This window comes from Ovis aries, chromosome 14 (genome assembly GCF_016772045.2).
Source record: "Ovis aries strain OAR_USU_Benz2616 breed Rambouillet chromosome 14, ARS-UI_Ramb_v3.0, whole genome shotgun sequence".
Classification (NCBI taxonomy): Eukaryota; Metazoa; Chordata; class Mammalia; order Artiodactyla; family Bovidae; genus Ovis; species Ovis aries.
Window position 1 is genome coordinate 55,722,747 of NC_056067.1, and position 267,826 is coordinate 55,990,572.

Below are 267,826 nucleotides of genomic sequence, written 5' to 3' on the forward strand. Positions count from 1 at the left end.
CACCAGACATGAGCTTGCCCAGCATTCAAGGACACTTATGAATCTCGTCTGGGCTTTAGATGACAAGGCCGTTTTCCAAAATGAAAGGGCAGTGACTGTTCAATGAACGGAGCAGTATGTGCATGGAAATCTCTTTGGTGGAAAAAACTCCTGTGAGGAAGACCTGGCAGAGGAAGACCTGGAAGGACAGAACCCGGGGATCGCTCTGAGAGGCAGGACTTCCAGTCTTTATTTTTACACTCTTTGCCATATTTTGCAGCTTTAGCTCTGGTTCTCCACACTGCACAGGGTCTGTTTCTCTTACTCAACGGTTATTAAAAACAGCTTGAAAGGGCCCCCCTGCCCTCCCAGCCGAGTCCGAGCTCCAGGCAGGTCCACCAGACCGGGTTGCTCTGACCTCCTCCCACTCTTCACACCCACCTGCTGCCTCTGGGCTTTTGCACTTGCGGTTTCCTCTTCCTCTCCACCCTCTAGCCTTCAGGTGGCGGGGGAGGGGGTGTTCCTCACAGCCTTCTTTAGCCTGGATGCCTTTCTCGCACAGACACAGCACTTCATTACCTTTGGGTGTCTTATTACACTTTGCAATGGGAGACACGTGCCGCTGAAGCTCCCAGGCTTCAAATTTGGTTTAACTCAAAAGGAATGCGCGGGGATTTCCATTTAGCCCGTTAACGTGGCGCCCTCCGGTGGTTGCCGCTCACATTCCGACTTGCGGCCACTCAACCCATTTACATCTGTGCGTTTGCATTCCACTCAGACTTCACTCTTAACGTGAGACCACACCAAACATTCCTAGCCCACGCTTTCAAAGCACAGTCATTCCGGAGCGCACGCCATTCCCGGGCTCCTGGGCTCCGGTGCGGTGAATGAAGGCGCCACATGGCCAGTCGCGTCCAAGCCCCTTTTATTTGGTTTCCCGCGCTCAGGCCTGCATCACCGGCCGGGACTTCTCCGCCTGCAGCTTCACTCCGGAGCCCGCAAAGCCCGTGCCGCCCTGTAGGAGGAGAGGGTGCCATGAGGGTTCCCTAGCTGCGGAGGTGAGGCTGATCCCTGGCCCCTGGCTTGATGAGGGCGGGGCTAAGACAAAGGGGCGGGGCCTCTGGCAGGAGGGCGGGGTTACCGGAAGGCCAGGGGGCGGGGAGGAGGGGCGCCACTCACCCGCTGCAGCACGATGATGTCGCGGTCCGTGAGCTTCTCCCCAGTCACCGGGTCCACCATGTCCTTGCGAATCAGCTTCTCCACGCACTCCAGGGTGACCACCGCCCCACTGTGGTAAAGGTGAGGGTCGGGGGCTGAGGATCACGGGCCCCGCCCCAGACAGTGGGCCACGGCCACACCCACCGCGTCCAGCATGTCCCTGGGCTGTCCCCTTGACGACTCACGAGGGCCGCAGCACGGCGCACGGCGTGGCGTTGCTCAGGCTGTCGCGGGTCACGGCGCACACATAGCGCTCGCTGCGCGTGATGAGCCCCACGCGGTCCACGGAGCTGTCCAGCGGCGTGAAGCGCACCGGCGTCAAGTCGGACATGCGCAGCGGCTTCCCGGACATGGGGCAGGTCACGATGCGCGACTGGGGGTGGGGGTGGGAGAGGGAGGCAGGGTCAGCAGGTGGCGCTGGAGCCAGGTGGTGGGAGGATGGGGAGGGGGCCTTCAGGACCCTGGTTTGGGCAGGGGGTCGGAGAGGTGAACCTGGCCCTCTCTGGCAAAGAGGACGCACGGGTGTGTGCTGGGATACGGGTCTCACCGGCTTCTCCAGCTTTGTGGCCTTCGCCTCGGGAGTCAGTGACGGGATCCAGAAGCTGGGCAGCGCTTTGTCCTTGTCCTTGCCTGCGGGGCCCGCACTGGACCCGGGTTGGGCATCGTCTGCAGCGGGGAGGGGCTGGGATGCCGCACCCACAGAGGCACCTGTGGGACCCCCCCACCTACCTGCAGACTCATCTCTCTCTCTCACCTGGGCCGTTCCCTGCCGAGGCGGCCTTGGGCGTGAAGGGGTTGAGGGGCCGGCTCACGATGGCCGCCTCCTTCTCCAGGAAGCCCCGCACGTGGTCCTGCGCCGCCGCCCGCTGCAGCTCCTTCTGCTCCTCTCGCCTGGCGCCCCGCTGCTTCTCGTAGGCCTGCAGGTGGCCAGGGAGCAGTGAGCCGGGTCCTCTCCTGTGGGTTGTGGGTTTGGGGCACCCTAGGTGGGGGTGGGGTGGCTCTCTGAATTTAAAGGAGGGTAAACCGGGACACACGCAGGGGACACTCCGGGCAGAGGCTCTATTTGGTGCAGGCTGGTGGCCGCACAGTCATATGCTGTGTATCTCTGCTGCCTCGGCTGGTTCCTCCCATCAAGCGTAGGACACCCAAACCATTTCCCGTTTAGCTGGTTTGGGACTCGGTGGCTTCTCTGTCCCTTGGCAGCAGTGGTCAACAGCTTGGCTGGAGACAGACCACCAGAGCTCAAACCCTGCCTCTGTCACTGATGAGCTCTGTGGCCTCTAAAAAGTGCTGTGACATCTCCTGGCCTCAGTTTCTTCACCCATAAAACGGGCTCACCTTCATCTGCCGGGCAATTTCCTTCTTCTGGTGCAAAATGTACTCTAGGATTGCTTCCCGCTCATACAGGTAGCCATCTGGGCTGCAAAGAGAAGAGAGGATGAGAAAGCATGGCCAGCAGTTAACAGCCACCCGTCAAACATCAGCTCCCTGTCCTGGGGACCCCCTAAGCATCTTACAGGCAGCAGCTCACTCAGGGATCTGCTTAGCTCTCAGAGGTGACTGCGCCGTTTTAACTCCTGGCTTTGTAATGTGCTCCAAAGCTTAGGGGAAAATCTTGTGCCATAAAGGGTTAGCTCAGGAGGCCAAGGTTGTCCACACCCTGCATATTCCAACCAAAGGACTGGCCTGTGCCTGGATCCTGGAAGGGTACTCCTAAGTCCTTGGAATGTCCCGCCTGGTAAGGGTTTGCCTGGGGGTATGGCTTATGTGGCATCAGCTGGATCTCTGCAGTCAAGTGAGGGAAGTGAAGTCGCTCAGTCGTCTCTGACTCTTTTCGACCCCATGGACTGTAGCAGGCTCCTCTGTCCATGGAATTTTCCAGGCAAAGGTACTAGAGTGGGTTGCCATTTCCTTCTCCAGGGGATCTTCCCAACCCAGGGATCAAACCTGGGTATCCCACATTGCAGGTAGACGCTTTACCATGTGAGTCACCAGGGAAGCTTCTGCAATCAAGAGGCAGATAACGGGAAGCACTCCACGAACAGTTATTACGGGCTGGCAGTGTTCCAGGAGCCCTACCCTCTATTATGAACGTATTCTCTTCCACACCCCACGAAGTACACTAGGATCGTGCCCAGGTATCAGAGGGGAACACCGAGGCTCCGGGAGGGTAGGTGGCTTACCTAGGGCACCCTGGCTGTATAGCCCCTCCAGCGGTTCCCTTGCCCTTTGCCCCCCAACCAGCCCACTCACGTGCCCAGCTTACGTGACGACAGGGTCATGGCAGGGCTGCAGCGAGAGGCAGCAGCAGTCGAAGTCCTTGACGGCATCCCGGCTCAGTCGAATGTTCTGGGTGCCGTAGCCTGAGGCCGCTGGGGACAGGAACACACAGAGGGATGGAGAGACAGGGGATGTGCCCTTGTGCAACCTCGGAGAGAAAGACACAGCGAGGACACAGCGGAGGTGGGGGGCGCTTGTGCAGTCAGGAGCTTGTGCCCAGGGTCTGTGTGTCAGGGGCGGGGCACACCCACAGCAGGTGTTCATCCCCAGAGGGTAAGTGACAGACAGACAGGCTCTGAGGCAGCCTGAGAGCCAGCTGGGGGAAGAGGCTCGTGGCTGACTCCCCTCAGGCCTTCTGGCTCTGGGAACAAGCTCAAGTGCCCACACCTCTCTGGGCCTCAGTTTCCCCGTCTGGAATATGGACTGACAGCACTGATTCCTTCCTCTGTGGGTGTTTAGGAGGCTTAGATGAATTCAAGCAGGAAGGCACTTAATGTACAAGGCAGGGAAAAGGTTGTTGGCTTGTGTGGGCTGTTACGTCTCTGGTTATGACCATCAGTCACGTGGGCTGTGTTAACAGGGTCAGGAGAAAGACACGCATACCAAGCTCAACCAGAGGGGCAACGTGAGTGACCTGGGCATTATGGGGTCCATTTGCCCCCCTCGCCAAACCCAGTACCTGTGTCCTTCTTTTTCTCATGGTAGGTGTAGACGGCCCCCGCTGTGCAGTTCTTGCCGTGCCGCGTCATCCCCGGGGGGAGGAAGAGGTAGCTGCAAGGTGGTGGTGACCGGAGGGAGCCCAAGAGAGGACTGGATCTTTATGGTTCCTGATCTGACCTGATGGGGAAGCTGGCAGTGGGGCAGGGGAAGACAGTTTTCCACTCATTAAATGGTTAAGAAAGGCCTCTACCCTCAAAAAAAAAAGAAAAAAAAAAAGGCACTCCATCCTGAAAAAGGCCTGAAGTTTGCTTCTGGAAGTGGTGTTGGAAGGGGCACAAGTTGCGAGTTATCCTGAGGTGGTGGAAGGAGCGTTACGTGCCATCTGATGGAAAGTTCTGGCATCCGAGGCGATGGGTAGGGCAAGAACACGCATGGAAGACCGAAGCGCTGGGCAGATGCTCTGGGTTCTCGAGTGTGTGTGGATGCTACACGCGCATTTCAACTGAGCGTGTCTGGATTCGCTTAGGTGCAGTGTGCCTGTTGCTCAAATTGTTCCCTCACGTATCATTCGCGTTGGAATAAATTCCGAGTTTTCAAAACAACTGTTAGAGGGAGAACCGACTGGTAAATCAACCAGAAAAACCCAGTTACCCTGATAGGAAAACGCGCCAAGGGTGAGAACATGCGAGTTACAGGAGCGGCCCAAGACGGACGGGTGGATGCCTCAAGCTCTCCTCACAGGAGAGCCACGATGGGACATCACTATGCTCCTCTCTCCAGGGCGGCGGGCAGCGCTGTGAGCGCGCGCCAAGACCAGGGTGAGGGCTGGCGAGAGGCGCCCCGCAAGGGATGCTGGGGGACTTCCACAAAGCGAGTGGAGGCGATTCTGCACAGAGACGACACCCACTAGGGTGCATGTACGAGGATGTTCACAGTGGTGTCGTTTATCCTGGGGGGTAGCTGAAGGCAACTGAATATCCTGCAGGAACGGGCAGTGACTGCCCACCAAGGAGACCACCCAGCAGTGAGGTGCAACTGACTGGGTGTGTACAGAGCATCATGGGTGGATCTTAAAACCATGACGCTGGGCGAAAAGAAAGAAAACAATCTACACGTGCCCCAAACAATACATTTTGAACAACTGCAAACAAAAGGGTCATGCATATAACAATGGCTGCCCATGGAAGGGAGGGGACTGACTAGGGGACGGATGCACGCACGTTCGGTCGCTTCAGTCCTGTCCCACTCTGAGACCCCATGGACTGCAGCCCACCAGGCTCCTCTGTCAATGGGATTCTCCAAGCCAGAATATAGGAGTGGGCTGCCATGCCCTCCTCCAGGGGATCTTCCCAACCCAGGGACTGAACCCACATCTCCTACGTCTCCCACATTGGTAGGCAGGGTCTTTACCGGCTAGTGGAAGACTAGGGGGATTACAAGAGTAAGTCCCTTTTAACAAAAGTAAATCAATCGAACAAGCTGAGGGTTGATGGGATCAATGGAATAAGACCTTCTGCCTGGCCTGGGCCCTCTCCTCGCTGGGACGGATAATTCTCTTTCAGAGCCCTTTGGTAAGAGGTGCGCAGAACCATGGGCTGTACCTGACGTTAACTGGATGGCTGTGTGGACTAAATGAAGTCATACACAGAGTCTGGCATATGGAATGTTCAGGAAATTATTCTCCCCAGTTCTCTGGCTGCAAGGAGGATCCAGAAGGTAGGGATGGGGGCACCACCAGGGGCTCCCAAAATATAAAAAAGCAACTTCATCTTTATTTCCCTGGTTTGTGATGCTTTCAGAAACTTGCCTTTCTCTTTCAAAACCTCTTCTGGAACTTATGGGCCTTGCACGCCCCCTACTGGCGTCTCCCATTTACAGGGAATAGATGCACAGACCCGTAAGGATGCAGTTGATGTGTTTTGACAGATGCATACACCCTCCTAACTACACCCCAATTGCGATGTGGAACATTCCTGTCACTCCAGCCGCGGCCACTGTGCTGCGTGCAGAGGTTGACCTTGGTGAAACACCCCAACTTGACCCACGGCCCCTCCTCCAGCTTCCCCTCACCCCCCAGCTTTGGAGCAGGTGGCCGGCACCTGCCGCCTCCCCGGCTCACCTGCCAGCCCCCTCCTCTGCCCTGGCCCCCTGGCTTCCGCCCCCGTCCCCCCACCCATCACCACTCATGAAGGTCGAGTTCACCTCCGCAGGGACAAATTCCCCACTCTATTCTTAGTTGTCAACTGCCTTGACCCTCCGTGGTATTTGGCACTGGGCTGCTTGTCTTGTGGCCAAGCTCTTTGGCTTTGTAGACTGGGACATTTTCTCTCTGAGAAGAGAGGAACCGCTAGAGAGGGATCATTACTTCTCTGGGCTGTCACGGGAATAAGCACAAGGGACACTGCTTGACCCCTGACCCCCAGGCCAACTCCCCGCGGCCTCATCTCATCAATCGTCTAACTTCAGCCACCCTCTGAGGTCTGTTTCATCGGCATCTCCACTTTGGAGAGAGGCAAACGGAGGGACAGAAGTGAAGCCACTTGCTTAGGCCAGTGGTTCTCAAAGTAAGGTCTGTGGAGACGCCAGGGGTCCCTAAGATACTTTCAGGGGGCCCACAGAATGATTTCCATGACACCAATATGTGTTTGCTTCTGTTCCTCTCGTTCCCTAATGAGTGTCTGCTGGAGTTTTCCAGAGGCTGGGCAACTTGTGCTTGTACAACCCTGGCTTTAAAAGATGTCTGGTACAGAGTGAAAGAAGCCAGGTACAAAAGGCCCTATTGTTGATTCCGTTTATATGAAAGGTTCAGAATGGGCAGATCCATAGAAACGGAAAGGAGACTGGTGGCTGCCACCCGCTGGGAGAAGAGAGGACGGGAGTGGGGAGTGGCTGCTAAGGGGGATGGGGTTTCTTTCTGCAGTGATGAAAATGTCCTGAAATCAGAAAGTGGAGATGGTTACCAAAATAGTGATTCTATGAAAAACCAGAGTTGTATACTTTAAGTAGATGAATTTTTTGTTATATGAGTATTTCAATAAAGACCCTTTCATGTCTGTTTTCATCTTATAAGGCAAATCTTTTTTCCTTTGGCTGCACTTGTGGCTTGCAGGATCTTAGTTTCCAGACCAGGGATCGAACCCGGGCCTTCAGCAGTGGAAGTGCGGAATCCTAACCAGTGGACCACCAGGGAACTCCCCTGATGGGGCAAACTGTGATGGATCGAACTTCCACAAACAAAAGCTCTTTGGAGTCCTTGCTGATTTTTAAGATCCTGAGACCAAGAAGTTTGAGAACCGCTGACTGGGGTGGGCAGGTTTATGGTCTCCTCAGTTAGGACAGGCTCAGAAAACAGAACTACCACCACCTGCTGTCACTAGCACTTCAGAGAGGACACGGCCAAGGAAGAGCAGCTCTTACCTATCAACCTTCCCCTCTTACAGAGGAGAAACCAGGCCCATGGAGCCCCCCTGGCAACAGAGCTGGACTTGAACCCGGGCACTGGGGCTCCAGAGCCGCCCCCCTCAGTCACGTGACAGCTGGCAGTCCTCCCGGGGAGGTCACAATCCAAGAATAAAGGCTAATCCGCTCCCATTCTCCTACGAAATCTTCAAAATCCACAGTCTAGTCCACTCTTTTAGTATGTCTCGACTCAGAGAACAATTTTCACTGGAGGAACTTGTCCTACATTTAGATTTCATAAAATTTACAGGAGCAAATGTACAATCACATGTCCTGGTTGCACCAGACATACTTAAAAGTTTCCCAGGGACTGAATCCAGTATTGGTGCTTGAATGTAAATTAATTAAAATGAAGTGATTAAAAAAAAAATACAGTCCCTCGGGGCCCTGAGACAAGTATCAAAGCGTGCCACAGCCTCTGGGGACTCGTGGCTACTGTGTTTAAAAAACATGATCACAATACTATGTATGCATTAATAATTCCTTAACATCATCTACTATCCAGCTGGTATTCAAATCTCCCTTATTATCTCCCCAGGTCTTTTTCTGCAGTCGATTTGTTTGAGTCCTCAATCTCCTGAGGTCAGAGATCCCTCTTAGAACTAAAAGATGCTACAAGTCCCCTCCCGAGAAGAGCATGGGGTCACATGGATGCTGCTGGCTGTCCCAGGGGGTGCAGGCCTGTGTTAAGGGAACCCAAAGGGCCAATTACATTCAAGGAACTCACAGACAGATATAGGAAGTATCGGAAGCAGGAAGGAGGGAGGCTCCCTAAAAGCAAAAAGGGAACATCTGAGATTTTTCTATTAATAGTGACTGGTATTCATCTAAGAGGTCTGGTAAACCCAGCCCTGTTATAAGCCTTTTATACATGTTAACTCCACTGAATCCCAGGGCTTCCCTGATAGCTCAGTTGGTTAAGAATCTGCCTGCAATGCAGGAGACGCTGGTTCAATTCCTGGGTTGGGAAGATCCCCTGGAGAAGGGATAGGCTACCCACTCCAGTATTCTTGGGCTTCCCTGGTGGCTCAGACGTTAAAGAATCCACCTGCAATGTGGGAGACCTGGGTTCGATCCCTGGGTTGGGAGGATCCCTTGGAGAAGGGAATGGCTACCTACTCCAGTATTCTGGCCTAGAGAATACAGTCCATGGGGTTGGAAAGAGTCCACCAAGCGACTTTCACTTTCGCTTAGGGAGAAGGTGCCCACTGCAGCCGGGGGCTGACCCAGGCATCTGCGTCTGTGGCCGAGGCCATGGCTGGTGCCGCCTGGCTGCAGGTGGCCCTAGGCTCTGTGCTGACTCTCAGTGTGGAATGGGGCAGGTCCTACAGGCAGGGCCTGGCTCCACTCCTGGACATCCTTGTGGGCCTGGTCCTCCCCCTACCCGACCCTGGAAATCCCATCCGCTTCCTCCTCCCAGGCCCCCTCAGGAAGCCTGAGGTAGGTATTCCTGATGCTCTGACAATGCCCTGATTTACCTCCATTACAGCCATCTCAGAATTTCTCCCTTCAGACTAGGAGTCCCCTAGAGGTGGGGCCTGGGCTGGACTCCAGGCTGGGTCTCAGCACTGCCTGGCACCTGGGGGTGGGGGCTGGGCACAGAGATGGCATGATAGTATCAGTTAATGACTTCCAACAATAGGGCCCACGTAGGTGTGTAATCAATGAAACCACCCATCCAGTCAATACATCACAAAAGCACTATAATAACAGAAATGACTGGACTTCCCAGGTGGTCCAGTGACAAGAAGACTTTGTGCTCACAATGCCGAGGACCCAGGTTTGATCCCACATGCCACCACGAAAATCGAAGATCTCATATGCCACAACTAAAACCCACCACAGCCAAATAAACAAACAAATATTTAAAAAGAAAAAAAACAAACCAGGATGTGTGGAGGGGGAGCCTGTTAGAAATTAAGACGAATTTAAAAGACAAAACAATTATTTGAATTGATTCTGATTCAAACTGACATTTTTATTAGGGTTGCTTTTGTAAGTATTATGATAATAGTATGATAATTATGATATAATATGATAATATGATTATGATAATAGTATTATGGCCATGGAAGAAAATGTTCCCGCTTTTTTGTGTGCCTGTATGCTTTTTAAAATTAAAAAAAAATTGCTGAAACATTTTTAAAAAGTTGAAGTATAGTTAGTTTAGTGTTGTGAAAATGTCTCTGCTTTTTACACATGTATCCTAAAGTATTTAGGGGTGACATGTCACGATAGACAGACTTTGCCTTATATATTAAAAAAAATACCCAGCCAGTATGGCAAAAGTATTAATAAACAGAAACTCTGGCCATAGGGATTTTTATATTATGATCCCACTTTATGTAAGTTGTGTTAGGTAGGAAATTAGACATGAGCAACAAGGGGAAGCCTGGCTGAAAGGGATGCAAACCGTCTCTAAACTCCGAGACACAGCCAGGAGAGCTCACAAATATGCTACAAATACAACCACAGAGACTTTTCAACTCCTGCACATGTATCCTATTCACACAGTGGATATAACATGACCGCAGGGGCCTCTCCAAGTAACCTTACCTGCGGTTAGGCAGTTAGGAGCCTATTAAGACATAACCAACACAGCCTGAAGCTATACAACTTATAATTATCATTTGGCCTTGAGCGTATGCCCATTTTTATTCCCTTTCATTGACTGATGGTCGGTACAAGCCCTACTTTGAACGGGGCAAAGCCAAAAGGAGGAGACTGAAGTGTAAAAAGGGAAGCCAAGAGGGCTTGACAGGAAGGATGAGGAGGACTCCTACGGAGTGCTGGATTAATAAAAGATTATCTGCTTGAGCTGAATGGAGCTGTAACTTGTCTGTTGTTCTACGCCTTTTCGTCCGTTGCTCCAAATTTTTGTTGCCACGCGACAAGAACGGAGGAAGAGAAAGAAACTAACCTGACAGGTGGGACATTTTCATAATAAAATATTAAAGTAAAACTGCTTTAAGGATCCATTAAGGCCTCAGTTCACAACGCATCAGCAGTACCATCAAGGTGAGAACCTATGACTGCCTAACCCCAAAGCTCCACAGAGGAAAACGTTAACCTACAGCAACTCCAAGAGGGAAGGGCCTGTCAAAAAGGTGCAAGGAGGCAGCGGCGGCGACTGCACAACCCTTCCCCGCTCTCCCCATCACGGTCTGAGAAACTGAGGCCACGAAAGTGGTGGTGGTGGCGGGGGGGCGGGGGGTTGCTTCTCATTCAATATCACTCCTTAGACATCCAGGAGTCCCAGTCTCTTCCGTGCCCTGGGATCCGCAGCCCATTCGTCTGCACGGGAATTAATACTCTCGGGAGAACTGCCGAATGAAGGTTTGGCTACCTAAAGGGATTTAAAGAACCTCCAATTCGGCTTCAAACTTGAGGCACCTAGAGCGCTCTATTAATAACTGCCAGGAAGTCAGGATTTCAAAATATTGTCCCAGTCTCCCTCAGGACCACAAGACTCTTGCCCACGGGAAGGCAATCGCACGAACAGTATTCTTCTACCGCCTGGAACTCACCTCACAGATGACCCCTCTTTCCTCGGTGGCTACTTCAACAGTACCCCTACACCGGAAAGGAGCGCTGTTTTCCCTCTCCGCTCCGACGCTTCCGCCCGGAGAAGAAACCGGAAGTAGTTCTGCCCCTAGAGGCGGAGATAGCTCTTCTGGCTTAGTGAATTCTCCCTTCTTTTTTTTCCCTCCCTCCGGAAACCTGAGTGGCAACTCGAGGGTTCCGGCCGGTGAAACTGGCGTGAATAGGGGGCGTGCTTAGTAAACACTAGGCGTTTCCCTGGGCGGGCAATTTCCTGCTTGTTCCTAGGCTTTGCGTCTCTTCAAGCCTGTGTTTAAGGACTAACCACTTTGCCCAGAAATTGAAAAGCCCGCTTACCAAAGTATGTATCATCCACTTTTCTGCCGCAAAAGAAGAAACAATAGAGAAGGGACGGCTCCTCTGCCCCCGCTTTGTAAATGGAGCAGTTGAGAAATCGGAAGTCAAAGCCCTTCAAATTGTCTCAGGAAGCAGGAATTTACTGCGGCATACCTACCTATCTCTAGGGACTAAGGCATACGTTTCCCTCCAGTTTCTAGATAACTAGATAGCTAGATGTTCATTTCCCTAGCTCAGCCTGGCGAGCTCTCTGGGGGTGGGGAAGGAGGAAAGTATAGGAGGGGAGGGGAGGAGGCGCCTATCCAACACCCTAAGTGTCCCCATGGTGTCAGGAGACCCAGGCTCTCTATGGGGCTCTGGACGTTATACCCTTAATTATAAGGTCCCTTTCTCTATTTATGAATTTTTTTATAAGGTCCCTTTAAATATTCTGTCCCTTACCTGAGTCCCGCCCAGGGCAGGTAATAAAAAACCCCGCCCCTCTTGCCTGGAACCAGGATTGTGCCGGCTTTAATGAACAAAGTACCCTCTCGTTCCTCTCCCCTCCCCTCTCCCCTGCCCCTCTTCACAGCTGGCCGCAGTTAGCCGAGGAGGCCCCGATTAAGGAGAGGACAGTGCTCACAAGTCTAGGCAGGTAAGTGGATGTCCCTGGAGGCAGAGTTTGGCTTGGGCACCTTGGCGACCTGGCTGTTGGAGCCCCCAAATCCAGGAGTCCAGGATCATTGCCCCCTCCCTCAGCTGCTGGATCCCAGGATATGCCCCTCTGGTTTTACTTCTTATATACTCTTTGATTCTGTGGGTGGAAAGGTTTCCCTGGTACTCAGGTGGTAAAGTATCTACCTACAGTGCAGGAGACCTGGATTCAATCTCTGGGTCAGGAAGATCGCCTGTAGATGGGAATGGCAACCCACTCCAGTGTTCTTGCTTGGGAAATCCCATGGACAGAGGAGCCTGATGGGCTACAGTCCATGAGGTCGCAAAAATGTCAGACACGACTGAGCGACAAACGCTGTAGGTGGATGTGGCAATGGGCACAGAGAGATGGGTATACATGGAGATTATCAGGAAGAAAGGGATCCAATCAATGGACGTGCTTATGAGCGCCTGCTGTGTGCCCAAACCCATGCTGGGTGCTGCATGAACAGCTGGGAAAAAGATAAGCTCCTGGCTCTGGTCTCTGGAGGGACACTGCATTTGCTGAAATCCTGCCTCTGAATCTTGCAAACTGTGTGAACTTGGGCAAGTTCTTTTTCTTCTCTGTGCCTCAGTCTCCTCCTGTATCAAACGGAGATAATAATAGCACTGTGATGAAAATGAAACTGAGTTGATAGAGGTAAATGACCTTGAACAGTCTCTGATCCAGATTACAGGCCACGTAAGTGTCTGCTCTTATTATAATTCATGGACCACAGTGTCTGATCAGGGAGACCTGGCCTCATTCTTCAGTGGCTGAGGCACTTCTCATCTAACCACACCTGGTTCCTAGTGTCCACAAAATATGAGGGGCCGCCCCTCTGTGCTGCTGCTATACCTGGGATTGGCCACGTGCCTGGACACTTCACCCAGTGGGAAGCAAGGCCAAGGTGAGTGTTGGGGGGAAGAGCCAGCGTCCAGGCACCAACACCCACCTTCCTCTGGCCCAGGAGAAACCCTGGCTCCAGTCGCCTCCTCCCCAGGACCCCATAGTCTCCGTCTCCTTAAGTTCAGGCTCCTTCATGTCCCCAAGGACTTCCCTGTAGTACAAACAGGAATGAATCTGTGTGCAATTCAGGAGACCAGGGTTCGGTCCCTGGGTCAGGAAGATCTTCTGAAGAAGGGAATGGCAATCTACTCTAGTATTCTTGCCTGGAGAATCCCATGGACAGAGATGCCCGGTGGGCTACAGTCCGTGGGGTCGCAAAGAGACATAACTGAGCGACTCACACACACACACACACACACACACAAACATACATGTGTCCTCAGTCTTAGGATCCCTCCGTTTTCTGTCCCTTATGTCTTTTGGGTTGCCCTGGAGGCTCAGACGGTAAAGAATCTGCTTCCAATGCAGGAGACCAGGGTTTGATCCCTGGGTCCGGAAGATCCCCTGGAGAAGGGAATGGCTACCCACTCCAGCATCTTTGCCTGGAGAATCTCATGGACAGAGGAACCAGGGCAGGCTACAGTTCGTGGGGTGGCAAAGAATCAGACACAACTGAGTGACTAATGCCTTGTGTGTCTTTTGGGCCTAGAGGTCTTCCTGGACTCCCCAGAGGCACAGAGCTTCCTGGGCAGCCATAAGCGTGTTCCAAGAGCCAATTACTGGGACCTGGAGTTGTTCACGCCAGGGAACTTGGAACGGGAGTGTCAAGAGGAGATATGTTCCTGGGAAGAGGCGCGAGAGTACTTTGAGGACAATATTCTGACGGTGAGGACCTAGGGTCCCCGGAGGAGTCCCCTCTAGGACCTGGGGGTCGGGTCCTGCCCCTCAACTCCCTCTGCCCTCCTGCCTCAGAGATCAGGGTGGGCTGGTCTGGGGGTGTGGAATCTTCCAGTTGATGCTTTTCAGACTTCCCTCTTCCTGCCCATTCAAGGATCGCTTTTGGGAGAGCTACATCTACAATGGCAAAGGAGGTGAGTTGGGAGAGCTCTGTCATCCTGTACAACTAGGGGAAGGCTTTAGCCAGGAGGCTGAACCACCATCCCCCACCCAAAACTGGCTCCCTCCAGATTCCAGGCTCCCTGAGTTCCTGGAGGGAGTTGTCAAAGAAAGCCCTTCCTCTGAGACTAGAGCCCTTGCCTCAGAATCCCACTATACCTCACTGGGGGGAGGTCCCCTGTCCCCAGGAAGGGGGACAGTTGGAAGGAGAGGTTACAGCCCTGAGGCCTCAGACTCAGAAGCCCCGGCCCACCTGAGCCCATCTTTGGAGTCCAGAGCCTCAGCAGCTTGGTTGCTAAGGGGGTTGCTCCCTAGCAACGGGGCTGGGGTAGGCCAGTTGGTGGAAGCCTGTGTGTCTTCACCTGCCGGATCAGCCCAGGCCCAACCCCAACCCCTCGTCTGAGTTCTGAGGCCCCCGTGGTGGCTGCAGCCTTGTTGCTAAGTGGGGGGGGGGGGTGCTCCTTAGCAACCAAGCCTGGCCAGGCCGGACCAAAGAAGCCAGCAGCACTCACTACCTGGTTGGTTCCCCCTCCCCCACAACTCCATCCTGGCTTTGCCCTGGTTGCTAAGGAGGCCTTCTCCCTAGCAACCACACCTAGCCAGGCTCAGGACCCAAGGCCTCCTGCCCACAGGAGGACCCCCCTCCAGGTACCAGGCGTCTCACCCCCCTAGTGGCTTGGTTGCTAGGAGTGTATCCTTAGCAACAGGCCCTAAGTCTGGGCTAGAATCCTCACATTGGTTGCTAGGGGAGGTAACTGGTTTGCTACAGGCCTATCAAGGCCTGGTGGCTTCTTGAATTTACCTGAAGCATGTCCGAATCAGGAAGCGCCACCTTCTGAGTGCAGCTTTTTGCGAAGAGGGCTAAAAGCCTGGGGTTTACTGTTTGAGGAAAGTTCCCCCCAACCCAGTCCTAAAGGAAGCTTCCTCAGCAGCAAGACGTAGCAAGGCCTCAGGAAGCCAGGGTCCTCCCTGTGCCCCACCCACCTTTTCCTCAGATATGAAACCTTGATTGCTAAAGGCACTTCACCTTAGCCAAGGGTCCACATGAGTCCTAAACCCCATCACTCTGTGACTGAGGGGGGATGTCCGCCTTGACAGATGAGTTTTTCTGACCTGTCTGGTGAGGCCCCGCCCCTCTGTGGGCTGGTTGGTAAAAGGGACTGCATTCCAGAGGGGACAGGGTTGCCAGATAAAATACAGGATTGCTCCCCGCCCTACACCCCCAGTTAAATTTGAATCTCAAATACACAGGGATAATTTTTTTTTTAGTATATCTCATATATTCCATGAGACATACTTATACAAAAAAGTTACTCATTGTTTATCTAAAATTCACATTTAACTGGGTCTCCTCATTATTATTTGCTAAAATCTGGCAGTACTCAGCATGGGGGCTCAGAAAATTGTCTATCTGAACTCCCTACCTTAACTAAGTATGTCAACTGCAAACAACCCCCACTCCTCCACCCCCCCACAGGACGTGGACGAGTGGATGTCGCAAGCCTGGCTGTGGGGCTGACAGTAGGCATTGTGCTCATCATCCTGGCCGGCCTAGGAGCCTTCTGGTATCTACATGGCCGTCGGGGCCGCAGGCAGCATTCCTGTCCTCAAGAGTAAGAGAGCTTTGGGGGCTTTAAAACTTTAGAGCAGGGTGAGCAGGGGAGGGAGGGTCATCCTAAGGAGACGGACCAGATCGGGGGCAGGTGGGTACTGCCGAAAGATCTGAGGAGATCGTCCTATGTAGAGTCTGTGAGATTCTGTGTCTGGTTGCGGCATCCGATTATATCCACAGTGCTTGGCACCAAATAGGAAGTCCATCAATATTTGCTGCCTGGCTGTCTTTGCAGTACCCGGTTTACCAGTGACCTTCATCCTGTGGATGTTATATCTGATGAGGCTTCAACCTGTGGTCTGTGGGTGTCTGTGGGACGTCAGTTTCTGGGGTGACAGGATGAGGCTGTCTTTGTGTGTGTGTCCGTGTGAGTTGTCTAGGTGTGTCTTTCTCAGTGGCAGAGTGTCAGAGAGTGCTCGAGCATCCCTCTCGAAATGGAGTGGATTTGGAGGTTTCCAGGAAGAGTTTGTTGGAAGAGTGGATCTGGGAAATTTGCGCCTGAGTGTTTCTCTGTTGTGTCTGTTTCTTGTGTGTGTCTGCCTGCTTCTCTGCAGGGCTGTTTCTCCATGACTCTGCCTGTATTGGGGCACATGTGTCTGTGAATAAGCCTGTCTCAGCAACTGTTGATTTCTGTGCCTGCCTGTCATTGCATGGTGCTTTTCTGTGTGCAGAGTTCGGTTGAAGGTGACCCTCTTTTTCCCTGGTCTATCTCCCTTACTCTGTCCCCCTACCACCCTCAGAGATTCGGTCTCCCTAAGTCTGACCTTTTCCCAAGGCTTTCTCTCCTGTAGGTTTCCCCTGCTAACAGTGCACCTTCTGTCCCCAGTGTCGAACTCATTAGGCCCCTTAGCGATCTGAGCCCGCAGACGCCCCAGCCTCCACCCTCACCTCCAGGCCTCCCGACCTACGAGCAGGCGCTGGCTGCCTCAGGGGTGCACGACGCACCTCCGCCCCCCTACACAAGGTATGGGGCTGGGCTTCGGCCTGGGGGCGGGGCGCAGAGGGAGGGCACGGCCCGGGGAGGGGCGTGGGCTTAGGGGCGGGACTTAGAATTTTGAGCTTATTATCCAGGGAGAGGCTTGGAGAACGGAGGCGTGGTCCAGCCGTGTGTGTGTGTGTGTGTGTGTGTGTGTGTGTGTGTGTCTGGAATATTATAGGAGGGTGGGTCTTGTGTGTGTGTGTATGTCTGGTGTATTATAGGAGGGTGGGTCTTGAACCCAGAGGGTCCGGGATTGGCTGAGACGCCCAGGGCGGGTCGGAGTGGTCTTGGTTGATGGGGCAAAAACAGCCGGGCCTTTGACTCCGCTGTTATCCTCCCCCTGCAGTCTCAGGAGACACAGCTGAAGAGCGGCTTCGGAGCGGAGCAGGGGTTCTCTGAACCGTGCCCCAGATTCGCACCGGATTCCGGAAACCCCCAGGCTTCTTAAACTCCGGAGCTGAGCTCGGAGGGGTGATGGGAGTAGGGGTCGTCCGGCCCGAGGCCTACCCTAGCACACGTGTTTCCGCTGCGTACGGATACACGCAAGTTCCCAGGCAACGTGTTCCCGCGTCCCGGCCCCTCGCAGGCCTCCACGGTCGTCTGACCTGGGGGTATCCGCCAGCCCCGCCCCCGGGGTAGGAGTGCGTGAAAACTCGGACCCAGGAGCGCAGTCTGAGTGCGCAGACTCGCATGTGAGAGGGTGTGACACGGCCATCGCCCTCAGTGTCACGGACCACGGACACGCAGAGTCTCGTTTGTGCACACGCGTGTTTCCCTGCGCTCCCCCTGCGCGCACAGGGGCACTTTGCAATCCAGGAAAAGATGGGGGGGCTGCGTATTGCAAGCGGGCTCGGTTGGGGGCAGGATCGCGCTGCACCTGGGGGACTGGAGTTGAGCTCTTTCCCCAAATAAAAACATCTTGGAAAACAGATGCAAGAGTGAAATAATGCAAAAATTAAAAAGAAAATCAAATAAACTGAACTGCGTTCCCAGGCGCGTCTGCGCACGGCGGAGCTGGCTTTCTGTACAAACGCTGCACCCTACACCCCCAGGCCCTGCTAGCGCCCTGTGTCTGCCTCTCTCTCTTTTTTTTTTTTTGCATTTGCACGGGATTGTGGGAGGAAGCGGAGCGCAGCCAGACACCCCGCCGCCCGCCCCCCCTTCCCCTCCCCCCTCCCCCAGCCGCCTTGTGCAAAGATGGCTGCACCGTGAGCGCAGAGGAGGAGGAGGCGGCGGCGGCGGCGGCGAGAGCGAGCACCCAGAGCCCGCACCCACCCCGGGGCCGCCCGGGACGCCCCCTCCTGAGCGCGCGCCCCCCCTTCTCTCTTGCAAGGGCCGGGGCAAAGGCGGAGACAGCGGGGTCCCTCCTCCCCCCTCTTTCCCTCCAGGGGGAACCCCCCTTCCCCCCTCCTTGGCTCGGCCGCTGCACCCCCTCCCTTGCCCGCCCCTCCGCCCCTGTCCCCTCCCTCCCCCGCCCGGGGCCTTCCCGGGCCTTCGGCGGCTGCAAAGAAAAAGAGAGAGAGAGAGAGAGAGAGAAGGGGAAAAAAAAGCAACAGCGGAGGGAGAGGCGGCGGAGGAGAGCGCGCGCGCGCCCCCTCCCTCCCCCCTCCCTCCCCCTCCCCCAATTTCCACCGCGGCCAATTCATGGACAGGAACTACCCCAGCGCCGGCTTCGGGGACCCGCTCGGCGCCGGGGCGGGATGGAGTTACGAGAGGTCAGCGAAAGCTAGGTAAGGAGCCGGGGGTGGCCTGGAGGAAGGGGCCAAGGGGTGGGGGCCCAGCCCGGCCGGGCCCGCCCGGCTACGCGTGCATCGCAAACTCCCCTCCGGCTTGCAAGGGAGCGGCCTTCCTCGGTTTGCAACAACGCCGCCGCCCCAGTTTGCAAATTGCAAACTCCGCCAAAGCCAGCTCCGGCATGCAAAGAGAAAGATGCAGCGGGGAAATGGGGGTGCAAAACAATTTCAGACCGAGAGGCCTTGGGAAGGTGGGAGGGACTGGCGAAGCAAGGCCTGGATTTCCCCCCATCCTTGGATTCCCGGCTTGCTGACCCCTCCCCCTCGCGCCCCAGGCTCTACTCTTGCAAAGGTGGGAAGGAAAAGAGAATCAGAATGCAGACCTGGGGGGCGCGCCCCCCCAAGATCCTATTGTTCCGGGACTGCGCGAGGCCGCGCTACGCTGGGGCCCCCCCAGAAATTCCGCGAGCTGAGTGGGCACGGGGCCCCGCCCCCTTCCTAAGCTGGGGTTCTGTGTATGTAAGGGGGGGGTCCTGGCATCAGAGACACGCCCCCTTGAGCTCCCCCACCCGCAGAGAGAATCCTAGTTGATGGCGAGGAGTGGAGTGTTTGACCTCTTGAGTCGGGGCCATGGATGGGGGCCGCTGCATAGGAAGACGAGGCTGTTTCTCCAGTGTGTGGTTGTGTGTGTGAGCGTGGGCCTAAGCGTACATAGCTGGCAGCCAGTTCACCTGCGAATCTGCCCCTTTTCTGCTGTTCGTGTCACGCCCTCACTCTTTACCTGCCCCCTACCCCCCTACCCACACACCTGGGTTTCCCAGCCTGGCAGGGCAGGACCCCACGTGAGTTAGTATTTTCCATGTGGGACTCCTCACTCTATCTTTCCCCACGAGTGAGTTGAATACTGGTTTGCACACATACCTGGCCTTGCACGGGCCCATGCATCTGAACCTCAACCCGGGGGATGGACGACGTTCATGTTCACACTTGTACCTGGTACTTTCCCGGAGTCCTATCCTCTCCCCACCTCCCCCATCCCTGCTGTTGGGGAACAATCTGCTGCAGCCCCTGGCTCGGTTTGCACCATTCGTGAGGTTCAGGGCCTCTGTTCCCACGTGTCTGAAGAAGAGGGGGCATCCCTCGGGGGTTGGCCTCAGGGCTTTGTGTCACCTACGGGGTGGGGGCCCTGGGAGCAAACTCCCTGTTTTCAACTTAAGACACTTTTCCCTGACTCTTCAGCCTGTCTCCTTCCTGTGCATGTCTGTGAGGCTCTCTGGGATCTATTTACTGGGGCTCGAGTGGGGACCATCTTTGAAGTTGGGGACCCCGATTCCCTTGTCTTTCCTTTATGGCCCAAGGTTCCCGAGGATAACCCCCAGTCAGCTGGAAGATTCTCCCGAACTCCCTGGGGGATTTGCTGAGTTCCTCAGTCCGAGGGCAGCTTCGGAGGAAACCCTAACACCTCCCTCCCCCCCCCTACCCCCCAGCTTGGTCTATGGCAGCTCCAGGACCTCACACCCCGAGACGGACATCTTACACCGCCAGGCCTACGCGGCCCCCCACCCACTGCAAAGCTATGCCACCAACCACCACCCGGCAGGTACGGCCCTTGTCCCGCCCCGCCTGGCCCGCCCTCCGAAGCGGCTGATTGGCTGCTGAAAGTTCCACCCTTCCTAATTGGCTGTGCCCTCCGTCCTGGCTCGCCCCTTGCCTCTTCTTCCCTGATTGGTTGTTCTGAGGCTGGTCAATTTCTTGCCGGATTCGTCCGCCCCCGTTTCTGGTCCCGCCTCTTTCGCTCCAATTGGTCCGGTCCTCTCAGCCCCCAAATCCCACCTTCTCTTCCAGGCTTTTCCGCCTCTCCAGCCCACCCCGGTCCCTTCCCTCTGGATTTGTCCATCCTCTTGGTTCCCTGAATTCTTTCTTCCTGATTCCCTTTCTTCCTGATTGGCTCCGATTCTTGGACCTCCCCTCCTCCCTTAGATTTGCCTGATTCTTCTGTGACCGGGCCTCTAGTACCTCGAATTGGTTCTCCTTTGATCCTGCCGCTTCCTTTCCTAAATGGATCAGCAACCAGACTGTTGTCCAGTTTGACCCTACGACCCTCTTGGTTGGCTCCTTAGCTTTATCCCTCCCCCCCCCCCTTTTTTTTTTAATCCGGACTCTCTCACCTGGACTCAACCCCTTTCGACTTGTTCTCTGGTTCTTCCAGTGGCTCCAGTATCACCCCATCTCTTCCCCTTCCTTGTTAGAATTGCCTAACTCCTTTGCCCTCCCTTGGACGGTAGGAACTCTCTGTTTCTCCCACTTTTTTTCACTTCTGGATATTTCTACTCCTTTGTCTACCTTTCCCCTCCTGGGCTCCCTGCCCTTAGGATTGCATCCTACTCCATCCTGCTTACTGTCTCCTTGTCTCTGCCTACTTTCTCCTCTTTGAATCTGCACCTTCCATCCAACCCCCTTTCCTGACCCAACTTGCCTTTGGCTTGCTCTTTTCCCCTTTAAACCTTGCCCTATCCCCCACCTAGCTGACTCAACCCCCGCCCCAACCCTTGCCAGGCCTCTCTGGACTCTTCGACACTGGCCTCCATCACGCAGGCTCAGCAGGGCCCGACGCCTCCGTCATGAACCTCATCTCGGCCCTGGAGTCCCGGGGCCCCCAGCCTGGCCCTTCTGCCTCCTCTCTTCTCTCCCAGTTCCGCAGTCCTTCCTGGCAAACAGGTAAGCCCGCTGCCAGCCCAGGAGGGCCAGGGTGGGGCTGGCTTGTGGTCGACTCTCACCTGTGGTCTCCTCCCTCATTCATCCCTAGCCATGCACACGCCAGGCCCCACGGAGCTCTTCATCTCAGGCGCCCTGCCGGGTTCCAGCACGTTTCCATCCTCCTCCGCCCTGTCGGCTTATCAGCACCCGGCTTCCTTTGGCAGCCGCCCCTTTCCAGTTCCCTCTTCCCTCAGCCTCCAGGATCCCCCATTTAGTCCTCCAGCTAATGGGCTCCTGTCCCCTCATGACGTGCTGCACCTGAAGCCCTCGCAGGCACCCACGGTGCCCTCCTCGCTAGGTTTTGAGCGCCTGGCGGGGGGTGGTGTCCTGGGGCCCGCTGGTCTTGGCCCAGCCCAAACCCCACCTTACCGCCCTGGTCCCCCAGACCCACCCCCACCTCCTCGCCACCTCCCGACTCAGTTCAACCTGTTGGCTTCCTCTTCCGCTGCCGCTGCTGCTGCTGCTGAACAGTCCTCTCCACAGCTCTACAACTTTTCGGGTGCTGCCCCCGGCCCGCCGCCCTCCGAGCGGGCCCTGCCCCGCCAGGACACCGTCATCAAGCACTACCAGCGGCCCGCCAGTGCCCAGCCCCCCCCACCCCCACCCCCAGCCCATGCCCTCCAGCACTACCTGAGCTGTGGAGGCAGCTACGCCTCCATGGGCCATCGGGCCAACTTGGCCTGCAGCCCGCTGGGCGGTGGGGAACCCTCGCCTGGCGCTGGTGAGCCTAGCAAAGCTGGGCCCAGTGGAGCCACGGCCGGGGCATCGGGCAGGGCTGCGGGCCCTGAGGCAGCCGGAGGAGGTGGGGCAGGGGGTGGCGGTGGAGGTTACCGCCCCATCATTCAGTCGCCTGGTTACAAGACGGGCAAAGGTGGTTATGGGGCAGCTGCGGGCAGTGCCAGTAGGCCCCCACCAGCCCGTTCAACCGCCACGCCCAAATGCCAGAGCCTAGGTGGGCCAGCAGCGGCCTATGCCACTGGGAAGGCCTCGGGGGCTGGAGGGGCCGGAGGCCAGGCCTATTCCCCCGGTCAGCCCCAAGGGCTTCTAGGACCCCAGGCCTATGGGCAGGGGTTCGGAGGGGGTCAAGCACAGGACTTGAGCAAAGGCCCTAGCTACTCAGGGGGTCCCCAGCAGCCCCCGAGTGGTCCTCCGCCTCCTGGCCTAGCCACGTGTCAGAGCTATTCCCCAGATCAGCTGCAGGGGCAGCTGTACGGGGTGCAGGGTGAACCGTACCCGGGGCCAGCTGCCCACTCCCAGGGTCTGCCCACGGCCAGCCCCTCGCTCAGCTACAGTACTGGCCATTCCCCAGCACTCTCGGGCCATGGAGGCGGTTGGGGGCCCAGCTCCCTGGGGGGCGGCGGAGAGGCCAGCCCTTCTCACATCATCCGCCCGCTACAGTCGCCACCTGCCCCTGGCCGCCCACCCGGAGTCGGCTCTCCAGGAGCCCCTGGCAAATACCTAAGCTCTGTCCTGGCCTCAGCCCCGTTCCTGGCACCCCCAGGGGCCAGCAGCTATGCAGCTGGAGCAGGTGGCTACAAGGGCAAGGGGGACGGCTCCGAGCTGCTGGCGGGCCCTGGTGGGCCTCCTGCTGAGCGCACGGAGGATGAAGAATTCCTCATTCAGCACCTCCTCCAGGCGCCCAGCCCCCCGCGGACCTCAGGGGCAGATGGCCTGGTGGGCGAAGACGGGGCGGCAGATGCCTCCAAGGGACTTGGGGGGAGTGGTGGGGCTGGGGGTCCCCCAGGCACACCCTATGAGCTGGCCAAGGAAGACCCCCAGCGGTACCATCTGCAGAGCGTCATCCGGACCAGCGCCAGCCTTGACGAGGGTGCCACCGCAGCCCTGGAGCTGGGCCTGGGGCGGCTGAAGGAGAAGAAGAAAGGGCCGGAACGGGGTGGCGAGACCCCCGAGGGGCTGGCCACCTCAGTTGTCCACTATGGGGCAGGTGCCAAGGAGCTGGGGGCCTTCCTCCAAAAGAGCCCTCCGCCCCCACAACCCACGGCCCAGTCAGCCCAGTCTGCCCCCCATGGCCTCCTCCTAGAGGCAGGGGGCCCCGACCTCCCTCTGGTGCTGCCACCCCCTCCTCCCCAGCTGCTCCCCTCGGTCCTCAGCCACGCTCCCAGCCCCTCCTCCAGTGCTCCCAAAGTCGGCGTCCACCTCCTTGAGCCGGCCACCCGAGATGGGGCACCACAGCCGCCCCCGCCACCTCCCCCACCCCCACCGCCCATGCCCCTCCAGCTTGAGGCCCACCTCCGCAGCCATGGCCTAGAGCCTGGTGCCCCCAGCCCCCGTCTGCGGCCGGAGGAGAGCCTGGAACCGCCTGGTGCCATGCAAGAATTGCTGGGGGCCCTGGAGCCACTACCTGCTGGGCCCGGTGACACTGGTGTGGGCCCACCCAACACTGAGGGCAAGGATCCCTCCGGTGCCTACCGCAGCCCCAGCCCGCAAGGCACCAAGGCCCCCCGCTTCGTGCCACTCACCTCCATCTGCTTCCCTGACTCCTTGCTCCAAGACGAGGAGCGTAGTTTCTTCCCCACCATGGAGGAGATGTTCGGCGGAGGGCCGGCGGATGACTATGGCAAGGCTGGGCCACCCGAGGACGAGGGTGATCCCAAGGCAGGCACTGGGCCGCCCCCCGGCCCCCCTGCCTATGATCCCTACGGGCCCTACTGCCCTGGCCGGGCATCCGGAGCCGGCCCCGAGACTCCGGGCCTGGGCCTGGACCCCAACAAGCCACCCGAGCTGCCCTCCACAGTCAACGCTGAGCCTCTGGGCCTGATCCAGAGTGGGCCGCACCAGGCAGCCCCCCCGCCCCCGCCTCCCCCTCCGCCACCGCCGCCCCCTGCCTCGGAGCCCAAGGGAGGCCTGACCTCGCCCATCTTCTGCTCTACCAAGCCAAAGAAGCTGCTCAAGACGTCCTCTTTCCACCTGCTGCGGCGCCGTGACCCCCCCTTCCAGACGCCCAAGAAACTGTATGCCCAGGAGTATGAGTTTGAGGCCGACGAGGACAAAGCCGACGTGCCTGCCGACATCCGCCTCAACCCCCGGCGCCTGCCTGACCTCGTGTCCAGCTGCCGCTCCCGCCCGGCTCTTTCCCCGTTGGGTGATATTGACTTCTGTCCACCCAACCCAGGCCCGGACGGCCCCCGGCGTAGAGGTCGCAAACCCACCAAGGCCAAGCGTGATGGGCCACCCCGGCCCCGCGGGAGACCCCGGATTCGCCCACTGGAGGTCCCCACCACCGCTGGGCCAGCCTCAGCCTCCGCACCTGCTGATGGGGCCAAGAAACCTCGGGGCCGGGGCCGGGGCCGGGGCAGGAAGGCCGAGGAGGCAGGGGGCACACGGCTGGAGCCCCTGAAACCACTGAAGGTGAGAGGGAGTGGGACCATGATGCCTGAGGGTTGGGGCCACATTTGAGGTTCTTGGGCAGGATGGAGAATGTGGTATGAACTAACTCCCAGGAGAAAATGAATCAGAGGGCTCAAACTCCAGAGTTCCATGCTTGGAGAGATCTGAGAGTTGAAATTTGTGTGTCCATAGGGAGGCTGGGAGTTAGTGCTTGTTTTCTTAGGTTCTAGGTCCCGCAGGACTATTGATTGTGGGAGTTCTGGGTTCCTGGGTCTTGTGGGAGGGGGTCAGTGAGTAATGAGGGAGGAATATCAGTCCTGTCATTTTGGAATCTGAGCAAAAGGGTCTGTGGGCTTGAGTTCCAGGTCTGCAGGCTGAGAATGCTGAGAATTTGGAACTTCATAGTCTTAAACAGGGAGAGGCCTGGGGCCCCAGACTCCTGAGTCAGAGGGAGGAGGGAACTTAGGGGCTGGGACACGTGGGCTCTGACTGCCCACTGCCCCCACATCTAGATCAAGCTGTCTGTGCCCAAGGCCGGCGAGGGTCTGGGAGCCTCCTCGGGTGATGCCGTGTCGGGAGCTGACCACAACAGCCTGGACTCCAGCCTCACTCGGGAGAAGATCGAGGCCAAGATCAAGGAGGTGGAGGAGAAGCAGCCTGAGATGAAGTCCGGCTTCATGGCTTCGTTCCTAGACTTTCTCAAGTCAGGCAAGCGCCATCCACCACTCTACCAGGCCGGCCTGACACCCCCGCTCAGCCCCCCTAAGAGTGTGCCGCCCACTGTGCCGGCCCGGGGCCTGCCTCCCCAGCCCCCCACCGCCCCCGCTGTGCCGCACCCCCCGCCCGCCAGCGCCTTCGGGCTGGGGGGCGCGCTGGAGGCCGCAGAGAGCGAGGGGCTGGGGCTCGGCTGCCCTTCGCCCTGTAAGCGGCTGGACGAGGAGCTGAAGCGGAACCTGGAGACCCTGCCCTCCTTCTCCTCCGACGAGGAAGACTCTGTTGCCAAGAACCGGGACCTCCAGGAGAGCATCTCCTCAGCCATCTCTGCTCTCGATGACCCGCCGCTGGCCGGGCCTAAGGACGCCTCCACTCCGGATGGGCCCCCCTTGGCTGCAGAGGCTGCGGTCCCCGGGCCACCCCCGCTCCCGGGGCTCCCCAGTGCCAGCAGCAGTGGCACACCTGGTAAGAGCTGGGAAGGGAGTCTGTGGGGGCAGGCCAGGGATTCCCCAAGATTCAGGGCTCAGGTCTGATGGTATAGATTACACACTGGTCAGCATAGGTTATAAGTGATGGGGACAGGTGGGTGAGAGCCTTTAATACTGATGAGGGGACATGGGATGTGAGAAGACCTCTAGGGGTTAGAGATTTATGACAGGACAGAAGAGGGTCTGGGGGAGCAGACAGAGTTGCAGAGGGTTGGTTAAAGAAACATGCCTCAACAACGACTAGTCAGATCGAGGGGTGTGGGGCATCAGGAAAGGCTAGGGGTACAGTCAGGTCTGAATGGCATTCAGTCCTGAGAGGGCGTGTTGGACAAAATTTCAGGGGCTTTGATAGGGGCATTGGGGATGAAAGAGATGAGGTTAGGGGGAGGGTGTTTGGAGCAGTGAATGAGGAGGCTTGGGTGCTCAGAGGAATCTTATGGAATGGTGACGTCTTCTGGAAGGTGGGAAATGGGGAGTAAGACAGTGAGAGACTAAAAGGAAAGCATCAGGGAAGAGATGGGAAACACTGGCAAGTTCTATGCAGAGTGTCTGGATCGGCTGTAATGGGAGAGCATCACAGGAAGCGAGGGCCTTGGAAGGGTCAGGAAGGCTCACGGCTAAGGACCCAAGGATGGATCAAAAGCAGTTTGAGGAGTCAGGAGATCTCAAGGCGTTGGGCTGGGCGGGTGGGGATGTTTCAAATATCACGGGTGTTTAACAGGAAAGAGAGGGCATTGGCAATTCGAGAGTGAAGAGCAGGCTGAGGAAAGGAAAGCAAAGGGGAGAGCTTGGATAGAGGAGGATGAAATCTCTGAGCAGATAAGGAACAGGTATACAGAGGGGATGACCCAGGAATCAGGAGGGACACTAACGAATGGAAAGTAAGCACAAGACTGGGGCCCCAAAACAGCAAAGGTAATTCTGGACTACAGTGGACTCTGGGAGCCCATTTCAGGGGCTCAGAATCCCCACTGGAGTTTCAGGGAGGGGTGCTGGTGTGCCAAAAGGATTGCTGGGGAACTGAGTGGCGATAAGGAAGGAGCCGAGGGGCTGTTGGCACAGGGAGGGACATTCAGGGACAAGAGCAGAGGTGCTGGGATGGCGAATGCTCTTCAGAGACTGGGGGGCAGGGCAGGGCCAGGAGATTTGTAGGGGCCAGGCTAGGGAGCCAGGAGGGGGCTTTGATGGGACCAGAGAGGCCTCCTGGCCATTGTGGTAGGGGACGCTGAGTAATGCAGAACTGCCCTATGACACTGGGGGTCTGCGGAGACCGGGCGAAGATGAGGACCAGAGTGGCGTGTCTGCCTGAGTGCCTAGTCGATCAGTCATGGCCGACTCTTTGTGATCCCCTGGACTGTAGCCCGCCAGGCTCCTCTGTCCATGGGGATTCACCAGGCAAGAATATTGGAGTGGGTTGCCATGCCCTCCTCCAGGGATCTTCCCAACCCAGGATCAAACCCAGGTCTCCCGCGTTGCAGATGGATTATTTACCATCTGAGCCACCAGGGAAGCCCATTCGGACATTGGAAAGAGGAGTTAAAGGAATGTGGGCTTCTGTGGGTGTCAGGGGACGGGTGGATGTTGAAGGTCAGGGAGAGGACAGTGAGTGGGTCAGACAGGACCCTCTTTGAAGGAGGAAAAAGGGCAACAGAAGAGGAATGGGAAGGAGATGGAGGGGGGTTGGGGCCAGAGATGGTTGTTAGGTGAAGAGCTCAGTTTGATCAGGAGGCATGTTGGGGTACAGGACAGGAAGAGGACTGTGTTAGGACCCCCTCAGAATAGGCTGAGAGACTTTTCACCGTCAGCAGGTAACTAGTTTGGTGGGGGGATGGGTGGAGTGGGTGCTCCAGCCCTGATGCCCTTCTCGCCCCAGAGCCCCCGCTGCTGGAGGAGAAGCCCCCGCCCTCGCCGCCTCCCGCCCCAACACCGCAACCGCCGCCCCCACCGCCAGTCCTGCCCTCTCCACCCCCGCTGGTGGCCCCCGCACCCAGCTCGCCGCCGCCGCCGCCCGCTCCAGCCCCGCCGGCCCTGCCGTCGCCACCCGCCCCCGTGCCCGCACCGCCACCGCCGCAGCCGGCCGCCGCGCCCCCGCCGCCGCCCCCGGAGGAGCCCGCCGCCCCATCCCCTGAGGACCCGGAGCCACCCGACGCCCGGCCCCTGCACCTGGCCAAGAAGCAGGAGACGGCGGCCGTGTGCGGGGAGACCGACGAGGAGGCGGGTGAGAGCGGCGGGGAGGGCATCTTCCGGGAGCGCGACGAGTTCGTCATCCGCGCTGAGGACATCCCTTCTCTCAAGGTGAGCCCCCCGCCCCGGCGTCGCGGGGGACCAGCGAGCCTGCTGCCTCGGCTGCTGGAGCGTTCGCTGAGCGCTTGTTGGATGACAGGCCCGGTGCTGGGGGCTGCATGTACCGCGGTGGCGGGGCCTGCCCCCCTGCACCTCCTGAGACCCGTGGCGGGGCAGGCGGATGGGACCTGCTGGTCAGTGTGGAGGATCCCGGCCTCTGAGCTGTTACTCGGGTGTGTACCCGTATGTCAGCGGTAAATAGGGTGAAATGATTGTTGGCAGTTGTTCCACATACTCTTGCTGTGAGTGTTACGGTCATACTGAGGGACAAAGCTGAAGCGGGAGCTTCTAACACAAGCTGAGGGGTGCTGTAAAGGCTACTTGTCACTTATAGATGGAAAGGTGAGGTATTGATGTGACCCGTACTTTTGAAAACACACACCTATACAGTCACAGCTGATGGTTTGGGAATGCCTGTGTGTCAGGCCACATCTTAAGCCCTTTTTTTGTTTCTTTTGGCCGCACCATAGGGCATGTAGGATCTTAGTTCTGTGACCAGGGATGGAGCCTGTGCCTTTTGCAGTGGAGGCAGTCTTAACCACTGGAACACCAGGGAAGTCTGTTACTCTATATATACACCAGCCCATTTACTACTTCCAGTTACTTTATACAGGGATTGGAGCACTATCACACACACACACACACACACACACACACCCCACCCCCACCCCACCTGGTTTTGGAAATTAAATTTTATTGGCACATGGCCCCACCCATTTATTTACATATCATATACATAGGCCTCCTTTCCCATCCAATAGCAGAGTGGGGTATTTGCAGCAGAGCTGAGCTGACCCACAAATCCCAAAATACTTCTTGTCTGCTTCTTAGAGAAAAAGTGTACTGACCTCTCCTGTGGTCATTTGTTCATTGAATAAGGTAATTGCATCAGAGGGTTAATGTCAGTGCTTGATGAAGGTTTCCCTGGTGGCTCAGAGGTTAAAGCGTCTGCCCCTAATGCGGGAGACCTGGGTTCGATCCCTGGGTTGGGAAGATCCCCTGGAGAAGGAAATGGCGACCCACTCCAGTATTCTTGCCTGGAGAATCCCATGGACTGAGGAGCCTGGTGGGTTGCAGTCCATGGGGTCACAAAGAGTTGGACACGACTGAGTGACTTGACTGACTGACTTACTTTTGATAAGGGTAGGTGAATTCAGATGCCTGTGTGGTGGACTGAGTGACTTGACTGACTGACTTACTTTTCATAAGGGTAGGTGAATTCAGATGCCTGTGTGGTGCTTCTCACAGGGCATGGGCTAGAAGGAGTTCTCAGTAGGTCAGCAAGCCATGATGGCCCTGGTCAAGATACCCAAGGCTAAATAAAGCCATTCTTCATGTTGGTTACTGTCACTGACTGGATATTCACTAGGGGGCAGGAACCAGGTATCTTAACTTTAATTTCACCTTGGGTGTTGTTTCTTGTCAGTTACAGATAGAGAGGTTGTGGAATGCATTCATTATAAAGATAGACACTGTTATTATACTTTGTTACTAAGAGTGTGTTTCAGGAGATGAGCTTAATGTGCTTTTCCCTATGTTGTTTTTGCTTTATTTTATTATGGAAAGAGTAGAGCAGATAGACCCCACTCCAGTGCTCTTGCCTGGAAAATGCCATGGATGGAGGAGCCTGGAAGGCTGCTGTCCATGATGGCTAAGAGTTGGACACGACTGAGAGATTTCACTTTCACTTTTCACTTTCATGCATTGGAGAAGGAAATGGCAACCCACTCCAGTGTTCTTGCCTGGAGAATCCCAGGGATGGGAGAGCCTGGTGGGCTGCAGTCTCTGGGGTCACACAGAGTCGGACACGACTGAAGCGACTCAGCAGCAGCAGCAGCAGAGCAAATAGAGTAGGGGGGCTGTGTGTATCCATCCCTCAGCTTTTACCTTATCGCCTTTTTGTTGGTTCTGCTTCCTTTGCATCCTGGCGTTCTTTTTCTGCTCCTTTCTTGTTTTTGGGCCACACATCGCAGCATGTGGGATCTTAGTTCCCCCACCAAGCATCAAACCCATGTTCCCTGTATTGGACATACAGAGTCTTAACCACTGGACCGCCAGGAAGGTTCCACCATTCTACCTCCTCCGCCCCATCCCGACAATCCCAGGCTCTGTGTCTTCTCACCCATTGTTTTATCATCTTCATATCATGGTGTTTGATAACATACAAAAGAACATTGACAAGAGATATGTAAGTGGTAAAGCAGAATGAATGTTCGAGTGGCCTCTCACATCCCCACCCCTCCTCCAGCGATGGGACCGTTCCCAATGCCTGGAGTCTCAGTGCCCTCCCCGCCCGGTCCTCCCACCTCCCTCACGATCGTGCTCACTCTGCTAGGGCCCTGTGTACATCGTTTCATTTGATGTCAAGATTTCTGAGACTCTTTGGCCATCAGCTGGGACAAGCGATGATGTCAAATGAACAGCAGTGTTGGGAACTGCTACCAGTTCTCAGGGGATAGGATTTTTTTTTTTTTTGGTTTATTTTTGGCTGCACTGGCCTTTATTTGCTGCACGTGGGCTTTCTCTAGTTGTGGCTGTCTTGTTGTGGAACATGGGCTCTGGAGCTCAGGGTCAGCAGTTGTGGAACATGGGCTTAGTTGCTCCGTGACATGTAGGATCTTCCTGGACCAGGGATCAAACCCAGGTCCCATGCATTTGCAGGTGAATTCTTAACCACTGGGCCACCAGGGAAGTCCAGGGGTTAGGATTCGGGATACATCACATTCAGGATTTAATTTGTTTTTTTTTCTTCTCTTTAATCGTGATAACCGATACATATCATGAAGTTTATCATTTTAACCATTCTTTTTCCTTGGGGGGGCCATGCCACACCATATGTGGGATCTTAGTTCCTTGACCAAGGATTGAACCCACACACCCCCTGCAGTGGAAGCACTGAGTCTTAACCACTGGGCTACCGGGGAAGTCCTCGTTTTAACCATTCTTAAGTGTACCATTCAGTGGCATGAAGTGTTTTCACATTGTCATGCAAACCATCGCCCCACTTGTAAATTTTATCTTTATAATCACTTTCTTTATAAGGATTACTATCCTTCTTTTACAGGGAAGGAAACTGAGGCTCAGAGCATTAAAGTGGCTTTTCCAGGCTTTTGCAGCTTGGGACCTGGATACAGTTACTGGCTCTGGGAGCCCACACTCTCAGCACCAGGGTCAGCTGTTCTCTGGGTATTAGAATTCTAGCAAACACTGGTAGTGCCTCTGGGCGCCCAGTACTGGACCAGATGAGCCAAACTCTGGGACCCTGACCATCCTCAGTATACAGATGAGGAAATTCACATTCAGGGTGAGGGAATCATTTGGCTGGCAAGTGCCAAGCCAGGATTGGAGCCAGGGCCATCTGATACCACCTCCCAGCTGGCATGGGGCAGGGAGGGGGCCAGCCAAGGACTCAGATGCTTAAAATACAACTCGGGTATGTGTTCTGATGGGGAACTCAGAGCGCCAGGATTGAGCCACTCGTGCAGATGAGGACTTGTTCATGTCTCTGGATTCCAGGTGGGCTGGCAGCATGGTTATTAAGAGCCCAGCTTTGGCGCAAAACTCATTGTCTTGAATCTGTGCCACTTCCAAGCTGCACTAGGGTTTGACTGTCCTGAGCCTCAGTTTCCTCATCTGTAAAATGGGAGCTGACTGTGTTAGAATTCCTTCATATAATGCGAGGACTCAGGTTTTACAGCCTGTCCGGTGTTCTGACTGGGTTGGCGTGTCGAAAGCACCCTGTAAACTTTGCTTCTGGGACTTCCCTAGCGGTCCAGTGGTTAAGACACCACACTCTCAGTGCAGGGGCCACAGGTTCTATCCCGGGTCAGGTAACAGATCCCACATGCCTCATGGCCACACAGCCAAATAAAAACAAAACAGAACTTTGCTTCTGTTATTCATCTCAGTGATCTTGGGCAAATCTCTAACATAGAGCTTGGCAAACTTTTTTTGTGAAAGGCTAGAGACCTGGGCTTGATCCCTGGGTTGGGAAGATCCTGTGGAACAGGGCATGACCACCCACTCCAGTATTCTTGCCTGGAGAATCCCAGGGACAGAGGAGCCTGGCAGGCTATCGTCCATGAGCAGCTAAGCACAGCACACAGATAATAAATACTTTAAGCTTTGCAAGCTGCTTACGGTGTCTGCCAGGTATTCTTTTGGTTTTGTTTGGTTTTTGATTTTCTTTTTCACAATCCTTTAAAGTAGAAACCATTCTTAACTCATAGATTTATAGAAATGGGCCACTGGCCATAGTTTATGGTAAAACAAGGGCAGCCCAGTAGAAATAATCATATGAGCCATGTTCCTCATTGCAAATTTTCTTACATCTACACTTCTTTAAAAAATGTTAAAAGATGTGTGAGGTTAGCCATAGGGTTTTCTTTAACCCAGTACATCTGAAATATTTAGTTTATGGACAGTTTAGGAAGAGTTAGTGAATTGTTCTACGGTCTTTCTTGTTTACCAAGTCTTTGAAATCCAGACTATATTTTACACTTACAGAACATTGATTCAGATGAACTGTGTTTCAAGTGCTCAAGAGCCACGTGTGGGGAGGGCTTACTGAACTGGACAGTGTAGGGTTAACAGCCCTCTCTGCTTCAGCTTCCCCACCTGTAAAATGAGCATGAGAATATTAACTCCCAGCCCTTAGGAATGTTGAAGATTTATCAGGAGCTGATCTCTGAGCATGTAAGTTTATTGGATGGAGAAAAGTATGTGGAGGGCAGTCCAGGCAGAGGGCATAGTCTGTGCAAAGGCCCTGTGGTGAGGCATGTCTCTGTGATGTGTTGGGATGGAAGCAAGGGCTTAAGTGGCTGGACAGCAGGAGCCAAGGCTGAGAAGGTGGGCAGAGTCCAGATCATGCTGGGGTGAGATCAGGGGGTGCCTGCTTGAGAATCTGCTCTGGGTTGTCTGGCTGCTTCTCTGCCCCAGCCAGCAGGGAGGTGGCCGGGAAACTGCAGTCCTGTTGACAGTCTGTCCACTGCCTTAGTTCTGTGACACAGACTCCCCTGTGTCTGAACCTGTAGCTTTCTCGCTAAGCTGGGTGCCTCTACCTTACTCATATCCTGCTGCTTACTCCCGTTGTCTCAGCTTTGTCACCATTCAGATTCCCAGAAGACAGTCTGATTGGTCCAGCACAGCATTTGAAGTAAAGATGAGCTTCATGATGTGTCTGCTGATTGGTTGCCCTTGTCAGGTCTCCTCCAATCAGCTGTGCCTTCTATTGAATAGGGGCCATGGGTGGGGCAACTTTCCCATTTAGGGGAAGTGGGTGTGGTCTGGGATTTGATTGACATGGGGAAAGAAAGGAAAGACGTGGCTTTGGGACTAACGGACCCTGGTTGGGGAGAAGGCAAGGAGGATGTCGCCAGGGCCTGGATGATTGGGGGATGGTGGGATCCTGGGAGGAAGAGTGGTTTGGGGAAAGAAGCCAAGCCCAATCGGGATGTGGTGAGTTGAGGGCCCCACGTCCAGTTAAGAGAAACATCTGGCTCCTTAGAGAAAGGAGATTGGCAGTGGCAAGAGACAGAGGAAGAGGTGCTCTGATGGATTTTTTTCAAAAACATCTGAGAACTGGAACAAGGAACATTGTATCCACAGTGAGAGGGGAAAAAAAGGCACCCCTAGTCAGGGGCCCCTGCATATTCAGAGACTTGAAAGTCAGAGAGTCTGGGCTTTGGGTGCTGAGCTTTGAGGACCACCCCAGGATGGCCTGGAGTGGGAGAAAGGAAAGGAAACTGAGGCAGTCTCTGTGCCAGGCTGTGGAATCTGCTTTGGGGGCCCTGGTAGAAGGTTTTGGAGCAGGCAGGATGTAAATCAATTTTTCAGTCCTTGAAAAGGATTGGAAATAGACTTTTTGATCTTTGGGCTTCTGACCTGAGGAGCCAGGAGTGAGGATTGAAAACTGTGGTATCCTTGGGGAAAGCACTTGGGGTGAGAGGTTCACAGCCCTGTCTCATCCTGCCTCCTCCTTTTTTTTTTTTTTCCCTTTCTGCCTCATTCTCTCCAATGAGATTCCAGCCAAGAACCTCTCTGGCCCTCATTTTCATTTGGTTATTTTAACTCCTCCTTTCTGTTCCCCTGGCTGATGTGAAGGATACAAAAATTCGTGGATGTGAAAACATTTGACCAAAAACCAAGAGTAGATAACCAGTACGTGGCATTCAGGCTTCTGAGCTGCAGCTGCTGTCAGCGGCAGACATCACTAACTGATCCCAGCACTTGCTGCTCCTGAGCCTAGTGCTCAGGGCAGCCATGATCAATCCATTGGCGTTATCATCTGAGTGCTGTTTATCACTTGACTGTGGATTCTTTGGATGCCAGGGCTTGCCTGTCATTCATCTCTGGGTTATCACAAAGCCCAGTACATATTTCCCACTGTGTCCTTATTCTTTACTTACTGATGCCTGTCAGTTGCTCTTTTGTAGAGCCATAGCTGTCCTACAGATTACCTGGCAGTCCCTGGTCATCACCCAGCCCCCTCAAGGGAGACGCAGCCTCATTTAGATGTCACTTCTTCAAGGAAGCATTCGTGGATTGAGCCTGAGTCCAGAGTCCTTCTAGGCTTCTGGGACACCTGCCATCAGCACATTTATTACTCGTGCTGTAATTTTTTTTTATGCCCAAGCCTGGTTCCCAGGTACCCCTCTTACTTCCTGAGATCAGATTCTGGGCCTGACATCCTTTGTTCTCAGTGCCCTACTGGGATACATAAGCCTTGGGTTTGGGGATGGGGGTCTGAGTATGCTAAGGGGAGTGTGGATTAGGGAGCCTTTGTGTCACTGTCCAGCCCTGCAGTGGACAGGCTGATGAAATAAATGGTCTCAGGTAACCTGCCACGTGTCTTTTCTAGGCACAAGCCACTACTTCACCCTGTTTTGTTTCTTTGCTTGTCTTACTATGTCTGTAATGACGACCCCGAAAAAGGCTTTGTCAGCCTTGTTCTCTGCCGTACCATGGTCCCCATCACCATATCTCAAAGACGGTGGGTACATGAGTGCTCAGATCCTGTCATTTCCTTGAGTCATGCAGATGGCTTGTTCCAGAATAGATTCAGGGAACTAGATCTGGTAGACAGAGTGCTTGAAGAACTATGGATGGAGGTTCCTAACACTGTATAAGAGACAGTGACCAAAACTATCCCAAAGAAAAAGAAGTGGAAGAAGGCAAAGTGGTTCTCCGAGCAGATCTTACAAATAGCAGAAAAGAACAGAAGCGAAAGGCAGAGGAGAAAGGGAAAAATACATCAATTGAATGCAGAGCTCCAGAAAATAGCAAGGAGAAATAAGAAAGCCTTCTTAGTGAACAATGCAAAGAAACAGGAAAACAGTAGAATGGGAAAGACTAGAGATCTCTTCAAGAAAATTGGAGATACCAGGGGAGCATTTCATGCAAGGATGGTCACAATAAAGGACAGAAACAGCAAGGACCTAACAGAAGCAGAAGAGATTAAGAAGAGGTGGCAAGAATACATGAAGAACTATACAAAAAAAGGTCTTAATAACCCGGATAACCACAATGATGTGGTCACTCATCTAGAGCCAGACAGCCTGGAGTGTGAAGTCAAGTGGGCCTTAGGCAGTATCACTATGAACAAAGCTAGTGGAGGTGATGGAATTCCAGTTGAGCTATTTAAAAATCCTAAAAGATGATGCTGTGAAAGTGCTGCACTCAATATGTCAGCAAATTTGGAGAAAACAGCAGGGTTGGAAAAGGACAGTTTTCATTCCAAAGAAAGTTTAAACTACTGTACAATTGTGCTCATTTCATATGCTAGCAAGGTATTGCTCAAAAACCTTCAAGCTAGGCTCCAAACAGTACGTGAACTGAGAACTTTCAGATGTACAAACTGGATATAGAAAAGGCAAAGGAACCAGAGATCAAACTGCCAACATCTGTTGGATCATAGAAAAAGTAAGGGAATTCAAGAAAAATATCTACTTCTGCTTCATTGACTATGCTAAAGCCTTTGAGTGTGTGGATCACCACAGACTGTGGAAAATTCTTAAAGTGATGGGAATACCAGACCACCTTAACTGCCTCCTGAGAAACGTATATGCAGGTCAAGTTAGAACTGGACACGGAATGATAGACGCCTTCAAAATTGAGGCAGGAGTTCATCAAGGCTGTATATTGTCACCCTGCTTATTTAACTTATATGCAGAGTACATCATATGAAGTGCCAGGCTGAGAGAATCACAAGTGGGACTCGAGATTGCCAGGAGAAGTATTGGCAACCTCAGATATGCAGATGATACCTAATGGCAGAAAGCAAAGAGGAACTAGAGAGCCTCTTGATGAGAGTGAAAGAAGGGAGTGAAAAATCTGGCTTAAAAGTCAACATTCAAAAAACTAAGATCATGGTATTCGGTCCCATCACTTCCTGGCAAATACATGGGGAAAAAGTGGAAATAGTGACAGATTTTATTTTCTTGGGCTCCAAAATCACTTTGTACAGTGACTGCAGCCAGGAAATTAAAAGGCATTTGCTCCTTGGAAGGAAAGCTATGACAAACCTAGACAGAGTATTAAAAAGCAGAGACGTCATTTTGCTGACAAAGGTCCATCTAGTCAAAGCTATGGTTTTTCCAGTAGTCATGTACAGATGTGAGAGTTGGACCATAAAGAAGGCTGAGTGCTAAAGAATTGTTGTTTTCAAATTGTGGTGCTGGAGAAGACTCTTGAGAGCCCCTTGGACTGCAGGACTGCAAGGAGATCAATCCCGTCCATCCTAAAGAAAATCAACCCTGAATACTCATTGGAAGGACTGATGCTGAAGCTGAAACTTTAGTACTTTGACCACCTGATTTGAAAAGCCAAGTCATTGGAAAAGACTCTGATGCTGGGAAAGACTGAGGGCAAGAGAAGAGGGCAACAGAGGATGAGATGGTTGGATGGCATCAACGACACAATGGACATGAGTTTGAGCAAACTCCGGGAGATGGTGAAGGACGGGGAACCCTGGCGTGCTGCAGTCCATGGGGTGGCAAAGAGCTGGATATGACTGAACGACAACAACAATCACACCATGAAGCTATGATAAGTAAAACCTGGTAGCACAGAATGAACGGCCTATTTGTAACAACGTGAGTGGAACTAGAGATTATCGTACTGAGTGAAGTAAGTCAGAAAGACAAATACCACGTGAAAACACTTGCATGTGGAGTCTGCAGTACGACACGAATGAACTTAACTACAAAGCAGAAACAGACTCACAGACAGAGAGAGCGGACTTGTGATTGCCAAGGTGGTGGGGGGTGCGCAGGGAAGGATGGGGAGTCTGGGATTACCAGATGTAAACTGTTGTATGTAGGATGGATAAACTACATTGTATAGCACAGGGAACTATATTCAGTATCCTGTGATAAACCATAATGGGAAAGAATATAAAAAAGAATATGTATAACTGAGTCACTTAGCTGTATAGCAGAAATTAGTGCAACATTGTAAATCAACTATACTGCAATACAATGAAATAAACAGACAAAAAACAATAGAATGAACAGCCCGGTTGGAAATACACATTGTCCTCAGTGGTTCAGTTCAGGACTTTCCAATTTGGTGGTGATGCAAATGCAATTCGCATTTGATTTTGAATTCTTTTCTATTCCTGGGCTAATGATACATGCTTTGATACTCTTGTGATGGTGGGCAAGTAGCAGGGAGCAACAGAAACCTCCAGTTCACGGTCAGCCACGCAGTTAATCACAAGGGTAAACAAGTGATACACTTTCAAGCCTCCCGTGTCCAGACAGCCATTCTGTTTTTTACTTTCAGTCCAGTATCCAATAAATTACATGAGATACTTTACAGTTTATTATAAAATAGGTTTTGTGTTAGATGACTTAGTGTTCTGAGAAGGTTTAAGGCAGGCTGGGCGAAGCTATGCTGTATGATGTATTTAGGTGTATTCGGTTTATTGGGAGGGAACTCCATGGCAAGTCAGAGAAGTTCTGTGTTGGGTGAGCTGTAGGAAGGCAGGGCAAGATTCAAGCTGCAGCCCCAGAGCTGAGCGCATCAGGATGCCAGAGATACCCATCAGCTGGGTCTTTGTTGATTCTTGTTGACGACGATGTCTTTTCTCTTAAGGGGGTGTGGAGGGAGGAGAGAGGTCAGGAATTGGGTCTGGAAGGGCCGGGGTGGGGGTTGACCCTGCGGTCTTGCTGTGCCCCTCCTCAGCTGGCCTTGCAGACTGGGCGTGAGCCCCCACCCATCTGGCGAGTCCAGAAGGCGCTGCTGCAGAAATTCACTCCAGAGATCAAGGATGGACAGCGACAGTTTTGTGCCACCAGTAATGTGAGCCTGTGGAGGAGAGCGAGGGCCAGGGGCGGGGGGAGCCGGGGTCCCCCTCACACATGACTCTGATTTACTGTGGGTCTAAGAGGCGTCCAGAAGCTGCTCTCCACCCCCTGGCAGGCTCCCGCGGTAGCTCAGGGCGGGGCTGGGAGTTCAGGGTGTTGGGCTGCCCATCTGCAGGGGACGGAGTTCTTCACGTGCTCCTTTCCTTTCATAGTATTTGGGGTACTTCGGGGACGCCAAAAACCGGTACCAGCGCCTGTACGTCAAGTTCCTGGAAAACGTCAACAAGAAGGATTACGTGAGGGTCTGTGCTCGGAAACCTTGGCACCGGCCCCCAGTGCCTGTCAGGTACCTTGGAGGCCACGGGGCAGGTCGTAGCCAGGGCCAACGGGCCTAGGGATGAAACATACTAAGATATTGACATAACATAAGATCAACCATTTTGAAGTACAAAATGCTTGAAAGCAAGAGTCGGGACAGGGGTGCAGAGACCCTGAGAATGGGGGCCTCAGAGAGATGGGGACAGAAACCAACTCCGTAAGAGTCTGTGCTTTCAGCTGTGGGCTAGGTAGTGGGGGCCAGGGTACCCCGAGGGGGACAATTTGGGTTTCGGGGGCTGCTGAGCACAGTCCCATCTATGTCTCCTTCCAGGCGCTCTGGGCAGGCCAAGGGTCCCATGTCTGCTGGGGGTAGCTCCGCACCGCCCCCCAAGGCCCCGGTTCCACCTCCTAAGCCCGAGAACCCTGACAAAACGACGTCGGAGAAGCCCCCCGAGCAGACGACTGACACGGCCGTGCCTGAGCCCCCTGCCCCCGCGAAGCCGTCGCCACCACGGCCCGTTGAGAAGGAAAAGGAGAAAGAGAGGGCAACGCGCGCAGAACGGCCGCTGCGGGGCGAGCGGGGCATGGGTGGCCGGCAGATTCGGCCGGATCGGAACCTTACCACGGGCCAGCCTGCCACCTCCCGGCTGCCCAAGTCCCGACCCACCAAGGTGAAGGCCGAGCCGCCCCCCAAGAAGAGGAAGAAGTGGCTGAAGGAGGCGGCGGGCAACGCCTCGGCGGGTGGGGGCCCACCGGGCAGCTCCTCGGACTCGGAGTCGTCCCCCGGGGCCCCCAGCGAGGACGGTAAGGCCATCGGCAGCTGTGGGGCTGGTGGGGAGGCGACCCCGTGGTTTTCAGAAAGAGGCATGGGTCGTTATCAGGCAGCATCAGCAGACAGTCATGGTAGTAATGAGTTAAAAATCATAGCCATAGCTGACGGTTATCTGACACCTAACCACATGACAGGCTGTCCCATAAGTTGTTTATACATGTTAACTTGCTTGATTTTTTACCGTGGCCCTATGAAGTAGATACTCCATATTATCCTCAAATACAGGTGAGCAAACTGACGGAGAGAGTTCAGCACAGCTGGGTGTGGAATCCCACCTGAGTTGGCTTGCGTCCAGCAGAGTCTCGGGCTGTGTTTCCACACTGTTTTGTCTCAGAACAGGCACGTTCTGGGGCTTCCCAGGTGGCTCAGTGGGTAAAGAATCTGCCTGCAGTGCAGGAGGCCTAAGAGACAGGGGTTCGATCCCTGGGTCTGGAAGATCCCATGGAGGACAGCACGGCAACCCACTCCACTATTCTTGCCTGTAGAATCCCATCGACAGAGGAGCCTGGAGGGCTATAGTCCATAGAGTTGCAAAGAGTCCAAGAGTTGCAAGTTGCAAAGAATTGACTGAAGCGTCTGAGCATGCACACGCGTAAGCAGGTTCTGAGGAGGACTGGGGACCAGCATCTGTCCTGGAAGCCCAGAGACAGTGGTGTTCCCTATGACCTGCTGGGTGACTCTAGGAAGCGGGTGGCAGCACCTCAGTGACCTCACCTGTAAAATGGGTTAATAATAAAGTCAAGTGGGTATTCACAGTAAAGCATGTACGAGGGTACTCGACTATAGTGGGCACCAGATGGGAGCTCCATTGCTTAGAATGATGTCTGGTTTATTATGACAGTAACAACAAAAATATGTGTGCACATATGTATAAAAATATAATAGCTGACTTAGTGCTTTTAAGTGACAGGCATCATTTTAAGCATTTTACACATTGGCTCATTTCACCTTTAGATAAACCCTGTGGGATTTAGAATTCTCATTTCATTTAAAAATATTTATTATTTATTTGGCTGCGCCAGGGTTTGGTTGTGGCATGTGGGATCTTAGTTCCCCAGCCAGAGTGCAAGCCCAGGCCCCCTACAATGGGAATCTTAGCCACTGGACCACCAGGGAAGCCCCTATCCTCATTTTATTTTCAACAGGTTTTTAATTAATTAATTTATTTATTATCCTCATTTTAAAGATGAGAACACTGAGGCCCTGGGAGGTGCCATGACTTGCCCAAGGTCACCTACTCTTTCAGGTGTAGTACAGGGGTAGCTGTTTTAACGGAGGGTTAATATACAGCTAGTCAGTCAAATGAGAGAGATGGAGTTAATTCTCTTTCCATCGAAGTCCTGATGAAGTAGAAGATTTGTGGAGAATAAGAGACTCCTCAAGGTTGTCCAGGTCTGGGTTTCTTTTCCTCTTGTTGCTCTGCCGCCCCCAAGCTTGTTGTCGTCAAGCACGTGGTGGGAGGCATAGCTCAGCAGCCCCACAGCTGCAGTCCTGCCAGTAGGAAAGGACCCAAAGGTAGGGGTATGACTGACCTTTCAGCTCAGTGCCAGATCTGGGGATGGCCCACATCCTGTCTCCTCGTTATCCCACTGGCCAGAACTTGTCACATGGCCACATCTAGCTGCAAAGGAGCCTGGGAAATCCAGTCTTCTGTGGGTGGTGGGCTCATTCTGACCAGGTGGAAGCCCCCTTGGCTGGTTACAGCTGGGTCAGGGGAAGATGCTGGCAAGGGAGGAGCTTAACCAAAGGCCCAGATTTGCAGGACTTTTATTTCTTAAAACAGTTTTACACATCCAATTCATGTACCGTGTGGCTCACCCATTTAAAAGCCATAATTGTTTGACTTTTAGTATAGTCAGAGCTGTGTATCCATCTGGCAATCAACTACTTTAGAGTATGTTCATTGCCCCTGAAAGACACCCTGCTTCCTTTGTCCATCACTTCCCTTACTCCCCTTCTTCATCCCTAAGCAACCAGTAATTTACTAATTTCTGTAGATTTGCCTATTCTGTGTATTTCATTGTAAGGGGTATCACACGATGGGCACTCCTGAAGGACTAGCATCTTTGCTTAGCGTGTTTTTGATGTTCGTCCATGTTGTAGTGTGTATCAGTACTTCATTCTTTTTTTTTTTTTAATTGAACTACAGTTGATTTACAATACTAGTTTCAGGTGTACAATATAGTGATTCAATATGTTTATAGATTATACTCCATTTAAAGTTATTATGAAATATTGGCTATGTTTCCGATGCTTGTACACTATATCCCTGTAGCTTATTTATTATTATACATAGTTGTTTATAGTATTTCATTCTTTTTTATGGCCAAATACTATTCCATAGCTTGGATATGCCCCATTTTATTTATTCATGGACTAGTTGATGGGCATTTGGGCTGTTTTTCACTTTTTGGCTACTGCTGCTGTGAACTTATGTGGACAGCCCAGAATTTTCTGAACCTATGAAATGGGAGAAACTAAATTCTATACCCTTTGGGGAAGCTGTTCCCCAGCCAAGGGTCAGTATCTTTCTCTCAGTCTGGTTCTTTGTCCATTCACCCCATTTCACCAGGAGCCCCTCCAGGGCAGGGTGAGCCTGACTCCTGTCTGGATGCCCTGAAGGTTCTGCCCAGACAAGGAGACCTCAGAGCAACCCTCTCACTGGTCTAAGCCTGGTGACTGTCTTTGTGCTAGAAGCTGATGCGTCTCCTTGGATTCACAATGAAAGTTCTAAGAAGGGACTGTACCCTCTGCTCCCTTCCTTTAGTCCACTATCAATCTGGCTTTCTCAGCCCCTTTTTGCAGATGTTAATTGAATACCTACTATGTGCCATGAACTGAGGGTTTGAACAGCGCACAGAGCAGACAAAAGCATGTATCCCCATGGGAGTTTAGTCTCTCTGGGGGAGTCGATCAGATAAAGATGTTATGTAATAGAATTTATGTAATAGAATTTCATAGAAAACTATGAAAAATCATCAGTGTAAGGCTGGGTGGGATTAAGGGCAGTAGAGAAAAATAAATCTGGTAAACAGGATCCGAGTGGGATCCTGGGTGATTATTTTCTGGAGAGGGGGGAGTGGGGGAAGGTTTCTGGAAGTGACATTGGAGCCAAGCTCTGAATACAACAGGGCTGGGGTGGTGTGACATTAGGGGAGAGAACATTCTGGACTGGGCGTGTCTGAGGATCAGGAAAGAGGCCAGGCGCTGGAGGAAGTGAGGGCAGAGAAGGAACAAGACCAGATCCTGGAGACACAAGGAACTTGGGACTTTGCAGCCCTACTGGCAGGATTTTATCTCGAGCGAGACAGGAGCCATAGGAAGGCTCAGGCCGAGGCTTGACGGGGTCTGACTTCTGCTGCCAGGTCGTCACTCTGGGCTCTTGAAACCGCTGTCAGCGAGGACCGTCCATGTGGATAAATCAGGCGGCCATTTCTCAGGCCTCTTCCTAAGGGATTTTTTGGGGTCTTAAGAACATGCGTGGGCCTCCTGCTTCTGTTTTCTCCCCACTGCTCCTTGAGTTGGTAGTGGGTGTCCCTCCAGTGCTATCCTTGGGGGATTCTCTGGTTAGGACTCTGAGGTTTCACCACAGGGGCCCGGGTACCATCCCTGGTCAGGTAACTAAGATCCCATGAGCCAGGTAGCATGCACTACAAAAATTAAGAAGACGGTCTTCCATCTTGTTGCTTGACCTTCCGTCAAGCAACTTTGCAGGCTCCCTCCACTTCCGTGAGCCTCAGACTCCTATCTTTACCCTGGCCACCCTCCCAGCCTACCCCCAACCCACTCCCAGAGTTCACGGAGCAGGTCCTAGTCTCTGTATCTCAGATGCAGCCCCACTAGCCACCTGCTCACCAGGCCAGACCCTCCAGGCCCCTCCCTCACCTCTGCAGCTGGGAAACCCCCAGTCCCACCCCTCTGACCCCAACTGCCCCCACCACCACTGCCCTGGCCCACAGCCCTGGCCCAGACACTGGCCCTCCTGCCCCTCAAAATCTCTGTACCTGTCCCTCCAGCCCCATCCCCACCTTGTTCCTTCTCAGCTGCTCCATTGCCCCGGCATCTGGTCTCCCCCTCCGATCCATCAACATGGCCTCGGAAAGCTTGCTCTCCAATTACCTTCACCCTTCCCTGCTCACAGCTCTCTCCCATGGCTCCCTAGGATGCCTCCCTAAAAAAGCCCCTGCCCTTTGCCCCTCATTTTGGAGGCCCCTCGTGGTCTGGCCTACACTAACCTTTGCAGTCTCAGTTCCCACCTCGTCCCTCAATCTTGCCCTTTGTGATCTGATCTCTTGAACTTGATTCACCGGTTTGGAAACCAATTCTGCTGCTGCTTTAGACTTTACAGAAATTTCATGGAACTGGTCAAACACAAAGGTCACCGACCTGGAATTCTCTCTCTGACCTCAAGGTCTGATGCTTGTGTGACCTTTAATAGCCTTCCCTGACTTGCCAGGCTGAGCTCGTGATGGTACCTGTGATTTACCCTTAGAGTTTACTGTTCTGGTATTGGAGAGTCTTCCCTCAGCGGACTCAGAAGTTGGAATAATGGATCCATGTCTTCTTTTCTTCCCCTCCAGAGCGGGCAGTACCTGGGCGTCTGCTGAAAACCCGGGCGATGCGGGAAATGTACCGGAGCTACGTGGAGATGCTGGTGAGCACGGCACTTGACCCAGACATGATCCAGGCCCTGGAGGACACACATGGTAAGTGAACCCAGACCGTCAACCCCTGCTTTCCTCCCACCGTGTATCATTGTGGGGCTAAGCTCTTCTGATGATGTCCCTCCTCCCCTTTCAGACGAGCTGTACCTCCCACCCATGCGGAAGATTGATGGCCTCCTGAATGAGCACAAGAAAAAAGTCCTGAAGCGGCTGTCGCTGAGCCCAGCCCTGCAGGTGCTTGGGGGGCTGGGCAAGCGGTTTCTGGGACCCAGAGCTCAGGCCCAGAGGAGACACGTGCCCATCAGCCACTGTGCTTCTTCCCATAGCTTTGGGCCCTGGAGGGGGCGATCGTTGGAAGGCTCAGGCTTGGCCAGGAGAATAGTGGAAGGCTGAGATGTTCCATGGGGATCTCTGGGCCCAGCATCCCCGTCCACCCAGATAGAGACAAGCTGGGATGGCCTGGAGGGGTCACTGTCAAGGTCTGGGCTGGGCTGCTGGGCAAGCCCAGCAGAGCGTGGTTATGGAGTACAAATTTGGGGACAAAAGATGAACTACGGCCTGGACCCAGGGCTCGCTGGGGCGGAGTGTTGAGCAGATTCTGATGGCTTCTCTTGTCAACATAATTCAGGCTCTTTGAATTTCAGGCTCGAGCATGAAGTTGTCTATGTAATTTCCCTTCTGGGATGGGAAGTTAGGGTGGCTCCGGAATTTCTGGGAGATAACACTAATCTGGCTCTGAGAATTCTGATGGGGATGTTACTGTGGTGCTGAGAATTGGGCTGTAAAATATCAGGATGGCTCAGAATTCAGCCATGGAATGTTAGTCTGGCCCTGAAGGTTCGTGGGGGGTGAATGTTAGTCTAGTTCTGAGAATTCTGGGATGGATTTTAGGCTAGCTCTAAAAATTCTTATTGAGATATTAGCCTGACTATGAAAACATGGGGTAATCTGGTTCAGGAACTCTGGGTGGGATGTCAGGGTGACTCTGAGAATCCTGGGATTGACTATTCGTCTGGCTCTGAGAAGACAGGGCTGGGTGTTGTGCTAGGATTAAAAATTCCGCTGTAATGGGAATTCCCTGTGGTCCAGTGTTTAGGACTCCACGCTTTCACTGATGAGTACACAGGTTCAATCCCTGGTCAGGGAACTAAGATCCTGTAAGTCTTGTTGGCATGCCCCCCTCTCCAAAAAAAAAAAAATTGACATGGTAGAACATTAGGGTAGGTCTGAGCATTATGGGATGGAATATGAGTCTGGTTGTATAATTCTGTGGTGGATGTTAGGGATTCTGGGTTTCAGGCCAACTCAGAATTTTGAGTAGGACTTGCAAGTGACTCTGAAAGCTTGGGTGGGATGTTAGCAGTCTCAGAAAGGCCTGGGCTGGGCCACAGAGCGCATGATAAGGGTCACCAGCCTGGCCTAGGTTTCTGCTGTCCTTGGAGGAAACCGAGATGCTTGTGTCTCTTCTGAGGGGTTTTCTGGGTGAAACCCAGGCATCTGACCACTGGGAATCTGAGAACCGGGGAGGTGGGTGGGTCTGGGGTGGGCGGGTCCAAGGAGGTCCCCCTGACCCACCGGATTCCTGCAGGACGCCCTGCACACGTTCCCCCAGCTGCAAGTGGAGCAGAGTGGGGAGGGCTCCCCTGAGGAGGGGGCCGTGCGGCTGCGGCCGGCCGGGGAACCCTACAACCGCAAGACGCTCAGCAAACTCAAGAGGAGCGTGGTCCGAGCCCAGGTGCGATGGGTAACCGGAGAGGCGGGGCCTTGACGGGAAGGTGGGGGGACAGGGGCGGGGCCCATACTGGAGGTGTGTGGGTCGGGGGCGGAGCCTGAGAGGGAGGGCGGGATTGGGGCGGGGCGTGGAAGGAGGGGCTGCCTCGTGCTGGGCGGGGTGGCTGAGGCCTCTCCACTCCACTTGCCCAGGAGTTCAAGGTTGAACTGGACAAATCGGGATACTACACGCTCTACCACTCACTCCACCACTATAAGTACCACACCTTCCTGCGCTGCCGGGACCAGGTGAGCCCACGCACATCCCCGCACGTATCACTCTGGGATTCTGCCCATCACAGGCTCCTGGCTGGACCCTGGCAGTCCAGGTCCCCGACCCATCTTCCCTCAGACCCAGGAGTCCCACTCCCAGCCCCCTTCTCCCTGAGACACTGACCCCAAGGCCCCCAGCCCCCTCCCACCCCAGATCTACGTTTAATCCCCTGCAGACCCTGGCCATCGAGGGCGGCGCAGAGGACCTAGGCCAGGAGGAGGTAGTCCAGCAGTGCATGCGGAATCAGCCGTGGCTGGAACAGCTCTTTGACTCCTTCAGCGACCTGCTGGCCCAAGCACAGGCCCACAGCCGCTGCGGGTGACCCCACCCTGGCCTGGGGGGGGCCACCTCCTCCATGAACCGAGAATGGGGACAGAACTGTGCCCTCAGGAGTTAACCCCTGGGCCCCGTTGCTGGGGAAGGGGGGGGTCATTGGTCAGGGTGTGTTTGTGCTGCCCCCGCAGGGCAGGGTTCAAAGTTCGACTCCCCCCACCTCCCAAGCCCTCTCCACTCCCTCCCCTTTCCTCCCACTGTCGGGTGTACAGAGAAATTATTTATATATATGTATAAATGTCTATTTAGTAACGGTTTCCCTCCCCCGCCTTGCCCCGACCCCCCCTCCATGGCCATAGCCCCAGCCCCCTCCACCTTGTACATAATGTATAGGAAAAGTCTATGTATGGTTGAGGGGGGCGGGCGGCTTCAGAGAGCTGGGGGACCCCTTTCCCCCTCCCCGCAAGCCCTCCCTCACAGGCCAAGATCTTTGCTAAAGGCCATTCCCTCCCCAGGGCATTTGGCGTCGGGTGGGAGGGGGAAAACGCATCTTGTTAATTATTTTTAATCTTATTTATTGTACATACCTGGGGCGGGGGTCTGGGGAGGTGGAGGGGGGAGAAGGGTCCCCTCCCTTTACCCCTCCCACTCCTTTTCTACTGCGATTTGTCTGTGTCTGCCCCCTCCACCCCCATCCCCTTGTCATCTGGATGTGGTTCTATTTTTTATCAGTCTCTTCTCTCCTCCTCCCTCTCTCTAACCCCTCTGCTCCCATCTCCCCACCACCCTTGTCTCTTGCTCTTTCTTGGGCTTCTGTACAACTCAACTTGTATACACTGTGTACACACAACCAGCCAAACGAAAACCCAACGGCAAACACTTTATCGGCTGGCTGGAGTGCCTCTGTCCTGCGACGTCGCGGGGCGGGGGGTGGCGGGTGGCTGGCATGGGCAGAGTCTGGAATCTGGAATGTGGCTTTCCTAGAGCCCTGGAAGGTGGTTGGGCTGGGGTCACTGTTTTCCATTATGTCTTGCTGTGTTAACAAATTAGCCCACCCCAAAACTTAATACCTTGAAAACAACAAACATTTATATCATAGGGTTTCTGAGTTCAGGAATTTGGGAGCCAGTTAGTTGGGTGGTATTAGGGTCAGTCGTGAGGGGGCAGCCCTCATGGGTTTGACTGGGGTTGAAGGATCTGCCTTAAGGTGGCTCACTTATGTGGCTCTTGGCTGGAGGCCTCAGTTGCTTGCCGTGTGGACTGTGCCATAGGATGGCTTAAGAGTCTTCCAGACGTGACAGCTGGCTTCCCCCAGAGTGCATGATTGAAAGGAGAGATCAAGGAGAAGGCCACTTAATCTTTACGTCCTAAACTCAGACACTGTACTCCACTGCTGCTGCCACACTGTTCATTAGAGGAGGGTCATTAAGCCCAGCACACACTTAAGGAGGGGAATCAAGCTCTACTTTGTGAAGGGGAAAGTATATGAATTTGGGGTGTTACCTTTAAACCAGTCCAGGCTCTGATGGGTGTCAGGAGTTAACCAGGTTTCTCTTGGCTCCCAAGGCTTGAGGGTTCTTGAACTTGAAGTAAGGGTTCCAGGGTGAACCCTGGAACTGTAAGATCCTAAGTGGGTTGGCATTTTAGAGGTCAGCCTGCAGAGTTGCATGTGAATTCCTGTATTTTCACACCTTCCTGGAATCCTCAAAGAGCTGGTAGAGATGTAGACTCGGGTTCTTTCTCAGCCCTGAGTCACAACCCATTTTAAAAATAAAATCCTGGGAGGATTCTAATATGCGTTCAAATTTCAGGAACAATGTTCTAGAATAAGAATTAAGAGTGTTACCAATTTGGAGGTCAACTGGTGTCTTCTAGAACCCAGCCTATAAGGTAGTGAGTAAGCCATTGTTCTAGATCGCAAACGCATCCTCTAAAGGAGACCTTTGGTATTTTAGAACTCTGGAGTCAGTGTTGAGGGTGGCTGGTCAGGGGGTAGAGACCCAACAGGAAGTGTAAGGTGGATTATCAGCATTCTAGATTCTCTTCCAGATGAAGCTGAGGAAGAAGCCCTCTTCTAGAACCTTGGATATTGGCTAGATCATAACCAATGTGATAATTTCTAGAGACCTGGTTTTATAGAATAGAGGTCTGCTAGTAACATCTGAGGACCATGGCAGAGTGAATGATGAGCCATTTACTTTCTAGAATCATGGAATTAAGATGAGTCATTAGTGTCCTTGAACTCTGACCTATAGCAAATGAGTGCAGCCTCTGTGAGGGAGTCACACTTCTCGACTCTGGGCTGCTGATGTCAAATTGGGACCAAAGGTCCCTGGATTGTCCCAGAGTAGAGATCCAGGGTAGAATTTGGAAGAAATGTTCAGAAGGTGGCCTGAGGAGGCAGTATCATCCCTTTGGGGACAGAATTACCTTGTGGTTAGCCTTCAAAATTCAGCTGTCCAAATTCCTATATCAGCTCCAGGACTGACCAGACAAGTTGGATAATAGCCTCTACCCTCAGCTTTGTTATCTGTAAAATGGGCTTCTGTCAAGACAAAGGAAAGCTATTTGTTTGAAGCACTGTTCAATGCATAGCAGGAGACCCTGAGAGGTTTGGTAACGGTCCAAGAGATGGTGAAAGGGAGGAGAAGCAAAGAACTACAAAGATGGTTAAAGCAAGGGACATTAAAACTCCCAAGGGATTTGAAATCACTGACAAGCCCTGCTAAGCCCAGGGGAGGGCAGGATCCAGAGACTTACAGGCACACACTTCACCTAGGCAGATGCCAACTGGGCCAGCCCAGCCTGTTTGCTGTTGTCTGATGAGCTTTGGCATGGTGGTGGCTGCAAACTTTCCAAAAATGGCCTGCCAGTTGTCATGTGGGTTTTGTATCTGTGCCTTTTTTAGGGGCAAGCAGTAGCTTTCGTCACTTTCTCGGAGTGCATCTTGGTCTTCTGAGAAAAGAGGTGTCCCAGCCAGAACTTAACCCCATTAGACAACACAGAAAAGACTGCTAGCGGTGAGACTGGTAGGAGCCAGGGAGACAGGGGTTAGCAGGGGCCCCCCGGTTCCTGTTGAGAGGAGCTCGCCCCTGACTGGGGCTTAGGTGGAGATAACAGATCTTAAATGAAACATCCCTGTCCCACAGGGGAGGCCTTTGCTGAACAGAGGTTCTTCTGGGGGAGTGGACACTGGGGAAGGGAGGGGAAACGCAGCACAATGTATCTGAGCCACGCTTATTCCCAGGGCAGAAGGTTGAACCCAGGCCAAGGATTCTGTGATAATGAAACCCGGAAAGGGATCTTTAGCTAATCATTGTTCTAATCTGGAATACAGAGGGACCTTCATGCTTCTAAGACTGGAGAACTCTGTCATTGCTCCTGAGCGCAGAGTACCTCCCAGGCGCTGCTTTCATCCTCTGGGTGCAGGTTTGGTTCCTAAAGGCAGTGGGAAGTAACTGCAGTCTCCCCCCTACTCTGCAGATGTGAAAACAGAAGCACGCACAAAGGCACTTGCCTAGGAGGGTCAGCGCCGGATTGGAACACAGGCAGCCTGCTTCGAGGGGCCACGCAGGGTCATCGTCCACCCCAGAACCAGGAAGCAGGTTCTGGGGTGGGTGGATGGGTGTGAAGGGAGCGTTTTGGGATCAGGGCCCAGAGATTCTGTTGAGAATTAGCCGATGTAGGGGTGGGGGGAAGAGATCATTGACAAACAGTCAGTAGTCAGGCGGGGACCAAAGTTCCGGGAGACACGGACATCTTGGGATTTCTGGTTTGGTGTGTTGGAGTTCAGAGATGGTCTGTCTGGGACTTCTCTGGTGGTGCAGTGGCTGACTGCGTTCTCAGTTCACGGGCCCTGGGTTTGATCTCTGGTCCAGGAACTAGATCCCACATACCAAAACAGACCTGGCACAGCCAAATAAGGAAATATTTTTTAAAAAAGATGGCCTGTCTGATGGGCCTGGGCAATGAGGGAGTGGTGGTCTCCGGTTCTGGCTCCAGTCTTCGAAGTTAGCAGCTCCAGTACAGAATTGGGGGTCCTGATCCCCAAACCGTTGTCATCCTATACTTCAGCCCCACCCCCCACCCCCAGAGGAGAGGCTGGCAGAGGGGTGCCTCCACACCAGCCTCCAGTTGAATTCAAGGTTGAGAGACAGATGTCAGCCTAACGAGAGCTTTCTGGAACTGAGAACCTGCCTGTCGGCGGCTTAAACACCATTCAGCCCACCTGTGCCTTCTCCCCTCCGCAGCCAAACCGCCTTTCTCAATACACATTGGAGGTGGGAGGCAGGTGGGCACGGTTTGTAGCAGTTGCTGCCTGTCTCCAAGGTCTAGAACAGACCTTTCTGCAGTATGAGAATATTGTGTGTGTGCCCTGCCCACGGCGGTGAGGGTGGGGTGTGGGTAGTAGCCACTAAGTCACACATGTGAATACTGAGCTTTTGAATGTGGCTGTGTGACTCAGGAGCTGAGTTTTTACATTGAAGTTAATTTAAATAGCCACATGTAGCTTCTGGCTACCAGACTGAAAAGTGCAGTTCTAGAACTTTCCAGAAAAAAAGATTTTTTTATTTACCGCCCCCCTACCCCTGCCCCTGTCACCAGCTCCTCCCTGCCTGCCTGTGGGAATCTTAGTTCTCTGACCAGGGATCCAACCCATACTCCCTGCCTTGGAAGGCAAAGTGTTAACCACTAGACTGCCAGGGAAGTCCCCCCTCAAACAATCCTCATCCCAACAAAATGCCCACCGAGACAGAAAAGGGTGGAATCTGTTAAGAGAGGACGTGGGGGTCAGACGGCTGGCTCAGCTGGACCCTGCCCTGAGCAACAGGGTCTTAGATCCGATGGTTCTTGGTGGCGCTAGGCTTTAGCGAGTGTGCACAGGCCTGGAGTTCACCTGGTCCCTTTTATAAAAAAAACACCTCCTTGGCAGTGACGTTTATTTCTCTGGGGAAGGGAGTTATATACAGCAGTGACCCGGGTGCCCGGGAGCCCTCACCCTGGGGCTCGGGTGGGGGAAGGCAGCGGTGACAGAAGGCACAGGGTGGTCACGGCCCCCGGGGGGGGAGGCCAGGAATCGCAGGTGCGGGTGTAGTGTGTCCTGGGAGACCCAGATCGGGAAGGGTGCTCAGCAAGAGCAGCTGGTCCCTACAGAAGGACACAGGGGCAGCCTCTGGCCTTCTTCCTGGGGGCGCTGGGCGGGGAGGGCGGGAGCTCTTGTTCCTGGTACTTCCTGTGGGAAGAGGCTGGTGAGTTTGGGTGGAGTAGGGGCTTAGGGGATGAGGATCACGGGAAGGGGGCTCAGCTCACCGGACGGCCCGCACCAGCTGCTCGAAGGCCTCATCCACGTTGAGGCGCAGTTTGGCAGAAGCTTCAAAGTAGGCCACGTGGTGGGAGGCACTGAAGGTGGAGGCTTCAGATCGGGGGACCTGGGGCACAAGGGGGATACAGAAGAGTCAGGTGCCTGCAGTCAAGGCTAGTCCCAGCCAGGGTGGGGAGGCAGAAAGACACACTGTGTGCTCTAACTGGGGTAACGTACTGCGGAGGCTCAAGTGTAGAGGAAAAGGTCCCGGGTGATCACGACGGAGGAGCCCAAGGGGCTGGGTGCCATATAAGAAGGGAGTCAGAGAAGGCTCCACAGACCTTCCTGAGTTGTCGGGCAGAGAAAAGTCAGGGTGTTCCCGGCAGAGACCCAAGCAAAGCTCCAAGGCCTTAATCAAAAAGATGAGTTCTGTGTGGAAATCAGAGTCTGTGTGATAGGGAAATGGTGAGAACAGAGGACGGAGAGGACAGGGCCGTGGGGGTGGGCATCCAAGGCCAGGTGGCCGAGCTGCGGTGTGAGCAGGGGAGGGGCAGGTGGAGTGGGAGGTTGACAGGAGGGGAGAAATCCAGAGGAGGTGAAGGCCAGGCTCCAAGTGGGAACAAGAGGAGGGGTCAGGACGGAACAATACTGGGGCTGGTAGACCCTGGGGGAGGCACCCTTTTTCCTTTTTCCCATTCAGCCACTTCTGAGAACTCCCATGTGGGCAACGGTGGGGACTCAGAAGCTATAACCAGTGGGGTGCGTGGCTGCAGACCAAGGGAGTCAGAAGAAGATGCTGACATGAGGAGCCTCAGGAGGTGGTGCCACAAGGAACCTCCCAGACTGAGATGGGGTTGGGGTCGGGGGTAGGGGGGAAATCCCAGACCTGGCGCTGTGTTTCCAGATCCGCCTTGTTGCCAACCAACACGATGGGGAAGTCGTCTCGGTCCTTGACTCGAAGGATCTGCGTGAAGAGCTTGCCCACTTCGTTGAAACTGCAGATGAAGCCAGAGGTCCAGCCAGCTGCTCTCTGCCCGCGCCCCCTCCCTACCCACCCCCCCCCCCCCACCATCCTGTCACTCTCACCTCTGCCTGTCATTAATGGCAAACACCAGCAGGAAGCCGTGGCCCGCACGCATGTACTGTTCCCGCATGGCACCAAACTCCTCCTGGCCGGCGGTGTCCAGGACTACAGAGAGAGGGAAAAGGGTCTCCAACGGGACAGGGGTTGGTCAGCTACCCCCAAGAGCCCTCAGCCCTGCCACCCTTCCCCCCACCGTCGCCCCTGCCGCCCTCACTGTCTAGCCGGGCTGGGACGCCATCCACAGTGCAGATCTTCGTGTAGGAGTCTTCAATAGTGGGGTCGTAGTCAGACACAAAGTAGGACTGGTGAGACGGGGAGAGGACCTCGTTAGTGCAGCGTCCCAGCAAAGGTGACGTAGCCCAGCCTCCGAGCCCTGACTATCGGCCTCCTTCCTTCTGGGTCTCTTCCTCTCCCTGAGTCTGTCTCCCTCTCTCTGGGTCTCTGGGCCTTCCCATTGCCTTCCCCAGGCTCTTCTCTCTGTCTCCTGGTCCTCTCTCTGTTTTTCTGGTATAAGGTACATTCCTGGCGTCGTCGTTACATCCTGGCTGTGTGGCACTGGACCAATCACTTCCCTTCTAAATCAGTTCCCCTCTCTGAACCTCAGTTTTCTTATTTGGAAAATGAGGATAAAAATAGCTGTAGGCTTAATCCAGGGTTTGTGAAATTCAGGGAAAACCCCTGTTCAGTATTCAACACATCACTTGGGCATAGTAGGTGCTTGGTTATTGGGAGCTGTTCTTGTGCAGAATCTGCCTGTCTAGCTTTCTCTTCTCCTCCTTTTTCTCTTCCCTTTCCTCCCCCCTCCTCCCCGTTCCCCTCCTCTTCTCCGTTCCCCTCCTCTTCTCCGTTCCCCTCCTCCTTCCCCTTCCCCTCCTCCTCCCCCTTCCCCTCCTCCTCCTCCTCCTCCTCGGGCAGTTTCTCCTCCCAAGGGAAGGTCCCGGTTCCAATCCGGCGGCGAGAAGCTGCCCCGCCCGCAGGCCGGCCCCTCCCTTCCTGCCCGGTCCCGCCCGCCTCCAGCCAGGCTTTGGGCCAGTTTTGGGTCTTCCCCAGGGTGCAAGGGGCCCAGGGCTGGGGCCTTTCTCTACACAGATAGGGGCTCCCAGGCAGGTGCTGTGTGGGGTCTCTTGGTGGAGAGCTCTGTGGTAGCGTCTCAGTAGCAGACAGACACCTTTCTCGGGTTTCTCTGAGGTCGGAGGGTTTCCCTTGGTAATGGGGTGGAAGTTTCCCACGCAGAGGCGGGTTTTCAGGAGAGAAGTGATGACCTGGCAGCTGGGGGTCTGCAGGCTGCATTCTGCCTGTTAGAGGAGTGTTTGATGAGGGAGGGATCTAGCCTTAGGGGACTGAGGGGTGTGTCTGCAAAGGGGAAGCTCAGTGGTGAGAACTGGGGGCTGGGCTCAGGAGCATCTGGGAGATTTGCCCTAGAATATAGAGTCTAGAGAGTCTTAAAGACCCTGGAGACGCATTTAAGATATCAGAGACACTCTCAAGGGGCAGGTCTGTCTGGAGGTGTCAAGAATCTGGGGGCCTGCTCCATGGAGATGATTTGAGGACTAGCCAGATTTTCAGAGAGGGACTCGGGGAATCGGAGTGGAGGACGACTCAAGATGGAGGAGTGGTTGGTTTTCCTTGGGGAAGGCTGGCAGGGGGGAGGGTCTCGGTCTGGAGGGATGGGGGATTCCCAGAACTTGGGATCTCAGAGTTCTCTGGAATGGCCAGAGGGCAGAATCTGACTAGCGGAATCTCAGGGGCGTTCTCCCAGTTAGGTTCTGGGTGGCTCAGAGGAGAAGCTGGGATCTGGGATTTGGGGGAGGTGGGGCTCAGGCTGGGGGGAGGTGGCACCTTGGGGGGGTGGGCGCCCATGAGAGTGCTTAGGATCTGGATGGGGTGACTTCTGGATTTAAGGTGCTCCCAGGAGGCACCCAGGGTCAGGTCAGCAGGGAAGCGGGGTTCTGAGTACTAGGGATGGGGTGATGGGTCTCAGGACACAAGTACAGGAGGAACGTCCCTCGTGTTTGGGGGGGGGTGGAGGCCACAAGGGGCTCAGAGTCACATCTGAGGGGATTTCTTTTAAGATTAGAGGGCCTCATAGGAGGGGCTGAGTGATGGATCGAGGGGAAACGGGAGCTCTGGGATCCCGCAAAGGGCTCAGTTCTAGGTCCCGGGGGCACCCCCCCGGGTGAGGGCCCTCTACCTGGATGAACTGGATGGTCAGCGCGCTCTTGCCCACGCCGCCGCCGCCCACGACCACCAGCTTGTGTGTCTCGCTGGGTGGGGGGTCCCCGGGTCCCGGCACCCCGCCCCGGGGCCGCCCCCGCCCTGTCCCGGACGCCGCCCCGCTGCTCATGTCGCCACCGCTGCCTCTGCCGCCGCTACCGCCTGGGGGGGAACCGGGCGGGGCGTAGGGGCGGGCCACGCTAATAAGGCTACTGCATAATCATGAACTCCAGCGAGAAGGGCTTGTGTCTCCGGACACTTAAGGAGGAGGCAAGGCCTGGGGAAAGGGGGAGCTATGCTAATAAGGGTAGGCGACCGGGGTTCGCCAAGAAGGGGAATTCCAAGTGGAGCAGGAGAATGCTAATAGAGAGCTTTGCTCACCCGGAGCGGCGCCACGCGCTCTCCGCTGCCGGGCCGCCTGGGGGCGGAGCTATGCTAATAAAGGCCTCATTCTCTCGGCGGACGGGTTGAGAAGCTCGTTCGGGGTGGGGCTATGCAAATAAGAAACTCGGGGATGCAGTTTCTTAGGACGCCATCCCGGAGGCCTCCTTCTAGTAGGCGGAGCTCAACGACTCGCGCGCGGCCGTATATAGGCGCGCTCCGAGAAAGGAGCAAGTCTTGAGGGGAAGCTCAGCCTCCGACCTGGGATCCTAGCCAGGCTCCCGACCCGGATGTCTGGGCTGGTTGCTGGAGGCTCCGCCCGCTAAGGGACCCAGGCTTCCGGTCCCTGCTGTCCCAGCCAAGCGGAAGACAGACTGGGAGGGAAGATGAGGCCCTGGAGGGGGACAGCGGCTAGCTGGGCAGGGAGGGGCCGTGAGATCACTGCATTCCTAATTCATGAGCCAGCTCACTCAAGCCGGGATGCCTGGGTTATGAACGGTCTAGGGTCAAGATGTCTGGGTCATGAGAAAGGAGAAAGCTGAGACCCCAAGGTCTCTAGGAGGGAAGCCCAGACCCCTGAGTCCCTAGGAGAGAATAGGGCTGAAGGTTTGAACTCCTGGATCCTTGGAAGGAGGGGACCAGGGGGTCCTTAGTACTAGGTTCGGTAAAGGAGAGAACTGAGAACCCAGACTCTTGGATCCAGTGGTTGCAGGGGCTAGGGACCGAAAGTTCTGGACCCGAGGGAGTTAGTGAACTCGAACACCTGTGTTAGTGTAAGATATTTGCTTGAGACCAGGAGTGGTCTGTGGAAGACCAAAGGGCCTGACTCCTGGATCTAAAAACCAAAAAGGGCTCAGATTTCTGAGTCCCATGTGTGCTTAGTCGCTAGGTCGTGTCCGACTCGTTGCGACCCCATGGACGCAATCTGAGCCCGCCAGATTCATGGACTGTAGGCTCCTCTGTCCATGAGGATTCTCCAGGCAAGAATACTGGAGGGGGTTGCAATGCCCTCCTCCAGGGAATAGTCCCAACCCAGGGATCGAACACAGGTCTCCCGCATTGCAGGCGGATTCTTTACCGGCTGAACAACAGTCCCATGGAGGAAGGAAATATGAGTTCGGATACTCTGCTCTGAGAGAAGTTTGGGCTTTTCTGTCCTAAACGAGGAGGAGGCTGTAGGGTCGGGCTCCTAGGTTCTAAATTTAGCGAGGACTTGGTATCGGGATTCGGGGATCCCTAGAATGTAGGCGGGGCAGCTCCCAACCAGTCCTGCATTTTTTTCCCTACGGCACACTCCGCGGAACTACAACTCCCTTGCATCTGTCAGGTTGCCCGCTCTTTACGTCACTTCCTTTACCGCCGCTCTTTCCGCGCGCGTGCAGGGCACTATGGGGCCTAATCGCGGGCTACCGCAACCCCGCCCACTTCACCCCTCATCCCCTTGCCGTCCCCTCGCGGCAAAGGCGACGCGAGGACTACGCCTCCCAGCGTGCATCGCGCGCACCCTGCCCATGTGTCCCGTTGGCTGCCGGGAAACTGAGTCCGGAGCCTTCTCACCAGCCTTCGCCGCACCGTGCTCGGTACTTGAAGTCCCGGCAAGCTCGGCGGCGTTTTAGCTCCACCCCTCTCCTCCCTCTGCTCGCGAGCCCCGCCCCAGCCCGCCCCGCCCCGCGCCGGGGCCGGAGCCGCAGCCCGAGCGGCGGGGTAAGATGGCGGCGGAGGTCCGGGCAGCGGGGCTTGGGCCTATTGGGGTGGGCGGGGCGGAGTCGGGTCGCTAGTTGTCCAGGGGTCCTCCCGGCACGCCGCAGGGCCTGGAGGGCTTGGCTGGGTGGCCTCGGGCCCGGTAGCGGCGGCAGAAGCTGGCGCCCAGAGAGGGGCCTTCTGAAGGCCCCGGGACGCGTCTGTGGTGCCGGAGGGCATCCACGGGGCGTCCCCGAAAGGACTGGGGGCGTCCACAGGGCCTGGACTGAGACTGAAGCCTGCCTTCCATCATATAGCTGCCTTGGGTCATTTCTGTGGGCACTGTTGAGCGTCTTTATGAGCTGACCGGAGGCTAGGGTCTGTTTAGAGGGTTCTGGGGCCATCTTGAGATCTTGAGATATGTCCCAGGGGTTATAGAGATCTTCAAGAGCTGGGAAGTATCTGCAGAGCCAACTATAGCGCCTGGGCTATGTCTGTTAGCGCTGGGAAGTGTGTGCACGGGCTGACCTAAGGATGCGGCTCACCTACATGGGTAGGGGCCATTTAGGTGGGCTCTGAAGAACTGTTTCAGGACTGGGAAGTCTTTTATAGTCACCCAGAGGAGCAGGATGTACCCACTAAGGGAAGGAGACAAATCCTGAGATGTGCTGAGAGAGGCGTGGATGGGTCTCCAGCTGTCTGAGGAGTGTCTAGTCTGGGTGACAGAAGGCTTGGGGCAGTTAGAAAGACCTGGAACCATCTAGGTGGCTTTGAGTGTGACTGCAGGAGTGCAGTCTATGTCTGGAGCAAATTTGAATGCTTTTGGGGATCCGATAATTGCATGGAAAATAAGACAATGAAGAGATTTGGAAAATTTGCTGGGCTGTATTGTACTTGCCCTTTGGAAAGTAATTGAAATGCAAAATGTTGAAAAATTCTGCATGGCCCTGGGGCTACAGAGAGAGTTAAAATTAGCCCACATTGGTCTGGGAAAGTCCATAGGATCATCTAGACCCATCTATTGCAGTGCTTCTCAAACTCTTTTGACCTTGATCTACAGTGAGAAATACATTTTTCATTGAGACCCAGGGTACACCGTCATACGAACTTAGTACTCAAATCCCATTAATAATATTTCCATCTACTTGTGCTGTATGGTGAAGAACCTTGTGTGTTCAGTTTGCTTTGATGACAAGCTATTTGTGAAGCGCTCAATTGCTACCAAGTTTGGGAAACTGACCTAGAGTGACCAAGCAGTGTCTGCAGAGGCTTCTCAGGTCTTAAAAGAAGTAAGGAGCCCAGGGTGTGTCTGCAAAGCCTGAGGCATGTCTAAATACACGAGGGAGGATCTTTATACCACAGAGGGTTTGAGGCTATGTAGGTCTGTAGTCAACAGCCTCAGTCTTGATTGAGTATCTCTTACCTCTTAAGACACTGCCCTACCATACATAGTATGTGCTTCCCCCCAGAGGAGCCCGAGAGCAGCTCCAGGGCTGGGAACTGTTGCGGGGCGGGGTGGGGGGCCGCTGATCAGGATGAGAGGTGTCTATCAGAGTTAGGGAAGGAGGTACAAGCTCTTAGAGAGCTGGGAGGCGGCACAAGAGCTTTTTGAAAATCTGGTATGAGGCCGACCAGGAGCTTTCTTTGTTTTGCAGGTATGCAACTAGCAGTGTGGGGGGGGGGGGGACCGCAGTAAGGGAAACCTGGGCGTTAAAGGCTAATGACAATTATTGTTACTCTGTATAGAGGGCTTGGGCTGTTAACTCATGTGTCAGGAGGCAGTCTCCTTTCTCTTGAATTAGAGTTTCCTATTGGACCCACTTGGAGTTAAATGGATGGAGTTGGGGGTTAGAGGTTTTGACGCTTTCTAGGAACTGTGGGACTGGATGCTGTTTTCAGAGTAGGAGATTTGATGGTTGCAGGGAAACATACAGTGAAACAGTCATGTTTTCTGAAGCCCTAATCAAGCCCCCCCCATCAGTCTGAAGAGTGATCTTTCAACCTTTGCGTGTTATCTAAGACTTTCTGTGACAACACAAAGGCAGCCACGCTTCCATACAGGGGGCAGCTAGGTGATCGGAGGTTGTTCCCTGTGGTGTCTGGTGGACAGCATTCCTGAAGTGGGTGTTTTCATCTTCAAGATGGCATACTGGTTTTGTAGATCATTCTATCCTAGTTCCATCTTGTGTGTTTAAATACATTCTGTCGGGTCCCTCACCATCGAGGAAAATCGATGCTTGAGGAAGTGGCGTGGTGTTTGAGGCACACACAGGCACACTGGCACGTATCTCAGTTTGGGAAAGGTGGGTTTCCGAGACTTCTGGATGCAGTATTTGACATCACAACTCACCAGAAAAGAGTCTTGGCTCCTGTGGGGTCTTAAAGTTTGGTTGTGGGGGAAGCTGTGGGGACTGGGGAGTGGGATGTGGACATATACTGGGAAGGCCGCCCTTTGACAAAGGAGGCAACTGAAACTCAGGCAAAGAGAGTTGCCTGAGCCCCTCCAGCGTCTGCCCTGGGCCTGGGGCTTACTTGCCCCGGCCAGGGGTGAGGTGGGGGTTGGGGGAGGAGGGATGCTGCAGCAGATGCAGTACTGGGGGCCCCCAAGGCCTCCACGTCCATCGTCTCCTTCTGCCACCTGACGCCACCATGTGCTGCCCATGGGCCTCCACTCCAGACTCTGCTCCACTCCTCCACCAGGTGACCATGGAGGAAGAGGATGAGTCTCGAGGGAAGACGGAAGAGTCAGGCGAGGATCGGGGCGACGGTCCGCCAGACAGAGACCCTACGCTTTCTCCTCCTGCTTTTATCCTGGTGAGGCTGTCAGATGCCTGGGGCCGAGGGAGGGAGGGGTGGGGAGCCCAGATTCCTGGGCCCTGACTCCTGGACCCCCGGGGGAGGAGGGTTGGGGGCCAGGACTCTTGGCCTGTCTGTAGGGTTTGAGTCTGGTTGTAGAGGTATCTGGAGTGGCTGTCTCCCAGCAGCAGAGCTTGTGACCTTTGGCCTGCATCTTTGATTTGTCTTTGTTTCCACCCTCTTCCCTCTCACCTTGCCTTCAGCGGGCCATTCAGCAGGCTGTGGGGAGTTCCCTGCAGGGGGATCTGCCAAATGATAAAGGTATGATGGTGTCTGGTTCCTCTGAGACTCCTGCCCCATCTCTGTGTTCTTCCTCCTGCTCTCATTCATACACGATTTCCCGAGGTCTCCCGGGTGCCCCCACTGGTGCTGGCACAGGGAGCCCCAGATGGGTTGGCCTCCGTGGCTGCCTTGGAGGGGCTCACAGTCTGGTGGAGGGGAGACACAGTCCCCTCATAGAGGTAACCCAAGGCAGCCCAACTAGGCTAGTGTGGGGAGAGATGGAGTCCGGGAAGGCTTCGGCAAGGAAGTGACAGGTGACCTTGGTCTCTAAGGCCGTAGGAGCACTGTCTGGTGAAGAGGAAAGCAGCAGGCACACGACCCAGAGGCCGCTGGACTGAGTTATGGGTCTTTGGGGCTGGCGGGCAGAGGGTGTTGGCAGGAGAGCCCAGTGAAGACTGGGTCACAGCAAAGCTTAGAGGTCAGGCTGACCTGTCTGGACTTTATCCCAAGGATGGCTGAGGGGACAAATCGGGTGAGAGAGTTGGGGCCTCTGAAGAGTGTTGGTGGGACCTGGGTTGGGAGATGGTGGGATGGAGGCGGGGAAAGTAGGCAGATGTTCTCGGTTCTCTTGTCAAGAGCGAGGCGGTCTCTTTCTTCGCTGCTCTGTAAGGTCTCTGCCTCTAGTCCCCTGTCTCCAGTCCCCCATTCAATCTCTCTCCAGATGGCTCTCGGTGTCATGGCCTTCGATGGAGGCGCTGCCGGAGCCCACGATCGGAGCCCCGTTCCCAGGAATCTGGGGGGACTGACACGGCTACAGTAAGTAAGAAGACGGGGCTAGCTACCTGGACTCCTGGGGCTGGGGCAGGAAGGTCTCTGGGGCCTGGACCCCAGAGATGGGGCTGGGGACTCAGTCTCCTGGATCTGGGGTGGTGATCAGGGGCAGTGTGGGAGTGTCTGAGGGCCTGGTCCCTTGGGTCCTAGGGGCAGTCAGGTTGAGGGAATTGGTTGGATCCTCGTGTTTTCTTATTGTCTCAGGTGTCTGGGTTACTGAGAGGTTGGGGCCTGGGGAAATGGGATGTGTGGTCCTCATGTGAGCAAGGACAGGGTGGAACCCCTCCTGGCCTATTCCAGGTGTTGGACGTGGCTGCCGATGGCCTCCTTGCGGGGCTGGTAAGCATCCTGGATCCCCCAGACACCTGGGTTCCTAGCCACATGGACCTGCGGCCTGGCGAGTGAGTATTTTTGGGCTGCTGGATTGGGAGAGGCCCTGGCATGGGGGTTGGACGCACCTCTGAGGCTCCCTCCTCCCTGTCTTGCAGAAGCGAGGACATGCTGGAGCTGGTGGCCGAGGTCCGAATTGGGGACAGGGATCCAGTCCCTCTGCCGGTACCCAGCCTGCTGCCCCGTCTCAGGGCCTGGAGGACAGGCAAAACGGGTATGTGGGGCCAGGGCCGCCCTGGCAGGGGTCAGCCGAGGCGTTGAGGGGGCCTTAGCTGTTGTTGGTTGCAGTGGTAGTGCAGTTTGTGTCATTTAGACAAAACCTGTACTTTAACGTCTTTTTCCCACTGGACTTCAGGAAAGGCCGTAAGCACGCACGTGTCAATGTGAATAAAGCTGAAACTGACAGAGCTACTGCCCGGGAGCAGTGAGCGTGTGTCCAGGGCTCTGCGTATCAGTGTAGCTGTGTTAGGAATTCATCTCTCCAGGATGGGGGCTTCTCAGGAGCGCTGACTTCAGGGGGAGAAAAGTCTGAACAAGGGAAGGTTCTTCCTCGAGGTGGCACAGGCAGTTGCTTCATGGTGGTCCTGGGCCTGGGGCCTTCCCTGTAAAGCTGGAGTTTTTCTCTTCTGAGGTGGGCACCTGTCTGAGGGAGTGTCTGCTCCCAGCCCCACACACAGTGCGGGCTGAACCCGAGCACTGTAGAGCATAGGGTCTCCCAACTCTGGGCGTCTGAATCACCACGGAGGATTTGTTAATCCATGAATGACCTGGCCCAGGGATGTGTGTGTGTGTGCGCTCAGTCACTTCAGTAGTGTCTAACTCTTTGGAATCCTATAAACTGCAGCCCGCCAGGCTTCTCTGTCCATGGGATTCTCCAGGCGAGAATCCTAGAGTGGGTTGTCATGCCCTCTTTCAGGGGACCTTCCCCACCCAGGGGTCAAACCCACGTCTCCTGAGTCTCCTGCATTGCAGGTGGATTCTGACTAATTCCCCGGTTTTGCTGCCACTGGTCGCTGGGGCCCTGATGAGAACCCTGGGTTTAGACTTCCCTTCTGCGTGCCCATACATATCGGGAGTGGTGGGGAGCAGAGGAAGGCAGGGCAGTGGGTCAGCTGTGAGCAGCTGTTCTGCCAGCGGCTCGCACACCCTGTGAAGCAGGTCAGGTTTTGTCTGTTTTTTTCCCTCACATATGCAGGGTGACTTCCTTATCCACTAGACTCAGGGAACATGGTGCTGGGGGCCCATCAGACTCTTGGGGGCCTTCAGGGGTCTTTTCATTTCTTTTATTATTTTAAAAAGTTTATTCATTTAGGCTGCACCACTCGGCAAGCAGGCTGTCAGTTCCCCAGCCAAGGGTTGAATCCCAGGCCTCAACAGTAAAAGCCCAGAATCCTAAGGCCTGGGTCACCAGTGGCCACCCTCTTCCTTTAGAATCAGGAGCCATAGGGGATAAGTAAACAAGGAGGCGGGTACTGTTACCTTATTTACTTATTTACAGTCAGACCTTATTTACTAAAACAGATGGCTGGTGGGATTTGGCCCCTGGGCCAAAGTGATATCCTTAGGTATGTCTGGAACAGAATAGCTGTCTTCAGTAGGACCCTGAGGTTATGATCTGTTGTCTTTTTTTTTTTTTTTACGGCTTATTTATTTATTTTTGCGATGCTGGGTCTTCATTGCTGCACTTAGGCTCTTGCCATAGTTGCGGGGAGCGGGGCTACTCTCTAGTGGTGGCGTGTGGCCTTCTCATTGCGGTGGCTTCTCTTGTTGCCGAGCACGGGTTCAGTAGTTGTGGCACATGGGCTTAGTTGCCCATGGCATGCATCTAACCCCTGTCCCCCGCATTGGCAGGCGGGTTCTTATCCACCAGACCACCAGGGAAGCCCATGGGCTTGTTTTTCTTATCTTAGGTGTTTTTTGGTTTTTATTTGGAATATATTAAGAGTGCAAGAAAAAGAAAAGAAACTCACCTGTAGTCCTGTTTTGCAAAAAAAAAAAAAAAGTAAAGAAGCAGATGTCTTGCTTTGCTTCAGTCTGCAGGCTTGGTTTTTGCCTGAGGTGGTTGTAATAACAGCTAGGGTTGTCAGAGCTCCTGGCCAGAGAGTCCTTGAGAGCAGAGATTTTTATCTCTCAGTACCCCAAACTGCTCTAATCTGCTGTCAGAAAAAAGTGCTGAATGAATGAGTAGACTCCCATTTCATAGATGAGGAAACTGAGGCAGACAGGTTCAGTCGCTTGCCTGTGGGCAGGTTGAGGTTGAGGACTGGAACCTCAGATCCAGGTGGAAAGTGGCTCCTGGTGCTACCCTCTCAGCCCCGGGCTTCTCCAGCACTGTCCGCGTGACCCTGCCGAGGTCCCTCCTGGGGCAGGAGCCTGGCTGTTACGTGTGGTTGAGAGAGTGGCCTCTGAACTCTGATGTGTGTGTCTGAACCCTGGCCGCATCACCTGGCCTGGGGGCAGCCCTGGTCACTTGGCTCTACATGTGTATGACTTGTGGTGTGGAGGCCATGAAGTGCTTCAAAAGCAAGATTTCGGGAGCGCAGAGGAAATAAGGGAGGAAATAAGGAAAAAATAAGGAAAGCCCGCTGCTAGGCCGGGTCATTGATGTCTGAGTCCTGAGCAGATACTGCCCCTGGGATGGGGCTCATCAGACGGCCGGGGGCACATGAGGACTCAGCCTGTCCGGGCTTACTGGCTCTGCCACTCCTCACCTTCTCAGGCCTTCTGTACAAAGGGATGGATTCCCATAAGAGGGGCTTGACCCTGCAGGTGGCGCTAGGTTGGAACCTGGCTCTCCAGTCCCAGCCCGTGCCTCCTGTGGGAATGTCAGTGCTCTTGTTGGTCAGGGCGGTCTTGGGTCGCCGGCCTGCTTGCCTCTCAGGATATGAGAGGGCAGCCTCCAGGGGTCACTTGTACCACGCTGACTGCGCCCTCAGGGGAAATCCTGCCACTCTGGGTCATAGTACCTACGGCATGGAGCTGTTAGGAGCATCCTCCGTGTTGACTCCGTGAAGCACTGGGGGCAGTGCCTGCTGGAGCGGTGAGGGCTGAGTGAGGGGGCCCAGCGGACGGGGTGCTGGCCGCCTGCAGGCCCCTTGCCACACGAGGACAGGCCCCTGACCCCCGCTGTCTCCGCTCTTCTTTTGCAGTTTCTCCGCAGTCTCACTCTTCTCGACCCACCTGTGCCCGCCACCTCCTCACCTTGGGCACTGGAGACGGGGGCCCTGCCCCTCCCCCTGCCCCCTCCTCTGCGTCCTCCTCCCCCTCCCCTTCGCCCTCCTCATCCTCCCCTTCCCCGCCTCCCCCTCCACCACCCCCAGCCCCCCCAGCTCCTCCTGCACCCCGGTTTGATATCTATGACCCCTTCCACCCCACCGACGAGGCCTATTCCCCACCACCTGCTCCGGAGCAGAAGTACGACCCCTTCGAGCCCACAGGCTCCAACCCCAGCTCATCAGCAGGGACCCCCTCACCTGAGGAGGAAGAAGAGGAGGAAGAGGAAGAAGAGGAGGAGGAGGGCCTGTCACAGAGCATCAGCCGCATCTCCGAGACCCTGGCGGGCATCTACGACGACAACAGCCTGAGCCAGGACTTCCCAGGTGACGAGAGCCCAGGGCCCGACCCCCAGCCCTTGCAGCCGACTCCAGCCCCTGGCACACCGCCCCAGGCCGACTCCACCCGGGCTGACGGAGCCACCCGCCGGCGCGTCTTTGTAGTGGGGACCGAGGCGGAGGCCTGTCGGGAAGGCAAGGTCTCTGTAGAGGTGGTGACAGCTGGCGGAGCTGCCCTCCCGCCCCCTCTGCTGCCTCCGGGCGACTCGGAGATTGAGGAGGGCGAGATTGTCCAGCCGGAGGAGGAGCCCAGAATGGCGGTTTCCCTCTTCCGCGCCAGCGGCCGGGCAGCGCGGCCCCCACCCGTGGCCCTTCCTGCGGCCCAGCCCCCGCCCCCGCCGCCCGCCCCCCGGGCTCCGGAGGGCGACGACTTCTTGTCTCTGCACGCGGAGTCCGACGGCGAGGGTGCCCTGCAGGTGGACCTGGGGGAGCCGGCCCCCGCGCCGCCCGCCGCCGACACGCGCTGGGGCGGCCTGGACCTGCGGCGCAAGATCCTGACCCAGCGGCGCGAGCGTTACCGGCAGCGATCACCGTCGCCGGCCGCGGCCCCCGCCCCCGCCGCCCCCACCGGCCCACCCACCCGCAAGAAGTCGAGGCGGGAACGCAAGCGGAGCGGCGGCGAGGCCAAGGAGGCCGCCTCTTCCTCCTCCGGCGCGCAGCCCGCCCCGCCGGCCCCGGCCTCCCCCTGGGACTCCAAGAAGCACCGCTCGCGGGACCGCAAGCCGGGTTCGCACGCCTCATCGTCCACCCGCCGCCGCTCGCGGTCCCGTTCCACCCGCCGCCGCTCGCGGAGCACCGACCGGCGCCGCGGGGGCAGCCGCCGGTCGCGGTCCCGGGAGAAAAGGCGTCGGCGGAGGCGCTCGAACTCACCGCCTCCAGCCACTTCATCTTCCTCGTCCTCCCGCCGCGAGCGGCACCGTGGCAAGCACCGCGATGGCGGTGGCAGCAAGAAGAAGAAGAAGCGGTCGCGGTCCCGGGGCGAGAAGCGTTCGGGGGACAGCGAGAAGGGCCCTACCCCGGCCCAGCCGCCCTCCGGCTCCACCTCCCTGGGCAGTGACCGGGACAGCCGCCGGCGGGGGGCCGTTCCGCCCTCCATCCAGGACCTCACGGACCACGATCTCTTCGCCATCAAGCGGACCATCACCGTGGGCCGGCCGGACAAGTCTGACCCCCGAGGCCCCTCCCCAGCCCCAGCCTCATCCCCCAAGCGGGAGGTCCTGTACGACTCTGAGGGGCTGAGTGCCGAGGAGCGGGGCGGCAAGAGCAGCGAGAAGGACCGACGGCGCTCGGGGGCCGCCTCGTCCTCCTCCTCCTCCCGGGAGAAGGGATCGCGGCGGAAGGCGCTGGACGGTGGGGACCGGGACCGGGAGAGGGACAGGGACAGGTCGTCCAAGAAGGCCCGGCCCCCCAAAGAGTTGGCACCTTCCTCGGGGCCCCCGCCAAAGCTTCCGGTCAGCAGCGGCTCCGGTTCCTCGTCCTCCTCGTCCTCGTCATCTTCCCGGAAGGTGAAGCTGCAGTCCAAGGTGGCGGTGCTGATCCGCGAGGGTGTCAGCAGCACCACGCCGGCCAAGGAGGCCTCGTCTGCTGGCCTGGGCTCCATCGGAGTCAAGTTCAGCCGCGACCGAGAGAGCCGCTCCCCCTTCCTGAAGCCAGACGAGCGGGCCCCTGCGGAGGTGGCCAAAGCAGCTCAGGGCAGCACCAAGCCCAAAAAGACCAAGGTCAAGGCCAAGGCTGGGGCCAAGAAAACCAAGGGGACCAAGGGAAAGACCAAGCCATCCAAGACCAGGAAAAAGATCCGCAGCGGGGGCAGCAGTGGCCCAGTGACACTGAAGAAGTCCAAGGCGGACAGCTGCAGCCAGGCGGCAGGAGCCAAGGGGGCCGAGGAGACCTCCTGGTCCGGGGAAGAGCGGGCAGCCAAGGCTCCCAGCACCCCGCCCCCCAAGGTGGCCCCTCCGCCCCCCGCGCTGACGCCTGACTCGCAGACTGTGGACAGCAGCTGCAAGACACCCGAGGTCTCCTTCCTGCCAGAAGAGGCCGCTGAGGAGGCTGGGGTCCGAGGTGGGGCGGAGGAGGAGGAGGAGGAGGAAGAGGAGGAGGAGGAGGAAGAGGAGGAGGAGCAGCAGCCGGCCACCACCACAGCCACCAGCACGGCGGCCGCCGCACCGAGCGCTGCCCCAAGCGCAGGGTCCACAGCCGGTGACTCGGGGGCGGAGGACGGGCCTGCTCCCCGCGTCTCCCAGCTGCCCACCCTGCCTCCGCCCATGCCCTGGAACCTGCCTGCAGGCGTGGACTGCACTACCAGCGGCGTCCTGGCCTGTGAGTGTCCCCCAGGGGCCTAGGGCAGGCGGGGGCAGACAGACGGGATCCAGGAGAAGAAGGTCATTTGGGGATGAGCTTGGAGGCAGTGGTGGAGACACCTTGGAAGGGCTGGGTGTATAATGACCAGGACCAGGAGGACCTCAGGTGGGCGAGGGCCAGTCAACATCTGTCCAGAAGACTCCACGACGTCTGGGTGTGCTGGAAGAGAGCAGCAGGGTCGCAGGGGCAGCAGGCAGCCAGGCCACTCCAACACAGCCGGGAGAGGTGGGCTGTGTCCTGGGGTCTGCATAGAGGCAGCCTGGAATAGGCTTGGTGGAGGAACTGGGAAGAATGGGGAGAGCAGGGTCCCTTAGGGGACGCCAGTAGTCTGCTAGACTGCAGACGTGGGGAGCGGCCACGGGGGCTCAGGACCAGCCCCACCCCGCACACCTGAAGTCCTGAGAACACAGGCTGTGGGCGGGCTCTCGGTGCCTGAGGCCCACTCTTCCTGGTTGGTCCTGAGCGAAGACCTGCAGCCAGGGTGGGAACGAGGGGGCAGCAGTGGTTGGGGGAGGCTCACCCTCTCCTCTTGCATCAACTCCCGCTCCCCACCTCCTGCAGTGACTGCACTTCTCTTCAAGATGGAAGAAGCCAATCTGGCGAGCCGAGCAAAGGCCCAGGAGCTGATCCAGGCCACCAACCAGGTGGGCTTCCTGGGGAGGAGTCCCCGCTGCCCCCTTTCCTGTCCCCTGCTTCGGGTTAGGAGAGGACTACAGCTCCTGGCAGGCTCTGGAGCAGAGTATCGACCAGAAGAGGAGCCTGTTGCCTCTGGGACTGTTGGGAAATCAGGGTGGGAGCAGGGGTACCGGTTCCGTCGTCCCCTCCTGCTTATCCTCTGACCTTTCCCCACAGATCCTCAGCCACAGGAAGCCACCCTCAAGTCTGGGAGTGACCCCAGCTCCTGTGCCCACCTCCCTGGGTCTGCCCCCTGGCCCTTCCAGCTACCTGCTGCCTGGCAGCCTCCCGCTGGGAGGCTGTGGCTCCACCCCTCCCACACCCACTGGGCTGGCTGCAGCGTCTGACAAGAGAGAGGGCAGCAGCAGCTCCGAGGGACGAGGGGACACAGACAAGGTGAACTGGGCTCGGGAGAGGTGGGTTGATGGTGACGGTTCTGCCGAGATCACAGCCAGATACTGAGATGCAGGGCCTGAGGAGAGCTGTGGACTGATGCCAGCAGATGAGGATTTAGATGAAAGGGAAGTCACTCAATTGTAAGGAAGGAAACTTGTTTTTGATTAGACGAGAGGGTGGGAAAGGGGTTCTAGGCAGGTTTTTTAAGAGTTTCATATCGGGGTGGGGGTAGAGAGAGAGATGGATATGAACACACACTGGTATTTACGCACATACCCACTGCAGTCTGCCCCTGGGTTACCTGTCTCTTTCACTGACCCCAGTCTTTTTGTGTAAGCGGGGCACGGGGTGGTATACAAACGAAAGATCAAGCGTCTGTTGGTGGATGGAGGGAGGAAGAAAGGATACAGGGCAAGCGGGGTTTTTTCTGCTCCTCTAGCTGGCTGCTCCTGGGTCTCAGGGCTTGTGTGCCTTTTTTTGGTGTGGACACTGGTCACTGTTGTCTTGTCACCAGATGATGGCGCTGTTCACCCTTTCTGCAGCCCGCGTGAGGTGCCAGAAGGCGGGCAGAACAAACCCTTGTGTTGTAAGCCCCATATAAACAGAGATGGGCCACAGCTTTGATGGACGCTTGCCTGTGGCCGGTGCCATGGGCTGCAGGACAGGGTCGGTATGGGCTCTGTGACGAGCAGCAGGTCCCTGTGCCACTGGGGAGGCTGCCCTGTTTGTGCCCTGCCGTTGTCTCGGCACATCTGAGACAGAGGTGGGCCACAACCCCTTTCTCTTGGCCACATGTCTCAAACCCACTCCTGTGGGGCTGGGGAGGCCTGAGGAGACGCCCTGGGGTGTCCATGGCTCCCCCAGCAGCAGCTTGCCCGACAGCTGGCATTCTTGTCTCCGGGGAGATCCTGCCCTGAAGTGTGGGGTGTCCTGCCCTCCCAGGCCTCGGTTTTGCTGCCCCCATCTCTCTGAGGCAGCAGGGAGCAGCCGCCTGGCTCAGGTCTGTCTCCCTAATAGACTTAAGGGCAGCGGACACGTGGATCCTGGTCAGGGATGCCTGGGCCAGCCCAGGGTCCAGCCTGGAGGAAATGCTGGTGACCCCGAGAGGCCCAGGCCTGGCCTGGCTGGCAGGGCGGCTGCAGCAAGGGCAGACCCTCATCAGGACTTCACCTCCGGGAGTAGCTGGGTGGGCAGGAAGTTTGAACCGGCAGGCTGGTGAGTGGAGGCAGGCTTCTGCAGAAACTCACCCAGCCTTTGCTGTCCCTCCTTCCCACCCTGTCACCACCTCCCAGTATCTGAAGAAGCTGCACACACAGGAGCGGGCGGTGGAGGAGGTGAAGCTGGCCATCAAGCCGTATTATCAGAAGAAGGACATCACCAAGGAGGAGTACAAGGACATCCTGAGGAAGGCCGTCCACAAGGTGGGGCCCAGAGGAGACACATGCACGGGGTGGGCAGGGGGGAGACTGCGTGATGGGCGTGAGCGGACAGGCAGACAGGGACGGTGGGTCAGTCTGGAAGGTGAGAGGGAGATAGGATTTCCTCCAGCAGACATCAGGGGGTCAAGTTCAGACAGCCTGGACCTGAGGGCGGGCCTCCCACCCTGGGGCCCTGGGGGCTGGTGGTGACTGCGGCTGCCCCTTGCCCCCCAGATCTGCCACAGCAAAAGTGGGGAGATCAACCCAGTGAAGGTGAGCAACCTGGTGCGCGCCTACGTCCAACGCTACCGCTACTTCCGCAAGCACGGCCGCAAGCCAGGGGACCCTCCGGGGCCCCCACGGCCACCCAAGGAGCCAGGGCCCCCTGACAAAGGCGGCCCAGGCCTGCCCCTGCCCCCTCTCTGAGATTCCTGGCCCCGCCCCTTTCTTCCTTCGCTGCCTCTCTGGAATTCTGGACGTATTTATGGCTCCGTTTCCCGTGTCCCTCCCCCGTCAGTGGGATGATTGGGGGAGGGCTGCTGCGGGAAAGAGGAGAGCCCCTGCCCTGTCCCACGCCCATCTCCCTCGCCCCAGAGCCTGTGCCCCGCGCCCAGACCCTTTGTTCGTGCCCCTCCCTCAGTTTCATTAAAGGTTTCATGAAATGTTACCCCTGAGCCCCATGATTTTTAACCCTTCTCAAAGTCCAGTTTGGGAAGTGTCGGGGAGGAGACTTGGCCCAAGTGAGAGGGTGGTTAGCGGGGAGGATAGACAGTGTGACTTGGGGAAAGTGCAGCCGTCTCACCAGGGCCTCACTCTTCGTGTATAAAGTGGGGGCTGAGGATTAAGAAAGACCCAAGGCAGGTGAAGCACTTGGAACCAGGCCTGGCAGCTCCCCAGCTGTTGCTGGGGTGGAGAGGGAGGGCGGGGTCTCCACCCACCTGATCACTGTCTGCCCAGCTCAGGGCAACTGGCTGCTATCTGTCTGCTTTGGAACTGCCCCAGAAACCGGATCTTTGTCCTCCATTCAGTTGGATTCTTTCTCCTGCTTCCCTGAGGCTGGGGTGATCTAATTGACTCCCCCGAGATAGAGGGAGACTGAAGCACAGCCCAGCAAGGGCCACACAGTAAGTCAGGCCTCTGTCAGCCCCTGTTTTTTTTTTTTAACTAGAAGTAAATAGAATTGTGTCAGATGGGTTGATAGGATATTGGAAAGGTGTTTTTTTTTGTTTTTTTTTAACTTTTTATTTTGTATTGTAGTATAGCCGATTAACAACGTTGGCATAGTTTCAAGTGGGCAGCAGAGGGACTCAGCCATACGTACATGTGTATCTGTTCTCCCCCATCCATCAGTCCCTGTTACCCAGAACCAGGAGTGATGAGGTGAGGTGGGGGCATCCAGCCCATGGGGGTGGGTCAGAACTTCTTTACAACCGGCCCTTGCAGGCCCACACGGAGGGAGCCCTGGGCCCAGAAAAGGAAAGGACTGGCCTTGGGTCACCCAGCAGGAGTTGAGAGCGGCACCCGAGGCTCTTGACAGAGTCTCTGCCTTTGGCCGTTGGCTTGAACTGTTTATAGGCAAGATAGACGTTGCAAATTGAGCCCAAAGGCCACCCTCAAAGAGCAGCCATTTTAAGAATGAGACCTGGATTCTGACCTACCTTGTTTTCCTATTTTGTGACCTTTGTTCCTCTCCAAGACTCAGTGTCTTGGTCTCTAAAACAGGGGTGACTCACTAGGTCCCAGAGAAGAGAGGTAAAGTATCAGCTGCCCCCTGCACGGTGCCTGGCCCTTAGGCCGTGAGCACCTAGGACGTGAGTGGCTTGCACGGGCGGATAAACAGGCCTTAAGGAGGAATAACCCCGTGCTTGGGTCAGGGCTGGCCCAGGGACACTGAATACCAGACACACAGTGATGACCATGGCCAGAACCAGTTTACTGGTCGAGGTGAAGGGCTTGGGCTCAGGCCTCCCCAGCATGTCCTAGAAATCCATGTCCTCGGCCAGGTCCTGGAGATACGCCATGTACTGGTCTGAGGTGAGGGAGAGGGGTTGGCTGTTGGAAATGTGCAGGTCGACAGTGTTCTCCAGGGAGGAGGCACCCCCTTGCCGCGCTATGTCTACAAGAACCCTGAGGCACATGGGGACAACCTGTGAGAGATGGGGGAGAAATTGTCAGGAGACACCCCAACACCATCCACTACCCAGGATGGGGCTGAGTAGACTACAAGTCCCAGCATCCCCCACGATAACCCAGGATAAACCAGGTCCAGGCCTGCTGGGAGTTGTAGTTTCCCCCATATTCACACCCAAGTTCAGTTCAGTTCAGTCTGTCAGCGGTGTCAGTCTCTTTGCAACCCCATGGACTGCAGCACGCCAGGCTTCCCTGTCCATCACCAACTCCCAGAGCTTACTCAAACTCATGTCCATCAAGTTGGTGATGCCATCCAACCGTCTCATCCTCTGTTGTCCCCTTCTCCCACAACCAAGGGAGGCCACAAAAACTAAGGTTAAGGCTGCTGAAGGGGTTCCTAGAAGCTAGGGAAGCAGCTGGTGCTCAGAAGGACTCTTGGGAGCTGAAGTACCTCACACAGGCTGCTAGGATTTGTAGTCCACCAACTTCCACATGGTTGGGCGAACTCAAAATTGGCTCTGGGAGAAAGGCCATTGGAGGGACACCCAGAAGCCCCTGAGGAAGAACTGGCAGTTGCAGAGACTGCCAGAAGAACTATGGGAGCTGTAGTTTCTGGAAGCAGCCTTCCTTTTAAAATCCACCCCTCAGCTCCAGGAGCCTGGGGCTGGCAGTACCTTGACCATCACAAGCCTCTTGATCCATGGCTGGTCCTGGGGCCATGACTGCCCCACACAGAACCAGAGGGTATAGAGTGGTGAACGTCTGCTTCCTTCAGTGAAGGTGATCAGATCTGGGGGCCAAGGAACAGAGAGTCAGGGATGGGAAGAAGACCTTCTACCTGCCCCTCCCCTCTCCCCCAAAACTTCATTAACATCCTTATCTTCTCTCCTGATCAAAAGCCCGGCATACCTCTGCCACCATGACTGGGGGCTGTTAATTTGGGGAAAGCCCCTCCACTTATGCACAAGCTTAAATGTTCCTCCTCCCTCCCTCGCATCAAGATGGGGCTGGAAGGTGAACCCCACCCCGCCCAGAGCCCCAGCCTTTGGATGGGGAAACAGGCCCAGGAGGGGCGTTCTCCTCCCCAAGGATGCTCAGTGGTTCTGGAGGACCAGATCAGTGGTGGTGACTGCTTTTTAACCCCTCAAGGCCACACTGTCCACTATGTAGCCATTAGCCATGGCTATTTAAGTTTTAATTGTATCTAATTAAAATCAAATAAAACTTAAAATTCATTTCATTTTCACTCACATCTAAATACTCAGCGTCCACATGCAGCTAGTGGATACGAAGCTGGGCAGTGCAAATACAGTGCTATCTGCATCACTGCACCAAAGTCTATTCGGATAGCAAGCCTCTAGGGGATATCTTTCTCCTGCATCTGTCTTTCCACCACAGTTGGTAATAATGATAATGACTCTGGCAGCTAATTCCCTGAGTGGCTTCTGTATGCTGGGCCTGAGCCCCCTGCCAGCTCCAGGCAGGTAAGGAGAGGGAGGAGACAGTCTGCAGATTTCACAGGTTCAGAGCAGTCCATCCTTCTCCCCAGGTTCAAGCACAAGCAGAGCCGCAGGGTCTGAATTCCACCTCCAACCTCCTGACCCCAGAGATTTTCACCACCGTTGCCTCCTGTTTCCACAGCAAAGCGAAGGCCCTGCCTCACTCACCTGTTATGAAGGGCCCCAGGTTGAACACACCTCCTTCCCTGTCCTTCGGGACCTCGCCGTCAGGCTTGTGGCCACAGCTGGGGAGGAGTTCCTCGCCTATGGCCCAGTACACGTGGCAGTGCCCCAGCCTCTGGGCGCAGAGCCACTGCCCGGCCCGCCACAGGGCCAGCCCCCCGCCCAGGCAGCTCAGCACACGCTGCACGTAGTCTGTCACGCTCTTGTCTGTCAGGGACGCTGCGGGGTCCGGCAGTCGTATTGGCTGCCCGGGCAGCATCCTGTCCCCTGCTTCTGATCCCACCAGCCGCAGGCCCCCAGGGCAGAAGACAGTCTGCTGGAAGACTTGGCAGCCCCGGTAGAAGGCAGTCACCTCGAACTCCCAATCTGAGCAGCAGCAGCCATAACGCGAAGGGGGAGAGAGAATGAGCAGGTGTAAGGGTGTTCTCAACTCGGGTCCTGGCCCCTCCTGGCCCGTAGCTGGCACTCACCTTCCTCGTTCGCCAACAGCTGCTTCAGGGGGTTTTCAGAGAGTCCCCAGTTTGGGCAAAGAGCAGGGATGTCTGATTCGGGGCTCAGTAAGAGCTGAGGGGGGTTCTCAGAGGTCATAGTCAGATTCGAGGGCCCTCCTTCTGGGCTCAAGTCCATGTCACTCAGTAACTTCTGCACAATGTCTTCCTGGACAGGAAAAAATAAAGATCCAGGTGTTTCCATGGCCTTTTCTGGAGACTTCCCACTGACCAAGCTTTTGTATTCAGCCATGTGGAGACCCAGAGAGGAGACAGACCTGAGCTTTGCCCTCAAGGGGCTTCCAGCCTGGGGGAGACACAGCCACCAGCACAGTAAAAGACAGACAGCTTGAGTGTATGCTTGGCACTACAATGGCCCAAGGGGAGCAGCTAATTCCAGCCTGAGGAACCGGCTCTGTGCAAGCAAGACCTGGGCAGAGGGCCTTCCCTGGTGGTCCAGTGGCTAAGATTCCGTGCTCCCAATCCAGGCAGCCCGGGCCCCATCCCTGGTCAGGGAACTAGATCCCACATGCTGCAACTAAGAGTTTGCATGCCACAGCTAAGACCTGGTGCAGCCAGATAAATACTTTTTTAAGAAGACCTGGGCAGAGAAGTCTCAGTAGAATTTCAGAGAGGACTTTCCCCGGCACAGACATCAGCATGATCAAGGATAGCGAGGTTCTGAGCTCACAAGAGGCTGAGAGAACCCTGCACAAGGAGGAAAGCTATCAAATTCTGGAAAGGTGGATTGGGGCCTTGAATGCCTGGTGAAAGCTCTGAAGTTTCTCATGATGATGGCACTGGGAAGCCATGGGAGGGCTGTGAACAGGGAAAGGTCAGGGGCAGACCTGGGTCAGGTTGGGGACAGGCTGCAGGGGAGAGAATGGAGCCTGGGGTGACGGTCCCAGGGGAAGAAGATGACATCTGGACAGGCTGGTGAGGACACAGAAGATGGGATAGAGGCTGAAGGCAGCATGGTTGGGGAGCCTTCTTACCTGGGTATCAGAGGTACTGTGTCTGCCATTGTCTTGAGCGGTATCTGGCTCAGGGATGTCCCTGACCCCTATGGAGAAAAATGGGGAGTGTAGTGGCGGCCCTGGGGACACTCGAAATCCCATCCCTCTAAGGGAAGCCTCACTTCCAGCACACCTGAGTTCACAAACTCATAGATCTTGTGCGGGTCTTGGGAGTCCTTGCTGTGGTCCTCCGCTAAACGCAACACTTCCTTCCGGTTCAGGGCAGACCGGAAATTCCTCTTCCATGTGGGCAGGTCGGGCTTATCCTTCCCAGGAGTATAGGCACCACTGGCTTCAGCCCAGGCCTAGGGGGCCAGTGGTGCCAAGATAGTGGGGAAGATGACTTAGACCTTGCTCCAGGGGTCTTAACCCTGTCTCCTCGTGCCCTAACACCGTCCTCTCCGCTGGCACGTTCTAACTTGTCAGGGTTCCATCCCCAAATTCTCAGATTCTCTGTGCCCCAAGTTCCTCTACCTCCGCCCTTCGAAAACCTTTGCTTGCTAAGCCAGCCTTCCAGGTCCCAGTGAATGTTTGCCCCCAACTTGTCCGAGGACACGCTCTGTGATAACCTCGGCCCCTCGTACTTTTTACCTCGGCTTACCACCACCGGTGTATCCCAGTTTGGTGGTAAGAAACCTTAGTTTCAGGGCCAAGTCTCGCCTCTAATATTCCAAGCCGGCCCTCAGAAATCCTACAACCAAGATTCCCAACCCAGGGGCCTCTGAACCCCCCAGGATGCATTTCCTTCCTTTTCCGGTTCTATTCCCAGAACCAGGAGACTCCGATCCTGACTGCTCTCCCATACCAGTCTGCGGATCCTATCACCTTCTCCCTTTCGAGTTCTAACTCCACCCACTTTCACCAACCAACATAAATAGCGAGCAGCTCCAGGGGAGCTAGCCCCGCCTTCTCGGCCCCGCCCCCTCAGGGACCGCCCCTCCCTGCTCGCACGCACCTGGAAGATGCCGAAATCCTCCTGCTGGGCATCCTGCCGCAAGCCGTGCTTCCAAGGGATGCGGAAACGCGTGCGGCTCTCGCCCAGCCAGGCCACGCCCTCCAACTCCCCTCGGTCCAGCTGAGATATCAGCCAGGGCAGTATCCGAGGCTTTTGGGTTCCCATGGTCTGGCCTGCGCGCAGAGAATACTTCTGGGCACAGGCGGCCTCCCAGGCCTGCCCAGTTGAAGAGTTCCGCACCCAGACCTCCGTCTCAAGGGCCGCGTCGCAGGTCTCTAACCTATATTTTCCTGGGGGTACAGGTGACCTCCCATCCTCCACGGAGGCTCTCTAAATTCAGCGAGGACTCCCTCCTAAGCGCATTTTACACCCCTCCCCTCTTTCCCCCAGCTTCTGATGTGTAGATATCTCTACTTCCCTCAATTCCGCCTGTGTAGACCTCCTCTCTTCCATTGCATACCTCTCCCTCCCACCTACATCACCCAGTGCAGAAACTCCCACCTCCAAGGTAGCGCCCTCCCCCTAGATACTGGGTGTAGATGCGACTGACCTGTAGACCTCCACCTCCCGCACTTACCCAGTGAAGAGACACTTCCACAGTTCCCCCCGCCGCCATGATCCTTTCACCCATTTCCACCCGAGACCATCCACAGTCTCTCCCAAACAACCTCCCCCAGAGCATATCCTCACTTTCTGGAGTGGACTGCCTCCCATTCGCAGAGTGATCCTTCTCTCCCGAGATCCGCCAATACAGATGCCTCCTCTCCCCTCCTCCTTGCTACTCCTGAGTTTGTTTTTGTTTGTTCGTTTTACAGCCGACCTCGGCGCCTGCTATTGCTTCACTTTTTTCCCTGCTTGTTTCACTTTCCCCACATTACACAGCCCGCCTTCTCCACTGTCAATGCACACCCATCCTTTCTCCGCTTCCTCACTCCTGGACGCCACCAGGTCCTCAGGTTTTCCGTGTTACCTAAGTGTTGGGTCGGGGCGCGCAACACTGTCTTTGGGGTCCGGTAGCTCTCGAACTCTCAGCTGCACACCCCCACCTCCCGTCAGTTGAGCTTTAGAGGTGGGGCTTCTTTTTCTCTCGATTTCTCGAAATAAAAAGGGCTTGATCGTCGTTTGGGTGACAGACTCCAGAACCAAAGAGGCGGCTCGGCGAGCCGTGACGTCCGTTCACCTCCCACCCCTTGCCCTTCTTAGGTTTTCCGACCATTGGCATGCTGGGAAAGTCACAAGCAAATTAAGCGGAACCCAGCGCTCCGCCCCTCTTACGTGGGGGCCCTCGCCAACCCGAACCAGTGCGCAGGCGCGGGAAAGTTGTCCTAAGAAAGGAAAGTTTATACAAGTTCAGAGGAGGAGGAGGTGGCTGCGGCCGGGGCCCAGGACCAGGTGAGCGGGACATCAGCGAGGGCTTGGAGAGGAGGAAAGAAGAGGGAGCCGGGAGCCGGGAGCGGGCAACTCAGTCCTGCTCCTCCGACATCCAAGCGTCTTCAGTCTCCCAAATTCTAGCGTGAGTCAGAGAGTAGAACTACACCTCCCAGCAGGCTGCGTGGCGAACCAGTAACGGACCGAGGGGAATGTTTGCTGCGACGCCTGCTGGGATTGGTAGTTCTTAATCCTCTACGGATTTCAGTCTCTTGGCATCTTCCTTCAGAATCCAGAAGTCGGAGCCCTAGGGCCTCTTCCTCAGGGGTCTGAGGCCACAGCCCCAACCCTAACCCTTCTCTCTTAGAGTCAGGAGTTCAGACCCCCAGCTCTCTTCTCCAAAAATTCAAGCGCTCCGGCCCCAGACCCCTCCTCCCTAGACCCAAGAATCAGAATCCCCAGACGTCTCCTCTCTCAGGATCAAGGTGTCTTTGTCCTCATTCCTCTTCTCTCTCTAGAGACAAGGATAGGGGCCCCCAGACCCCAAAACTCCCACAAAAGACCTGGGATCCCCTTCCCTCTTTGGGGATTCATTAGTCCTGGCTCCGTCCTCATTCGGGGACTAGGAATTTGGGCCCCAGCCTTCACTTCTCTTTGAACCCTGGAGCCCATCCTCCATTTCCTTCTCTCACAGGTGCCCCCATGGCGGGCTCGGAAGAGCTGGGGCTCCGGGAGGACATGCTGAGGGTCCTAGCTGCCTTCCTTAGGCGGGGTGAGGCTGTGGGGTCTCCCATTCCGACCCCACCCAGGTAAGAGGAGTTGCCCTCCTTCCTCAGGGAGCTGCATTTGGGATGGACCCCTCTCCAACTCTTGCTCCTGGACTCAATCTGTCTCCTTCCCCACCTCTTTATATCTCATTCTACTCCTTGTCCTGGGGGTTGCAGGGAAGGTCTCTCAGTAGGAGGACAAAGGGACTGCTTGCGAAGAGCTTCTGGGATCACTCTCTGAGGTCCCCTTCCCCAGGAGCCCTGCCCAGGAGGAGCCAACAGACTTCCTGAGCCGCCTTCGAAGATGTCTTCCCTGCTCCCTGGGGCGAGGAGCCGTTCCCCCTGAGTCCCCTCGGCCTTGCTCCCTGCCACTCCGGCCCTGCTATGGTTCAGAGCCTGGTAAGACATTTCCTTCAATCATCCAAGAACTGGCATGGTCAGCAGCTTTGATTCTTAAAGCATAGAGAGGATAAGGAACTAGTTCATGACCACCCCCCGACACCCAACTGGATTGCTATCTGTCAGTTCTGTGAACTGCTTTAGGACAGCTTTTGGTCCCTCTCTATTATCTCCCTCTTTCCACACGTGCTTCCTTGCCCCTAAACTTTTGTAGCCACCAGTACCCCCAGTACTGGATTTAGAAAAGGCAGAGGAACCAGAGATCAAATTGTCAACATCCAATGGATGATAGAAAAAGCAAGAGAATTCCAGAAAAAATCTACTTCTGCTTCATTGACTATGCTAAAACCTTTGACTGTGTAGATCACAACAAACTGGAAAATTCTTAAAGAGATGGGAATACCAGACCACCTTACTTGCCTCCTGAGAAATCTGTATGCAGGTCAAGAAGCAACAGTTAGAACCAGACATGGAACCACAAACTTGTTCCAAATTGGGAAAGGATTATGTCAAGGCTGTATGTTGTCACCCTGCTTATTTAATTTATATGCAGAGTACATCAGGTGAAATGCCAAGCTGGATGAAACTGGAATCATGATTGCTGGGAGAAATATCAGTACGGTCAAAAGTGCAGATGACACTACCCCTTATGGCAGAAAGTGAAGAGAAGCTAAAGAGCCTCTCATCGAAAGTGAAAGAGAAGACTGAAAAAGCTAACTTAAAACTCAGCATTCAAAATACTAAGATCATGGCAAATAGATGGGGAAACAATAGAAACTGTGCAGACTTTATTTTTGGGGGCTCCAAAATCACTGCAGATGGTGACTGCAGCCATGAAATAAAAAGACGCTTGCTTCTTGGAAGAAATGCTGTGACCAACCTAGGCCACATAGTAAAAAGCAGAGACGTTACGTTGCCAACAAAGGTCCATCTAGTCAAAGCTATGGTTTTTCCAGTAGTCATGTACGGATGTGAGAGTTGGACCATAAAGAAAGCTGAGCACTGAAGAACTGGTGTTTTTGAACTGTGGTGTTGGAGAAGACTCTTGGGAAGAGTCCCTTGGACTGCAAGGAAGTCAAACCAGTCAATCCTAAAGGAATCAGTCCTGAATTTTCCTTGGAAGGACTGATGATGAAGCTAAAGCTTCAATACTTTGGTCACCTGATGCGAAGAACTGACTCATTTGAAAAGACCCTGATGCTGGGAAAGACTGAAGGTGGGAGGAGAAGGGGATGACAGAGGATAAGATGGTTGGATGGCATCACTGACTCTATGGACATGAGTTTGAGCAAGCTCTGGGAGTTGGTGATGGACAGGGAGTCCTGGTGTGCTGCAGTCCATGGTATCGCAAAGAGTTGAACACGACTGACTGACTGGACTGAACTAAACTGTACCCCCAGTAGGGAGGCAGGAGACCTGATTTTTGGTAACAATTGCCTGGCTGTTTTGGTTACATGAATCCTTTTCTCCAGTAGCAAAGTAGGAACGAAGAGGGGTGGGAATTGGACTTGATCAAGAGTGATAGGTAGGTTTTTTCTCATACATGAGCCTGGATAGACTAGTAATGGCTACTGGAGGGGCTTTGTTGAAGAGGATTTCATAGCTGGGGAGAAGAGTTCTGTGATGAGTTGCCTGAAAAGAATAAGGGATAGAATGGGATACTAAGGGTCATTAACCTGGGGTGTGCCATGTGTTTGCCTTCCTTAGATAGGATAATCTTCAAGGTCCAAACACTCTTAAGTCCAGCTTGGGGAAGAGTACAAGGGGTTTTTTAATCAGGTTTGCTCATTGGTCTTCAGTTTACCCCACTCTGAAGTAGAAATCATTGCTACCTGGCAAGATGATTGGGAGGAGAGAACACCCAAGTTCCCGATGTTGGGTCCAAAGTTCCTAAAGACTCATCATTGGCTCTTTTCATTCCAGGCCCTGCTACCCCAGATTTCTATGCCCTGGTGGCCCAGCGGCTGGAACAGCTGGTCCAAGAGCAACTGAGATCCCCACCTAGTCCAGGTGAGGTGCAGAGGGACGCTGGAGAAAGATGCAGGTAGAAGGGTCACCAGGGTTCTGCCCCCAGCCAAATTCTCTTCTGCCTCCAGAATTACAGGGTCCCGCACCCACAGAGAAGGAAGCCCTGCTGCGAAAACTGGTGGCCTTGCTGGAAGAGGAGGCAGAAGTCATCAACCAGAAGGTGATGGGTGGTCTGTTCCCCCTTTAGCTAGGATAGGAATTGCAGCATGGTTCCACCCTGGGACCTGAAGCTGGATCTGCATTCTCACTGGATGGTCAGACAGGGAACAGTGGGACAAGGCTTCAGTGAAAGAGTGAGTGAAGGGTAAGCCAGGGCAATACCTTGAACTACTGCCTTTCATTGATCGCTAGAGGGGAGTGGCTTATAGGCAAAGGACTATGGCCACCAGAAACACCGTCTAAGAAAGAGATTGGGACCAGGTGAGGAAGTAAGGGAATGTATGGTGTGGGAAAGGGTGGGAGGTGTGGTTTGAAGCTGCTGATGCTGTTTAGTTGCTAAGTCGAGTCTGACTCTTTGCAACCCAATGGACTGTAACCCAAAGTCAGCTATTTAAAATCTGAAGACCTGATTGACTATATAGGGCTATGACTTAGAATGTAGGAGAAATGGACTGCCAGAGGGAGTGTGGCTTGTGGCTCTGTCCTGGAATCTAGTTGGCTCAGGAGCTTGGGCAAAGTGTACCGTCTTACTCATTGCATGGTAGAAGGCAAGGTTGCTGTAGACACTGGCTTGGTCTCTGGGTCTCTGGGAAGCCCACAGAAGTGTCGCTAGAATATTAGCAAGCTGCTGCTAAGTCACTTCAGTCGTGTTCGACTCTGTGCACCCCATAGACGGCAGCCCGCCAGGCTCCCCCGTCCCTGGGATTCTCCAGATAAGAACACTGGAGCGGGTTGCCATTTCCTTCTCCAATGCATGAAAGTGCAAAGTGAAAGTGAAGTCGCTCAGTCGTGTACGACTCTTAGCGACCCCATGGACTGCAGCCTTCCAGGCTCCTCCATCCATGCGATTTTCCAGGCAAGAGTACTGGAGTGGGGTGCCATTGCCTTCTCCATTAGCAAGCTAGAACACAGCTAGTATAGGGCTTGGCCCTGATTGGCTGTTGGGGCCTTGGCAGGGGCATGGCTTGGCTTTGCCAGTTTTCGGCCATCTTTCTGGTAGTAGCTTGGCTGAGACCTTATAGTCTAGTTTGTGATTGGGGGATGTGCCGGATAGGGGCGAGGCCTAGGGCGCCAATTATACCTAGAACTCGCTTGAAGCCACGCCTCCGGCTTCCTATTGGCTAGCTACGAGGGTGTGACTGAGGCTTACTTACCCTAGCTCTTCCCCTCCCTGTCCCACAGCTGGCTGCAGACCCAGCCTTGCAGCGCAAACTGGCGCGCCTCTCAGCCAGTTCCTTCAGCCGCCTAGTGGAGCTCTTCTCTAGCAGAGAGATCAGCCCTCGCCCAAGTCAAACATTACCGTGCCCTGGGCCTCCGCCACCTTCCCCGGAACCCCTGGCCCGCCTGGCCCTGGCTATGGAACTGAGTCGGCGAGTGGCGGGGCTGGGGGGCACGTTGGCCGGACTCAGTGTAGAGCATGTGCACAGCTTCGCGCCCTGGATCCAGGCCCACGGGGGCTGGGTGAGCCGCCAAAGCCTCTCTGGGCTTCTCTTTATCTAATTGTCGTTGTATGTGTGTGTATTGGGGGTGGGGTGGGGGGACGGGGGTGGGGTCTTAACCTTCCTTTCAGGCATCACGGGACCCCGCTTCCACCGTTTGTCCTTCTGTGTTTATTGAGCACCTCCTGTACACCAGGCACTGTCTTGATAACTGCAGATGCCCTACGCAGCTTTAACCACTCTGGTATACACAAAAAGTTATGTCAGAAACAAATTTCCTCATCTGTAAAGGCAGGAGAACTCTTAATACCTACCTCAAAGGGTTATTGTGAGGATTAAAATGGAATCATCCTTGTAGGTACTTGGTCTTTGTGGGATGACTGACTGTGCAGCGCTGCCAGCGGGAATGCCTTTTCCCCAATATCCCCCTTCCTTGCTTCCTCTGCCCACTTGCTCAGGTATCACCCCCAGTGAGGCCTTCCCTGGTCTTCATTTAAAGTCGCAGTGACCCCCACACCCTTCCACCTTAACATGCTTGCTCACTGCTTTAAATCCAGCGCTGGGCTCAGAGCTGGATGGGGCTCCTGTGTACGGACTAAATGACCTTTGGCTGCTGTCCCCGTCTCCTTGAACATCAGTTTCTGGCTGCTCAGTGGACACCATCTCATTTACCAGCCTCATCCCTGCCAGGCTGCCGTGGCTTCACGGACTGGCAGAAGCTGGCTAGGTGTGTTTGAGGAGCAGAAAGGCAGCCAGTAGGGCTGGAGCAGGGTGGGTGAGGGGGAGAGGATGGGAGATGAAAGCAGGAGAGGCGGCCAGATCGTGCAAGTCTTTAGGCCTTGTGATCATGCTTAAGAACTTGCACACAGAGTGAGCCAGGAGTTGTAGGAGGGCTCTTTGTATAGGAGGGATGCAAGCTGACTTGGGTGGTCACGGGCGCCCTCTGGCGGCCGTATGGGGACTAATGTAGGGGGCAAGGGCGGAAATGGGGAGCCCCAGGGGGATGCCAGCGCTGGTCCAGGGAGGAGTTGAGGGTGTATCAGACCAGGGTCGGGGCAGTGGAGAATTCTGGATTTAATTTGGAAATAAGCCTGACAGATTTTGCTCACGGAGTGGATGGGGAGACCGAATGGGAGACAGGAGTCGCGGATGATGCCGAAGATGCCGACCTGAGCAGCTACAGAGTACATCTGATGTACCCTGAGACCGGGAGGAGCAGAGTGGAGGGGAAGGTGGGGGGCAGGTTTGGGGAGGAGTTAGAGGTGATCGGAGGTGGTTCAGTTAAGAGAGAGAGACCCTTCAGACCTCAATGCAAGATGATGATGGAACAGTAGATATTAGGGTCCAGAGCTCAGTGCAGAAGCTGGTTTAGTAGTAAGAACATTTTATTCTTTAAGGAATAATAACAGGCAAGCTTGGCCAGGTACTCAGGCAAGGCCTTTAGTGGAATGATCCCATCTATACCCCTCAACCACCTTATAGGATTCGATTATTATCCTGGTTTTATGGATGCTGAGGGAAAGTCCTTTAGTCAGGGTGGGGAATTGGAATTAGGACTTTAACGCAAAGTCAGGGCTCTTTACTGTTAAAGCCCCAGGACTCTGTTCCCCTTCCTTCAGTCTCTCTCCCCCAACTGTGTGGCTCTGCCTCTCCCACCCACCCCCAGGACCGTTTCCACCCACCCTGGGTCTGTGATCCTTTCTTGGGGTCTCCATCCCTCACCTCTCATCCCGGTCTGCCTCTCTCTGGGTCTCTGTCCCCTTCCCCTCTCTGGTTCCTTGCCTTCCCGATCTCTGCTCTCACTGGGCCAGTGTGGACACCGCTGTGAGTAGAGGACGCCTCTCCGCTCACAGGGATCCACCACTTTTCCCTTCCAGGAGGGCATCTTGGCAGTTTCACCTGTGGACTTGAACTTACCCTTGGACTGAGCTCTCCCTCAGAAGTTGCTGTAAGATCAGACCTCATGTCCCTGCACCCTCTTTCTAAGCCTTCCTATTCCACTCAGGGCTGTGGGGTGGTGCCTGCCCTCTATTTTTTTGCCAAAAAAAAAAAAAACCACCAAAAAACCTGTTTAAAATGTTTTCACATTAAAAACTTTTTCAAGTCTTATGTGTTCTTTCTCTCAAAAACTAAAGGACTAAGTAGAGGAGATTTGCTTCAGGGACCTCTCTAGTTTATAAATTGGGGAAAGAACCAATTCATTCCTTCTGGATATATTCATTTCGGACACCTACAAACTCCTGTCACCTGAACAGCTATCTCCAGAACAAAGCTGTGCTCTTCCTTCACAGGGCATCCAGAACGCCATCCGCTTCTCATTTTTCTCTTCACTCCGCTCCTTCTGAGCCTTTTTTGCTGGTTTCTCCTCATTTACCTGTCTACCAGAGGTTGTCACCTTCTTAGGGCTATCACCCCCTTCACTGAATTATGTTTGTAAACGCTTAAAATGAAAAGTACAGGATTACAAAGGAAGCCAAGTACAGTCAAGCCTCCGTATTCACAGATTCCGTATTTTCAAATTCACCTACTCTTAAACATTTATCTGTAGTCCCCAAACGAGTACTCACGTGCCTTTGCACTCACTGGTAGGCGTGCACGTGCTCAGAGCAGTAAACAGTCGGACCGACCCAGTGGGCACCTTTCAGCTCAGGTCGGGCGAGGCAAGGCTGCCTTCCTGTTGCAGTTCTCACACTGTGTACAAACATCCTTTCCACATTCTATATTCAGTGCCACATTTTTCACGTTTCTGTGCTATTTGTGGTGATTCCACTGTCCCAAAGAGCCCCAAAGCATAGCCGGAAGGTCCTAGCGAGCATTCCTAAGTGAAGGAAGGCTGCCATGAACCACAATTCAATGCAGTCTGTTGTAGATCATTTTTGTTACTGTAGGCTGCAAGACCAATGCGAATAGGCCCACTATACATTAAATAATGTGTCTACAAACAGAAAATACACAGAAAACCTGATTATATTTTGATGGGTTGATGAAAGTGTTGTGACAAGACACCTGTGGCAACCTGACCCGGTATCTCCCCTGGGATCAGGGTGGAACAGGGTGTTCACCAATTCTGTGTTTGTGATGACTTTGTGGGGTGTAACTAGCGCAAATAAGGATCCAGTGTGGAAATAAAGCTTTCAAGATTAATATAAAAATTAGTGGTATAATAATAGACATGCCTCCTCATTAATTAAAAACACCTAGGGTGGGTCTCATAACCATGATTTCTAAGTAGAGCAGGAATGACATTTGGAGATGGATCAGATCATATGCGTTTAGCAGCTCACGAGAACGCATTTATTAATTGCAGTTTCTGTGTGTCAGGGGCATGGGCGCAGCTTCGCCGGGCGCTTGGCTCTTGGTGTGGCTATGCTGCTATCAAGGTCTCAGCTTGTCTCACCTGAGGCTGGGGGCCTCTTGCTAGCGCTTGTTTTAGCAGAGTCATTGCGGCCTCATAGAGACACCCGACTCTTCATTTTGACTCAGGTCTGGTAACCACCTTTCTAATCACATGAACTCCCCCGTGATCTTGTCCATTTCGTGGTCTGCGACCTAATGCAGCACTGGCCAATAGAAATATAACATGAGCCATATGTGTTATTTAGAATATAACAGTAGCCCCATGAAAGCGAAGTAAAAAAGTTAAATTAATTTTAACCATAATTTTTATTTACCACATTTATCCAAAATAGAATCATTTCAGCATGTAATCAATATTAAAAATGCAAATGAAGTATTACAGATTCTTTTTTTACATAAAGTCTTCAGAATCTGGTGTGCATTTTTACAGCCATAGCATATCTCAGCTGACACTTGTCATGGGCCATTACTCAGTAGTCCCATGTGGCTGCCATCTTGGAGAATGAAGAATCTGACACTTGATGGCTCCCCCAGTTTTGCTTCCAGCCCAGACCACCCCCCTGTACTCTCTGTGGTGTGGAATTTGCTCAGTCGTATCCGACTCTTTGCGACCCTATGGACTGTACCCTGCCAGGCTCCTCTGTTATGGAATTCCCCAGACAAGAATACTGGAGTGGGTTGCCATTCCCTTCTCTAGGGGATCTTCCCTATCCAGGGATCAAACCCTGGGTCTCCTGCATTACAAGGAGACCCTTTACCATCTGAGCCACCAGGAAAGCCCCTGTACTCTATACCCAGTGACATTAGTTTATTCCCTAATGTTGTAGAGAGAATGTGTTATAATTTTTCCTTCTTTATAGCAACACAAGAGCAAAAGTAATTGATTGGGTTAATTGGAATTCAGAAGGAAAAAAAAGATAAGACACAAAAACCCTGCTGAAACATTTGGAGAAATAGAAAAGAAAAAAAAAATTCCACACAACATACAATGTAAGGGTCAAGATGTGGGTTCAGATAAAGTCTCTGCTTTTCAACAGACAACATTAAGAAAAGGAAAAGACAGGTCACAGATTGGGAGAAAAATGTAAAGTCAGTATACCTAAAAGAGACCTGTATCTAGACGCTATAAAGAACGTTTACAATTGGTGAATAAGAAAACAACTCTGTTTGCAAAAATACACAAAAGAATTGAGCAGACACTTGACAAAAGAAAATATACAAATAGGGGAACTTCCCAGGTGGTGGAGTGGTTAAGGACCCGCCTTCCACTGCAGGAGGTGTGAGTTCCATCCCTGGTTGGGAATCTTGCAGCAACTACTGAGCCCACATGCTCTGGAACCTGTGCACAATAACTAAAACCCGAAGCAGCCAAATTTAAAAAAAAAAAAAAATTTTTATTTTAAAGAAAGAAAACATGCAAATTGCCGATAAGCACACGAAAACACGAAAAGGTGCTGAACAACATTGGCGGTCAGGGCAATAATGCAAGTCACAACCAGGAGATAATCTCTTCCTACACAGGAGAGTCGTTAAAATTATAGACTGATTTTATTAAGTGCTGGAGGGGATGTGGAGCACCTAGAACTCTCACGCATCACTGATGGAAATGCAAATTGGTAGAATACCATAGGAAACTTTGGGGCAGTTTCTTATCAAGTTAAACATACACCTAGCATAGGACGCGCAAGCATGTCCTCCTAGCTTGACCCAAGAGAACTGAAAGTGTACATCTACAGAAAGGTTGGGACACGATGGTTTATGGCCTCTTTATTCATAACAGCCCTAATCTGGAAACCACCCACATGTCCACCAAGAGGAAAATGTGATCCAGCAATACAATGGAATACTCCTCAGCAATAAAAAGGGCTGGACAATCGTTATATGAGACATGAACGAATCTTGAAAACATTATGCTGAGAAAAACAAGACAGGCACAAAAGAGCACATACTTTTATTGGAAAATTTAGCAGCTGAAAAGATACACTATAGTAACGAAACAGTGATTGCTTCTGGGGTTGGGTGGGAGGGCGGTGTTGAAAGGGTCGTGAAGGAACTTTCTAGGGTGATGGGATACATTCCCCAAGTAGCAGTTACCTTCATTCAACAAGTAACTTTTTCTACAGGTCGAGGGAAGCTACCTGGAGGAGGTGGCGACTGAGTTATGCCGGGACTGACTCATGAAGGCCAGACGAAGGGGGTGGGTGTTCCAGCATGGGTAGGACTTGGCAAAGGCCAAGTGCTTGAGTGGGGTCACTGGGTTTTAAAAACTTGTAACAATTAAGTAGAGGGCTAAAGATTAAACACCTCGACGCCTGAGTCCCATTTCTGACTTGATTCAGGATCACGGATAAGACCTCTTTGAGCCTCTCACTGCTTCAGTTTTCCATCAGGAAAATGGGCACAAGCTCCCTTATTTCCCGTTGGATTCCCTACAAGCTGGGAGAAGCCACAGAGTGAACGGTGAGTGACAGTTTGTTTGAGCCAATCTCTGGAGCCTAAAGCCTGCTTTCCTTTTTCGTGGGCCAATCGTCACGTTCTCCTTGAGGCCAGCAGCTTGGCGGAGGCAGGCCGAAAGCCTCATGACGTCACATTGCTAATAAACCAATAGCAGCTATTAAGAGGCGGGTACTTTTGGTGATAGTTCTATTTCAAGATGTCCGCTTAGCGCAGGGTCCGCCGGGAAGCTTTGAGGCGGTACGGGAGAAGGGGCGGGAACTCCCAGTAGATTCTGCCCAATCGTCAGTCGCGCTTCTTGCGATAGACGGGCAGTCTTTCCCATCCCCGTCGACTTAAGGGGGCGGGGTTCGGCACGCCAGAGTAGGCGGGCACCTCAGCTTTGATGGGTGTCTCCTTCGCCCAATGGCTAAATGGTATTTCCAGACGGGTCACCTCCTCTACCAATGAGATCTCCTGGCGGGGTCGCGGTGGGCGGGCCGTAGACCCTCCGGTATAAGGCGGTCCCGGGGGAGTGCGGAGAAAGGGGGGGGGTCTCGGCGGCCGGAGGAGGAGTAGACGCGGGTGAAGATGGCGGCAGCCGAAGCCGCGAACTGCATCATGGAGGTGAGCGCCAGGAGCGCCACCGGGGGCGGGGGGCGGTTTGGAAGTCGGTGTTTTACGCCTCCGCCGTGGGGAAGGGGCTCTGAGTCGCCGGATTGGGGTTGAAGGCCCCTGGCCGTACGGAGGGGGGCGCCGCGTGCTCCGTATCCGAGGATACCGTTTGAACTGCGGGTTCCCTAGCTTTCGGGGGCCTGAGGCGCCACGCCGAGCCGAGGGCCTACTGCCCCCTCCCACGTGGAGGAGGGCTGGGGGCGCTTCCGGCCTGGCCCCCACGTGGCCGTGGCACGGTGGGTGGGGAGGGGGTGTGCCGTGCCCGCTTGCCCGGCGGGTTCCACGTGCGGGACAAAGGCCCCGCCCCCGGCCAGGGGAGGGGCGCCCCGGGGGGGGGCGGAGAGGAGGCTCCGACCCTCCCTCCGAGGCCCCCTACCCTCCTCCCCGGGGATCGTGACGGGCACCTCGGGGTGGGGACCTCCGTGCAGTAATGAGGCTCTTGGGAGGGGCAGTGTGCCTCGACCCTTAACAAACCCTTTCCTGGGACCAGGGCATCTGCTTAGGCATCGGTCCAGGTTTCGTGCGCTCTTGCGTTGGGATTGGAGGAAGACGAAGAATTGGTTCCCTCTGGGACCCCTCCTACCCTCCAGTTTCCTGTCTCTGGATTCTCCCCCTCTTTGGGAGCTGGGGGGATGGGGCATGCCCCTGTGACCTCCCTCTGGTCTATGGGGGGGCATCGAGCGGAAGATCTTTCCCGATTAGGCGCTGTGCACCCCCTTGTGGCCATTTCTGGGTGTGTGGGAGGGACATCTTTTTCATGGGGCGTGTCTCCAAGCCCCCCTCCCTGTCGAAGCCCTCCCGGGCGAGGGGAGAGAGAATCTGTCCTGGGAAGGGCTGTGAGGTAGTGGAGGCAGCGGATTTACCTCCTTCTGGCCCTTCCTCTCCCTGGGGTATTTGTGAAGATGGGAGTTGACCACCTCCTCCCTGAACCCGTGTTTGAGGGTCCTGAACCTGCTTGCGTGAAATGGTGTCCCGTGAGGTGTGATTCTCTTGCAGTTATGTGGGGCTTGCCATGATGCTGTGTCTCAAGCGCTCTGGGGGCATGTCTGGCGGTGATGTCGGTGGTGTAGAGAAATGGGCCCTCAGGGGAAGTCCCCTCACCCGCCGTCTTTCCGTATCCGCGTCATTCACTGGTTTGGGGAGGATGGAGGTGGGGCTTGGAGCCCAGGGGTTATGTCTGTGATTTCACGCTTCTTGGCGCCTGGAGAGTGCTTGCATCTGGAAGAGCTGTAATCTGTTGGGCCCTCCGTACTCTCACCTCTTAGCTTGTAGCAGTCTCAGGAATGGGAGGTGAGGTTCCAAGATGCATACCTTGGGGGGCAGCCCCAGGGGTCACTCCAGTGACTCCCCCTTGGCTCTCTGCTAGACGAAGGCCTTCTTGGCTGGAGGAAATATCTTCCTCAGAGGTGGATCCAGGACTCGGCCCCTCCCCTGGGGAGTTTCTGGGCCTGAGATGGTGGTTCGAACGGGGAGTAGATGGGCTTGGGGGTCCAGGGTCTGGCCTCCTCCGTGGAACTCTGCCCTCCTGCGCAGAGGGTCATAATCAGGAGATTGGCACTCCCTTGTTTTGTTTGGGACTCCCTGAGTCCCAGGCAGGAGCTAGCAGCCCGCATGCCAGCTCTGGTGGGGGGTGCCCGTGTGCCACACCTCCTTTCTGGAATCCTCTCAGATGAGAGAGTGCTTTGCAGAGGTGACAGATGCCCAGTGGGTACACCCTGCCAGTTCCCTTCCCCCAGCTCGAATGGTACCCCAGGATGAGGCTTTGTGTCAGGAAGTGTCATCTAATCTGGGGAGATTAGATGGTGAGGGGGAGTGACAGCTGGCAGTGCCCTTGTGCCCGGCGGGTGCCAGTTCCTCTGGCCTGGATGGGGGAGGCGTGTGTGCTCAGGTGCCTGGCCCAACAGGGGCAGTGTGGGGGCAGGCCACCATCTCTCCAGCCACAGCTGGGATAGAACCCCCTCCCTGCTCCCCCACATCTCCCCCACCCCTGTTGAAAACAGCCTTGCCTCTTTACTTGTTCCTTCTCCCACCACTGCTCACAAAGGAAAAGCAAAATTGTAGGAAACACCTCCTTCTTGCCCAAGAGCCCGGGTCGCCTGGCCTGGCCCTCCCCTAGCCGCTCCTGGTAGCTAATCCTTTCTCCCTGTTACTCTCTCCTAGAATTTTGTAGCCACCTTGGCTAATGGGATGAGCCTCCAGCCGCCTCTTGAAGAAGTAAATATCCTTTTGTGAGACCCCTTCCCACATACACATTTCCTCACACGTCACGCCCTTTTTAGTGGTCTAACTGATCCCTCTGGCTTCAAACCACTTTACCCTTGGCCCCCGAAACACTTAGTCCAGACTCCGTCCAGGTTTGGGCCCCCACCTGGCCTCTCCCAATACTGTGGCTACTTCCTTAACTCCATTTACAGCCCCCCACCCCACCTTTGTCCTTCCCTGTGTCTGCCCCGCTTCCGCCTTCCTCTCCCCTCCCTTCCCCAGCTGTGGGCTGAGCTAGAGACGGGGGCAGACAGACTGGAGAGATGGTAGGCCTGGCTGAGGTATCGGGGGTGCCCTCCTGGATGGTGCTCTGGGGGTGGGGGGTTCCTGGGCGAGGCAAGACGGCAGGTGGGGGCTGTAGGGTTGCCATGGTACGGTTTGGGGAGTGGTTCTGTATACTCCATGGGGGCGTAGACCTGCCTGGAGGCTTCCGAATCTCTGGGGAGCCCCCAGATGTGACCCCGTTTGCTCCCATTCACCCCCTCCCAGGTCTCCTGTGGCCAGGCAGAAAGCAGCGAGAAGCCCAACGCTGAGGACATGACGTCCAAAGATTACTACTTTGACTCCTATGCTCACTTCGGCATCCACGAGGTGAGTATGGACAGACAGCTCCTGAGGGTGCCGAATCTTCCAGGGGGTCATGTTGGGGAGAGCTGGAGATTCATCTCTGACGCATGCGCACTGCCTTCCCTGGCAGCGGGCCACCCCCTCTGCGCAGGCAGAGCTCACACTCCGGGTCGCCTCGCGCAGCCGTTGCCTGGGAGACGGGGTTAGCCTGGCGCTCTACCAGTCCTCTCCTGGGAGGCCGCGGTGGGAGCGCGCATGTGCATCGCATGTGCATCTGAGACGCATGTGCATCTGAGACGTCAGCCCGAGGTCAGGGCCTACCGGTCTTTGCCGCCCTCTAGTGACCGGCAGCGGCTCGAAAGTCTTCTCCACCCCTTTTGCGTGTGGTGGAGGCTGAGGTCCCAGAAAGCAGCAGGGATGGGGTGGGAAGATTTTTCTCTTTCCTTTTTTAAAATATTGTTATAAAATATGCATAACAAAATTTACCATTTTCACGTGGGCGGTTTAATGGCTTTGGCTTACTGAGGACTTTTTAAAGGCAAGGCTTTACAGGGGGTTAGTCGGCAAGGGTAGAAAATGCCTAAGATGGGATTTTGGTCCATCCAGTCCAATTTCACGTAGGGAAACTGAGGCGTGTGGAAGGGAAATAACTTGTCCTAAGGGGACTAAAGCAGGTTTGAGGACTGAGTGCCAGTCTTCAAGTTGATCAGTGTGTTGGAGGCCAGGACACCCTGGTTTTCAGCAGGGGACGCCAGTCCCCTCATGATCTCTTTGTTCCCACCCCTGCCAGGAAATGCTGAAAGATGAGGTCCGCACCCTCACATACCGCAACTCCATGTTTCACAACCGGCACCTTTTCAAAGACAAGGTGGTGCTGGACGTGGGCTCGGGCACAGGGATCCTCTGCATGTTTGCCGCCAAGGCTGGGGCCCGCAAGGTCATCGGGGTGAGTGTCCTCGGCGGCCGGCCAGGCCTGGGCCTAGGGACGGAAAGGGGGCCCCTTGGGGCTCAGGGATTGGGTGGAGGGGAGTGGGGGTGGAGGGTGGCATTTGGGGGGGGGTCTCACCCTCCCTTCTTCCTGGGCCCCCAGATCGAGTGTTCCAGTATCTCTGATTATGCGGTGAAGATCGTCAAAGCCAACAAGTTAGACCATGGTGAGCCCAGGAAGAGAACGGGGTCTTTGGGGAGGGAGCGGGGGATCCCAGCTTCCCCGGGGCCCCTGGCAAGGGAATGGAGGCCATAGAAGTCAAATTCAGGCGTTCCTCCCCCGGTGGGCTCTGGGCTGCGGACAGCCCAAAAATCCAGCCTTCTCAGAACCTACCTCCTGACAAGCCGTCTTAGAATCTGCATGTCGAAGTCACAAGCTTAGTGCTTCAGTCTTTTATTTAAAAAAACAAAAATTTCAAGAAGCAATCTTGAGTTTTTTCAGTGAGTGATAGAGTCACGTGGTTGGCACATGAGGCCCATAGTAAGAAGTCTGCCACCCGCCTCTCAGCCACTCTTCTCTAAGTGCAGACAGCTCTCTCTCCCAGAGAGGTTCATACCGATGAACAAACGTGTGTGTATGTTTCTGCATTCACATGCTGGTTTTTGACACAGATAATGTTTCATACATGCCCTTTGTGATTTTCACCTGTGTATTATGTAGTTTAACACCTGATAGGATGTTGAGAGGATCTTGCTTTTTGATGACTGCCATCCTCTATTTTCACATACACCAGGTCTGTTAACCAAGTTCCTGGTCATGGGCATTTGAGCTTCCAAGACTTTCATCCCCCACCTGTAATGTCATCATCAATCATATATGAACTAATGTTATCTGTGAGGTCAGTTTGTAAAAGTAGGGTTGCATGGATCAAAAGTGGAAGAAAGTTGGGCAGAAGGTGCCACATTGCCCTTCCCACCTGCAAGGTTTGAGGGGCAGAGGACATGGGAACATGTGGGTTTTTTGATATGAGGGCCCTTGGCATTCTAGAAGCTGAAGGGGTTTTTTTTGAAAAAGAAATTAGTGTAATGAATTCCTAAGTTCCCATCACTGAGCTTTAAATACCTCCTTTTGAAGCAAATTCCGACTATAAATCCTGCCATGTGTGTATCTAATAGATTTTAAAAAATATTTAAAAAAGCATGACCACGGGAATTTCCCGGCAGCCCAGTGGTTAGGACTGCTTTCACTGCTAGGGCCCCACTTCGATCCCCCGTCAGGGAACTAAGATCCCACAAGCTACACAGTGCAGACAGAAAAACAAAACGTGACCGTGGCTGTTAGTGGCAAAATCTCTCTCATTTTTAAAAAAAATTTTACTTTGCTGCGTCAGGTCTTAGTTGCAGCGTGCGGGATCTAGTTCCCTGATGAGGGGTTGAACCCCAGTCCCCTGTCCTGGGAGCATGGACTCTTAGCCACTGGACCACCAGGGAATCCCAAGGCTGACTTCCAGTAGATTTTAGGAAGGGAGCTGCTCTGCCCCGTACAAAACCCTGACCCAGAAGCAGGTCATCTGCAAATGGTTTGGCACCAGGTTCCCCATGAGTGTGCGAGGCGTGACGGGTAAGGGGGTGGCTGCCTTTCCCATTCTGTGTCCTAGAGTGAGGGGCTGTCTGCACCGGGCCCTGGTCCTGCCTGCTAATGGCAAAATCTCAATGTCACCTCATACCTGATTCATGTCAAGTTCTGTTCCTGCCTCAGAAATACCCCTTGATGAATGAATTTTAAAAACTTAAGTTGACAGGGTGTGACTTCAGCTCACAGAGTTCTTTAAAGATGCCCCAACACAGCCCCCAGCCCTTCCTTGAGAAGACAAGGCTGTCCCGGTGGGGTCCCCAGGCCCCCAGGGGAGGCAGGCAGACGGCTGTCCTCAGGGCTGGTGGCATGTGCCCTTGTCTGCCCCGCAGTGGTGACCATCATCAAGGGGAAGGTGGAGGAGGTGGAGCTCCCGGTGGAGAAGGTAGACATCATTATCAGTGAGTGGATGGGCTACTGCCTCTTCTACGAGTCGATGCTCAACACCGTGCTCTACGCCCGGGACAAGTGGCTGGTGAGGCCCCAGCGGGGCGGGAGCGGCTCGTGCAGGCCGGTGTGGGGGTCCAGGCAGAAAAGGGAAGCTGTGCTCCGTACTTCCCACCACGGGGACTGAGTACAGGGCTTGGAAGACATCTACATGGATGTTAGGAGGCCCACGGGCAAGATGGAGGGGGCCCAGTACCGGAAGCTAGACAGGGACAGGGAGATGGTGCTGGAAAAGAACCACAGCAGGCCAGAGGGATTAGGAGGGACTGTGGACCCAGGTGCTGTCAGAGCAGGCCTCCCAGGGAGCTGACCGAGACCTGAACCCCGGACGGGGAGGAGCCACATGGGATCTGAGGGGCAAGGCACACTTAACAGAGGATTTCGGCCAGTGCAAAGGTCCTGGGGCAGCAGCGAGTTCGCTGTGTAGGGAACTTGTAGGGAACCTGCAGCAGAACACGGATCGGGAAGGAAGTTGGAGGTGAGGGGCGGGGGTGGGCCTGTGCAGGTCTCATGGGACCTCGTGGATGTGTAAGACTTTGCCTTACTCCTCAGAGGGGCGAGGTTAGGACGAGATCTGACTTAGATGCTCCTCAGAGCCATCAGGCAGCTATCTGGGGAGTAGACTGAGGCTGGGCACCAGTGAGGAGGCCGAGACAGGAGCCCACCTGGGAAGTGCTGAGCTCAGACCAGGGTGGTGTCAGGGGTGGATAAATAAACAAAATGGGGCAACCTTGCCCAGTCCCCCATCCTTCACGCCCTTGCCCTGCTCCCCGTAGGCACCCGACGGCCTCATCTTCCCAGACCGAGCCACGCTGTACGTGACGGCCATCGAGGACCGGCAGTACAAAGACTACAAGATCCACTGTGAGCTCGCGGCCCGGGGAGCTTACGGGCGGGGGCGGCTGGGTGCCAGCTACCCCTGGGCTCACCCTCCTCCCCGCCTCCTCCCCAGGGTGGGAGAATGTGTACGGCTTCGACATGTCTTGCATCAAAGACGTGGCCATCAAGGAGCCCCTGGTGGATGTGGTGGACCCCAAGCAGCTGGTCACCAATGCCTGCCTCATCAAGGTGAGCGGGTAGGGTGGCTGGGAGTCGCTCAGGGTCAACCCAAGAAGAGCCAGCACCTGGCCCCTACGTGGGACCATGAATGCTTGCTTGTTTGAGGTCTCGGGAGCTTATATACACATGTGGGATAATACCGACAGCCATCATTTTTTGAGGTTCCCCTTCTCAACCCCCGGTATCAACTCTCACAAGGATAAGGGAGGCAGGCCAAACTGGGTGGAGGAGGGAGTTTGTGGATGGAGATCGGTGGCGGGGTACAGACGCCCTGACTGGGCAAGCCTCCGTGGCCTGAGGCAGGACCCCCAGTTTTACCCTGAGCAGTCAAAGGATTTTACGCAGGGCTGTGACGTGATCCCTTTCTAGGCCGTCAGGCTGTCTGGTAAGGGATGTAGGGGGAGAAGGCGGGAGCCAGGGAACCCTGTTAGATGCTGCCACAGCGGAGTGGGGACACTGGCCGAGGCAGGCAGTGGAGAGTGGAAACTGGACGATGCTCCAGGGAGCAGTCCTCCTTTTAGGAGGTCGGCCTGTCAGATTCGGGTTTGGGGTTGGGAGAGCAGGGGATCCAGCAGGGGCCCCCAGGCTTGACCGCTGGGCCGGGGGTCAGGGAAGCGGGCTCACGAGGCTTTTCCCACAGGAGGTGGACATCTACACGGTCAAGGTGGAAGACCTGACCTTCACCTCCCCCTTCTGCCTGCAAGTGAAGCGGAACGACTACGTGCACGCCCTGGTGGCCTACTTCAACATCGAGTTCACCCGCTGCCACAAGAGGACCGGCTTCTCCACCAGTGAGGCGGGGCGCAGGGGCACGGGTGCGGTGGGCCTGCGACAGGAGTGGCCAGAGGGAGCCCCGGGGCCTGGAGGCTTCTCACAGCAGCTCTGCCAGCTGCCCAAGCGCACGGTGCCCCAGTCTCTGCACCCACAAAAAAGCCCGTCCCAGGCTTGGTCAGAGTGAAGGGACTGCAGTCACCGCCCAGTCAATGGGCTCTGGAGGGCGAGGGGGTCCCGCGGAGGGAAGGTGGCGGTGGGGAAGGACAGGCGGCGAGGTGGGTGGGCCAGGCTGATGCCGCCCATGCCCACCCCAGGCCCTGAGTCCCCCTACACTCACTGGAAGCAGACAGTGTTCTATATGGAGGACTACCTGACGGTGAAGACGGGCGAGGAGATCTTTGGCACCATTGGCATGCGGCCCAACGCCAAGAACAACGTGAGGCTCTGGGGCAGCTGGGAGGGGGGGCTCGGGCACCTCTGCCTGTTCTGGGGCCCGGGGACCTCTTGGCCCGAAACCTGCCAGCTAGCCCGCTTACCCTCTGTTCTGCACTCATCTGTCTGGCCTGTGCCCCCCACACTCCCATCCTCGGTCTGCCTGTGACCGCAGTTTCATTGAGCACCTGCTGGATACCAAGGGACCCTGGGGACCCAGGCATGATCAGGCCAGACCCCTGCTGTTCAAGTTCTAGACACAGGAGAGTCATGTCAGTGCCAGCTGGTCAGGACTTCTGTGCTCAGGTGGGAAAGGGGCCGGCAGGTATTGGAGACGTGGAGACAGGGCCGCAGGATATCCTGGCCCAGGAGTGGGAGCTAGAAAGGAAAGGAGGGCCGTTTATCCGCTGAGACGTGGCAGGCAAGCAGGTCTGGGGGAAAGTCAGGAGCTCGGGCATGGATGGGAGGACTCCTGGGTTGGTGGGAGGAAGGTCTGGAAGTTGAGGGACGTGGCCTGGGCTGGAAATGTCAATGGAGCGGCACTGCGTGAGCTTGGATGGAGGGGAGCACCCCACGGTGGCCCCACTTTCTAAGTCAGGGAGGTAAGAGCCAGTTTCAGCAGCTGTTCTCAGCCAGGGATGGTATTGCCCGCTGCCCCCCCACGTCGTCATCTGGAGACATTTTGGGTGCCACAGTTGAAGAAGGGGCACGGCTGGCATCTAGTGGACGGGCAGGGGAGCCGCTCCTGTGCAGGGCACAAGATAAGACTTCCTCACAGGAAAAGAGTGGTCTAGTAGCGCAAAGGCTGAGAAAACCCAAACGAGAAACTGAAAGAGACCCAAAGAGGGAGGAGGGAACCAGGAGTGATGTGCAGTGAGGTCCGAGGGGGGCAGCAGTTCTTGAGGTCATTGGTGGCTTTGCCCAGTCTTTCCAGGGGGTGCTGGGGGCCGAGCCACAGGGTGGGCCCCAGGAGGGTTGGCCTCCAGGAAGCTTTGGAGGAGAGGAAAAGAGGGCGGCGGGGTGGGGCCCTGGAGTTTTTTGAGAGGAGGAAGTTTTGCTAGAGAGAGGTTTGCTTCTTGTAAAAGAAGAAAGAAATAACTTTTGCTGATGGGGAAGGTTTTGATAAAGGAAATCTTACCATGCAGGAGACAGCAGTTGCCCCTCCCTCCCCCCCCCCAACCCCATCCCCCCCAAGGCGAGGGATTGGCTGGGTTCCAGGTGGTTTTGAGGATGTCACATTGGAAACCTCACGGGGAATCCGCACTGGTCGGGGAATCCGCACTGGTCGAGACAGATGCTGGGTGTGGGAGCAGCAACACGGTGTCTCCAGGGAGGGGGTGTGGACGGTGGGGGCCCTGCGGCACCGCAGGCGGCCGAGCTGTCCTCCCCCTTCCCCCGCTGCCCTCTGTCTCTGCCCACCCTGTCCCAGCCCCCCTCACGGCCGCACTCTCCCCACAGCGTGACCTGGACTTCACCATTGACCTGGACTTCAAGGGCCAGCTGTGTGAGCTCTCCTGCTCCACTGACTACCGGATGCGCTGAGGCGGCGCCCGGCTTCTCCCACCCCAGCCAGGCTGGCCCTGCAAGGGCCCAGGGGCTGCGGCGTTCTTAGGCGGTTTCGGGGCTCCCCCTTCCTCTCCCTCCCTCCCACAGAAGGGGGTTTTAGGGGCTGGGGGTGGGGGGGCACATCGTGACTGTGTTTTTCATAACTTATGTTTTTATATGGTTGCATTTACGCCAATAAATCCTCAGCTGGGATGGCAGCTCAGCTTCCTGGGGGACACGGTGGGGTCAGGCTTCTGCCTGCAGGCGTCCAAACCGCCCAGGGCGAAGAGACAGCCTGCTGGCGGCTTCAGGTCTCTGTCACCACTTCTGTGTCTCTGGGTCTTGCTGCCTTTCCCCAGCCTCCCGGATTCCACAGCCTCCACTCTCAAGTCCCACCTGGCCCTCAGCTCACTCACAGGGTGGTCTCCATTGGCTCTCAAGAGTCTGTGCCCCCCCCCCCCCAATCTAATGTCCCCTGTCACCGGGGCCTCTGCCGGGCTGGGGGAGGGCTGGGCTGTGGATTCCCAGCACAGCTGGCCTTTGAGGTTTCCCAGAAGCCCTCTCTCCGGCCTTCCCCCGTCACACACATTGTTCCTCTTGGGCTGTTTTTTCCTGTCCAGGACCCTCCAAGGCCAAACCAAGGCTGATTGGCAGTGCCCGCTGCCCTGCCCTTTCCACCTGGGGAAACTGAGTCGGGGCAGGGGGCGGGGGTTCAGAGAGTTCTTTGTGGGGGTGGCAGCCTGCCTCCTCCCCCAGCCTGGCTTGGAACTCGGGGTTCCCACTGTCTACCCCACCTTGGAGATGCAGAGACCCCACTGGCCTTCACCGTTTCCAGTGACTGGCTCTCCAGTCTCTGCTGCAGACGTGGTGCCTGCGCCTGCCCACCCTGCCCTTCCCAAGGCCATGTCCCAAAGTCACTGGCCCCCTAGGTCTCAGTCCACACGACCTGGATCACCCTAGACAGAACCCATGACCTTTCCATGGCCTTCCTACAGCTGCTTCAGCACAGCTGAAACGCTTGGCCTGCTGGCACCCCACACCCATCTGCATATATTCCTCTTCTACCAGGATGGTGTTAGGGCCCGACTTGAGGTGCCTCAGTTTGCCGCCTGTCCCAATTGTCAGCGCCCCGCGTTGCCCAGCCCCCGCCCTGGAAGTCGCCTGTCCCTTGACATTGCTGTGCCAAAACTCGGCAGAAGGGGGTGAAGTCGCGCCTTGCAGCATCCCCGCCCCCAGTCCTTTCCAGGAAGCCCTAAACTGCGTCGCCACTTGCAGGTGTCAGCTGCCCCGCCCCTCCTCCCTCCGCCTTAAAGGGGTCGCGTCTCCCGGGGCCTCCCAGGGGCATCGACGGCACCGTGGGTCCCGTGAGGTCTCCTTGGTCGCGGTGCGGGAAGTGGGCATCCCGAGTCCTCATCCTGCCCTTCTGGCGTGGTGTGGCTCATTCGGCCTCAGTTTGCACGGTCTGAGAAGTGGGGACGCCCTGATTTCCTGACGCTAAAGCAAGCGCTCAGGGCATTTTCTAGGCCCGGGGAGGGGGCGGGGGCGCACCCCGGAGGAGCCGCTTCGCCCACCGGTTTCTCAAACGCCGGTCCGCCCCACCCCCACGATGACCACCCACATTCTCTTGCTGTTGCTCGTCGCCTCCTCCATCCTGGGGGACCCGGACTCGGCAGGCAGGTGAGAAACGCCGAGGGCAGCGGGGACGGGGCGGGAGGGAGACCGCGGGGGGTGTGCGCCCTCTCTAGGCCGTTTTCCGCTTCGGTGGAATGGGAAGTTGGCCAGGAAATGGGCCTCGCCTGTTTCGGAGTTCTGGGTACCCCCCGAGCCCCCTTTCTCGGGTGGGGTGTTTGAACCCCGTCTTCTCCCATGCTCCATCCCCAGGCGGCCCCAGCCCCAGGTCTCCCAGCAGCGCGGGCGCCTCTGTTCCCTGGGCACGTGCCAGACCCACCGCCTGCCAGAGATCATATACTGGCTCCGGTCTGCCTCCACCAAGGAGCCCTCAGGGAAGGCTGGCCGCAAGCCTCAGGATCCCCACAGCTACGGGCGCCGCCGGCGGCGCGAGGCCAGAATCCCTCTACGTCTCCAGGACCCCAGCCTGCGGCAAGGCCAGCGCAGTGCCCAGCTCGCTGGGTGATGCTGGGCACATCTCTGCTCGTCCCCTGGCTTCAGTTTACCCATCGTGTATTGGGGCTGTGACCTCAAGTTTCAAGATCCCCTAACCACCTCCTGGGGTCTCCCCGCGCTGTGACTGGGCTGGACCCACGTGCACACCGGCCCCAGCAGGGACAAAGAATATTAACGTCCAGAGCTGAATAAAACGAGAGTTCCATGTTTCAGTCGGCTTGTCTGTCCCCATTCTGGCCTCCCAATTTGAGTCGGGTCTCTAATATATTCTCCGCTTTATCTAGGCAATTCCCCCCCACCCCAACGGAAGCCCCTCTGATTAACTTGAATCCGACCCGCTGTAGCACCTCCACGCCAACTCAGTCCCTGCAGCCGCATCTCCCGTGGGTGGTTTTGGTGGGTCTACTGGACCCCAAAGCAGTCCCCTCCCTCCCCTGGGTGGTGGGGCTGAGATTCGCTCCGGCTCCCACGCGCGTGGGCTGAACTCTAAGCTGAGCTTCTTTCCTCGATGAGAAAGGAGAGAAAAGAGACAGAGTGGACTCCGGAGCCGAAGAAGCTGGGGTTCGGAGGAGAGGTGCTGCGTAAAACAGGGGAGGCCCAATAGTGGAGAATCAGGCGGGTAGGAGTCTGAAGGCAGGGGATGCAATGGAGGGAGGGGATTGGACGCTGGAATTTGAAGGGGGCGGGAACTGAGCGCAGAGAATTGAAGGGGGCGGGGATAAAACCCCGGGCTTGAATACACGGCTAGGCACCCGAGAGACAGAAACTGGGGTTCCTGGATTTTGGATGGTCGGAGGCGACAGGAGCTCCGGAGGCGCATCAGCCAAGTCGTGGACTCACAGCACTGGGACATATGCAAGTGGGAGGCTCCAGTCCGGCGCTCTAAATAGGGGGCGGGGTGTATGTGTGCTCGGGCTTGGTCCCCAGGATCCGGCCGGCGGACCCCTGACTCAGCGCGGTAAGTGCCGGACTGTAGGGGCGCGAACTCCTGCGGGGGCCTGAGGATTGCGTCTTGGGCTAGGGTGCGGGCATCTCCATCACTTGTCCTCGACGCTCGCCTCTGCTCTCAGCCTCAGCATCCCCGAGGCATGCGCAGCAGTGTGCTTCCTCCCCCATCCCCTTCAGCCCGGGGCTGGGGGAGGGGACGCTGGGTCACCCCAGAGCACATGAATTTATAGAGAACCCCCCTCCACTCTCCTCCGCGCCCCCTGCCCCCGCCACAAGTCCCCCACCCCCAGTCCTTGCCTCGGAATGGGAAGCGGAAATGAAGTGGACTGCCAACGTCCGGCAGGTGTTCATTTCAAAATCAGTTTGGGAATAACGCTTTTCCCGAGATTCCGCAACTCACCCTAGACCAGTTTCCCGCCTCGACCCCCAAATCTTGAAAGTCTTTTGGAGGGGGCCACTGTCCCCGTGCCACGTTCTCAGAATAGCCACAAAAGGGGTTAACGCCAATTATCCGTCCTGCCTTTCTGTGTGTTCACAGAGGTCCCCGGCTAAAGTGCCCCTAACACTGGAGTCTACGGCCAGGACCCTCAAGACCCCTCAGGTGTTAGGGAAGGCTGAGCTGGCTTCCTACATTCCTGGGTCTGCGGAGAAGGGGCTGGGGGTCTGAGGAATGACCCTCTGTCCTCCTCCCAGGGCTGTAGCCTGACATGGCTGAAGCTCACCAGGCGGTGGGCTTCCGACCGTCTCTGACTTCGGACGCGGGGGAAGTGGAGCTCGGTGCCCCGGTGTTGCATGAGATCTGCCTCTCCGGACTGCGCTCTTGGAAAAGGCATCTCTCCCGTTTCTGGGTGAGAAGGGCTGCGACGCCGTTTCCTTCCGGAAATCCAGTTACCTGTTTCCGCTATACGCGAGGCTCCCTTCCCAGCACCCCGGGTGGTCCCGCTTCGGGGAGTTTTCATGTCCACTTCCAAGACCCCTTAAAGCCAATTCCGGATTCTCTGTGGCTCACTGCTGGGTTCCTCAACCTCGCCCAGGAGAACTGCCATTCACCTGTGGTACCCACTTCCTGGTCGTTCTTTACACTCTACCCACACCCACAACTTCCACCCCAATTTCTAGAACTGTCAGTCCCCTTACCTGTGGTGCGCCTCTCACCTTTCCCTTTCATCTCCAGGCTCTAAACGAGATGCTCCCTGTTCCAGAACCCCATGGCCTGATCAACGACTTGGGTAGCCCACACCCCAGTCCTGAAGGCCCCCTTGCCCGCTGGCTCTCTGCGCCACCTCCTTGCCCCTGCTCTGAGCCCCCAGTACCCTCTCCAGTATGTGGCACACCCTCCCTCTGGTTCTGAAATGTGAACCTCCACCGACTGGATCCCAAACTCACACTTCTTGCCTTTGCCCTAGAATGCCTTAGAATGCTCACATCCACCTAGAACCTGTGTCAGCCCCGGGGTCCCCAGTTCTAGAAGTCTGGCACCATCTATGGAGTCTCCCTGGAGAAGGAAATGGCAGCCCACTCCAGTATTCTTGCCTGGAGAATCCCATGGATAGAGGAGCCTGGTGGGCTACAGTCCTTGGGTCACATAGTCGGACGTGATTGAAGTGACTTAGCATGGGCTCATGGAATCTCCCTGCTGGCCGCACCCTCTTTGTGAACACAGGTCTTGAATGCCTTCGTGGTCTACCAGGACTGGGTTTGAGTCCTGACTCTGCCACTGACTAGCTGTGTGGCCTTGGGCAAGCACGTCTCTCTGAGCCTCAGTATCCCCAGATGTGATACAAGAGTGATGGTAGCACCTCCCTCATGGCACAGTTGCAAGGATTAAACAAACTCTCACATGCAAGCCCTGAGTCAAGTGCTTGGCCCATGGCAAGTGCTGAAGGTTAGCTTTTTTTTGGCTGCACCTTGAGGCATGTGGCCTGGAGAAGGAAATTGCCACCCCCTCCAGTATGCTTGCCTGGAAAATTCCAGGGACAGAGGATACTGGTGGGCTACAATCCATGGGTCACAGAAAGTTGGACATGATTGAGCACAAGGCACGTGGAACTTCCCTGACCAGGGATTGAACCCACATCCCTGCAGTGGAAGCGGGGGGTCATAACCACTGCACCACCAGGGAAGCCCTCTGAGTGTTAGCTTTGGATTATAATATGGTTCTTCATTTGCCAAATATCTGTGGAGCATTATGTGAAGGGCCTGGCACCATTTGGGGCCCTGGGGACATGGCAGGGAGCAAGACAGACAGAGTCCTTTCCTCATGGGGAAGATAAGTACTCAAAACATAGAGTATGTCAGATGGTGACGTTCTATAGTGGACGGTGACGTTCTATAGTGGACGATAACGTAGGCAGGGAAGAGGGAGCATGGAGGTGTTAGAGTACAACCCAGGGGCAGCCCAGGGTTCTCTTTGGAAGCTGGAACATTTGAGCAGGCTGGACAGCACGTCTATGGCCATATTGGTTGTTAAAATGATTGTTAAAATAGAGATGTATCTGCTCCAGTGAGTAAATAGCCACTAACCCAAACCCCCAGAAAACCCCTTTCAGCCCTACCCCTGGGAACCCTTGGGCCTCAGGCCAATCCAGCAACTAAAGTGTTAACTTGTGGTTTAAAAGATAGACACACACATATATACACACATAAATAGGTATTTTAACTAAGATGTAATTATATACAGAAAAATGAGGATTTTTAAAGTATACAGACCTTGAATTTTGTAGTATCTTTGTAACTGCGGTAATACCTATGTAACCAACTCCCCAACAAAACAGCACAGCCATCAATCATTCTAGAATGTTCCTTAGAGCCCCTTTCCCACCAGTACCCCTTACCTCACCCTCGCTGCAAAGCAATCACCGTTCTGACTTCTATGCTTATAGACAGATTTGAATTGGTGTTGCTATGTCGAAAAATTTTAACTGTAACACCTGTATTCGAGTCAGCTCTGAAACTCCTTTCTGATTCAAATGTCACTGGTGGTCAGTGGCCCCCACCGGAAACTCATATTAGTATAACTGATAATGGTAATAGTGACTCTTTCCTTTCAGTCACATAGCTGCCTCTCGCCCTGATGGTCACTTGGAGTTCTCACATCCTTCCTTTCCATTCGGGGACCCCAGGAACCACCCTGAAGCCGTAGCTCCTGGAACTGGGTCCCAAGGTGAGGGCTGTGCCCTCAGCAACACCAGAGCTGTAATTCCATAGACTCATTGCTAAGCCTGAATTTCTTCACTTAAAAAATGGGAATCCTGACAGTCCCTGCCTTGAGGGACTGTTGTAACCATTCGTTGTCTTAGGAGAAGGTCTGACCCACAGAAGTCACCACTCCAGCACTGCCGTCCTTATCTTACATACCACACAGGTGCTGTGTGACCTCCGGCGTGTCAGTAAATTCTCTGGCCTTCTGCTTCCTCATTTCTAAAACCGTAATAGATAGTAATAGATCTCAGGCTGTATACCAAGCAAAGCCTTTGAATATATTGCTCATCTGGTTCTCATTAAGACCTCTTTTTTTGTTATGCTGAGTGACTTGCAAGGTCTTAGTTCCCTAATCAGCTAATCAGAGATTGAACCCTGGCCATGGCAATCCTAACCACTGGACCACCAGGGAATTCCCTCATTTAGAGCCTTCGAAGGGAAGCCCGTCATTAGTCCCATTTTACAGATGAGGAAACAGAAACTCAGAGAGATGTTTTCACCTCCCCCAGGTTACACAGCTGCCACGATGCAGAAGCAGAGGCACACCTGGAAGAATTAGAAGTCTGGCTCTGGAGCCCGTGCTGACTCCTCACTATCCTGGGCTGCTTTTCCAGAACATGGTCTCAGTACTGATGCCCAAGAGTTGTTGTGAATTACACGCAGAGGGTCACTTGGGCCAGGCATGAGGCTTTGGTGTAGGTGGTTCATTGGCAGGAGATTAGAGTGTTGCCTGAGATGGTTTCCAAATGGATATGAAATTCTCAGATATAGCATACTTCAGAGTATGGTACCCTCATCTGGTTGGTTTGAGTGATTGACAGTGCCCTCTGGAGCCAGGAGACCTGGATTCAAATCATGCCTCTACCACTTCCTGGCCATGTGGCCTGGGACAAGTTCTTCAAACTTCCTGTCGCCTCCGTTTCTTCACCCATATGATGGAGATACGAATACTTACTATCTTACTGAGTGTGACAGGGGGACGAAATGATTTAACGATGCTCCTGGTACTTGGGAAATGCTATAGAGAAATTTTCTGATATTAGGAAGCCCCTGTTCTATTGCAATCTAGAGCCCCAGATAGAAGCACTGAAAACATCTTTTAAAATAAAGAAAAACCAAACAACAAAAATAACCAGGTTCGCCAGTAACCTCCTTCTGCCAAGCCAAAGGGAGATTGCCTAGTAAATAAATCCCCAGTGAGAAGAAGATTAGCAACAAAGAGGACATGGTAATATTTACTGAGCTCCTATGGTGTGCCTGACTCTGAGCTATGCAACTGACCACCCTGCACCACCCTACCCCACCCCCAGCCCTCTGCTTCATTTTCTCCATAGCACCTCTTGCCATCTGACTCATTCCACTAAAGCCTGTATTTATGTAGGTGTTGTCTCTATCCCCCATGAGAGCAGGAATCTTGCTGTCTTGTCACTGTTGTTGGACTGCACTAAGCCTTTTTGGAATGACATTTCCTCATCCAGCCCTCGTGACAGCCCTATGAGCAAGTACTGAGATTTGGATTGTTCCCATTCTACAGATGAGGAAACTGAGACACAGAGGTAAAGTCACGTGCTTGCAGTCACTCAGCTAGGTAGCGACAGAGCAGAGATTTGAGCCCAGAGGGTGGGGACTCCAGAGCCCAAGGTCTAAACCATGATCTCTGGGAGTTTCCTGGCGGTCCAGTGGTTACGATTGTGTGCTTCTCTGGAAGACTGCAGGAGGCACAGCTTTGATCCCTGGTCAGGGAACTAAATTCCCGTAAGCCACACAGTTTGGCAAAAAAAAAAAAAAAAAATTTATACTTGTAAATGGCACCTGGCATGTAGTAAGCACTCATTAAATGTTAGTTATTGCTTCCCTGGGAGTTGGGAGTTTGGTTAGTCACCCAGCAGCTTGTGGGATGTTCCCTAACCAGGGATTGAACCCTGACCGTGACAGGGAAAGCGAGGAATCCTACCAACTTGACCACCAGGGAATCCCAACCCAACATTTTCATTCATTCCTCATTCATTCCAAGGCCAGCCCCTGAGCTCTGGACCCTGCTGTATCCTGGCAATTGTTTGGCCTTTTTGACAGTCTCGCCTTCAGGGTCCTGCCTGAGAGTAACCCCTCCTCCGGGAGCCCTCCCTGATTCCCTCAGCCTGAGAAACCTGCCTTATCCTATCGCCATGAGCACTCATTGCATTCTGGTCTGACCTCCTTGGGGGCAGGACCCAGATCTCTTTGTTCCTCACGGTATCTTGGGCACGCATCTCAATGCCGAGTCAATATCTAAGAGTGGTGCTTAGCAGATGGGATAACTGATTGAATAGGTGACCTTTCCTCTCCACAGAACGACTTTCTCACAGGCGTGTTCCCTGCTAGCCCCCTCAGCTGGCTTTTCCTCTTCAGTGCAATTCAACTTGCCTGCTTCCTACAGCTGGATCCTTCCTTAGGACTGATGGAGAAGATCAAAGAGTCTCTGCCAGACTGGTGAGGTTCCCCACTTCAACCCAGTAACCTCCTAACCCCTTGCCCTCCACCCAGGACATTTCTGTATCAGCATGTGTGCCTGTTAAGGAAAGTAACCTCTAAGACTTACCTGGGGTCAGATTAATAAAGGTAAAGCATCAAGTAAAGGGAGGTGATTTCCTCTATTGTCTCTGCACATTTTCCGTCCTGGCTGCTTCTTGCTAAAGGGAATGTTGGCAAACTAGACAAAGGTGAGGTATGGTTATATATACTAACAGAAGTATGAGTTCTGCTAATCTACAGTTGTGTGGTCTTAGGCAAGAGACCTCACTATTCTTGGTGTCAGGGGCTTCACGACACAAACAAACTTTTGGGCCAACCCAATGATTGGTTTTTAGGGTGGTTGGAGGAATTAAACAAAATCACGCATGTGGGATGTAGAGTACAATACTGGGAGGTCCTAGGATCTTCCCTGGCAGCTCAGATGGTATCAGTCCCTGAGTCGGGAAGCTCTTCTGGAGAAGGAAATGGCAACCCACTCCAGCATTCTTACCTGGAAAATCCCATGGATGGAGGAACCTGGTTAGGCTACAGTCTATGGGGTTGCAAAGAGTCGGACACTCACTCACTAGGAGGTTATTAAATGGGAGTAGTTCAGTGATTATTGTTGTCTGGAAACAAAAAGGTGAAGTTGCAGATAGCCTGAAAGGGCAGATCTAGGATCGGAAGTAGAAATTTCCAGGAAGGCTAGATTTACCTAATCTAAAGAGGGTAAGTGACTCCCTTCAAGTCCTCCAGGTGGGATTTACTCACAATCTGTCCTATTGCAACTTTGCAAACATATTGACTTACTGTGTCTTTAGATCAGCCATTCCTAAACTTGAGTTTGTATTAGAGTTATCTGGGAGACATGCTAAAATACTGATTGCTGGGCCTGGGGCCCAAGAATTTGTGTTTCTGACAAGCTCCCAGATGGTGCTGATGCTGCTGGTCCAAGGGCCACACATTGAGAACCTCTGCTTCGGGGTATAATTTGATATCTGGTATCGAAAAAGCAAGAGAGTTCCAGAAAAACATCTATTTCTGCTTTATTGACTATGCCAAAGCCTTTGACAGTGTGGATCACAATAAACTGTGGAAAATTCTGAGAGAGATGGGAATACAGACCACCTGACCTGCCTCTTGAGAAATCTGTATGCAGGTCAGGAAGCAACAGTTAGAACTGGACATGGAACAACAGACTGGTTCCAAATAGGAAAAGGAGTACATCAAGGCTGTATATTGTTACCCTGCTTATTTAACTTATATGCAGAGTACATCATGAGAAACGCTGGGCTGGAAGAAACACAAGCTGGAATCAAGATTGCTGGGAGAAATATCAATAACCTCAGATATGCAGATGACACCACCCTTATGGCAGAAAGTTAAGAGGAACTAAAAAGCTTCTTGATGAAAGTGAAAGAGGAGAGTGAAAAAGTTGGCTTAAAGCTCAACGTTCAGAAAACGAAGATCATGGCATCTGGTCCCATCACTTCATGGAAAATAGATGGGGAAACAGTGGAAACAGTGTCAGACTTTATTTTTGGGGGCTCCAAAATCACTGCAGATGGTGACTGCAGCCATGATATTAAAAGATGCTTACTCCTTGGGAGAAAAGTTATGACCAACCTAGATACCATATTCAAAAGCAGAGACATTACTTTGTCGACTAAGGTCCATCTAGTCAAGGCTATGGTTTTTCCAGGGGTCATATATGGATGTGAGAGTTGGACTGTGAAGAAGGCTGAGCGCCGAAGAATTGATGCTTTCGAACTGTGGTGTTGGAGAAGACTCTTGAGAGTCCCTTGGACTGCAGGGAGATCCAACCAGTCCATTCTGAAGGAGCTCAGCCCTGGGATTTCTTTGGAAAGAATGATGCTAAAGCTGAAACTCCAGTACTTTGGCCACCTCATGAGAAGAGTTGACTAATTGGAAAAGACTCTGATGCTGGGAGGGATTGGGGGCAGGAGGAGGAGGAGACGACAGAGGATGAGATGGCTGGATGGCATCACTGACTCAATGGACGTGAGTCTGAGTGAACTCCAGGAGTTCGTGATGGACAGGGAGGCCTGGTGTGCTGCAATTCATGGGGTCGCAAAGAGTCGGACACGACTGAGCGACTGAACTGAACTGAACTGAACTGATAGTGAAAGTAGCTCAGTCTGCCAGACTCTGCGATCCCATGGATGATACAGTCCATGGAATTCTCCAGGCCAGAATACAGGGGGTAGCCTTTCCTTTCTCCAAGGGATCTTCCCAACCCAGGAATCGAACTGGTGTCTCCTACATTGCAGACGGATTCTTTACCAACTGAGCTATCAGGAAATAGCTCAGATATCAGCTACACCTGATATCTCGTATATTTCAATAGAAATACCAGCTCGCATTTGTTAGGCTCCTACCAATTTCCATGGGATGTGATTTTAGAACTTGGTGTCTCCATGTTCCTGAGGGGAGATGGTGGGCACACCAAGAGAGAGAATCACACCTCTAGCACTTCACAAATGAGGAAACTGGACTTTTTCTGACCGACTCTAATTCTACAGGATATTCCTCCAACAGCCAAAAGATGAGAGTCAGAGAGTGTTAGGAACAGCAGGCGCTGGGTAGGGCTGGAGGGGAGGGATATTCTGAGGCCCGGAGACGCTGCCCTATTCTCTTTTTGTCTACCCGCCCCCAGGGGTGGACAGCATCACAGGCTGCGGGGGGTCCTGGCGGCCGCGCTCTTTGCGTCCTGTCTGTGGGGAGCTCTGATCTTCACCCTTCATGTGGCCCTGAGGCTACTTCTGTCCTACCACGGCTGGCTCCTCGAACCCCACGGAGCCATGTCCTCGCCCACCAAGACCTGGCTGGTATGGGAGAGGCAGAGCCCTCGATCAAGCCCCCTCTGCCCTGTTCTCTCTATGGAGTGCCACGCTCGCCGCCCCCCGCCCCCGCCCCGCCCCCCGCCCCGCCCCCCAGCACCTTGGCCCCGGGCTGCAGTGAGGGGTTTAAAAAACCACTAATTCCTGCTCCCCACCAGGCCCTGGTGCGCATCTTCTCCGGCCGCCATCCAATGCTCTTCAGTTACCAGCGCTCTCTGCCGCGCCAGCCTGTGCCCTCCGTCCAGGACACCGTGCGCAAGGTGGGCCAGGCACTCCAGGATGGGGAGGGAGGCTGCCGAGCGGGTAGGGGGGTTGTCTGTGGGACCTGCCCTCTTCCCCTCCGTGCCCCTCAGTATCTGGAGTCTGTCCGACCCGTCCTCTCCGACAAGGACTTCGACTGGACCTCGGGCGTAGCGCAGGAATTCCTGAAGCTGCAGGCCTCACTGCTGCAGTGGTACTTGCAGCTCAAGTCCTGGTGGGCGTCCAATTACGTGAGTACAGCGTCCTGTAGGCGAAGCTTCTGAACCGGCGCCCCAACCCTGCGAGTTCTACGTCCCGCCCTACGCCCCGCCCACACCCCCAGGCCCGGCGGCGATTGGCGCTTCACTCCAGATGTGCCCCATTGAGTCCCGCCCCCACGCTCCAATAGTTTAAACCCAGCCCAAGATGCTCCAATATTCTGAGCTCCCCTCACCTCTCCAATATTTTGAATCCCGTCCATCCTGTACTAACATTTTAGGCCCCATCCGCCATGCTCCCACATTCGGAGACTGGGTCTTCAATGATCTAGCTCCGCCTCCGGGACCCGCCCACATAGAGAACTCCACCCCCAACCCTCTAGTATTTAAGTCGGAATTCCCGGCCCTTTCCAACATTTCAGCCCCTCTCCTGGTGGCCACAGACTCTAAGCCTTCCCCTAGAATAGTTCTTTTCCTCTGCCTTCTGTGTGCACAGACGCCTGCCCTAAACGTACTTCCATCTGATTTCAGGAACTAGGGTCCTAGAACGCACTTGGAGTTAAACTCCTTGAGAATCTGAGGCATAGAACCAGGCAGCGAATTGCCCTGTAAGCGGCTTCCAGGTCTCCCATTCTGTAGGAAGCCATAAAGAGCCGTCAGGCAGCATGTGATGTGCTGGAGGTAGTGAAGAAGAAATAGATGGGTTTTTTTTTAGGTTCCACATATAAGTGATAACATATAATATTTGTCTTTGTCTGACTACTTAGTATGCTAGTCTCCATCACTGACTCAATGGACATGAGTTTGAGCGAGCGCCAGGAGTTGGTGATGGACAGGGAAGTCTGGCGTGCTGCAGTGCATGGGGTCACAGAGAGTCGGACACAACTGAGTGACTGAACTGATGTTGCTACAGACAGCAGTATTTCATTCTTTTCTATGCAAGCCTTAGTTTTAGAGGGTTTTTTTTACTTCATGTTCTTGGACTAGATTCCATTCTTAATATATATATATATATATATATAACACTTAAATAACATAATTATATAATGTATAAATATAATGTACATGTATAGTTATATAAGTAATATATATACACAGCATATATATATTTAATTGATACATTTCATTATACGTCTAAGGCACTGCCAGTTGTAACATGCACCATTACCTTATGGACAAGAAAAGAAAAATAATTAAGTCTCACACAATGCTTTCTTATCACTTATACAGATCAATCCTCATTATTCACACATTCTGTGTTTGAGATTCTTCTACTTATATTTGTAACCCCTAATCAGTACACGCGGCACTTTCATGATCATTTGGAGAGTTGTACAAGGTTGCAAAAATTTTGACTTGGCTTGAAGTGCACATTCCTAGCTGAGGTGAAACAAGAGTGGAAGGAACCTGACCCTGTATTTCTCTTTGTAAAAATGGCTCAGTGTTGGCTAATCAGCGTTCACTGCCACTTTATAGGACATAACGACCTTGAGTAACAGGTGTATATTAAAAAGAGCTCCCTTAGGGACTTTCCTAGTGATCCAGTGTTTATAGAATCTGCCTTCCAATGCAGGGGACACTGGCTCAGTCTCTGGCTGGGGGAATGAAGATCCTGTGTGCAGCAACTAAGACGCAATGCAGAGACATCACTTACATATGCTGTTGCATCACATGGACGTAATGTTACAATATTATACATACAGTAAAGCACACAAGTCTTACCTGTTCAGCTTAAGTTTTATGTACGTATATAATCAGATAACCCCTACTTAGATCAACGTATAGAACTTTTCTACCATTTGCTGGAAACTTCTGGATTTTTCCAGAATATGTTGCCTATTCCCAGGGAACAACAACTACATCCTGGCTGGTCTAAGTTTAAGGAAATGTACGATACCACCAGCTTAAAAGATAAGATCCCGAATGCTGCAAGGAAGACCAAAGATCCTATGGGCTACTACTAAGACCCAGTGCAGCAAAATAAATAAATAATTAAATATATTAAAAAAAAAATAACCTTAATAACAAGGAAGGAAAATATCTAGAAAACACTAAAAATCTCTGACCACCTCCCTGTTAATTCTTGTCCCTCCCACCATTGCCTGTGAGAAACACTTTGGTCAGAGTCATTTCTGAGTGTATGTATACATATATTGATACCCAGGCTTATATAGATATTCTTCAGGTATATATATTTTATTTATAATATATTTTAATATATTTAATAATATAACATGTTATATCATACTACATGTTTAATATATAGTATATAAACACACATAACATAAATATATATAATTTTAATTATGATTCAAATGTACATAATATAAAATTTGCCATGGTAACCATTTTCCAGTGTACAATTCAGTAGTACTAAGTATAGTCACAATGTTGTGACCCCATGGACTGTAGCCCACCAGGCTGCTCTGTCCATGGGATTCTCCAGACAAGAATACTAGAGTGGGCTGCAATTCCCTTCTCTAGGGATCTTCCCAACCCAGGGATAGAACCCAGGTCTCCCGCATTGCGGGCAGATTCTTTACCGTCTGAGCCACCAGGGAAGCCACATAACATAAATATCATATATAATTTTAATTGTGATTCAAAGGTACATAATATAAATTTTGCCATTGTAACCATTTTCCAGCGTACAATTCAGTGGTACTAATAAGTATAGTCACAATGTTGTATAACCATAACTATCTATCTCTAGAGCTTTTTTATCATCTCAAACAGAAACTCTCTGTGCCCATAGGCAAAACATTCCTATCCCAGGGATTTCCCTGGTGGTCCAGTGGCTAAGACTCCGCAATCCCAATGCAGGGGGCCTGGGTTCGATTCCTGGTAAGGGAACTAGATCCCACATGCCGTAACTAAGACTCAGCACAGCCAAATAAATAAGTAGAATAAACATTTTTTAAATATTTATGTACTTGTTAGGCTGTGTCGGTCTTAGTTGTGGCATGTGGGTTCTTTTGTTGCGGCATATAGATTTCTGTCTAGTTGTGGCCCGCGGGCTCAGTAGTGGTGGCGCACAGGCTTGGTTGCCCCGAAGCATGTGGGAATCTTAGTTCTTTGATCAGGGATTGAACCCACATCCCCTGCATCGGAAGGTGGATTCTCAACCACTGGACCACCAGGGAAGTCCCTAAATATTTTTTTAAAATTCCTGTCCCCATTCTCTGAAGCCCCAGGTAACCTCTATTCTACTTTCTGTGTCTATGAACTGGCTTATTTTAGATTTTCGTAGATGTGGAATCACACACTATTAGTCCTGTTGTGTCTGACTCATTTCACTTAGTGTGTTTTCAGGGTTCATCTGTGTTGTCACTCTGAAGAATTAGAGCCTCATTCCTTTTTATACTAACAGTCTGTTGTATAGATAGACCACACTGTCTATTCATCCACCTGATGGACAGGTTGGGTCTTGGCAGAAATTTTTTTTTTTAATAAAATGGGATCATTTCACATGTCTTGTTGTGTGCCTATCCTTTTTCACTGTGCAGCTTTCTTGGTGCTCATTCTCTGTCAGTAATATAGATGTAACTTGTTCTTTTTAAACAGCTATGTTATTCCATAACATGAGGGTTTCACAGTTTAGCTAACTGGTCCCCCATGGATGGACATCTAAGTTATTGCTAGTTACCTATCTTGATGCCTGCTTCATTGAGCTCCATGCTCCCCATTTGATATGGCAAAGTCTGGAGGGACCACCCCCTCATTTCCCCCCTCCCTTGACCCCAACCACCCCAGCTGTGTGTCTCTCTGCCCCACTCCCAGGTCAGTGACTGGTGGGAAGAATTTGTATACCTGCGCTCCAGGAACTCACTGATGGTGAACAGCAACTATTACCTGATGGTAAGAAGGGGAGATGGAGGTTAGGAAGAGGGCAAGGGATGGGGTTCATAGTTCCCTGGGTCTAGGGTCGGGATGTCTGGCTAGAATGTGGGGTTTAGAGTCAGTGACCCCAATCACAGTCTGGAATTCACCATCCCACCTGTTGGGATCAAGACCTGTGTTTGAGGTCAGTGCCTCCATCCTGCACAAACCTGACCGCAGGCGTTTTGCTCTGGCTTGGCCTGGCCCGCAGGACTTCCTGTACGTCACGCCCACTCCTGTGCAGGCAGCGCGTGCGGGCAACGCAGTCCATGCCCTCCTTCTGTACCGCCACCGCCTGGACCGCCAGGAGATCCTGCCAGTAAGAGGGCTGCCCCTGCGGGCTGGGGACGGAGGCTGTGGTCCTGAAATGTGTGGCCAACACCTGGGTCCTGGGAGGCAGGTCACGAGCCTGTGATCTCCTGCAGACTTTGCTGATGGGAATGCGACCTTTGTGCTCCGCCCAGTATGAGAAGATATTCAACACCACGCGAATTCCCGGGGTCCACAGAGGTGAGCCCCCTCTACCCCTCTCGTTGATAGAAGTAGAACAGTATGGTGGCTAAGAACACGCTCTCTGGAGCCAGCCTACCGGGGTTCAAATCCCAGCTCCGTAACTCCCAAGCTGTGTGACCTTGGGGAAGTTTACCCTCTCTGAACTTGAGTTTCCTCTTCACTCAAATGGGACAGTAAGGGTACCCGCAAGCCACTTGGTGAGTGGCTAACAAAGGTCCTTATTCTTTTTTAAAAAAAATTTTAAATTTTACAATACTGTATTGGTTTTGCCATACATCAACATGAATCCGCACGTGTTCCCAATCCTGAACCCCCTTTCCACCTCCCTCCCCATACCATCTCTCTGGATCATCCCAGTGCACCAACCCCAAGCATCCTGTATCCTGCATTGAACCTAGACTGGCGATTCTTTTCTTATATGATATTATACATGTTTCAATGCCATTCTCCCAAATCATCCCACCCTCTCCCTCTCCCACGGAGTCCAAAAGACTGTTCTATACATCTGTGTCTCTTTTGCTGTCTCGCATACAGGGTTATCGTTACCATCTTTCTAAATTCCATATATATGTGTTAGTATACTGTATTGGTGTTTTTCTTTCTGGCTTACTTCATACTGTATAATCGGCTCCAGCTTCATCCACCTCATTAGAACTGATTCAAATGTATTCTTTTAAATGGCTGAGTATACTCCATTGTGTATATGTACCACAGCTTTCCTATCCATTCATCTGCTGATGGACATCTAGGTTGCTTCCATGTCCTGACTATTACAAACAGTGCTGTGATGAACATTGGGGTGCACGCGTCTCTTTCAATTCTGGTTTCCTTGGTGTGTATGTCCAGCAGTGGGATTGCTGGGTCATAAGGCAGTCCTATTTCCAGTTTTTTAAGGAATCTCCACACTGTTCTCCATAGTGGCTGTACTAGTTTGCATTCCCACCAACAGTGTAAGAAGGTTCCCTTTTCTCCACACCTTCTCCAGCATTTATTGCTTGTAGACTTTTGAATCGCAGCCATTCTGACTGGTGTGAAATGGTACCTCATTGTGGTTTTGATTTGCATTTCTCTGATAATGAGTGTTGTTGAGCATCTTTTCATGTGTTTGTTAGCCATCTGTATGTCTTCTTTGGAGAAATGTCTATTTAGTTCTTTGGCCCATTTTTTGATTGGGTCGTTTATTTTTCTAGAATTGAGCTGCAGGAGTTGCTTGTATATTTTTGAGATCAGTTGTTTGTCAGTTGCTTCATTTGCTATCATTTTCTCCCATTCCGAAGGCTGTCTTTTCACCTTGCTTATAGTTTCCTTTGTTAAAAATATAGAACGCTTCACGAATTTGAGCGTCATCCTTACACAGGGGCCATACTAATCTTCTCTGTATCATTCCAATTTTAGTATATATGCTGCCGAAGCGAGCACAGCCCTTATTATTACAACATATCCCCCCACCTCAGATCACATTCGCCACCTTCGTGACAGCCGACACGTGGCCGTCTTCCACCGGGGCCGGTTCTTCCGCGTGGGGACTCACTCGCAAAGCCGCCTGCTTTCCCCGCGGGCCCTGGAGCAGCAGTTTCAACGAATCCTGGACGACCCCTCTCCCGCCTGCCCCCACGAGGAGCATCTGGCGGCCTTGACCGCTGCTCGGAGGTGAGGGTCAGAGGTCTGGAGGCCGCGCAGGCCTGGTGGAGGCTGGGCAGGGGGGAGGGGGGACTCAGTCACTCCTCCCGCAGGGACACGTGGGCCCAGGTGCGGAGGTCTCTGAAGACCCAGGCCCAAGAGGCCCTGGAAGCCGTCGAAGGGGCCGCTTTCTTCGTATCACTGGACTCTGAGCCAGCGGGGCTCACCAGGGAGGACCCCGCGGCTTCCTTAGATGCCTACGCACACGCCCTGCTGGCCGGCCGGGGCCACGACCGGTGAGTCAGCCCACAGATCTGGCCCCCACCCGACCTGCGACCCCAGACCCAATGCACTGAGACCTGGGGACCTCTGAGGCCCTTAACCCCTAGACCTGGGACCCCAGATCCAGAACCACAGATTTCAGGACCGCCAAACTCCTGACCTGGATTCTCAGACCTTGAGAAACTCTAGACCCAGACTCCTCTGAGGATTAATAGGTGCCAAACCTAGGACCCAGGGAATCCGCCAGCCAAACCCTAAGCCTGGGGACCTCAGACTCAGAACTGCAGACTGTGGAATCCTCAGACTTTAATACAAGTGCCCCAAATTCAGGATCTCAGCCCCGGGACCCCCTACCTAGAGATTCTCAGATAAATTCTTAGATGCCCACCAGGCACCATTCTGATTTCTGAGGCTCCTGGGAGAATTTCCCTAAGCTCTCAGCACCTGTAAACCCTGAAAAATTTTTAAATTTTTTCTAAATTTTTTTTGAACTTAAACATATTCTCTCAAAGCCCTGAACCCTGTGATCCTGAGATACATTTCAGAGGTGATCAGAACCCACAACTAGAGACCCCTACCTTCTTAGGGATCCCCACACTAGGCCCCCAGCCCTGATTCCTAGATCTCCCAACCAAAACCCACTCAGTTCTCACAGAGAGCCCCCCAACTTCCCTCCTGGCCTCTTTGACTCTTTGGTGACTGCTCTGAACTCTCTCCCGGCAGCTGGTTTGACAAATCTTTCTCCCTAATCGTCTTCTCCAATGGGAAGCTGGGCCTCAGCGTGGAGCACTCGTGGGCTGACTGCCCCATCTCAGGACACATGTGGGAGGTAGGGCAAGCCGGCTGGCCCTCCACCCTGGGGACTGCCACCCTCACCCCACCATTTCCAAAGACCTTCCTCTCTGGTGCCTTAAGGTTAGAGGAAAAATGAGACTCAGAGAGAGGCAGACACTGGACCAGGGTCACCCAATAAAGAAGGGTATCTAGGATTGAAAAGGGAAAGTGTTAGTTGCTCAGTCTTTGCAACTCCACGGACTGTAGCCCGCCAGGCTCATCTGTCCATGAATTCTCCAGGCAAGAATACTGCAGTGGGTTGCCATTCCCTTCTTCAGGGGATCTTCCTGACCCAGAGATTGAACCCTGGTCACCTGTACTGCAGGTGGATTCTTTGCCATCTGAACCACCGGGAAGCCCATCTAGGATTATGACCCTTTTTTTTTTGGCCTGTGCTCCTTGGTTTGAAGAATCTTAGTTCCCCGACCAGGGATGGAACCCAGGCTCCCACGTGAAAGAGTTGAGTCCTAACCATTGAACTGCCAGGGAACTCCTTATGACCTTTCTTTGACAAATAGGCATATGGGACTCAGAAAAGGGAACTGATTAGCCCAGAGTCAGAGTTAGAAGCTGCTGAGTGAGAATAAAAATCCAGAATATTCTGAGACCAGAGTGAGGCCTTCCAACCATCTCACCCTGAGTCAGAACCATCCTCTGGCTCTAGGTTGCTGTGTGACTTTGGGCAAATTACTCCCCTCCTCTGAGCCTCAGTTTCTGCCTCATCAAGTGAAAGGGTTGTATTTTCTTTCATTTTTAAGCTCCTGTCCAGTCCTGAGAAACTTAGCCTCTCTCCATTCTCTGTTTCACTTAGTCCTGAAACCATCGGGGGTGGTGTCTGCATCCCACGGGGTTCCCAGTCTTCCGTAGTGTTACATGAGGGGTTGGCTGGGGCCCAGGGTGAGGATCAGGCATGTATGAGAGGAAGGAGGGCTGATTCTAGATCTTGAGAGCAGCCCTAGCTAAGTACTGATTCCTCTGTGCCTATATTTTATTTAAAAAATGACTTTTTTTGGCCTTTGATTATATTGGTAAATGACACTCTCAATTCAGTTCAACCTCAGACCCTACAAGACACTTCTTGTCATTTGTCATCTCTGCATATCATGCTTTGAACCAGTCAGAAGTACAAGGGCAGTAAGCACCAACTGAGTATTAGTATTAGCCTTGCTCTCAATGACTGTGACCCCAAGATCCCACCTGTGACCATCCAGAGGTTTCTGTTTCTCAGACATTGTCCTGACTCACTTAAGAGGAGACTTAAGAAAAGGGGGACCTGGTTCGATGCCCCTTGCTTGGTCCAGCGGGAGGGACTCTGACAGCTTCCATCTGCACACAGTTCACTCTGGCCACAGAATGCTTTCAGCTGGGCTACTCGGCAGACGGTCACTGCAAGGGGCACCCTGACCCCTCGCTGCCCCAGCCCCAGAGGCTGCACTGGGACCTTCCAGACAAGGTGAGGCCGGGTTTCTAGGTTCTTCTTCCACATCGCCAAATTCTTGTGTTTGCCTCTAATCTCATCCCCAACCCCAGTCTCAAGCAAAAAATCAATCCCATCCCTAAGCCCAATCCCAAACCTATATCCCAAATCAAGCCAAGCCCAAACCCCAATCCTGTCTCCAATCTAACCACATCCCAACCACATCCTCTATTCTAACCTTAACCCCAAACTAACCCTCTTTCCACCAGCCCTGCTCAACCCCAATCTCCACACCATCCTCAACCTCAGTTTACTTCTATCCCAACTCAGATCCAACTTTGTCTCCACCCCAAACTCATATCCACCTCCATCTCCAGCACCCTTCTTTTTTGGTTTATTCATTCATTCATTCATTCATTCATTCATTCATTTGGCTGTGCCAGGTCTTAGTTTCATCTTGCGGGGTCTTTTTGGCAGGTGGGTCTTTTCACTGGGGCATGTGGGATCTAGTTCCTTGTCCCGGGCCCCCTGCTTTGGGATCACGGAGTCTTAGCCACTGGACCACCAGGAAAATCTCCCCATGACCATTCTTAAATTCAATCCCATCCTCAACCCTAACCTCATCCCATGCATCCTAAGTGGCCTCAGTCATGTCCAACTCTTTGCCACCCCATGGACTGTAGCCCGCCAGGCTCCTCTGTCCATGTGATTCTCCAGGTAAGAAGACTGCAGTGGGTTGCCATGCCCTCCTCAGCCCCATCCCATACACAACCCCCTTCATATCCCATCCTATACCCAATCCCAACCCCATTCCCAGCCCTAATTCAGTCCTCATTCCCAGCTCCATTCCCTGTCCGTCCCATCCCTGTCCCCAAACCTCAGTCCCATGCAGACCTTCACTGCCAACACCAGCCCCAACTCTAACCTCCTCCTGTCTGTAACTCCCAGCCAATCCTCCCTCCCTCTTTCTCTGGTAGATCCATCTATCCATCTCTCTAGCCCTGAGGGCAGCCAAGACCTTGTCTGGAAACATCGAATGCCACGTCTTCCCCTTCTCCCGCTTCGGCAAGAGTTTCATCAAACGCTGCCATCTCTCTTCAGACAGCTTCATCCAGACCACCTTGCAGCTGGCCCACTTCCGGGTCAGTTGGGTTCCTAACCCTACCCCCCCTCTCAGGACCTCAGTTCCCCTGGGCCCCCAAGACCCTTATTGTCGAGCCCTTTCATGACTTCTTGGTGGTGGGTCTGCCATCTTGATTAAGGGCTCCATCGAGCCCTCTCCCAACTGCATGTTCCTGGGTGGAAGGAGGCTGGAGGTCCACACAGAGGTGGGTCGGGTCTGTGAAGGCTTCCTGAGCCTGGCTGACAGGTGTGTCTCCTCCTTGTCCCCCAGGACCGGGGTCAATTCTGCCTGACTTATGAATCCACCATGACTCGCTTGTTCCTGGAAGGCCGCACAGAGACGGTGCGTTCTTGCACAAGGGAGGCCTGCAACTTTGTGAGAGCCATGGAGGACAAAGAGAAGACAGTGGGTGTGGGCCTCATTTGAGGCTTCGGTCATTTCCACCTTCTCATTCATACATTTACAAACATTTAAGGAGCGCCTTCTGAGGTCCAAGCTCTGTGATGAGGCAGGGGCGGAACAAGCCGAGTCTCTGACCTCAAGGAGCTCAATGATGGGGGGGAGACAGAGGTAGTTCAGCATAGTGTACTATATGCTTTAATGGGGATCACACAGAGGGCACGAGTGGGCACCCATTTCCAAAATGTAGGTCTCTTTATTTAACCTCTGTGTGACCTTGTAGCTTTCATTTGTATCATTCCTCGTGTTCCCTACATAATCTCACTGCTCAGAACCCTGCAGGCACCTGTTTCCTCTCCCCCTACTTGTTTTGAGGCTCAGTGAAGGGAGTTTGGGCCCTTGATACCTGGGAACCCACCTGATTCTGCCTTGCTGTGTGACCCTGGGCAAGTGACTTCCCCTTTCTGTGCCTGTATCCCTGCTGCGAAGTGGAGTTGATATCTCTGCCTTGCAGGGAAGTTGCAAGCTGGGTTGAGGCCGGGGGTGTGACAGGCCCCGGCAGTAAGCCCACTTCCTGTCTTTCCATGACCTGTGACCTCCCCGGGGGGCCCCAGGACGCACAGTGCCTCGCCCTGTTCCGCCTGGCGGTGGATAAGCACCAAGCTCTGCTGAAGGCAGCGATGAGTGGACAGGGGGTCGATCGCCACCTCTTTGCTCTCTATGTCGTGTCACAGTTCCTCCACCTGCAGTCTCCATTCCTGGACCAGGTTGGGAGCAGGGAAAGGGTTAAAGAAGAGAAGGGAGGCGCTTCAGGGCAAGGAGGGTGATGTTGGAAAACGGAGGTATCAACAGAGGAGAGAGCCAGGGAGGCCAGGCAAGAGAGAAAGGGAAGGAATGGAGAGGGAAGAGGGGCCTAGAGAGGGGGGCACGGTTATGGAAAGGATGTGAGGGGCGTGGTCAGGGCGGAGGGGCGGGGCCAGTGGGAGAAGAATGTGGTCTAGAAGACAGCGGGGTCAGGAGTTGAAAGGGAGAGGGGCGTGGTTAGGGGCGGGGACAAGGAGGGGGCGGGTTTTGAGTTGGTGAGAGGGGCGTGGTTCGGGCGGGGACAAGGAGAGAGGGGTGTGGTCTAAAGGGGAGAGAGCGCAGGGTGACGTCAGGAAGGGGCGGGGCAGAGTGGCACATCTTGAAGGGAAATTGGCAGTTCGGCCTCTGTGGCTTGTCTTTATCGCACACGTGACCGACTCCTGTCCCTCAGGTTCACTCGGAGCAGTGGCAGCTGGCCACCAGCCAGATTCCTGTTCAGCAAATTCACCTGTTCGACGTTCACAATTACCCCGACTATGTCTCCTCTGGTGGTGGATTCGGGCCTGTGAGTGGAACTGGGCCCTGAGAGAAGAGGGGGCCGGCCCTGATAGATGGATCTACCAGGAGGCCCGGCCTCCCACCTATGGCGGGGGGATGGGACCTGGGGCTGTGTTGTTCCCCTCACTCGTCCCTCTGCAGGCCGATGACCATGGTTACGGTGTGTCCTACATGTTCATGGGCGATGACGTGATCACCTTCCACATCTCGAGCAACAAATCAAGCACAAGAACGGTGAGGCTAACCCACCCCGGCCCCTCCTCCCTCGGGACTCCCGCCTCCCTCCCCTCCTGCAGCTCAGGATTCCAGACTCCCAACTCGCCGCCTGCCCGCGATCCCGGAGTCCCAGTGCTCAAACCCCACAGCCCTCAGGCCCAGGGGCAGGGACCCCAGCCCTCTTGTTTCTCAGCCTCTGGGAGCCCCTCTCCCAGCTTCTCTTGCACGTAACGCATCTCTCCTTCCAGGACTCCCGCCGGCTGGGCCAGCGCATCCAGGACGCCTTGTTGGACGTGGCCGCCCTCTTCCCGGAGGGGCAGCGTCTTAAGCGCAGAGGGTTAGGGGAGGAAGACTCGGGTTAGGGGAGGAGGACTCCGAGCACAGCTGTGGCTCTCTCCCCTGCCTTACCAGGGGCTCCAGGGCCCCCACGACAGCCACTAACTTTTGACGCCTTCCAGAGGGGAGCTGGTCTCCCCAGGAACCAGGGGGAAGGTCTCTGCAGCTGGGCTGGTGCAGGACAGAGGCAGCCTGTCTGGGTTTGGAAATCCCACATCCTGACTAATAAAGATGTCTAAGCTGGGGGTGTGATGTCTGCTATGCTCTTGGGCTGGGCAGGGGTGGGTGAGGTGGGGGTCAGGGTGGAGGAAGAGAAAAAGTTCCCATCCATCCCCAGGCTCTGCCATTAATTCCCAGTTACAGTCACCATGTCAGCTATAACCCTGGCACCTGCCTAATTTACTGCCTTTCAGCTCTAGTCACACCAAACCCAACCATGCAAGACCCATCCCAATCAACCCCACAAGCTTTCATGAGCTCAATTCCTGCTGCCCCAACACCTAATGCCCACTCTGCATTTTAAATATATATATACTTATTTATTTGGCTGTCCTGGATCTTGACTAGGGATTGGACCTGGGGGCCTTTGCCTTGGGAGCACAGAGTCTTAGCCACTGGGCCACCAGGGGAGTCCCTGCCCACCCTAAACTTAAAGGTTGAGAACTCCCAAATGAATCCCCCAATATTCTTATTGCTTTTAGAGACTGCCCGCATTCATCGGTTTTGATTCCATCTTCTATCTTCATAGCTGTCATCGTTGCATCCCTCTGTGCCTTGCTCCACTCTGGTGGCTCAGATGGTAAAGCGTCTGTCTACAGTGGAGGAGATCCGGGTTCGATCCCTGGGTCAGGAAGATCCCCTAGAGAAGGAAATGGCAATCCACTCCAGTACTATTGCCTGGAAAATCCCAGGGACAGAGGAGCCTTGTAGGCTACAGTCCGTGGGGTCGCAAAGAGTCGACACAACTGAGTGACTTCACTTTACACCTCCTGTGACTGATTCCTGCCATCTAAGGACCCTTGTTGGACTGAGTCCATCCAGATGATCCAGGATTAGCTCCTAATCTCAACTCCAACTGATTAGCAACCTTAATTCCCTCTGCAAACTAACTCCCCTTTGCCATGTAGAATACCATATGCGCAGGGTCCAGGGCATCTTTGGGGGAACCATTGTTCTGCCTACCACAGGTGCATAGATGAAACCAGTTTGGCCATGAGTTGGTAAGTGGTGAAACTAGGGGAAAGGTCATTGGGGTGGGGCTGGTTCACCAGAGCGGTTCACAAGCTGCCTAGTGGTTGCAGAGAGCGGCTTCGGGCAGAAGGCCCGACATCAGGCGGGCTCCTCAAGGGCTGTAGGGCTCTGGGGTGGGGGGAGGGCTCCTAGTTGTGCTTAAGGCTGAGCATTTCAAAAAGATACTCGCCCAGCCAAGCCTAGGGACCAGCCAGCCTGCGGAGGTCAGTCAGGTGATCACCCATCTTGCAGATAAATGTCACCTGCTCACCTAGGCTGAGGCTCCAGGAAGTCACAGAGGTGGGAGTCTGCACAGGGAGAACCCAGGGCATGCGGATCCATATGGGCCTGGTTCGTGGAGGTTCTTCTCCATGAACACGGAGGCTTCCGTAGCATCTTGATACAGCTTCTGCCCGTCTAGGAAGAGGGCACGGTAGCCATGCTGGTTTTGCAGTTTCAAGAAGTGGTGGGTGCCCTGGCACTTCTCCTAGAGCAGTTCAGGGGAAAAGGGGCTCATGCCCTCGAGTCACATCGCGGCAGTGGAAAAAGAAGCCCAGAGGCAGGTCGGTGTAGGAAGCCTGCAGATACTTGTTGACCAGGTGGTGGACGGCGGCCTCTACCTCGGTGAAATGATTTTGACGAATCTGGGAGCTCATGGCTGATCGGTAATAAGGAGTTAAGCTCAAAAAATGGTGTCAGCTGGTCTTGGTGACTGAGGATAGCTGAGTAGCTGATTCCAAAGATTGCAACTGGAAAAAAAATGTTGGAGGGTGGTGGGAAGCTGGAGGACGGGGCATCCCTGGGTCTGTTGCACCCATACACTGTGGAAGAAAGAGGGTCTGTGAGACCACTACGTGCACTCTGTAACAGCGGTCCCCAGCAGCGGTTTTTGGCAGCTTTCATAGGAGACAGTTTTTCCATGGACCAGTGCGGGGGTGGGGGGATGGTTTCGGGATGATTCAAGGGCACTACATTTATTGTGCACTTTATTTCCACTAGTATTGCGACAGCTCCACTTCAGATCATCATGCATTAGATCCCAGAGGTTGCGGACCCCAGTCTATAAAACCCTTCCAAAGGAAACATAGGCTCAAGGCTTCATGACATTGGATTTGGCAAATGACTTCTCAGCTTGGATGTGATAGCCAAAGCACAGACAGCAAAAGGGAAAAAAAAAAAAAAAAGGCATTACAACCAGATTAAAAAATTCTGTGCATCCAAGGACACGATCAATAGAGTGAAAAGAGCTAGCATGATGGGAGACTATAATTTGCATGTTGTGTATCTGATAAGGAGTTAATATCAGATATACGACATGACAGTCCAACAACAAAAGCCAAGCAACCCCATTCAAAAAATAGGCCAAGGACTTGAATAGACATTTCTGCACTGAAGATTCACAAATAAGCCCATGAAAAGATGTTCCTGGCAGTTGCCAGGAACTGGGAGGAGGGAGGCATGGGGAATGAGGAGGTTTTGTTTAATGGCTACAGTGTTTCTGTTTGGGAGGATGAAAAGCTCGGGACATAGACAGTGGTGATGGTTACACAACCTTGTGAGTGTAATTCATGCCACTGAATTAGACACTTAAATATGATTAAAATGGTAAACTGTATATGATGCATATTTTGCCAAAATTTTGAAAGCCAGTCATTCAATGTGCTCACAGTCTTACAATCTGGGTTGAGGTGGACTCACTGGCCTTGTTGTGGTCACTAGTCATTGGTCATCGCATCAAGCTGAAGGGTCACCTGGGAAATGGGATGGCCAGGGCTCTCTGTCTCTGTGGAGTATCTTCAGTAAGTGTTCCCAAAAGAGCAGCCTGATTTGTTCTTTTTTTAACTTTTTATTTATTTATTTTGTTCTTTTTTAATATGATTTTTAAAAGATACTTAGCTGTGCTGGGTCTTTGCAGCATGCAAATTCTTAGTTGTGGCACGTGGCATCTAGTTCCCTGACCAGGACCCCCTGCATTGAGAGCTCAAAACAGTGTCTTAGGCACTGGACCACCAGGGAATTCCCAGTGTAACTGTATATTTTAACATACTGGCTGTAGACCCATCTTATTACTTTTCTGTAGAAACAAAATATCTTTGCTTCTCTCATCTATTTGTTTCTTCAGGAGATGTTTAGAATAATTGGGTCAATTCCTTTAAAAAATCATCTCACTGGGATTTTGATTGAATTTGCATTAAAAAAAAGAATTTGCATTAAAACCACAATAGAATTTGGATAGAATTAACATCAGCACAACATTCAGACTAGTTATCCAGGAAAATAATTAGTCTCTCAAGTATTCAAGGACTCCTTAAAAGATGCATTTGGGCCTTAGGGGCATGGAATTGGATTACTCACAATTGCTGATCATTGGTACACACTACTGTTACCTGTGCCAACTATTATGCTATTATCTCTTGGATTCAAATTCCCTCCCTAGTGTATCTGGGACTCCGGGACACCGGAGGTGAAAGTGAAGTCGCTCAGTCGTGTCCGACTCTTTGCGACCCCATGGACTGTGACCTACTAGACTTCTTTGTCCATGGGATTCTCCAGGCAAGAATAGTTGAGTAGATTGCCATTTCCTTCTCCAGGGGATCTTCCCAATCCAGGGATGGAACCCGGGTCTCCCGCACCGAAGGCAGACCCTTTAACCTCTGAGCCACCAGGGAAAGTCCCTTAAGCCACACTTTTTCTTGGTCAACAGGCTGTGTTCTACTCTGCCAGTAGGGGGCACCAAAGGGACTGAAGGAAGCCAAGAGATTGGGCTCTTCCGGTTTGCTCTCTGCTTATTTCCTGTCAGTTTTTCCTACTCATCCGTTATCACCCAGCATAGCTTCTTTATCCCAGCTGAGGCATTTCCTTCCTGCAGCAGCTGCTAAGTCTAGTTTGCAGTTTTTCCAAATCTTGCGCACCCTGAGAAATGCCAGTACCATTTTAGCATGCTTTCAGAGAAGGCCCCAGTCCCTGGTGGTCCTCTAAGCTCGGATAACATCTGCACCAGTTGAGCACTCTTCCCTCCTCATTGTCCTCCTCGGGTTTCATCTTCGGTGAGCCTCTCACCCAAGTGTTTACTTTTCATAATTCTAACCCATATTCTTTGTTTTTCCTTCACCAGTGTTATTAGCTGCTTCCACTGTCACGAGTTATTACCACTATGATACCACAGGGCTCTCTTCTTGCCTTTTCAGTTTCCTAGTTACCAACTCTTTATACCTAAGTAATATTTCCTTATATGAAATCATCTCTGTGAAAATAACCAGTGTGATTTCTGTCTCCTGAATATACCTTGGCTGACATCAATATTTGCAATAGGAAGTGAATTCTCAAATTTGGTTTGGGAAATGGTTTAGTTGGTTCTTAGGATTTGAACATAGCTCCTGAGCTCCTTGTCAAGAAATGGAATGCTAATATTCCACAATCTGCAGTGGCATCATGGTAAATCATATATTAGCATCCATCTGGACTGTTACGAGGTTCCAATTGAAGTCTGTGACTTGAGGGATGAGTGGCTGCTGCAATGAACCCTCAGGGCACTAACAGTGGCCACAAGGAGAGTGGCATTCAGTGGCTTCTTCTCAGTGCCCTGACAGGTTTAATGAAATAACATTATGAGCTCACATCTTTGAAATATTGCTTCTGTGTTTTGTTTTTTGGCTGCAACGCATGTGGATCTTAGTTCCCCAAACAGGGATGGAACCTGTACCCCCTGAGCTGAGATCTTTAAATTCTCAGCTCCAATCACATTCAGAGAACTAATGAGCTTCCATGGAAACCCTAAAAGAATTTCACATTTCTGATAAACACAGGGTCAACATGGCTGAAAATCCAACACAAGCTGTAGCTGTATGGGTTCCAGAATTACATACCAAGTTGAATTAAAAACCTTGCTAAGTCTCCGATAGGAAGGTTGGGGCATTGATTGGGAAGGAGTGGAAGCCTGAGACTTACAATGGGAACATCTGATTGAACACAGACAAATTTGAGACTTTTGAACTTTCTTTGTTCCCACTTCTCCACATTGGCTATCAGTTCATTCTTGACTCCCCTTTCAAGCAGAACTCATCAGAAGAGTGTACCATCATTGACATCCCATCGGCTGAGGATCAAGTCAGAGTGAGCACAGATGCTGGTGGGTGGCGTGTGCAATTTTACTAACTCTCTTTTGGTGCCAAACAGGAGACTGAATTCATGCCAGCATGAGGGGCCATTTATTGCTCAGGGGTTGAGCCCCCACGTTTTGGGGGAGTTCCCCCACCACTTCCTCCCCCCATTGTCCCTGTGGACCCCTCAAGTGGCAGGTTGCTGAGCTGATCGTGAAGGGAGCACATTTTCAAGTGTAGATAGTCCAGAGCGGCCACCTTCTCCCTGTAATGAGACAGTGGGCAGTTAGTGCTGGTGAGGCCAGAGGCCTTGGGGCTGAAGTGGAAGGTGGGGGTGACTCAGGCCCTCTCCCCAAGACCTCACCCTCCTCCCATGCCCTCAGCCTCCTTCCTCACTCCGGCTTCATCTTGTCCGTCAGCAGCAGGTTCTTGGCCCGTGAGGCTTCGTCTTGGGCCAGCCGAAGGGTGGAGCTCAGGGCCTCTGCCCTGACGTGTTTGGCCAAGGCCTGGCGCTCCAGCTCCTGGGGAGAGGAGCGTAGGCGCCGCTGGGCTTGCTGGACTGGGCTGGGGGTGGAGGGGGGATCTGGATCGCGAAGCGCAAGGGGTAGGGTCCCCTGGGGCCCACATCCCCCCTGGGAGTATCCCATCATACCTTGAGCCTGAGGCTAACCCCAGCATCCCACAATGCACTGGGCCTTCCTGATTCCCTTGTGCACTAGACTTATATCTGTCCCACCATCTGTCCTTTACTGACTGCACTGGCCTTCTTTGTCCCTGTAAGCACTAAATCAGCATCTGTCACTTTGTTCCTTACTGCCCATGAGCCACCATGTGCTTGACGTCTGGGCCCCCATCTCTCATCACGTGGTGACCATCTACATCCCATAATTCACAAGACCCCACATCTCCTGTCTATCAGGACTCTCTGTCCCAATAATAGGCCTCAGTGCTCTGGTGCCCTGTGTGCCACAATGCACCAGGCCCCAGGTCCTTTACTGCCTCATTTGTCCGTCTCACCCACTACAACTCTTATCCCACCACACATTAGGCCAATATCCCATAATATACTAGATCACTATGTTTCAGAATGTACACCAGCCTCAGATTCCACCTGCTATTGTGCCTGTGTCTGTGTGCAGTGCCTCAGGAAGGGCTGTGGTTCCATTTCCCATAATGCGTTAGCTTACTGTGAGCTGTAGTCACTGGTTCCCCATCTGACCGCAATGATCCCATATAATGCACTGCCTCTCAAGGTTCATAGAAAATCAGGCTTATATTCCACGAAGCTATAGACTGGTGTCTGTCTTCTCTGTCCCACAAAGCACCAGATCCAGGTTCCATGATGCTTTGGGCCCAAGTCCATCACCCAAGCTTCCATAATGACTGACCTATGACTCACTAAGAACCAAACTGCTCTCCCCGCGCCCCCCGCCCCGCCGCATTCTGACATATCAGAGCCAAGCGTTCCCCCAACACCTGCTGCCCCCAGCTCACCCTTCCCATCCTGCCACACACCAGCAGTATCCTTGTGCCTGGGGCTCCCCTCCCCCTGCCCTGATCACAAACTGGACCATGGTGGCCCATGGTCCTTGGTACCAGAATCTTCTTGTGTAGCCTCTGGCAGCTGGGGCAGGCAGGAGCCAGGCCTCTCTGCTTCACCTCGTCCACTAGCGGGGTCAGCGCTCGTTCCAGCAGCTGCTGCAAGGACTCCGTGGACAACTGCTGCCCCTGGCTGGGGGAGGGGTAGTCACCAGATGAAAGAGGCCTCAGACCAGGATGGCCCAGGCCTACCTGCTTTCACCCAGGCCACCTTCCCACCATGCATGGGGGCCAGACTACAGTGCATCAGGTGTACTTTGGATTCCACAGCATGGGGAACTCCCACAGTGCCTGGGGGTTTCCACTCCCGACAGCAGATGGCCCTCAGCACATCAAAAACTCACATTTCTCACAATGCACTAGTTAAAATTGATCCCACATTGTATTGGAAGTGCCCCCCCCCCATTCCTAATACAGGTTAAACATGGTATCCGGTGCCTCTCCAGTACCCCAAGGTCTCACACTTCCCTACAGTGCACTGGACAACTCTGCCTCCCACCAGTACCACTGCCCAACCTTCCCATGATGCACTTGGGAATCTAGGCTGCTCGAAACAAAGCAAGACTTTCTCGTGTTCCACAAAACACTGACTTCACCGTGTGGGGAAGGGAAGAAATATGACTCCCCAAATGCAGCAAGACTGGCCCATCCTATAATACATGGGGCTGCCCTGTCTTCCACAGTGCATCTTCCGCTCCATTCATGCTAAAGTCTCATCTCCTTGGATGCTGTGTCCTCAATATGACACAGAATGCACCTGGAGCCAGGCGCTGCCCCCTTACCTGGCACAGCGGGTACAGGAGCCTTGGGCTCCCCGATCCAGGTTCATAGAGAGGTCAGACACTCTCCGAGAGCTCTGAAATTGCCGTCCAAGCTCCTCCAGAATTGGTTTCACTGGGCCCAGCCCCTCCAGTTCGCTCCTCAGGGAAGCCACAGACACTGCGGACCGCTCCACCCTGAGATGTGAGATTAAGCAGTGCAGTGAGGTTGCCTCTCAAAGAGAATACAGGCGTCCTCTGATTTCTGAAAGGTCGCTTTATCCCAGTCCATTTTTAGGAAATACCTACATTAGTACCTGTTTTCACTAACCAAAAGAAATCAGAAAAGGATTTTTGCTTTTATGAAAAAAGCACAAAGCATTTGTTTTGTAGCAAGCTCTTGTTGTTGTTCATTTGCTATGTCATGTCCAACTCTTTGCAACCCATTGATTGCAGCAGGCCAGGTTTCCCTGTCTTTCACTATCTTCTGGAGTTTGCTCAAACTCATGTCCATTGATTCGGTGATGCCATCCAACCAACCATCTCATCCTCTGTCGCTCCCTTCTCCTCCTGCCCTCAGTCCTTCCCAGCATCAGGGTCATTTCCAGTGTGTCGGCTCTTTGCACCAGGTAGCCAAAGTACTGGAGCTTCAGCTTCAGCATCAGTTTCCTTCCAATGAATATTCCGGGTTGATTTCCTTTAAGATTGATTGGTTTGATCTCCTTGCTGTCCAAGGGACTCTGAAGAGTCTTGTCTAGCACCACAGCTGGAAAGTATCAATTCTTCCCAGCTCAGCCTGCTTTTACAGAAGCAGGACACACAACAAGCAGTGAGTGGAGCCACCAAGCTCCTCCTCTGAGAACTACACTCAGTATCTAGGCATCAAGCACCATATCTTTGAACTGCGTTCTGTGGGCATCTGTGCTTTACCTCAATTTATTTTGTGCATCTGTTGGCAAGATGTATTCTAAGGTAGTTGATTCTTTGCTTTATGCTATTTTGGCTTACCAAAGGTTTCACAGGAACCACTCTACTTTTGTATAGCAGGGTGAAGGCCCAGCAAGGCTCCACCCAAGATTAGCCCAGTACCTCTGCCTCCGTACAGTATGCAATACCTCGCCACACGCGCAGCCTCTGCTCTGACTGGTCCATCTTTTTTTTTTCTTTTATTTCGGGAATGCCTCTTCTTGTTCTCTAACTGGTTTATCCTGTTCCCATTTGCCTCCCCTTGCCCTTTTAAGATGCAGTGAAAGTGAAAGTTGCTCAGTCGTGTCTGACTTTTTGCGACCCCAGGGGCTATACAGTCCATGGACTTCTCCAGGCCAGAATACTGGAGGGGGTTGCCATTTCCTTCTCCAGGGGCTCTTCCCAACCCAGGGATCGAACTCGGGTCTCCCACATTGCAGGCGGATTCTGTCCCAGCTGAGCGACCAGGGAAGCCGGTCTTTTGTAGGGCTCCGCCCCTCAGTCCTTAGGTAGAAAGCACCTCTCCCTCCTCTCTAATTGGGGCCCCCACCTGTCAGTACTACAGTCTCCGTCCGATTGACTCCAGCTGATTGGCCCACCCCTTCACTGAAGGCTCCGCCCTCCCAGGGTCCCACAGTGCCCTCGGGTGGGCCCTTACATGGTGCACAGCTCGTCCGCCCGGCCCCGAAGCTCCTGCAGGCCCCGCGCGGTCTGCGCCTGCTCGCGCTGCGCCCGCTCCCACTGGCCCAGAAAGCCGTCGAGCCTGCCACCCAGACCCCCGAGCAGCCGTAGGGCCTCCTGCACGGCTCCCTCCTCCTGATGCCACCGGGCGGTCAGCGAAGACACCTCCCTCCTGTAGGGGCAGAGGTAAGGTACCCGGCAACGCTAAGTTTGGACACGCCCTGTCCGCCTGGCCAGGGGCTCCGGACCCACCCAGTCCCCGAATTCTCCCGTCCTGTCCATGTGTTGGTATCCTCTCACGTTCCCCAGAACCCGGCCCGAAAAGAATCCCCTTGTCAGATATCCTGGCCTTCTCTCAGCCTTCCTCCCAGCCCTGCATCAACTGCTCCAGACACTGCCTCCTCAAGATACCACTCGCCCCAACCCTGTCCCCCTGAGTCTGGAGCCACCCGCCACCTTCCCAAACTTCGCCCACCTCATTTTCACAGGCCTCCCCGCCACCAGTCCTATACTCTACTCACTTCTTCGAAGTCCTGCCCTTTCGGGTCATGGCCCCAGAATACTCCTTCCTAGGCTCTTCGAGGCTCCACCCCCCGGGCCCATCTCGAGATCCCACTCACCTCAGCTCCTCCAGGCCGGCAGAGACCTTTTGCAACTCCTGCTCGCTCACGACCGGGCCCTCCCCTGCCCGGGGCCCCATTCCCCAGCCGCCTGAGGCCAGGCCTCGCGGTCGCGGGGGTTCATCGGGGCTCCCGGGCGGACCGGAGCAGCCTAGGGGCTGGGTGGCGGGGCCCAGGCCATGCCTGGAGAGGCCAGCCTCCAACTTCTGCTCCAGCTCCTGCAGCTCGGCCTCCTGCCTCCTTGGAGTCTCATCCTGCAGTTGCTGCTGGAGGTAGCGCAGCTTCTCCTGGGCAGGGAAGGCAGGCAGGGTTAGCTTGAGCATCCCGCCCCTTGCCTCCCACCACCGCTACCTCCACCTCCACCCCCAGATCCGCCCAATGAATTCCTGACGCTAGAAGGTAAATGGATGTGGGGACGCGATTAGGGAGGGAGGTTCCATTTGACGCCCAGCTGGAGTCCCAACTCACCTTAACCTCTAAATGCCTGCCTCTCTGTCTCCATCTAGCCCTCCACCCCAACTCTAATCCTCGATAGGCCTCAAACTCCAGTCCCTCCTGTTTAGAAAGAACAACTGAAGCTTTCCCAACATTCTGTTGGGAAATCAGTGGGCGTGTGGGCAGGACAGGCATTCCCACCCACTCCAAGTCTGACATGAATTCCTCTCCCTGGGACCTGAATATGACTGTGCGTGGAGAAGTATGACCATGAACACAAAGGAGCAGGGGGGTGGCGGTGGTGGTGGTGGTGGTGGTGGTGGTGGTGGCGGCGGTGGTGGTGGTGGTGGTTGGTAGGGCGGGAAGTCCTACCCGAAGTCCACCTCGAGTACCTCACATACTTGAGTAACTTCCTCAAACCTTTAGACCCCCTCCGCCTTACCTCCAGCAGAGCAGAATTCTGCTTCAGGACGTTGGTTTTTATTTCAGCGTCTTCCACCGACCGGGTCACCTTCCGGCAGTTCTCCTGGGTCAGGACACCAGGGCAGGGGCCCTGCCTTCCCATTCCGGTTCCGTCTCCCAACCCTTATCCTTGTTATTTTCCATGCAGGTTCCACCCCCCTCAGCCGAGACGTGCCCACTTCTTGTGCAAGGACTGTCTCCACCCTTGGTTCACTTGGCTAAAGGGCGGGTTTGTCCTCGGACCTCTCCCACGCTCCCTGTCCGCTTGCCCCCATCTCTCTCCTGTCGACCACTCCACTCCTCCCCATTTCCTCTCACCCTCTTCCTACTCCTGCTCCCTTCTTTCCGCCCCGCTCCTGCCCCTCAGCAGCTCACCTTGAGTTGACTGCAGTACCCTTCTAGTTCTTCCGCCTCTTGCCGCCTTCTCTCTAAATTCTCACTCAGCACAGAGCACTCACTCTGGAGCATGGAAGGGAGGAGGGGTTAGCCAGCGCCTCCAGGGGACACACCATGGGGAGGAGAGGTGGGAACATCCCTTTCCCTTCTGAGCCTCAGTCTCCCCCAGCTGGGCTATGGGTGCATTGAGCTGGAGGATAGCTCAAAGAAGGGGAACGTGGCCCCGGAAGAAGAGGAGGTGTTGGCGGGGAGCGGGGTGGCCCTCACACCTGCAGCGTCTGCACGTGCTGGTTAACCCGGGTGGTCTTCTCCTTCAAACTGGTGATGGAATCCTTGGCGCGCACCAATCCACTGTTGACCCCACTCTGGGGAAGAACCAGAGACAGCCAGAGGTCAGAGGGTGTAGGGGAGCAAACCCCAACCCCAAGAGAAAGTCTTAAAACTGGCTTTACACCTGGCTTCTGCCCTGGAATAGCTGGTGGAATTGGGGGCCAGGGCTGCGCCTCTTTGATTCTCGGTGTTCTTGCTCCATTAAGCCAGGGGGCAGACTCTTTTTCTGCTTAGTGGATGGGAAGAAAAATAAGTAGGATCCAGGAGGGAGTGGGGGGTTGGGGGTTGCTCAGACATGTGGGAGAAGGGGGATGTTCTTAACCTGAGATAAATGCCTTTGGGTCCCGAGACATAAATAAGATAAACTGTTAAAACACATGCCCTGTCTTTCTCTCCAGGCAGTGGAGAATTCTAAAGATAACCCACTTTCCAAATATAAGCACTCACTATGCACCAAGTCACGCACTTACCCACGTTTTCCCATTTATTCCCCACAACCGCACCTCTTGAGGTTATTTTGGCGCATTTTGCAAGGGAGGCAAATGAGGCCCAGAGAGGAGATGTCCTTTGTATTCCCAGGTACATGGTATGTGAGGTGCCCTTGTCAGAATTTATACTCCGAACCATTGTTTTAAACCATGATGCCGTGCAGCTGCTGATCATAGCTACCTTATATCATCATAAAATGCTTTGTGACCCCTGTCAAAAAAACTGGCTCAGGAAGGCTGCATGTGACAGGATCTCCACTCTCCTGTCTTCCACATTTATAGAAGAGTTAGCCTGGCACATGACTGCCCAGCCAAAGACTACATTTCCCAGGTGCCCTTGCAGCTGGGCAAGCTCATGTGACTAAGTTCTGGCCAATGGAATATGAGTGGGAATAATGTAGGCCATTTCCAATTCATGCCTTTAATAAAAGAAAGTAGGGAGCATACTTCCCTTTCTCCCCATGATGTTGATGGCCAAAGCCAGGGCAGCCATCTTGAACTATGAGATGAAGGACACAAGATAAAAGAATATTGAATTCTCAACCCTGTGAAGCTGCCATACTCAATTCCAACCACTTTCAGGTACTTTACATGTGAGAAGGAGAACGTTTTCCACCTTGTTTATGCTACTTTGGGGACTTCCCTGGTGCTCCAGTGGCTAAGATTCTGGGCTTGAGTTCGATCCCTGGTCAGGGAAGTAAGATCCTCCATGCTGCAACTAAGAGTTTGCCTAAACACATGCCACAGCTAAAAATATCCTGAGTACAGTAACTAAAGACCCTACATGTCACAAGGAAGACCCAGTGCAGCCAAATAAATATTTAAAAAGCCCAACACTGCTACTTTGTGTCTTTTTTGTTACAGCAGCCAAACTTGTGACTTAATAACTGAGCCTCCAGAACCCTGGGGCCTCTGACCTGCTATACTTGAGATGTTTATGTCAGCAATAAACTATCCTGCTTCAACCAGATATTTTGGTTTTCTTTCACAGCTGCTAAAGTAATACACAAAGAAAAGAGAACAAGCTTCCTCCATTGTAAAATGGGAACAACCTCACATTTCTTGCACAACTGCTCTGGATAAATACCATGATAAATACTGTATTAAGGTGATATCAGCAAAATGGAGGAGTTGGAAACCCCCAAATTCCACCCCTCAATGAGAACAATGAAAAAAAGTGACCAAAACCGACTCAAGTCATTGGGAAGATTACAACAATCATAAATATATATGCACCTAATAGAGCTTCAAAACATATGTATCAAAAACTAACAGAATTGGGAATTCCCTGGCAGTCCAGGGGCTAGGACTCTGTGCTTTTACTGCCGAGGGCCCAGATTCAGTCCCTGGGTCAGGGAACTAAGATCCCACATGCCGCGTGGCACAGCACCCTTCCTCTCCCCTCAAAAAGAAAGAATGAATTGAAAACTAGAAAGTAGATCGGCAAAGAGACAGAAGACTTGAACAACACCATAAACCAACCAAACCTAACAGACATCTATAGGGCATAACACGCAACAGCAGAACACACATTCTTCTCAAGTGGAATGAAACATTCTTCATATGGTCAAGGACAGACCCTAAAGGATATGAAAACAAAGTGTGCTTTCTGACCTCAAAGACCTCAGTAGAATGAAATTAGGAATCAAACGCAGAAAGAAATTATGAGGAACTCACAAGTATTGATAAATGGAAATTAAACAACACACACTCATAAATAATGGGTGGAAGAAGAATCACAAGAGAAATTATACTTTGGAATGAGAGGAAAATGAAAAAAGATTACAGTGGAGAAAATAAAATAGAACAGTAGAGAAAAATCAGCATGCCGGAAGTTGTTTTTTTTTTTTTTTTAAAGATCGACAAAATTGCCAAATTCTTGGCTAGATTGACTATGAAAAAGAGGAAGAATACTCAAATCACTAAAATCAGGAAAGAAAAAGGGGACATTACTACCGGTCTTAGGGAAAGAGAAAGGATTACAAGGGAACTCTATGAACAATTGGATGCCATTAAATTTGATAACCTAGATGAAATGGAAAAATTCCTTGCAAAACACTAACTGCAGAAGAGATAGGACATCTGAATAGCCCTATAACAAGTAAAGGGTTTGAGTTAGTGATTTTAAAACTTCCAACAAAGAAAGCCCAGATGTCTTTACTGGTGAATTCTACCAATCTTTTTTTTTTTTCAAAAGAGTTGCTGCCAAATCATCTCAAACTCTTCACCAAAAAACAGAAGAGGAGGAAACTGTGAAGCCAGTGTTACCCTGATGCCAAAACCAAAGACACCACCAGATAGTAAAACTACAGACCAGCATCCTTTCTGGAAATAGCCACAAACATTTCAACAAAACACTAGCAAACCAAGTCCAGCAGCGTATAAAAAGGATCGTGTGCGCGTGTGCTCAGTCGAGTCTGACTCTCTGTGACCCCACGGGCTGTAGCCCACACCAGGCTCCTCTGTCCATTAGATTCTTCAGGTAGGAATACTGGAGTGGGTGGCCATGCCCTCCTCCAGGGGATCTTCCCAACCCAGGGATTGAATCCGAGTTTCCTGCATTTCAGGCAGATTTTTTACCTACTGAATCACCTAGGAAGCCCTTAAAAAAAGAAAAAAAGATAAAGATTATACACCATATATGATTTACCCCAGGAATGCAAAATTGCTTCAACATGAAGATTAACCCATGTGACATACCATATTAGTAAAATACAAGGGGAGTGTGGAATTCAGTCATGTCAGTGAATACAGAAATAGCTTTGGACAAAATCCAATACCCTTTCATGATAAAAACACTCAACAGACTAAAAGTACAAGGGAACTTCCTCATCCTGGAAAAAAGCACCTACAAAAAATATAATTAAAAACAATAAAACCCACAACAAAGCCATGGTGGTTTTAAATACACCCATAAATTTTTTGAGGCTGTTTCCAAATGTAGTGTTTTATTCCCTCACTTGAGTGTTGGCTGGACCTAGTGACTCATACCCAGTAAACAGCATAAGTCAGAGTGATGGTATGTGACTTAAAAAACTAGTTCAGGAAAGGAACTGTGGCTTCCTTCTTACTCTTGTCTGGCTCTGGAGGATGATAACTGCCAGGCCATAAGCAGCTCCTTCTGGAGAGGCCCATGTGGCAAGAAACTGAGGCCACCAACCAAGAGCTATATGAGTGCGCCGTCTTGAAAGCACCCCCTCCATCCCCAGTCAAACCTTCAGATGACTGTGTGCCTAGTTGCTCAGATGGGTCCAACGCTTTGTGGCCCCATGGAATGTAGCCCTCCAGGCTCCTCTGTCCATGGGATTTTCTCCAGGCAAGAACACTGGAGTGGGGTGCCATTTCCTCCTCCAGGGGATCTTCCCAACCCAGGGATCAACCCAAGGATCATGTCTCTTGTATCCCCTGTGTTGGCAAGTGGATTCTTTACCACTAGTGCCACCTGGGGAGTCATCAGATGACTACGTGTTAGTCACCCAGTCGCATCCGACTCTGTGACCCCATGGACTGTAGCCCACCAGGCTCCTCTGTCCATGGGATCCTTCAGGCAAGAATACTGGAGTGGGCTGTCATTTCCTTCTTATCAGATGACTATGGCCCCTGCCAAAATCTTTTTTTCTTTTTTTAATATTTTTTGGCCAAGCAGCATGTAGGATCTTAGTTCCCTGACTAGGGATGAAATCGCGCCCTCTGCAGTAAAAGCATGAGGTCTTAAACGCTGACACGCCAAGGAAGTCCCACCAGCCCAAAATCTTGACAGCAACCCTAAGCCAGGAGCACCCAACTAAACCACTCCAGATTTGTTGTTTTAAGGTCATGAATCATTTGTTTCACTGCAATCGCTAACAGATACACAGAATGATATTTTAAAACTGAAGACCCCCAAAGTCTTGGACTTCTTGTAGGTAGAGGTTCTGGAAAACTAGGGGAGCAGGTCCTGGGGTCAACTCCGTTCTCCACTTATTACTTGTAAGGCCTCAGAGATGGGACTTCACCTCTCTAAGCCTCTGTTTCTCTTCTTGTAAAACAGGGAAGGACTAATTGCTACCTTCACGGGGCTGCTGTTGGGAAGAGCACAGGCTGACCCAGAAAGGCGGCTGGTCAACACTTGGGGAAAGAGAAAGGGCACTGGAGAAAAGCTGGGGTCACTGGAGGTGAGTTTTAGCTTCTCTGAGAGCAGATTTGGGAAATAGTGAAGGCTGAGCCTGTTAGCCTTGGCTGAAAAGTGAATGGCATGGAGGAGGTGCATCTGTGCTACCTGTTCAGTCCCTGCCGTGGCGTCTGACTCTTGGCCACCCCATGGACTGTAGCCCACCAGGCTCCTCTGTCCATGGGATTCTCCAGGCAAGAATACTGGAGTGGGCTGCCGTGCCCTCCTCCAGGGGATCTTCCCAACCCAGGGATTGAACCCACGGCTCCCGCATTGTAGGCAGCTTCTTTACCACTGGGCCACTGGGGAAGCCTCATGGTGGAGGTGGGCGGCAGCCAGATCAGGAGATAAACCTCTCCTCCTTGGCCACCCACACGCCATGCAGCTGGGCAGTCCAATTCCCCATTCCAAGCCTGCCTCAGTTTCCTTTCCTGTCCAATGGGAATGATAATACCTTGGCAGATGGTGGTGAGGAGGGGTCAACAAGATGTTAGGATCCATAAGGCAAGTGCCGTGATTAGTGTCAGCGTCATTAAAAGTAACGAGAATACGACAGGACATACCAGCAAGGGTGGTTAGCACAGCCACCTCAGGGAAGGCTGCAGGCAGCAGGACAAGTGGGAAGCAAGGCTGCAAAGATCTAATCTGGCCATTTCTGCATGTAGGCACTGACATTTCCTAAAAGCAATACCACCTCCTCAATTGCATCCTCTGGCCTCCTAACGATCTCAGCGCTTCAGCCATGAACCAGGAACTTCCCTGGCAGTCCAGCGGTGAGGACTCTGTCTCTCACTGCTGTTGGCTCAAGTTCGATCCCTGGCTAGGGAACCAAAAACCCACAAGCTGCACTGGCATGGCCGGAAAAAAAAAAAAGGAAAACACGAACCAAAGCGTCTGCTTCACCATCTTCTTCCGACCCTCCATCCAGTCTGGGGATCGTTGTTCTCTCTCCGGGGCCTCCATCACTCAGGGGTGTCTTCCTCTTCTGTCCAGTTCTCTGTCCCACTTGTCTCAATGGTGTCCGTTCCTTCCTTCTCCAGGTCTCTGGCCCCCTCCTCTGTCTCTGGTTTTCTGTGTCCCCCTCAGCTGGTCTCTGTCCCCCTCCCTAGGTCCAAGTCCTCCTCTGTCTGGGGTCCTTGTCCCCCTGCCCTGGATCTTGGTCCTGCTTGATCTCTGGGTTTCTGCCCCTCCTCTCGGTCCATCTCCAGCTTTGTCTCCTGATGTAGCTCTGACGTTGTGTTCCAGTCCCTGTTACTGCCCGCCTCTTCGCTGTTCTTGCCCCTGGCCCAGGGTGCTGCCTGTCAGTAGATTTTTCCATTTTACAGAGAAGCCTCATAGAGGCCAGGGCTCCCCCGCAGCCCCACAGTGAGCTCGCAGCTGCAGCAGACCTTGATCTTGGCCGCCCAGGGCTCTTTCTCAGGCATCACAGTCCTCTGGGGGATGTGACTCAGAAATAGCTCCAGTGGGAGGTGGACCTCTGCAAGAGCTGCCTGAGCGATGCTGGCAGCGAGGGGGAGGAGATGCCTCCCGGGCCATCCATCCCAGCTGGACTCTCTCCGCCCGCTCCCTTCTCTCCACCTGGTCCTCTTACCCGGGACCTTCGCCTGGCCTCCTCTCTGGCCCACCTGCCTCCAGTCTCTCCCCTCCAAACATCTCCCACCAGGGCCCAGAGGCATCTCCTAAGGAAAGAAAGCATCACACCCACTAAACCTCTGGTCCTGGCCCTGCTTCTTACAAGCTCTCCAACCATGCAGAGGGTCACACCACTTCTCTCTGCCTCAGTTATTTTTTTTTCTTCTTCAAACGGGTCATTATTCCATTTCCTTTGTAGAACTCAGAGAGGCAAATGAAACCCCCTCCCCACCGCAGGGATGTGGCACAGTGCCTGGCACATAGTAGGTGCTCAGTAAATGGGTACAGAGCCCAAACTCCAGCGTGGCTCCTCTCCCCCTGCCCAGGAACACTCAATGGCTCCCTGTTGCTCTCAGGAGAGTATCCACACTTCTCAGCCTCTGTGTCCTGTGCTCCATCCCTTGCCAGCCTCACCTCTCCCACACACCACAATTGAGCCACAAGGACCTGTTCCCCCCCGGGGCTCTTTTCAACCCCTGTCCTTTTGTTTATGCTGTTCCAGCTAGGTGGAACACCCTTCCCTGTATTCCACCTTCCTTATCTTCAAGATCCAACCTGGGAGTTGCCTCTTTCAGAGAGAAAGCTTTTATTGACCATGTCCAGTTGGGCCAAGGCCTTGCTCTTCAGGGGTCCCACGGTAACCTCTACTGCCCCCATCAATGCACGGTGCCTCCTCCAACCCCTGACTCCTAAACCTGGCCCCACTACTTAGAAGCTGTGTGAATTTGAGGGTGCTGTTTAACCTTCTAGAGCCTCAGTATCTTTGCCTGTAAAATGGGGATAACAACACCTAACCCGTATGCTGAGCATGCGGCTGACTCTTGAGCTAAATATTTTGCATGAGTGAATTGCATTTCATTATCATGACAATCTCATGAGGAGGGTGAAGTTCTCTATGGAACTCTTATCTTAGGTGCTACTGTATTTCCCGCTCCTAGACCAGTGTCTGACACGTTTGTAGGTGTTTAAGAAATACTTCTTGCAAGAACATACACATGCATCTCCATTTTACAGATGAAGAAACTGAGGCTCCGGAACATAGAAAGTGTTCAGTATCTGCTAATGAATCTTACTATCATTATAACCAGGGTTATTGTTAGTGTGATTCTCAGTGTCTGTGTCAAGCCTAGTTCAGAGCCTGGCCCAGGAGAAACCTGGCAAGGGGTGGAAGGTGATAGGGGAGTTAAAGGACCAAGGTATAGCATTGGTTAAAGAATCTGCCTGCAATGCAGGAGACACAGGAGACTTTGGTTCGATTCCTGGATCAGGAAGATCCCCTGGAGTTGGGCAGGCAACCCACTGCAGTATTCTCGCTTGGAGAATCCCGTTGACTGAGGAGCCTGGCGGGCTGTCGTCCATAGGGTTGCAAAGAGCTGGACACAACTAAGCATGCACACGTAGCATTCTCTGCTCTAGTCAGAATTCTCTAAATTTTCCTAGATTTTGCTCACCTTGCAGTTTTGTCACACCTTCTGAAGTGGTCCCCTCTGAGATCTCATACTCATCCTTCAAAGCCTAGTGCCAACGCCACCTTCTCCAGGAAGCTTCCCCTGATATACTCAGTCTGGTTTGAGGGGCCCTTTTCTGGGATCTCTGGTGTTACCGCCATCATGGAATTTATCATCCCATCTGTATCTGTCACTCCCACCAGACTGGGAGCTTCCCTGGAGCAGGGACCTGGCCTGATTCCCAGCTGTGAACCCAGTCTCAGGGCATTTGGAAGTGCCTGAATGAATGGAAGACCAACCCCAGGCAACAGGCATCATTTACCCCCAATGGAGCAGATTCGTGGCTGCCTGTCAGGCCCCTGTAGGGTGACCAGAACCTTCTCATTTCCAATCATGAAGACCACCCCTCCATCCTCAGTTGTCTCCCACCAGAGTGAGGACCCTGGTCTTCCTCAGCCCAGCCAGGGGTCCCTCACCAGTATTTCCGTGATGTCTGGGTCATCTGGTGCCCAGGGTTGGGTAGGGGAGGCAGGGGGCACGGGCAGCGCCAGTGAGCTGCTGTCTTCCGTGGTTGAGTCTGTGCCCGAGGAGTCGGTGGGCTCCATGGCTGCCAGGTTGAGCAGGGACACATTGGTGCAGGCCGAGGACCGTTTGAGGTTCAGGCACCAGTGCATCGGCTCATGGGACATCCGAGGCTCAACCCTGGGGCGGAGAAATGGGCAGGAGGGTCAGGGTGCGGCCCCAGCAGGGCACGGCCCCTCCCTCCTCCTTGTCTGCACATCCCCTAGTCCCTCTGACTCCATCCCCACTACCTTCTTCCTCCTAAACTCTTGAGTCCCCCTTGGCCACTGGCCCCCTGCCTGCCTCTCCTCTGCCCCGTCCTCTCCTTCCCCACCCCTTCCTCCAGCACCCACGGTGGGACTCGTGCTCTGTCAGAGGCAGCGCTGGGCGCTAGGACCCCGACTGCTGCTTCTGCCGCTGCTAAGTCACTTCAGTCGTGTCCGACTCTGTGCAACCCCATAGACGGCAGCCCACTAGGCTCCTCTGTCCCTGGATTCTCCAGGCAAGAACACTGGAGTGGGTTGCCATTTCCTTCTCCAATGCATGAAAGTGAAAAGTGAAAGTGGAGTCGCTCAGTCGTGTCCGACTCTTCGCGACTCCATGGACTGCAGCCCACCAGGCTCCTCCATCCGTGGGATTTTCCAGGCAAGAACACTGGAGTGGGGTGCCATTGCTTTCTCCCAGGACCCCGACAGGGTGCTACAAACCCACCCGTGGAACGACACAGCCTTCTTTTTCTTCGCGATCCCCTTGACTGGGCTGGTCACCCCCCCAGGAGTCTCGGGGACCAGCTGGGAGCGGCTCTCGACCCCCGCAGGGGGGTCCCCGGCCTCATGGATCTCTTTGGACTGCCAGATTGTCTTCACCACCACGCTCGCCATGGCGTGTGGGGGGCCCGGCTCCCAGGGGCTCCTTCCTCCGAGACTGTCCACCTATTCTGACCACTGCCCCTCAAGGTCCCCCGTCCCCACAAGCCTGCCTCATAAAGGACCCAACCACTGGGCTCCAGTAAGGCGGGGGTGGGAGGGCGGGGCACAGGGGTGGGAAACGTGACTTATCACCTTCCCCCAGAGGGGCTCAGTGAACTCTTCCTTGTCCAGGTCTCTAGTTCTGCCCTGATCTTCCCCCCACTTCAGAACCATAGTGAAATTGATTCATTCTGAGCAGTGGACTGGCTCACTGTTTCTTGGGAGGGGTCCAAATTCCCTTTCCCTGAAACTCTTGTTTCAGCACTCACCTCCACCCCTGCCACCTGCATTCAGACTTGATTCATCCTGTCCCTTTCCCAGGGTCTGGGGGAGGATGAGGATTGGAAGGAGGGTCGCTGGAGGATCTCATATTCTATGGGAGGCTGGAAGGGAACAGACAGACAAGCAGTAGAAACAGACCGAAAAGAGCAGGTGTCCAAATGTGACACGAAGGGGAATCCAAACCGGCGACGGCAAAGTGGACGTTTGTCAAAGCTCATCGATTTGTGCGCCTGGGATTTGAGCCTCTTATTGTGTGAGTTCTGCCGATTTAAACCCCCCTAAAACTAAGGACTTCCCTGGTGGTCCAGGGGTTAGGACTCTTCACACTGTCTTATCTCTGGACCAGTTTCCTAGTTTCCCCTCTTTTAACAACACATACTGGATCAGGGTCCACCCAGATGCTGCCACTGCCAAGTTGCTGCAGTCGTGTCTGACTCTGTGCGACCCCATAGACGGCAGCCCACCAGGCTCCCCCATCCCTGGGATTCTCCAGGCAGGAACACTGGAGTGGGTTGCCATTTCCACCCAGATGACTGCGTCTTAACTTGATCATCGCTAGAGACCCTACTTCCGAATAGGGGTGCATTCACAGCTATTGCAGGTTAGAACTTGAACATCTTTTGCAGGATGTAATTCAACCCAGAACAGGGTTGATGTGTATTGATGTCTACAAGTTTTTTTATTTTAATGGTTTCTTTATTGAATAAAGTTGACATATATATATATATATTTAAGCTGTGCTGTGTGGCTTCGGGGATCTTAGTTCCCCAACCAAGGATTGAACCCCAACCCCAGCAGTGAAAGCACCAAGTCGTAACCACTGGAATGCCGGGGAATTCCCTGTAGCATTTTTTAAAATTAATTAATTTTTGGCTCTACGGGCTTTTCTCTAGTTGCAGAGAGTGGGGGCTACTCCCCAGCTGCGGTGTGTGGGCTTCTTCTCATTGTGGTGGTTTCTCTTGTTGCGGGCCACAGGCTCTAGGGCTCTCGGCCTTCAATATTTTTTGACTCACAGGTTCTAGAATGTGGGCTCTCTAGTTGGCGGCGCGTGGGCTTATTTGCTCCATGTCACGTGGGATCTTCCTGGATCAGGGATCAAACCCCTGTCCCCTACATTGGCAGGTGGATTCTCAACCACTGAACCATCAGGGAAGTCCCCCTGTATCATTTTATGAGACTCCACATATAAGTAATATCATATGGTACTTGTCTTTCTCTGTCTGACTTACTCACTTAGTGTGGTAATCTCTGTGTCCATCTGTATCGCTGCAAATGACATTATTTTCTTCTTCTTTTTTTTATAGCTGAGTAATATCCCATTGTATATATAGACCATATCTTCTTTATCCACTCCTCTGTTGATGGACATTTAGGTTGCTTCTGTGTCTTGCTTATTGTAAATAGTAGGGTATGAGCACTGGAGTGCACCTGCCTTTGCAAAGGAGAGTTTTCATCTTTTCTGTATATATGCCCAGGAATGGAATTGCTAAAACACATTTTAAAAAAATACTGGATAATGTGTGCAAGTATAACAGGGAGAGATCACTTTAAATCCCTAAAGCCGGAATTTCTTTCCGAAGAGGCGCCATTCTGTTGTGACCTGAAGGACAAGCCAGCCGTGGGGAAAGCCAGGGTGGGCAGGGGGCAGGAATGAGTCTTCACGTTGTTGTTGTTGTTTGGTCACTAAGTCATGTCCAACCCTTTGCAATGGACAGCAGCATGCCAGGCTCCTCCGTCCTTCACTGTCTCCTGGAGTGAGACAGGTCCATGGAGTCGGTGACGCTATCCAACCATCTCGTCCTCTGTTGCCCCCTTCTCCTCCTGCCCTCAGTCTTTCCTAGTGAGTTGACCCTTTGCATCAGATGGCCAAAGGAATGAGTCTGGAGGGTCTGAGTTGCCTAGAGGAGGCCAGTGTGGCTGATGCCTTTAAGCTGGGGAAGGACACAGCTGATTGATGTGAAAAGCACCCTGAGTGGCCAGGATGGAAGCAGGGAAAACAGCGTGGGATGTCACAGCAAGGTTCCAGCAAAAGACGATGGTGATGGTGGTCTGCACACGGGGAGGCAGTGGCCGTGGGAGGGAGTGGCTGGTTTTGGGGTATGTTCTGGCTTTGGTTTGATGTGAAGGACACGGTGGGTTCCTTTCTGGTAAGAGTGCCTGGGTGATTGATGGTGGGCCCATCTGCCAAAATGGGAAGATGGGGGATGAGTCCTGTTTTTCTGGTGAAAATTGAGTTGATTTGTTCAGGTCAGAATCTCAGAAACTATTGCAGTTCAACCTGTGAGCTCTTCGAGGGACTCCTTGTGTTCTCTCTCTTTGTGCTCCATCCTGAAACCAACAAGGACTTGTCTAGACCTCGTCTAGACCCCCACACATGAGCTTGTTCATGATGGTCTTAAAACTTAGCAAAGGGTCCCCTGCTGAGCCCTTGCACCCCAGAATGGTCTCGCTCAAATCCGGTCTCTAATTTTCTGCCTCTGATAATGCCCTGTGGCTGCTGAGCGATTGCGACATGGTGAGTCTCCACTGAGATGTGCTGTGTTTATAAACACCAGATTTCAAACACTTAGGATGATATGACAGCTATGTTGAAATCATAATGTTTGGGTTGTTGTTTGTTGTTGAGTTGCTAAGTCATGTCCAAATCTTTTGTGACCAAGGGACTATAACCCACCAGGCTCCTCTATCCATGGGATTTCCCAGGCAAGGGTAGTGGAGTGGGTTGCCACTTCCTTCTCCAGGGGATCACCCTGTCCCGGGAATTGAACCCGCATCCCCTGTATTGGCAGGCGGATTCTTTACCACTGAGCCACCTGTGCTGTTAGGCACTCAGTTGTGTCCGACTCTTTGTGACCCCATGGACTGCAGCCCGCCAGGCTGCTCTGTCCATGAGATTCTCCAGGCAAGAATACCGGAGTGGGTTGCCATGCCCTCCCCTAGGGGATCTTCTCAACCCAGGGATTAAACCCACTGAGCCACCAGGGAAGCCCAATATTTGGGTGCATGGGGTTAAATGAAATATATTATTAAGATTCATCTCACCTTTTCTTTTTACTTTAATGCGGGAGGAGCATATTTGTGACTGTATTTGTGGCTCCCACTGCATTTCTTTTGGAAGGTGCTGCTCTAACTTGGCACTGGTGAGCCCATGAGCTCCTGTCCAGGGTGCCACATCCATCCCCATGAAGTCTAGGAAGAGGGTGTCTTTTCCCTCTTCCTTAGGGACATAATTCTGTTCATCCGGCTCTGGATGTCTCTCTTCGCATCCCCTGAAAAGCAGACTAATTCCAACCCACTACTATCTGTCTGGTATCTATCTATATTTAATGGTGTTATCCTCAGGGAGAAAAGTGCTTCTTCCCTTGTCATGGACTCCTCCAGTCCTTGGATTGCTTGAGATTATCTTCCATAAAAAGGAGTTTTTCCAACTCCTATTGGTCCTAATAGTTTGTTGTTATTGTTGTTTATGGGGCCATTCTATATAGTCTTCAGGGGCAGACAGCCTCCCCCAACACCAGAGATGTTTGTCCTCCTAGAATCCAGAATAGACTTTCCCAAGCCCCATCCCTGGAAACCCAAATGGACGAATCCATTGAACCTGGAAGATGGGCTCTTCTGCCCCGTCCCCATCTCCCCCAGGGGATCTTCCCGGACCCGTGACACTCCTAAGGCTCAATCCAAGCATACTAGATTTCTGATATTGGAAAAGCCTGACTGGGGACTTAGTTCCTCTAGGTGCTAGAATGGACTCTTCCAGTTCCCTTTGCCTCAAATTTCTCAATAGCCCGGGGCGTTGGGGTTTCTGAGGTTTTGCCTTCCCCAAATACAGTCTAACGAGAACGTCTCAAGCGGTGTTGGTTGGGCCAAACAAAGCGGGCTCACCGACCGCTTTCCTTATGCAACGTTCTTCATTCATTACCGGGTCCCCTTCTTGTTCAGGAAGAACTCAAAGTCTGGTGGAAAGACTCGCAATTTGTACTTGATATCTATTTAATGGTGTTACAGTTGCAACAACAAAGCCATTGTATATGAGAAAGTAGTTAAATGTTAGAATATAGTTTAATCCTCCCGAGCTCTGTGACCTTGGGCATGTCATTCAACCTCTCTGGACGTCAGTTTTAACCTCTGCTTAATGGGAGTAGACTCGAATTACTGTTTCTTCAGCTCTGGGATACTAGGCTTCCGGGCAAGTTAGATCCCAACATCTCGGCGGCTAGAGAAGAGAAAGGAAGAAGGGAGGGGGAGGAGGTAGGGACGGCTCCCAGGAAGAAGATTTAAGGAGTCCGGAGGTGGCGGAGAGGAGGGGAAAAAAAAAAAAAAGGGAACAGAAAGACGCTTGCGCAGTAAGCACCTCACGCTCTCCCGCCCCTCCCAACTCCTTCTCTGCAGCAGGGAATTGCAGGAGCCGCTCCACCTATCCCAGCCCAGGCGAGTAACGACCCCCCTTTCTCCTTCCTTCTCTACGGATCGTAGCCCTCCTCCTTTGCCCCAGACACCGGCCCAATCGAAGGCGGGCGTAGGACTGGCTCGGCGAATCCGCGACGCCCGCGGGGGCGATCTACCCGCCCATTGGCCTCAGTAAACGTGAGTCCCGCCTCTGCAAGTCCACGCCCCCTCCGTCCTTCGCGTCCGTCCCTCCCTCCTGGGAGAGCCCCCGGATCCAATCGGTCCCTCACCCGGCCGAGCGGAGGGGGCGGTTCCACTGTACGTCACGAACTCCGCCCGTCGCTCAGGCAACGCCCCCACCCCCTCCACTCGCGAGCGGAAATAGCGGGGCGCTGGACCAATCGGAGCCGCACGCCTTTGTCCAGCGACCAATGAGACAGGCGGAGGGGCCGAGCCTGTGTCTGAGCGCCAGTAATTGCAGCCTATAGGCGGCCCCGAGAGCGCAGGCTGGCGGAGGCGAGGGGAGGGGCCTGGGGCGGAGCCGCGGCCTGCCCGCCCGCCCGCCCGCCAGCCCGCCCTCCCCGCCCGCCCGCCCCCCGCCCCGGCCGGCTCGGCTTCTCAGCGCTGCCTGGGGTCCTTTCCTCCCGGTTCCCCCCCGCCTGCCAGCCCCCGCCGTGCGGTGCCCTGCCCGGCCAGGCCTGGAGCCGACGCCACCGCCATCATGCCGGCCGTGTCCAAGGGCGATGGGATGCGGGGGCTCGCCGTGTTCATCTCCGACATCCGGAACTGTGAGAGCGCGGTCGGGGGAGATCGGGCAAAGGGGAGAGCGTGAAATTGAAGGGTTCGGGGGGGCGTTACAGAGGGGCCCAAGGATTAGAAATCCATTGCGGCCCTAGAGTGAGAGGCGAGAGAGGCCACCGGAGGGGGGAACTTAAGGGTGGGTTCGGGGGAATGGAGGGGGTTAGGGTGTCATAGTGTGCTTCTCGAGGTGACAACGCGGAGTGGTTAGAGGCATCGCGGAGGGTCTTAATAGAGGAGACTAGTAAAGTCCCGGGAACAGGGCATAGAGGTGTCCCCTGGGAGTGGAAGGAACGCTGGGGGATCATATTAGCGGTAGGGTTAGAGAGATCCCTGTTGTAGATAAAAAAGGAAGAAGGTGCATGGGTGGGAGGGTGGGTGGGGGTACCCTGTGGAGAGGTAGAATAGGAGGAGGCCAGAGAGAACTGGGAGGACGCGAAACACAGGAAACCTAAAAGGAATCGGGCTTGAGGGCCTGGGCGAGGGGGTGTCATAGAGGCCAAGGGGCTAGACAGGTCATGGAGGCGCTCAGCTGGTTCATAGAGAGGACTTGAGAATGATAGAAAGTCCCAGGGATTTGGGGAGGAGAGATGGGAACAAGGGAGACTCTCTGGGACCTTGGTGAGGCACAGAGGGGCTCCTGGATGGAGGATTGCTTAGGAGATGTGGCGGGCAGTGAAGAAGGGGCTAGAGGGGTTACTGAGGGGAGCACGGAGAAGCGCTGCAGATGGAGAGTCTTGGGAGAACCTGAAACAGGGAGCTGGGGGGCCTGGAAAGGAGAGGTCATTATCATGTGGGGACTTGGGGGAAGTGCCAGAAGGGAGAGAGCTCAGATCTCAAAGAAGGGGCCTGGGGGGCCTTAGACATCCATGGGGAAGAGATCTGGAAAGCTGGTGGGCATGGGGGGAAGCCTGGTTCCAGAGGGGTCATGGGTCGGGGAGCAGGACAGCCCTGAATCTGGAGCCCTCTCCCCTCTGACCACATCAACATGGGGACAGCCCTCACCAGCAGGAAGAATGGTCGTGACTATGGGAGGCCTGGCGCCAAGTCAGCTCCCAGCTCTTGGGAGCGGGTGTTGGTGTTTGGAGCTGCCAAGAGCTTCAGAAGCTGTATCCGCACAGGCTCCGGGGTCAGCCAGGCTTCGGTTTGAGTTTGACTGCTCCCATCCCCTTGCCTTGTGACCTTGAATGAGGGACTTCACCTCTCGGTTTCCTCATCTGTCAGGAGGGACTGCTGATGGCATCTTCCTGATGGGGTTGTGATGATAACCGAATGTGAGTGAGGCGTTTCACACATTCCAGGCACAAGGTGTCTTGGCTCCTGTTTTTGTAACTTGGCCGAATCTGAGGAGCGGCCTCTGCAAGTGCCCAGTGATGATTTTAGAATTTAGCAGGTATGGGATGATCTGGCACATAGTAGGTGCTCAGTGAGCAAGAAGGGTGGAAACTTGGGTACCAAGTGGCAGAGGGAGGTTATGTTTGTTAGGAAAGGGGTGGAGCATTGAGGGGTTGTGGGTTGTGGTGGAGGGCAGGTGTTAGAAGAAGGTGTGCACTGCCTCTGACACCTACCTTGTGACCCTTGGCAAGTCATTCAACCTCTTGAAGGCTCCATTTTCTTGTCAGCTGACTCCATTGACCAGAACATCTTGCCTCTGAAGGTTCATTCATTCGTTCTCACTTGACAAATGCGTTTTGATCAATCCAGTGTGCCAGACACTTCTAGGGACGAGGGCTACCACAGTGAACAGAAATCCCTGCCCCTTGGAGCACTCGTGCCAGGAGGGAGATTAAATTATAAACACAGAGAACTACAGATGATGACTAGTGCTGTGAAGAAAAATAAGGACAGGAAGAGGGGGAAGGGAACAGGATTGAGAAGGGGCAAGTGGTACAGATTTTGGAGGCAAGAGGGGTCCAGGCAGCGGAATGGTGTGTTCAAAGGTCCTGAGGTTGTAGCACACTTGGTGAGGATTCAGATAAGAGCGAGGGGGCTTGTGGGCTTGTGTGGTTGGAGCCAAGCAAGGGAGGGTGGGAGAGGTGGGAGATTTGGGCAGAGAAGAGACAGGGAGCAGGTAGGGCTTTGTGGGCCATGGGGAGCACCTTGGCCTTTCTCTGAAGCGAGAGTGGCAGGAAGGTTTTGAGCATGGGAGGGATGGGACCTAACTGATGTTTTAAAATAGTTCCTCTGGCTGCTGGATAGAGAGTAGACCCAAGGAGGTAGGAATGGAAGCAGGGAAAGAATTAGGGGGCTGTTGCAGGCATCCCCGCGCGAGATGGTGATTTACTCGACTGGGGTGGGAAGGAATCCCTGAGAAGTGTTTGGGTTAGAGATAGATCTTGGAGGATCTCCAAAGGGATTGGATGGTGGGGGTGGGGAAGGAAAGAGAAAACAAGTGGGTGTCACTGCTGGACCCCAGAGGGAAGCCAGAGGATGGAGGAGATACTCTGACTTGGGGGCAGTGGAGGTCGTTTAGCTGAAAGAATCAGGACTGGAGGATCAGGGTGCCGCTTGTCCTTGGTTTTCTCATCGAGTGTATGTTTCATGGCTGGTATGTTTCAAACCTTATCGTGGGTGCTGGGAACACAGTGGTAGATAGGACAGACTTGTCTGTTCCCCCATGAACCTCCCGGCCCCAGAGGGAGACAGGAACTGCATAAAAATTGCAGCTGTCCATCTCCCAAACACTTGTATATGGATGTTCGTACAGCATCGTTGATGATCCATAGCCAGAGAGCACAAACAAACCCAGATGCCCACCAGCAGATGGATGGAAAAACACAGTGTGGACGCCCACACGATGGAATGTTATTCAGCCATCAAAAAGAATGAAAGACTGTGGAGGTCACAGCATGAGTGAACCTCGAAAACATCATTTTGAGGGAAAGAAGCCAGACATAAGAGGCTACATATTGTAGGATTCCATGATACGAAACGTGCAGAAGCAGCAAATCCAGAGAATCAGAAAGTGGTTGAGTGACTGCCTAGGGCGAGGGGTGGTGGAATGTGGAGTGACTTCTAATGAGAACAGGGTTTCTTTAGGGGGTAATGAGAATGTGCTGGAGTTAGATGGTGGTGGTAGATGGACAGTGCTTTGGATCTACTAAAGAAACCCTGATTGGCACTGCCGAGTGGTGAGCTGTGTGCTGTGTGAATCGTAGCTCCATTTTTCTTTGACTGAAGTACAGTTGATGTATAATATTGTGTTAGTTTCAGGGGTACAGCAAAGTGATTCGGTTATACATACATGTATTTTGTTCCCATAGTCTCTTCCACTGTGGTTGAATATAGTTCCCTGTGCTATACAGCAAATCCTCTTATTTCACGTATGCCACTGTTTGATGATACATTAAATTTATTTTCTTTATGTAGCATAAAGTCAGATCTAAATATATTACAGAGCATTCAGGGAGGTATATCTTGTTGCCCCCTCAGAAAGTCATGTGAAATTTACTTTCAGAATTGATGTCGACTTGTTTAAAAGCCCTATCTTGGCTCCTTTCCTATTCTCATCAAAAATTTTGTATTTTTTATTTGTTTGGCTGCACTGGGTCTTGGTTGCAGCATGGGGAATCTAGTTCCCCAAACAGGGATTGAACCCAGGCCCTTTGCGTTGGGAGCTGGGAGTTTTAGCCACTAGACCACCACGGAAGTCCCCCACTTGTTTTTTTAAGTGGGGAAAAAAAAAGATTGTAGCTGTCCTAAGTCCAGTGAGGGAGAGGGCCACGGTGTTGGGAGAACAGGAGCTGTCTTACTGCATTCCCCAGACAATGTGGAGGAGTTAGCCAGGCCAGAGGAAGGGGAGGCAAGCTCTGAAGGCAGAGGGACAGCACGTGTAAAGGTCCTGAGGCCCCGTCGAGACTCTCTGAGGTCTGTGTTACAGCTGGTGCAGAGAGGGATGCGATCTGACCTCGGGGAGGTGGGCAGAGGCCAGGATGGTGTTTGTCCTGAGAGCCCTAGAGAGGGTTTTAAACCTGAGTGAGGGGAAGAGGAGGGTTCGGGGGCAGGTGGAGGACAGGAGGAGAGTGGAGGCCTACTGGAGGATTGGCACAGTGGAGCTGGGGGGAGGATCTAGAAGGGGATGAAGGCAGGCTTTGAGGAGAAGAGCCAGGAAGGGCAAATTCTGCAGATAAGGAAGGGAGGGGTGAGGCCTGGCCCGGCCTGAAGGCGTGGTCCTATCTTGTCTGGAGGGGGAGTCTGGCCTCTAGACACTTATCTGCCAGGAGCTCCCTAAGGCAGGGGCGGGGCTCCCTCCTCTCTAGGGCCCCAGCCCTCCCCAAGCCTGAGGAGAGTGCAGGTGATGGATGGGAAGTGGGTGCTAGGAAGTGGGTGCTGGGCTGTCGCAGTGCCCCAAGCTCTCCAGGGGGCACATTTCACAACAAACTGTGACCCATCCTGTTTGTGGCAGTCTTCCCTAAACCCTGGAACACAGGCCCCGGTCTGATTTCTCCCTGGGCCCCCAGTTCCACCTTCTTCAGGGCCGGGCCCATGGGAGCCCTTTTGAGGTATTTGCTGATTGAATGAATGAATGAACGAATCTATCTTTGTGAGCACTGACTGAGTGCCAGACACTCTTCTAAGTGATGAGACCACAATGGTGAGCAAAAGCCCCTTCCCTGTGGTGCTCCCATTCTAGCGGGGAGCTGGACCAACACACAAGTAAATATACAGTGTTCAGCTGTTCAGAGTGCTGGGAAAAAAATAAAGCAAGGAAGGGGTGTAGGGACAAGGTCAGGGATGGCGCTCTGGTATTGGCTGGTCAGAATCTCTCTCTCTGACAAGGTGACATTGGAGCAGAATTTGGTGGGTGAATTGGCCCATAGAAATCTGGAAAAGACATTCTTGGGTGCACAGACAGCCTGTGCAAAGGCCCTGAGGCAGGACTGTGCTTGAGGAATAGGAATGTGGGGAGAGGGTGGGAGCTGTGGTCAGAGAGGGAGCTAGTGGATCCAGTAAGGACTTTGCTTTTACACTGGGCCAGATGGGAGCCAGGGAGAGATTCAGAGCGGTGAAGGAATAGGATTTGACTCAGCAGAAGGAATGAGTCCCACTTTGGTGGTGCTCCAGCATCAGTGTGTTAAAGGAACTGGCTTGATGCCGGCAACAGACAGATCCAGGCCTGAGCCCCCTTTCTCCCTCTCGCTGTGTTTCTTGTGACCTCGGTCCGCAATCACATTGAGCACCTCACCTTCGTCAGGACAAGGGGCTTCCCAGGTGGTGCTAGCGGTAAAGAACCTGCCTGCCAATGCAAGAGATGCAAGAGACGCGGGTTTGATCCCTGAGTCAGGAAGATCCCCTGGAGGAGAGCATGGGAACCCACTCCAGTATTCTTGCCTGGAGAATCCCATGGATAGGGGAGCCTGGCGGGCTACAGTCCATGGAGTTGCAAAGAGTCAGACACGACTGAAGCAACTGAGCTCTGTGTCAGGACTGCCCTGGGCCCTGGCCCTGATCTTGGGCCCCCACCCCTGCCCTTGGGGAACCAGTGTTCCCAGGCAGAGGCCCAGGGTTTACAGAGCAGCACATGCCCCCTTCATATATTGGGAAGCAGTTCAGGAGGTCTTTACAGCTGAGTTCAAGCCAGGGAATGATGGGGTGTGACTTGGTTGCTCAAGGAGAAAACTCTCTTGGGGACGTTGAGGACTTTGATAACATCCAACCCGGGGCTTTCATGTGGCCATCCACATAGGTACAGTTTTTTAAAGTTGTTGTTATTCAGTCCATGGGGTCGCAAAGAGTCGGACACAACTGAGCGACTGAACTGACTGACTGAACTGAGTCAGTGATGCTATCTAACCATCTCATCCTCTGCCCCTTCCTTCTTTTGCCATCAATCTTTCCTAGCATCAGTCTTTTCCAATGAGTTGGAAATTAGCTATACCTCAGTTTTTTAATTGAGTTTTTGTACACACACACACACACACACATATCCTTTTTCAGGTTCTTTTCCATTTTAGGATATTGTAAGATATTGAGTGTAGTTCTTGTGGTATACAGTAGGTTCTTATTTACCTTTTCTATGTATAGTAGTGTGTATATGTTAATCCCAACCTCCTAATTTATCCCTCCCAATTTCCCAGCTATCCCCTTTGGTAACCTTAAATTTGTTTTTTATGTCTGTGAGTCTGTTTCTGTTCCATAAAGAAGTTCATTTGTATCATTTTTTTAGATTCCACAGATAAGTAATATCATAGATACTTGTCTCTCTAATATATTTGTTACTTCACTTAGTATGACAATCTTGAGGTCCCTCCACATATAGACATTTTAATTTTCCAGGAGTCACATTACAAAAGTAAAACTGGGGAAATTAACTTTAACATGTTTTATTTCCTTTACCCCGGGATGGCCCAAATATTATCTGCATGTGTAATCGATATTTTTTCAATGATTAATGAGACAGTTTATGTTCCTTTCTCCACTCGGAAGCTCCATTTTCATTGGAAATAACTTGCTCTGTCTGAATAGTTTATAAAACTTGTGGTTAAAAAGAAGCTTCACAAAAGGGTCCAAGTCGTTCCAAACATACTTTCCCGGTAACTGAGTGGAGGATCATTTTTTAATTTTTAACTTATTACAAGTAAATTAGGAATCCAGTCCCTCAGAGGCACCAGCCATATTTGGAGTGCCTAGTGGCCGCGTGTGGCCAGTGGCTCCCCTAGTGGGCGGAGCGGGGACAGCATGCTGTGAACTTCGCAGGGATCCAGAGTCAACAGTCTCATCTCCCAGAAGCCTCTCTGAGGACTCCAGGCTGTCAGGATTTGAGTGGGAGACAGTAGGGCACATCCTAGTAGAGAGAAACATTTGCTCCTTTGTACTGTAAACAGCAATTGTCTGGAAAGCACCGAAGGGCCTGGCAGTGAGGCACCGGATAGTGCCTGGGTTACCTGACTGCTGTAAAAGCGTGACAGTCCCCTCATGGCAGTCAGGGTTGGTGAGGATCCCTTTGATGGCAGCGGCAGCTGCACCCCGATGCCCCAGGTTACATGTTCAGGGAAGCTGCAGCTCCCCCAGCCAGGAGTCCTCTGGTATATCTGGAGCATCCAGCAGTCCCCTGCCCTGGCCTGTAGCCAGACAGTGGCCTCGTTCCCTCCTGCAGGGCCCTCACAGCAACCGCTGCAGGCAGAAGAGGTCAGCACCCGCAGGGAACCCTGCAGGCTACCCCCACCTGCTATGCTAGCCCCCGGGCTTTCACACAAGCTGACCTTTGTACCCCAAGCACACCTCCCCTTATTGCTGCTTTGTGCATTTCAGCCTTGTCCTTGAAGCCTCAAATCCCAGGAGCTGGGTACCAGGAAGCTTTCTTCCTCCCATCTGATTCTAGCCTCCCAGCCCTCACCGTGTTTGCCTCTGTCAAAGTTTTCCACGTTATCTCTATCAGCCTCCCCTCCAATCAGGGAGCATCCTCAGGGAAGAGCAGGGTCTGAGCCTGACCCAGGGAATGTTTGAAGATAAAGAAATCTCTTTAAAAAACACCCTGAAATGCTTACATGCCTCCTGTGACAGGGAGCTCACCTCCTGTCGCAGGCTGGCCCTGAGTGATGAAAAATTTCTTCCGGCAGCCCAGTTTTGTCACAGCTGCCTATGGCCCCTTTCTCCCATGCGCTACCCTCAGCAGCACCCAGGTGCTGTCTCTGGGCACCTGGGCACTAGATATTTGCAGAGGTTATATGCTCTGCCAGAATGCCCTTCCTCAGGGCCACAGAGCATTCTCTTTTGGAGACGTGATGCTTTGTTCTTTCTGTGAATTCTTTTTTTATAGGGAAGTATATTGGTGATCCAGAAGATAATATCAAATAGATGTGGACAATTTAAAGATTTTTAAAAGCTTATTTTTAATTTTTACACATGGCAGCCACTAATATTTTTTATTAAAGGAGTGAAATGTCCAACTATAGCATAATAAATGAATAATTCACTCAGCTGACTATCATAAATTCTTTTTTTTTAAATTTTATGTATTTATTTGGCCGTGTTGGGTCTTAGTTGTGGCGTGCAGGCTTTGGGGTGGGCTTAGTTGCTCTGCCGCATGTCGCCTCTTAGTTCCCCAACCAGGGATTGAACCCATGGCCTCAGCATTGGAAGGTGGATTCTTAACCACTGGACCATGGGTAAGTCCCTTAATGTTTGTTTATTTATTTGGCTGTGTTACATCTTACTTGCAGCTCATGGGATCTTTAGTTGCGGCCAGCAGGATCTAGTTCCCAGTTAGATACCTGGTCACTCTGTGTTGGGAGCGTGGAGTCTAAGCCCACTGGACTACCAGGGAAGTCCCAAGGAATTCCTGAATATTCTTTAAATTTTCCGTGTCTGTTTGACATTCTCTTCTATGTCATTGATATACTTAACTATAAAAACATGTTAATATATATTCCTATACAAATATATATTCACTTGTAGATATACATACATACATATATATATATATATATATATATAGTGTATCTATAAAAAAGCTCACGGATCATAAGTGATGAATTTTGATGAAGCCATCATCAAAATCTGATGAATTTTCCCCAGCCGAACACAGCTGCATAACTGGCCCCCAGATGCGGGAACAAACATCCCCAGCTCCCCAGCACCTCCTGCTCACTGCTCAGTCATCCAACACTCTCGGTTAGTTCTGTCTGCTTCTTGGAGCTTTTAATAGAGGTGTAAGCAAAGGCCGGAGAGGGCTCTAGTGTTGGAAATGTAATTACCATTCAGGTTTCCATCTACCTGTGGTAAAAGTTAGGCAGCCACTGTGTGGTATGTGGTCCATTTATAAAAAAATTTTTTTTTTTTCTTTTCTGGTACCTACAGAATAGCTTTAAGGCAACTTACTAGAGTGAGTGTTGCACAGCCTGGGAGAATGAATGGAGCATGCGCACCACGTGCGTGGGTGCAGGTCCCCGCCCCTGCCACATCAGGAGGCGCTGTCCTGACGCCCTGGCCACCCTCCCCTGGGCACTCAGCAGCGTGGCTTAGTTCTCCCTGGTGAACTGCGCCTGAACTCACCTCATCTTTCACAGCCCTCCTCAAATGTCCCCTCCTCTCAGCAGCCACCAGCAAGGCCCCACGGGTACCCCCGTGACCTCCATCCACGCATAGCTTGCTCAGGTGTGGGCAGGGGGTATGCAGCCTGTGCCCCACCGGGCCTGGAGGCCCTGGGGGAGGCTGAGAAGTGCCGGATCTCTGTAGTCCTGGGTGCCTGGCGTGGCCCTCCTCAGCCTGCCCCGCAGGGCTCAGGAACCGTGTAATTAATAAATGAAGCATCAGATGGGCTCTGGGGCCACACAGGGCAGTTCAGCCTCATCACAGCCCTTCACCTAGGTCCCGGAGACCCTCCTCCCTCCCTGAGGACTGGGAGCGGGTCACTGTACCTCTTCAGGCATGTGGAATTTTTTCACATCTTGTCTTTCCTGAGTGCAGCCACTCAGTAAGCCTGTGAAACATGGAGTCATTAGTAGAAAAGTGGCCCAGCCCTCAGGTGGTTCCCAGTGTGGTCTGGGGATGGGGCAGACCCAGACACCACAGCAGCGCTGACCTGGGCAGTGCGGGGAGCCCCGGGAAAGCCTGAGAGCAGTCCTACCCAGAGTGTGAGCCGCATGTGTGGTTTTTAACTTCCTTGGGAGCCACATTTTTGTTAAAAAGCAGAAAGGAATGGACCAAATTAATTTTAATGTATTTATGTAACTTGATACACTCTTGTTCAGTCACTCAGTCGTGTCCGACTCTTTGCAACCTCATGGGCTGCAGCATGCTAGGCTTCTTTGTCCTCCGCCGTCTCCTGGAATTTGCTGAAATTCATGTTGAGTCTGTGATGCCATCCAACCATCTCATCCTCTGTCACCCCCTTCTCCTCCTGCCCTCAGTCTTTCCCAGCAACAGAGTCTTTTCCAGTGAGTCAGCTCGTCACATCAAGTGCCCAGAGTATTGGAACTTCAGTTTCAGCATCAGTCCCTCCAGTGAATATTCAGGATTGATTTCCTTTAGGATTGACTGGTTTGATCTCCTTGCTGCCCACAGGACTCTCAAGAGTCTTCTCCAGCACCACAATTTGAAAGCATCAGTTCAACATGTTATCAGTATTTATATATATATATATTTTTTCATTTAAAACCACCCTAATGGAAGAAAGTGAAGCGGAACTAAAGACCCTCTTAATGAAGGTGAAAGAGGAGAGTGAAAAAGCTGGCTTAAAAGTAAATATCCAAAAAACTAAGATCATGGCATCCGGTCACATTACTTCATGGCAAATAGATGGGGAAGAAATGGAAACAGTGGCAGATTTTTTCTTGGGCTCCAGAATCACTGCAGACAGTGACCATAGCCGTGAAATTAAGACACTTGCTCCTTGAAAGAAAAGCTATGGCAAAACTAAATATCTGTATTAAAAAGCAGAGACATCACATAGCTGACAAAAGCTGGTCTAGTCGAAGCTGTGGTTTTTTCCAGTAGTCATGTATGGATGTGAGAGTTGGACCATAAAGAAGGTTGAGCTCTGAAGAATTGATGATTTCGAACTGTGGTTTTGGAGAAGACTCTTGAGAAGAGTCCCTTGGACTGCAAGGAGATCAAACCAGTCAATCCTAAAGGAAAGTTTTGCCACCTGATGCGAAGAGCCAACTCATTAGAAAAGACGCTGATGTTGGGAAAGATTGAGGGCAGAAGAAGGAGGTGATAGAGGATGAGATGGTTGGATGGCATCACTGACTCAATGGACATGAGTGTGAGCAAATTCCCCGAGATAGTTGAAGGACAGGGAAGCCTGATGTGCCGCAGTCCATGGCGTTGTAAAGAGTCGGATACAACTTTACAACTGAACAGCAACAACTAATTAATATTTTAAACTTTGTGATAAGGTAGTTTACATTCCTTTTCTTCCCTGACACTGTATCTTCTAAATGTGTCTTTGCCACTCATTTCAGTTGAGAACAGCCACCTTTCAGGTGCTCGAGAGCTGCCTGGCTGACAGCTGCCATATTGCACAAGGCAGCTGTAGCATCTGCTTGGAACTGATCAGGAGGTGCTAATCAAAGGGGGCTTCCTGAAGGAGTTGATAGCTGAAGTGGGGCTTATGGGAGCTTCCCTGGAAGTTGGGAGTAGTTGGTGAGGCAGGATTTCTAAAGAGAAGGAGAGGACATACTCTTACTTGCTCCATTCATTCATTCATTTGAACCTCCTTGTTGCCTTGGCACAAGCCATGGGTCAGAGCAGTCTCCACCCTTCAGATGACGAGCCGTTTATTTTTATTGTTTATAATATTTATTTTTATTTATTTGACTGTACCAGGTCTTAGTTGCAGCATGTGGGATCTAGTTCCCTGACCAGGGACCAAACCCAGGCCCCCTGCATTGGGAACTTGGAGCCTTGGCCACTAGACCACCAGGGAAGTCCTGACCAGACATCTATTAAGCACCTGCTATCTGCTGGGCACTGTTCTAGAAACTCCCTCATGATGGCCTGTAAGGAAGAGGGAGCCGAGGTTATGCAGTGTGACATGTGCCAGGGAGGACATTTTATAAAATGAGGAAACTGAAGAATAAAGCATTGCCTTTAAAGAACTGGCCAGAAAAAATAAAGAAAGAAAGAAAGAAAGAAAGAAAGAACTGGCCAGGAAAGGCCACGTGGAGGAGATGACAAGAGCTGAGACCCAAATGACGAGATGAGAACTGGACAGATGGGCATAGCAGGTGCAAAGGCCCAGGAGGTGGGAGGGTGTTGGAATGGCCCTGGAACTGGTGGAGGCCCGCAGGCTGGACACCCAGCGAGATGTGAGGGGTGACCAGGGCAGGGCCAGAGGGCTTGCTGGCCCCGGGGTGGAGTCCCCACCCTGGGAGGCTGCTGCAGTGATCCAGGTGGGCGGGCATGGGGTCTGGACAAGATGGTCATAGTGGAGGTTGTCTGGGCTCATGTTCTGAAGGTCGAACAGAGAGGACGTGGCGACGACTTGAGTGAGGGGTGAGGACACCCAGGTTTCTCTGCTCGGAGGAGCTGAGTGAGTGCTGAAGCCTGCCAAGGGTGCGATGGTGAAGTCTGGCTCGAGTGGGACTGGGAGGCTGGAGGAGGGACACAGCTGGCGGTGAGGCGGCTGAGACCGGGTCACTGTCCAGTCGGATCCTGGTCTGATGGGGTCTCCTGGGCATCAAGGAGCACAGAGGCTCGTGGGGCCCAGGGAGGCCCTCTCGAGTCTGCCTCTGGGTGGGTCTCATCAGAAGAGTAGGGATGTTGCAGACAGACGTGTAGTGGGGAAGGAGGAAGTGGGTCTGTGGGCCAGGCTTCGGGGGTGGCACAGGGTATGGAGAGAACTGGCAGATTGGGAGGAGGGACCAGTTGGCGGCAGAGGAGGGCAGCGGGGAGCTCAGGACACAAGGCCTGGTGAGTGAGTAAAATTAGGAAGCTGAGGGCAGAGGAGGTTTTCAGGAGATGCTGAGGTCAGTGGGGATGTGGGGTTGAGGGCCCCAGGGGTCGGCTTGAGGGCAGCCGATCTCTTCACTCATTCATTCATCACACATTCTCTGCCAGGGGCTTATTTCAGCTGGGGGCTGGTGCAGAGCCATGGATGCGACGGGAACAGGAGGAGGAAGAAGGGAGGGGGTCAGGGATCGCTTCAGAGTGTGTGCCAGGCTTTTCCTCTGGGTGGTGGGGACCCCTGAGCGAAGGTTCTTACCTCCCTGAAGGTCCCATACAGAGATGGAGTCCCAGGCCTGACTTCAGCCCCCAGACCAGGACCCCAGCATAGAAAGAATCCGCCCTTCTGCCTGGGAGGGTCCTGGCCCTGGAAAGTGAGGGCAGGCAGCTCAGCTCTCTGGGACCCTGCTCACCTGCCCTGCCTTCTCCTCCCCAGGTAAGAGCAAGGAGGCGGAGATTAAGAGAATCAACAAGGAACTGGCCAACATCCGCTCCAAGTTCAAGGGTAGGCTGGGGGCCTGTCTCCTGGGTCTGCGGAAGGAGCGGGCTGGGAGCTGGAATACCCGAGACTTGTAAGTATAATCCTTTCTCACTTTTGCCACCCCGTCCTCCTTCCTCTGACCCCAGGGGACAAAGCCTTGGATGGCTACAGCAAGAAAAAGTATGTGTGTAAACTGCTCTTCATCTTCCTGCTTGGCCACGACATCGACTTTGGGCACATGGAGGCCGTGAACCTGCTGAGCTCCAACAAGTACACGGAGAAGCAGATTGTGAGTCTGGGGAGGAGGAGCTGGGGGCTGGACCCCTGGATCTGAGGGAGGGGCCAGGGGGCCTGGAACTCTGGGTCTGAGTCGGGAGGGGCTGGGGGTCTGGACCCCTGGGTCTGGGGGAGGAGGGGCTGGAGTCTGGACCCCTGGGTCTGAGGGGGGAGGGGCTGGGGACTTGGACCCCTGGGTCTGGGGGAGGAGGGGCTAGGGGCTGGACCCCTGGGTCTGAGGGGGGAGGGGCTGGGGACTTGGACCCCTGGGTCTGGGGGAGGAGGGGCTGTGGGCTGGACCCCTGGGTCTGAGGGGGGAGGGGCTGGGGACTTGGACCCCTGGGTCTGGGGGAGGAGGGGCTGGGGGCCGGACCCCTGGGTCTGGGGGAGGAGGGGCTGGGGGCCGGACCCCTGGGTCTGGGGGAGGAGGGGCTGGGGGCCGGACCCCTGGGTCTGAGTCGGGAGGAGCCAGAAATGTAGACTGCAGGGCTGGGGGTCAGTTAGCCACGAGCCTCCCACCTCCTTCCCGCTGCCCAGGGTTACCTGTTCATCTCGGTGCTGGTGAACTCCAACTCCGAGCTGATCCGGCTCATCAACAATGCCATCAAGAATGACCTGGCCAGCCGCAACCCCACCTTCATGTGCCTGGCCCTGCACTGCATTGCCAATGTGGGCAGCCGCGAGATGGGCGAGGCCTTCGCCGCAGACATCCCTCGCATCTTGGTGGCCGGGTGAGGCACTGGGGACCCCGCTGGTGGGGCGGGCTAGACGAGCCCCAGCCCAGCTTGAGGGTCCGAGAGGCTGTGTCACCTGCCCAGGTCTCCCAGCCAGGACGTGGGGGTTGTGCTGGGCTTGGTGACAGCCCCATGCCTGTCTCCTGTCATCTCGCCAGTCCAACTCGGCCTTGTAAGGAAAGCCAGTGGGGTGTCTGTCTAACTGACCTTTCTTTTTTTCATATTTATAAATTACTGTTTATATACCATAAGAAAAAATAAGGTCAAAAGTACAGTTAAAAAAAGTAGAAATTTGTTACTGTTTATTAATAACTTACTATTCTTGGTGAGAACTAGAAAAATGTATTGTTCCAAATAAGAAGCAGTTGAAAGGCTTGGAGAGTTTCTTAGGCATTTTCCTTTGACTCTCATACAACCTTGGTTACCATGTGGTATAAGATAAACCAATACAAAGGGAGTGAAATAACCTTTTTATAAAAATAATAGGAAGCACAGGTCTAGTAATGAGAAACACTTGAAATAAATATAATGATAGTGTTAGCTGCTCAGTCATGTCTGACTCTTTGCGACGCTGTGGCCTGTAGCCCGCCAGGCTCCTCTGTCCGTGGAATTCTCCAGCAAGGATACTGGAGTGGGTAGCCATCTTGCAAAATTAAATGACTTTTTGCTGACAGGAATGAAGGGGCTATCGCTGAATGTGATAAAACTTGCAAAATTTCTGATTGACCTTTAACATCTGGTAAAGAAGAGGCAGTGACTTTAAAGTATGTCGGTGACAGCCTTCCAGAACTTTTGCCCCTTTTCGATTCATTCATTCAACAATCATCTGTTGGGCATCTATGTGTGAGGCGCCGTGCTTGTTGCTGGGCACGTAGCCATGACCAGAGGCAGACACGCTCATCATCCTCCTGGTGTTCACAGTCCAGAGGTGGGAGATAAACATTGATTGAATAATTGCAGGATGAAACGTATTACTTCCTCTCAGAACCCTGCTGTGGGGCACAGGAGCCTAAGGGCATTTAGTGGGAGCATCTGAACTAGGCCGGGGGTCAGAGGGCTTCTCAGAGGAAGTGGCATTAGGTTGAGATCTGGGTGAGGAGGAGGAGTTGGCTGTGGAAAAAGGAAAGGCATGAAGGTCAGTGATCAGCCTGTGATCTTTCTAAAGCAGGAGGGCGTTGAGCAATTACTTCTTGAGTACCTGCAAAGTCCTGGGCTCTGTTCTGGGCATTGGGAGGCAGGAGGGACCTGGGGGAACAGTTGTCCCCACCCTCAGGGAGCTGGTATCTGAGAAGGGCTCCAAAGAGCAAACGCATAGGCAGAGAAGTGAGTTGAGTTCAGACAGTGACAGCTACACTGAGGAAAGCAAAACAGGTGGCAGGACGTGGGGATGGCTACTTAGATCAGACTCATCAGGGGGGTGTCTTCACGGAGGTGCCATGTAACTGGAGGCTGGAATGAGGAGGAGAAGACAGTTAGAAGTATTGGAGAAAGTGTTCCAAGCAAAAGGAGCAGTAAGTGCAAAGGCCCGGGTAGGCATGAGCTTTGTATTGAGTTGGCCAAAAAGTTCACTTGGGTTTTTCCATAGTGGTGTTTGGATTTTATTCTGATCGAAATGGGAAGCAATTGGTGTGTTTTGAGCAGGTAAAACCATCGCTGTTTTGAAATGGATTTTGCTTAGGGCATTTGCTGAACTGGGTGAACCTGGATATTGGTTTTAGGGCCCTGCAGCCTCTGGGAACAGAAGACAAAACTTGTTCAAGCAGAGGCTCCAGAGGCCACACTTCAAAGTGAGGGTGACCTAGAAATATATCCCCTCAGGGACTATAGGCAGAGTTACCCTTTCAAGTCTTGGCATGAAACAGGCCACAACACTGGTTTTCAGCCTGATTTTCCCTTTTCTGGATCATCCATAGATCGTAAGCCAAGCTTTAGTTTAAAGTGATACATACTGCTAGTATACCCTAGTGCCTGACAGACGCAAACAAGTCTTTCTGGAGAAAGCCACCTTCACCATTTCCCTAGATGAAGCTCCAGGTTACATGAGAAGCTCACGGTTGAAAATCACTAAATGCAGGCTGCAAGGCACCATGAAGGAGAGCCAGCAAAAAGAAAATGGAAAATAACAGTTGAATTGGCATTTTCAGGGAATTCCGTGGTGGTCCAGTGGCTAGAACTCAGCATTGTCACTGCTGAGGGCCCAGGTTCAATCCCTGGTCAGGGAACTAAGATCTCACAAGCCACGTGATTCAGCCAAAAAAAGAATTGGGAGTTTTCATAAAGAAAATAAGTGTTTTAGTTTAGCAGCAGAGTAGACAGAACCAAAGCAGGGATTAGAACTAGGCAGAGGAACTGGACACGTTAATCAGAATACAGCCCAGAGAAGCAGAGATGGAAAAATTTAAGAGAGGCTAAGAGTCAAGGGAGATACAGTCTAACAACACTGTTTAGAGTTCTAGGAAGAGAAAAGGGAGAGAATTGTAACAGAGGCAGTGTTTGAACAGATGACGGCTAAGAAGATACAAGAATCAATGAAAGAGCTTGATCCTAAGATTCAGATAGCCTAGAGACTGTAGGAGGCGCCAAGTCTCCTCGGGGCTCCTCCCACACACAGGCCCACCTGGCTCGGGGCCTCCACAGGCTCTTGGCTCTGCTGGGAGCATCTGTGTAGATTTTTAGTGTTTTCTCGGAGTTTTCTGTTCACCCGGTGCCTTATCAGTGAGGCTTTCGTGCTAAACACCATCCCCAGAGCTCCTGTGCTACCTGGCCCTGGAGCGCTGAACCCAGACCGTATCTGTTGTAGGATGGGGCTGCCCTGGTAAGAACATAAGCTCTCTGAGGACACAGTTCGGAGCAATTTGCCCACCACTCTGCCCAGTATTCTTGCCCGGAAAATCCCATGGACAGAGTCTGGTGGGCTGCAGTCCACAGAGTTGCAGAGAGTCAGACGTGACTGAGCTACTGAGCACGCACACACGGTCCACAGTGCCGACAGGAGTGCCTGGCGCCCAGTAGGTGCTCAGATAAGCAGGTGGTGACTCAGTGAAGGCGCAGAGCCACACTTGCCCTGCCTGTGACCCCGTGAGGTTACTGAGATGCAACCCATTTTGCAGAGGAAGAGACGGAGGCCTGGTGGGCAGTGGGGGCAGCCTCAGAGGGTTCCTGGGAGTCTCTTGCCGCCTCTCACTGGACACCCTTCCCAGGAGGGGTGAGAGGAGGAGGGGGTGCAGGGCTGGGGTCGCAGTGAGCACCCCCCACCCCACTCTGTGCCCGCAGGGACAGCATGGACAGCGTGAAGCAGAGCGCAGCCCTGTGCCTGCTGCGGCTCTACAAGGCCTCGCCCGACCTGGTGCCCATGGGCGAGTGGACGGCCCGTGTGGTGCACCTGCTCAACGACCAGCACATGGTGAGGCCCCTGTCCCACCCTGGGCACCCACGGGCGCCTGAGGCCCCCTGCCTCTGTCTGCGACACCACATCCTCCTGGCTGCCCGGGGTCCTGTCCAGTGTCCCCAGCATCCATCACTCACCCCGCCCCTCAGGGAACATCCAGCCCCTGTTTCTGATACCCAGCGTGGCCCCCATGTCCCAGCGCCTGCCCAGCCAGCGTAGAGACGCAGACCGCTGTCCCTCCCCGATGCCCCAGTCCCCCGAGGGCCCTGAGCCGCCTCTGTCCTGCCCCCGCAGGGCGTGGTCACAGCTGCTGTCAGCCTCATCACCTGTCTCTGCAAGAAGAACCCGGATGACTTCAAGACGTGCGTCTCCCTGGCTGTGTCGCGCCTGAGCCGGGTAGGTGTGGTGTCTACGCCGACTGTGGGAAGGTGGCCCTGGTGTGCCTGTCCCCTGGGCACCCTTCTGGTCCCCCCTCGCTCTCCCTGAGAGACCACCCAGCCCAGCAGTTAAGAACGCAGGCTCGGAGTGGAGTTCATCCCTGCCCGGCCACTCCCTGGCTGTGTGGCCCTAGGCAAATGGCGTCACCTCTCTGGGCCTCGTTGGCCTCATCTGTTATGACGGGATGATTCCAGGAGCCTGGCTCACAGCATAGCTGCTGTGAGTTAATCTGTACAGAGTGTGAGCACAGGGCCCAGTGCGCCGGGAGCTCCCAGCAAGGGAGGTTGCTCTCCTGTCCCCCTCCCTCTTGTGGCTTCGTTTCCTCCCGCTTCTTCTCCTGCTTCTCCTTCTCATGCGTCTTTCTTTCCCTCCCTTCTGCTCCTCACCACCTTTCGGCCCTATCCTGGGCGCATGCCCCGAGGCTGCTTCTGTGCCCAGCTCTGTGCGGGCTGACACTGAGACACAGATGAATGAGACCCTGCCTTCAGGGGCTTCCTGTCCTGGTCGGAGGAGGGATGCGTTGCAGGACAGGCCAACGCAGGCACAGATTATCATAAAAGGGACAGTGTGTATGGTCGTGGAGATAGCAAGGACATTGTAGGCCCCCAAAGAAGGCACTCCACCCAGCCTAGATGTCCAGGAAGGCTTCCTGGTGGAGGTGATCCTTGCCTGAGTTGAAACTTGGAGTAAATAAAAACATTTCCTGAGCAGGTAAAGAGAGGCCTGGGTTCTCAATCAAAGAGAACAAAACATCAGCTCATTTATTCAACCACATTTTTCATTCATTCACCACACATTTGAATGCTCCTGTGGACCACGCTTGGTAGGAGAGACACAGACAGTGACAGTGGAGGAGGGGCAGCTACTGTCATGGAGGGGACTCAGAGCAGGATGAGGCTTGCCTCCTGGAGAAGGGGTTTTCACGGTTGCATAGGAGTTTGCTGTGAGGACAATAAAGTCACACAGTCTTTCACTAATTCCCCCACCCCTTCGCCGAACTCTTCTCTTGTCTGACTGTGTGGTAGGCCCAGAGACCCAGGAAAGGGTCAGATTCAGTTCCTGTTCCTGAGTAGCTTCTGGTGTTGGAGGAGAGCCACAAGGGAGCGCGCTCCAGGGAGCTGGTGAGGTCCAGCTGCTAGTGGAGGTGGCCTAGGGTGTTGTGAGGTGCCGGGTTGGCATCAGGCGTTCACAGAAGGGGATTGATTGGCCAAGATTCCCTGCCCACTCAACACCAGCTTTACTTGGAAAAATCGACCAGTCCTAGCTTGGGCTTAGATCCACCCGGTCAGACTCTGTGTCCCCAAGGCTTCCTCACCACCCTCCCTGAGCCTCCAGTTTCTGCTTCATAAAGGTTCACGCTGTGACAGCCGCCCCTCCACATGCCCCTGCCCATCCCTCTCTGCCCCCAGATCGTCTCCTCGGCCTCCACTGACCTCCAGGACTACACCTACTACTTCGTGCCAGCGCCCTGGCTCTCCGTGAAGCTCCTGCGGCTGCTGCAGTGCTACCCGCCACCAGGTACCAACAAGCCCACACGGGCCGGGGCTTGGGGGCCTCTGACCCCAAGGCTGGCCAGGGGGCGGGGCGCCAAGGGTCTGTGTCCAGATTTCCCGGAGGCGGGCCTGGTGTCTGCAGCCCCTGATCCGAGGCTGCAGTGGGGGCAGTGCCGAGCCCATGGGCCCGCTTAGGCTCTGGGACGAGTATGTTGTCGAGGCAGGGAGGGGCCGGGGTGGGGGGCACCTGCAACAGGGAGCCCTCCAGCCCAGGGAATGGACAGATGGCTGTTGATTCCCCTGCCGTGGGCCAGGGGCCCTGTAAAGCCAGACTCACGCCCCGGCCCTGGAACGTTGGGGCTCTTGTCATCTCTCTCTTACAGATGAGGAAACCGAGGCTTGGAGGGGGCCCTTGCCCAGCAGATCAAAGGGTGACCCCAGGCTGTGTGGTGGGAGTCAGCATAGCTCTGTTAGGGGTTTTTGCGCCCTCAGTGCTCGTGGTCATGAGCGCTGGTGTGGACGAAGGGCCTGCAGTGAGCAGGTGCTGTACCAGGGTTAGTCAGCCGCTCCCGTAGAGCTGGCGAGGGGCAGCCATCTCGGAAATGGGGGCTTGGAGATGAGGCATCTTTCCAGGCCCTGGGCAGTGACAAAGAGCAGAGCCTGACCCCTGAGTCCATGCACGTAACCCCTTCCCTCTGCCACGTGGGCCGGGTTCCCCCGGAACGTCCCGATCCTCGGCTGTCTGACCTCACAGAGCAGTTTCGAGCACCTGTGCTGAGGCGCTTGGCACATAGTAGGTGCTTGAGAAACGGTGCCCTTCGATTCAGCCAGGGTGCTGGGCACCCGCTGGGGCTGGTGGCTGGTGTGCGGCCCTGAATCTTGCAGCCAGCGTGCACACACTGTAGCAGAGTGTGTGAGGAATGTGACACAGAGGCCCTTCTCAGCCTGTGAAAGCCAGGGATGCATTTTGTTGTGAGTCCCTGGGGCAGGCTCTTCCCAAGCTGGGCTGCTTTGCTCACCCCTTAAGAAAAGGTACAGCTAGAGCCTAAGCCCCACCTCATAATCTTGGGATGTGCCCAGGGCGGGCTTAAAAAATACAGTCCAGGACTGCAAATTAACTATGATTATGTCTGTCATTTTTTGCCCCACATCTGGAATAGCTGTGCCTCCCACTGCCTGTTTTTTAAAAAGCGGGAGTTTTGTGTTGCGGGGTGTGGAACGTTCTGGATTCAGCTGATCGCTCCCTAGGTCCTTTAGCTGGTTTTCTGTCTCGTGAATTTTCTGATAGATCTGGGTGCCGCATTCTTTGCTAGAACAGTTGCCAGCTGTTCTGTCCACTTGGGGTCACCTCACAGGCAAGGGAATGGTGGTTCTCCAGGTTTTGTGAGCTCCTGGTTGGCAGCTGTCTCAGGTGCTCAGACCCCTCCTTGGGAAGGGCCGGGTTTGGAGGTGTCTCTGGGGAGGGTTCCTGGGACTGTCTTTGCTCTGTGAGACTCCTAGAGGGCCTGGGTGCTGCAGCGAGGGGAAAGGGGCTCCCGGGGTGCCGACTCTGGCCCAGCAGAATCAGAACAGAGCAGGACGAGAGCCCAGGTCTGGGGTGCTGTCCTCTGTCAGCTTCCCTGTGTGGCCTGGGGACCCCAGAAGGGCTTGGGGGAGTCAAGACCCCAGCCTAAAGCTGCTAGGCCCACCCTCTTCCTCTGGAGGACAGGGGCCATGGCGTGGCCCCTGCCCCCTGGCAGGGGGCCTGGGCCTACAGGGAGCTCAACCCGGGGCATGCCCTCTGTTTCCTCAGAGGACGCGGCCGTGAAGGGGCGGCTGGTGGAGTGCCTGGAGACCGTGCTCAACAAGGCCCAGGAGCCGCCCAAATCCAAGAAGGTCCAGCACTCCAATGCCAAGAACGCCATCCTCTTCGAGACCATCAGCCTCATTATCCACTACGACAGGTGCTTGCGGGGACCAGACTCCTGGGTCCTAGGGGACGGGGTCTGGGAACGTGACTTAGAGGTAGGAGGGTGATGTGGTTCTGGAGTGTTGCTGTGACTCGCAGGTGCTGGGCCCCTTCTGCAGGGCAGAATTCCTGGCTCTCCGCATCTGGGCTGGATGGCCCAGGTGTCGGGTCCCCAGGCATGGCTGTGACTGGGACAGGGCAGGAGCTCAGAGCGGGGTCCTGAGGGGGATGCAAGATGCATCGGCTGGGGCCAGTCCTGCGTCTCCTCATGTCAGCTGTGTGTCCTCACTGCCCCCCTCTCTCCCTCTCGTGCCGGCAGTGAGCCCAACCTCCTGGTTCGGGCCTGTAACCAGCTGGGCCAGTTCCTGCAGCACAGGGAAACCAACCTGCGCTACCTGGCCCTGGAGAGCATGTGCACGCTGGCCAGCTCCGAGTTCTCCCACGAGGCGGTCAAGACACACATCGACACTGTCATCAACGCCCTCAAGGTGCGACCTCTGGGAGCCTGTCCTGGCCACACTGACCTGGTCTGTGGCTCCTCTGCTCCCTTGGAGCGGCTCAGGGACCCAGTGGCCCTGGGTGACCAGCCCAGGCCAGAAGGGAGCCTAGAGCACGCTCTACCTGGTCTGCTTCCTCAGACGGAACGGGACGTCAGTGTGCGGCAGCGGGCGGCTGACCTCCTCTACGCCATGTGTGACCGGAGCAACGCCAAACAGATCGTGTCAGAGATGCTGCGGTACCTGGAGACGGCCGACTACGCCATTCGTGAAGAGATCGTGAGTCCTGGGAGGGGCCAGGCACCCAGATTCCAGGGTCTCCAGGTGGTGCCGAGCCCAGACGTGGCAAGTCCACACCCCACCTGCCCTGTCTGGGGCACACATGCACGCCCTACCTTCCCTCCGGCCGGCAGGTCCTGAAGGTGGCCATCCTGGCTGAGAAGTACGCCGTGGACTACAGCTGGTACGTGGACACCATCCTGAACCTCATCCGCATCGCGGGCGACTACGTGAGCGAGGAGGTGTGGTACCGCGTGCTTCAGATCGTCACCAACCGTGATGACGTGCAGGGCTACGCTGCCAAGACCGTCTTCGAGGTCAGCGCCCCTGTCCCACCCTATGATGGGGCATCAGGGCAGCGCCAGGACATCTGGGGTTGTGGGGCCAGCTGGCTCAGGCCTCACCCTCAGAGGGGCTAGGCCACCATGGGCCAACGTGAAGGTCAGCAGGGCACAGGATGCCTGGTGTGTAGTCACTGGTCCCTGAGTTCCGCCAGTTTCCCACTCCTTCCACCCCAGACAAGAGGGCCCATTCAGCTCCGTTTTATTCCCTGTGTGAGCTCAGTTCAGTCACTTAACTGCTCCATGTCTCAGTTTCCCCAGCTGTAAACCCACCCACAGCAGTCACCAGGCTTCTGCAGTTAATAGGAGTCAAGGGCTCAGTGGAGCGCCTGGCGCATGCTGAGCGCTCCTGAGCCAGGATGCTGATGTTCACCGCTGTCCCCGCCCGCAGGCGCTCCAGGCGCCCGCCTGCCATGAGAACATGGTGAAGGTCGGCGGCTACATCCTTGGGGAGTTTGGGAACCTGATTGCTGGGGACCCCCGCTCCAGGTGAGGGGTCTGAGGCTCCAGGGCCCACATGGGGTCCTAGAAAGGGTCCCCCTGAGGGAGGGGGCACCTCCTGCGGGGCTTCTAGGGGAGGGCAGTGGAGGCGCCGCCCACCGACATCCGCCCACTCCCGCAGCCCCCCAGTGCAGTTCTCCCTGCTGCACTCCAAGTTCCACCTGTGCAGCGTGGCCACGCGGGCCCTGCTGCTCTCCACCTACATCAAGTTCATCAACCTCTTCCCGGAGACCAAGGCCACCATCCAGGGCGTGCTGCGGGCCGGCTCCCAGCTGCGCAACGCCGACGTGGAGCTCCAGCAGCGGGCTGTCGAGTACCTCACCCTCAGCTCGGTGGCCAGCACGGACGTCCTGGTCAGAGCCCAGTCCCCATGTGCCCCGCCCCGCGCCTTCCCCCCGCTCCAGCCCGAGACCGGCGCTGATGCCCATCCCTGACCGAACCTTGCAGGCCACGGTGCTGGAGGAGATGCCACCCTTCCCCGAGCGAGAGTCGTCCATCCTGGCCAAGCTGAAGCGCAAGAAGGGGCCGGGGGCTGGCAGCGCCCTGGACGACAGCCGGAGGGACCCCAGCAGCCATGACATCAATGGGGGCGTGGAGCCCACCCCCAGCACCGTGGTGAGTCCCGGGGGGCTGGGCTGGGGGCAGGGGTGGCTGGGCCCAGCCAGGCCGGCCCCTTCTCACCTGCCTCCACGTTGCCCGCAGTCCACACCCTCGCCCTCCGCCGACCTCCTGGGGCTGCGGGCAGCCCCTCCCCCCGCGGCACCCCCGGCCCCCTCGGGTGCAGGCAACCTCCTGGTGGACGTCTTCTCCGACAGCCCGGCCACCCAGCCCGGCCTGGGGCCCAGCCCTGAGGAGGCCTTCCTCAGGTACTGGCCTTGGGCCCATCTGCCCCCCACCCCAACTCCCCTCTCCCTGAGCCTCATGTCTGCCCTGGCTGCTGCCTGCCCCGGTCTCCCCCCTCCCTCCCTCTGGGCCTCTCTGGGCTCTCGCTGACCCTAGCCACCTTGTGTCATCCTTCCCTGTCACCGTCTCAGCCTGCTCTTCCTTCTCCTCTCCTCCCGTCTTTCTTTCTCTCTCTGCCCTCTTGCTGCCTCTCTGGGACTGGCTGCCTGCCACGCCTGTCTTCTCTTGTCTGCTCTGGGATTGGATGGCCCAGCGAGCTGGAGCCGCCTGCCCCTGAGAGCCCCATGGCTTTGCTGGCTGACCCAGCTCCAGCTGCTGAGTAAGGGGTGGCCTCAGGGGGTTGGGGGGCAGACTCTTGTATCCCCCAGGGAGGGTTAGGGGACTGGGAGCTCTCAGCAGGCTCTCCTGATGAGCTGCGAGGGCTTGGGAATGAGAATCAGGGCCGTCTGGTACAGGGTAGGGGGGTGATGGCTCCTGCCAGCGTCCTATTCCCATCAGAGGCAATTGCCAGTCTGACTGAGGGGCTCTGTGGGGAATCCAGGTATATGGATTCTGGGCTTCTGTTCCTTCAGGGCTTGCTGTCTCCTACCACTAGCTCTGGGCCTTGACCTCTAGTCCCCCAACTCCCCTCCCATCTCCCTCCTTTCCCACCTGCAGCCCAGGTCCTGAGGACATTGGCCCGCCCATCCCGGAAGCTGATGAGCTGCTGAATAAGTGAGTTATGGGTGAGGTTGGGGAGGGAAGTAGGCACGTGTGGGGAGCACAGAGCAGAGCCCAGGCGGGCACTGTCATCCTGACCCCCAACTGCCCCACGCAGGTTCGTGTGCAGGAACAACGGGGTCCTGTTTGAGAACCAGCTGCTGCAGATTGGAGTCAAGTCAGAGTTCCGGCAGAACTTGGGTGGGTCCTGGGGGCAATGAGGGGAGGTTTCCAGGAGACCCTGGCTTGGGGAGGACATGGAAAGAACTCAGATGGAGCCCTGCCTCTCACCCCTGCTCCCGCAGGCCGAATGTATCTCTTCTATGGCAACAAGACCTCGGTGCAGTTCCAGAACTTCTCTCCCACTGTGGTCCACCCTGGGGACCTCCAGACTCATATCCTCTCGGCCTGGCCCAGCCCTGCCCCTCCAGGTCTGCCTTCCTGGCAGCCGGGAAACAGATCCAGATCCCTGTTTGGCCCCCTTACTTGAGAGCCTGAGCCCATGGTACTTCTCTGAGATTTAGCATCATCTATAAGAGGCCTCTTTCCCAGGACAGGAAAGGACACTGACATGACGTGACGGGGATGCAGGAGGGGTTATTTCCTGAATCCCACATGCTCTGGGCCTCAGTTGGTCCCTGTCAGGCCCCCCGTCCTAACCTTATCTTCCATCGGGCTCCACACCCATGATTCCAGTGCCTCGCCCAGTCACTTGGCCTCTCTGAGCCCTGAAATTCCTTCAGTGAAGTGTGGATCCTCCTATCCTTCTCAGTCTCATTTTGAAAATCAGTGTGGCTGGAAGACCCTGGAAGGGTGGCTGGCATGAAGGAACTGCTTGAGCAGTGTCAGTCCCCTGTCCCCCTTCTCTGGGCCTCAGTTTCCACAACTTGGAAATTAGAGTGATTATACCTCCAAATTTGAAGACCATTTTAGCTCTTTGTTTCATTCATCATTTCCAGAGACCTCCTGGAGGCTCAGCTTTGTGCTGGGCAGGGGCGGGAGGAGAGACATAAGGCCCCAACTTGCCAGTGGGTTGTCGACACAAAGATAGATGGTGGTAACACTGATTGCTACCATTTCAGTGAACTTACCATGTGCCAGACACACTGACAGGTACTTGTGGGAGATTATTTCATTGACTGCTGAGGACACTTACATCCATTTCGAAGATGAGGCTAAGAGAGGTTAAGTGACTTGTTAATCTCTAAGAGCTGGGATTCAAGCCCAGGTCAGCCTTCAGAGCCAGGCCGTGACCTGTGCCATAATGGAGGTGGCTGAGCCCACTGTGAAAAGCCAGAGGCACCCAGGTCAGAGGTTTGGATTAGGAAGGACTTTGGAGCTGGTTCATGTTGGATGAGCCCGGGATGGCAGGACTGGAAGCGCCAGGGAAGTTCTGAACCATCAGGTGATGGTGAAGTCCCCACGCCCTCCTCGGCTCCCCTCCATTCCTCCCCGCTCCACCGCTCGCGTTTCTGGCTTCCTTGACCACGGGCGGGCACAGCTGGCCGTGCAGACCAAGAGGGTGGCCTCGCAGGTGGACGGCGGGGCGCAAGTGCAGCAGGTGCTCAACATTGAGTGTCTGCGGGACTTTCTGACGCCGCCGCTCCTGTCGGTGCGCTTCCGGTGAGTCAGGAGGCGGGGCGCTGCCGGGTGGGCGGGGCCTCCAGGGTGAGGGCGGGGCCTGACGAGCCCTCCCTCTCCCGCCAGGTACGGGGGCGCCCCCCAGTCCCTCACCCTGAAGCTCCCAGTGACCATCAACAAGTTCTTTCAGCCGACGGAGATGGCGGCCCAGGACTTCTTCCAGCGTTGGAAGCAGCTGAGCCTGTGAGCCGCTGGCGAGGGGAACCAAAGCCTCCCTTAGGGTGGGCGGGACTGGGGCTTCCAGATCCCTGACTTGGACCTTTTCCCGCCCCTAGACCCCAACAGGAGGCCCAGAAAATCTTCAAAGCCAACCACCCCATGGACGCGGAGGTCACTAAGGCCAAGGTGAGAGGCTAGACAGGAGAGGCACGGGGGCTACCATCCCAGCCCTGCCTCTTTCCTCTCCCGAACTCTGGGATTTGGAGTACGGTGGCTGCTCTACTTGAACCTGTTTTCCCACTGGTCAAGTGGGACTAATTTCCACTCCCAGGGGTTTGAGGTAACTGGCATGCCACTGTCTGGGAACTAACAGAGATTGGGCACCCCCCCCCCTTCCCCCTTAGCTCCTGGGGTTTGGCTCTGCTCTCCTGGACAATGTGGACCCCAACCCTGAGAACTTCGTGGGGGCTGGAATCATCCAGACTAAAGCCCTGCAGGTGGGCTGTCTGCTCCGGCTGGAGCCCAATGCCCAGGCTCAGGTGAGTGGTGGTTTCCAAGGCCTCATGCTCTTTGTGCATTCTCTGCCCTTCTGTCTTCCTCTCCCTTTTCCTCCCTGTTTTTTCTCTCTATATCCTTTGTACCCTTTCTGACCTCTTTTTTACCTTTCATCCTTTTCCTCTCTTATATCACCTTCCTGACCCCTTGATCCTTTCTCTCATCATCTATCTGCCCTGACTCTCCTCCCCCCACTCTCCATCCTCTCTGCCTCCTCCCTGAGTCGCCTTGTCCCCGCTAGATGTACCGGCTGACCCTGCGCACCAGCAAGGAGCCTGTCTCCCGTCACCTGTGTGAGCTGCTGGCCCAGCAGTTCTGAGCCCTGGACTCTGCCCCCCGGGGATGTGGCTGGCACTGGGCAGCCCCCAGGACTGAGGCAGCTTTGGTGGATGGGCAGCGAGGGACCTCCGCTGGTGACCAGGAAGACCCTGGGGTGGGGGGATGTCCAGGAACTTCCTCCGGCCTTTTGTATTTTTATTTTTGTTCATCTGCTGCTGTTTACATTCTGGGGGGGTAAGGGGGAGCCCCCTCCCTCCCTTTTCCCCCGAAGCACAGAGGGGAGAGGGGCCAGGGAAGTGGGTGCCTCCTCCCCTCCCACCCCATCCTGTCATAGCCCCTCCTGTCCCCTTCCTTCCAGGGGCTGTGTATTATTGTGAGCGAATAAACAAGAGACGCTAATAGCCCCTGTCCTTGTCTGTGTCTGGCGTTCAGGTCCAGTGGTCAGAGGAGCGGGGTGAGGGCATGCAGAGTGTGGGTGGCCAGGCCCCGCAGCCCATATGTGGGACTCTGAGCAGACAGCAGCAGCAGCAGCCGCCGTGGCCCCAACTGCAGCGCCACCAGCCGCCATCCCGTGCCTGGCTCCTCAGTCCCCAACACCAAGTAGCAGGCTCTGGCTACCTGGGCCCGGTGGACAGCCTCTTCTGCTTTCTCCTCTGGCTGCCCCGGCTCTGAAGGAAAGAGCGAAGGTCGAGGTGACCAGTGAGGCCTGGACAACTAGGATGCCAACCTGAGGGAGCCACCCCCATCCTGGGCTAAGTCTGACATCTGATGGAAGAGGCTCGCAGCTCCAGCCAGCTGTCAGGACTTGAGGAGATCAGACTTTCTCCCCCTCTTCCAGCCCCAGTGCCCCACTTTCCTGGGGACACTGTGTGCAGCCCCAAGCAATCTGGTTAGCAGTACAGATCACAGAAATGCAAGAGATGCTGCCCAGGTGCCAGGCACTGGCCTCAGAGGACCCCACCCCACTTGGGAAACAGGTGAGGGAGGTGGGGTCACATGGCTAGGAAGGGGCAGTCCTTTGCCCCTCCAGATGGAACTTTTCACCATTTTGTTACACTCATCAGGGTCTTTGCTGGGATTGTAGTATCACTCTGGGTCCCTTCCTTTGTCTGGCCCTCAGGTTCTGTGTGACAGCTTTTCCTCCTGGACCTGGGTTCTGTGGAATCTACCAACCTCCTCCACCCAAAGCCTGTATTTTCAGCAGTAGAGCAGGAGCGTGTGGATGTGGGAGCCAGGCTGCCTGTGTTTGAATCACAGCAGAGCTCTGCTGTTTATTAGCTAAGACTGGTTGCTCATCTATAATATGTAAATAATGATGTAACAGGACATAACCTTCAACTATTAGGATGTGAAAGTCACTCAGTCTTCTCTGACTCTTTGTGATCTCATGGACTATACAGTCCATGGAATTCTCCAGGCCAGAATATTGGTGTGGGTAACCTTTCCCTTGTCCAGGGGATCTTTCCAAGCCAGGGATAGAACCCAGGACTCCGGCATCATAGGCAGATTCTTTACCAACTGAGCTATAAGGGAAAGCCGAGGGAGAAGTGTGTCAATACACAAAAAGCACCTGGCAGGAGATGAGGTCTCGGTGTTTAGATCAACCAGGAGGCTCTGAAACCTGCAGGCTGGGCCCTCCCTGCCCCTCCCTCCAGCTCTCTTCCCCTCTTGCCCGTGTATATGCACGGGGCTCACAGACGGCCATACCCAGTCCGTGCTTCTACCGCTTTCCCCTCCCCCGCCTCTTACTCCCGCCTCGTGAGAACTGGGACCCCGTGCCCCAATCTGTGCAAAGGGGTCGCTGTGCCCGTCGCTGACCTGGTGGGAAGTGAGTGGCGGTGACCAGGGTGTAGAAAGAGCGGAGAAGGCGCCGGCGATGCTCCGGAGACGGTTCTGAATGTGGAAGAGGGGTGTGGTAACGCAGAGCCCCTGCCCAGCCCCGCCCCTCCCGGCCCTGCCCACTTCCCAGTCACCTTTATCCCGCGAGGGCTCCACCGTGAAGAGACAGCGTTTCAGTTCCAGGTGGAGGAGCAATAGCCTGTGGGGGAACAGGTGTCACGGCCAGGAAACAGGTGCTGAGGGCCCCCAACCCACTCCTCCTGCCGCGCCCTACCCGAGGATGTCCGTGTGCAGCGGGAAGCCCGCGGGCAGCGCTCGGGGTCCCAGCGGCAGGCAGCCCCGCAGCGGCTCCAGCAGGGGCTGCCACCAGCGCTCCAAAAGCTGCAGGGGGGCGTGATCAGCGAGAGAGGCGGGGCCCAAGGACCAGGTCAGGGGGGTACCCAAGGGGAGGCAGTTTGGCCAGGGAGCTGGGGAGGAAACCACAAAGGCCGAGGGGACCGCGGGAGAGAAGAGAGAGGCCTGGAAGGATGGGGGCCACTGAGGAGGAGCCCAAGGGGCGGGGCCTACAAGAAGGTGTGGCCTTGAGGGGGCGGGGCAGACACAGGGCGGGTTCAGGGTAAAGACTCACTTGCCCCGCATGGTGCTCAGGGGAGGGCCAGGGCTCGAGGGTGAACTGGGAGAAAAGCGGGACGGAGCCCCGATTCACCTGCGCATCCAGCTGGCTGAGGGGAGGCCGCGGGCCGCAGAGCAGACACAGCTCCAAGTCCGGCAGAAGAGTCAGGGTCAGTAGCCGGTGTGGAACCTGCAGCAGAGAGGCGGGTAGGCTGGCCGGAGCTCCTCCTCTTCTCATGGCAAGCCCGGGCTCCTGGAGGCGGTCCTCCAGGTCCCACCCTCGGCGCGCTCCTCCCAGCCCTCACCGTTCGCCCTGCCCGCCCCACCCACTCACTCACCTTGGGGCTCCCGTGCGGCAGGTACACCGGGTAGTCGCGAGCGGCCTGCGGCGGCAGGGACCCCACCAGCCAGGGGAGAAGCACGGCCTCCGGCATCCCCAGCCGCCACCAGCTCTCCGTCGCTGCCACCACCCGGCCCGACACGACCAGGCTGATGAAGGCCGTGCCCGCCGCCTCAGCGAACCCAGAGAGGGCTTCCTGGGTAAGGGAGGCAGGCCGACTGCGAATCAGAGGACATGAGCAGGGGCGACAGACTTCCCAGGTGGGTGAGTAGGGGGAAGAGACCGGCGTACAATTCAAAGCTAGCTTGGTGGCCGTGTTCCTGTGTCTCACCCTCCCTGGGCCTGAGTTCGTTCACCTTCACATGTAGCTTACCATCCCCAAGTCACACTGTAACATTAAACAGGTAGGGTGACCGCTGCCTAGTCTGACACGTCCTACCGAAGCTAGTAATTTTAACAGCAGCAGCTTATTGAGTGCTATTAAATGCCAGATGGGCGCAATCTACAATCTACTGAAGCTCAGAGAGGTCGTCACCTGCCCAGAGCCACACTGCTGGGAAGCACCCATGCCAGATGAAATCAGATCGATATTTAAGGAACAGTAGATAGAGATTTGGAGAAGGCAATGGCACCCCACTCCAGTACTCTTGCCTGGAAAATCCCATGGACGGAGGGGCCTGGTAGGCTGCAGTCCATGGGGTCACCAAGAGTCGGACACGACTGAGGGACTTCACTTTCACTTTTCACTTTCATACATTGGAGAAGGAAATGGCAGCCCACTCCAGTGTTCTTGCCTGGAGAATCCCAGGGACGGGGGAGCCTGGTGGGCTGCCGTCTATGGGGTCGCACAGAGTCAGACACAACTGAAGTGACTTAGCAGCAGTAGCAGTAGATAGAGATTTCCGTGGTAGAAAGAACGGGATGTGCCAGGGCAGAGAAACTGGGGAGTTGTGGGGATTTGTGAGACTCAGGAGGCAGCTAGGAGAGGGTGGACTGTGGAGTTAGGAGTTAGCAGAGGTTAGAGCGAGAAGGTGGGTGGCATCAGATTCCTCAGGTCCTCCACTTGAGACTAAGGGGCTGGGACCTTGTCCTGGGACTGATGGGAGTCGCAGGCAGACTGTGACCAGGGGAAGGACAGAGTCAGCTGTGGGTGTAGAAAGATCCTTCCAGAGTCAAGTGGGAGTTGGACTGGAAGCCAAAAGGATAGGAAGAAGCAATGGTCCAAAGGTAAGAGGATGGACACCGAGCCAGGGCAAGAGGGATAGTTTTAAAAGTTTACAAGGCATTCCCAATACCTGCAGCAGGGACCCCTCGGGAGGAACCACACAGTCCACACACTGGGTCAGGTCTCCGATGAGCTCTGAGTCCCCCAGGAAGCTGTCGATGAGGCGGTAAGTGGCCTAACAGAAGGGAAAATGGAGGAGCCTAAGACCCAGGTGGCACCCAAATCTGCTGGCTCCCCCACAGAAAACTGGCCCACTGGGCCTTGCTAGGGGATGTTAGACAACCAAGATGCCCTGGGTGCCCAGTGGATAAGGCTGCCCCACGGTTTTCTGGGAACTACAGTTCCCAAATATCAGTGACCAGGTCTCCTAACTTCCCATCCTCATGTCCTGCATCCTCACCCTCAGTTCCTTCTTCAGTCTCTCTACGTTGCGGATATTGGTCAGCTCTTCAAGTCCCACGAGAAGAACCTAGAAGAACCATATAGGAGAGTAAGGGCCCTGGACACTTGGTTATAAGACAGGAGGGGCTGGGACTCAGACTTCTGTGTCTAAGGGAGGAGTCGGACTGAGGGCCAGAATTCGTGGGTTCTACAGGAGGCTGCTGGGAGTCTGGACTCCTGGGTCTGAGGGAGAGGGATGCTGAGAGCTCAGATTCCTGGGGTTGGGAAAGAGAGTTAAGGAGGGACTTCCCTAGTATTCCAGTATTCCTAGTATTCCAGTATTCTTGCCTGGAGAATTCCATGGATGGAGGAGCCTGGGGGCTACAGTCCATAGAATCACAAAGAGTCAGACACAACCGAGCAACTTCTCTCTTCCCTAATGGTCCAGTGGTTAAGACAGGCACTTCCACCCAGCAGGGGGCGGGTTCAGTCCCTGGTCTGGGAACTCTGATCCCACATGCCACAGGGTATGGACAAAAGCAAACAAGAACTTTAAAAAAAAAAAAAAAAAAGAGGGTTAGGGAGTCTCACCATGGCCCCGAACACCATCTGGAGTAGTCTCTCCAGCCTCAGCTCCGAGGTGCCCTCCTCAGACGACAGAACAATGAGGGTGATGCTGTGAGAAAGAAGGTGAGAAGGATGAGTCCAGGCCAAGTAAACAAGGCAAAGAGGAGAGTAGGTCTGCCCTGGATCCATGCCCCAGCACAACTGGCCTCTCATACAAAGAAGCTCAGGAATCAGGCTGAATGCCTTGTCAAAGATCCTACAACCCAGTCTCAGCTGGTGCTGGAGATCTGGACAGCCTAGGGGTCATCTTCAACAAGGGCTGTCCGCCTGGCCCTGCCCCCAAGCTGCCCTTGGAGACCTGTCGTGGAAGCTCTTCCACACCACGGTTGTGTCCTCCGTCCTCGAAGAGGTCAGTTGCACCTCGAGATTCTGCCCAAACATGTGGACTCCATTGAGGGAGCCGATGACAGAGAATGGGAGCTGGGGAAAGATTGGGAACTTGAGACAAGAGCCCCCCAATTTCCTCCTTGGGAATCAGTTACTCAGGCCCCCAGCCCCGTTCCTCTCTCTAGATTCCCCTGGGCCCTCCGCTTCAAGGAACCAGGATCACTGGTCAATTGCACCTTCGACAGTCTAAACACAACTCTGAAACGTCCCCAACCCTCTACTCCCTTGAGGACCCAAAGTCCTTCTAAAACCCTGCTATTTCAGAGATCCAGGCGCCAGGGCTCCCACCTGTTGGCGGGCGGGGGCGCCACCGCGGCTGCTCCTGCAAAACAGGGGGACCCCGCTAGACGCCGCGAGGCACAGCAGATGTACCGTGCCCTCGGACCCCTCCTCCCCCATCTGGAACGCTCGCCACCCAGTTCCCTCGTGGAGAGAGTCAATGCCCGCCTCTGAGCACGCCCATAGTCACACGAAGTCGGGCTGCTGCTGTCCAGAGCCGCCAGAGGGCGAGATAGGGAGCTGATTGGAAGAGGACTAGATTCCCGCCTTCCTCATCGCAACTCAAACCCCTCGTCAAGCCCTTTTCCAGAGCCTCCCCCCGAGCCCCGTTACGCTCTCTTCCGCCCCCGCCGGAAGTCACAATACCCCTAACAAAGATGGCGGCTTTGTGTTTGCTAAGTTGACTGGTCGCTACTTGAAGCGATTTGACTTTATTTAAAGAAGAGGATGAAGAGCCCAATTTGAAGGTAGTGACTACCCCACGGCGCTGCCTAGTAACCACCACGTAAGCGAGTGTGTTTCACATTCTGAATTGACAAACAGCCGTACCACACTCAAAGATGGCGATGGTGCCGAGGCGTTGCCTAGCAACCGCTTCAGCTTAGCTCTCTCTTTCACGGTAGAAACACTGTGCCCGGCTCAAAGATGCCGACGGTGCCTTGGGGTTTCCTAGCAACGACCAGTCTTATTTTCCTTCTAAGGCTGTAAATAGCTGTGCCCCTCTCAAAGATGGCCGCATGACGAATCACGAGTAATCTTCCTTAGAGCAAAATTGAGAAAAACACCATCTCCCCCCTTCGAGGATGGTTTGGTCCGGCAAGAGTTGCCTGCTGCTGCTGTTGCTGCTGCTGAGTCGCTTCAGTCGTGTCCGACTCTGTGCGACCACATAGACGGCAGCCCACCAGGCTCCGCCGTCCCTGGGATTCTCCAGGCAAGAACACTGGAGTGGGTTGCGGTTTCCTTCTCCAATGTATGAAAGTGAAAAGTGAAAGTGAAGTCGCTCAGTCTTGTCCATGGGATTTTCCAGGCAAGAGTACTGGACTGGGTTGCCATTGCCTTCTCCAGAGTTGCCTAGTAACCAACAAATGACTTGGTTGTTTTTATTAGAACAAGGAAGATGAAGTCCTTTATATTCCAGAATCGTAAAATAATATTATTTATGATGAATTTATTCATGATAGGGTATAGTGCAGAATGTGAAAATACTCCTACCGAAATCCTTTCCCTGAAAAAAAAACGTTGACAGTTTAACACAGGATATTCACGTTTTCACAGATACAACTGTGCTAACGTTGTTTTCAAACTTTTCCTAAGGAAATTGTAGAAATATACTTCGTCTTTTTAAAATGTCTTATCCTAACCTATATCATGGATGTAACAATATATTTAGCTCATCCTATACTGACATAAGTTAGGTTTTATTCACTATGTGTTTAAAGGGATAAAGTAAATATTCGTTTTCAGTTAGATCGTTTTTCTCAGAACAGTTGCCTTCATTTTTACAAATATATTTACAAAACATATAGTTGTGTTAAGAAGGCGTTTATTTCTTTGAAACATTTTGCCTGCATTCTGGGTTTGATTTCTAGTAGCAAATAAGAAATAAGACGTTTACCCTGCACATTAAATTACATGAAATTTAAAGAGGAAAAAGGTGCATAAAATAAATGAAGAATATCAGTTTTTCCTTGTAGTTCTATGAATTTTTCCTTTAGTCTGCTTATATTTATTTAGACTTCTGATATACTTAGGTTTATTCCTATCACTTAATTTTTTTGGTAAGAAGTAGAACACTCTATTGGAGAAGGCAATGGCACCCCACTCCAATACTCTTGCTTGGAAACCCCCTGGTGGGCTGCAGTTCATGGAGTCGCTAAGAGTCAGACTCACCTGAGCGACTTCACTTTCACTTTTCACTTTCATGCACTGGAGAAGGAAATGGCAACCCACTCCAGTGTTCTTGCCTGGAGAATCCCAGGGACCGGGGAGCCTGGTTGGCTGCCATCTGTGGGGTCACACAGAGTCGGACACAACTGACGACAGTGTGATGTGAGAACACTCCATAGACAGCATGGCGGCCATCTCAGAGGCAAGAGGGACCTATTTATATCATTTTATTTTTATATTTCTTGTTGTCCTGCCTTTTCCATGCTTTTTTTTCCTCCTTTCTTTTATTGGATTTGTTTCCTCGATCCATTTTGTCCTCTTTCTTCTGCTTTCAAATTTATACATTAATTCTCTTCTATTATTTTTGAAATTTTGCCATCACATTTAATTCAGCAAAAGGTTAAAGATTTTTAAACCCTCTCTCAAAAACTACAAAGAATGTGACAAGTTAACTCCATTAAACTCCCTCCAGACTAAGCAACCAGTGTCGCTAGCATTCTAACTTGACTTTTTCAATGCCTTCGTTGAATATTTTTTCTTATTTTATTCAGGCAGTTGTAATTGTATGTTTATGATTCATTTTGCCCTCCCTGTTGCTTCTTGCATTTCAGATCACTTTCCAGGGATAGCTGAAAATTTTCCTACTTCCTAGAGGATTTCCTACTGGAAAACTCTTTCTCTACTCACAATATTTCTAATCCCAAATGTGTAGGTTTTTCACACCAAGCAGTTCTCCAGTTTCTGTGGATACAGACTATGTTATAAGCCAATTAAATTCTGACACCAACCACCTAGAGTTACACACACACACACACACACACACACACTCACATTCTTAAGGTCTCAGATCCACAAGACTACAGCCACTTCACACACCAATTAGAAGTAGTGGGTCCCCAGGTTACCCACGCTTCGGTCTGAGTGGCCTACATATAACAGGGATCCCCATGACGCTCTCTTCTTATTGCCCTAACTTGGCCTCTGTTCACCGGTGCTGAATAGAAACGTGGAGATAAGAGTTTTGGGTGGAGTAGAGAAGAGTAGCTTTTATTTCTTTACCAGGCAAAAGGGACCAAGTGGGCTGATGTCCTAAAGACTGTGACCCACCCTGGAGCGGGCAGTGAGGAATGTCACAGTGTTCAGGGAGTAGGGTGTGATCAGCTCGTGGACTATTCTTGGATTGGTTGGCATTTAGGTGAAGTTTCAAGCATCATCAATTTTCTGGTTTCAACCAGTCTAGGGTCTACATTTTTGTGGTCAGCAGTTTTCATCTGGAGCTGGTCTGCTTCCTGTAAAAAACAACTTAGGAATGTGTGTCAGGCCTTTATCTATATCTTTCAGGGAACTGGGATTTCAGTGTTTCTGCTCTGTGGCAGAATTATAGTCTAAATTGTTACCAGTTCCCCAGTTCAACAGCTATTCTTTGTTTCTACATCTTCATATTTCCAAAATCATTAACGTTTGGGTCAGCATTTTCCTTCAAAAGACAAGGACACAGGGCTTGTACACTATTTCATTCTCATGTTCAATCATTTGCTTAGGTTTCACAGAACCCACGGAAACATTTTACTCACTATTGTTGGTTTATTATAAAGGATATTACAAAGGATAAAAACGAACAGCCAGGGGGAGTGATAGATTGGGACTTTAGAATCAGAGACACAAACAATTACATAGATATGGAACTTCCCTGGTGGTCCAGTGCTAAGATTCCACACTCCCCATGCAGGGGGCTCCTGGATTTCATCCCTGGAAATGGCAACCCACTCCAGTATTCTTGCCTGGAGAATCCCATGGATGGAGGAGCCTGGCGGGCTACAGTCCATGGGGTCGCAAAGAGTCGGATAAAACTAAAGTGACTGAACAGGCTCATGGCGCGCACAGGGAACTAGACCCCTTATCCTGTCACTAAGAGTTCACATGCAGCAGCTAAAGATTTCATGTGCCACAACTAAGAACAGGCAGAGCCAAATAAATAATAAAAAAAGAACTTGGCAAAAGTGGTGGGATGTCACTTTTGAGATTAGGTTATAAAGTGGCAACTTCCATTCTTCTTTGTAGTCTCTCTCTTGCCCTCTTTTGTTCACTCTGATGCAGCCAACGCCATGTCGTGACTTACCCCAAAAGAGGTCCTTGTGAGTCAGGTTGGGACCTGAAACTTGGGAACCTTTACTAGAGTGCTTGCACTTAAGAGAGACATCTCCTTGAGCAAAAGAATACAAAGTATGAGACTAAAAATAACTGCATGCATGCAGTTGGGGGAAATTATATACGTACGTGCAAAGTCGCTTTGTGTCCGACTGTTTGTCCCACCAGGCTCCTCTGTCCATGGGATTCTCCAGGCAAGAACACCAAAGTGGGTTGCATGCTCTCCTCCAAAGGATCTTCCCCACCAGGGATCGAACCTACATCTCCTGCAGTTCCTGCATTGAAAGCAGATTTTTTTTAAAAAATGCTGAGCCCTAATTAATGTTCAATAAGATACAAAAAGGCCACAAACCAGTTGCCACTTCTGAGGCTCCAGGAGCAAAAGCAGGGTACTGTGCCCGATTCCTGCACACAGCACCACCAAGGGGTGGGCAGACAACCTAAGCCACCTTTCCAGCCCAACCCCTCCCCACCCTCACCTTATTTAAAAGAACCAGCCTGCTTCCCCTCACGAGCAAGCAGGGGTGCATGTTTCTTGTTCTTCTTTTCTCTCCCTCATGCTAAGAGTCTGTGGGAGAGTCCCAGTAAAGCCTTGCCTGAATTTCTCATTTGGCCTCTTATCAATTTCTGTTGATTAAAATCAAGTCCAAGGACCCTGGTCAGAAACACATGGAACCTCTAGTCAATAACCTGGGAGGAACTGAACCCTGCCAACAATGACAAGAATGAGCACGGGAGCAGGTCCTGTCCAGTCGAGCCTTGAGATGATTACAGCCCTTGCTGACCCTTTGATTATAGCCTGTAAGAAACTCTGAAGCATGGGACCCAGCTAAGCCACAGCTCAATTCCATCTACCGGAACTTCAAAGTAACAATGTTGCTGTTTCGTTCCACTAAGTTTTGGGGTAATTTGTTACACAGCCCAGGGTAACTTAAATAGTGTCCTTTATTTCTATTATTTTGCATATTGTGGTATATTATGAACCTGACAATTCCTGTACCTGAATCCTGGGGGTGGGAATGGGGCTACATCGGGTTAATTTTTGTTTGTGTGAATTCTAAATTCAATCCTTGTCTCTGCAGCTGTGGTCTTTGTGCTATTGGTCGGAGTCCTTTAGGGAGAATTCACCCTCTAGGTCATCACAGTGTCAGGCCTGGCTCCACTTGTTATTTGGCAACTTCCCACTAGTTTACATGTGACTGTGTATATACCTCAGTGCTACTTTCTCAGCTCGACCCACCCTCACTTTCCCCTGCTGTGTCCACAAGTCCCTCTGCTAGATTCATCAGTACCATTTTTCTAGGTTCCATATATTTGTATTAACATACTTGTTTTTCTCTTTCTGATTTACTTCACTCTGTGTGAGAGGCTTGAAGACTAGCCCAGAATTAGGTCAGCTGCTGTGGAAGGCCATTGCTTAGCTGAGGAACCACACCAAGTTTTTCACATCACAGCTGCCTTCAGGTTCTTGGTAATGCCAATGAGTACCTCTGGAATTTCTTTTCCAACCCCATCTTTTTTTCTTGTTGTCAATTTCTGTTTCCTCTCCGGGGGAGGTAAGATCCTTGAAGACTACCCATACCTCTTATGAAACCACCAATGTCGCAAAAACAGTGTCATATCATCTAATTATCAATGCCAGAAGCTGAAGTCCAAGCTAAAATATCTCATTGTTTGTTTTACCACTTGTAATCCATTGATGGTAACCATGGTAACAGTTTAAAATCAGTTAACAGAACCAATTATGCATTCAGCTTATCTAAAGGAAAGTTTCCTTATGGCTAGGAGGGCATTTTAGGTACCATTTCAAGCTCCATACCTGTTGATCATTTTGCCTTTCTCCAGTTTACTTTTATCTTCCTTATGATTTTATTAAAATTTAATTACACTAGCATACAAAAGAAGGGATCTGCTTTAGATTTAAAGGAATTTTAAGATGTCTAAACACAGGTTCAGTCATTGTTGGATCTTGATGCAAATAAAACAATTGTAAAAAGACATTTTGTGAGAACTGGGAAAATTTGATTATGGATTTAAGTGTTCGACAATACCAAGAAGTAAGAATTTTGTTAGAGATGTTAATGGCATAGTGGTTACCTGCAACTTTGGGGAGATGCCTATCCAGCAGGTAGAGGTAAAATGATACGATGTTGGGATTTGCTTTACAAGCGTTCAGCAAAGAAAATAAAAGGATCAATAAAGTACATGAGACAAAACAGTGATACTGCTGAGTGCAAAGCAATGCACCCTTTTACCTTGAAATATATTGACAAACTGCATTGGAGCAAGCTGTTTTGGTTTTCATCTCCACTAGATCACGTCTGAGCCTGCTCATTTCACCCAAACCTTCCCACCGTCATGGACTTATTTTTCCAGCATTAATTAACATGACAAAGATAAACTGACTTATCATTGGACCCTGTGTTAGCACTTACTAACTTGTGCATATGAGCGACTTTCAGTATGTTTTTGCGTACAGGAAAAACCTGCTTAGTTTCCTCCCCAATTAAAAAAAAAAAGTATTTCTGTTTTCCTAAGTTTGTATTGATCAGTAATACGTATTTGGGTAGTAAATTTCTGTCAACACATGTTACAGTGACTTCCGCAGTTTACCGTATCGTTTTCAGCTTGGTTTATGAAGTCTTCTGCGGACAAACAGCTCAATATTTTCCGTGCTCTGGCTTTGCTGTAATGATAAGAAACTCTTCCCCAGTCTTCAGGATTATACAGTGTTATGGTTTCATTTGTTATATTTACATTTTTAATCCACCTGGAATGTATTCATGTTCTAGGCCAGTTTCTGGCTCTTCTCCCAGAAAACAACTATCAGGTGTTGCTTAGCAACCTCCACTCGGGTTAGAGTTCGGCTTCTTTTAGTGGGGAAAAAACAGCTGCACTCCTTTCAGAGTTGATTGCCACCTTAAAGCGTTGCCTAGTAACCCCGTTTTAGACGTTGTGATTGGACCCTTCACACGACCCACCCACCCCCATCCCCCAAGAACCAGTAAGAACTTAACTAGAAACCTAATCTGTCTTTTTAGGAAAACAAGGGCAGCGTATGCGTTGCATAGCAACCAGGTCTCCCGGCCCTTCCATTGAAACCGGTGTCGGAAAGGTCGCCCCCCCCTCAAAAATGGCGTCTGACGCGCCGCTTTCAGTATATTTCGCCCTCGAAAGTTCTGCAAATAATTCAAGCTTCCACCTCTGGTCCCCGAAGGAGTTCTCTAGGTCCTTTTTGAGTCTTGCACACACTGGGAGCGAAGGAGGATGGAGATAAACCCACCCGCCCCGGGCGCCCCGCACAAACATGGCCGCCAGCGCGCCGCCAGCGCCGAGAGGCCGTCCCGCGCGGGGGCGCGCGCGGCGCAGGCGCACTTCCGCTCAGCCCGCGGTGTCTGAGGCGGCGGCGGCAGCGGCGGTGGCGGCGGTGGCGGCGACGGCGGCATCTGCGGCGCGGGGCATGGTCCCCGGGTCGGAGGGCCCGGCCCGCGCCGGGGGCCTCGTGGCTGACGTGGTGTTTGTAATTGAGGGCACGGCCAATCTGGGGCCCTACTTCGAGGGGCTCCGCAAGCACTACCTGCTCCCGGCCATAGAGTGAGTGCCGTTTCCGCGGCCCCAACCCCGCCCTCCGAGTTTAGTTTTCCACACTCTCTCCTCACCCCGACCTTTCACTTCCGACCCTCACAGGTATTTTAATGGCGGCCCTCCTGCCGAGACGGACTTCGGCGGAGACGTGAGTCTTGGAACTCTCGAGTTTGAGGGAAGATGGGAGTCCGGACTGGGTCTGCGGGAGGAGGGGGCGGTACCTGAACCCTGGGCCCGAGGTGGGAGGGCTCGGGTCCGGACTCCGGGGTCGGAGGCGGGAGGGGCTGGGGTTTGGACACCTGGGTCCGAGGGGCTGGGGTCGGGATTTGCGGGTCCGAGCGGGGAGGAGCTGGGGTCTGGACTCTGGTTTCCAGGAGAATGGGGCTCGGGTTCTGGGGCTGAGGGAGGAGGGACTGGGGTCCGGACTAATGGGTCCGAGAGGGGAGGAGGCTCAGGTCTTGGGTCCGAGGCGGGAAGGGCTCGGGTCCTGGGTCTGAGGTGGGAGTACCGGGGTCCGGACCCCCGGGTCCGAGGGAGGAGGGGCTGGGAGCTCCGATTCCCCTGAGGGAAAAAGGAGCTGGGTCCCAGATGAAAAGTTCTCCTGTCCTCCCCTCCCAGTATGGGGGCACCCAGTACAGCCTCGTGGTGTTCAACACGGTGGACTGCGCTCCAGAGTCCTACGTACAATGTCACGCTCCCACCAGCAGCGCCTATGAGTTTGTCACCTGGCTCGATGGCATTAAGTGAGCTCTTTTCTCGGCTTCCGGAAGGGTTGGGGGAACCTGGGAGGGACGGCAGAGGAATGGTGCTGCCGGATCCAGCCCCTCACATTGGTTGCTAAAAAGGGCTGCGATGGGGGTTGTGGTTTTGTCCCTAGGTCACTTCAGTGGTCGGTTCTGTATGCTCAGCTGGTGTTGCTGTCTGGCTTGGAAGTAGAAAGAATTTCCTGGTCAAGGAGGCCTGGGGAAGTCCAGCACCCGTCCTACTCCTCATATATTATTCTCCTTTCTGTCTGTTGCTTCTCTTGTCTACTCTAGCCCTTCTTTTTCCTACTAGGGGCACTGAAGCTTGAGCGCAAGAGGGGTGGGGCTAAGCCTCTGTGCTTTGGAGTCAATGTTGATAGTTCACACTGCAGGTGCAGACAGCCTGGGGCCACTTTTCAGCTCTACCACAACAGGACTGCCAGACCCACGAGTCCCTGTCCTCTGTGTCTAATAGAACTCATCTCTAAAAGGGGAACGGTAATAGTACTTATAGTCATCCTGTTACTTATCCAGTGTTGGGAAAACAGATTAAAGCTTAGTGACTTGGAAATTCTCTGATGGTCCAGCAGTTGGGACTCTGTGCTTCCACTGCAAGGGACATGGGTCTGATCCTTGGTGGGGAAACTAAGATCCCACATGCTGAGGGGCACAGCCAAAAAAAAAAAAAAAAATTAATTTAGTGGCTTGTTTCCTTAAGTAAGGAATTCAGGGGTGGCTTTGATGGATGGTTCTCACTCACGGTCTCTTGTGGGATTTCAGTCAGATGAGCTGGGACCGCAGTCATCCAACTGTTGGATCGGGACCAGAGGATCCATTTCCAAGGTGGCTAACCCTGTGGCTGTTGGCCAGAGGCCAACTTGCTAGCTGTTCCTTGCTAGCTGTTATTCCTAAGATATCTCTCCATGGGGCTGCTTGAGTGTCCTCCCAACATGGCAGTTGGCCTTCCTCAGCCTGAGCAATCCAACAGAAAGAGCAGAAGGAGACTACAAAGATTTTTATAATCAAATCTTAGAAGTCACACCATCATTTGTGTCACATTCTGTTTAGTATACAAGTCAGTTCTGTTCAGTGTTGGAGGGGGCATGAATACCAGGAGATGGTGCTCAGTGGAGATCTAGTTCCGGTGACACTATAGGGGACTTTGGGAATCAAACGAGTTGATGACTGTTGAGAACAGTGCCTGACACGATTAAGCGCTCCCTCAGCTTTTGCTGTTCTTTTGTGTTTTGGTTTCTTGGTCTGCAGAGGGATAACGGTAGTCCATATCAGCACTCAGAGAAGGGTCACAGAAGCTAATCTTCATACTGTGTTCAGCTCAGGGTCTGGTCAGAGTCCATTAAACAACCGGATTCGTGGGCTGCTGTTATCTGCAGCAAATGTTTGTTGAACACTTGGTTTGTTTCAGGCTTCACGTGCTAGACCAGGCACTGCACATTCACTTTCCCCCCTTATGGTTGTTAGAATTCATGGTCAGGGCAGAGCAGGGTTTCTCAACCTCAGCACTGTTGACCCTTTGGGCCAGATGATTATTGTATGTGTGTTGTGGAGGGGTGGGGGGCATTCCTGTGTGTTGTAAGGAGTTCAGTAGCATCCTTGGCTCCTTCCCCCCCAATGCCAGTGGTCTCCTCCCTCCCCAGTGTGATAAACAATAAAAACAAAGATGTCTCCAGACATTGTCAGATGTCCCTTTGGGGACAGAATCCGCCCCAGTCGAGAACCTCTGGAACAGATTGTGGTGAGACTTGAATAATGTGGAATGGGGGCTCCTTGAGGTTCAAGTCCAAGTCTGATGTCCCTCAAGTTTCTAGCACCCAGCACAGGGCCTGGCATGAAAGAGCCCCAAGGAAAACTTTGTGGAACAAGCGAATGAACGAATGTCCAGAACGCCCTTCATGCTCTGGTTCTCCCTGGTAAACGCCTACATAACATCCAGGGCCCACGCAAACGTCCTTTCCCTGATTCCAGCAAGCAGTCAGTTGCTCTCTCCTCTGCCCCCATTGCTCTCAGCTGTTTCCCTGTTACAGAGCTCCACACCTCTGGACTGTGAATGTCCAGGCCTTGGGTATTTCTCCTGCTGTTTGCCTCCAGCAGGGGCCTGAGACGCGAGTCCTTTGCCGATTAAATAAACAAGTGAAAGCTGTAAGGAAGAGAATCACCAGGAAAGTGAACCTTCTGGTGGGTGTCAGGAGAAATAGTGAAACCCCCTTGTTTAAAATGTCAAGGGCACTAGGAAGAGAAGAGGGAAATATTTTCTGAACACTTCCATCCTATATCCACCCTCTCCCTTAACCAGCTTAGAATGCACTGCCTGTTTAACCAAAAAAGAAAGCTTTGTGTGCTGCCTGTTCACCGGAATCCTCCCAATCAGCCGATAAACATTTTAAGCCATTATTGAATATTCAGAGTCATCACTGTTTTATCAGGTCCTATGTTACCATCTAAATTCAGTTTCTGTGACGTTCTGGGGAAGTCTGTAACAGAGATCACAAAGAAAGTCAGCAAGTTTTGTTCACATGGAGAAATCTTATCTTCTCCTGGAACATCCGTTACTTACAGTACAAAGCAGGCAGTGTGATTTTGGGGAAAGTCCTTGCTTTGAGGAAATTCATTTCTGATGTTACATTTCCTGTCTGACAAGCAAGGCGGTTCCCCGGCCCCTGACAGCTGGTGGCCCAGCATCAGAAGGGACAGCCCAGGTGTCTTCCCCACAGCACTGTGCCTTCGTTCATTCACTGGTTTGTGCATTCATTCATTCAGCAGACAACCTGTGGGGCAGATTGTCTCAGGCACTGAGGGGGCAGAAGGCAGGCAGTGTTCTGGCCCTCTGCAACTGGTGTTTCCTTGGGGTGATAGGCTGCTGCGGTTCCCATTCATTCATTTTGACTAGTCCCTCTGGGGGGCTCCAGGGGTGGGGCCCCTTAGCCTGTGAAAGTGAGTGGCAAGGACTCAGGGGCATGACCTCAGGAGGAACAATCGAGGCAGGGTGTGAGGATAAGGAAGCGGTGAGTCAGAGCCCATCTGTATCTCCCAGGACACTTTCACTTTTCAGTTTCACTTTCTATTTCTAATCTGAGAGATTTATTTGAAATTTTTTGATATTTAAAAACCTACTTCCCAACTGGCCATATATATTTTTTCGTGCCCCCCAGTTTTAAGTTTTTGTCTAGACAAAATATTTGTTTTGTGTCTTTCTCTGAGTTGGTAACAGATGGCTTACGTTTGATATTCATTAAGAATAAAAACTCTAGGCTCTCAGAGTGGTCAGTCAATCTTACTTTCCTTCAAATTATTTTTTTTTTAGAAATTGAGGTGAAATTCCCTCAATAACACAAGCAGTTATTTTCAAGTGGACAAGTCAGTGGCATTTAGTACATTTAAAATGTTGTGCAGCCGTCTTTTCTGTGTAGTTCTGGAACATTTTCATCCCTCTTAAGAGAAGACCCTGCATGCCTGCAGCAGCTGCTTCCTGTCTCTCCCCCTACCCCTCACCCCTACCCTTAGCCCGGCCGGGAAGATGGCTTGATTTCTTCCAGCACCGGCAGTTGGCACTAGGGTGGATCCAGGTTTGGTTGATTCATCAGCCTCTGCCCCAGCTCTGTGGCATTAAAATTCCTGTGCAAACCAGAGTCTCGATGGTGGGGAGGAGAAGGAGGTCAGGGGAGTGGATGGTGGGGAGGGGGAACAGTGTGGGCTGAGCACCCTGAGTGTGGGGGCAGAGGACCGAAATCTACACTGGGGAAGAATCCAGGTAGAGCACGGAGGGGCCACGTGTTGGGGGTGCACTTTTTCAGAAGGCACTTCCCAGAGCCTGTGTGTCCTCGGGCACATCATAGAGCCGGCTGAAGTCTCACTGAGGGCTGCGCTTTCTTGGGGCTGTAGGAGGAAGGGTGACAGTCACGGTATTGGGGAACATGTGATGTGATCAAGGGTGAGCCTTAAATTCATGTGGTGGGTGGGGAAGGCTTCCTGCAGGAGGATGACACGGGGCTGGGAGTCGGGATAGGTATGCAGGGTTTCCACCGCGGGGATAACACAGGCAGAGACCTGGGTGTGTGGCGGATGACAGACTCCAGCGGCATCCAAGACCTTCTCGGACACACCCAGGGAGTGATGGAGCGGGAAGGTGGGCAGGGCCCAGGGCGGGGCAGGCTTGGCTCTGTTCTTGATGACCAAGGTTGGATTTGAAGCCGTTTGTTTATGTAACACACAGTTCCAAGCCCTCCCCTGTGCCATACTGAGGGGGCAGGGCGTGTGTGGCTGGGACCAGAACAGTCCAGACCTCATCCATGCCTGGTGGGGGAGACAGGTGCAGACACAGACATGGGGGCCGTGGTGCAGAGCCACAGGGTCCAGTCTGCACAGATGTCCCTCGTGGCAAAGGGTCAGCCTTGCCACCACGTGACCCAGAGAGTCATGGTGGTAGCAGTTGCCGTCTGGCAGAGGCCTGCCACCCACCCCACAGGGATGGACACCGGTGACCCCTCTGTGGATCAGGTGGAGGAGAGACCGAGTCTGTGTGTCATAGTTTCCTGGGGCTGCTGGAGCAGAGTACTGGAAACAAGGTGGCTTACAGCCACAGCAGGTTACCATCCCTCAGTTCTGGGTCCAGGAGTGTGAGATGACAGGGGCGGGTCAGGGGGTGCCCTGCTCCCTCTGGAGCATGTAGGGGGGGTCGTCCTTCCTTGCCTCTTCCAGCTTCTGGTCGCCCAGACGTCCCTTGGCCTGTGCAGTGCTCCTCTGATCTCCATGTGGCGTCTGCCCTCTCTCTCATCACATCCATGTTCGTTTTCCTCTGAGCATGTCTGTCTCTGCTTCCCCGTCCGCCTTATAAGGATACTGGTCATGTTGGGTTCAGGCCACCCTGCCGATCTCATCATGGCCTGTTCACCTCTGTAAAGACCCTGTTTCCAAATCCAGTCGCATCCTGTGGTGGTGGGGGTATCAGGACTTCAGCATATGTTTTTGAAGGATGCAGTTTCACCGCTAAAGGTGGGAGGGCAGAGGAGGCCCCACAGCAGGCTGGGAAGGTAGGGGAAGGCTGGGCAGACAGCTCAGCGTGGGGCAGGTACATGGGGACTGGGCCTCAGCATAAGCTCCTGGGCTTAGTGTCCCGGGTCCTTTCTCTGTTCTGTGCTCTGATGGGGCCTCTTGCAAGGGACTCCCTCTCAGGAGATGGCGAACGTCCCCTGTCCTTGTGCCAGCACTGGGGCCAAGGTGGAGCACTCTGAGTGTCCCCATCCTGAGGGGCACAGACTGCGGACAGGGTCGACCTAAGTGTGGGCCCCTCCCAGGTGGCCTGGAGGGTGGCAGCCCTGGGCACCCCGGGGGCTGACCGCCTGCCTCCTGCAGGTTCATGGGCGGAGGTGGCGAGAGCTGCAGCCTCATCGCTGAAGGCCTCAGCACGGCCCTGCAGCTGTTCGATGACTTCAAGAAGATGCGGGAGCAGATGTGAGTGTGCCTGGTGCGGGGCCCGTGCCCATCTGTCCACCTGGCCTATAGCCTGTTTGGTGGGTCACAGGCTCCACCCTCGGCCTCCCTGTGGGCTGTTGGGTGGGCTATCTGTGCTGGGCACTGGGAGCCAGGAGGCAGGAGGTATCCCCTGGCCCACTCCCTGTCTCGGAGTCCTCATCCGAAAGGGGAGCTGGCTCGGAGTGTGCCTCCTGCCCTCCCTGTGGCTGGGTGACTTCCAGCGACTCAGGAGGCTCTCTGGGCATCAGCATTCTCAGCTGTGAAATGGGTCCCCACTCCTGACTTCCAGTGGGGTGGAGGACTTGGTCACTGCTGCTGCTGGCTCGGGTTTTTTCTTGGGGTCCCTCCTGTCACCCTCTCCTCACCTTTCCTTGTCCCCGGTAGTGGCCAGACACACCGAGTCTGCCTCCTTATCTGCAACTCGCCCCCGTACCTGCTGCCTGCTGTCGAGAGCACCACATACTCGGGGTGCACGACGGAGACTCTGGTGCAGAAGATCGGAGAGGTGACGACTCCTGGATCTGAGGGAGGAGGGAGCTGCCGGCCTGGGTCTCAGGATGGGCACAGACGCCATGGCCAGCCCTGCTGGCTTCTGTTGGGAGAGCTACAACCCAGAATCGCCCAGGGCAGCTACTTTAGGTCTTGGGTCTTCTGTCCCAGAGGCTGGCGGGGACTTGGCCCCGTGGCTTCGTCCTGACTGCTTGTCCCCTCTTGTTCAGCGAGGAATCTACTTCTCCATTGTGTCCCCCCGGAAGCTGCCTGCCCTGAGGCTGCTGTTTGAGAAGGCGGCTCCTCCAGCCATGCTGGAACCCCTGCAGCCTCCAGCAGACGTGAGCCAGGACCCACGGCACATGGTGCTGGTGCGGGGGCTTGTGCTGCCGGGTGAGCTTGGGGGCTGGTGAGGGGCAGGGGTGGGGGTGTCCTCCCCAGCTCCCTCTCACTCGGATGTTCTTCATGTCTCTCAATCCCCTTAATGGGCTCAACCGATCATCCTCGGTGCTCAGTTGGGGGTGGCTCCGCCCCAGGCCCTCTCCAGCCCAAGCAGCCTGTGCCCCTGCCTCCAGCCGCACCTGCGGGCGCCACACTCTCAACAGCCCCCCAGCAGCCTCTGCCACCGGTCCCCCAGCAGTACCAGGTATGGATGTTGCCAGGGGAGGGACGTGCTCCTAGGGCTTGGCGGAAACCCTGGCCCCTTGCCAGAGACCTGGTTGGAATTGTTAAGCCTTGGGGGTTAGGGGAGTGTCCCCTGAGACACCTGGAGGGTGGGACTCTTGAGGAGTCACGTCCTCTTAGGATTTTGGAGCTGGGGAGGATGGTCCTCAGCAGCCCCTCCCCTCTGTCGCCAGGTCCCCGGGAACCTCAGTGCAGCGCAGGTGGCTGCCCAGAACGCCGTGGAGGCAGCCAAGAACCAGAAGGCAGGGCTGGGCCCTCGCTGTGAGTACCGGCAGGGACCTGGGTTCGGGCAGCCAGGTCTCCGCACCCCCGCCCACACCGTTTCTCTTGGTCTCTCCCACAGTCTCGCCCATCAACCCTCTTCAGCAAGCCACTCCAGGAGTGGGTCCCCCCTACAGCCAGACCCAGGCCACCCAGCTGCCCCCAGGGCCCCCTGGTGCCCCCAAGCCGCCTCCTGCTTCCCAGCCCAGCCTGGTCTCCACTGTGGCCCCAGGCCCGGGCCTGGCACCCCCTGCACAGCCCGGGGCACCGTCTATGGTAGGTGCCTGCCTCCTGGCTGCCAACAGTGCAGGGAGAAGTCGGCCTTCCTGAAGAGGGCCCGAGGGCACATGGGTCTTGTCATTTGAGGTCCTTGGGAGCTCACAGAGCCTGAGTTACAGGCGAGGCTGAGACTAATTCTGGGGGCAGAATCATGGGGCGGGTACTTCCGGGCGGGTAAAGACTGTTCCGAGGAGCCCGAAGGGTCCTGGGAGTCCAGGGTCCTTGAGAGAACCTGAATCCTCCAGGATTAGACTCTCTGTGGCCCCAGGTGCGGCCCAGTGGCGTTCTGGGCCTAGGGGAACACAGGAAGGGACTTTTGTCCTCTTCTGCCTGTTGACCTGGTCCTCTCAGGACAGCCCCTCCCAGGAGATGGTCTGACCCTGCCCTGTTTCCTTTCCTTCTCTTTCCCCTCTGCCAGGCGGGCACCGTGGCCCCGGGCGGGGTGAGCGGCCCTTCCCCGGCCCAGCTCGGGGCCCCAGCCCTTGGCGGACAGCAGTCAGTCTCCAACAAACTCCTGGCCTGGAGCGGGGTCCTTGAGTGGCAGGAGGTGAGTGGTTCCGTCCGGCCAGCCCTGGTGTGCTGCAGGGCTGGACCAGCGCCGGTGGGGTCATAGAATTTGACGTCCTCAGGATAGTCCCGAGGAAGCTTGGGATGTGTAGCCCAGAGTTCAGGGTTAAGAGAAGTCTCAGCTTCTTGGTCCAGGGAGGACCCAGGAGATCGTGGCATGGAGGGGACAGTGGGTGGTGGGGTTTGAGGGCAGGACGAGGAGGCTCACATTTGTATAATTCGAAGGCCAGAGGATTGCAGGGTTGGTGGTCTGATGAAGGGGCCCAGGGCTTGTGGGCCTTAAACTGGGGGGTTATCCTGAGCTTTTGGGGCTCCCCGGGAAGGGCGGAAAAGTCAAAGGAATGGTGGTTCAGGGCCCTTTTCAGCCATATACACCTTTCTTTCCCCCTTAGAAACCCAAACCCGCCTCCGTGGATGCCAACACTAAGCTGACCCGGTCACTGCCTTGTCAGGTCTACGTGAATCATGGCGAGAACCTGTAGGTGGCCGGGGATGGGGTGGGTGGTGAGCCAGGGTGTGCGTCTCCTGACGCTTCCCCTGATGTCATCCCAGGAAAACGGAGCAGTGGCCCCAGAAGCTGATCATGCAGCTCATCCCCCAGCAGCTGCTGGTGAGTGGCTGGTGGCGGGTTACCGCCCGCCCCTCCCGCCTCTGTCCATGCCTCTGCACTCCCCGCTCCACACGCCTGCTGACCTGGGTGTCTCCCGCAGACCACCCTGGGCCCTTTGTTCCGGAACTCGAGGATGGTCCAGTTCCACTTCACCAACAAGGACCTGGACTCTCTCAAAGGCCTCTACCGCATCATGGGCAATGGCTTCGTGAGTTGGGTGGCCGGGCAGTGGCTTCCTATCCTGGGCCCAGGGAGCTGTTTTGGACGGTGGGGCTGCCTTTGTAACGCTGGGCTCCTAACCTGTGCTCCAGATTGAGGTCTCTCTGACGTTAAAACCGTGGCAGGGTATGACAGGAGCCATTGGAGAAAGCGCTGGGCTCTGATGGGTTTGTGGGGTGTCATGGCTTCCTGGGGCCAAGAGCAGCAGACGTGCATTCTCTCGTGCTCCTAGAAAAGAGAGACATGGTCAAAATCAGGGCGTCAACAGGGCTGCGTGCTCTGGAGGCTCAGGGGGAAGACCCCTGTTCGCCTCCTGCGGGTGGCAGCCCCAGGTGGGCTTGGCCTTAGACAGCCTAGTCCAGGCTCCTGTTCTCGTCGTCACGTGGCCGTCCTCGCTCCGTGTGTCTTCACGTGGCGTTCTCTTCCTGGTGTGCGTCTGTCTGCTTATGGGGATGCCTGTCATTTGGATTGGGGCCCACTTGAATGACCTCATCCTAACTTGTTACCTTCACAAGCACCCTATTCTCAATAAGGTCCCGTTCCCAGGTGCCACGGTCTGGAACTTCAACATGTGTTTTTGGAGGATACCATTCAGCTCATAGCACTAAGGGAGGGTCTCTAAATAGGACCAGAACCAGTTACTGAGGCCATTCTGTGAACCTAGCTCTTTTTCAGGAGAGGGGACTCCTCATAGGTTACCTCATGGAACCTTCAGGAAAATTCTCCAAAGAAGGCAATCCTGAGAATTAAGAATGCCTCCAACTGCAAGTAACAGCACACCAACCGGCAGAGTTTTTAGAACAGATAGGTGCTCGGGGTGAAGGCCTGACCAGCAGTTTATTGTTTCTCGCAGTCTCGTGTGGGTCCGCTGGGCTCAGCTAGGCTAGTCTTGCTCGGGGTCTTTGATGGGCTTGCCATCAGATAGCAGCTAAGACTGTGCTCATCTGAAAGCTCGTGTGGGCTGGAAATCAAGATGGCCCCCTCTCGTGGTGCTGCTGCCTGTCAGCTGGGGTTCAGCTGCGCCTGGTCATCTGAGTGCCTCCTCGTGTGGCTCGGGCTCCCTCACAGCGTGGCATCTGGGTTCTGAGAGCCGCGTACAAGCAGGCATTTGTGACGTGTAACAGGATGCCCAGAGGAGGGCACTCTCAGGGCTAGGTCTGTAGCCCCTTGACATCAGGGCCAGGATCTCTGGGGCTCCCTTGTTTCTCTCTGGTGACTGTGAGATGGTTCCTGAAGCTCAAGGAATCCTGTCTGACTTAATGTAGGAGGGCAAAAAGGAGGTGTGTTATCAGCCTGTACTTCCCCTTTAGGAAAACACATTCCCACACATGCAAGCAGGCTTCCTTTCACATCTTGGGCCAGACCCGGGCCCCTGGGCCACCCGTAGGGCAGAGGAGACTGCAGGGGAGCAGGCACCAGTGAGTGCCCTGGGGCCCAGATGTGCTGCCATCCAAATGGAATCGGGGTTCTCTACACACGGAGAGGGGCAGACGTTAAGCAACTAGCAGGGTCTGCCTCGCCTGAGAAAGCGAGACTGGCTTGGCCGAGGTTCCACTGGTTCCATAAGCTCGTCAGCCCCTCCTCCCCTAAGAGCCCCTCTCCCAGAAGCCTTGCGTGTTAGGGCCTTGCTTCACCTTCACTAGCATTCCCTGGGCACGCTAGTGAGATGGTTCCTGGTCCCTTCTGTGTATCCAGTCCCGCGCAGGATGGCGGACGTGGTACCCGGGTCTGTCCTTTGAGGTGTGAGCGCCGCCTCCCGCGAGTCTCACTGCAGATGCTGAGGTCGAGGTGGTGTGGCACCCCAGGGGCCTCTCGGATCCCTGGTCAGTCAGGGTGTCTGCCACCACCACTGAGCACGCGCTTCCCGTGTCAGCTCTGTGTTGAATTCCCTCCCTGTCAGCTGCGAGCCCTTGGAGGGGGGCAGGATTGGAGGGGGCTTCCTCTGCTCTCCATCCAGCCATCTGCAGCGGTCCCAGGTGCACCCTTTTCCTTTGGGCACCCAGCTCTCTGGAACAGGCTCAAGCCAAACCTGGAGCCGCCCCCACCTTTCAGAGCAGAAAGCTGGCCACGCCTGGCCTGTGGGGCTTCTAGAACCTTCTAAAACCCAGCCCCCTCCTGCAGGGTGTGATAGGCTCTGATCCTCTCCCCGCAGGCGGGCTGCGTGCACTTCCCCCACACGGCCCCGTGTGAGGTGCGCGTGCTCATGCTTCTGTACTCGTCCAAGAAGAAGATCTTCATGGGCCTCATCCCCTACGACCAGAGCGGCTTTGTCAACGGCATCCGCCAGGTCATCACCAACCACAAGCAAGTCCAGCAGCAGAAGCTGGAGCAGCAGCGTGGGGTGAGCGATGCTGCGGCGCCCCCGCCCTGGGGCCTGTGCAGCCCTCCTGGGCCCCAGCTGTCACAGCAGGGCCCCCGGGGCCCTCCTGGGGCTCCAGTGCTGGGCACGTCCTCATCTGCCAAGTTCAGTCTCACCCCGTGTTTCCCTGCAATCTTTCTTTTCCTTTATAAAGCGTATTCTTGTTGAATTTCTAAGACACAGTCCCCTCTCCAGGGGCATAAAGTTTACATGCTAGACAACCCCGCCCTTCCCACCCAGGAGAATGTTCCCAGCTCCTAACAGGGTCCTGTTCAGGGCGCAGACCCTCCGCGGCACAGGGACTCCCCGCCCAGCCACTGACCTGCTCCCTCTCTCCCCACACAGATGGGCACCCAGCAGGCACCCCCTGGGCTGGGTCCCATTCTGGAGGACCAGGCAAGACCCTCACAGAACCTGGTGAGGACAGGGCCACGGGGGGCGGGTGCGTGCAGAGGATGCCACGATTCTGACCTTGCTGAAGAGGTGGAGGGGTCTGGGGGCTCCATCCCTCACCCCTGTCTCTTCCCATCAGCTCCAGCTCCGCCCGCCACAACCCCAGCCTCAGGGTACCGTGGGGGCCTCTGCGGCCGCCGGGCAGCCCCAGCCCCAGGGTGCTGCCCCGGCCCCTCCAGGCGCCCCGCAAGGCCCTCCTGGAGCAGCCCCCGGCCCGCCCCCTCCTGGACCCCTCCTCCGGCCCCAGAACCCCGGGGCCAACCCCCAACTTCGGAGCCTCCTCCTCAACCCGCCCCCGGTGAGATTCAGGGAGGGGGTCATATGGGAGCCAGGGGTCCTGGGCTTGACAGTTGGATTCCTTCCCTCGTGGAGGTGGGAGGTTGGTTTGATGGGAGTGGGTGATTGGAGGTCAGCCTGGCCCTTCCCCACACGTCTTACGTGGGCTTCTGCTGAGATTCCTTTGAAGGAAAATCGGAGGCTCCACCAGGGAGTGGGGCAGGTGGGGGCTCTCCGCCAGGGCCTCTGAGCCACTTTCTCTGCTCCCCAGCCCCAGACTGGGGTGCCCCCCCCTCAGGCCTCCCTCCACCACCTCCAGCCACCAGGGGCCCCTGCGCTGCTGCCTCCACCGCACCAGGGCCTGGGGCAGCCCCAACTGGGGCCCCCTCTCCTTCACCCGCCGCCGGCCCAGTCCTGGCCTGCTCAGCTTCCCCCAAGGGCTCCACTGCCAGGTAAGAGGGTTCGGGGGAGGCCCAGGGCCTGGGCTGAGTGTCCCATTGTCCTGTGACTTCTGGGAAGTGAAGTCCTGGGACTTAGGAACAGCGGGGGCCCTTGCGGCTCATGGGGGCTCCACGGGCCCCCGGGAGGTACGGCCCAGGGCACCGAGAGCCAAGGCAGCAGGCGCTCTCCCCCCTGGCTCCCTGCCTCCGTGTCCTCTGGGGTTTCTGGGAAAGTCTCAGGGCTGGAGAGTTGTGCTGGGGATGGGCCCCCACAGGCTCACAAGAGGTAGACGGCCAGTGGACACGTGGGGTTAGGAGGCGCCTCTGGGTTCCCCCCGGGGCTCCCTCAACCCCCCTGTGCCTCGGGCCTCCAGAGGCGGAGGGAGGACTCAGGCCCAGGGCCCTCCCGGGCCCCAGGGACCACCGGGAGATGCAGTCCCTTCCCACTGCCCCCCAGGTCAGATGCTGCTCAGCGGGGGGCCCCGGGGCCCGGTCCCCCAGCCGGGCCTGCAGCCCAGCGTCATGGAGGACGACATCCTCATGGACCTCATCTGAACCCCGACACCCAATAAAGTTCCTTTTAACACACGCCCCGGCTCCCGTCACTGACATCCCCCAGGACTGGGCAGGAGGAGATGGGGGGAGACACCTCTGCCCTTGTTCTCGATTCAACAGACGCCCCTGAGGCCCCGGGCTGGTGAGGCCGGGGCCTCAGCGGTGAGTGAGGCCATCTGGTACAGCCTGGCTTCCGGGAGGTGAGGAGGCTGTAGGCAGAGGTCATAGGACCACGAGCACCTATGGAGGTAGAGAGGGTACCAGGCAGGCCCAGAGGAGGCCTGTGGGCCAGCCAGGCTGGGGTCTGTGAGCGGCAGTCAGCAAGGCCGTGAGGGAAGGTGGTTACAGTCTAGGTGCCGAGATGACAGGAACGTGTTGAGGCAGGAGGAAGCCTGGTATGGTCAGAGGACAAGTCAGCTGAGGCCTCTGGGAGCACGAGCCTTTGGTGGGAAAGGAGGGCCTGGAGAGGCGGGGAGGGAGCTCAGATTCCAAACTGAGCAGCTGGAGGCTTGTCCGGGGGGTGCGGAATGGCTGCAGGAGGCCAGGCCCGGGGGCCAGGCCCGGGTCGGTTGGGTGTCAGCCCCCTGTGGGCTGCGGGATGTGATGGGGCAAGATAGGAGGCAGGGAGGAGCCGAGGGTGATGTTCGTGGGGAGGGAGAGCACAGAGGAGCGGCCAGAGTTGGGGGGCAGGAGGGGTGAGGCCAGAAACTGGCGTGCCCATGTGGAAAAAGTTGCGGGTGTAGGGTGGGGTCAAGGGTGGTCCCCAGGACCTGGCCTGGGTGCTGGTAGACGGCGGGCCTTCCTGAGGCAGGAGCCGGGAGAAGGAGCCAGTGGTGATCGCTGATGGTCTGGGACATCGGAGGGACCGAGGCCACGCTGGGAGCCCAGGGTGTGTCCTTAGCGCAGCGTGTGTGCTTGGTGGTTGAAGACACAGGAACGGAAGAGGTCTCGTGGCAAGAGCAGTCAGAGACCAGGCTTCTGGGGCTTTGGACAGAGTGGACAGTGAGGCCGTCTTAGTGATGGGAGACACGGTGGGGATGTGAGGAGGAGATACAGGTTTGGGGTGTAACGAGGCAAGGGGCCCGAGGCTGTCCCTAGGGAGACATCCAAGGGGCAGCTGCTCTGGCCTGTGAGCAGAGACTTAGTTGTCTGTTGTCAGACTGACCCCGGAGCAGTGATGCTCAGAGTGTGGTCTAGAGGTGGACCACCAGTGTCCGCATTGTTTGAGATGCCTGTTAGGATCAGATGCCCAGATCCCCTCCCAGGAGAGAGGTTGCAATCTGGTGGCCCCTGGGCCACTCTACAGATGAGTTTTGTTTGGCCTTCCCTGTGTTAGGCTATGTGGCATTTTTTTCCCTAATGAGTTAGTTGTAAAAATCAGGATGATTCTCTCTCTCAAACACCCACACATACACACACAAAATCTGTAGTCTTGTCTTCTCTTGACAAGTCAGAAGATCTGGCTCCCCTGGGTCCACCCTCCCGCCCAGCAAACAACGGGCTGGAGCCGTCCCTCTGCACGGGGCGTGTGCTCTCTGGTTCGCCACAGTCCCCACCACTCCCTCCTGACCCCCACACCACGAGGCAGAAGGCTGTCGCCTTCGCCACAGGGCTGGCACGGCTGGTGTCCCCGGGGTAGTATTCGGAGACAGTGAAATCTTTCTTGTACCCATGTCTCTACCAAAAGTGGCAAAACGAAAGAGAGAACGAGAGGGCCACGTGTTTCGAGAGAAATGGGAGCGAGCCTATTTCTTTGTGGAGGTGAAGAGCATGCCTACGTGCTTAATATGCAAAAAAATCGTGTCTGTGTTGAAAGAATACAACCTGAAGCGTCACTATGAATCCAAGCACAGTAAGAGCTTCGACCAGTACACGGAGCAGACGCGAGACGCAATTCTCAATGAACTGAAGAAGGGCCTCAAGTGTCAGTAGGGCCGGTTTCGGAAAGCCGGCGGGAGCAGCGGCGTGGCTGCCGCTCGAGGCTCAGGAGCCACATGGCGCGAATCACCCGGGCGTTCCAGCCCACGGACATCCAGTTTATAAGGGAGCCGAAGAGACGCCCCCCGGACAGAAACCCTCGTCTGCTTGGACCATCGTCTGAGTCCAGCAGGCATCCGCGTCTCGTGGGAGGGGAAGAGAAACCTGAAGATCGACACATCCAGTTGCTTGACCGAGTCAGATCAGTCGTGGCCTTTACTATCGCTGCTCATGAACTATCACCACCCAGTTAGCTTTATTTATTTGTGGCGTGGAGAATCTCGATGTGACCGAAGAAAGCTGTGACATGGTGCCGAGGCAGGCCCGACCCTGGGAAGTGACTTGTTTTCTGTGTGTCAAGAGAAACACACTTTTCACGAAAGCTGGTCTAAACACCTAAGCACAGCTACAGACTGCGGTGGTGATCAAACCATCCATGTCCCTGGGGATGCAGGCGGGTCGCCTCCATCCGAGGGGACATCATTGGCAGAGACTCAAGTCAGGTCATCGCATCAATTACCAGGCACTGACTTTGCCGTGAGAGGTCAGTGGAACACACGACACGGCATCCGTGACAGGGTTTTGTACCTTAACCACGGGCAGGCTGGTGATGAACTTGACCCAGTGTGTTTTATAGAAGCTCTGCGACCTTGTGACATGGGGAAGCAGTCTGAACTGTTGCGGTCCATCAACTTAGCTCATTTCAGGTGAGCCAGAAGCCACACCTTGGTCCCCCTGAGAAGGTCAGTCAGAGACTTTGGGTCAAAGTTCCTACCCTTCTGAACACTTGTTCTCCCAAGGACATTTACAAACAGCTACTTGAATGTATGATCATGTTCACCCAGTCCAGGCAGAAATGGGGACGCCATCGGCAGGGAGTATTCTGACTCCCTTTCCGTGGATGCAGATGGTCTCCAGAAATGAAGGGCATGGCCTGGACAGCGTCCACTCAACTCGTGGGGCTAAAGATCAAACTGCCCCAAGGCTCCCGGCCTCCAGACATGATGAAAACGAACGAACACTGCCCCATTTGCTTTTCTTGGTTGCTGTCGATCGTGTGAGCACGGACCACAAGTACTAGCTGCTGAGCTCTAGGGCAGTGGGCTGCCTCAGAAGACGACAGCCCTCACCGCTCTCCAGCAGTCGCCTGAATCCCGTGTCTGGAAGCGCCCACACTTGTGAGCAGCTGTTTTCCGTTACATAACTGAAATCAAGTTCAATGCTGCCCCCAGCTTCAGGAGTCCAGGTCGAGTTCTCAGCCACCCAACCCTTGACATCCAGGGGTGGCATGGATGAGACCCACCCCCTGGCTTCATAGTCCAGGGAGCAGAAGAATTACGAAAGAGAAAACAAAAAAATTTAGTAATTAAATATTTCTATTTTTCAATTTGTATTTTTTCAATTTGGATTTGAAAGATAAACTCCAGTACCATACCTGTTTGTATTATGTTCCATGCATTCACCAGCGTTCAGTAAAGATTCCATTTGATTATATTTCTGGCCGTCGACTTTTCTTATACCTGGCGAGTTCACTCATTTATGTGGCCCACCTGGCTCCTGCAGGCATTTGAGTTTACGATCCCTGCCGTAGAGTCTTCTAGAACTGTGGAAGTGAATACTCCATTGGGGGAGGGAGGGAGGCTGGGCTTCAGCATCAAGCGCAAGCTCCCTCGGCAACTCTGATGCAGACAAGAGGTCGAAGGAGGGAAAGCGGGCGAGGTCTCCCAGGCGGTGGGTGTCGCAGGGGTTCTTGAAAGCTCAGATGGCTCCAGGGGCCAGGCAGGTGATGGAAATGGGTGACGTGGACGGGTGTAAGACGACAGGGATTGACGGGGACTGTGGCGAACTTGGGGAGTGCTTGCCCCACCTCATGGCATTCAAATTAAAACCAAAAAAAAAAAAACAAAACACTGTGAGGACCAAACAAAATCCGCTGGTGGGTCTCGAGGCCGCTGGGCTGCCATTTTGCGACCTCTGGAAGAAGGAAGACGCGAGGACAAGGCCAGAGGCCAGAGGAGGACCCACATGTGAGGGCTGGGCAGGGGCCGGGAGACAGGAGGAGCAGGCAGGTGTATTCTGGAAGATGAGTGTTTTCAAGGAGAGAGTGACTGACTCGTGTCCAAAGCCATCAAAAGGGAAGAAGATTAGCAGGACACAGGCCATGCTGTTCCCACCAGGGTGGACATTGCCCCGTAGACAAACACAGACACTCCTCGAGTCCTGCTGGGACAAATTGACCAAACAAACCAGTGGCTGTTCCCAGTCACTGGAGGCCCCTGACCTCAGCACCCAGTTAGGTGAACTGAAGGGACTGTTCTTGTGTCATCACCCCATACCGTACCCCAGATGAGAAGGAAGCCCTGGGTTACAGCGTGCCCAGAGAGAGGAGATCTACCCACACAGCGCTCACCTCCACATTTCACAGCCCAAGTGTAGACGACAGCCTCTCAGAGCCAGCTAACACCAAGACAGCAGGTCTTTCCGGAAAGTTTTTCTCTGAGCATGAGGTATTGTTAAAGCTGCTGCAGTGTAAATGTAGCCCAGGCCTTAAACATCAGGATTGAGCCTGCAGCTTCTGTACTAATGGGCTGTGTGGCTTTAGGCAGGTCCCCATGCCTCTCTGAATCTCTGACCCCAGGTGGCTAGAAGTGATTTCTGCAGGATTCAGCCCTTGAAGGAGAGCTGCCGTTAGCCACGGTTGCCATCACTGGTCAAAATATGCTCCTAGAGGGCAGAACGGGGTCTCAAAATGCATGCTGCTTTGTCAGAACCACCAGGGCATCCATGATGGCTGTAATTCGGGTGAGTGACTGGTTAGAAACATTTCATTTCTGACCAGTTTGGTTTTGGGGCCAGGCATGTAGGGCTGGAAGCAAGATTGGGAAACTGATGAGAACTCTTCCACAGGAACAGATCTGGCAAAAGTGGTAGAACATTAAAAAAAAAAGAAAAAAAACTAGATCACTGACTCCTTCATGGTTAGATACCTGTCTTGGGTGAGAGACTGCCCACCTCCTACTTCTATGAAGAAAATTTATGAGAAAAATGACACTCTCTAAAAAACATATTTGTCTAAAGGTACATAAAACTCACTAATATTTTCCCATCAGTTTGGGCTTTTAAGAAAATTGACCTTAAAATTCTGTTGAGTTACATAAGAATCTAGTTTCATAAAGATGAAAAAAACCACTGAAGTGTAGAACAAACAGTGAAGTATTCCTTGGAGGCAGGTTTATGGGTTTGGTGTTTGGGTTTATATTCTTATAGACACACATTGATGGTTCCTTAAATGTTCTGTGTAAACCAGGTCAGTTTCTGTATGTTCTTTCTCTCGTCTCCGCCTCCCCACCCTGCTTGAATCATGGCCATTCCTCCACATCATTCACTGCAAGTAACTCTGTGTCCTGTTGGTAAATGGTTGCTTCCCCTGGTCCATTAAGTGGACACATTCCAATCCCACAGACCATCCAGTATGCATAAACTGCCTGTTGATGTAACCATTCCAGGGCTTAAAACAATAGCATTTACTGTCTCACAGTTTGTCTGGATCAGGAATCCAGGCCCAGCTTGGCTGGTGCCTCTGGCTCAAGGTCTCTCGAGGTGGCAGTCAAGCTGGGGCTGCAGTCTCATCTGAAGGCTCCACTGGGGGAGGGCCTGCTTCCAAGCTTCTTCACACGCCTGGGGGTGGGATCTTGTTTTTCGCCTTCGCCTGGACACAGCGCCGCAGCTCCTTGCTTGCTCTTGGCTGGAGGTCTCACTCGGTCCCTCACCTTGCAGTCCTTTTCACAGGACGCCCAAGGGGGGAGCCACAGTTTTTCTGTAATCCAGTAGTGGAAGTTAGAGCCTATCACTTTTGCTGTATTGCGTTCATTAGAACAGTTGCTAGGTTGAGCCCACAGTGAGGCTGAGAGAACAATAAAAGGATTATAATACTGGGAGGTGGGGGTCACGGGGGCTGTCTTTGAGGCTCTTTGCCACATTCTTCGTGGCAGCTGGGTAGCTGTATAGTTTCCTACTATTATAAAAAATGCCTCAGAGAATCAGCATGAACTTGTATCTCTTCCCCTTCATTTGTATAGGCATTCCTTTTTTTTTTTTTGCCACACCCTGGGGCATGCAGGATCTTAATTCTCTGACCAGGGATCAACCTTGTGCCCCCTGCAGTGGAAGCGAGCTGTGTTAATCACTGGACAGCCAGGGAGTTCCTGTTCAGGGATTCCCGTGTGACATATTTCCAAGTGGAGAATTTCCAAAATGAGGTGTATGCCGATTCTATTTTTATTTACTTCACTTATAAGAAATGCAACTTATTTTTTGCATAATAAAGCCTCCCATGGTTCACACTTTTAGAGGCCTCCAAATCAACCCAATGCACGGTCTCTCCCAAGCCCTCTCTGGAGACGAGCAACCGATTTCTTGTGTGTTCTCTGGCAATCTGGACTAGCAGGTAGGAGCAACCGAAACATTCATTTTCTGGCTCTTCTAGCCAGTGGCAGCTTGCTCTATATTTTTATGAGCAGCTTTATGGAGGTATGATTGAGTTTGGATATGCGCATACACTTGGGAAAGAATCACGACAAGGTAGCAGGCACTCGTCACCTCCAGGAGTTTTCTGTGTCCCTTCAGTTTTCTCTGTGTCACGTGTATGTGTGGTAAGGACCCTTCAACAGATCTGCCCTCTTAAATGTCAGTGCATGGTAGAGTGTCAGTAATCACAGGTGCTTTGTTCTACAGAAGGTCTCTAGAACTTACTCTGCCTTATTCTGTAGATTACTTTTTTTATCTGACAATGTATCTTGCAGGTTATACCAGGAGAAAAAACCTTCTATCCTTTTTTTCTTTTTTTAAATAAGTCTTTATTGAATTTGTTACAGTATCGCTTCTGTTTTATGTTTTGAGCTTTTGGCTGCAAGGTATGTAGGATCTTAATAACTCCTGGGTCAGGGATCAGACCCACACCTGCTGTGTTGGAAGCATGGAGTCTTAACCTCTGGACCACCAGGGAAGTCTCTCATCGATTTGTATGGCTGCATAGTACTCCCCTGAGGAATGCCATCATTTTCTCAGTCGGTCTCTTATTGGCTATGTAGAATGTTTCTGGTCTTTTGGGGTGCCCATTTTATTTTTATTTTTTAGTGGGGTGCCCATTTTAAACTGCGACTAAACTGCCAAAGTGCCCCCTCCAAAAAATACGTGGCATGTCAGTGATTGTACCAACTCATTTCTTGCCAGTTCACCAGCACGAATGACACTGCATCGGAAGAGGCTGGGCAGGACACAGCCGTCTCGAGGCACCTTGCTTCTGAAGGCAAGGAGAAAGCCCTCTGGGCTTGGAGATGGGCAAGGTCTGGGTTTTTCCAATGTGGGAGTGTTCGGAACAGCACATGTTGGGGGGCAGCTGGTGGCTGTTGGTTTCCCTATCAGAATGAGATAATAAGGTTGTCACCCTTATGGCCTAGTGTGTAAGGGTTCAGTGAACTCAGGCAGGAAGTGCTTAGCAGTGTCTAAGACATTTATTTTTATTATTGCTTTTTCAAGGATGATTTATTTTTTAAAAAAAATTTTATATTTTTGGATGCACCGCACACAGCATGCAGGATGTTAGTTCCCCAACCAGGGATTGAACCTACGCCCCCTGCAGTGTAAGCACAGAGTCTTAACCACATCAGGGAAGTTTCTCCAAGAATGATATATTTTTAAATTAAGTTTTACAGGCAGGCACCAGCTCTGACAACCAGTCAGCCTCCCAGCTCTCATTCTGTGTCACGTGCTTGTATAAACTGCACCCATAAACCATAAAAAGTAATTTATCATTTCCGATTCTTTTAAAAAAGTGACAGGAGAACCTAAAGACACTTATTAAGCAAACTGAAGGCTGGACCTTCCAAGGCTTTTATGAGCTTTTCCGTTTAATCATTTACAGTTACTTTGCTTGCAACTCATCTGGCAGCAGTTTTTAAGGCAACTCACTTTTATTCTTTCCAATGCAGGCAACACGCTTTGCATACAAACAACTCACTTTTAATATTTGATTCATTTGATAGGGTGAAGTTATTAACTGAGGCTTAACTGGAATAAACAAGTTTGGTAACAGACAAGCTACTCCTCAGGAAGTATACAGATAGGAGCCGAATTGCTTAGTCATAATAGTAGCCAGCTAGGCTGGGCAGATTTTACAGATACGATGAACCATGTCTTACAAATTGGCAAATTGGGTAAGCTAGATGGTTTCGGAGAGCTGTACTGTACTAATTACAGTAGTTACTAATAGAATTTCACCCTGTGTTTTCATTTCTCATTCTGAAATGTTGCCATTTTGCTCATGCTGGAGTGGATCCTGGCACACCTTTCTCCATGCTTATACAAAATCCTAGGAATTCATACCAACACATTGTCCTGATGGGATCTGAAGTATGAGAAGGCATCAACTAGGTGGAGAACAGAAAGAGCACAGAAGAGATCAGTCTAGAGATAGCAGCAGGGGTCCCACCATGTGGGGCCTTAGAGGAAGAGTTTGTAATTAATTCTAAGGGCACTTGGAAGCCATTGGAGTATTTTTTTAAAAAAACATTTTCTTTTCTATTTTTATTTATTTCTGGCTGCACTGAGTCTTCATTGCTTTGTGCGGGCTTTCTCACTGCGGTGGCCTCTCGCTGCAGAACACAGGCTCTAGGTGTGGGCTTCCGTTGTTGCAGCACGCAGGCTCAGTAGTTGCGGTGCACGGGCTCAGTTGTTCTGCGGCATTGTGAAATCTTCCCCGAACGGGTATCAAACCTGTGTCCCCTGCACTGGCAGGAGGACTCTCATCCACTGTGCCACCAAGTAAGTCTCACTGGCGTCTTTTGATGAGTGGAATGAAAGTCAAGGTGACAAGAGTTAGAAGGCTATTAGCCATGCAAGAGATCACAATGGCTTGTACTAAGAATAGTGAGAACTGAGGATTCAGGGAGATTAAGGAGGAGGAGGGGACTTCTGTCCCTACGATTCGCCTTCCTACTACCAGTAGTGGGGTCTCCTGACACAGTCAGGCCTCTGGAGGTAATTGTTGATATCTAGCTGGCTGTCTGGGTCCAGAGAGTAGTGATTCCCTATTTGGCCTCAATCCAGGTCAGATTTGGGGCTCAGGTTGGGGCTCCAGTATGACCTTACCTGGGGCTTCTCCTCCCATCTGATTGCTCCTCATAGATCTGAACTCTAAAGGGATGGAGTATCCCAGTCTCTGTACACACACACCTCCTCATGATGTCATTCATTCTCATGAAACACTGAAGGCTCTCAAAGTGGTATCTCTAGACCTCCCCTCATTTACACTGTTTAGTCAACATTGCAAATGTACCTCTTAGAAACAGAAATAGATTAAGGAGGAGAAGGGGACTTCTTCCCCTACGATTCTCCTTCCTACTGCCAGCAGTGGGGTCTCCTGACATAGTCAGGCCTCTGGAGGTAGCTGTTGATATCTAGCTGGCAGTCTGGGTCCAGACAGTAGCGATTCCCTATTTGGCCCCAATCCAGGTCAGATTTGGAGTTCCATCTCCACCCACCCCACCCTGCTCCTCCCATAGTCATTTCCCTTTCACGAAATGACACCTCTGTACAAGCAAAACTCTTGAAATCACTTCACCCTCTCACTTTCACTCCCCGCACAAGTCCTTTGGGCTTCAGCTTGAAAATAAACTGTGAAAGTGCGTACTTCCACTGTGGCCACACTCCCTGTGATCTAAGCCACCTGTGACTCTCAGCTAGCTTATTGCCATAGTCTCCTATCTGCCCTCCTGCTCCACTAGCCCTTACCTCATATTCAACACAGCAGCTGGAGGGATCTTTAAAAATAAGATGTTACTATTTCAAAAGTTTGCATATGGTAAGAATTGCAAATAGTCTACAAGAACAAACTGAGTCTCCTTTCCATGTCTTTGACTTTTCCATCTGCTGTCTTCTGAGAGGTGACTCTGGATCCGGCTTCTGTAGACTTGTAGAGACACTGTGGGCATGACTCTGCATTTATGAATGATTTGTTTAAAATGTAAATGAGACTTTGTCCCTTCCTTGATAAAAACCTTTTAATGGTTCCCCAGCAAAGTGAGACTAAAATCCAAATTCCATCGCGAGGCTATAGGACCCTGCTTGTGGCACCTGGCCACTCTGCTTCCTCAGCTCCCCTTCACCCTCACTCTGCTCCAGTCGTGCTGCACCGCGCCGCCACCCCCCCCCCCCCCACCTCCACCCCCCGCCCCTTGCTTTCCTTCCATTCTCAGGATTTGCGCCCTGGCTGGTCCCTCATCTTAGCACACTCTTGCAGCCTATGTGGACTTGCAGGCTGCCTAAAGATCACTTTCCTGAGTTCTCACGGTCATCATCCCATTCGCTCTATTTGTAATATATCACAGAATGCGATTATTTATTTTCTCCAGTGGGGCTGGTCTCTTTGATCACCACTATTGATGCCCAGCACAGAACTGGAAATGGCACTAATAATGATTTTAAAAGGAGAAAAACTATCATTTAGGTCGTCACTGTGCCAAATACCGATCTAATAGTTTATCAACTCATTTGATTCTCATAGCCATTTTAGGGTTAGCTAGTATCCACATTTAAGAAACAAGGAAACTGAAGCAAGAAATGTTATACACAACTACTAGCATGTGAATACGCAGTCCTTTAATCGGAGAGTGAATGAACGAATCAATGAATGGCGCTGAGAGTCGAGTGGCAAGGAGAAGTAGAAGCAGGCGGGCGGAGCCTAGGTAGCGGGAGCCAATGGGTACACAGCCGTGGGACCGCCCGCTCCGCCCAAGCCGCGCGGAGGCCGCTGGGAGTTGTGGTCCCTCTCCCGCCTGGCCACGTCACTGCCTTGAAACCCTAAGTCCTCTCCTGAGTTTCTGGAACGATCCGTATTTCCGAACCTCTAGGTCGGTTCCCTTGCCTCCAGGCCTATTATTCCTTCCTCCCTCTCTTTCTGACGCGTCCCGACGTAGTCTCCCGGTTCCGCCGCCCGGCATGCCCTCCCAGGCCCGGAACCCGCTTGGTATCACCCTCTACGTTCATTCCCCGCCCCGTCTCCCTCCGGTGTGGCCTCCCAGCCCCGCCCCCTGAGGTTTCTTTCACGTCCTCTCAGCCCCTCCCTTTCGTGCGCGTGCGGCCCATGGCCCCGTCCAATTGCCGAGTTCCCCGCCCCACACACCCTTTCCCTGGCCCCCCCCGGCCCTATTTGGTACGCCCCGGCCACGCCCCCTCGCGGACGCGGTTGGTACGCGCCGCGCTCCCCTGCTCGCCGCAGTGGTTCGGCCGCGGCGACCCCTCTCCGGAGGCGCGTCCCCTGCGCTTGGTACAGCCCGGCCCGTCTCCCCCGGAGCCGCGCGCCCGCGCCCCTCAGTCGGCGCAGCCTGCAGCCCCCCGTGCGGCCCGTGGCAGCCCCCCAGCCCGCTCGGCTCGCGCCCGCCATGGTCCGTCCGCGCCGCGCCCCGCACCGCTCCGGCGCTGGGGGCCCCCTCGGGGGTCGAGGCCGCCCCCTGCGGCCCTTCACGGCGCGCGCCGCCCGCTCGCGCTCCTGGCCGGCCAGCCCTCGGGGCCCGCAGCCGCCGCGGATCCGGGCTCGCTCGGCCCCTCCCATGGTGAGCCCCCCGCCCTTTTTCCAGAGCTTTCCACGGCCCCGCCCCCGCCTGCCCCTCCCCCGGGCTGGCGTCTTTGTCCCCGGCTCCCACCCCCTCGGGGGTTTCTCCGGTGACCCGAAGGGTGGTCCCGCCTGGGACCCGCTTCCCCCGTGAAACCCCCTGGGTGGTACGCGCCGGGCTCTCCCCTTTGTTTCGCGTTCGGGATGGGGTGGCGGGGGTGGGGTACGGGGGCGGCAAGGGCTCAAATTACTGCTGACTCCGCGGCCTGATTTGAACGCTGGGTGGGGGGCGGGCGGACGGTCGGCGTGTACTGTTGTTTTTCCAATTGGAAAGTTGCTCTCCCCGCGCTGGGAAGCTGGAGATGGGGGAGGGGCGGGGGCGACGGCGAGGGGCCCCGCGTCTCGCACTCGGGCGCCCAGGTGTTGCCCCCGGGGGCTTCAGCAGGGCGCCCGTGGCGTGTGTGCCCGGGTTCGTTTGCGCGCTTGCCCAGGTGCGGGATGTCCCCACTGATCGCGGCAAGCCCAGATCTTAAGCATAAACATAGCTTCGCAGGGACGCTAAGTTAGACACGCTTACCCAGACCCACAACCTGTACATACTTCTCAAAAATCTTCCTAAGGTTTTTGGGGCGGTAAATTCACACATCCCAACGTTTAAAAACACGCACAGCTAAACCGTGACACGCTTGTTCAGATGCGCCGTTTACCCTGACCTGGGGCTAATTAATAAATACCCTGCCTCACCGTTGTACGTGGCGGCGACCTGTGGCAGCTGCACACCAGCCTTAAGCAGGTTTCCTTGATGTTAGAGTCAGATGCCCGGACTCTGAACACCTCTCTGCTCTTAAACATTACCCTTCACTCCATTGCTTCCCAGTTTCTTAGCGTTCATGGCCTCTTGTTCACAAGCGTCTCCTGGGTCCTTAAACGTCCGTCTTAAGGCTTTCATCTTTTTTCCAAGTACTAAATAGGCTTCCTATGCAGTGACTAGCAAAACACATGTGGGAGGCACGGCCAGGTTTTACAGACACGCCTGTCCAGATGTGCGGTTTCCTTTTAGGATTGCATTTAGGTCTAGTCCTTAAAGGTGACCCTCCACCTTGATGCTCATCCTGCATTCGGTGAGACCTGGGCTTAAGCTGCTCTGATCTTCACCCCCTAGATTAAAACGTGGTTAGTCTGATGACAAGAAATATAGCAGGTGTCCCTGGTGCTCGCGTTACCTGGGTCCTTAAGTGCGTTTGTCTGGGTGCCAGTTGTGTGATCTAACTAGTTTCTTGGATGGTACGGGCTCTGGCTGTGGTGCCTATGCAGTCTATCTCCATCTCAGGAACACACACCACCATGTTCTTAGAGCGGGAAGCTCTCTGCCTTTCTTCCTGATGTCACTGGATTGTCTGAATCCCAGAACCACCTGCCTACATGGAGAACACGCTTGCTCAGATTTCTTTGCCTTTTAAGCTCTTGCGAAATATAGTTTTTCCTGCCTCATATTCTGGGGCAGAAGACACCTGTGTGCTTTATAGGAAATTTGGAAAAATTACTCAGTAGTAAGATGAAAAGTAATAACCACTTTATTTTTTCTGGCTGCCTGGAGGCACCTACTAGAGAGGTTTCCGAGAGTTTCCTGCTGCCCCGCAGTCCAAAACTCTCCCTTGTTCTGAGATGCTCTTGGTGTGTGTGTTTAAAGGTGACTGGACAGTGCCCCAGAGCAGGATGTGTCCTGCTTGGCTTTCTTCTGCCAGCATTCTGGTGTTTTGCAGACGCTCTCAAGTCACTGTGTTTGGGAGACCCTCCGTTTGTTGTCTGGCTCCCGGTTCCCAGAGAGTTCTGTTCGCTGTGCTTCCGCTCGCTTCCTCCCGCCTCCCTAGGGTCAGCCTGAAGTGGCTGCAGCCTGGGCTGCGTGAGGGAGGGCTGGAGCCCGCCTGGCGGGAGCTGAGGAGAGCCTGGATTCTGTCTCCAGGGCCAGGGGAACCGTGGAAAAGAGTTCTGTGCTTGGGCGAGATGGGGCAAGCTGGTGTGCCAGCCACACAGAGCCCAGTCTGGCTGTGCATCGTGGGGTGTTCTGAGGCGGCTCTGGAGCCCCAGAGAACTGCTTCTGAGCCGCGTCTCAATAGAGGGACCCAAAATGATGATCCTGGGAGGATGAGTGGGGCGCATCTCTTGAAGGGGAGGGCATGGCAGGCCATGGCAGAGCCTGGCCCGAGCAAAGGCTGGAGGGGAAGCAGCTGGTCGCTTTCAGGGACCAGCGTTGAGAGGACAGGCGGGCCGGGCAGAAAAGGACGTGAGGGCCACCCAGTCCGAGTCTCAGCTCTGGAAGAAAGGGTTTGGAGACTGCCCGGGGCTATTTGCCACAGGGGGCCTGGGTTCTGGAGGTTGGGGTGTCCCTTCTGAGGTGGGTCAGAGGCAGCTCCTCAGTCACTTCCCCCTCTCCCACAGCAAGGTGCTCGGGTCTTCGGGGCCTTGGGCCCCATCGGACCCTCCTCACCTGGACTCGCCCTCGGGGGCCTGGCCGTCGGTGAGCACCGGCTCAGCAACAAGCTGCTGGCCTGGAGCGGCGTCCTGGAGTGGCAGGAGGTGAGTGCCCGCGGCCAGCACCCTGGGAGTCTGCGGGGTGGGGGCTGATTCAGGGGTCCCGCAGGTGGGCAGCCAGCCTGCACAGCTGGGCCGTGTCCAGAGACCCCTCTGCCCCCACCACAGAAGCGCAGACCCTACTCGGACTCCACCGCGAAGCTGAAGCGGGCCCTTCCCTGCCAGGCCTACGTGAACCAGGGGGAGAACCTGTGAGTGCGGGCAGGGTGCGAGGGTGGGCGGCGGAGGGGGTGCGCCCCCCTGACCCTCTCCTCCTGCAGGGAGACTGACCAGTGGCCGCAGAAGCTGATCATGCAACTGATCCCACAGCAGCTGCTGGTGAGACCCCACCCTCGCCTGCCCGCCCACCCCGGCCATGAGCACCTGCCCAGCCCTGACCCTGCTGCCCCCATGTCGCCCCCAGACCACCCTGGGCCCCCTGTTCCGCAACTCCCAGCTGGCGCAGTTCCACTTCACCAACAGAGACTGTGACTCCCTCAAGGGGCTCTGCCGGGTCATGGGCAACGGCTTCGTGAGTGGGCAGGGGTGATGGGGGCGGGCGGGGACAGAGGCCCTGGGAACACCGTGGTGACCAAGTAAAGTGGTAGGCAGAGCTCTGCTGGGACAGTCGAGGTGGGTGGCAGGGTCCTGGGAGACCTCCGGGGACATCCCCCGTCCCTGTGAACTGGGGTCTCACTGCTTAGAGGGGACAGCAGAGGAACCCAGCCCTCCACCAGGCCAGGCCGGGGCAGGCATGGAACACAGGAGCAAAGGGAGGGGCCTGGGCCCACCCTCCCGGGGAGCCAGGAGCTTGTTGGGGCCGCAGCCCCTGGCAGGGACCTGGAAGTGGGGGTGACGGGAAAGAGCTGGAGCAGGGAATAGTCCTCATCTGCAGTCCCCTGCGGGGAGCCAGGGCGTTTCTGTAAAACCGAGGCAGTGGTCTCAGAGCAGTGAATGCTCAGTAAACTCGAGCTGGTGAGGTTGTTAAGAGTCAGGGTTCAGACACAGCTGGCGTGGGCACGTTTCCAGCGGCTGCCTAAGGGAAGCTGCCTGGAGGGCTCCGCTCTGAGGTCTCCCAGTCGTTGGTCCCCTTTGGGACAGCCTGCCTCCCAGCTACGGTCTTCAGGGGGTGCTGTGTGGCCCTCCCCTTCCTCTTGGGATTGTGACAAGTGTGGGGTCTTTCTCCTGCCTGGTCACCCCTGTGTTCAGCACTGTTTGCTGAGAGCGCCTGCTCCACCCCAGTGGGGACAGGGACACCTGTGAGGCTCAGGTTCTCCTGTAGTCCAACCCAGGAGGCAGTAGCTTCTCATACAACAGGCGTTTATGTGGCACTTGCTGTGTGCACTGTTGTTATGCCATTGTACAGATGGGGTAACTGAGGTGCAGAGGTGACTTGCCTTGGGTCAAAGCTAGGAGGACGCAGAGCTGGGTCTGTTCACAGGCTCTAGTCTGCTGTCTCCCCCAGGTGTGGTGGCCTCCGTCCACTGGGCCCAGGCTCCAGGGACAGGGCCAGCCTGGGGTGGGGGGTGGGGCAGGGGAGACGGAGCCCTCTCAGGACCCTCACCCCCCAACGTGGGGCCCATCCTGACCCCAGCTTCACCGTGGGGGCGACACCGAGGTGCGGGTCTCAGGCCGCAGCGGCCCTGGGTTTCTGCCCCTTGATGTCCCCCCTCCCGCAGGCGGGCTGCATGCTCTTCCCGCACATCTCCCCGTGCGAGGTGCGCGTGCTCATGCTGCTGTACTCGTCCAAGAAGAAGATCTTCATGGGCCTCATCCCCTACGACCAGAGCGGCTTCGTCAACGCCATCCGGCAGGTCATCACCACCCGGAAGCAGGTGTGCCCCGCGGCTGCCGCTCGCCCTGAGGCTCTGCAGGGCCCGTCGGGAGCTGGACGGGTTTGCTGGCACAGCAGTCTGGCGGGCGGGGTGTGCACGCGCCATGGCTTCCACCTCACCAGCGGTTCACAGCGTCCCCTTCACCTGAAAGTGTCCCAGCTGAGGGCATGGGGGCAGCGGGGCTGGGCCAGCGCTGGGGAGTCGCCAGGCCTGTGGGCAGCCTGGAAACACTAGACCGGAAGGGGTCCGAGGCGGGGCTGGGCCCTGGGGCAGCCTCCAGGTTCCCAGGCTCCTCTGGCGAGCCTGGGGCACCAGCCCACCTGTCTCCTCCCACAGGCAGTGGGACCTGGCGGCGTGGCGGGCCCCGTCCAGATCGTCAACAACAAGTTCCTGGCGTGGAGCGGAGTCATGGAGTGGCAGGAGGTGAGGTCAAGGGGACCTTGGGACCAGTGCTTTGTCACTGACCCAGGGCGCCTCCCATTCCTGACCTGACCCTTTTCCCCCCAAAAGCCCAGGCCTGAGCCCCACAGCCGGTCTAAGCGGTGGCTGCCCTCGCACATCTACGTGAACCAAGGGGAGATCCTGTGAGTGGCGGTCAGGGGGCGGGGCTGGCAGGCAGGGGCGGGGCTGGCGAGAGCCCCGCCTCCTGACCCGCGGGCGCCTCCCTGCAGGAGGACCGAGCAGTGGCCGCGGAAACTGTACATGCAGCTCATCCCGCAGCAGCTCCTGGTGAGCGGGGAGGGGCGCTGCCTGTTATGCACGTGGAGGAGCGTGGGGTGCTGCAGGCCTGGCTTCAAGGGGGTCAGAGCTGGGGCGAGGTGGGGGGTCACCGTGTGGCTACCGGGTGGCCTCATGGAGCTGCCCCCGGACCCTGCAGACCACGCTGGTGCCGCTCTTCCGGAACTCCCGCCTGGTGCAGTTCCACTTCACCAAGGACCTGGAGACGCTGAAGAGCCTGTGCCGGATCATGGACAACGGCTTTGTGAGTGGGGCGGGGCCCGCGCCGGGCTGACGACCCCAGATAGAGCGGCTCGGGGCGCAGGAACCGAAACGAGGCAGAGGGGAGGTTCCCCCAGAACCGGCCGTGGGGAAGCATGCAGTGCGGTGTGCCTGGACCTCACTTGTCCTGACCCCAGTTCACAGATGGGGAAACTGAGGCTCAGAGGCCGTGCCCGCATGTGCTGGGCCTCTGGCTCCTCCTGTGCTGTCGGGGTTACCCCTGCTCCCAGGCTCTAACCTGACCCGTGTCCTCTCCCTTCCCTGGGATGGGGTCTGTCTGCCTCCAGCCCGCGCTCTTAAACCCCCGGTGCTCATCTGCTGCGTGTCTCGATTGGTTCCTCTGCTCTGCAGGCCTCAGTCTGTCTGTCTGGAAAGTGAGGGCGTCGGGCTCCTGAAGCCACAGCTGTCCCTGTCCGCCTTTGGGTGTTTGCTCTACCGGGTCCCGCTGTCCCCAGCTCAGCATTTCTTTCTAAATCAGCTGAAGGCGTCATAGTTGTGCCTTCATGCTTTTGAGGGGCTGGTTGTGTATGCCTTTTGTGATGAAGAGTTGAAGAGCTCAGAGTTCCCTTGGAGGCCTTCTTGTGAGCCCCTGCAGGCTCTTGGCCCCGGTGGGTGCTGGAAGTGCCTTCCCCTGGCCCTGTCACCAGTGACCTCTTGTGATGGCACATAGCCAACGGTGGCACAGCCCCTTCTGAGACCCAGTGGGGCCTCAAGCTTTCAGCCTGGGAGACAGGGACAGTGACCCCCAGGCCTGCAGAGGGCGAGGATCCTGTGAGATGGGTCGGGAGGCGCTTGGTGCCTGTGGGTGCTGTGATGCTGAGCCACGGGGTGCGTCGCCTGCCCAGCCTCCCTGCTCTTGGCTGCCTCTAGGATTTCCCAGTGGAGGCAGCCCTGGGGCCCCGCCGCCTCTATCCTAGCGTGGGGAGGCTTGTGTGTGGTGCTGTGTGTCACGGCTATGGCTGGTCCTGGGCGCTCGCCCGGCCGGTGTGGGGGGGTCACAGGATCACCAGAGCATGCTGGGAGGACACTTGGGCAGGTGCTTCTGTCTTGGGTCCCCTTGTGGGAGTGGTGACAGGCCTGGGGACGGCCCGGAACGCTCTGTCCTCTGGACGCGGGCTCTCGAGGGGAGGAGTGAGCTGAGGGCCAGCCGTGACCGTGCTCTGCACTGCCAGGCTGGCTGCGTGCACTTCTCCTACAAGGCCTCCTGTGAGGTGCGCGTGCTCATGCTCCTGTACTCCTCGGAGAAGAAGATCTTCATCGGCCTCATCCCTCACGACCAGAGCAATTTCGTCAATGGCATCCGGCGTGTCATCGCCAACCAGCAGCAGGTGCTCCAGCGGAACCTGGAGCAGGAGCAGCAGCAGCGAGGGGTAAGGGCCCCCCTCGCCACGCCCCTTCTCCCCTCCCCGCCTCCGCCCAAGGCTCACTCCTCCGTGCTGTCCTTCCCCACAGATGGGGGGGTAGTGGGCCCCCCCCCCCCCCGGGGCCGGGCCTCTCCAGGAGTCACAGATGAGGCCCCTGCGAAGACTGGTGAGTGGCAGCCGGCCTAGGGCAGGAGGGCCCCGTGGACACGCCTGCGGTTGGGAGGTGGTGTGACCCTGGCCTCCAGGAGACCAGAGAGGGAGAGGCCCGCCTGCCCCCGCTGAGCCCCCGGGAGGCTTCCGGCCTGGGGCGGAGTGCGGGGGCCGCCCACCCAGTCCCTCTGCCCCCTCCCCGCAGGTCAGATGCTTCTGAGCAGGGGCCTCTGGGGACTGCGCCTGCCCAGCGAGATGGAGGACCACGTCCTGAGATGTCTCTGAGGACAGCCCCCACCCTGTACGTTTCCCCAATAAAGTCTTTTAAAAGCCCTCCGGCCACTTGGCTCTGTTCAGACTCCCGGCTCTGGAGAGGCCAGGCCACTCTCACCTGAGCTGGGAGAGGGTGCCACCGTGCACGGAGCTGCCCAGCCTGGGCAGTACCTGCTGCTCCAAGTGTTCCAGGGTTTTTCCTGCAGCTGCTCCCAGGCTGCCCTCCCTGCCCTGTGGCTTCCACGGGCCTCATTCAGCTAGAAGCAGACACGAGGCAGGGCCAGGCAAGTTCCAGCTGCCACCACCATAAACCTCTCCAACCCAGGAGAGGCAGAGGCCCCCCAGGGGGGCAGAGTCCCCAGTAGCACCTTCCTGGTACCTTGGGCCCAACGGGTCTGTGCTGCTGGCCTGGCTGGGTGAACCACCCTTCTCTCCAGCAAAATGGTGGCCAAGAGTTAGGAGAAATAGCATTTATTGTGGGAAGGGGCGAGGGCCAGTAGGGCAGGGTGGCTCAGCCCTCTGAGAACTGGCGGTACAGCCGCTCGAGCTGCGGCACCACGTGCAGCTGAAATGGGATCTCCAGGACGGCTGCAAAGCCTTCGGCCAGCGTGGGGGCCTCGAACTGCTTCCTGGCGGCAGAGGATGCAGGCTAGAGGCGAGACCCAACCATTGGGCTCAACCTATGTCCCCCCACCTCACCCTGCGGCCCCCACCTGTAGCTGTAAATGACGACGTCGGACACGGGCATGTGGGAGGAGTCTGTCATCTCCCGGAACTGCGGGGGCAGAGGTGGGGCCGGTGAGGCCAGGGCTTGGTGGGGTGTTGGGGGCTGGAGGGGCTCGGGGGGTTCACTCACCCGGTTGTTGTGGCGCGCCTGCTCCAAGGTGGCACTGAAGAGGAAGCAGCGGCAGGGCACACCCGCATCCCGGGCACACTTGATGTACCTTGGGGAGGGGAGGATGGGGAGCTTGGTAAAAGGCCTGGAGCCGCCCTCTAGGGGCCTTCCCTGGGACCCCAGTACCTGGCCCGGCTCTGGACGTCGGGGTTTGTGTTGTCAATCACGACCGGTTTCCTCTGCTTCAGGGCCGCCTCACATGCAGTCACACAACGCTGCCATGAGCCCAGAGTGTCCTGGAGACCCAGAGAGAGAGATCAAGGATGGGGCTTGGGACACCCAGGGGCACAGGGACCCAGAGCCGGCGGGGGGACACCGAGGCAGAGTGATGGAGAGTCAGAAAGCACAGCCGTCTAGGGGTTGGGGGGGCACTGAAGACCACGTCCTACCCTGTTCACGTGGACGTATCCGGCTGACACGAGATGCTCCCGGAGGAAGGTGGACTTCCCGGCTGTGAAGGGCGCAGGGTGAGTGGGGCCTGAGGAGTCAGAGAGGGGCTGGGGCTTCTGGGGGTCAGGGAGTCTCACCCCCAGGAAATCCCACGGCGACGACCACCTCTGGGTCTGAGCTTAAGAGGGAGCTGGACTCGGGGAGGCAGAGAGGCCCAGAGCGGGCGATGCTTCTCTGGGAGGGACAGACAAGATGAGAGAAACCCGGCCCCATCCCTGTGCGTCCCCGCCGCAGGCCTCATCGGGTCAAAGGCTGCGAGCTCAAAGGGCCCCATCCATGTGTGCCCCCCACCCAGCCCTGCAGGCCTCACCGGGTCAAAGGCTGGGAGCTCGAAGCGGGCCGCAGGCCACTTGAGAAAGAACTCCTCTGGTGTGGTGAAGGGCAGGCCCAGGTTCAGGGCGAACTGGGGGGGCGAGGGAGCAAGTCAGGTGGGGTGGGGTGGGGGCGGGCTCCGGTGTCTGGACCGGGTGGGGCACTCACCAGGCGGTCTGCACAGGAGAAGTCTTTCTTCTTGCGCCCAGGGGCCCAGTTGGCTGGGCGTCCCGCTGCGTCTGGAACACGGAGCCCCGTCTCCACCAGCATCCTTAGGAGCGGCCCATCCGCATCAGCGCCCAGCACCCCCCCCCCCCCCCAGCCCCAGGCCCTTACCTCCCACAAAGATGCTGTCCCTGATGGAAATGGGCACGCCCTCGTTGGCCTGGGCAGGGACACATGACAGGCAGTAAGGAACCCAAGCCCACATCTGTCGCACTAACAGGTTCCGCCAGGAGGTCGCTCTGTCGGTGCCCCGCCCTAGGCCTGACCTCTAGCCTCTCAGACCTCAGCCACTTCTCAGCCGCTTCACCGCCTGTTCCACAAGCGGCCGCCAGAGGGCGCCCGCTCCCACCTGACGCGGCTCCGGACCCCACAGAGTCTGACCTCGCATTGCCCCCTCGCCAGCTCAGCGGTAGCCACACAGGCCTCCTCCCTGCCCGCGAAAATACCGGACTCCATCCATCTCAAGATCCTTGCATTTGCCGTTACTCTGCTCTTTCCTTAGATGACACACGGCTCCCTCACTCACCACCTTTAAGCCTTTAATCAACACCCGGCCGTTCCCTCACTGTTTACACATCGGTCAACACACTTAAACGAGGGCCCGGGCGCAGGCAGGTCTGTCTTGTCCACTAATACGTTCAGCTCAAGAAGCTTTGTTTGTTCTGAAGAACAAACCCATGAATGAATCCACAGGTGATTTCTCTCCGGACCACTCTGGTTTCCCGAGTTTAAAAGCATTGGCCTCAGCCACCAGCACCAGGACATGATAGCAAAGAAACTGAGGCGGCCAGGCCTGGGGAGGGGGTGACAGGGAAGGTCATGGAGCAGAGACCTGGAGTGGGCAGGCGGGCAGGGAGCCCTGGGAGTCGGAGGCTCACCTGCTCTTGCAGGTGGTCCCACATGCCGCTCACCGGCTTCCGGTACAAGCCTGCGTGCGTGGCCACCAGCACCTGTGGGTGGGGCCGGGGTCAGACACCGTCCTTGACTCTTGCTCTGACACCCAGAGTCCTACAAAGGCACCTGAATCCCAAGGACACTACGCCAACGCTCACCAAGGTGAGCACCGCTTGCAATGCATCTGTCGGCATAACCACGCCCGGGGCCCCCATCCACTCTCCAACTGGCTCACCATGTCACACCTTCTCCCCGGGTCTCTGTTTCCTCCTTTCTGGCCCACCACGCAATCTCTGGCCTCTGTCTCAGCCTCTCTGTCCCTCTACATAGTCCTTCAGCCTCCCATGCAGCCATACCTGAAAGGGGACCCCCAGCTTCTCCACCACAGCCTCCACCTTCGCTTTGAACTCCTCCGCTCGCAGCTTTCCGCGCCCGATGCCCATCTGGTTGGTGAAGATCACCAGCTGTGAAGGAGATGGGGTGTCACCCCGGCCTTTCCTCATCAGGCCCGGGCCCGCCTTGTGAGCCGGCCCCTACGGAGTACACACCTTGTAACCCTCAGCGGCCAGTTCCCGGAGTTTCCGCGGAATCTCTAGGTACAAGATCCTAGTGCGGGCGAGGAAGCGCAAGGTGACCTGGGGCCCGGATGCACCTCACCACCCTCTCCTACTGCCTTCAATCACCTCCAGTCACTGGGGCTAGTGGGGAAGACCTTCCCAGAACGTGTGGTGATGAGGGTCCCGTCCAGATCAAAACCAGCCACCTGGCGTCACCCAGAAAAAAGAGCAGCACTGTTACACCTCTGGGCCACCTAGCTCGCAGGCTGGTTCGCGTCAATTCTGCAAGCTGGGACTATGAGCGCCCGCCCCTTACAGATGGGGAAACCGAGTCACAGCTGGCCTACCCATGTTCTGTAAGGACAGGATGCCACCCGGACAGCAGAGTGAAATCTTCTCTACCACCTCCCACTCCTCCTGAGCCCCTCAGTATTTCAATCTTTAAAATGGGTTTTGTATCCGACCCAGCCTCCTTCCATGGCCTATTTTCACTTCAGGGGACTAATAACCATGAAAATCCAAATATGAACTAAGTTTTGTTTGGGTGTTGACTGGACTGTGCTAGAGCTGTCTTCAGCTTGGGCCTCACCTTGCCCCGAGGCTTCACACCAGGTGCTGTGAACACCAGCAGCTTCTCGAAGGTCTCCCAGCCAGGGGATGACTTCCTTATCTGCTTTTTCTGCTGCTCAACATTTTCCTCCTCTCCCTCTCGGGTCACAGGAGGGGTGCTGGGTGGAGTGTCTGGCTGGGATTCTGGAGTGAGGGCCTCTTCCCAGCGCAGGGTCAGCGGGTGGAGGCCATTGACCAAATACAGCGTGTCCCCCACCCTCAGAGCGCCCTTCAAACCCGGTCTCAGCTCCTGGGTCCCGGCAGTTGAGGGGTTAACTCCCAGCTGTAGAGAGGCGGTAACTGGTGCTGGCCCCACCCCCGACAACCTTCTCCAATCAAATAACCCGAAAAAGGACTCGCCTTTCTCCACCAGCCAATCAGACCCTTGAGTCCCGCCTCTTCACCGTGTACCGCCAATCAGGCTCTGGGAAGATTAGCCTCGTCCCGTCTTACCCAATTTAAACGGGGATCAATGTTTACCCGATTGCAGCGGGCCACACCTGTTCCCCTCCCAGTCTGATTTTCCCAATTGGGCCCGTTCCCCGCTGGGTGACAATTCTCCGTACCCTCCATCCTCACCCCCAGTCCTGCTGCCTCTTGTTAAGGAATCGGTACCTGTTTCACTGCCACCGTCCGAGTCTCAGGGTCAGCGACCAGCTCCACTGAAGATTGAAGGGGTGGAGTCAGCATCTGAATCCTTGGGTGACTGCTTCTCTCTTTACTGGGGAGCATGCCCCGCTTCAAACCACAGGATGGGGCCACAGCACCCATTCGGCAGGAGGAAGCAGTTTATTTTCTAAGTAGGACTGGCTCGCTCCTTGACATGCAGGAGCCAGATAAAGGCCTTACAATTGCCTGGGACACTAGTCCTCGCCTAGGGAGACAACAGGTATTTTTCTGTGTAGAAATGGCTTCTCCTTGACAATGTAGGGCCTTGACAAGATGCAGATTCCGGGCTTGGCCCGCTACCACCCATCTCTGCTTAGCAATATGCACTTTTCTCCACAGAACCGGCTCTCTGCTTAACAAGGGTCGTGGCCTCATTCAAGTCTTCGCGGCAACTTGTGAGTATCCTTCTCTGCCCAGTGACAAGTGTCTCGGGATGGACTCCATCCGTTCCCGTTCAAGGTGTCTGGCTAAATCCAGGTCAAGCACCCTTTTTCTTTCTGTGCTCTCCACAGGGGGCACCTACCAACTTCGGGACTGGCCGCACCACACAGTTCCGCATGGTGGCCAAGCATATCCCCTCCTGTCTATCTTTCCAACTGCCTGTGTTCCCGCTCCTTAAGCACGCCACACCACCCGGTCCAGCTCAGGCCCCGCCCCGCCTACCCTGGTTTCGGGAGCACTTCCGGTCGGTAACCTGAGTCAAGGGTCCCCGGCCCAGGACCAGAGCTTGCCCGCCTGGGGGCAGGAAGATGGGAGGCGCTCCCCCAGCGGGGCTCTCCAGCCACAGGCGACCCTGGGCCTCCACCCTGGCCATTCTGGGAGTCGGCCTAAGGGGAAATAGGGAAACAGGTTTGAGTGGCATCTCTCAGTCGCTACAGGAAGTCCCGCCTCCTTCCGCCGTCTCCACTAGGAATTCCTTTCTTCCGCTAAAGGTTCCGGAAGTCCCACCCACTCATCGGCCTCAGGATAGTTTGGTTTCCCAGGCGACGACGCCCCACTCTACCTCTGGGAGCCTCGACCCTGCTTTCCAGGGCAAAGGCCGAAAAATTCGCGCTCTTGCCTCGGCCCCACGCTCACCCCTGCCCACCGCTTGGTTCATTCGCCACTTCCGACCGGGGACGTCTTGCCGGAGGCGCTGTGCCTGCGACTCGGCTGGCTGCTGTCTCTCCGCCCACGGAAATGACTCTTGCTACCGAAGTGGGCGGGGCATTGGCGCAGCTGCAGCTTAAGCCCCGCCCCTTCAGGCCCAGGAACCCTGCGGTACTTCTGCAGCTCTGACCTTCATCTCCTCTGCTGCAGTATGAGACTCAGGCCAGTAGAGGGGAGTGGATTCCATGCTCACAGATTTTCTTTCCGCGTTGAAGTTTTGTTTCATTTCTTTTGCCGGAGATAGTTACAGCGGGAGGAAATTCTCTTTAAGGTTATTGTCAGTTGACGAAATCCCGCCGAGACAGCAGTACTGCAGTTTTCTCATCTAGTGTGAGGATAATCGTTTCCACTTTGTGGGGTTACAAGGAACGTTGAGTTAGTACATGTAAATAATTTGTAAAGGTGTCTAGGTAATAGTTTACCCTGTTGAAGTCTTGTCTGTTGTTAGCATTCCATCGGTGGTGATCTGATGGGAGACGGGGATTCCGCCTTTGCATCCTCAGACCAGAAGCCATTTGTTCTTTTACCTCCAGCTGTCTTAGTCCGAAACCCGGCCTCAGCTGGGGGTTCCTGGCTTTTCCTGGGAACTACGTGGGCTCAGCTGAGAAGGCAATGGCACCTCACTCCAGTACTCTTGCCTGGAAAATCCCATGGATGGAAGAGTCTGGTGGGCTGCCGTCTATGGGGGTCGCACGGAGTCGGACAAGACTGAAGCGACTTAGCAACAGCAGCATGTGGGCTCAGGAGACCGACTCAAAACTATTCTCATTCCGAAATTTACAGCCCTGAAGATTGGGATTCCACTATCACACAGGAATGGAATCTTTTCTTCCACCCTGTGTATCTACCTTTTCTTGTCTGTGAAATGGGGACGAGTTCAATTCCCAACTTCGCGTGGAGAAGCAATGAGACCTGCTCATTTGGCTTCGAAAAATTGTGAATGAATACCCAGAACACACTTCATATTCATTTGTCAGAGGTAAAACTCTTTAATCTCAGAGCGCCCCTCCCAACTCCCAATCCCCACCCCCGACTCTCTCCCCTACGCCAGGGCCGGAGAGTGAGGCCCCCTGCCCCCCACCTTGGGTGGACGAGAGCCCTTTAAGGCACCTGTGGGGGTGGGGGAGAGGGGCGGGAGCTGGTAACGTCCTGGATGCAAGGACGGGTTTGATTGGCAGGCAGTTGTGGGATGTAACCAATGAGAGGGTGTCAGACGCAAGAACCGGATCAGGCCATCCCTGAAGGGGCCAGAGGGACAATTGTCGGGACTTCGGCGAAAATCAACCCCTGCCCCAGTAGTGTAAAGAACATAAATTTAACACCACAGGCCAATCCTGGGCACATGAGGAGTTGGCTACGCCCCCAGGAGGCTAGAGCCAATCAAATGGGGGAACTCAAGAAGGGTTGTTGAGTCTCTCGGGAGATTGGTGAAGCCCTTTACAGTGTTCAAGTCAATCAAGTGAACGAGCTGTCCATTCGCTATGCTGAAGGGGAAGACGATTACCCAATCCTGGAGCTTGACTCTTTCGGGAATGGAGCCAACACCTTGCGAATTAGCCACGCCCCGGTCGCGGAGAGAGCCAATTCCTTACTAGAAAAACTGTCGCTGGGCAGCAAGCAGACAGACCCAATTCGGAAATTGGATAGGCCCCGCTCGGCGGCGCAGTTGTCGTCGTGGGCTGGAAGGGTGGCGGGAATCTGCAGGGACTGGTCAATCCTGGTGGCCCGGGGGGTGGGAGGCCGGTCCCGGATCTGACTCGGATTGGCGGGCCCCGGGGGCGGGGCAGGGGTGTAGTGTAGGAGTGGGACGGACGCCGGGCCGGGTAGCTCCCTGGGCCTCAGTATTTCCGCTTCAACTTCTGGAAGTCGCTGGTGTTGAGCCGTGGCCGCGGCAGGTCCCCGAAGACCTGAGTGTCCTCGGCCTCCCGCAGCACCAGTGCGCGCATGCTCGCCGCGATACGGTCCAGGTCCGGCGAGGAGGGCTGTGGGAACGGCGACACGGACGGGGTCAGAGCCTGCACCCCAGGGTTCCAGGTCCTCTCCTAGCACTTTGCCCCTGCGACGCCTACGACCTGGCAGGCCCTTCATCCTGTCCTGCTCCGTTTAGGGCTCTGCTACCCAACTTAAGGCACCACCTCCTCCAGGAGGCCTTCCTGCCCCTCTCCTCCCCGCATTCTCAGCCTGGTCCTTTGTGCACGCACAGCAGCCTGTCTCATGCCGTCCTTCCAGAGTGGAAGTGCTGCCTGGGTGCTGACCATCAAGGCTGTGTGTACCCAGAGTCTCATGTCTGAGGACCAGGTTTGGGACTCAGTCATGTTCCAATCAGGCTTCTGCCAGCCACTAGCTGTCAACAGGGATTTTATCTCCCTAGGTTTCTGTTTCCCCTCTGAAAAATGGGGCAGATAGCAGGGTGTGGGCCAATCACCACAGTGATTGCTAAAGAAAGCTGAACGACCGAGTCGCCAGGGCTGAGAGGAGCCCTCTCCCTGCCAGCCCTAGCACCTAGAATGAGGGGTCTTCATTCTACCTGCAGCCCTAGCACCCAGTGTTACCTTCCTTCGGGCCCTGTCACCCTCGGCTGGGCCTGACGCCCAGCAGAGTGAGTGAGAGAGGCCACAGACAGAAGCCGGACTCAGGCCCTCTCGGAGGCCAGCCTAGGACCCAGCACTCAGGCCTCAGAGATTCAGTTAATTATGTTTCCACCAACAAACAAGGATGGCAGCAGCCAGTGAACCCTGCCAGTCTGTAAAGGGGGCCGCTGAGTGGCATAGGGAAGGGGAACCACAGGACCCAAGGCCTCCTCCCTCCAGAGCTGTCTTCCAAATGGAAGCGGGGTTCCAATCCCAGCTGAGTCTCAGGAAGTCACGTGCACCCTCAGTGCCTCGGCTTCCCTTCTGCTTCAGAGCTTTAGTGGTGGGCGATGAGGACCCACCCAGGCCAGCCCAGGAATCTGTGTAGGATGGTGTGGGAGGAATGGAGGACAAAGGAGATGGCACAGACTCCAGGAGGGGCCAGAAATATGAGGGGTAGGGGCGGAAAGCAATCTGACCCCGCTGAGCCACAGTTTCCCCATCTGGAGGGGACACCAAAACACCTGCGCCCTGCCCAGATCAGGTATTCTATTAACAGAGCTGTTTTGGGAAGGAGAGGCCGCTCCCTCTCTACAAGGCTACAGTGTAGTTAAAAGCTGCAGGGTTCTGCCCGAGAACCAGCCTTGCGAGAAGGAGGGGCAGATCAAACCTGGGAAATGTGGCATCCATGTCTGAGGGCTTCCTGGAGGAGACGCCTCTGAGCCCTTCCCCACACCCTCCTCCCTGCCTCCCCCACTTGCCCCTCACCGGCCCGTTCTCCTCATCAGACGACCGAGCTTCTGTCCTCTTCTCCTTGAAGGCCCAGACGGGCACGGACACGGGCAGGGACTTGGCGTACTGCTGTGTGGGCAGGGCTGAGGCCGGGGGCACTGAGTAAGCTGGGGGGCCAGCGGGAGTCTCCTCGCTCAGGCTGCCATCTGGGAGAGAGTGTGGACTCCAGGCTCTGTCCTCGCCTTGATCCCAGTTGCCCTCACCCCCCACTCCGGTGATGGGGGCAGCCTGCAACACTCACCGTCCGTGCTCTCGGGGTCTGATTCACAGAAGGGGGGTAGGTCCTGCAGCGTGGTGTCCTCGTCCATCACGAAGAGTCCTGTGGGTGGCGTCAGAGGCCCGGCCACTTGGTGCCTGCTGCGCTCTGAGCGCTCTGGACTGCGGCCACTGCCACTACCTCCCTGTCCCTTGCACTGGCCAGGCCCTCGCAAGCCTTGGGGCTTCGGGAATAAGCCTCGGGCCTCACACACCTTTCCCCTGGTTATCTGGCTGGGCTTCGGCAGAAATAAATCTAGTTTCTGTCTATCTGGTATCTCCCTGGGTGAAAACAACTGGTTGGATGAACACAATATCTGTAAGATTCACTTGGGATGAACTGACTCAAAATATAGGCTGAGAGGAAGACGAGATGATTGTGATCCCTGTTTGACAACCAGGACCGATGGTGCAGAGATGAACTTACTTGCCCTTAGTCTCACCTCTAATAAAGATCTGAACCTACCTCACCTGGCTTCACAGCCTGAGCCCTTAACCCCATGGGTTTGTCCAGCAACAATGAGAAAGTCAGCTGTTGGTAGTAACAGTAACAAGTGAGTAACTACTTAATTAAGCCCTCCACCCACCCGCCACTGGAGAACTCCTACTCACTCTTCAAAACCCTAATGTTACAGTCCAGTCTCTGGAAAGCATCCAAGCTCTTGTTTCCCCCACTGCAGCCAGCTGCACCCTCTGTTGTTGCTTGTACCCCTGACCCTCTTTAACTCCTGTCTCTGCTCTCACTGGCATTAGGCACCCCAAGTTTGCAAACAAGTCCTGTCCTACTCACACTCCCAGCTCAGAAGGTTCCCTCCCCGCCCGCCCCACGCCCTCCACAGGGCACTGCTTCATGCCAGGGCTCTTAATTCCTTGGCCAGACCTGCAGTACCTACAGAAAAGGCCCTGAGTGGGCTTTCTCTGTACCCAGCACCCCCCAGCAGAGCTGGTCCCAGGAAATGATGAAAGGAAACCCAGGCTCAGGGAGGAGAAATGACTCGCTCAAGATCACAGAGTGAGTCACAGGCCAGCCCACAGGACAAGCAAGCTGCACTCCTCCGGGAAAGCCCACTGAGGAGGCGACTGACCAAGAGCCACCCCGGCCCCTGCTGCCTCACCTCCATTATCGCTGACGCCCAGTCGCTCCCCAGACGTCTCCGTCTCTGTGGGTTCGTCCTCGTCCTCCTCGTCTTCCTCCCTGGCAAGGCCAGGCCGGGGTGGGCTTCGCGCGGGGCTGGGCGGCTGCGGTGCTGGTGGGGGTACGGGGGGGCGGGCTGCGGCGGCCGCCCGGTGGGCCAGGGCGATGTCGTGGAGGCAGCGGCGGGCAGCCTCCGCCAGGGCCCCTCGGCCGTGGGCTGCGTAGGCGCAGGGGCCCGGGCGGGGTGGCGGGGGTGGTGCAGCTGTCAGCAGCACCAGCTCCGTGCCCGTCCGGGCCCGGAAGCGCTCCGCGGCCCCCACCACGGCCTCCCACAGCTCCTCGGGCCGCCCCGACGCCATTCGCGCCCTAGGGGCAGAGCAGGACAAAGGAGGCTAAGGCCCAGCGGACTTCACTGTCCACCCAGCCCCACGTGTCCACCAGGCCCTGGACTCCACGCCCAGCCCCGCTCACCACCTGATCCCAGCTGAGCTCATCTCCCCCTGCAAACTGACCCCTGCCCTCCGTTTCTGCAGGACTCCTCTCCATCCAGACCTCCGGGCCCTGTCCTGGGCCCCCGGCCCATCCTCACCCTGTCCCTTCAGCCCCCGACTGTCCTCTTAGCCCTGCCCTGTCCAGCATAGGAGCCATCAGCCACACGTGACTGAGGAGTACTTGAGATGTAACTGATCCAAAATGAGACGTGCCAAGAAGGTGAAATCCACACCGGACTGTCAAGGCTTACTTAGCACAAAAAGGTAGCATGTAAAATCTCTCATAAGCAATCTGAAGTTATTAAATGTTGAAATGATGACGTTTATTTATGCTGGCTAAGTAAAATAAGAGGGTAAAAGTGAATCTCATCTGTTTTCTACTTTTTTAATGTGGCTCATAGAAAACGTGAAGTTAGACACGCGGCTCAGATCATATTTCTGATGGACTGTGCTGCCCTGCACCATGGCCCCAGCCTCCAGTCCAGCAGGCACCCAGGCCCCGGGCTGAGGGGTGGGGTGGGGGGGTCCTTTTACCCCCGGAGCTGACCCTGCTCCAGCACCCCCTGGACAAGGTCACAGTCCCTCAGCCCAGTACCGGAAGGCCTGCCCCGGCCTCACATACTTCCAGACTCCTGAGGCCCAAGCCATTAAGTCCAGGTAAACGACCCCCACCCCAAGCCTAGAGCACTTGTCCTCTGTATACTTGTCACTCCTGCACCCAACCCTAGCTCGGGGCGGCCCCTCCCCATCCACAGGCTCCTGCAGTGTCTGAACGATCCCCATTCTAGCCCAGATCCCTTTGGGAGCACTGCTCGGATGGATCCACATCCACTTCCCCAACCAGTGCGGGAGGCCCTCGAGGGCAGGCCTGTTGGATTCACCTCTGAGACACCAGCCTTGCCTGGCACATGGCAGGTCTCAGAAAGCTGAGGTTGAGCAGAAAATGGGATGCCGGCTGCTTTCTGCACCTGGGCTTTGCCCACAACGTCCTTGCACTTCCAGCAGGTCCTCTGATAGTCTCCCCTGATCCCTCAAGATGGATCAGATGCCTCCCCTTGACCCACAGTGCCCTCAGCTACCTCCATTACAGCTCTTGTCACACAAGCTTGTGACAGCTGTACCTCTGGCTGCCTCCTCCATCAGACTATAAGCCACCCGAGGTCAGGGATCTGTGTCCCCAGGACAAGTTCGCTCTAAGCAGATGACCTGCTTGGATGCATCTTCTTACAAGCGGAGAACAAGGGACCAGAAGCCTGACTTCCTGCCCTGACTGCTGTGTGACCTCGGACCACTGAGCGGCCTTCTCTGTGCCTCACTGTTCTCTCCCTGTAAACCAGTGGTTGAGCTAGGGCTGCTAGGCAGCTGAGGAGCCTTCCCAAAGAGGCAGCAGGCTCCTCCTCACTGGAGGGATTCAAGCAGGACTGTGATCTAGCCTTCCAGGGTCGTAGAAGTTAGATTTCAATTCGAATCCTCTTTGTGACTCATGATCAGAGAGACCAGTTTGCTGAGCACTTGCTCCGTGCAGGGACTCTGAATCGGTCATGATCCTTCCTACCTGACCTACAAAGGTGGGAGCTGTTACCTCACAAATGTAACAGTCAAAGCTCACGGAGTCCAAAGCCCTTGCCGGAAGCCACATGCAGTGAGAGCACAACCATTGCCAGTCCGCACAGACCTGGGAGCAAGTTTATGCCGCACCCGCCACGGGCCAGGCAGGACCTGAGCCTGTCATCCAGCCTCATGCCACCCTCTCACCACCCCTGTGAGGGTGGAGCTACGATCATCCCACTTTACAGTTGCAAACTGAGGCTGGGGGAGACTCAATGTCTTGACTGGGGTCAATGTTTTGACCGAGATGGAGGGCTGGGACCTGGATCGGTCATCCTGGATCCAGAACCTGTTCTTAATCCTAAATGCCACCCTGCCAATCTTATGAGGAAAGATTTATGACTTCGTAGTCCAGAAGGGGAAAGTGAGGCTCAGAAGCTTAAGGCACTGGCCAGAGGCGCACAGCTAGAAAGGGCAGAAGAGAAGAGAAACTGTGGTCTGCTTGACGGGCTCCAAAGCCCAACCGAACTGGGAGGTATCCAGGGTCTCACAGCCACTCCTTGGGTCCCACTTGATGGAGAAAACTGAGGCTCAGGGCAGGAAAGTGAGTGGCCCAAGGTTGCACAGCCTGGTAATGCCAGGCCAGGGGGCTCTTCCTTGGGACACCAAGGTATGGCTCCTCTCCTAGAGGAGATATGAGAGCAGATCAAACTCCGAGAGCCTGGGAAGACCTGGAAAGAGTCAAGTGGGAGTGAGCGGGTCACGAGAGCCCCACACATACCTCAAAGAGGAGGAGACCGACTTACGCAGACCCTTCTGCCAAGGCTTGGGGATCTTGGGGCGGGGGGTGTCTCTGGCATTGGTTACCTAAAAGGAGAGTAACCAAGCCAAGTACCGCCCCCCACCCCAGGAGAGTCTCCCACCCCTTCAGGTTCCAGAGGAAGTCCTGTTATCTTCCACGGAGCTGATAGATGGAAGACCCCCTCTCCCTCCAAATACAGGTATTTACGATTAGGGAAGAGTCGGACACGACTGAGCGACTGAACTGAAGATTACGGAAAGAGGGAGGTAGGACCTGTCCCCCATAGGGGGAACGGACAGGTAAGGCGACTGGCTTTTTAGGATGAGGTGGGGGGTGAGGTGAGGAAAGCGACTCCAGGAAGAGATGAGGAAAGAGGAAAAGTCTCCCAAGGAATGAAGGATGCTAGCATGCCAGCGAAGTCCCCCCCCCCATCACCTGTCAAACTGGAAGTAAACCCCTTCCCCGGCCCAAGGTGGGAGGAACTCGGGGATGCACCCTGTGGCCTGGGGCAGGTGAATGTCCGGGGTCTTTCTCTACCGCTCACAGAACTCGCTACTTGGTCCGGGGGCTCAGGTAAAGACCCACTTCACTAGGAAGCACACAGGAAATCCCGCCCAGGTAGGGGCCAGGACCGGAAGTCCCGCCTTTGGACGGGTGAGGGGCGCCCCGCGGCCTCACCGAGTAACCCCCCGACCCTGTGGACATGGTCCACGCCTAAGTCAAGAATCCTAGTGGGTCTGGAGACCGGAGGATAAGGCTGTCCAAGCTTTGCCTAGGGTCAGACACAACGGTTCCCACGGCCGACACCTTTCCAGCGCTCAGCGTGAGGTCACTGGGCGATCTCTGCCCTCTGATTAACACAGGCTATACCCTTCCCACGAGCCGCTCGCCCACCCAGCGCCCCTCTCCTCCGGACGGCCAAATCCTCCCCACACCGCGGTTCACAACGCCGCCTCCACTCACGTGCCCGTAGCCAGCATGGCCGGCCCGGCACCGTCGCCGCCCTCAAAAGACATGGCGGTATCTTACGTCACTTCCGTCTATTTGACCCGCCTCCACCTTGCACACTCCACCTCCCTAACACCAGACGCCGGAGACCAACATGGCGGCACGGGTGCTTCGCCGTACCCCAGTGGGGCATTGGCGACGGCAGAGTGTCCATAAGAAAGATGGTGAAAGAAAGAATTCAACTTTCTCAGACACAAACCCACATTTTGATTTGTCCTCCCAAAATATGGGGAAAATGCTACATGCACACTCAGGACTACAGTATACTAGCTCAAGCGAGCTGACGTCCCTCACACACTAATAACCTCTTCCACAGAACTAGTGGAAAGCAATGTCCATTAATGACAGGGCAACCAGCCAGCCATCCTTTGTCCATAACGTACATAGGCTCTCCAGCCCATCCCCCTTCAGCACCAAGACTGGCAGAGAGCCAACATGGCAGCCTGTCTTGCTTCAGTTTGCCCAGTTTCAATATGGCGGCTCAAGCCGCTTTCCACGGTGACTTAGGAATTCTTCAGGGATTCCTCCGTTCCCGGGGAAACTGACGGTTTCATCCCTTTAACACGAGTCCTTCAGGGCATCTTGTGATGCACAGCTTCTCTCACCTTTTCTTTTATCCGTTTCTTCCAGGACCCTGCTTTCGCGCCCCGCAGAGAGATGGGACTGCCCCGCATTAACATGGCCTCAGCTCGCCGGCCTTGGCCGTGCCCTCGAGAAAAATGGCATCCTTTTGGCTTCGATGCCAGCATGCAATATGGAGAAAGGACTAGGCCTCTCGGAGCCAGCTTGATCGAGGGGGTGGAGTTCCTGGACCCGCCCCCTTGTTTACTTCGTGATTAGGAATGCAGTACTGCGCCTGCGCTCTGGCCGCTCCGCCTCTAGCGTCTGTAGCATGTGACTCAAAACCTCGTGTTTCAAACTCAACCACCCCATTCTGGAAAATGGTTACACCCACTCCTGCTCTAGAACAGATAGGGACGCTACCACTGTCTGGGCCTGCAGGGAGTGTCCAATCCGGATGTGACAGCACGCTGACCCGGAAAAGGAGGGGGCCGGGGCAGTGGGGCCTCGGCCGCGGCTATGGAGGGAGCCGGTTACAGGGTAAGTGGCAGAGACGCATTCTTTCTCTTCTGTCGATGCGAAACTTCCCCCTCCGGTGACCTGCTTCTTTCTCAGGCCTTGCAGGGATTCTGGGAGCCCGGCACATCCTTAACAAGCACACCATTCCCTTAATAAACGCGCTGTCACGCCTTCCTTCCACTTCCCAGGGAGACTCATATCGTTTAGCCCTGCCCCTTGGGCTGCTGAGGCGCTCTTCTGGGCCCCGCCCTCTTTGGAATGCACTTTTGTCCTTCCCAGTCTTCCAGGGTCCCAGAGAAGTCTGGTCGGTATTCAGGCTTCACCTCGCCGACCCCCATCCCCTAAGTAAAGGTACCTCGGGGCCCCGCCTCCTGATGAATAGCTCCTCCCCTGAGTCTGTTCCCATTGGCTCTCTTTTGGGCCCCGCCCCCTTGGGCCCGCCCCTTAATGGTACCTGTTCCCAGGTCGTGTTTGAGAAAGGAGGCGTGTACCTGCACACCAGTGCCAAGAAGCACCAAGACCCGGACTCCCTCATCGCCGGCGTCATCCGTGTTGTGGAGAAGGTGGGCCAGGAGAGAGCAGGGCTTGAGCAGGCCCAGAGCGGGATGGAGGGCGGCACCTGTAGGAGTACAGTGTGGAGGTCAGCGGTGGAATCTTAGGAAGGAGAGGTGGCTTTCTAAGGCTGAGAGTTCAGAACTGGGAAGAAGTTTGGAAATAGGCTTTGGGGAGTTTGGAGGGTAGCCTCTCCAACCCCTCTTTCCTTCCCACAGGACAGTGATGTTCTCCTGCACTGGGCTCCTATAGAGGAGGCTGGAGATTCCTCCCAAGTCTTCTTCTCCAAGAAGGTAGGCTTCTCTGGCTTCCCCTTCTCCGCTTGCTTTTTTCTAGGTCGGAGCAGTCGAAAGCATTTGAAAGACTTGAGTAGAATTCCAGACCTACCATTGGGGCATGTATGAGCCTGGTTGGGACTGAAGTTCTCTCTGCCCCCCGGTTTCCTCTTCTCTGTGAAATGAGGCTGAAGAGGCCCATTCACGGAAAGAAAGCAGACACCATGCAACTTGTGGCCGTGGAGACAGCGCCTGCCACCTCACCCTCTTTGCTTGTTGGGACAGCCCTGCCAGGGTGCAAGAGGACAGCTCAGTCTGTGGATTCGGGTTCCAGGGGCTCTCAGCCCATATGGACTTGAAAGAGCATGGGAAAAGAGAAAAGGGGGCCCACAGGGTACCAGTCACATGTGTCCTTCTCATCAAGAAAAGCAAGAGATTTCCCAGAAGCCTTCCGTATTGGTTAGGAATTGCATTTGGGTGTTCATAAATGAAACAGAAATGCCAATGGCCTAAGCAAGACAGCAGCTCATTTCTCTTTTTCTACCAAGCCCAGAAGGCAGCAGTATAGGTTCATGTGGTATCAGTGACTCAGCTTCCTTCCAGCTTCGCTTCATAATCCTCAGCATATGGCATCTGTCCTCAACGTATCGTTGTGGTCCGAAAGGGCTGCTGGAGCTCCAGTCTCGTTAACTGTTTTTGTTCACTTTACATGTGTATCTCAGGTGGGCAGAAGAGCTCTACTCATCGTGATTACTCAAGGAGGCATGCTGCTAGAGCAGCCACCATCCCAAAGGTCTCCATTTCTAGTGGTAGAAGGAGATCTCTAGAAGACTTGCCCTGACAGTTCAGTGGTCTGTCTTGGAAGTGATATATCCAGTCCTTTGGCCAGAACTAGGTGCCTGTCTCCACTCAGCCGGTAGAGTTCAGTGAACTATAATCCATCCTGATGTGTGCCCGCGAGACGGACAGCTGCAAACGTTTGACACGGAGCGCTACTAATTATCACTGTTTTGTGTAAATATTGGCAAAAGTATAAAATTCTTGAGGTCACAAAACAGAGGGCAGAAACTAACCAGGGGCCAGTTTGGCAGCTTGTGGGCAGCTGTCTGTGCCGTTCCTTGGCCTTCCCTTCATGGCATCCAGAGGCTTGCCTGAATAGGAGATTCACTACTGCCGGTGCCTTTTCATCAGGAATTTCCTGAGCTGGGTGACCCGGAGGGCAAGTGTGGTGCCCTCTTTCTGCCTCCATTTCTTTTTGTTCAGTGGGGTTACCTCCCAGGGTGGCCTCAAGGCTCAGATCTGGAATCTCTGAATCCACAGTCCCTCAGTCTCTTTTCCTGTCTTCCCCCAAGGACACCAGTGGGGGTGACTCCTGCACCTCTGAGGAGGAACCGACCTTTGACCCCGGCTATGAACCCGACTGGGCTGTCATCAGCACCGTGCGGCCACGGCCCCGCCAGTCAGAGCCCACAAGAGGTAGACTAACCTGGTGCCCGGGCTTGGGGGGTTGGTGGGCAGGTGGAGACACATGACTTGCCCTCAGTGGTCATGGCTCCACAGGCTTTGCTGCCCACAGTCAAGATGGCCACCCACACTGGCCTCCAGTTCCTGGAGAGTGGGTGGGGGTGCAGGGTGGTCGCCAGCCCATGTCAAGCATGGCCAGTGTCTCCAGGGTGTGCAGCCTGGTCCACTCCTACCCCGGGCTCCCTGATTGACTGTGGGCACTCCCATGTAAGTCCTGCCCCTGGAGTCTTCCAGGCTGTGGGGCAATAGTCGCAGGGTGACAGGGTAATTCAGGCCATCCTGGAGTCACATGGGGGGCTGGGGGCACCAGAGGAGGTATCTAACTCTTGGGGGATGGAGAATCCTTCCAGGAAAAGATGTTGCCAGAGCCCGGCTCTGGGGGATGCGTGAGTGGTTTCTCTCCCAGCAGACAGGGCAGCTGGGGCAAGGCCAGAGGTGTGGGGCGCTGGGAAATTGCAGCCTTTTGCTGTGGCTTGAGTGTAGTGTCTGGAGAGAAGAGAGGGTGGGAGGTGAGACAGATGGGGCGCAGGGGACAGACCTGAGGAGTTGAGGGGAGCCCGGGGAGATTTTGGAGCAGGCACATGTCTCCCCCGGGCTCCCCTTGTTTTCCTCAGTCCTTTCCTGGAGGGCCTGGGCTGATGGGGTTGGGGGCCAGGCAGGGAGGCCTCTCAGGAGATGTCTGAGCCCCTCCCGCTCCCTGTCCCCTCCAGGTGCAGAGCCCAGCTCCCCCCGGGGCTCCTGGGCCTTCTCGGTGAGTCTGGGGGAGCTCAGATCTATCCGCCGTTCCAAGCCGGGCCTCAGCTGGGCCTACCTGGTGCTGGTCACGCAGGCCGGCGGCTCCCTGCCTGCCCTGCACTTCCACCGCGGGGGCACCCGCGCCTTGCTCCGCGTCCTCAGTCGCTACCTGCTCCTGGCCAGGTGAGCCTGGTCCCGGGCCGCAGCCTGACCCCTCGGAGCTGGGAAGGAGATACCACCCAGGCTGATTTTCAGGGCAGAAAAAGAGAATTGAGGGGGGCGTGGCACGTATAACCCTGAAATAAAGGGTAGTTTGGCATCGGGCAGGACCTGGGCCCCAGGTCATGGAAAGAGTTGGTCTCCTTTCCCTCAGAGTTCGTGTTACCTTCTGGGGGTGCCGGGGGCAGAAAGTGCCTCTAGCCCACACCCCAGCACTTCCTGGGGCTGTCCCTCTGTGGCCTGTGCCCCGGTCACCCTAGCTGGGTGGTGAGAGAGCCTCGTTGGCCAGCCCTGGGCCCCGGGCTGCCCCTGGGGTGCAGTCGTGGTCTCAGGCCTGGGATGGGGGTTCCCCGTGGGCTGTTAGGACACTGCCTGGGGTCGCCCACATGCCCTGCCACCCCACCCCCCCACCCCGTAGCTCCCCGCAGGACTCCCGCCTCTACCTCGTGTTCCCCCACGACTCCTCAGCGCTCTCCAGCTCCTTCCATCACCTCCAGCTCTTCGACCAGGACAGCTCCAACGTGGTGTCTGTGAGTCTGCAGGGCCAGGCCAGCAGGCATGGGCAGCGCGGGGTGGACCGTGCTGGCGGCTGGGCTGTGACCACCCCTCTGCCCCATCCCCAGCGCTTCCTCCAGGACCCCTACTCCACCACCTTCAGCAGCTTCTCCCGTGTGACCAACTTCTTCCGGGGAGCCCTGCAGCCGCACCTGGAGGGGGCCTCCCCCGACCTGCCCCCGCCCCCGGACGACGAGCCTGAGCCCGGGTTCGAGGTCATCTCCTGTGTGAGTATCCACGTAGTCGCTGGTGCTCTCGCAGCCACCATGGGCGCGGGGCCGCGTCTCCCCAGCCTCGGATCCTAACGGCGCCTCCCTTACCAGGCTGATGGACAGGCTGTGCGGGAGGCGCTTGTGGCCGCTGCACCTGGCCTATGTTTAATGGGGGGGGGGCTTCTCACTGAGCCACGTAGGAGGTGCTTCCAGCCCTGCATGTTCTGTGTGTCCGTCCAGCTGAGAAAGGCTCTGAAATGCCTTGGAGGGTGGCCGGGGGCAGGGCTGGGGATTGCTGGGCGGCCTAGGCCCTGGGCTCACCTGCCTCGCCCCGCGTCCCCCAGGTGGAGCTGGGGCCGCGGCCGGCTGTGGAGCGGGCACCTCCTGTCACAGAGGAGGAGTGGGCTGGCCACGTAGGCCCCGAGGGCCGCCTGCAGCGGGTTCCAGAGCTGAAAGCCCGCATCTTCTCAGGGGTGAGGAGCCCGGTGAGGGGATAGGGTGGGGCAGGGCGGCGGGCAGCCAAGGGGAGGCCCCTCTGAGCTGCCCTCCACCTCTGCCCCCAGGGTCTGAGCCCCAGCCTGCGGCGAGAAGCCTGGAAGTTCCTCCTGGGCTACCTGAGCTGGGAGGGCTCGACGGAGGAGCACAAGGCCCACGTGCGCAAGAAAACGTGAGTGAGGACGCACGGCCCCTGCCCTGCTGGGCTCAGCCCCTAACTGCCCCAGCCTCCCGAGTCCACTGGAGGTTTTTGATCAACCGCATATCCCTTGACCAAAGGGATCAGGGACATCAACCCGCACATAGGAGGATGGAGGCAGTGGGCCCGTGTCTGATGCTGTTTTCATCCCTGGGCCATGCCGTATCACCGATGTGCAGCGGGCTTCCTCCCCGCCGTGCGGCCATCTCTCCTGGCTTATCTTGTGCCTCTGCTGGGTGTTCTGGTCCCTGCCCCTGGGGCGCTCTCTCCACTGGGGCTGACAGACTGAGTAAAAGCCCACAAGGGTGTTCTGTGTCCCGAGACACACCATGGAGGGGAAGCGCAGCGGTGAGCTGGGCTGAGCCCCGCGGGGTGTCCTTACTGCTCCCTTCTCCCCCTTCAGGGACGAATACTTCCGCATGAAGCTGCAGTGGAAATCTGTGAGCCCCGAGCAAGAGCGGAGGAACTCACTGCTACACGGATACCGCAGCCTCATCGGTGGGTGGTGGCGGGGATGGGGGTGCCAGGCCAGAAACTAGGTTGTCTAGGGGTGAGAACAGTTTAGGGGCAAGCAGGGGTGAGTGGCCAGGATGGCGAGGTGAGGTGCAGGGGGCGCTCCAGGCTTTCTGGGTTCAAATCTGCCCTCTATTCACTGAGAGATCTTGGCAAGCGATGTGATCTCCCTGGGCTGCCGTGTCTCCACCTGTTTCTGTTTTGGTGAGTGTGGCTGGGAGGGCGTGGCCAGTCCATGAGTGTGAAGTGCAGCACCTCCCGTGGGAGCGGCCCAGACGGTCTCTGGAGGGCCCACAGTTGCCTAGGCGTGCTGGCAGCCGGCAGGGGCTGGACCCCGCTCCTTCCACACCTTCACTTTGTCCCCTGTCCCCGCAGAGCGGGACGTGAGCCGCACCGATAGGACCAACAAATTCTACGAGGGCCCCGAGAACCCGGGGCTGGGCCTGCTGAACGACATCCTCCTGACCTATTGCATGTACCACTTTGATCTCGGTGCGTTGCAGTCCGGGGCAGGGCTGGGGGCCGGCCTTGAGGGGGCCGGGGGGCACTGCAGGCCTGGGCTGGGCCCTGACCCCGTGTCCCCCCAGGCTACGTCCAGGGCATGAGTGACCTTCTCTCCCCGATCCTCTACGTCACCCAGAATGAGGTGGACGCCTTTTGGTGTTTCTGCGGCTTCATGGAGCTCGTGGTGAGCCTCAGGGCAGGGGTGGGAGGCAGGCCCCTCACAGGCCCCAGGGGCTCTGGCTCCTCACAAGGCCCTCTGCCCACAGCACGGGAACTTCGAGGAGAGTCAGGAAACCATGAAGCGGCAGCTCGGGCAACTCCTGCTGCTCCTCAGGGTGCTGGACCCGCCGCTCTGCGACTTCCTGGGTACGTGTCTTGGCTGGTGGGGCCTGGGGTGGTGGGGCCACAGATGACATCCAAACGTGTGGACATGTGGATGTGGTCCAAACGAGAACCACCCATCCAGAACCCAGAAGTGATATGTAAAAGCAGGACTGCAGTTTGCAGCAAAACCTCGATAAATGGAGATGTGGGCACCCTCCCTGTCCGCCATGTCCCCGCTGCCCAGTGAGGTGGCTCCTTCGTGTCCTGTCAGTTACACTTTCCAGATTAACGACCTGGGCCTGGTTCCTCACGACTCCCAGCTCCATCTGGCTCTCATCTGCACTCACCCCTGAGCCAGGGATTGGATACTGGTTCTTTGGGCTCCTGAGGGTGGGACTGCTGCATTTTTGGCTTTAAAACTTGTCTGCATTTCTTGTTCAGTGTAAAAAATGCAGGAAATTCAGGGAAAGGAAGTTGAAGCTGCTGTTGCTAGAACTGTTCTTTTGAACGCAGATGGTGATAAATAAGCTAGTTGATTGGTGGACATTTCTTCACCGAAATTTAGGGTCACGCTGGGGAGGGGAGACGTAGCTGGTCTTACGTCACTGAAGAGAAAGCTAAGGCTTAGAAAGCACACGCCACTTTCAGGGACACTAGGCCGTTAGCTGCCTCTCTGCGTCATTTGGAAGTTTTCTAAACCATCAGTTTTATCAACTACATGGTGTTCTGTTCAGTTTAAGGATGTACAAGAGTAGGTTTAGCCTGACCTGCCGGACATTTAGGTTGTTTGTAGTTTCTCACCATGATAAATCTGTATTTATGGATAATGCCTTTAAATTCCAAGAAAGGATTTCTATCCTCACATATTTTTACATCTTTTGAAACGTTTGTCCCCATCACTGCTTTCCTGGAATGGTCTGTCTGTCTGCGTTTTGCTAGCAGGGTACACCAGGGCCCGGCCGCTCACGGCCCTCCCTGCCAGCTTTGGATGTTGTCCAGATTGTTATTCCTCCTTTGAATGGACTGCTGTTACTGCCTCCCTCCCACATGAGAGTGGAGACCAGGGGTGGCTCCTCACATCTGGAGCCTGGAAGGCAGGATGGGAAGGGTTCCTGCTGACTGGAGCAGCTCCCCCCACCTTCTTCCCAACCCCACCCTCCACCCCCAGGAGCTCTCCATCCACTTGCGAGACTGGCGTGGGTTCTTACCACCAGCGTGACTTCTTAGAGTCCAGTCCGAACATCGGGTGCCCTGTGAATTAGAGTGGGATTGGGGTTGATAGAGAGCATTGCTCCTCCCGCCACTGTCCCCCGCTCCAGACTCCCAGGACTCTGGTTCTCTCTGCTTCTGCTTCCGGTGGCTGCTCATCTGGTTCAAGAGGGAATTCCCCTTCCCGGATGTCCTCCGGCTGTGGGAGGTACGCCAGCTGGGTTGAGGGGAAAAACTGAGGCAGATAGACTGGTGGGCGGGTGGGGAGGTTGGTGGGAGATGGGCAGGGTATGGGGCCGACCCGGGTGGGGCCTGGGGTGGAGGCTTTGCCAGTGAGCGCCGCCCCCCCCCGCCTCGGGCACCGCCAGGTGCTGTGGACAGGGCTGCCCGGCCCCAACCTGCACCTGCTGGTGGCCTGTGCCATCCTGGACATGGAGCGGGACACCCTCATGCTTTCTGGCTTCGGCTCCAATGAGATCCTCAAGGTGAGACCCTGGCTCCCTCCCAGTCCCCTCCCCTGGAGGCACATCAGCAGGGTGTGAGCTCCGTGGAGATGGGCACCTCCCCTCTGCCAGTCCCTTTGGGTAGTGGGTCCTCAGAATAGGGTTGTTGAAAGTGTGGTCAGCTAAGCTGTGGGCACGGCGGCTGGGGGACGCCTCTGTGCGTCTCCTACCCTGTCTTATCCCTGGCTCCCTCAGAGAGCATGTGGCCCCTGCAGGGCTGGGCCACCCACCCCTCCCCCAGTGCACTAGTGTGGGGCGGGCCCTTCTCCTCCTTGTATGCTGTGCCTGGCAAGCAGCCTGAGAGCATGACCTGTCCTGATTCCCGGGCTCCACTGTGAACCCTAAGGGGGCCTGCCCCTTGTGTCTTCCCTCCACTGTGTCCCCAGCGAGAGGCACAGAGCAGGCGCTGGGGTGGTGGTGGTTGAGTGCCGGCCGGCAGGCGGGCCTGACCCACCCCCTCCTGCAGCACATCAACGAGCTGACCATGAAGCTGAGCGTGGAGGATGTGCTGACGCGGGCCGAGGCCCTCTACCGGCAGCTCACCGCCTGCCGGGTGAGTCCCTGACTCCTCCCGATACACTCCCCCCAACCTCCAGGAAACCTCTGACTTGACGCCCCCTACCCCCCACCCCACAACCCTCCAGGAGCTACCCCACAACGTGCAGGAGGTCCTAGGCTTGGCATCGCCCGCAGAGCCCCAAAGCCCTTCGCCCCCTGCCTCACCGCTGCCGCTGTCGCCCACCCGGGCCCCACCGGCTCCGCTGCCCCCGGTGGACACGGCCACATCCACACAGCCCGACAGCAGCCTGGAGATCCTGCCTGAGGAGGACGACGACGAGGAAGGCGTCGACTCTTAACTGTGCTGGGTGGCCACAGCAGCCCCACAGGCCTAGACACTTTATCCAGCTCCTGCCTCAGGACCCCGCCCCTGCTGAGTCTGAGGATGCAGGAGTAGAGGGGCGGGGCCCTCCACCCATGCCTCCTTCTCTCAGCTGATTTCTTGAAACTGACACTTTCCTGTCCAGGTGGCCTGGAGAGGGTGGAGTAGGAAGGCCACCACGCTGGCTTGGCCCTGGATGGGGAGGCGGGTGGTGGCAGCTCATGGTCTCCCCAGACTGCTCTGCAGTCGATGTCTGACTGCTGTGATCCTGATCTGGCCAATGAGGTGTAAGAGGCAGCCCCTTGGGGGTGGGTGAGTGGTGGGGACTTGTGGAGGCAGGGCTCCCTTACCTGCCTGAGTTTGGGGCTTTTGGAGGAGCGAGGGTGGGGTACTGGTGTGCAGCCGCCACGCAGTAGATGAACTGGGGTACATCCTGGACCTAACTCAATGGGAGGGCGTGTGGAGCTGCTCGCTCGGGCCCTGCCTACCAGCTTCTTGTTATGAGAAAAATAAACTCGTGTTTCACCCACTGTCGGCTGGGCTTTTTGCTACTTGCATAAGGATCCATCGGTGTCCTTTACAACTGTGATGGGCACTATGATTACCACCATTTACCAGTGGCGCTAAGCGGTGTCCATCCTGTACCTCCTACTACCCCAAGTGGAGCCCCACGGCGCAGGAAGGAGGAGGCCCTATTCCAGGGCTCCCGGACAGGCGTTCTACCGCGAAGGCTCCCGGTTCTCCTCCCTGCGAACTGGGGAAACGACTGAGCCAGGGAGGGGGCGGGACCACACGGCTGATTCAAAAAGTACTTTAATACTAGCTCTTCTTTAGGGTCGAGTGCGCGGCGGTTACCGCATGTGAGGCTGGAGAGTGGGTGCCCTGCCCACTTTCGAAGGGGCACCGGTGGTGGTGGTGGTGGTGGCGGTGGTGGGAGGGCGTCAGGTGCCCATGCCCCACCTTGTTGATGATCCGGGGCTCCTTCAGGCTGCTGCTAGAGCCAGAGCTGGAGATCCGACTGTTGATCAAGACCGCGGCCCGCAGCGCCGACTTGACTGCCGTCTCCACCCAACCGTGAGGGTAGGCCGTGTGCTCGCCGGCAAAGTAGATGCGGCCATAGGGCACCGACCAGTCGTACTCCCGCCCCTCGTCCTTGTCGGTTTTAAAGAGCATCGGCGGCTGCACCACGAAGCCGCCCTGGCTGTGCGGGTCCTCCCCCCAGCGCTTGACGATACCTGTGCCGTCCCAGAGTCGGTACGCGATGGGCCCGTGCAGCGCCGCCACGTCGTCGAGCGCCAAGCGCAGCGATTCGGTCAGGCTCCGGCCGGCGAACGGGGCCGTCGCGTCCGACCACGTGTACGAGGCAAGCAGCAGCGCCCCGTCGCCCGGCGCCGGGTAAAAGATCACCCGCGACGGGCGGTCGGTGCTCGAGTGGCCGCCCTCGATGTGCTCGTCGTGCCAGAAGGGCCGGCGGAAGCTCAGGAACACCTTGGTGGCCGGCACGTAGTGCAGCGCGCGCACCGCCTCCTGGCGCCTGCGCGTCAGAGGCGGAGTGAAGGCGATGCGCTGCAACGCCGGCCCGCTCACCGTCAGCAGCACCACGTCGGCCGTCATGGACTTCAGGTTCCGGGTCCGGCGCGAGGACTTGATGTGCACTCTCACATCGTGCGTGCCCTGCTTAATCGCCACGACGGGCGCGTGCAGCAGCACCGGCCCCGACAGCGAGCTCAGCAGCGCGCGCGGCAGCAAGTCCCAGCCGCCCACGATGCGGCTGTACCTGCGGGCGGGGCGCGAGTGTGACGGGCTCTCGGGCCCCGCCCCTCCCTAGCGGCCTCCATCCCGGGGCGCTCCCCGTTCCAGGTCTCACCTGCCGGTTCCCTCTAATTCCCCGCCCCCTCGTCCACCGCCGCCCTCGCCCGTCCCCGACGTCCCTCGAGGCCGGGAGGTAGAGCGGTGTGACCCGGACACGCCGTCTCGGTCCCTGGGGACCACGCCCATATCCCGGAACCTTCCTTCCTCCAGAGGACCCGGGACGCGGGGAGAGTGCAGGCGGGACCTAGCGTGTCTCCCCGCCCCTTGCCCCGACCCCGCCCCTCTACGCCCGCCCCGCCCCCTCCACGTACCCCCGCTCTGCCACCCGCCCCGCCCACTTGTGGCCGCCCGGATCCGCCCCGCAGTCTCACCGGAGCCGGTCGCTGAGGCAGCTGTGGGCCCGCAGGGCCTCGGCGAAGCTGAGATAGAAGAAGCCGTCCTTGGACATCACATCTCCCAGGAGCCGCACGGCCGGCTGGCTCAGGTTCCCCTCCCCGAGGAGGTATTCCTGGGGACGGCGCGGCCCGGGTCAGGGCCCAGGCAGGCCAGGCCGGCCGGCTCCGTCCCTATTCCCGGGGGCGCCGCTTCCCGCTGAGCCTCTCGCTTTACCGTCGGTTCCCTGGACCTTGGCGATACGGTCCCCCCTCTTGTGACCGATGAAGGAAACCAAAGCCCAGAGAGGGGCGTGTCCAGCCTCGTCAGGAAAGGAGGTGGTGGCAAGCCCAAGCCCGGCATCCCCGGTTCCTGCCTTCTGACTCTGTCGGCGCCTAAGCCCCAGGAGCACCCTCCTTGTCCGACTCCCGCTCAGATAGCGACACGGAGGCCCCCACTCACCAGGAGTGTGTGCCTTTCAAATTTCATCATTGCCTTCTTGCAGCCCAGTGTCCGGAGGTCTTTGATGGCCTGTGGTGGGACAAGGTGCTGAGCTGTGGGGACAGGACCTGGGAGGCCCTGCCCACTTCTCTTGCCCACGGCTGCCCGTTTACTGCTCTCATTCGAGCTCCCAGGACGTTGCCCATGCTGTGCCCTCAGCTCTGCCCTCCACTGCAACTCAGTGTCTCCCCCTGGGAAGTCTTTGCGAGTCATAGCGTCACACAGCCCCGGTTGGGTGTTATTCTGCCTGCCCATCCAGCTCCTGCGCTCCTCACAGGCAGGGATGGAGCCGGTCTCAGTCGGCCCTGTGTCCTTCTGGTGCCCGGTTATTGTTTGTCATCTGGATCGCTGTGCATCCTGACGGGGCATGACTGCTCAAGGGGAGTTATTCTTGGCACCTCCCCTGCCCCAGCCTCCCCGTGGCTCCCCAGCGCCTGCAGCCACGGAGTTCCAGCCCTCGGCTTGGCGTTCAAGGCGGCTGCCAGGCCCTTGGTCACCATCCCTTAGGGCAGCTCCGGTCTATAGTGCAGTGTCCTGTGCCCAGACAGCCCTCTGGTCCCCCCACCTCCGTGCCCCTGTTCCCGCTGCCCCATATCATCTCTGCTGGGCACCTGAATGGCCATCGTTCACCGCTCTGTTCCTGGCCCGGAAGCCTCCTGCCCACTCTGATTTCAGCCCTCTCCTTTGTCCACCTGGCTTCACCCAGGTGGCCAGGGAGCTCCCGGAAGGAGGTGTCTCTTCACTCACACTCACCCTTCCCCTCCTGTTTTCCTGGACTCCCTAAACCGGGCAGTGCCAGGGCATAGAAAAGGCCTCCACTAAGTGCCCACCCTTGAGGTGGTCCAGGCCACTGAGTAGGGGATGGGAAATGGGGATCGGCCGTATTTCAGGGGAGCCTAAAGACGGAAGAGCCAGTGACGGGAGACCGGAAGGAATGGGAAAACGGCAGCTAGGTCAGGAGGAGGCATGTGGGCACGGGAGGACGGGGCAGGGGAACGGGGCTGCAGGGCTTGCGGATGCACCTACCCTGTTGAGAGCCATCTGGTAGATTTCTTCGGGTGAGCGGCCCTTCTCCTTGGGGCTCAGCTTGTAGCCTAGCTTCTCAGGCATTTTCTCCACCACGTAGTTACGCAGCTTCACCTCGCTCACCTCTATCCATGTGTTCTCGTCGTACTGGGTGAATTTGGTCAGGTTGAGGCCCAGGCTCTTACAGAGCTCGTGGAGGATCCTGAGGGGGTGGAGGTGCCCGTGAGGGTCGGGTGTGGGAGGGGACCCCTCTCCCCAGCAGGGCTTGGAGAAGGGAAGGGGGTAGGTGGGGCAGCTGGATATGGGGTTTGGGGATGGGCATGAGCCTGGGGCAGGGCTAGATTGGGGGTCCTTAGTGCCAGGGACCAGGGACTGAAATGGGAACAAGGCTGGAATGCGGAGGGTTTGGGTTTGGAGTCGGAGTTCAGGGCTCGCTTTCACTGGGGATGAAGTGGAATAGCGACAGAGTGGGTTGGATGGGGGTGGGAGCCGGGGGTGGAGAAAGGACCAGGGTCGGGGAGGACAGAGCTTGGGGTCTGGAAGGGCTGGACACGGTGCCCTGAGCACTTCAGGGGTGCGGTGGTGGGGCTGGAGGTGGGAGGCCAGATTTGGGGGTGGAGTCTAGGCCTGACTTGACCAGGGCAGCAAGTTTGGGGCCCGGGTTGGTCTGTGGTGGCATTGGAGCAGTGATGGAGCTGAGCATCCCACTGAGCCTGGGTTCAGGGCTGGGGCAGGGGGGCTGGAGTGGCCCCGCACCTGCCTGGTCGCCAGGCCCAGCCTCACCTGTGTGAGCTGGGCATGCGCATGGCCCCCAGCTCCCCAATCCAGCCTGTCTTCCGGTCACGGTAGGTGAGGATGCGGCCCCCAATCCTGTTGTCTGCCTCCAAGATGGTGACCTGGGGAGAGGCGGCAAGCAGGTCCTTCAGCTCTTCCCACTGGCCCCCATCTCCACTCTGTGGCAGCCCCCCTGCAGCATAGATGGAGACCAGAGAAGGACCCTTTCTTATGGGGAGGAGAGGGGCTGGCAGGAGAACAGAAGGTCACAGTGAACATGTACAATGTGATGTTTGGCTTCCAGACTGCAGCAGGAAGGCCGCTGGGCAGATTTCAGAGGGACTTCCCAGCTCAGGGAGTAGGGAGATTCCTTGTGCAGACAGAAGCCACTGGCCCAGCCCATACTCATTCTTGGATTCAGTGAGGGGGACAGTGGTGCAACTTCAGGGAGCACTTCCCCTGTCTGGACTTTCCCTCCCTCTCCACCAACATAAATCCCCCCCAGGAGCTGGGCAGAAGTTTCCAGGGACTTCCCTCTAGGATGAGAGCGGGGCAGGGAAAGTCAAAGATCTCTTAGCTCAGACACACTCAATCCCACTGAGTTTCACGTTACTGCAGAGGGTTCCAGGCCCCCGACCCCCAGACCACAAGGAAAGCAGAGATCCCTCTCCCCTTGCCCCATCACCTCCACCCCTCAGTAGGGACCTGGCCGGGTCCCTCCACCCAGGACTCCCAGCTGCAGCAGGAAAGACTCAAGGTAGACCTCCAGCATCACTTCTCACCTTGTGTCCAGCATCGCTGAGCACCTTGGCAGCCACCAACCCGGCCACGCCCGCACCAACCACAACCACTCTCCGGGGCTTCAAGGTCCGATTGAGGCCCAAGGTCACGACTTTGAGCAGCTGCTCGTAGTCTGGATCATGCATGCATTTCTCGAAAGGGTCATAGATGTGGGCTGTCTGCCAGTCCAGGGAGGCCGCCAGGCTGAGGAAGACGGGGACCAGGGCGAGGAGGCGCCAGGCTGGGGGCAGGAGGACAGGGTCAGTCGGCAGGTGCGCAGACAGGGGCTGGTGGAGCAAAGCAGGTTCTGCCCCCTCCCCTCCCGACTCACCCAAGGGGTCCATGACTCTCGTGTCTGGGTTGGAGATGTGTCTGGGTCGGAGGGGAAGCAAGGCCGCTGTGACAGAAGCCTTCGTCCCCTAAGCCTGGCCCGCTGGGGGCTGCCGGCTCCCACCTCAGCCCTTGCCCCTAGGGCTGTGTGTGTCCCCTAACCCTGGGCTGGCCGGCTCCTGGCCCCTGCCCAGCGCCGCCCTCCTGTCCTGCCTCTGTCTCTCTGTCCGCTCTGTCTCACCTCCTCTGGCCTCCTTGCCGCTCCCACCTCAGCCCCGCTCGTCCTGTCTCCCCGTCCCCCGTCTGGGTCTGTGGGGCCCTGTCTCTCTGCAGCCTCCTCACCACCTCAGGCTCCCAGGCGCACCCCTCTCTCCTCCAGCCCCTCTGCTCGTCTGCCTGCCACCACATCCCTCTCACTGGCCTTAAACCCAGCGGCACCCCACGCTCTCCTCCCTCTTGGGAAACCCAGCTGTGGGAAATGAAACTCCGTTCCTGGGCTTCGGGTCAGATGCTCAGAGTCTACCCAAGGCTGGAGCGGGTTAGGGGCGGGGGGAGCACATCAACCTGTTTTCTTCCTCTTGCCCCAAATAGTTCAGGGGCAGCTGGGCGGCTGCAAGTACACGCTCAGGTGACCGTGCTGAGTGCGGGGGCTGCCCCTGGCCCACTCCGAGCCCCTGGTCCCCGAGCTGGCCCCTGTACCTGCCCTCTGCTCTGCGTCCTTCTCAAGGTGGGGGTGGGGGCGGGTGTATTTCTGGCCTTGGGGCAGCGTGCCCCCAGGGACAGCTGAGTCATGTCCTGAGTCCTCCTGGGTGTCAGCCATCCTGGTGCCCTGGAGGGTCCTCACTGGCTCCCCTCCCATCCCATGTGGCCGCTCTGAACCTGTTTCCCGCTCAGTGAAATGGGCACAGCAGGGGCACCTGTGGGCAGCAGGGAGAGCTCTGGGGCAGCCTGCCCGGGTCCTGAGCCCGGCACCTGCCGGTGAAGACTCGGGGAAGGCCTTCCCTTCTTTGTGGCTCGGGCCTGCATCTGTCAAGTGGAGGCCACTGCAGCACTGATGGGAACAGGCAGTGAGTCCAGGTTGGGGCCAGGAACAGCCCCCTGGGGTCAGGACTAAAAGCTGCTTCTTAGGAAACACCAATGAGTGCTGCCACGGGGGAGCCCAGGGGATTCAGTGAGGACCCCTCAACCCCATCCCTGCACCGGGAGCGCTCCCTGCGCCTGCGCTGGGAACCACTCAGGCCAGGGCATGGGGGTCGGGGGGGGGACCTCAGAGAAACTGCTCGGGCGCTTCTGTCTGCCCCTGCCTTCGGCCATCGCCACTCGCTGCCTGTGGGTGCTCTTCTCCTGAGAGGTGAGCTGCAGGCAGGGAGAAGAGGCTGACCTGCCTCCAAGGAACCCCCACCTGGCTCACAGCTTCGGGGCTTTAACCAAGGGACACACGATGGGTCCCTTGAAAGGGTCGGGGATGGAGAGGCGATTGTGGGGACTTTTCTTGCCGTTGGAGGAGAGAGCACTGGGCAGGCGGGTGGTGAGGAGGAAAGGCAGAGGGCGGCAAGCCCTTGCAGCTGATGGGAAAATCCAAACCAAATCAAAGAGGGATGTGGTCTGGTGGAGGCAGTGGGCTGGGGAGTGCGCACAGTGAGTCAGAAGGCATCTGAATCGGGTGGGTGGGGAGGCGTTGCCAAAAAGGAAACAGAATCAGTGAGCTGGACAGAGCCTCAGAGACAGAGGAAGCCAAGGGCGAGTCAGCAGAGACTAGCGGCAAGAGGGACTCTCCCCTCTCTGAGCCAGTCTGTGATCAGAGCTTTGCACTGGACAGAGGAGGAATCTGAGGCTCAGAGGCACCAGGGAGCGCCCGGACCTGCCCAAGGCCCCAGAGCTGGCAGGCCTTCCTGTGGCAGAGCCCACCAGCTCCCTTCAGTGCCTGGAAGGTGGGAGCAGCGGCACCTGGTCAGGCCCTCTGAGGGAGGGAACTAGCTTGTCCCGGCGGGGCGGGGGTGGGCGTTTGCACCAGGGGCCCCTGTGGGGAACAGCAGAGCCGGGAGTCCAGCTGACCTCAGGTCCCTGTGCCCTGCCCAGAGGCCCTTCTGCTCTATGGCCAAACAGCACAGCAATGGCCCCACAGAGAAAGGAAGCGGCAGAGCAGGTGGAGGCAGCGGAGTCAGGGCATGTCTGGGTATGTCCAGGCAGTGTTCCTAACCACTTGGTTATTAGCTCAGGTTCCTAGACTGGGGATGGGCCAGCCGTTGGGACCGTCTTTGTGGGGTGGTCCCGAGCACTGCAGGAGGTGAGAGGAGCACCACTGGCCTCTGGATGCCAGCAGCACTTTGCCCCTCAAGGCTTCACCCCCACCGATGTCTGCATTCCCAGGCTGGGGGGAAGCGCTGGGCTAGGGTTTGGATGATGTTGGGTGAAACACTCAAGAGCAGCCAGATGTGGTCCAGGGAACACCTGCCAGGAGGATAAGTGCTGGAAGCCTGGATAGCACAGGTTACTTTGGGGTCGAGAGATTATGAGTCATTTGGGGATTGCTTGGGTAGAAACGGGACCTCCCAGAGTCATTCCTGATAATATCAAAGAGATTGGTGTTAGGGTTGATTTCAGGGTAAGAATTAGGGGCAGGAAAATGGGGGTTAGGTTAGCTTGGGTTTCCAAAACTTGTCAGCAGGAGACACAGGACGCACCAGGCCGCCCACCAAATCCAGTACCCGTTGCTTCAGTTGATTTGGAGGTGCTTTTGGTGTTTCTAAAAAACAATGTCAACCTTCTCAGATAAAAATTGTCTTTTGGGAGAAAGCCCTACCTTATTTGACTTGCTTCTGGAACCTCGATGACAGTTCTAATGGGATTAGGTCACCTCCAGAGCAGCCAGAGACCTGGCTCTGGCCCCCCAGGAGCCTCCACGGCCCCTCAGGACAGCTAACAGTGATGGCAGCCACAGAGACAGGCGGGGAACAGGGCTAGACCGTCACATATGTTCTTTCCTCTGGGTCAACAAAGACCCCGAGTTGTTCTTTAGCTGCTCAGTCATGTCTGACTCTTTGAGACCACATGGACTACAGCCCGCCAGGCTCCTCTGTCCGTGGGATTTCCCAGGCAAAAATACTGGACTGGGTTGTCATTTCCTTCTCCAGAGGATCTTCCCGACCCAGGGGTTGAACCTGCATCTTCTGCATTGCCAGGTGGGTTCTTTACCACTGAGCCACCAGGGAAGCCCAAGACCCTGCACAGTCACTATCAGAACTTCCACCATGTCTCAGAGGAGGGCAGGGCCCACTTGCGGGATGCCAAGGGCCCCAGGAGGGAGTCAGAGGTCCCAACCTGGATGGCCAGGGGGCATGGAGAGTGGAGGGCAGACAGACTTACCTGAGGCCCCTTCCCCTAGGGCGCCCCGCCCCTCCTTCCCCAGTTTCCAGAACCCCAGGGATGTCGTAGGGGCACTCACTGTATGGCTGGCTCTGGCGGGCTCTCTCAGCGCCCATGGCCTTTCTGGTTAGCCTGGGACGGACGTCATTGTCGCGCGAGGGTGAAACCGGGGTGAATGGCTCTGGCTCTGTCCTGTTTCCCCTGTTAAACTGGAGATACCACGGTCCTGGTGTGGGGCTGGAGCAGCTGGGAGGCTGTGGAGCGGAGGCCTTCCTGTCTGGAAAGCTTTTTGTTATGAGAAATTTCAAATAGAGAGACTAGGATGATGAAGCCAGGTGCCTTGATCGCCTCCTAGGTCTTATTTCACTTACATTCTCCCTCCCCCACTGGATTACTTTAAGACATTACTCTCACTTTGGAGGTAAATGCTTGAGGGTGTTTCTGTAAGGCAGGGATTGGCATACTTTTTCTATAAACATCTGAAGCTTTGGGGGCCACGTGGTCTCTGCCTGGGCTATTCAATGCCATCCTTCCTCCCACAGTCACGTGTAAATGGATGGGTGTGGCTGGGTTGGGTTTCAATAAAACTTTATTTGCAGAAACAGGAAGTGGGGCCATAGTTTGCCAACCTCTGCTCTGAAAGATATAAGAACTATTTGCTTTTTACTAAAATTCCAGTATCATTATCACATTTACAAATGACATAAAATCAATGCTTATACTTCCCTGATTGATTCAAAACATGATTTTTTTTTTTAAAAAAAACAACAGTTGGTTTGAATCAACATTCAAAGAGCCCACACTGCATCTGAGTGATACTATCCTTGTCAGTCGCTTTCAGCTCAGTGGATTTGGGGTCTGTGTTCCTAGAACTGGGAGAGTTGGGATCTGATGAGACCCCATGCCCCCAGGCTTGGCCTGAGCCTGGGAGAGAAGCCCATCAGATCTGATCTCTGCCTCAATGACACTTCTGGACGTCATGGGGCTGAACCAGGATGGTGTCTGAGGTGAGGTGTGGGCAGTGCCCAGGTGAGGCACTGGAGTCCAAAGGGACCAGGGCTGAGGTGTGTCCATGAGTGGACCTGACTTGTGAGGGTGAGGCAACTCGTTCCTGGGACGTTCTGCAGAGCGCCGCTGGTCTGAAGGTATACTTAGGCTTCTTTTGGCCGCGCTGTGCAGCAGGGTCACTTCCCTGACCAGGGATTGAACCTGTGGCTCCTGCAGCAGAAGCAGAATCTTAACCACCAGACCACTGAGGAAGTCCCAGGAGGGCAGATTTTCAATGCACCTGGGCGATTTCAAGGTTGACTGAAAACCTTGGGAGCGGTGGTGTGCCGGAGCCGGCTCACACCTTTTCACGAGAGACATTTAATTTGCAGATCCCTTTGCGGTTCTGGTTTGTGAACCATTATTAAAAGATGAAAACATTTACGATGAGTCTTATTAAAAACAAGGGTAAAACTCAAAACCCATCCCTTAAGTATTTGATTGCCTTATTACTATTACATATATGCTCTCCAGGTAAACTGGTTTTATCTACACAGTGTGCATCCATTTCCCAAATTCGTGTTCGCGACTTCATCCTGGCGGCTTGAAACCATCCACAGTGGGAGAATTCACAGCGTGGAAATGGGCACGTGCCACCTCTGACCCTAGAGGACCAACTGCTAAAACAATGACCGGCCCGTCACTGCTTGGGGATCATGCTTCAACCTCCTGCTGGAGATCAAGGCTGCTGTCCCTCGGGAAATGTTTCAAACACGGACTTTTTGATGCCTGGCGGTGCCAGAGGAGGCAGGGGTGTTCTCCTGGGGAAGGGGATGGGCCGTAAGCTGTTTGAGGGTGTCTTGGGAGATGAAAAGTCATAACCGTAAACCTCCAGTTGCTACTCTTCTCCCTAAATAGGGAGAAGAAATGCCGTAACCACTTACTGAGAAGAGAGATTCACCTTTTTAAAAGCCTCTGACTCCAAATTTAGTCACCACACTTGTCTTCATGTTAATGAATGAAGAGGAACTTAAGAAGCCATGTGTCTGCACTGACAGGGAAACGCATCTGTGTGTTTTCTTCCTGGAAAGGGAAACTGCAGTTACAATGAAGCCAGCATCACAGGGCGGCATCCAGTCACAGCGGCTGGCCCTGTTGCAATCTTGGGGACTCCCCGGTCCCCCAGGAAGCCGTTGGGGGCCATTCTCCCCATGGTGCCCAAGTACCAGAGCCACCCCTCCTGCAAGGCTGTCGTGCCAACGTATTACAGCCACCTGCGTTCTTCAAAAGCTTTGTGCGCGAGACCTCTTGGGGTGTGAGAAGGAAATATTAGAACTATAATCTTTTTAAAAAGACTTTGACATGAAGCAGTTTCAAAGTTTTTGTTACCATGTTGCTTCTGTTCTACATTTTGGTTTTTAGGCTGCAAGGCATGTGGCATCTTAGCCGCCCACAATGGACTGAACCCGCACCCCCGTATCGAAAGGCCAAGTCTTTCAATCTTTCAGTCACTGGACAGCCAGGAAACTCTAAAACAAACAAACAAACAAACTAAAAAACTAAGAAAGGAATTATGCTTCACTTATGTTTAACATGCCAACTAACAGGTATATGCTTATGCACTGGAAATGCAAGCTCAAGAAAGTTGTTTTTCTTATCATGACTGTGTGGCCCCTGCCAGGATGACCTCACGGGTGGGCAGGGACCCTCATGGGTGGTTCCATTTTGAAACCCCTGTGCCAGACTGGGATCTGGTGTGTAGCGAGTGCTCCAAAGATGGATGCTGAGTGAATACATGTAGGTAAAATACTACTTCCTACTTCCTAAGGGGACTCAAGGGGGTGGGATACGGGTACCGGATGGGGTCACGGCTCCCAGACTACAGAGGGCCACTGTCGCAGGGGGTAGAGCCTTTGGAGAAGCAACTGGGGTTGCTGGGGTCTCCCGCCTCTGGTTTGTTCCCCCCTCTCTTCCGCGGCTTCCGCTTGGATGAGACAGTGGTCTCTAGAAGTCCAAGATGACCTGAGGAAATGACTCATGGTCATGACTTTGGCAAAGTGGACCATGTATGTGCAGGAATAAGCCCTGGGCACTCCAGAGCCAAAACACAGCTCAGTGTGCGCGAGCCAAGGGAGGCCAGAGGGCAGACTTCCTGCCCTGTGCCACGAGCAAGAGCTGAGCGCCTTCCCCCACAAGCATGACCTGGAACCTACTCTTTTCCCAACCTTCTCCTTCTAAGTTATCCACAGAAACAGCAGCTTTTAAATTCCACAATACATTTTATTTAGGGAAGCAACATACAGCTATAGGTATTTCAGAGTACAGCAGAGTGTAAAGACAAACACAGAAGACCCCTGGGACACGGCTGGCCCTGGACACTGGATCTCATTGGAACCAGCCAGGTTTGTCTCGACTCCGGGAGGTGCAGAATCAAGTCTGTGGCTGCCCCTGGCACCCTGGCCACCTCCACAGGCATTCATTCGGCGGGCGAGCGTTTTATGCCGGTCTCATCTCTACTCTTCATCTGTTTGATGCTGTGACAGGGACTGCTGTGCTGAGCACACAAGGGGGACAGGAAACAAGCCCTGCCCACAGGGTGCACAACCTTTCGGTGAGGCTGAGAAGCGAGGAGTCTGCAGTCTTGTGTGGCCAGTGTTACCAAAGGCGCGCTCGCAAGCTCAGCGTGGAGTGGGCCCACGGGACAGCACCGACCTGGCTTTAGGGTGGCCGACGCGGTGTGTCAGCCAGGCGAGGGGAGACTGCTCTTCTCTTCTGACCTGTCTCTCCTCCTCTGAGAACGTCCCACTGTCCGCTCCACCCACAAGCCACTTCTCTGCACTGCTCACTCACTCCAGGCGGCTGGCTCAGTGAGGCTGGAGCTCTCCTCCCCGCATCTCTGACTCTGCCGGGCAGAGTGGCGGCCTAGCGTCTCGGCTGGGAGACAGGCGGCTCTCTGGTGGCTCAGCCCTCCTCCAGCACAACTGGAGGCGGGTGGTTGTAGCAGGTGGAAAGGGTCTAGGACATGGAGAAAGCATACCCACGAGGCTGCAGCCTGGCCCAGAGCACTGAGAATACTTTCTATTCACTAAGACAAAAAGTCAAACCAGAGAACAGTTCTATTAACAGCACAACTGTTTGAAAGCCAGAAACACACAAACACGTATTTCCCCGCACTCCAACCACGAGGCAGTAAGCCCCGCCCGGGCTCAGTCGAAGGCGATGCGGCAGCTGCGCTCCTGCTCCTTGCGCCGGCCCTCGCACACCTTGGTCACCTCCTCCACCTTCCTCTGCAGCAGCGCCGAGCTCTGGTCGATCCACTGCAGCGAGTCCATGTGCGCGTTGAGGATCTTGCAGATCTGCTGCAGCGGGTCGCTGGTGTCGGCCGGGCCCCCCGATGTGTTCAAGTGCTCGATGATGTCCTTGAGGTCCTGGGCCATGCGCTTGAGCTGCGCGTCGATGTTCTCGGCCAGCTTGTAGGTCTTCTCGCGCTCCTCGTCTGCGTGCTGCAGGTGCACCGTGCCGCTCTGCTCCTTGACCGACTCCTCCAGCGGGCTCAGCAGGTCCTCCAGCTCCTTCTGCTGCGACAGGATGAAGTCGAGCTCCTGGTCCAGCCGCTTCTGGTCCAGCTTCACCTTCTCCACCTCGCGGTGGAGGCTGGTGATCCTCTCGCCGTTCTCGATCAGCGTGCGGTCCCAGGCGTTGACCTGCGTGGCCTGCTGCAGGAAGTGCCGTTCCTGGTCTTCCAGCTCCAGGCTCCACTTGTTGATGAGACTCTCCAGCTGGGCGTAGGTCAGCGCAGCGCTGCCGGATCCCCCGGCAGCCACGCTGGGACCGCTGGGCGCACTCCCGGAGGCCGCTGTGTTGCTGGGGATCCCGGCCGGAGTCAGGGGCTTTATGTTCAGGGAGAAGCCAGTGGTGCTGGTGCTGGTGGTGGTGGTGGTGGTGGTGGTGGTGGTGGTGGTTGTCGCCGTGGAGGTGGTGGAAGCTGCTCCAGGGGCCTTCAGGCTGAAGCCCAGTGTCCCCGCTCCTGCTGTCCCCGTGGTGGTCGCTGGGGTGCCAAGGGAGAGCCCGGTGGCGGCGGACGACGTGGGAGCAGTAGCCAGCGAGGTGAAGAGCGAGGGCCCGGCGCTGGCGGTGGTGGTGGTGGCGGCGGGAGTGGGCGCGGCTGGCTGTGCGGCTCCTGCTCCAGTGGCCGCTGGAGCGGCCGCAGTGAAGGGCAGCCCGCTGAGGGCTGGGGACTGGGCCGGGCCCCCCATGGAGCCTATGTTGAAGCCAGAGGTCCCAGTCTGGGATGCGCTCCCAGCCGTGAACGAGAAGCCCCCGGAAGTCGATGTGGTGGGCGGGGCGGCAGATGCTGCGGTGGAGCCAAACACAAAGCCGCCGGGTGCCGCGCCCTGGGCGGAGGTGCTGGTGCTGGCGCTGGAGACGGCACTGCTGAGCGTGCTGCCCCCGAGCCCGAAGCCGCCGGGCTGGGCCGGGGCTGGGGCCGTGCTGCCCAGGCTCAGCTTCGGGGTGTTGCTCCCTAAGGAAAATCCGGTGGCTCCTGCTGCAGGCGTCGTGGTCCCGAAGCTGAAGGCCGGGGTCTGTGTGGCGGGAGTCTGGGTGCTGAGTGAGAACAGGCTGGTGGCAGGGGTGCTGGCAGCCGACTGGGAGGGAGTCCCAAAGCTAAACCCACCAGTACCGGACGTGGAGAAAGAAAAGCCCGTGGCAGGCGTGGTCGTTGCGGTCTTTGTGGTGCCAAATGTGAACCCTCCTGTGGAGGCCCCAGTGCCTCCAAAATTAAACCCGCTCATGGCTCCAGACTCTGGGGGCAGCAGCTACTCCGGCTCCAAAGCAAATCCACCGGTGTCTGCAACCTTGGGAAGATTTGCAAAGCAGAGGAAGTGACATGATCAGACGGCACATCTGGAAAAACCACCTCAGCGGCCTGATGGAGCTCAGTCTGCAGGGAGGTAGGCCTCAAGTCTGATAAGCGGCCTCCCACTCCTCTTCCTGCTGTGGAACCTAACCAGGCCCTGCTGAACTAGGAAAGATGGGCAAGGACGTAAGGCCCCCGCCCTGGGGGGTCTAGCAGAGTCAGTACCAGCAGGAGGCCCACTGCTTGTGGCAGGGGAGGCTGAAGAGGTGCTTTTCTCCCTGCTGACTGCACATGGGTGAGGGGCAGGCTGACTTGGCACCACCCCAAGAGTCCCTCTGGACCTCAGAGACAGGCCCCGGGAAGCTGAGTTACGACAGGGCCTTGGGTGCCAAAGGCTCCCTCTGGGCACACCCCGAGCCGGTTTAGGAGGAGAGAGAGCACGCGGGCGCAGTGCTCAGAGCACCTGGTGCTTGGCCGCAGGGACTGGTTTCAAGGGGCCGTGGAAACTCAGGCTGGCCAAGAGACCGCCCCACCTGCAGGTGCAGGGCACGGAGGATGAGCATCGGGGGACAGTGAGCGCCGCCAGAGAGAGCAGAGAGGAGAGCAGGAAAGGGCAGAGAGTGAGAGAGCCGCCAGAAACCGTGGTCCTGCTCAGCAACCCCACCTGGTCTTCATTAGAAGCTCGGGGAGCCAGCACATCCCTGTTCAGTGAAAGGTGACCGCTTTTTATCTGAAAAAGCCCTGAGCAAAGCTATCTGGTAGCTGCAGAGTCAAAGGTGACTTGGAGAAGAAAGAGTTGGAGGGCGTCCTGGGTAGAGGCATTTTCAGGGAAGTGATCACAGGCTAAGCACTGCCTGCTGGCGGGCTGCTCACGTAAATGACATCTCACTGCTGTCTGGAGGTGGAGATGGTGTCCCCACGTCCAAGATGAGGAAACTGGGACTCAGGGGGCTGTGGTGATCTACTAGGAGCTGAGCCCAGGCCACAGGCCCAATCCACCAAGCGCCCCGTCCAGCGCTGGCACCAATTACGGGGTCAACTGGGCATCAGATATAAGGCAAGCTCTGCATCCTACCGATACAGCCTCTTAACTATACTCAAGAAACGCTGGGAATGACAACAGAGAGGAGCAGAACACAGATTCACTACAGCAGTGTGATCTCTGCTATGGAAAAACACAGCTACCCTCAACAAGGAGGGCTGGAAAGAAATACACCGAGATGCAGGACTACACGCGGATGACCTCCCTGCTAATCTGCAGTAGCTTCCAAGTGCTCATTCCTGCCTGTACAGTAAACATAACTGATAAGCTAGGGTTCTGAAAACAATCCTCGAGTGTAAATCCACGCTGAAGAACCAGCGAACCTGTGCAGCCGGGTTCTAGAATCACAATATGAGCGGGACAGACGGGGTGAATTACACCACCTCCCCCAGGCTGGCACTCAGCCACATCTGGTCTTGGTTGTGGGGCGGCGCTGGATCCCAGCGGCTGTGCTGAAGGCAGCAGGGGAGCCAGCGCGTGGACGTTACACCAACACCAGGACCAAACATGGCCCTCCAAAGACACGCAGGCCCCGCCGCCCGGAGCCTGGGGCCAACGACCCTAAGTGGCAGAAGGAATTCTCAGACGTGACTAAGGATCTTGAAATGCGGAGGCAGAGACAGGACTAGAGAAGAGACCACCAGAAGGTGGAAGCGGAGGCTGGAGTAACGTGCCTTGAACTTGGGAGACAGAGGACGGCGCCACAGGCCAAGCAGTGCAGGTGGCCTTTACAAGCCGGAAAAGCCAAGGAAACGGCTCTCCCCTGCAGTCTCTAAAAGGAACCAGCCTTCCTTGATTTCAGCCCAGTGAGACCGATTCTGGACCCTGATCTCAACTTCAAAAGAATGAAGGTGCATCGTTTCAAGCCGCTAAGTTTGTGATATCTGTTGAGAGCAGTACAGGAAATGAAGACAGCTGGGGAGCAAAAGTGCCTGATGGGTACGGGGGGGAGCCCCGTGACTCTGGAGGACCCTGAGACCCAGCGCCCTCGTCAGGAAAGTGGAGTGGCTGCTGCGGGCCTGGAGCGTGGCCAAGTCAGGAGGGTGCGGTGCTCAAGGCCACGGTCCCCATGCAGACACACGCCGCACTGTCACCTCTGGAAGCCAGGGAGCAAGGGAGGGAGCCCTGAGGGTCTGTGAATCCAACCCAGCTGGGATGTTCTCAGGAAAAGACTGTGGTGGTAGCTGGCCTTGAGTCTAATGTGAACTCACGGTCGGCTACCACTGCCCTGCGGAGCCCTGGGCTATGTGACCCATTCCCGGTTGAGACAAGCGTGGTCCGGGGGCGGCTGGCTCGGGCTCCGACAGCACCCCGCCCCCCAAGCCAGCCAATTTCACACCCATCCTACAAGGAGGTCGGATGATGACCCCGGGGCACAGATCGGGGAGGGCAGGCTCAGACAGAAGCAACCTGCAATTCCACCCCGAGGCGGGCACTAGCCAACCCTCGCACCCCGCACTGTAAAGCTCTCATTTCTCCTTCATCATGTGGGCCTCTGGTCATGGGCCAGCAGCCCTGCTCAGGAGCATGGCCACTATTCTGCACCCCAGCTTCTGCTCAATCCCTCACATGCTCTTGTTTTCATCTAAAAGCAGCTGCAAGACAGCTCCTTGTTTTCAGGCACGAAGTTGGGTTCCTTGTTTTGGGCACAAAGAGACCCTGGCCCAGTTCACTGCAGACCCATCTTGAGCCAGGTCTGTTACCAGCCAGTGGACAGAAGTGCCTGGACAGCCACATGGCTCAATCCGCAACAGCGCACTCAAGAGAGCTTTTGCTATTAATAAGCTGCAGCTAAAATTTTTCCGAAAAGCATTTATAGAAAGTTTTCACTTTTTATATGATTAAGAAACCACAAAGAAAACGATCTCCCCCACCCGCCCCCGCCCCGGTGTCTTGTCTGGTTTAACGGTTCACTGTTTATTAAATACCTCCTCTCCTTCCAACACCTCGGATGCCACGGACCCAGGAAGAGTGGTGAACGCATCCTGACGCAGTTAGTCCTGGGTGTTACTGCTCACTTACCACTGACCCCCAGAACGCTGGGAGTTTCTCACAGATGTGGTGAAACATAGCAGAAAACCCTTTGCCCTTTACGAGGGCTTTTCCAGTGTTACCAAAGGGGTGAGCTTTCCTAAAAGAGAAGTGGATGCTGTTCGGGGGGAAGTGATGCTGTTCTTGGGAAGAGGGGCAGGTGGCCTGGGCCGGATGCTCAGCCTGGGCAGCCAAGGCCGCAGCGGGTTCTCTAGCCCATGGGGCTGCCTCGAGGCCATCGAGGGTGAGACTGGCAGAGCTGCCCCCGCACACTTGCCCTTGCTTTCCACGCCACACCCAGGTGCCTGCAGTCCCGAGTCTGGGACCCCCACGCACAGGCGCGGCCAGCCCCGGCTTCAAGGACGCGGTTCTGTGCCGTCACTGCCACCTTCGCTCAGATCCACCAACCTGCCCTCTGTGGTTAGTTCCTCAGCCTCTCCAAGCCCGAGCTCCATCTACTTTATTCACCCCAGCACTTACTCGGCCCTACCCTACGTACAGCGACAACACAGCAAAACGCAGTCCAGCCCCGAGGACAGGGGCCACCGAGAGCACACTAGAGGGATAGGCGAGCAGCTCCTCTGCACAGACACCGCTCGGGGCCCTGGAAATACGGCTGTGGACGAGACAGGAGTCTCTCTCACATCTCAGCAGGGAAGTACTTGGGGTGTCAGACGAGGCTCAGCGTCCTGGAGGAAAGACCGGGTGGGCTGGGGCAGCGGGGTGCCAGCGCAGGGGCGAGGGGGCGGCCAGAGGAGCCAGAACAAGCCCCAGCGTGGAACCAGGGTGGCTGGAGCAGGCGGCACTGTTCTGAGCCCTGGGCTCCCCTTTCCTTAGATACTCAGAACAGGGGTGTCTGTCTGAGAATGAATACGAGGGGAGGGAAGACCTCAGCCTTGGACGAAAGGGAAGATTAACCCTAATCTCAGAACCTGGGACCTCGCGTGGCAACAAGGACGTCACGGATATGATTAAGGATCCCAAGCGGGCAGACGACCCTGGATTATCTGCGTGAGCTTTTGATGTGATCACGAGGGCTCTGAATGGAATCGGGAGGCAGAAGAGGCGAGCCAGAGGGACTATGAACCTGGAAAGACATTCCGAGAGCCACTACGCTGCTGCTCTGGAGCTGGAGGACGGGGCCACGAGCCAAGGAGAGCAGGTAGCCTCCACGAGCTGTAAAAGGCACAACCCAGACTCTCCCCTGAGCCCACACAAGGAACAGAGCCCTGGGCACCCCCTTCAGGCTTCTGACTTCCCGAACTGCAAGGAAATATTTATGTTATCTTAAACTGCTAAGTTTGCGGTAATGTGTAACAACAGCAACAAGAACTTAACACAAGAGTGGGGGACCAAGAAGGTGAAGGGCAGGGCTTGGTAAAGGTAAGTGAACGGGAAACCCATCCGGGCGCGGGGGTAAGGACAGCTGTGATTCTGAAAGCCTGGACATCCTCTGCCACAGGGCGACTTCCTGGATGTGGACGTGTGAGACACCCACGTATGACAGGGTGGTCTGGAGCACCGAGGGGGCTCGTGGAGTGACAGGGTCAGCCCCACGGGGCAGGATGTCCCTGTGTCGCTCACAGGGTGCCACCTGTGTGAGCAGGACCGGCCAGGAGCGCTAGGGGGCAGCACACCGAACCTTCCTGGATGGGAGACAGGCTCAGGGAGGTCACACAGCAGCAAACAGGAGTTCCCGGAAGAGAGCTGAGCTTCTAGGGCAGGAGGTGAGCATGTGTCAGAAATCAGTGTTAGATGGGCAGTGGGGTGCTCATGCAGATGCATGGCCGAGGGAGTGATGCACCTCCAGGCCGCCGGCTGGGGTCAAGGGCCGGTCACCCACCCGCAGCAGAGCCGGGAGGACCCTGCTTCCTGCCCGACCCCCGCAGCCCTTCACCTGTCACCTCAGAAGCTTGAGTGACCCTCCCAGAGCAAGGCTTTTCCACCAGGCAGGGGCAGCTGCCTCCCCCCAGGCCGCCTCCCCCTTTCCTAACAAACTCTTCTTCACTCAGGGCAGCAGGCCTGCAGCGGTCTCAACACGTCCAGCCCGCGCTCTTCTGTCAGCGCCTGGCAGGACAGAGCCCAGCACCGAGAAGTGGGCGCTGCAGCCTGTCGTTCCGAGCGCTTGCTCCTCCACTCCCAGCCCTGGGATCTTAGTTTTAAGTTCATCTCCCAGGGTCTCAGTTTCCTCATCTGAAAAAACAGGATGACGGCTCCAGAATCATATGGTCCCTGGGAAGATGAAACAGTCGGCGATCTGTGTCAAGCGCTTAGCATTGTGCCCGGTGCCTTCTTGGGGCCCAGGAAACAACCTATCATTGCAGTTAATAATACTGCAGCTGCGGGAAGCGACCCAGCAGCCGCTCCCGGCATCCCGCCCACGGCCACCTGGTGGTGCTGCCCACAGCACTGAGCCCAGCCCGGCCCAGGCAGGACAGGCAGCTTCAGCGCCCACTGCGCTTTCCCTGCAGAATTAGCTCTTCATTTAAGACTTGGAGGAAGTGCAGCCATGGGCTCAGAGAGACCAGAGGAGGGGAGGAGAGAGGGGAAAGAGAGGGGATCGGACACCAGTGGTCATCAGCCGGGCTGGTACCTCTGCGGTGTGAGTGCAGGGACGCCCTGCCTGACCCCACCACACCTCCCCTGGGCTGTCTCACCACAGGCCAGGCCCAAGCCCACGAACTCCTGTTTCTTAAATCTCTCTTGAATCAGATCCCCTCTCTCCCTTGAGTCAAAGAAAACCCCTCTAAACCTCAGAGGATAGATAAGCCCAGAGAGCCTGCCCTACAAGAATGGAAATCAGCTGATCGGGGCGAGCCGCCTGCTACCCGGACCTCAGCCAGGGCAGAGCTCGGATGTTCCAGGTTCCAGAGAAGCAAGACGGGCTGCAGGGCCTGACCAGAGCGCGGGGTGAAGCCACGGGAGAGGCCTCGAAGGGACAGGAAGACTCATCCAGGCTGAGGGGGGCGGGGGCAGACAGCACCAGGGGCCAGGCAGGAGCTGCTGGGGACCCGGGCCACTCCGCCTGGCTCTTACCCAACCGCCTTGCCCCGTAGGACCAGCCAATCCCAGGGGCTGGAAACAGACCCCCGCTCCCAGGCAGTCAGAGGCCCTTCCTCCGCCACAGCACGAGGCGTCCCCACAGGGAGACAGGACAGAGACCTGGGAGAGGCGGTTTCCAGCTGCCCTCTCACCTCCTCAGGCGGCCCGCTCTGGTCCTGATTTCCGCGGGCCTGCGCCTCCTTGTGGAAGGCACCCTGGAGGCCTCTCGCCTTCCCAGGCATCAGACAAACAGGAGGCGGGCCGGCCTGCCTGCGGGGGGTGGGGAGGAGGGTCTGTGGGAAGCCTGGCCCCTGTCCTGCCGCCACGCCCCACTCACATGAACAGATCCCCAAAAGCTCCTGCACACCAACCCCCCAGGAGGCCTGCTCACACGTGTTCTGCTTGTGGGTGTTTTTAAAAACAAAAATTACATACTTTTTATGAATAGTTTGCTCACATGGTTCTATGTTCAAAAGGTACAAGAGGGGTCTCTGTGGTCCCCCCTCACCCCCACAGCTACCTCTCTTCCCTGGAGACAAGCTTTTGGGTTTCTCAGGCCTCTTTCTAGAGATTTTTGACACATTTAAGCAAATGCAGTTTGCACTCTCTCCCACTGTACACACAAGGCTGCATGAGCCAGGAGCACTCTTTTTTGTACTGACAATATTTTAGAGGTCATTTTAAGCAGGCTTATCATCCTCACCAGGGCTTCCAAGGTGGCACAGTGGTAAAGAATCCACCTGCCATAGCAGAAGACACAGGTTCGATCCCTGGGTCGGGAAGATACCCTGGAGAAAGGAATGCCTATCCACTCCAGTATTCCTGGAGAACTCCATGGACAGAGGAGCCTGGTGGGCAGCAGTCCATGGGGCTGCAAACAGTCACACACAACTGAGCACACACACGTATCATCCTCACTAGATGGAGGAGGAAGCGCTCTCAGAAACCCCTTAGCCTCCTGCCTCTTGAACTGCCTCCAGCTGGTACAAAAATGCTTCTTGGACCCAGAGGTTCTCAGCTATCTGGCTTCTCCCTTGCTTCCCTGGAAAACAGCCTCTCTACCCCAAGTAATCACCTCACCACTAATGAGCAATTACACTCTCCTTCTCACTTCTCACTCCTGAGGCCCAAACTTGCACCAGAAGGAGCTCAGGTGGTGGGAAACGGCAAATTTCCCTACAGAGAAAACAAATCAGGTTAGACGACTGGAAAAGTCAGGAAACAGCCAGAGGGGTAGATTTTAAGATTCTAGAAACACTCTTAATATAACAGGACAAGACAAGATCTTGTTCTTGCACTGAAAGATTTTTCTCCCTCCACCTAACTGCATTCCACATTTAAACTTCAATGGATCAATACACCAGTCCCTTCTTTAAAATCTTGTTTTGGCCAT

At 55.0% G+C, this 267,826-nt stretch overlaps 20 protein-coding genes, 1 long non-coding RNA gene, 2 other non-coding genes and 1 pseudogene across 68 annotated transcripts in view; 13 read left to right on the forward strand and 11 right to left on the reverse strand.

The window, feature by feature from the left end:
• Nucleotides 1–206: 206 nt before the first annotated feature.
• Nucleotides 207–11,165, reverse strand: NOSIP (nitric oxide synthase interacting protein). The gene is made up of 9 exons (XM_027978620.2): nt 11,124–11,165; nt 4,157–4,326; nt 3,464–3,569; nt 2,536–2,617; nt 1,952–2,114; nt 1,745–1,863; nt 1,383–1,570; nt 1,159–1,267; nt 207–994 (listed from the first exon to the last, which is right to left on the reverse strand). Exons 2-9 carry the CDS (start codon nt 4,224–4,226, stop codon nt 923–925), a joined length of 909 nt encoding a protein of 302 aa, XP_027834421.1. The 5' UTR covers nt 4,227–4,326; nt 11,124–11,165; the 3' UTR covers nt 207–922.
• Nucleotides 11,166–11,404: 239 nt separating this feature from the next.
• PRRG2 (proline rich and Gla domain 2) lies at nt 11,405–17,651 on the forward strand. Of its 4 annotated transcripts, none has more exons than XM_012190700.3 (8): nt 11,405–11,497; nt 12,065–12,127; nt 12,857–13,076; nt 13,725–13,900; nt 14,067–14,106; nt 15,609–15,744; nt 16,570–16,707; nt 17,069–17,651. In XM_012190700.3, the coding sequence occupies exons 3-8, from the start codon at nt 12,992–12,994 to the stop codon at nt 17,085–17,087; spliced, it is 594 nt and encodes a 197-aa protein (XP_012046090.1). In that variant the 5' UTR covers nt 11,405–11,497; nt 12,065–12,127; nt 12,857–12,991; the 3' UTR covers nt 17,088–17,651. The 4 variants fall into 4 exon arrangements, with proteins under 4 accessions (XP_012046090.1, XP_004015424.1, XP_012046093.1 ...); XM_004015375.4 differs by having other exon boundaries at nt 12,906–13,076; XM_012190703.3 differs by having other exon boundaries at nt 12,980–13,076.
• A 255-nt stretch (nt 17,652–17,906) lies between these two features.
• Nucleotides 17,907–47,427, forward strand: PRR12 (proline rich 12). Of its 2 annotated transcripts, none has more exons than XM_027978622.2 (14): nt 17,907–18,452; nt 19,943–20,055; nt 21,012–21,173; nt 21,262–24,581; nt 25,073–25,739; nt 27,636–28,057; nt 38,291–38,407; nt 38,625–38,758; nt 39,062–39,534; nt 44,143–44,268; nt 44,363–44,460; nt 45,815–45,961; nt 46,150–46,245; nt 46,446–47,427. In XM_027978622.2, the coding sequence occupies exons 1-14, from the start codon at nt 18,367–18,369 to the stop codon at nt 46,590–46,592; spliced, it is 6,108 nt and encodes a 2,035-aa protein (XP_027834423.2). In that variant the 5' UTR covers nt 17,907–18,366; the 3' UTR covers nt 46,593–47,427. The 2 variants fall into 2 exon arrangements, with proteins under 2 accessions (XP_027834423.2, XP_042088251.1); XM_042232317.1 differs by having other exon boundaries at nt 25,094–25,739.
• Nucleotides 47,428–51,469: 4,042 nt separating this feature from the next.
• RRAS (RAS related) lies at nt 51,470–55,307 on the reverse strand. Its single transcript, XM_027978623.3, has 6 exons — nt 55,121–55,307; nt 53,144–53,231; nt 52,932–53,034; nt 52,732–52,840; nt 51,854–51,972; nt 51,470–51,776 (listed from the first exon to the last, which is right to left on the reverse strand). The coding sequence occupies exons 1-6, from the start codon at nt 55,271–55,273 to the stop codon at nt 51,692–51,694; spliced, it is 657 nt and encodes a 218-aa protein (XP_027834424.1). The 5' UTR covers nt 55,274–55,307; the 3' UTR covers nt 51,470–51,691.
• Nucleotides 55,308–57,200: 1,893 nt separating this feature from the next.
• On the forward strand, nt 57,201–70,628 carry SCAF1 (SR-related CTD associated factor 1). 2 transcript variants are annotated; one of them, XM_027978624.3, is made up of 11 exons: nt 57,201–57,228; nt 59,905–60,018; nt 60,264–60,321; nt 61,004–61,098; nt 61,414–61,514; nt 61,602–61,717; nt 64,653–67,430; nt 68,034–68,116; nt 68,325–68,543; nt 69,836–69,964; nt 70,196–70,628. In XM_027978624.3, the coding sequence occupies exons 2-11, from the start codon at nt 59,911–59,913 to the stop codon at nt 70,385–70,387; spliced, it is 3,879 nt and encodes a 1,292-aa protein (XP_027834425.1). In that variant the 5' UTR covers nt 57,201–57,228; nt 59,905–59,910; the 3' UTR covers nt 70,388–70,628. The 2 variants fall into 2 exon arrangements, with proteins under 2 accessions (XP_027834425.1, XP_042088253.1); XM_042232319.1 differs by having other exon boundaries at nt 57,206–57,757.
• Nucleotides 70,629–71,873: 1,245 nt separating this feature from the next.
• On the reverse strand, nt 71,874–77,303 carry IRF3 (interferon regulatory factor 3). Of its 2 annotated transcripts, none has more exons than XM_004015378.5 (8): nt 77,203–77,303; nt 76,233–76,405; nt 75,411–75,582; nt 75,257–75,324; nt 74,244–74,430; nt 73,759–74,139; nt 72,766–72,881; nt 71,874–72,108 (listed from the first exon to the last, which is right to left on the reverse strand). In XM_004015378.5, the coding sequence occupies exons 2-8, from the start codon at nt 76,395–76,397 to the stop codon at nt 71,941–71,943; spliced, it is 1,257 nt and encodes a 418-aa protein (XP_004015427.2). In that variant the 5' UTR covers nt 76,398–76,405; nt 77,203–77,303; the 3' UTR covers nt 71,874–71,940. The 2 variants fall into 2 exon arrangements, with proteins under 2 accessions (XP_004015427.2, XP_027834428.1); XM_027978627.2 differs by having other exon boundaries at nt 76,923–77,303.
• Nucleotides 77,304–77,509: 206 nt separating this feature from the next.
• BCL2L12 (BCL2 like 12) lies at nt 77,510–84,501 on the forward strand. 4 transcript variants are annotated; one of them, XM_027978629.3, is made up of 7 exons: nt 77,671–77,745; nt 78,295–78,409; nt 78,624–78,766; nt 80,690–80,776; nt 80,863–80,954; nt 82,136–82,414; nt 84,270–84,501. In XM_027978629.3, the coding sequence occupies exons 2-7, from the start codon at nt 78,303–78,305 to the stop codon at nt 84,318–84,320; spliced, it is 759 nt and encodes a 252-aa protein (XP_027834430.1). In that variant the 5' UTR covers nt 77,671–77,745; nt 78,295–78,302; the 3' UTR covers nt 84,321–84,501. The 4 variants fall into 4 exon arrangements, with proteins under 4 accessions (XP_060254749.1, XP_060254750.1, XP_027834430.1 ...); XM_042232324.2 differs by lacking the exon at nt 77,671–77,745 and adding an exon at nt 77,867–78,085; XM_060398766.1 differs by lacking the exon at nt 77,671–77,745 and adding an exon at nt 77,510–77,624 and having other exon boundaries at nt 82,136–84,501.
• A 4,226-nt stretch (nt 84,502–88,727) lies between these two features.
• Nucleotides 88,728–98,716, forward strand: PRMT1 (protein arginine methyltransferase 1). 5 transcript variants are annotated; one of them, XM_027978634.3, is made up of 11 exons: nt 88,728–89,836; nt 91,018–91,071; nt 91,609–91,710; nt 92,477–92,632; nt 92,777–92,840; nt 94,579–94,721; nt 95,470–95,557; nt 95,646–95,761; nt 96,393–96,543; nt 96,841–96,962; nt 98,417–98,716. In XM_027978634.3, the coding sequence occupies exons 1-11, from the start codon at nt 89,822–89,824 to the stop codon at nt 98,498–98,500; spliced, it is 1,095 nt and encodes a 364-aa protein (XP_027834435.1). In that variant the 5' UTR covers nt 88,728–89,821; the 3' UTR covers nt 98,501–98,716. The 5 variants fall into 5 exon arrangements, with proteins under 5 accessions (XP_027834435.1, XP_027834434.1, XP_027834436.1 ...); XM_027978633.3 differs by having other exon boundaries at nt 88,728–88,809; XM_060398765.1 differs by lacking the exon at nt 88,728–89,836 and adding an exon at nt 90,017–90,147.
• A 1,124-nt stretch (nt 98,717–99,840) lies between these two features.
• Nucleotides 99,841–100,839, forward strand: ADM5 (adrenomedullin 5 (putative)). Its single transcript, XM_012190716.4, has 2 exons — nt 99,841–100,180; nt 100,385–100,839. The coding sequence occupies exons 1-2, from the start codon at nt 100,110–100,112 to the stop codon at nt 100,635–100,637; spliced, it is 324 nt and encodes a 107-aa protein (XP_012046106.3). The 5' UTR covers nt 99,841–100,109; the 3' UTR covers nt 100,638–100,839.
• A 522-nt stretch (nt 100,840–101,361) lies between these two features.
• On the forward strand, nt 101,362–122,811 carry CPT1C (carnitine palmitoyltransferase 1C). 7 transcript variants are annotated; one of them, XM_042232320.2, is made up of 20 exons: nt 102,339–102,423; nt 104,626–104,738; nt 105,286–106,332; nt 107,106–107,245; nt 109,944–110,115; nt 110,286–110,387; nt 110,481–110,618; nt 114,366–114,443; nt 114,676–114,783; nt 114,890–114,974; nt 116,432–116,627; nt 116,711–116,893; nt 117,603–117,708; nt 119,050–119,166; nt 120,108–120,272; nt 120,524–120,658; nt 121,267–121,419; nt 121,908–122,021; nt 122,156–122,248; nt 122,479–122,811. In XM_042232320.2, the coding sequence occupies exons 4-20, from the start codon at nt 107,214–107,216 to the stop codon at nt 122,590–122,592; spliced, it is 2,091 nt and encodes a 696-aa protein (XP_042088254.1). In that variant the 5' UTR covers nt 102,339–102,423; nt 104,626–104,738; nt 105,286–106,332; nt 107,106–107,213; the 3' UTR covers nt 122,593–122,811. The 7 variants fall into 7 exon arrangements, with proteins under 7 accessions (XP_060254746.1, XP_014956138.3, XP_027834433.2 ...); XM_060398764.1 differs by lacking the exon at nt 104,626–104,738 and having other exon boundaries at nt 105,286–106,004; nt 106,186–106,332; XM_060398763.1 differs by lacking the exons at nt 104,626–104,738; nt 105,286–106,332 and adding an exon at nt 101,362–101,585 and having other exon boundaries at nt 102,114–102,423.
• On the reverse strand, nt 116,290–116,396 carry LOC114118150 (U6 spliceosomal RNA). The gene has a single exon (XR_003591693.1). It is a non-coding gene; the product is annotated as a U6 spliceosomal RNA (small nuclear RNA).
• Nucleotides 122,812–123,945: 1,134 nt separating the features above from the next.
• LOC114117830 (ferritin light chain-like) lies at nt 123,946–124,452 on the reverse strand (annotated as a pseudogene).
• Nucleotides 124,453–127,981: 3,529 nt separating this feature from the next.
• Nucleotides 127,982–143,311, reverse strand: TSKS (testis specific serine kinase substrate). 7 transcript variants are annotated; one of them, XM_060398164.1, is made up of 11 exons: nt 143,134–143,311; nt 142,338–142,563; nt 134,083–134,178; nt 133,793–133,876; nt 133,398–133,481; nt 132,521–132,807; nt 131,878–132,072; nt 130,278–130,451; nt 129,493–129,628; nt 128,293–128,417; nt 127,982–128,161 (listed from the first exon to the last, which is right to left on the reverse strand). In XM_060398164.1, exons 1-11 carry the CDS (start codon nt 143,301–143,303, stop codon nt 128,005–128,007), a joined length of 1,734 nt encoding a protein of 577 aa, XP_060254147.1. In that variant the 5' UTR covers nt 143,304–143,311; the 3' UTR covers nt 127,982–128,004. The 7 variants fall into 7 exon arrangements, with proteins under 7 accessions (XP_060254147.1, XP_027834441.1, XP_027834439.1 ...); XM_027978640.3 differs by lacking the exons at nt 142,338–142,563; nt 143,134–143,311 and adding exons at nt 134,268–134,369; nt 139,668–139,956; XM_027978638.3 differs by lacking the exons at nt 142,338–142,563; nt 143,134–143,311 and adding exons at nt 134,268–134,369; nt 139,668–139,956 and having other exon boundaries at nt 128,261–128,460.
• A 5,350-nt stretch (nt 143,312–148,661) lies between these two features.
• AP2A1 (adaptor related protein complex 2 subunit alpha 1) lies at nt 148,662–176,259 on the forward strand. Of its 2 annotated transcripts, XM_060398768.1 has the most exons (24): nt 148,662–148,846; nt 161,683–161,751; nt 161,874–162,016; nt 162,541–162,734; nt 166,011–166,140; nt 166,420–166,521; nt 167,973–168,081; nt 169,849–169,999; nt 170,324–170,492; nt 170,643–170,780; nt 170,915–171,097; nt 171,513–171,610; nt 171,744–171,975; nt 172,070–172,237; nt 172,325–172,488; nt 172,779–172,844; nt 173,183–173,239; nt 173,343–173,425; nt 173,530–173,618; nt 174,723–174,847; nt 174,932–175,048; nt 175,141–175,210; nt 175,429–175,563; nt 175,821–176,259. In XM_060398768.1, the coding sequence occupies exons 1-24, from the start codon at nt 148,780–148,782 to the stop codon at nt 175,896–175,898; spliced, it is 2,937 nt and encodes a 978-aa protein (XP_060254751.1). In that variant the 5' UTR covers nt 148,662–148,779; the 3' UTR covers nt 175,899–176,259. The 2 variants fall into 2 exon arrangements, with proteins under 2 accessions (XP_060254751.1, XP_060254752.1); XM_060398769.1 differs by lacking the exon at nt 172,779–172,844.
• TRNAD-GUC (transfer RNA aspartic acid (anticodon GUC)) lies at nt 164,887–164,959 on the forward strand. Its single transcript has one exon. It is a non-coding gene; the product is annotated as a tRNA-Asp (tRNA).
• FUZ (fuzzy planar cell polarity protein) lies at nt 176,041–181,844 on the reverse strand. Of its 2 annotated transcripts, none has more exons than XM_015100653.4 (11): nt 181,558–181,844; nt 181,181–181,302; nt 180,847–180,931; nt 180,275–180,343; nt 179,945–180,049; nt 178,648–178,845; nt 178,404–178,499; nt 177,972–178,078; nt 177,832–177,896; nt 177,677–177,751; nt 176,041–176,526 (listed from the first exon to the last, which is right to left on the reverse strand). In XM_015100653.4, the coding sequence occupies exons 1-11, from the start codon at nt 181,666–181,668 to the stop codon at nt 176,300–176,302; spliced, it is 1,260 nt and encodes a 419-aa protein (XP_014956139.2). In that variant the 5' UTR covers nt 181,669–181,844; the 3' UTR covers nt 176,041–176,299. The 2 variants fall into 2 exon arrangements, with proteins under 2 accessions (XP_014956139.2, XP_042088263.1); XM_042232329.2 differs by having other exon boundaries at nt 178,326–178,499.
• A 7,104-nt stretch (nt 181,845–188,948) lies between these two features.
• Nucleotides 188,949–206,064, forward strand: MED25 (mediator complex subunit 25). 3 transcript variants are annotated; one of them, XM_042232330.2, is made up of 18 exons: nt 188,949–189,177; nt 189,271–189,316; nt 189,787–189,911; nt 195,282–195,380; nt 195,786–195,906; nt 196,121–196,283; nt 196,406–196,536; nt 196,748–196,835; nt 196,918–197,111; nt 197,533–197,661; nt 198,074–198,159; nt 198,234–198,291; nt 198,392–198,499; nt 200,663–200,851; nt 201,215–201,286; nt 201,402–201,620; nt 201,870–202,050; nt 204,281–206,064. In XM_042232330.2, the coding sequence occupies exons 1-18, from the start codon at nt 189,044–189,046 to the stop codon at nt 204,523–204,525; spliced, it is 2,388 nt and encodes a 795-aa protein (XP_042088264.1). In that variant the 5' UTR covers nt 188,949–189,043; the 3' UTR covers nt 204,526–206,064. The 3 variants fall into 3 exon arrangements, with proteins under 3 accessions (XP_042088264.1, XP_042088265.1, XP_060254753.1); XM_042232331.2 differs by lacking the exon at nt 204,281–206,064 and adding an exon at nt 202,496–202,627; XM_060398770.1 differs by lacking the exon at nt 201,402–201,620.
• Nucleotides 206,065–213,941: 7,877 nt separating this feature from the next.
• On the forward strand, nt 213,942–221,432 carry PTOV1 (PTOV1 extended AT-hook containing adaptor protein). The gene is made up of 13 exons (XM_042232340.1): nt 213,942–214,181; nt 216,620–216,757; nt 216,881–216,963; nt 217,033–217,090; nt 217,176–217,283; nt 218,431–218,586; nt 218,923–219,009; nt 219,097–219,170; nt 219,258–219,315; nt 219,464–219,568; nt 220,758–220,955; nt 221,038–221,115; nt 221,305–221,432. Exons 1-12 carry the CDS (start codon nt 214,011–214,013, stop codon nt 221,047–221,049), a joined length of 1,248 nt encoding a protein of 415 aa, XP_042088274.1. The 5' UTR covers nt 213,942–214,010; the 3' UTR covers nt 221,050–221,115; nt 221,305–221,432.
• Nucleotides 221,433–221,827: 395 nt separating this feature from the next.
• Nucleotides 221,828–227,174, reverse strand: PNKP (polynucleotide kinase 3'-phosphatase). 5 transcript variants are annotated; one of them, XM_027978651.3, is made up of 17 exons: nt 227,061–227,174; nt 226,647–226,810; nt 225,930–225,976; nt 225,295–225,597; nt 224,832–224,911; nt 224,697–224,754; nt 224,505–224,612; nt 224,133–224,204; nt 223,366–223,414; nt 223,198–223,268; nt 223,028–223,120; nt 222,795–222,891; nt 222,657–222,718; nt 222,394–222,503; nt 222,229–222,316; nt 222,086–222,147; nt 221,828–222,001 (listed from the first exon to the last, which is right to left on the reverse strand). In XM_027978651.3, the coding sequence occupies exons 2-17, from the start codon at nt 226,795–226,797 to the stop codon at nt 221,884–221,886; spliced, it is 1,569 nt and encodes a 522-aa protein (XP_027834452.2). In that variant the 5' UTR covers nt 226,798–226,810; nt 227,061–227,174; the 3' UTR covers nt 221,828–221,883. The 5 variants fall into 5 exon arrangements, with proteins under 5 accessions (XP_027834452.2, XP_027834453.2, XP_042088273.1 ...); XM_027978652.3 differs by having other exon boundaries at nt 226,987–227,174; XM_042232339.2 differs by lacking the exon at nt 225,295–225,597.
• LOC121816552 (uncharacterized) lies at nt 225,828–228,095 on the forward strand. 2 transcript variants are annotated; one of them, XR_009596380.1, is made up of 3 exons: nt 225,828–226,203; nt 226,323–226,378; nt 226,496–228,095. It is a non-coding gene; the product is annotated as an uncharacterized LOC121816552 (long non-coding RNA). The 2 variants fall into 2 exon arrangements; XR_006056234.2 differs by having other exon boundaries at nt 226,323–228,095.
• Nucleotides 228,096–228,097: 2 nt separating this feature from the next.
• AKT1S1 (AKT1 substrate 1) lies at nt 228,098–236,424 on the reverse strand. 5 transcript variants are annotated; one of them, XM_012190718.5, is made up of 5 exons: nt 236,339–236,424; nt 231,865–232,250; nt 230,736–230,813; nt 230,471–230,640; nt 228,098–229,114 (listed from the first exon to the last, which is right to left on the reverse strand). In XM_012190718.5, exons 2-5 carry the CDS (start codon nt 232,241–232,243, stop codon nt 228,971–228,973), a joined length of 771 nt encoding a protein of 256 aa, XP_012046108.2. In that variant the 5' UTR covers nt 232,244–232,250; nt 236,339–236,424; the 3' UTR covers nt 228,098–228,970. The 5 variants fall into 5 exon arrangements, with proteins under 5 accessions (XP_012046108.2, XP_004015431.2, XP_042088276.1 ...); XM_004015382.6 differs by having other exon boundaries at nt 235,689–236,424; XM_042232342.1 differs by lacking the exon at nt 236,339–236,424 and adding an exon at nt 235,161–235,705.
• Nucleotides 236,425–236,792: 368 nt separating this feature from the next.
• On the forward strand, nt 236,793–246,042 carry TBC1D17 (TBC1 domain family member 17). Of its 2 annotated transcripts, XM_027978648.2 has the most exons (17): nt 236,793–236,834; nt 237,278–237,376; nt 237,584–237,658; nt 238,993–239,116; nt 239,875–240,082; nt 240,537–240,648; nt 240,742–240,900; nt 241,230–241,358; nt 241,449–241,552; nt 241,983–242,077; nt 242,468–242,584; nt 242,680–242,780; nt 242,863–242,962; nt 244,240–244,337; nt 244,498–244,614; nt 245,099–245,185; nt 245,277–246,042. In XM_027978648.2, the coding sequence occupies exons 1-17, from the start codon at nt 236,814–236,816 to the stop codon at nt 245,487–245,489; spliced, it is 1,959 nt and encodes a 652-aa protein (XP_027834449.1). In that variant the 5' UTR covers nt 236,793–236,813; the 3' UTR covers nt 245,490–246,042. The 2 variants fall into 2 exon arrangements, with proteins under 2 accessions (XP_027834449.1, XP_042088266.1); XM_042232332.2 differs by lacking the exon at nt 245,277–246,042 and having other exon boundaries at nt 245,019–245,131.
• A 267-nt stretch (nt 246,043–246,309) lies between these two features.
• Nucleotides 246,310–251,544, reverse strand: IL4I1 (interleukin 4 induced 1). Of its 6 annotated transcripts, none has more exons than XM_027978649.3 (8): nt 251,349–251,544; nt 251,109–251,149; nt 250,780–251,018; nt 250,007–250,119; nt 249,224–249,425; nt 248,159–248,227; nt 247,696–247,832; nt 246,310–247,289 (listed from the first exon to the last, which is right to left on the reverse strand). In XM_027978649.3, the coding sequence occupies exons 1-8, from the start codon at nt 251,513–251,515 to the stop codon at nt 246,332–246,334; spliced, it is 1,926 nt and encodes a 641-aa protein (XP_027834450.1). In that variant the 5' UTR covers nt 251,516–251,544; the 3' UTR covers nt 246,310–246,331. The 6 variants fall into 6 exon arrangements, with proteins under 6 accessions (XP_027834450.1, XP_042088267.1, XP_027834451.1 ...); XM_042232333.1 differs by having other exon boundaries at nt 251,472–251,530; XM_027978650.2 differs by having other exon boundaries at nt 251,450–251,510.
• Nucleotides 251,545–257,719: 6,175 nt separating this feature from the next.
• NUP62 (nucleoporin 62) overlaps nt 257,720–267,826 on the reverse strand; it is a 21,866-nt gene continuing 11,759 nt past the window's right edge. For both annotated transcript variants that reach the window (XM_015100657.3, XM_042232337.1), the window contains exon 2: nt 257,720–260,316. In XM_015100657.3, the coding sequence (XP_014956143.2) occupies nt 258,667–260,253 (1,587 nt within the window). In that variant the 5' untranslated portion in view covers nt 260,254–260,316 and the 3' untranslated portion in view covers nt 257,720–258,666. The remainder of the gene's footprint in view (nt 260,317–267,826) is intronic.

Coding starts and splice junctions, on each gene's coding strand:
- PNKP (XM_027978651.3), bottom strand. CDS start 226,797: ATGGCCAGGGTGGAGGCCCAGGGTCGCCTGTGGCTGGAGAGCCCCGCT. Junction 223,415..224,132: donor GGGACCACCTGCAAGAGCAG/GTGAGCCTCCGA, acceptor GTCCCTGCCCAG/GCCAACGAGGGCGTGCCCAT. Junction 222,148..222,228: donor AGGCGCGCCACAACAACCGG/GTGAGTGAACCC, acceptor CTGCCCCCGCAG/TTCCGGGAGATGACAGACTC.
- PRMT1 (XM_027978633.3), top strand. CDS start 88,774: ATGGCGGCAGCCGAAGCCGCGAACTGCATCATGGAG. Junction 95,558..95,645: donor CAAAGACTACAAGATCCACT/GTGAGCTCGCGG, acceptor CCTCCTCCCCAG/GGTGGGAGAATGTGTACGGC. Junction 96,963..98,416: donor GGCCCAACGCCAAGAACAAC/GTGAGGCTCTGG, acceptor CTCTCCCCACAG/CGTGACCTGGACTTCACCAT.
- FUZ (XM_042232329.2), bottom strand. CDS start 181,668: ATGGGGGAGGAGGGGTCCGAGGGCACGGTACATCTGCTGTGCCTCGCG. Junction 180,050..180,274: donor GACTGAAGAAGGAACTGAGG/GTGAGGATGCAG, acceptor CCCTTCTGTTAG/GCCACTTACCGCCTCATCGA. Junction 178,846..179,944: donor CCGAGGGGTCCCTGCTGCAG/GTATTGGGAATG, acceptor TCCCTTACCCAG/GAAGCCCTCTCTGGGTTCGC.
- NOSIP (XM_027978620.2), bottom strand. CDS start 4,226: ATGACGCGGCACGGCAAGAACTGCACAGCGGGGGCCGTCTACACCTAC. Junction 3,570..4,156: donor TGAGAAAAAGAAGGACACAG/GTACTGGGTTTG, acceptor TCCTGTCCCCAG/CGGCCTCAGGCTACGGCACC. Junction 1,864..1,951: donor CTCGGCAGGGAACGGCCCAG/GTGAGAGAGAGA, acceptor TCCCCGCTGCAG/ACGATGCCCAACCCGGGTCC.
- PRRG2 (XM_027978621.2), top strand. CDS start 12,992: ATGAGGGGCCGCCCCTCTGTGCTGCTGCTATACCTGGGATTGGCCACG. Junction 14,107..15,608: donor CATCTACAATGGCAAAGGAG/GTGAGTTGGGAG, acceptor ACCCCCCCACAG/GACGTGGACGAGTGGATGTC. Junction 15,745..16,569: donor CAGCATTCCTGTCCTCAAGA/GTAAGAGAGCTT, acceptor TTCTGTCCCCAG/TGTCGAACTCATTAGGCCCC.
- MED25 (XM_042232330.2), top strand. CDS start 189,044: ATGGTCCCCGGGTCGGAGGGCCCGGCCCGCGCCGGGGGCCTCGTGGCT. Junction 196,284..196,405: donor GCGGGGGCTTGTGCTGCCGG/GTGAGCTTGGGG, acceptor CTCGGTGCTCAG/TTGGGGGTGGCTCCGCCCCA. Junction 201,621..201,869: donor TCCTCCTCAACCCGCCCCCG/GTGAGATTCAGG, acceptor TCTGCTCCCCAG/CCCCAGACTGGGGTGCCCCC.
- ADM5 (XM_012190716.4), top strand. CDS start 100,110: ATGACCACCCACATTCTCTTGCTGTTGCTCGTCGCCTCCTCCATCCTG. Junction 100,181..100,384: donor GACCCGGACTCGGCAGGCAG/GTGAGAAACGCC, acceptor CTCCATCCCCAG/GCGGCCCCAGCCCCAGGTCT.
- AP2A1 (XM_060398768.1), top strand. CDS start 148,780: ATGCCGGCCGTGTCCAAGGGCGATGGGATGCGGGGGCTCGCCGTGTTC. Junction 171,098..171,512: donor CTGCCAAGACCGTCTTCGAG/GTCAGCGCCCCT, acceptor CCCCGCCCGCAG/GCGCTCCAGGCGCCCGCCTG. Junction 172,845..173,182: donor GACCCAGCTCCAGCTGCTGA/GTAAGGGGTGGC, acceptor TCCCACCTGCAG/CCCAGGTCCTGAGGACATTG.
- SCAF1 (XM_027978624.3), top strand. CDS start 59,911: ATGGAGGAAGAGGATGAGTCTCGAGGGAAGACGGAAGAGTCAGGCGAG. Junction 60,322..61,003: donor GGATCTGCCAAATGATAAAG/GTATGATGGTGT, acceptor ATCTCTCTCCAG/ATGGCTCTCGGTGTCATGGC. Junction 61,718..64,652: donor CTGGAGGACAGGCAAAACGG/GTATGTGGGGCC, acceptor CTTCTTTTGCAG/TTTCTCCGCAGTCTCACTCT.
- PTOV1 (XM_042232340.1), top strand. CDS start 214,011: ATGGTCCGTCCGCGCCGCGCCCCGCACCGCTCCGGCGCTGGGGGCCCC. Junction 216,964..217,032: donor GTGAACCAGGGGGAGAACCT/GTGAGTGCGGGC, acceptor CTCCTCCTGCAG/GGAGACTGACCAGTGGCCGC. Junction 217,091..217,175: donor TGATCCCACAGCAGCTGCTG/GTGAGACCCCAC, acceptor TGTCGCCCCCAG/ACCACCCTGGGCCCCCTGTT.
- TSKS (XM_060398164.1), bottom strand. CDS start 143,303: ATGGCGAGCGTGGTGGTGAAGACAATCTGGCAGTCCAAAGAGATCCAT. Junction 142,564..143,133: donor AAGGCTGTGTCGTTCCACGG/GTGGGTTTGTAG, acceptor TCTCCGCCCCAG/GGTTGAGCCTCGGATGTCCC. Junction 132,073..132,520: donor GCCGGCCTGGAGGAGCTGAG/GTGAGTGGGATC, acceptor CTGCCCCTACAG/GAGGGAGGTGTCTTCGCTGA.
- PRR12 (XM_027978622.2), top strand. CDS start 18,367: ATGGACAGGAACTACCCCAGCGCCGGCTTCGGGGACCCGCTCGGCGCC. Junction 20,056..21,011: donor CACCAACCACCACCCGGCAG/GTACGGCCCTTG, acceptor AACCCTTGCCAG/GCCTCTCTGGACTCTTCGAC. Junction 24,582..25,072: donor AGCCCCTGAAACCACTGAAG/GTGAGAGGGAGT, acceptor CCCCACATCTAG/ATCAAGCTGTCTGTGCCCAA.
- AKT1S1 (XM_004015382.6), bottom strand. CDS start 235,741: ATGTCTTTTGAGGGCGGCGACGGTGCCGGGCCGGCCATGCTGGCTACG. Junction 232,251..235,688: donor GCCATGCTGGCTACGGGCAC/GTGAGTGGAGGC, acceptor CTCTGCCCCTAG/GGCGCGAATGGCGTCGGGGC. Junction 230,814..231,864: donor GGGCGTCAGCGATAATGGAG/GTGAGGCAGCAG, acceptor CGCCACCCACAG/GACTCTTCGTGATGGACGAG.
- CPT1C (XM_060398763.1), top strand. CDS start 102,283: ATGGCTGAAGCTCACCAGGCGGTGGGCTTCCGACCGTCTCTGACTTCG. Junction 102,424..107,105: donor GGCATCTCTCCCGTTTCTGG/GTGAGAAGGGCT, acceptor TCCTCTCCACAG/AACGACTTTCTCACAGGCGT. Junction 122,249..122,478: donor ACAAATCAAGCACAAGAACG/GTGAGGCTAACC, acceptor CTCTCCTTCCAG/GACTCCCGCCGGCTGGGCCA.
- RRAS (XM_027978623.3), bottom strand. CDS start 55,273: ATGAGCAGCGGGGCGGCGTCCGGGACAGGGCGGGGGCGGCCCCGGGGC. Junction 52,841..52,931: donor GCCATTAATGACAGGCAGAG/GTGAGAGTGACA, acceptor CTTCATCTGCAG/TTTCAACGAAGTGGGCAAGC. Junction 51,973..52,731: donor ATCTGGAAACACAGCGCCAG/GTCTGGGATTTC, acceptor CTTGTGCCCCAG/GTCCCCCGATCTGAAGCCTC.
- BCL2L12 (XM_027978629.3), top strand. CDS start 78,303: ATGGCGGGCTCGGAAGAGCTGGGGCTCCGGGAGGACATGCTGAGGGTC. Junction 78,410..78,623: donor CCCATTCCGACCCCACCCAG/GTAAGAGGAGTT, acceptor CCCCTTCCCCAG/GAGCCCTGCCCAGGAGGAGC. Junction 80,955..82,135: donor CAGAAGTCATCAACCAGAAG/GTGATGGGTGGT, acceptor CCTGTCCCACAG/CTGGCTGCAGACCCAGCCTT.
- IL4I1 (XM_027978649.3), bottom strand. CDS start 251,515: ATGTGGTGGCAGGCAGACGAGCAGAGGGGCTGGAGGAGAGAGGGGTGC. Junction 251,150..251,348: donor CGGCAAGGAGGCCAGAGGAG/GTGAGACAGAGC, acceptor CCTCCGACCCAG/ACACATCTCCAACCCAGACA. Junction 247,833..248,158: donor TTGAAAGGCACACACTCCTG/GTGAGTGGGGGC, acceptor CGCCGTCCCCAG/GAATACCTCCTCGGGGAGGG.
- IRF3 (XM_004015378.5), bottom strand. CDS start 76,397: ATGGGAACCCAAAAGCCTCGGATACTGCCCTGGCTGATATCTCAGCTG. Junction 74,431..75,256: donor ACAGTACCTCTGATACCCAG/GTAAGAAGGCTC, acceptor TTTCCTGTCCAG/GAAGACATTGTGCAGAAGTT. Junction 72,109..72,765: donor AGAGGCTTGTGATGGTCAAG/GTACTGCCAGCC, acceptor CATCTCTCACAG/GTTGTCCCCATGTGCCTCAG.
- TBC1D17 (XM_027978648.2), top strand. CDS start 236,814: ATGGAGGGAGCCGGTTACAGG. Junction 241,359..241,448: donor AAGCCCGCATCTTCTCAGGG/GTGAGGAGCCCG, acceptor CTCTGCCCCCAG/GGTCTGAGCCCCAGCCTGCG. Junction 242,781..242,862: donor GCGGCTTCATGGAGCTCGTG/GTGAGCCTCAGG, acceptor CTCTGCCCACAG/CACGGGAACTTCGAGGAGAG.